This window comes from Oncorhynchus nerka, linkage group LG4, assembly GCF_034236695.1.
Source record: "Oncorhynchus nerka isolate Pitt River linkage group LG4, Oner_Uvic_2.0, whole genome shotgun sequence".
In the NCBI taxonomy this organism is placed as follows: Eukaryota; Metazoa; Chordata; class Actinopteri; order Salmoniformes; family Salmonidae; genus Oncorhynchus; species Oncorhynchus nerka.
This window is the reverse complement of record NC_088399.1, coordinates 36495477-36742637: the sequence shown is the minus strand read 5'-3', so window position 1 is coordinate 36742637 and position 247161 is coordinate 36495477. Positions and strand designations below refer to the sequence as shown.

Here is a 247161-nt window from a genome sequence, read left to right as displayed (position 1 = left end):
GTTAGCTAGACCAGGGGTTAGGGGTAAGTTTAGGAGTTACAGTACCAGTCAAAAGTTTGGACACACCTACTCATTCAAGGATTTTTCTATATTTTTTCAATTTTCCTACATTGTAGGATAATAGTGAAGATATCAACACGACAAAATAACACAATTGGAATTATGTCATAACCAAAAAAGTTTCAAATCAAAATATATTTTATATTTGAGATTCTTCAAAGTAGCCAGCCACCATTTGCCTTGATGACAGCTTTGCATACTCTGGGCATTCTCTCAACCTGCTTCATGAGGTAGTCACCTGGAATGCATTTCAATTAACAAGTGTGCCTTGTTAAAAGTGAATTTGTTTAAATTCTTTCCTTCTAAATGAGTTGGAGCCAATCAGTTGTGTTGTGACAAGGTAGTGGTGGTATACAGAAGATAGGGCTATTTGGTAAAAGACCAAGTCCATATTGTGGCAAGGAGAGCTCAAATAAGCAAAGAGAAGTGAAAGTCCATCATTACTTTAAAACATAAAGGTCAGTCAATCCGGAATATTTCAAGAACTTTTAAAGTTTCTTCAAGAGCAGTCGCAAATACCATCAAGCTCTTTGATGAAACTGGCTCTCATGAGGATCGCCACAGGAAAGGAAGGCCCAGAGTTACCTCTGCTGCAGAGGATAAGTTCATTAGAGTAAACTGCAACTCAGATTGCAGCCCAAAAAATGATTCACAGAGTTCCAATCAAATCTCTTACTATTGGAATTCTCTGTATGAGTAGCTACCATTTTTTCATATACAGTTGAAGTCGGAAGTTTACATACACCTTAGCCAAATGCATTTCACAATTCCTGACATTTAATCATAGTAAAAAGTCCCTGTTTTAGGTCAGTTACCACTTCATTTTAAGAATGTGAATTGTCAGAATAATAGTAGAGAGAATGATTCATTTCAGCTTATATTTCTTTCATCACATTCCCAGTGGGTCAGAAGTTTACATACACTCAATTAGTATTTGGTAGCATTTTTGTTGTTGTTGAATTTTACCCCTTTTTCTCCCCAATTTTGTGGAATCCAATTGTTTAGTAGCTACTGTCTTGTCTCATCGCTACAACTCCCGTACGGGCTCGGGAGAGACGAAGGTTGAAAGTCATGCGTCCTCCGTATTTGGTAGCATTGCCTTAATTGTTTAACTTGTGTCAAACGTTTCGGGTATCCTTCCACAAGCTTCCCACAATAAGTTGGGTGAATTTTGGCCCATTCCTCCTGACAGAGCTGGTGTAACTGAGTCAGGTTTGTAGGCCTCCGTGCTCACACATGCTTTTTCAGTTCTGCCCACACATTTTCTATAGGATTGAGCTCAGGGCTTTGTGATGGCAACTCCAATACCTTGACTTTGTTGTCCTTAAGCCATTTTGGAACAACTTTGGAAGTATGCTTGGAGTCGTTGTTCATTTGGAAGACCCATTTGCGACAAAGCTTTAACTTCCTGACTGATGTCTTGAGATGCTGCTTCAATATATCCTCATAATTTTCCTCCTCGTGATGCCATCTTTTGTGAAGTGCACCAGTCCCTCCTGCAGCAAAGCACCCCCACAATATGATGCTGCCACCCCTGTGCTTCATGGTTGGGATGGTGTTCTTCAGCTTGCAAGCCTCCCCCTTTTTCCTCCAAACATAATGATGGTCATTATGGCCAAACAGTTCTATTTTTGTTCCAACAGACCAGAGGACATTTCTCCCAATAGTACAATCTTTGTCCCCATGTGCAGTTTGGAGCAATGGCTTCTTCCTTGCTGAGCGGCCTTTCAGGCTATGTCGAAATAGGACTCATTTTACTGTGGATATAGATACTTTTGTACCTGTTTCCTCCAGCATCTTCACAAGGTCCCTCTCTGTTGTTTTGGAATTGATTTGCACTTTTCACACCAAAGTATGTTCATCTCTAGGAGAGAGAACACGTCTCCTTCCTGAACAGTATGACGGCTGCATGGTCCCATGGTGTTTATACTTGCATACTATTGTTTGTACAGATGAACGTGGTACCTTCAGGCGTTTGGAAATTACTCCCAAGGATGAACCAGACTTGTGGAGGTCTACACTTTTTTTCTGAGGTCTTGGCTGATTTCTCTTGATTTTCCTATGATGTCAAGCAAAGAGGCACTGAGTTTGAAGGTAGGCCTTGAAATACATCCACAGGTACATCGCCAATTGACTCAAATGATCAAAAGCTTCTAAAGCCATGACATAATTTTCTGGAATTTTCCAAGCTGTTTAAAGGCACAGTCACTTAGTGTATTGTGATACAATGAATTATACATGAAATAATCTGTATGTACATTTTGGGGGGAAAAATTACTTGTGTCATTGCCAAAACTATAGTTTGTTAACAAGAAATTTGTGGAGTGTTTGAAAAACACGTTTTAATGACTCCAACCTAAGTGTATGTAAACTTCCGACTTCAACTGTAGGAAGGTAATTGACCTCTCCTAAAACACATAAAAGAGTGTTTCTAAAGTGGTCAAAAGAGATAATTTGGTGGGTGCTAATATTTGTCCTGTTTTTGGAGGGAAAAAAATATGTTTTTTTTGCATATCCCAACTCCCCCTGAGACACCCTCAGAGAGTGGGGTCACGACCAGGGTCCGCCATTATCAATTGCGACTCTGGAGCAATTAGAGTTAAGTGCCTTACTCAACTGACCATTTTTAACCTTGTCAGCTCTGGGATTCAAACTAATAACCTTTCAGTTACTGGTCCAACGGTCTAACCCCTAGGCTACATGCCACATGTAGGAGGTTGTGGGGCAGACTGTTTTAGACTGGGGAAAAAATCAAGCTTCTCAATTGTAAATATTTGAAGGAATGCCTCTACGGAAAGTCAAATTTGACTTTTGAAATTTAAGTTCTTCAAATGAGCCCCCTTTCATTGTATAATTCCATTACTCTAAATAATTGTCCTGGGTAATTTGGAAACTATATGCATCAGTCTGAGGAAGAGAAATCTCAGACTTCACCCATATTTTTATTGACAGTGCTGATTTTGTGAAGAGACTTCAAGACCAATTCTTCAATTAGAATAACCTAGAATGAGATCAGCAAGCAACATAAAAAAGCTTACTTGATTGATTTCGACTTTCCTTGTGTGTGTGTATTCGTGTGTGTGTGTGTATGTGTGAGAGAGTATCTCTGGCAGGCCTCCTTCAAGGAGCAATCAGCAGTCCAGACTGATTGAAATATGACATCAAGCAGACCAGCCTTGGGGCTTATGGTATTAGAGGGAGAGGTGACATTTAGATTGGATCCCAAGGCTGTTCCTCTGCGACATCTCGACAAATTATATGAAAGGGCAGGCAAATAGAATCACAGCCACTGCCCTGTCAGCAAGTTTTCCCAAAAGTATGACTTCTGAATATTCAATGTTATATAGTTTTGTTGAAGCCACGTGTTCATGAATTATGAATTACATTTGTATGGAATAGCTCCTTTCACCAGCTTCATAACTTACTTATATGTTGTACATGTTTAATTAACATGTGCATATTTTCTACCCTGCTTCAATATAACCACACAGCATGAGTGATATAAAGGCATGTATGGTGTGTGAACATCAATGGGTTCAATCTGGGAGGGATGATCAGTCATTTCATCCTATTGCAGCTCTCTTCATCAACTACCTTCTTTTAGCCATCAGTGGTAATTAATTGACAGCCCAGGTTGTGAGAATTCAATCCTTTCATCTCTGGGTGATGAAGTAAATAACTGAAATAGTAATGATGGATGTTCTTTGACTGATGCCGAGTCTATGTGACTGACTGACTGGCTGGTGCTTTTGATGCAGGGGTGGGACCAGAGGTGTGTGTGGTATTGTTCACTGCTGTGAGCAGAATATCAACTCCTCCACTGGCCCCGTTGGTCTCTTTCCTAAAGGAATAGACCATCTTTGTCCAATAATGAACATAAAGCAACACAAAATAAATGTACAAACAACTTGTTTTTTTTCTTATGGTGGGAACAAGTATATAAATGGGTAGACAATATTGATTCTTAAAGGTTACAGTATCACAGTAAAGTGGAAGTAAAGGCAGACAGACACAAGGCAAGAGAAATAGCTGTTCCCCCGCACCTGTCTGTTGTCTGAAAGTCCCTCTCCCCTTGGACTTGTAACACCGGGCCCTCTGCTTTCTGTCTGTCACAGCGCTGCCAGTGTGGTGTGGGGAATGAGAAGTGGCATGGAACATGGACTTCTATGTGTGTCAATCAAAGCCCACCGTGTGTCACCCATGGAGAGAGAGGAGCGTTGGGATGGAACGGTCTGCTCCGTGGGTCACCAATCAGACGGCTGATACTGGCTTAGGCCATTCCACTGGGAGTGGGGTGAGGATGCATGTCACATGACAGACGAGTAGAGACTGGAGTAGAGACTGACAGAGATGAATAGATATAGCTAGCCAGACAGACAAACAGGGGAGATACAACAGGAAGATATGACAGGGACTCGAGAGCACCATCGAGAGCATACTGTCGGGCTGCATCACAGCCTGGTACAGCAACTCCACTGCCGTGAACCGCAAGGCTCTACAGGGGGTGGTATATTGGGTGCAAACTGCCTGTCTTACAGGACACCAACAACACCAGGTGTTGCAGGAAGGCCAAGAAGATCATCAGGGACCTCAGCCACCCAAGCCACTGCCTGTTCTCCCTACTTCCATCACTCAGACGCAGTATAGCAGTATCATGGCTAAAACTAACAGACTGGCCAATAGCGTCTACCCCAGACCATCAGGCTGCTGAATAACCACCACTAGTCAGCTACCTGTCCCCTCCTGCCCCGCCAGAAAAGTATGTGGACACCTTCTTGTCGAACATCTCATTCCAAAACCTTTTGCTGCTACAAAAGCCTCCACTCTTCTGGGAAGGCTTTCCACTAGATGTTGGAACATTGCTGCGGGGACTTGCTTCCATTCAGCCACAAGAACATTAGTGAGGTCAGATACTGATGTTGGGCGTGGGCGTTTAGGCCTGACTCGCAGTCGGGGTTCCAATTCATCCCAAAGGTGTTCGATGGGGTGAGGTCAGGGCTCTGGTGCAGGCCAGCCAAATTCTTCCATGCCAATCTCGAAAAAAAAAACAATTTCTGTGCGGACCTCGCTTCGAGCACAGGGGCATTGTCATGCTGAAACAGGAAAGGGCCTTCCCCAAACTGTTACCACAAAGTTGGAACCTCAGAATCGTCTACAATGTATATGCTGTAGTGTTAAGATTTTCCTTCACTGGAACTACGGGGCCTAACCCAAACCATGAAAACAGCCCCAGACCATTATTCCTCCTCCAACAAACTTTACAGTTGGCACTATGCAGTCGGGCACGTAGCGTTCTCCTGGCATTCGTCAAACCCAGATTTGTCTGTCGGACTGCCAGATGGTGAAGCGTGATTCATCACTCCAGAAAATGCGTTTCCAGGGGCCTCCCGGATGGCGCACCATCAGAGACTCTGGGTTCGCGCCCAGGCTCTGTCGTAACCAGCCGCGACCGGGTTTCCACTGCTCCAGAGTCCAATGGCGGTGAGCCACTCCAGCTTGGCATTGCGCATTGTGATGTTACTTAGGCTTGTTTGCGGCTGCTTGGCCATGGAAGCCCATTTCATGAAGCTCCCAACAAACAGTTATTGTGCTGACGTTGCTTCCAGAGTCAGTTTGGAACTCTGTAGTGAGGACAGATGATTTTTACGCTCTTCAGCGGTTCCGTTCTGTGAGCTTGTGGCCAACCACTTCGCGGCTGAGCTGTTGTTTCCCCTTCACAATAACAGCACTTACAGACCGGGGTTTAGCAGGGGAGGAATTTGACAAACTGTCTTGCTGGTGGCTTAATATTTATTTTTATCTTTTACCTTTATTTAACTAGTCAGTTATGAACAAAATCTTAATGACGGCCTACCCCGGCCTAGCCTAACCAGGACGACGCTGGGCAAATTGTGCGCCGCCCTATGGGACTCCCAATCACGGCTGGTTGTGACACAGCCTGGAATCGAACAAGGATCTGTAATGACGCCTCTAGCACTGAGATGCAGTAGCTTAGACCGCTGCACCACTTGAGAGTGGTGGTGCCACGTTCAAAGTCACTGAGCCCATCCACTAACAATGTTTGTCTATGGAGATTGCAAGGCTGTGTGTTTGACTTTGGCCACTCTACCATAAAGGCCTGATTGGTGGAGTGCTGCAGAGATGGTTGTCCTTCTGGAAGGTTCTCCAATCTCCATAGAGAAACTCTGCAGCTCTGTCAGAGTGACCATCGGGTTCTTGGTCATCTCCCTGACCAAGGCCCTCCCCCGATTGCTCAGTTTGGCCGGGCGGCCAGCTCTAGGAAGAGTCACCCAGCTATTTAAGAATGATGTAGGCCACTGTGTTCTTGGGGACCTTCAATGCCCCAGATCTGTGCCTAGCCACAATCCTGTCTCGGAGCTCTAAGGACAATTCCTTCGACCTCATGGCTTGGTTTTTGCTCTGACATGCACTGTCAACTGTGGGACCTTATATAGACAGGTATGTGCCTTTCCTAATCATGTCCATTCAATTTAATTTACCACAGGTGGATTCCAATCAAGTTGAAGAAACATCTCAAGAATGATCAATGGAAACAGGATACACCTGAGCTCGATTTCGAGTCTCATAGCAAAAGGTCTGAATACTTATGTAAATAAGGTATTTGTTTTTAATTTTAGTTTCTATTATGCGGTATTGTGTGGAGATTAATGTAGAAAAACAATTATTCAATCAACTTTAGAATAAGGCTGTAAAGTAACAAAATGTGGTAAAAGTCAAGGGGGTATGAGTACTTTCCAAATGCACTGTTTATGTAAAGATTTAACTATATTTACATATAAAGTCATCCCCTTAAGAATGTCATAGCATATTTCTTGTTTGAATTTGTAGTGCATCTTAGTACTGAATGTGTCTTTTCTTTGATGGGATCTAGATTTGACCCCAACTGCAGATTGCCCCGTCTGGATAGTTCAGTAAAATGCCCTCCTCAACCCCGTATACCAGAGGTACTCAACTACAATTTGAGAAGGTCCAGTCACACATATTTCCTAGATCGCAGAGGTCCAGATGATTATTTTAATTTACCTGCATAGCAACAAACCCCCAACTCGCGTCCCATGCGACCCCAAACTGTTGAAACTGTTCCCAACCCACTTGATGGCGGAGAGAAAATACTGCCATTTTAAAGCTCAATCGCTGCAATTCTAACCATTTTGTCTAATTTACCCATTTAGCTAATATGGCCAGTAGTTGATCAACTGGCCATTTCTAAAAAATAGCTCTCTAAGGTCTGTCAGTGAATGACATATCATGCGGAAAACTGCCGATGCACTACCAAATTTAGAAATTTAACCTTGTGCATTTTACTATTACGTCTCTCAAAAGCGGTAAGTTAAAAGTCTGTACTGACCTTGTTCTGGGGCCAGATCCGGACCGCGGCCAGTTGAGTATGGCTGCCGTATACTCTATCTGGCCCTGCCAGCATTCCTCGCTTTCACATTCACAGCTATATTTATAAGGGTCAGCGCTTTATATACTGTAAACTGTGTGTAGCATGTGTGTCCTTGATGTCACAGCCCCATACACACACGCACATACAAACAAACACACACACTCACCATATACTCTCTATTACACCAGGCTGCACACCTGTCCTTCTCTGTAATACAAAGTAATCACATTGAGACTTCCCTGTACTGTAGCTTTGGCACCAGCCGCAAACTATTAATACCAGCCTGTGCTAATATTACGCTAGCAATAGCAGTGTGCTAGTACCCTGATCCCTCAAACAATGCTGTGTGTAACAAGACACTGAGCCATGGATCTCTATCGTTCAGCCTCTCTGGCCCTATGGGGCTTATAGCTCCATCTCACTGCATCTCTACTGACCCCCGAGTGTTTTCACTGGTTCCCTGTTAGGACCTTCTCCCCCGATTGCTTAGTTTGGATGGGCGACCAGCCTGCTCAAGGATTCTTGTTGGTTCCAAACTTCCATTTAAGAATGATGGGAGGCCACTGTGTTCTTGGGGACTTTTAATGCTGCAAAAATGTTTTGGTACCCGTGCCCAGATCTGTGCCTCGACACAATCCTGTCTCAAAGCTATTTATTTTATTTGTATAAATTAACCATTTCTAATATGGAGTATTGTGTGTAGAAGTATTACATTGATTAAAGCAATGATTTAAGAATAAGGCTGTTATGTAACAAAATGTGGAAAAAGTCAAGGGGTCTGAATACTTTCCGAATGCACTGTATATACAGTACCAGTCAAAAGTTTGGACACACCTACTCCTTCAAGGGTTTTTATTTTGAATATTTTCTACATTGTAGAATAAAAGTGGACATGAAAATGATGAAATAACACATGTAATCATGTAGTAACCAAAAGTGTTAAACAAATCAAAATATATTTTATATTTGATATTCTTCAAAGTAGCCACCCTTTGCATTGATGACAGCTTTGCACACTCTTGGCATTCTCTCAACCAGTTCATGACGGGGTCACCTGGAATGCATTTAAATGAACAGGTATGCCTTGTTAAAAGTTCATTTGTGAAATTTCTTTCCTTCTTAATGCGATTGAGAAGATCATTTGTGGTGTGAGGTAGGGGTGGTATACAGAAGATAGGCTTATTTGATAAAAGACCAAGTCCATATCATGGCAAGAACAGCTCAAATAAGCAAAGAGAAACGACAGTCCATCATTACTTTAAGACATGAAGGTCAGTCAATCCGGAAAATTTAAAGAACTTTGAAAGTTATTTCAAGTGCAGTCGCAAAAACAATCAAGCATCTCAACATCGTGAATCAGGCTTTCATGTTCGAATTGCTGCAAAGAAACCACTACTAAAATGACACCAATAAGAAAAGACTTGCTTGGGCCAAGAAACCAGAGCAATGGACATTAGACCGGTGGAATTCTGTCCTTTGTGAGACGCAGAGTAGGTGAACGGATGTGTGGTTCCCACCGTGAAGCATGGCGGAGGTGGTGGGATGGTGCTTTGCTGGTGACACCGTCTGTGATTTACATAGAATTCAAGGCAGACTTAATTAGCATGGCTACCACAGCATTCTGCAGCGAATTGCCAACCCATCTGGTTTGCACTTAGTGGGACTATCATGTTTTTTAACAGGACAATGACCTAAAACACATCTCCAGGCTGTTTAAGGGCTATTTGACCAATAAGGAGAGTGATGGAGTGCTACATCCTCTACAAATCACCCAACCTCAACCAAATTGAGATGGTTTGGGATGAGTTGGACCACTGAGTGTCGGAAAAGCACATGTGGGAACTCTTTCAAGTCTGTTGGAAAATCATTCCTCATGAAGCTGGTTGAGAGAATGCCAAGAGTGTACAAAGCTGTCATCAAGGCAAAGTGTGAATACTTTGAACAATCTAAAACATAATTAATTTTTTTGAAACACTTTTTTGGCTACTACATGATTCCATTTGTGTTATTTCATAGTTTATGTCTTCACTATTATTTGTACAATGTAGAAAATAGTAATAATAATAGAAAAACCCTTCAATAAGTAGGTGTGTCCAAACTTTTGACTGGAAATATAGGTAACGGCTAAAATAAACTCTATTGGTGTTTTGTTGATGGTGGTGGAAAATGCTGTCTCAGGCACCTCTCCAGAAGTGTTCAATTAAACCCCCTACACTCCTTTGAGACCCCACTGTCAAAGTCACTGAGATCTCGTCTAGCTACAGTAGCCAAAATAATGGCCAGCATTTGCATGTATGGACCTAAGTATGATGGGATGCTAATTGCTTCATTTACTCAGGAATCATACCTAAGTGGAAGCATCTGCTTTCAATGTACTTTTTCAGTGCATTCAAAAAGTATTCAGACCACTTCACTTTTCCACATGGTTACGTTACAGCCTTATTCGAAAATTGATTAAACATTTTCCTCAATCTACACACAATACCCCATTATGACAAAGCAAAAACCGGTTTGTAGAAATAAAAAAACAGAAATAACTTAGATTCATAAGTGTTCAGACCCTTTGCTCTGAGACTCGAAATTGAGCTCAAGTGTATCCTGTTTCCATTGATCATCCTTGAAATGTTTCTACAATTTGATTGGATTCCACCTGTGGTAAATTCAATTGATGGGACATTATTTGGAAAGGCACACATTAGTCTATATAAGGTCCCACAGTTGATGGTTTATGCTCTGACATACACGAAGGTTGAAGGAATTGTCCTTAGAGCTCTGAGACAGGATTGTGTCGAGGCACAGATCTGAGGAAGGGTACCAAAAAATGTCTGCAGCATTGAAGGTCTCAAACACAGTGGCCTCCATCATTCTTAAATGGAAGAAGTTTGGAACCACCAAAACTCTTCCTAAAGCTGGACGCCCGACCAAACTGAGCAATCAGGGGAGAAGGACCTTGGTCAGGGAGGTGACCAAGAACCTGATGGTCACTAACAGAGCTCCAGAGTTCCTCTGTGGAGATTACTCTGCAGCACTCCACCAATCAGGTCTTTATGGTAGAGTGGCCAGATAGAAGCTACTCCTCTGTAAAAGGCACAACAGCCTGCTTGGAATTTGCCAAAAGGTCATTACTAATGATGTGGGGAAACTGGGTGGGTATTAGTCCTGTGTAATTTCCATATCCAAAAGAGTTAAGAAAAATAATAACATCCATAGCACTTTAATCGTGGTAAACAACTGCAGTTAGAGAGCAATAAGTCATTATTTGACCTCTGTAGTCATCCTGAAATCTTCCAGTCACCAAAAAGGTTAGAAAAACCCCTATGTACAGAAGTAGGATCTTAATTTGAGCCAGTTTGACATAGCAGGAAAAATATATTTTTTCTCATCGCTACAACTCTGGGTCGAAAGACCCATTTTTGAGGCACTCTCACATATGTGTCATACAACTGTTAGCCCCAACCCGTTTACTGCCATTTTTGGGGTACTTCCCCTGTTGTCCAGGCCAGCACTGTTTCTTAACACAGCCAGCCGCACCAATGTGTCGGAGGAAACACCGTGCTCCCGGCAACCTTGGTTAGCGTGCACTGCGCCCTGCCCGCCACAGGAGTCGCTGATGCGCGATGAGACAAGGATATCCCTACCAGCCAAACCCTCACTAACCCGGACGACGCTAGGCCAATTGTGCATCTGGGCGCGAACCCAGAGTCTCTGATGGCACAGCTAGCGCTGCAGTGCTCTAGACCACTGAGCCACCCGGGAGTCCCCAATTAATGGTTATTTTTGTAGGGATAGATAGAAATAAAAGTGTAAGTGGAAATGACATACTTCAAAAGCCTTTTTTTACTCTGGTGTCATGGAAAGGTCAATAATGTGCTACCCTTTCTGGAATTGGCAAGGCTCCAATGTATTTCAGCATCATCCCTTGCAATACGATGAAGGTACAGTAAAACATGATGGCTACAAAGATCAAATTAGAGTTTTATTAACCTCTTTTACTGTGAGTAAACAAACAATACATGTTTAAAACAGACACTGTGGACAGAACTTTCATATCAAACATTTTTGTAGGCAAAAAAACAAAACAGAAAACCCTCTCCAAAAAATGACAAAAAGGGTATATTCTTTATTGTTGTCCAGGCCATCTTGGTCTGTGAAAGCACAGAAACATCGGTGTTAGACATGGCATGGCTGCACTGGCATCCATTATCAACTGTAGCAGGTTTGTTCTCAACTTGAAAACACACCATTTTGTTTCCTCCTGGATTAGGGGACCCCACTGGATCATCTGAAAGAAATAACCTTTTAGGGTATTCATGTTTAAACACAATTTCCTACTTGATAGGTTAATGTCCAAACAATGAACGTAGGGGACACCATTAACTAACACCAACCGAAAAGGGGGAGTTAAATCATTGGCTGAAATAAGAGGAAATTCACTCATCACTAAGCTAATACTTTATGATCACATGGGATTCAATCAGAGGCTGAATTCACAGTAAGCCGTCTACAACCAGGGCATATATAAAAAATACACACACACACACACACAGTACTGTATTATCAGAGGGGAGAAAAAAGAGATGAAGATGTTTTCATAGTAGCGAGAGTTTCCACTCTGTGCATAAATAACTAGTCTCCGCTAATAGAGCTAAGGCTGAGAGCCCCTTAAACAAGATTACTGCAGCCTTCAGTGGACACTAATGTTGATTCATATTCATTTACGATGTCCGCCACACTCCTCTCTCGACTGAAGTAAAATCGATACATCCATAGAGAAACACAAACAGTACAGATTGAGATACGGAAAATGATTTCTCTGTCCTCAGTCAGTGGATTATGTATCTGTCAGATAACTGGCTGGCTGCTGTGATGTTCGTGTCGGACAGCATTGGCTGATTTCATTGGCGCACACTCGCCGATCAAATATGAAATGTTTGCATGTAATTACTGTAAAAGCCCTAGAGGGCACAGAGACTGATGCCTGCACTTACCGTCCAATCAGACAAGGCCATACAGACAAGTATCTATGACACACACAGATGCATACACACACAGAGCAGTACTTCAAAACCTCTGACCACGTGAAGGGAACTTTGACCAGGAACAGTGGCTACATGCACTTGACATGATGTTGTTGGGATAGATAGCACTGGGCAGCTGGGAGATTGGAGGTCAACCAGGTCAAACAGCCTCCATGGTCAGAATTACTCTAGTGTATGGTAAACACACTCATCATCTAACTACACCTCTAATGCCACTGTATATTAGGCAATAGGAAAACAATGAGAAGTTTATAGTGCAAATTTGCAAACCTCTCAATAATCTTACATATGAAGCCTCTGATGTGCTCCTGTTTGCTTGCATCTCATTGCACAATAAATAAGCTGCCAGCCACAGCGAGACTGGTGATTACACTCTCCAAATCAGCCTCTAAAATGTCTGCTCTCCCGGTCTAATCTGTGTGGTGGGTCATTTTTACCTGTCACTCTACCCTCACCTGGCACCCGTGCCTCTGTCACCCCCCTCAAAAATAGTTTTTTTGTGTGAAGACAATCAATTCCAATTCTCCAGGGATGAACGGGTTGTAAAGCAAGTAAGTCCTTTCAGGGCTTATAGCTCTAAATACTACATAGAATGTCTTTGGGTAAATTAACATAGGTTGACCCCCCACACATCACTTCAGCAGGTTGACTGCATTAGTCTCAGACAGCTTGTAGACGAGCCAGTGAGTTGTAAAGGCCGGACCGACAAAGCAGCGAGAACAATGCCAATCATCCCTAGAGGTAGAGAGAAACAGAATGGTTCTTTTCATCTGGATTCCTCAAACAGCTGCCATCCCCACGAGTGTCTGTGTGACTGGCCTGCTCCCTCTGCCAGAGCCATGCACTGACGGCGAGAAAAGAGAGAGAAGACAGTGCTGCACTCGGAGTTGTCATTGTTGAGCACAACATGACACGGGAGTATGAATCAGTGCTGCACAGCTACAACACCAAGTAGACGGTCCTTGACGTGTTCAAATGAGTCAATTGCGGGAAGGAGAGAGGGTACTGTGCTGAAAACCTCTTCAGCTTAACCTCTTTAGCTACAAATCACAACAGTGCAGAGTTTTAGCTCCATGACAGGCTGCGTCGCAAAATCTATAATGCATTGCCAAGTGAGTCATCAAAACATATCAGCTATTCCACATATGTATACCTATGATTTACATTTCACACACGCACTGTGCCTCCCTGAACCGGGAAAAAATACATCAGTATGAAGGACAAGCGGTAGAAAAACATCCAGAAGCCCAATACAAATGTAACTCCCTCTCTCTAGTCTTGCCCCTCTAATACCACTGTTATCCATCTCTAATATTAGCTGCCCTGAACAGTGTGTGTGACCAATCATATCATAGCGGGCCTGGGAGGAGAATTCCACTGTTACAGTGGGAAGCTAGGACTCTTGGTCACATGTTGTGAACCCAACATTCCCCAACCACTTCAGTGTCTGATTGGCAGGGCCAGCGGGCCTGCAACATTTCCATCCATCGCCAGGCACACCAGAGGGGACAGGGCGACAGTGACATTCTCCATGGCGGTGACCATTGATGGCAATCTGATGACAGCCACATGCCAAAGAAAAGATGCCACTACACAAGACCAGCACCCCTCTATTCAATATACCCTCATTCCTGCAATGTCTTAGGCTTACATCCAAATGTCTATTAATTAATAAGGGCCAGTGAATTCCTTGATGAAGGAGAGGGCTACAAAACCATACGAAGGCTGCTCCACGTCAAAGATGGTATGCTAATTAGCAGCTAGCAAAGCCCCCATCACTGTCTAAACATAGCCCAGAGCTTCCTTACCTTTCTCCATGCTGCGTTAAAATGATTACATTTATTACATTAACCGGCCTGCTAATGCCATAGACAAAACCCCTCAGCACCTCTTTTCTCTGGACTAATGACTCAAATACTCTTAATCAAAGGTTGACTCATTAAATACATCAACATTTAGTCCAGAGGTCTAATTGTTGGGCCTTTTAAACAGTAGGCTAATCGTAAATGAAATCTCTGTTTAATAAGCACACAGCCAGACACAAAGGCAAGAGGAAAATAGCCGGAGGCTGTCATCATTAAAACAACACAGGCGATCAATTAGTGCTCATCATCAGTAGGATGCCAAAAAAAAGAAAGGGACTACATTAGATATAGATTTTAGAATTGCCAAGTTTATTTCCCATTTTCCATGTATAAAATATACACATTTATAGGAATAGGGGGTTCCAGCAGTATGGATTTTAAAAAGCAGCATACATTTTTTCCCAATATTTCAGTTCATTGTATGCAATCAAGAGAGGATACTTTTATCAACGTCCTGTCCAAGTCTTGCCTAGAGTCAGTTACTTTCTTTACTAAGAAAATACACGAGTTTTGAGAAACAGAGGACATGTTTCTTACCATAATTGCTAAAGCTTGGAAAATATGATATCTTAAAACTTCAAATGAAAGCATAGAACTTTTCCCTGATTCAAAGTGCGAACAACAAGGCTTCATTACTATTTTATAGAGCAAAGCAAAGTCCAGATGGATGAACATAAATCTACACTAGAGTTACAGTCCACAGTGGATAACAGATATATACAAACAGTATTCTATGTCATATGAATACAGGTGTTATTCCAAGAAAGTTCATGATACATTTATTATTGAATTATGACCAAAACGTTTTATTTTATTTTGCTACATTAGGTTCCCTTAGAGATGTTTCCTAGTGGATGATAAACTTAATAAATAATTACTGTACTGATTTTTAAAAATTGATACACAAAATGCCAATTAATTAATCCAACTACACATTCCACATTGTAGTTGGCCACTGATGTACTTCACGTAAGCTTATTGCGATGGTCTGTAAGGTCAGTTCCATACTATACAACTAGTTTTGGACTGTCATCTCAACCACCCCACCCACCCTCTCCATCCACCCTTCCCACTTTAAGAGACGTCTACTCAGAGAGCTTGATTGCAGAGAGCAGTGTTGACTGGCCACACACAGCATGGGTGCACTTGCCAATGGGGGGGGGGGTCTACAAAAACTAGCTTCTCCAACCCGAACTGGCTCCAAACATTTGAGAAGATCTGGAGGATAAAAATGAAGACAAACCAACATATATATAAAAAGAAGTTGCTGAAAATGGGAGTCTGGTTGGGAAGCTAGCTACCTTTGTGATGGTTTGGACTTTCCCCTTAGCCCCTGCCTGGCCCCGACTGATCAATATGAGGAGGAGTACTAAGTGCTTTCTGACAGTACTGTGAGGGATGTAAGTATTGTATACCAAGGTTATTATAGTTTTGAGATTTTCTATTTAAGTGATAATGCCCTCAAAGCCGGTGTTTGGAGGCTATATTAGCATGGGTGTTGTTAGGCTCTAAACACTGGCTTTGAGGGCATTATCACTTTTATACAACGGTTACCAACAAATTCAAATAATGATTGACATATTTTCATTAAAAACGTTAGTCCCGACACAAATTGTTCAGAGGAGCTAGCCAACAACACAGCTAACACAATCACTTCAAATATTGAAGCTGTAAAGACTGCAAAAATAAATGATGCCAGCTGATTCATGATTTCGAGTGACTGAGAAACGCTGCCTGCCTGTCTTGTCCCGACCCCTAGACGTTCATTACTATGGGAAAGCTGGAGATCGAATTTGAATATGGAAAACAATGTTGCAAATGTCGGAGACACAAGGTTTATACAAATCTCCGCTGTTGAAACCGAAATGTTAGTCTAAAAGAAATGTGAGATAATGTCTAGATGCTTTTTATAGTGGAGATCAAGTTTATAAATTGTCTGGCTGGGCTGATGAGACAGTGGATTGCGCAGTCAGATGGAACAGAGTAAATAGGAATTTTAACGTCATAGATTTAGCCGGTGGTAACTTGTAGAACAGACACCGACTGGAATGCACTTTTAACCAACCAGCATTAGACCCACCCAATATATTTTTTGTTCTTATTAGTTTTTAGATGTGTATTTGAAATTCAGTTAGTTTCAGGTAGATATCAGACTTGATTTACTAGTTTTTATTTAATTAGAGTTTAATACAATTATTTCTATTTCGTTTTTATATTATTTTAGTTTTAGGGACAGAAACAAGCCTGTGTGCAGCAGGCTAGGAGCCATTTATGTGTTGTAGGCCAATAGTCAGCTTTTTTGGGATGTCACTGTTTGACACTGGGGGTGATGGTCTGGTCATAGGTTTGGTTAGGTTTAAATCAATCTTAATGTGACTTGGATTTAAAAGGATAATCGTCGGTGTCTGACTCAGATTCGTCCTCCGAAATACAACCCAGCCAAGTCGCACTGCTTCTTGACACAATGACCGCATAACCCGGGAAGCCAGCCGCACCAATGTGTCAGAGGAAACACTGTACACCTGGCGACCGTGTCAGCGTACTTTGTGCCCGGCCCCCCACAAGAGTTGCTAGTGCGCGACCGGACAAGAACATCCCTACTGGCCAAACCCTCCCCTAACCCTGACGACGCTGGGCCAATTGTGCGCCACCCATAAACAAAGCAGTCAGTCCTTTCTTTCTCCATTCGAAAACACACAGGGTTATTTTTCATGCCCCTTTCAGAATCTTCATAACTTTCTGGGTTGCTGTATCCATTTGCAAAGCAATCAACCAGATTAGTCTAGCAGCGCCTTGAGTTTTACATTTGGGATCAAGTGTTCGGTTGAATTTTCTGAAAGGTGGCTCATTGCACAGTCTCGTGGATTTGCCAGACTGGATTAATACATTAACCAGTGCTTCTTCTCTTTTTATTGTTAGTTTATTTTGTGCACAAATGTTTACATCCCTTATAGTGAGCATTTCTCTTTTTCCGAGATAACCCTGACAGGTGTGGCATATCAAGAAGCTGATTAAACAGCATGATCCTTACACAAGTGTACCTTGTGTTGGGGACAATAAAAGGCCACTAAAATGTGCAGTTGTCACCATAGATGTACATAGCCCATCTATAATTTAGCCCAAACAACTACCTCTTTCCCTACTGTATTTATTTTATTTATCTCTCTAGTCACCCCCAAAACCAATTCTTTCTTTGGCTGCCTCTCCTTCCAGTTCTCTGCTGCCAATGACTGGAACGAACTACAAAAATCTCTGAAACTGGAAACACTTCTCCCTCACTAGCTTTAAGCACCAACTGTCAGAGCAGCTCACAGATTACTGCACCTGTACATAGACCACATATAATTTATCCCAAACAACTACCTCTTTCCCTACTGTATTTAATTCATTAATTTATTTTGCTCCTTTGCACCCCATTATTTTTTATTTCTACTTTGCACATTCTTCCACTGCAAATCTACCATTCCAGTGTTTTACTTGCTATATTGTATTTACTTTGTCACCATGGGCTTTTTTGCCTTTACTTCCCTTATGTCACCTCATTTGCTCACATCGTATATAGACTTGTTTCTACTGTATTATTGACTGTATGTTTGTTTTACTCCATGTGTAACTCTGTGTTGTTGTATGTGTCGAAATGCTTTGCTTTGTCTTGGCCAGGTCGCAATTGTTAATGAGAACTTGTTCTCAACTTGCCTACCTGGTTAAATAAAGGAGAAATAAAAATAAATAAAATAGTCTCGACGGAGAATGCAATTAGCATGGAGACTACAGGAATATCCACCAGAGCTGTTGCCAGATAATTAAATGTTAATTTCTCTACCATAAGCCGCCTCCGTCATTTTAGAGAATTAGGCAGTACGTCCAACTGGTCTCACAACCGCAAACCACATATAGCCCAGAACCTCCACATCCGGCTTCTTCAACTGCGGGATCATCTGAGACCAGCCACCCGGACAGCTAATAAAACGAAGGAGTATTTCTGTCTGTAATAAAGTTATTTTGTGAGAGAAAAAACAAATTCTGATTGCCCAGTCATGTGAAATCCATAGATTAGGGCTAAATGAATTTAATTTGACTGATTTCCTTATATGCACTGAAATCATTGAAAGTGTTGCATGTTGCGTTTATTTTTTTGTTCAGTATAAAACATAAACAGATATCCTTTCTCAGAGCATGTTGGCACAGCATTTTGCTTTCATCAATAATAATAAATGGGTATGATGAGAGGAAGAGGATGAGGAAGAAAGGGACAAAGAGGAGAGTGAGTGAAGAGAGTGGAGAAGGAAGAGGAAGATGGGGGAGATGGAGGGAGCAAAATGGGGAGGAATAAGGAGGGGAGAGAAAGGAATAGAAGAAGACGAGAACAGGAAGAAGAGCAGGAGGGGGAGAGGGTGAAGCAGAACAGAGGGAGAGAGAGGAGCTTATCTAACAAAGCCCGGGCTGCGTCGCCACTCTCCTGAGCACTTCAGATCGCATTCCACTAAAATGCACCTTGGGGGAAGTGGCTATGTGACACAGCAGCACAGGGGAGGAGGAAGGGGAGGAAGAGGAGGAAAAGGAGGGCAGAGAAAAATAGGGGAGCGGGAGAGAGGGAGGAGGTAGAGTGTAGAGAGTGGTAGATGAGGTAGGGGGAAAGGGAGAGCAATTAGGGGGTAGAGGGGGTGAGTGTCTGGGGTAAGGGTACAGAGATCAGTGGTTTGAGGGAGGAGAAGGGCGAGGGTTGAAAAAGGTACAGGAGGGAGAATAGAAAGGAGTGAGGAAGACTAGAGGGGGAGAAAAGAGTGGAGGGGGGATGGTGGGGAAGGAGGGATGATATAGTAGGAAAGCCAGCTGTGACTTCATGTTGCCCTTCAGATTCTCAGAAGTGTGCTGTGGTCACACACTTTTCCTCCACACACTACTGACAGAGACACACATGCAAGTGTGTGCGTAGGGAGGGTTCAAACACTTAGACAAATGTATACACTCAAGCACAAAGATAGACACACTTATGTGAACACAACAAATGAGCGCACACTACCGAAACACGTACCCCCACACAGAAGAGCCCAACGATGAGTGATACTTACTGATTGGACCCAAATCCACCAGCAGACCCAAAGCCTGCAAGAAAACCAACAAACACAATTAACCATGTAGATGAAGACGTATCAGTGGAAAATATTAAAACACCTCTGTATAATGTAGACTGAATCAGAGAGAAAACTACTACTATTTCCACCGTATTACCTCTGGTACAGAGCCAGTCAACCACATAAGACACAGCATAAACCACAATAATATGACTTGTTCTAGACCTAACGATCGGACATACGCAAACAGCAGCATCCAGGGCTCCAGAGCAGGAGTGGAGGGAGACAGAGGGAAAAATAAGAGGGAGGCTGGACGATTTGAAAAGTAAAAAGTGTGTGTAAGTGTGTGTGAGAGCGTGACATATTAAGAGCTAGACACAAAGCCAGAGGGAGAGAGGGCAAGCATGTGAGGGAGTAGAGGAATGAGAGAGAAATACAGTGAGAGAACAAGAAGAAAAAGAGAGAACGAGAGAGTGAAACTAAGATGGTAAAAGTGGTCTTCCCACCCTCCTCTTCCCGTTTTGAGAAAGCTGGGCCATATACAAACATTATTCTGACAGAAAGTAGCTTGCGTGGCGGCATGCGGCCATAGCAGGTATTTGGGTTAATAGGAAGCCGCTGGTGGGATTCCACCACCCCCACGGCTATCCTAGCATTAGCCTAGCACTGCATCTTGTGGCCCTGTTGTACTGCACAGCAGACAGAGTGCTGGGGGATAGCATTAGCCACTAGGCTAACTGACTGCTATTTATCCAGCCACTAATGAGTTGAGCTAACCAGTGGCTCTGCTTCAGGGGAATATGGGAAGAGACTCATTGGCAGGACTTCAAACGAAGACTTGAGCTCTTTTGTTTGTTCCTTGTTAGCATGGCTGGGAGAGTGGGGAGGAGACCGCAGGGGCAGATAAGACTAAGCCGGGTGTTGGAATCATTTCATATGCTTTGTACAGTTTTAGTAACTAGAAGAGGGAGGGAAGGGAACATGTCAATGAAGACGGAGTGCACCCCTCTAGAGTGGCATCCTCTGCACTGATCTGAAAGAACTGAATGGGTGAGATAGTAGTACACACCTCCTCCTCCCTGCTGTCCGAACGCAGAGAAGCCGCTGAGCTGAGGAGCTCCGAACCCTGACCCCTGCTGCTGCTGGGCCAGGTTACCAAAGGACGGGGCACTCTGGTTGGCCAGTGCACCAAACGACGGTGTGCTTTGTTGAGTGGAGGCAAAGCTGTGAGGGGAAAGAGAAACAAACGACTAAAAATAGATTCAGATTTAATAGATCTAACAATAACCCAATCAAAATTCAGGAAGATGTGTTGCTTAGAAAAACCATTGGTAGAATTGATTTATTTCATTATTGACACACAAACTGGGAAATATGCTGGTCAGTTTCCATCCACCCTAAATACTACATCAGTCCTGAACCCCCTGACGCCATACAGAGGGAGGTCGAATTACTATGACCTGCGCTCCTCTCTCCTCCAGGTTAGACTGTCTAGTATAGTCACTGTAGCACACTGCCCCAGTCCCTCTACTCTGCTCACATTACCATTCTAACCCAGAGGACAGGTTCCTAAAATATGCAGAGAAACAGCCTTGCCTGGAAAAATATCAGAGCCCATTACATCAAAGCATATTGCAATAATAGTTTATTTGAATTACAATGGAATAAGTCGCTGACGCTCCCACGGCACTTCCCTTACTGATCTGGGATCTGTATGTGGAGGCTGGGTCACTGTCAGGGAGAGGAGTGTGTTTTAATGTTTTATTCAGTTTAAATGTGTAGTAGAACAGTCTAAATGAAAGCTAGATGTCTTCTGTAGCTCAGTTGGTAGAGCATGGCTCTTGCAATGGCAGGATAGCTGGTTTGATTCCCGGGACCACCCATATGTAGAATGTATGCACGCATGACTAAGTCGTTTCGGATAAAAGCGTCTGATAAATGGCAGATCTTAAATGATTATATTTTGACATGGAGGCTTCAGTTGCCCTGAGTGAGATACAAGAGCAGCACCAGTCACACAGCTGTACCTCCAGGATTAGTTTTCGAGAGTCAAACATCAGCAGAGACGAGGGGAGGAGGAAGGGGAATTGACGTAGAATATAGCATGTGTGTGTGTGAGGCCGTTCAGAGAGGAGAGAGAAGGAAAGAGGGGAAGATAACAGAAACAAGGGCAAAAAGATAGTGACATTAAAGAAGAGAGTGAGACAGAGTAATGAAGAGAGAGGGGTAGAGAATAGTCTAGGCCACAGCCAGCTCAGCTGCTCTGCTGGTTCTAATCTGGGAAGCAGGCCCCTGGACCGAAATATAGGCTGACCTCTGACGTTAATACGGGAGCCAATCACTTGCCGGCCGGCCTGCCGGCTGTCTTTAACCGCTCTTGGGTCAATCCAGGACCAGGTTCATCTTTAACTACTAGGCTTGGGAGATGTACTGTTTATACCGTATACAGGGTTATTTACAAATACCACCGGTATGATTTCCGATACCTCGCGGGGGCTTCGTGCAAAGCCACTGCTTATTACTATAGGTTGATTATAACTATAATAAATCTAAGAGGTGTCAAATAAATGATATCCAACTCAGGGTTCTAGCTAAGCATTAGGTTAGCTAACTTGCCTACTTGCCTAGATGTCAAAAATCAAGCTTCTTGGTTACAGCAGGGACATTTAATACCCTCCTGGATCAAGATCCCTGTCGCCTAAATTGTTTTGTGCGTCCCCACAGAAAATATATATTTTTGGAAATAGCACCCCTTGCGTGTACTTCCGGTAATAGCTTACACCCCGGTAGGGTACAGAAACGGTATGAAAATCTGGATATCGCCCAAGCCCACTTTGTACAGCCCCACGGCTAAATTGAGGAACCACTTCTAAAGATAGGGAGGGTGACATTTACTGGCTGTAGGGAGTCCTGAGGCGTTTTATCTTTGAACTATCTTTTAATAAATCTCTGCAGAGGTTTGGAAAACAACTAAACTAGGACCGGCATTCGTAAACAACTTCAATATTTATCTTTGTGAACAGGACGACGGGTGATGACAAGTAAAAATATTACCTCACGAGTCCTGACATTATGAAAAGAACTAGACTGAAAAAAACTGACTGAACCGAGGAAAGGACTGACTGAAAACACTAAGCCTGCTGCCATTTGACAGTCCCATGGGATTAAACCCTGACAAGACAGAATTGAGAAATGACTTCAGGGCAAGGCTAGCTCGTCTTCCTGAAACCAACAGGACCTAAGGCAGAGGGTGTAAAGTGTGTGTGTGCGAGCGAGTGAGAGTAGGGGGTGGTAGAGGATTGAGGGGTGGGGATTTAGCCGGTAATCCCCTCCTGACAATTTGTGCCCAATACACGACCCCCAGGGGTAGATAGAAGGAAGGAAGGAACCAGCCCATCTTAAAATCATCTGGCAGTATGACCCCAGAGTGGGATTATCTGGGTGGAATAATCTCTCTCTGCATGGCTCCGTGGTTTGGGTCTTGGCAGAAGCAGGCCTGCACCCCAACAGGCCTGCACGTGGGGGGCGATCTGAACGGTAGGGGATGGAGGAATAATCCCATTTTCTCCCATAATCTTACAATGAGGGTTGCCGTTAAACTCGGAATAGAGGTTGACTCAGCAGGGGGTCTGGGTGGTTAGAGCTGACTGAATCCCATCCCCTGATGAATTGTGTTTAAAACATACCAGCAATGCTTGCCCTAAACTATTGTGGACTTTTCTAAACTAAATTTCAAACTCATTGAAGGCAAGACGAAGCACACAATGTGTGCCAGTAACCATATTCTCAAGTCATACCGTATAGAAAAACAGGACATTTCAGTACAATTTTATAAATGCTGACAGATAATTTGTTCATTCGACATGGAGGGAACTTTTTGTGTCAGAAAAATGTATTATGCGAGAAACGGTAGTGGAAATGCCTTAATGCGAAAATATTGATATAATAACCATCATATTGAAGTAAACTTGGAGTCACCCGATGACATGGTGTGTCGTCCTCCCACTACAAATCTGGAAACCATGCAGTTTATTACCCTACAGATGAAATAAGTTATGATGAATGTTACAGAGTGGTGAAAGTGTAAATTGATGAGCTTTATGCTCCTCTCCAATAGACAGACTCAGGGTCTTATTCTGGTGACATGATGATTGATGCTTGAATGTCATTAAATGATCCATAATAATGTCATCATGTAGACTACCCGCACTGCATCTGTGAGCTGTTGGGTAAAGCGCACATACCAAGACCAGACTGGGCACATTTGTTATTTAACGCAACAGTTGTGACAAAACTATCGGTTGAAAATGAAACGGAAACACATTGAACTTTAGATTTTTATTCAGTACAGTGCCTTCAGAAAGTATTCATACCCTTTGACTTTTTCCAAACGCTATTGTGTTACAGCCTGAATTTTAAAAAATGGCTAAATTGAGATTGTGTCAATGGCCTACAAATAATGTCAGAGGAATTATTTTTGGAGACATTTTTACAAATGAATTATAAATCAAAATCCGAAATGTCTTGAGTCAATAAGTATTCAATCCCATTGTTATGGTAAGACTTCGCTTAACAAGTCACATAATACATTGCATGGACTCACTTTGTGTTCAAGACAATGTTAATAAAACTGGTTGTTTGGATCCTGGATGCTGATTGGATGAGCAGCATTCCAAGCCATGCTGTATTGGCCATCACAGACACACCTATGCCTGCTAACAGTACCATCTAAACATTATCACTGCACCGCCATAAGAATGTCATGTTAATGTTGCCGTCTGAATCATCTCAAGTATTCATCTCAACTCGCACATAATTTCCCCTCGCTTCCAGCTTAGCATTTAGTTTGGTACAGCGAGGGTTAATATACGCCTTGCTGTCTGTCTGTCTAACCTGGAAACAATGTTTCACTTTTTAATTTTGATCTCTGTAGTACCGTACATACACTGAGTGTATAGAATATTAGAAACACCTGCTCTTTCCATGGCATAGACTGACCAAGTGAATCAAATCAAATCAAATTTTATTTGTCACATACACATGGTTAGCAGATGTTAATGCGAGTGTAGCGAAATGCTTGTGCTTCTAGTTCCGACAATGCAGTGATAACCAACAAGTAATCTAACTAACAATTCCAAAACTACTGTCTTATACACAGTGTAAGGGGATAAGGAATATGTACATAAGGATATATGAATGAGTGATGGTACAGAGCAGCATACAGTAGATGGTATCGAGTACAGTATATACATATGAGATGAGTATGTAGACAAAGTAAACAAAGTGGCATAGTTAAAGTGGCTAGTGACATAAGAATGCAGTCGATGATCTAGAGTACAGTATATACATATGCATATGAGATGAATAATGTAGGGTAAGTAACATTATATAAGGTAGCATTGTTTAAAGTGGCTAGTGATATATTTACATCATTTCCCATCAATTCCCATTATTAAAGTGGCTGGAGTTGGGTCAGTGTCAATGACAGTGTGTTGGCAGCAGCCACTCAATGTTAGTGGTGGCTGTTTAACAGTCTGATGGCCTTGAGATAGAAGCTGTTATTCAGTCTCTCGGTCCCAGCTTTGATGCACCTGTACTGACCTCGCCTTCTGGATGATAGCGGGGTGAACAGGCAGTGGTTCGGGTGGTTGATGTCCTTGATGATCTTTATGGCCTTCCTGTAACATCGGGTGGTGTAGGTGTCCTGGAGGGCAGGTAGTTTGCCCCCGGTGATGCGTTGTGCAGACCTCACTACCCTCTGAGAGCCTTACGGTTGAGGGCGGAGCAGTTGCCGTACCAGGCGGTGATACAGCCCGCCAGGATGCTCTCGATTGTGCATCTGTAGAAGTTTGTGAGTGCTTTTGGTGACAAGCCGAATTTCTTCAGCCTCCTGAGGTTGAAGAGGCGCTGCTGCGCCTTCTTCACGACGCTGTCAGTGTGAGTGGACCAATTCAGTTTGTCTGTGATGTGTATGCCAAGGAACTTAAAACTTGCTACCCTCTCCACTACTGTTCCATCGATGTGGATAGGGGGGTGTTCCCTCTGCTGTTTCCTGAAGTCCACAATCATCTCCTTAGTTTTGTTGACGTTGAGTGTGAGGTTATTTTCCTGACACCACACTCCGAGGGCCCTCACCTCCTCCCTGTAGGCCGTCTCGTCGTTGTTGGTAATCAAGCCTACCACTGTTGTGTCGTCCGCAAACTTGATGATTGAGTTGGAGGCGTGCGTGGCCACGCAGTCGTGGGTGAACAGGGAGTACAGGAGAGGGCTCAGAACGCACCCTTGTGGGGCCCCCGTGTTGAGGATCAGCGGGAGGAGATGTTGTTGCCTACCCTCACCACCTGGGGGCGGCCCGTCAGGAAGTCCAGTACCCAGTTGCACAGGGCGGGGTCGAGACCCAGGGTCTCGAGCTTGATGACGAGCTTGGAGGGTACTATGGTGTTGAATGCCGAGCTGTAGTCGATGAACAGCATTCTCACATAGGTATTCCTCTTGTCCAGGTGGGTTAGGGCAGTGTGCAGTGTGGTTGAGATTGCATCGTCTGTGGACCTATTTGGGCGGTAAGCAAATTGGAGTGGGTCTAGGGTGTCAGGTAGGGTGGAGGTGATATGGTCCTTGACTAGTCTCTCAAAGCACTTCATGATGACGGAAGTGAGTGCTACGGGCGGTAGTCGTTTAGCTCAGTTACCTTAGCTTTCTTGGGAACAGGAACAATGGTGGCCCTCTTGAAGCATGTGGGAACAGCAGACTGGTATAGGGATTGATTGAATATGTCCGTAAACACACCGGCCAGCTGGTCTGCGCATGCTCTGAGGGCGCGGCTGGGGATGCCGTCTGGGCCTGCAGCCTTGCGAGGGTTAACACGTTTAAATGTCTTACTCACCTCGGCTGCAGTGAAGGAGAGACCGCATGTTTTCGTTGCAGGCCGTGTCAGTGGCAATGTATTGTCCTCAAAGCGGGCAAAAAAGTTATTTAGTCTGCCTGGGAGCAAGACATCCTGGTCCGTGACTGGGCTGGGTTTCTTCTTGTAGTCCGTGATTGACTGTAGACCCTGCCACATGCCTCTTGTGTCTGAGCCATTGAATTGAGATTCCACTTTGTCTCTGTACTGACGCTTAGCTTGTTTAATAGCCTTGCGGAGGGAATAGCTGCATTGTTTATATTCGGACATATTACCAGACACCTTGCCCTGATTAAAAGCAGTGGTTCGCGCTTTCAGTTTCACGCGAATGCTGCCATCAATCCACGGTTTCTGGTTTGGGAATGTTTTTATCGTTGCTATGGGAACGACATCTTCGACGCACGTTTTAATGAACTCTCACACCGAATCAGCGTATTCGTCAATATTTCCATCTGACGCAATACGAAACATGTCCCAGTCCACGTGATGGAAGCAGTCTTGGAGTGTGGAGTCAGCTTGGTCTGACCAGCGTTGGACAGACCTCAGCGTGGGAGCCTCTTGTTTTAGTTTCTGCCTGTAGGCAGGGATCAGCAAAATGGAGTCGTGGTCAGCTTTTCCGAAAGGGGGGCGGGGCAGGGCCTTATATGCGTCGCGGAAGTTAGAGTAACAATGATCCAAGGTTTTACCACCCCTGGTTGCGCAATCGATATGCAATCGATAATCCAGGTGAAAGCTATGATCCCTTATTGATGTCAGTGTAGATGAAGGGGAGGAGACAGGTTAAAGAAGGATTTTTAAGCCTCGAGACAATTGGGATATGGATTGTGTAAATGTGCCTTTCAAAGGGTGAATGGGCAAGACAAAAGATTTGTGCCTTTGAATGGAGTATGGTAATAGGTGCCAGGAGTACTAGTATGAGTGTCAAGAACTGCAACGCTGCTGGGTTTTTCACGCTCAACAGTTTTCCGTGTGTATCATGAATGATCCCACCACCCAAAGGGCATGCAGACAACTGTGGGAAGGAAGCATTGGAGTCAACACGGGCCAGCATCCCTGTGGAACACTTGACACCTTTTAGAGTCAATGCCACGACAAATTGAGGGTTTTCTGAGGGCAAAAGGGGGTGCAACTCAATATTAGGAAGGTTTTCCTAATGTTTTGTACACTCTGTGTTGCGTGAACAGTGCCCAGATTAGAACTTTTTCTGAGCCAGTCGAAATCACGCATCAACGTCATTATCATGGACATATCCAAGTAAATGTCAATGTAAAAAAAAAAAGCTAAATGAAACCAAAATGCTGCTAGTGTATTGTCGTTTAATGTTTGATGTGACTGAGTTAGCTGAAGTTGGCTAGCTAGCTAGCATGCAAGCAAGCAAGTGAAAATAACGTTATCCAGACTGCATAGCAACCATTTTGCTTAGAACAGATGACAAGGCTTTTTTGCATAGCAACTATGCAAAAATAATTAACAACTGGGTCGTGTCCGTAGCAACATGACCAAAATAACTAACAACCAGATTTTTGTCCAAACTACTATACAGCTTCTGGTCAAATAATGAAATTGTATGAATTGACTTATCAAAATAAAATTAATGAAAATATGTAATTCATTATTTTAATACGTTGGTAACGGTTTTATAAAAGCAATAAGTAAATGGGTTACTTATCGCGTTTAACAACACCATATACCTGTGACTATATTCATGCTACATCACTGCCTTTTGTGCCTTATTTCTTAATTAACATGACTTTAGAATGACAACCTCATCTCTGTACCTCACACATTGCAATTATCTGTAAGGTCCCTCAGTCAAGCAGTGAATTACCAACACAAATTCAACCACAAAGACCAGGGAGGTTTTCCAATGCCTTGACCAAGGGCACCTATTGGTAGATGGGTAAAAAAAAAGAAGCAAACATGGAATACCCCTTTGAGCATAGTGAAGTTATTCATTATACTTTGGATGGTGTATCAATGGATCAACATTGTACTTACCCCACAATACTAACCACTTGACTTTTTCAAAATTGTTTTACAAGGTGGTATTAAAATGGTTTGAATAGTCTTTTTGTGTCAACAATCCACACAAAATACTAATGTCAAAGTGTGTGTGTGTGGGGTGGGGGGGGCGGTGGGGACATAAAACACTGTTTTGAGTATGTAAGTATTCAACCCCCAGAGTCAAAAATACATGTTAGAATCACCTTTTGCAGAGATTACAACTTAGTCTTTCTGGGTATGTCTCTAAGACCTTTGCACAAAAGGATTGTACAATATTTGCACATTAATCTTTAAAATATTCTTCAATCTCTGTTAAATGAGTTCTTGATCATTGCTAGATAGCCATTTTCAAGTCTTGCCATAGATATTCAAGCAGATTTAAGTCAAAACTGTAACTAGGCCACTCATTAACATTCAATGTCGTCTTGGTAAGCAACTCCAGTCTATATTTGGCCAGGGGTTTTAGGTTATTGTCCTGCTGAAAGATTAATTAATCTCCCCGTGTCTGTTGGTTTTCCTGTAGGATTTTGCTTGTGCTCCATTCCATTTATTTTTATCCCAAAAAACATCCTAATCCTTGCCGATGACAAGCATACCCATAACATGATGCAGCCACCACCATGCTTGAAAATATGAAGAGTGGTACTCCGTGATGTGTTGGATTTACCCAAACATAACGCATTGTATTCAGAACATGAAGTAAAAAAAAAAGTTTCTTTGCCGTTTTACTTTAGTGATTTATTGCAAACAGGATGCATGTTTTGGAATATTTTTTACTCTGGACAGGCTTCCTTTTCACCGTCATTTAGGGGTAAATACTTTGAAGGCACTGTACATGAAAACTTAAGCAAAAAAGTACCTTGTGTGCACTACATCATCACGCACTGATTTTTATCCACAACAAGTCAGTTTGGTGGAAACACCAGTGGTAGGAAAATACACATATATTCTTTATGCTAATGTTTTAATATTTGCATGAAAATCTGTCACCAATTGGATGGAAACCTGGCTAGTGTAGCTGAGCAGGGCTTAGGGCGGTATGCCCAAGTTGAGAAATGAGGTCGGGGGTTAGCTTGCAATTGCTTATTTACCATGTCTGAATATGAAAACACTGTCAGGGATGTGTCATCGTGCTGTCAAGCTGGAACGTGAGGTGTTGCATAACTAGCCCCTCAGGTGGCTGAAACCCTTGCTCATAATTCTTACCTTTTATTAGTCAACCTTTTTAATATACATGACAACCAACCCAGACAATATCACATACACAGCAATAAATGCATAAAAACATTTAAAGACATTCTGAAGCCTGTATGGTCAGTATTATCAAGAATATTCAGCTGTAATTTCAGAACAATTCTAAAAGTCTTCACTCTTCATATCCAATACAGGTCTAACAGGGGTGTCTCTCTTACCCGAATCCTCCCACGTTGGCGGCTGCCGTTCCCTCTCCAAACACCTTGCTGGCTGAGGAGCCCATGGGACTGCTAAAAGAGGGTGCTGAGCCAAACGCTGCTGCCCCCCCAAAAGCTGGGGAGCCCCCAAAAGCAGGAGGGCTACCGAACACAGGGGCGCTCCCAAAACCACCTGTAGGGGTACAGAGAGAGGGGTGTGTGAGGAAGGGTCAGGTGGTTGACTTTGCATTTGATAAAATACGTGTGAGAGGGATGGTTACATGAATACGCTTGACATGTGTATGAGCAATATTGTTGTATTGGTTGAGACGGGGGATGGAAGAACGTCTCAGGGGACACTAACCATACATAATAGCAAAGGCTTCAAAAATAGAGGCACCGTTTACCTTATTCCTACATTTTGAGCCATGTGTATATGTCACAGCTGGTGATGCCCTAAAAATAACATCCCAACATGATTAATAATGTTGTATTATCATCTGCTCTACAACACTCCATTTCCGGTCAGGGACAATTGCTCTCACACACACATAGCATAAGGGCTAGGAGGGCTTGACGGGAATTGATTGCCAACCACACACTCTCTGGGGCTGAGAAAGGAGGAGTTAAAGAGAGGGGAGCACTGAAATTACAGCCTGGCTACGAGACGAGCACGGCCCAGTGAATAATTGATTGAGCTAATGTAATAGGATTACATTCCTTGGAGCAGCACTGAAAACCCCCAGGTCCCGTATTCACAAAGCCTCTCAGAGTAGGAGTGCTGATCTAGGATCAGTTACTCTTACTCTGAGAGGCTTTGTGAATATGGGCCTAAGAGTTTAGGGGTAGACGCCTATGATAAAGCTAGGAGAGGTGATGTCCTTTGGCAGTGCCAGATAGCTAGCTGAGTAAAATGCCAAGACAAAACTGCAGTGGTAATAACTTTTGGGGAACGCTATGACTTTCTATTTGCTAAGACATGCTATAATTTTAGCAAGCTTGAGGAAATATTAGAACTGCGTTGACAAAATGTATGCTATGACTGCTCTGGCTAAATAGACACCAAGACTGTTCACTAGCTATGAAAGACGCAGCATTGTGGAATGTAGCCTGACCATGTTCCACTAGTGCTGTACTGGCAGAAAGAGATAAGGTGACTCTCACTGTAGCTCAGATGATAAAGGAGGACAGAGTGAGTCTCTCCTTGGGGAGCTAGAGCTGGGGGCAGCTGAGGTTGCAGGGAGTGGAGCCATACCCACCGCATCGCTGGGGAGGAAGTGATGCGTGTGTGGAGTGTTCATCCATCAGCACCTGCCCCACTCTCTGACCCTCACACGACACTGAGCCAACCACCGCACCAACAGACAGAGGAAGACAGGACGACATCAGAGACGGAGCCAAGAATGTAAAGGGTCGTTACTATCACTGTCAAAAAGACTAGAGGGGCTAGTGATGGGGAATGTGTTTAAAGAGGTATTGCAGAATAAAGTACAACTACCCTATTGTACCACCTTGTATTGTGTAAGTTAGGCCGGCAGGTGTGATATTACCTTGTAGAAATTTCGCAATTGAAAGATGCTTGCTTGAAAAAGTTAGAATCGACATACTCTTCAAAGTGATATATTTTGTAAGATAGGCTATTGAGACCCAAACAAGACAACACTTTTGAAAATAACCATGGACACAAGTCTGTAGTTGACAGAGCTGTGTGACTATTGTCACCGATTGTGGGTTGAGGGTGTAGCCTACCTGTCTGTTTGGCAGGGGTGGAGAAGGAGCCGAACCCCTGAGCGGCCACGCTCCCGCCTCCCGTGCTAAAGGTCCCACTGGCCGTCTGCTCCCCCCCTCCGAATGTTGATGATGGAGAGCCAAAGCCAAAGGTTTTGGCCCCGCTGTTCCCAAACAGGGTGGGTCCTCCTGTAGGACAGACAGAGGTTAAAAGTGGAGTTTTAGCAGTGGATTTATAGCAGTATAGCATGTAGACAGAAATAGGTGCCGTGCAAATATTTTGTGCCGGTCCCGTTCATATTTACAGTGCATTCGGAAAGTATTCAGACCCCTTGACTTTGTCTACATTTTGTTACATTACAGCCTTATTCGAAAATTGATTAAATATTTGTTTTCCTCAGCAATCCACACACAATATCCCATAATGACAAACTGAAAACAGTTAAAAGGTAGAAAATATATTACAAATAAAATACAGAAATACCTTATGTAAGTATTCAGACCCTTTGCTATGAGACTCGAAATTGAGCTCAGGTGCATCATGTTTCCGTTGATCATCCTTGAGATGTTTCTACAACTTCATTGGAGTCACCTGTGGTAAATTCAATTGATTGGACATTATTTGGAAATATCTCACAGTTGACCGTGCATGTCAGAGCAACAACCAAGCCATGAGGTCAAAGGAATATTTCTGCAGAACACAGTGGCCCGGCCAAACTGAGCAATCAGGGGAGAAGGGCCTTGGTCAGGGAAGGGACCAAGAGCCCGATGGTCACTCTGACAGAGCTCCAGAGTTCCTCTGTGGAGATGGGAGAAACTTTCAGAAGGACACGCATCTCTGCATTACTCCACCAATCAGGCCAATCAGTGGCCAGACAGAAGCGACTCCTCAGTAAAAAGGTACATGACAGCCCTCTTGGAGTTTGCCAAAAGGGACCTAAAGAACTCAGACCATGAGAAACTATATTCTCTGATCTGATGAAACCAAGTTTGAACTCTGGCCTGAATGCAAAGCGTCACGTCAAAGAAACCTGGCACCATCCCTACGGTGAAGCATGGTGGCGGCAGCATCATGCTGTGGGGATTTTATTCAGTGGAAGGGACTGGGAGACTAGTGAAGGGGAAAAAAGATTGAGGGAAAGATGAACGGAGCAAAGTACAGAGATACACTTGAGTAAAACCTACTCAAGAGCACTCAGTACCTCAGACTGGGGCGAAGGTTCACCTTCCAACAGGATAACAACCCTAAGTACACAGCCAAGACAACACAGGAGTGGCTTCGGGACAAGTCTTTGAATGTCCTTGAGGGGTCCAGCCAGAGCCCGGACTTGAACCTCTGAAAATAGCTGTGCAGCCACGCTCCTCATCCAACCTGACAGAGCTTGAAAGGATCTGCAGAGAAGAATGGGAGAAATTCCCCAAATACAGGTGTACCGAGCTTGTAGTGTCGTACCCAAGAAGACTCGAGGCTGTAATCGCTGCCAAAAGTGCTACAACAAAGTACTGAGTAAAGGGTCTGAATACTTATGTAAATGTGATATTTCATCCATAAAAATAAAAAAGTACTCGCAGAAAGGTCTAAAAACCTGTTTTTGCTTCGTCATTATGGGGGTAGTGTGTGTAGATTGATGAGGGGGAAAAAAACAATTGAATAAATTTTAGAATAAGGCTGAAATGTAAAAAATGCCAGAAAAGTCTGAATACTTCCCAAATGATCTTCAGGTACAGGAACTCTGCAATTGTTGAGCTAACATTCTATAACAAATGCAGGACTTCAGAGAGGTCTGGAACTCTTTGTTATTGGTCTATTAAACCAATTTACCGCACATACCACGATGTTGCCATGGAAAGTCGAAACTACCGCACATGCAAACCTGCTGATTAGAAGGTCCTGTGTAGATTGTATTTTCAAATGATCAAATATTTTCACTCTAACAGTTCGCTTCATCCTCTGTTGTACAATATGATATAAAACAAAGAAAAAACATAATTTTGACGCAACTGGGCCTCTAAAAATCGACGTAAAAGGATCCCAAAAGATTTCTAGACAGGGCGCCACTGAGCTAAGCTTCTCACCTAAGTAATGGAATGGGAAACCCTAAACAAGTTCTCGAATTGGCTATTGGTCCCCTCCAAGAGGATGAGTGCGAGGACAAGAGAGATGTAGCAAACTGAATAATCCTCTATTGCATGGGTAGGGCACCTAAATACAGCAATTTTTATCGGAACAAATAAATCAAATCAACTAATCAAATAAAATTATTTTTCGCAATACACCAAATACAACAGGTGTAGACATTACAGTGAAATGCTTACTTACAAGCCCTTAACCAACATTGCAGTATAATATTATTTTTTAAATAAGAAAGTAACAAATAATTAAAGAGCAGCAGTAAAATAGCAACAGCAAGGCTATATACAGGGGGCACCGGTACAGAGTCAATGTGCGGGGGGCACAGGTTAATCGAGGTAATATGTACATGTCGGTAGAGTTATTATAGTGACTATACATAGATAATAACAGAGAGCAGCAGCAGCGTAAAAGAGGGGGGGCAAATAGTCTGATTAGCCATTTGATTAGATGTTCAGGAGTCTTATGGCTTGGGGGTAGAAGCCTCTTGCACCTAGATTTGGTGCTCCGGTACTGCTTGCGGTGCGGTGTAAGAGAGAACAGTCTGACTACAGTGGCTGGATTCTGACAATTTTTCTTCCTCTGACACAGTCTAGGATAAATGACCTGGATGGCAGGAAGCTTGGCCCCAGTGATGTACTAGGCCTTATGCACTACCCTCCGTAGTGCCTTGCGGTCGGATGTCGAGCAGTTGCCATACTAGGCGATGATGCAACGCTCTCGATGGTGGAGCTGTAGAACCTTTTGAGGACCTGAGGACCCATGCAAAAGCTTTTCAGTCTCCTGAGGGAGAATAGGTTTTGTCGTGCCCTCTTCACGACTGTCTTGGCCAGGTCACTGACCTCCTCCCTATAGGCTGTCTTGTTGTTGCCGGTGATCAGGCCTACCACTGTCATGTCATCGGCAAACTTGATGGTGATGTTGGAGTCGTGCTTGGCCATGCAGTCATGAGTGAACAGGGAGTACAGGAGGGGACGGAGCACACACCCCTGAAGGGCCCTCGTGCTGAGGATCAGCGTGGCAGATGTGTTGTTACCTACCCCTACTACCTGGGGGCGGCCCGGCAGGAAGTCCAGGATCCTGTTGCAGAGGGAAGTGTTATGTCCCAGGGTCCTTAGCTTAGTGATGAGCTTTGAAGACACTATGGTGTTGAACGCTGAGCTGTTGTAAATTAATAGCATTCTCACATACAGTGGGGCAAAAAAGTATTTAGTCAGCCACCAATTGTGCAAGTTCTCCCACTTAAAAAGATGAGGCCTGTAATTTCCATCATAGGTAGATTTAAACTATGACAGACAAAATGAGAAGAAAAATACTGAAAATCACATTGTAGGATTTTTAATGAATTTATTTGCAAATTATGGTGGAAAATAAGTATTTGGTCACCTACAAACAAGCAAGATTTCTGGCTCTCACAGACGTGTAACAACTTCTTTAAGATGCTCCTCTGTCCTCCACTCGTTACCTGTATTAATGGCACCTGTTTGAACTTGTTATCAGTATAAAAGACACCTGTCCACAACCTCAAACAGTCACACTCCAAACTCCACTATGGCCAAGACCAAAGAGCTGTCAAAGGACACAAGAAACAAAATTGTAGACCTGCACCAGGCTGGTAAGACTGAATCTGCAATAGGTAAACAGCTTGGTTTGAATAAATCAACTGTGGGAGCAATTATTAGGAAATGGAAGACATACTATCCTGTTCTATCCTGCCGATACAAGGTAAACACCGCCAGCTGTATGTTATTCATGTTCAGCTATGACTCGGTGATAGTTTTTAATGTCCCGTTGGTAGTTTAATCTTGTTCGTAGGTCATCGATTTTATTTTCCAATGATTTCACGTTAGCCAATAGAACGGATGGCAGTGAGGATTTGCTCGCTCGCCCTTGAATTCTCTTCACGCAAATGACGGAGAGTTGGGCCTGTTCCCGGCAAAGCAGTATATCCTTCACGTCGGACTCGTAAAAGGAAAAGCTTCTACCAGTTCTTGGTGAGTAATCTCTGTTCTGAAGTGATTTTTGGTAGCAGCAACATTATGTACAAAATAAGTAAACAAATAAGTTATAAACAATGCAAAAAAAACGAACATAATAACAGCTGGTTAGGAGCACGTAAAATGTCAGCCATCCTCTCCGGCGCCATTCCACTAAGCCCCAAAATAGATTATTTTCAAATACAATCATTTCATACTTTGATTACATGATCAAGTGTCTTTTTGTGTGTGAATACTTGGGAACAGATTTCCTAAATTAAACACATTTTAGCTGAATTAAAAACTTTTTTTTTTAAAGCAAAAATAAACAAACAAATAAAAAAAACTGTCGGCCAAAGAAATTGACATTGGTGGGCCAGTTTTGGCCCGCAGGCCTCCTGTTGCCAATCCCTGCTCTATAGTCTACTGAGCATGAAGAGGACGACATTTTACAGAATTTCCAGCCATGAGTCATCACTCACTGATCACCATTTCAAAATTCAATCATGCAAGGAAAATGTAAACTTCTCTCCCTCCACGTTCATTAGAAATTCATCTCCAGAACGATGTGGTGGAATATCGTTTCAGGGGTGTCATGACAGCAACACACTTTACAGTTAACCCAGGTCTCCCTCAGTCTTTTTATCTTTACAGCGTGTTTCACTTTTAATTGGCTGGGAATGTCGGTCTCTTCATCTGACCTGGCTTTTATACATCTCTCCAGTGGTATAAAAAAAGAGAAGAAAGATTAAATGGGTCTTGAAATATTAATTTCCTGCAATTCTAAAGACTTTGCGATTGGGCAGAGAATAATTAGCAGCTTTAAAACAAATTGTATGCAATTCTACTCATTTTTCCATAGGGTGGAAAGAAATGTTTGCAGTTCTTAATTTGATATCTGAGTGAGAGTAACTAACAAAATCAATGGGTCGGTAATTCGACCGATTTTGCCTTGATGACAGCTTTGCACACTCTTGGCATTCTCTCAACCAACTTCATGAGGTAGTCACCTGGAATGGATTTCAATTAACAGGTGTGCCTTGTTAAAAGTTCATTTGTGGAAATGTATTTCCTTCTTAATGTGTTTGAGCCAATCAGTTGTGTTCTGACAAGGTAGGGGTAAGTATACAGAAGATGTCCATATTATGGCAAGGACAGCTCAAATAAGCCAAGAGGAACGACAGTCCAGACTCTCTTTTTTTATACAACTGGAGAGATGTATAAGGATTCTATCGTTAAATCCTCTCTGGGCTTTTAGCAATGTGCTAGTGAGAGTCCGCTGGTGACAGACTGGAAATGGCCTTTCGCGTTCATAGAGGAGGCTATTTTCTAGGGGCCATTTTCATACTTTTCCAAGGCTGAGTGTTTTTGCACAATGCATTGGCCATATGGTAATACTGCTCATGGCAAGTACTTCACTACATTTAAGGTGTAAATGACACAGAACACTGCAATCTCATTGGCGATTCTGCACAGGAGGAACATTTCCAAACATCTCATCCACTTTCAGCAATTTAGTACTTTCACGCTCCAACAATTTACAAGACAGTAACTTGAAGGCAACCAATGTGAGAGAAAATAAAAGAAACACCTTTCAAATCAAAACGGATTCTCAAAGAGTTGGGTGATTACATGGACAAGTTACATGACTGACTGACCATGATGCCAATCAATAACTGGGGGCAGGAGAAGAAGACATCTTTGGGCATTAAGGAGCTTGATCAGCAATATCAGATAAAGGGTTTCACTTTTCATCAGTAACAGGCAGAAGGAAGAAATGGATGTGACTGCCACAGTGGCTGAATGGTATTAGGTGTGTGTGGAAGACATTGGGACGGACACTTGATGTATTACGCAGCATGGCACAATGCCTACTGTCCGTTAAGAGCTACTCAAGGAAATTACTAATTTGCAGTGCTCTTCCCAAAGGTGAGTGTCAAAGAACTAATGGAATTTAGGAATTTGACTAAAAGCTAAAAGTCTACATGCATGTCATGCAGCGCATTGAGAAAATAAACATGGGTGAAGACATGGGTGAAACAATGTGGGTTGGGATATATGTTCAGGGAAAATGTCCTAGAAGGCAATACGTGAGTGGCAGAGAATGACATTTCTCATAAGAATCAAAGCTTTGGGCATGCAAGGGAATACTATCCTATCAAATAGTCCCCTTGAAATGGGTCATACATTTTCAGATAGCCATAATCAGAATTCTGCCCCATTTCAATTTGGAACAAAAGAGGGTACAGTAGAATGGTACGGGGGGGGCGGCTCAAATGCATATCAAGGTGGATATTTCTACTCATCTAGCCTACATGTTTAACAGAAATTAAATCACGTACCACCACAAGGTTGGGAAAATATGAACATATTTGCATTAATCTACAGAACAAACATGGATGATTAGATGCTGTTTGTGTGCATTAGAATAAGAAAACATGCAGATAGAAGCCTATTTGCTATGTAAAACTATGCCAGTCAGTCTGTTGAGCAGTAACATGACCAGGAGCTATAGAGGATGGTGCAGACTCGTGTTGTCACAGACAGGACAACACATACGCTGTCAGTGCCTCCGGCATCAACAGGTTAAATCACACCGCTATGTGACACTGTGTTCATAAACTAAATTGATTATATTGGCTACTTCCCTACATTTACATGAACATATTTACCGTGATAATTTTTGTGCTCTTATCAAAGCTCTGGTGATTCTCATTGTATTGCTTGCTGGTATGAAACGAAGCGGCAATAAAAGTGAGTATATCAGTCAACTTTATCATCCTGTCAATCAAAGGGTCTCTTGCTAATGATAACTGTCCTAACATTGCACAGGAAATGTAATTATAAGATGAGTCATCCTTTCTGCTACAACTTCTCCACCCCTATGGGTCTTCTCACCTGTCTGGTTGGGCTGACTGAAGCCCCCGGTGGCGGCGGTCGTGCCGAAGGGGTTCTTGTTGGCGGCGTCCTCACTGGGTTTCCCCCCCAGGCCACTGAAGAAGCCTCCCCCTGCCTGCTGGGAGCCTGCTACCGTGGCAGAGCTAGACCCAAACAGACCCCCACCACTGGATGGTTGCTGCAGGGGAGAAGGGAGGGGGACACAGTCACAACAAGGTCATAATGATCATAATTGGTTATGCAGTAGTTAGTGTATGGGCTCTCGGCTGAGTTCTTACCCAAATGCAATAATACATCTACCGTGTATGTGAGTGGTGTGGTCGCATTTGAAGAGGGATATTTGGGGGTCTTCTACTGAAGTGTTACATATCAAATGGTAGGAAGGTTTTATATTTTACACACATAGTAAAATGTGAATGTTACCTGTCCAAAGACACTCCCACCACTGGGCTGTTGACCAAACACTGAGGTAGTGGAGGAGCTTCCGAAAGCTGGGAGCGAAGAAGACAGAAAATAAATGAGATATATACTGAGTGAACAAAACATTAGGAACACCTTCATAATATTGAGTTTCAGCCTCTTCTGCCCTCAGAACAGCCTCAATTAGTCAGGGAATGGAATCTCCAAGGTGTTGAAATAGCTCCACAGGGATGCTGGCCCATGTTGACTTCAAGTTGTGTCAAGTTTGCTGGATGTCCTTTGGATGTTGGACTATTCTTGATAAACACGGGAAACTGTTGATTGTGAAAAACCCAGAAGCTTTGCAGTTCTTGACACACTCAAACTGGTGTGCCTGGCACCTAGTACCGTTCAAAGACATTTAAATATTTTGTCTTGCCCATTCACCCTCAATGGCACACATACACAATCCATGTCTCAAGGTTTAAAAATCCTTCTTTAACCGGTCTATTTCTCTTCATCTACACTGATTTGAAGTGGATTTAACATGTGACATCAATAGGGGATCATAGCTTTCACGTGATCAGTCCGTCATGGAAAGTGTTCCTAATGTCTTGTACTCTGTGTATTTTGCAGGCTATGCACTTCTCCAATAAATCCATGCACAACATCACAAATTACGCTTGGGATGTGCAGTCTTAAGGTTAGCGATGATGACAGTGGTAGGAAGTAAGAAATGTGGGTGTGTGTACACTGCTAGTGCAGTCATTTGATGGCTGGTCTCATTCCAGTAGCATTAGACTAAGGCGACAGAGAACTGGATGATATATTTTGGGAGAGAGTGATGTCCTTGAGGAGCAGATTCAATGCATGAGCAGCACAGCCAATGGGTGTGATGTGAGGGTAGGAATCCTCCACTTTAGACCAAGCAGCAGTTAGTTTTTGCTACCATGTGGGTTTCAGGCTTGTTTGAGCCTGCTAACTGAGTGTTAATTCACCTGTTTCCATACACGTTTCATTTTAAAACATTTATCTTACTAAGGAGTTGTTAAATTTAACTGCTTAACAATTTATCTGTATATGAAATTGTTTTTTTCAACTGTTTTTCCCTAATCTTTATAGGAAAATGCCACTGCCACTATCTGATGTGTGGAGACATTTCACTGCAGCTAATATAGAAATTGTTAAAAAGTTAGAAATGATTTAAACACTTTGTTGCAGGCTACTATTTACTAGTTAACAAAAAAATCCTGTATGTCATCTAAAATATATTCACCCCACCCAGTATTTTAATCAAACCTTACCAGAAAGCATGTAGTCCTTGGCTCAGACAGTGTAGTAGTGTGGGTTCAAAAGCATCTCATTAGTGTGCAAGATCTTGAGAATCAGGTGTACATGTGATGGAAGAGTGCACTGTACATGTGATGGAAGAATGCACTGTGCATGCAGAGGGTTGCAATTCCATTGAATTCAGGATACTTTAACCAAAATATGCCACAAGACCTAGAATTGCCTTGTGTATCTCACAAAAAAAGGTTCACTGTTATAAGCTAACTTTTTAATGAATTTAAGTAAAAAATCCAGAAACTTACCGGAAAGTTTACGACCCTTTGCAACCCTACCCTCTACTTATATTTCTGACACAATGCACCCTGGGTACACTGGAAATGTATGAAGTGTGATCAGCCTTCTGACAAACTCTAGATGGATGGAACTTTTGTGTGTGCGGCAAAGCGTGTGCTGTGTGTGAGAAAGCCAGTCACACTACCCAGCGGATCCCAGGATATCTCCCAACTCCCCATATCCCTGGGCCTCTGCTCATTCCCTGTTTAAAATGGGCATCTTTTAGAAAGCTGGCTGTACGACTGTCCATAAAATCCCTCATGCCCAGAGTCAATTCCCCCATAATAATCCATCGGAAAATGTAGTCTTTTCAGCGTATGGGGACTGCCCTTCAAATGAATGCTGTGACTGCCTTTAGTCTGGGCCCAGGAACTTGGCAATGGAACTCACCCATCTCTGAAATTACAAAACTAATTCAAGACACCCACCCACAACATTGTGTTTTTTTTAAACAGGCAGAGGTGTAAAATAAATGCCCCTGACTCTGTATACACATTTTCTAAAAAGTAACACTCATTGTCAATGGGGCATTAACAGTTTTTTTATGAATGAGCGTTCATAGGCACAGTTTGAAAACGTGCTCCAAAATAAAAACGTAACAGTCCGTTGGCAAGTTTACATACCGTATCTACACTGACAATATGCTGAGTGTAATAACTCACCCGCCATGAAGAGGACAGACATAATACATGGGAATGAAGAACACGCATCCAGACTCAATAGGAATTCTAGGGACATTTACATTGTGACATGTTGCTGTACTGGCGTGGCTAGTTGGCTATTGTAGATCGAGCACAGCCTGCTGTCACCTCAGGCCCACACAAAGACATTTAGAAACAGACAGACTATGACCCTGGCTATTAACACTCCCTTAGATATCACTCAGCGTCTCTCTACATAATGAATTCATAAAAATCACCCCTTGGGATACACTGCAAAGTATCTCTGATTTCCTCAAAATGGAGCATTCTTATTGGACAAGTTCAGGTGGTTAAGCCTCCTCCTCGGTTTCAAGACAGATTCCACAGTCTGGTCTTCGGCTATGTCTTACTCAATCAAGCTCTGTTAAGTGTGACAGGGACCAGGCCTCCTCTGATGCAGGGTAATGTAATTCAGGTTGAACATTCTATAGGCTCTGCAGTGCAGACAAATGACCGTCTGACCCAGGGCTGCTCTCCTCACTGCATCGATTGCCTTGCTTAAAACAGTAAAACTGACAAAGGCATGTGAACCAGTGAGCACACACACCTTAGTTCAATTAAACCCCATCACAATCTCCTCCTTTACAGATAAATAGGAACATATTTTCACTTCACCTCATGACTTTCAGACCGTGTGACCCTGCTTCCTCCAAACAATATCAACATAATGCATGCGTCAGGCACAACTTCCTCTAGGTAGATCTGATTATGTCCAGTTAGCCGGAACAATTATGGGGGATTAAATGTTAAGAGCTTTGTATAGATAAAAGGAAAAAGTAATCACATCATGGAATGTAAGCCTCTCTCTACTATTTGCAATGTAGGCCTATGGCCAGACAGATACACTGAGGTAAAACAGAATTAACCTATCTGGTTGGAAACACTTAACCCTAGGACAGACACAGTGAATTTGGTCCTGTAACTGCGGAGTTGTACCACATAGAGATCAGCTGTCTCTCCCTGCGGCCAACCCATCCTGTTGGCACGAGGGAGAATTCAGAGAATCCCTGGGAATGGGGAAACTCTCTCAGCCCAACACCCCAATTTTCTCACCCACTGCCACGCCTTAGCCTACACTGCCGACAACATTCACAGTTCACACCTTCTCCCTTTACCCACCCAACAGTCTCCAACCCAAAGCCACCCCACATATCCCATCACTCCCACCCCCTCCATCTGACTGACTCCAGTAACCCAGAGAAGCCAGCCAGCTGCTGGGCTGTCTGGGACACACTAACCTCTGATCTGGGTTACTTTCCCTAGTAGTCAAACCTACACTTTGACAGCCCACTTCTGCTTAATTAAAAAAGGTTCAGTATATAATCTCTTCAAAACACATTACAAGGGCTTGGTTTATTTCATCATCATTATGGCACTTGGTTAGTGGTAGTGTAATTTTTTTATTTTAAGGGGTGGATCAGCTTAATATTGCAGAAAGATTGTTGCTTCCATCAATGTAATTGTCTGCATCATTTCCAATAGCCCATTTCTTTTTTTTTGTAAATACACTGCTCAAAAAAATAAAGGGAACACTTAAACACAATGTAACTCCAAGTCAATCACACTTCTGTGAAATCAAACTGTCCACTTAGGAAGCAACACTGATTGACAATAAATTTCACATGCTGTTGTGCAAATGGAAAAGACAACAGGTGGAAATTATAGGCAATTAGCAAGACACCCCCAATAAAGGAGTGGTTCTGAAGGTGATAACCACAGACCACTTCTCAGTTCCTATGCTTACTGGCTGATGTTTTGGTCACTTGAATGCTGGCGGTGCTTTCACTCTAGTGGTAGCATGAGACGGAGTCTACAACCCACACAAGTGGCTCAGGTAGTGTAGCTCATCCAGGATGGCACATCAATGCGAGCTGTGGCAAGAAGGTTTGCTGTGTCTGTCAGCGTAGTGTCCAGAGCATGGAGGCGCTACCAGGAGACAGGCCAGTACATCAGGAGACGTGGAGACAGGCCGTAGGAGGGCAACAACCCAGCAGCAGGACCGCTACCTCCACCTTTGTGCAAGGAGGAGCAGGAGGTGCACTGCCAGAGCCCTGCAAAATGACCTCCAGCAGGCCACAAATGTGCATGTGTCTGCTCAAACGGTCAGAAACAGACTCCGTGAGGGTGGTATGAGGGCCCGACGTCCACAGGTGGGGGCGGTGCTTACAGCCCAACACCGTGCAGGACGTTTGGCATGTGCCAGAGAACACAAAGATTGGCAAATTCGCCACTGGCGCCCTGTGCTCTTCACAGATGAAAACAGGTTCACACTGTGATTACAATGTGATTTTCTGTATTTTTTTCTCTCATTTTGTCTGTCATAGTTGAAGTGTACTTATGATGAAAATTACAGGCCTCATCTTTTTAAGTGGGAGAACTTGCACAATTGGTGGCTGACTAAATACTTTTTTGCCCCACTGTATATCCATGTACATACACATATGCATACATATACATACCTATACATACCACCCTTCCCCCAATTGGAGTAAACTAATAAACAATAACACTTAGGCTTCTACCTTCAGTTTATACATCTTATTACACATTTTACAGACAATCTATTTTACAATAGTTATATTTTGTTTGTTTTTAGTCCTGGCCTTCCTCTATTTCTGATGTCCATCCAGTTTTATTTCTATTTATAACTGTGCTATTTTACAAAATGTCTGAACCTATATACGTTTTACAGACCCCATATGTTTTACATTGGTTATCTTGTTATTAGTCCCACCCTTCAGCTCCATTCAACCCCTCCCATCTATCTCTCAACACCATCCTTTGTGCTTTTACACCTGCATTGTTTGCTGTTTGGGGTTTTAGGCTGGGTTTCTGTACAGCACTTTGAGATATCAGCTGATGTACGAAGGGCTATATAAATAATTTGATTTGATTTGATCCATTTTGGATTTCTATTTGCCATACATTTTTCAACTGTGCTGTGATGCTTCACAAAAGTACTGAACCTTTCTATTCTCATAGCTTCTACAGATTGTAAATTAAAAATAAACATTGTTGCTAAAATAATTATTTTATTATTGATTGATTATGGCTTTTCAAATCACCCAGCATTGCTATCTGCAGCATTAGTTCTAGGCAAACGTTGCAATTCTTCAGCCCTTCCTGGACCAGTGACCAAAAACGAGCTACATATGGACAGTACCAAAATAAATGATCTAATGACTCTGCCTCCTCACAGCAAAATCTGCAGAGCTGGGAATATTGTATCCCCCATTTATATAACATTCTATTGGTTGCAGGGAATTTTGTATTGTAATTGAAATTGAAAAATTCTAAGTTATGAATCCGGCTTTGTTTTGCGCATCAGTTCATAAACCATGTGCCATGGAATGTGTACATCGAAAATCACTGGTGGTAGTGTAATTTGCATGTAGCCTAAAGTGTGCACCTTATCATACTCGGGGTTACAGTGTCAAGGTCGAACAAACTTGCCCCTATATGTACAGATCGGGAATCAGCTAAGCACCATTCCAACCCTAACCACATCTGTACCAGGTGAAACACAAAACTGACCCTAGACCTGTGTTTAGTGCCAACTTCCTCCAACATAGTAGTTTACAGAGTCCCTATTTGTATTTATATTGGATCCCCTCTTCCTGGGATCCAGCAAAATTGAGGCAGTTATATACAATAAAACACCATTACATTTCTCAACACATTAAGTGTGTGCCACTACTATACTAGCACATATCCACAACACAAAAGCCATGTGTGTGTACAGTGCATATGTTATGATGTGTGTGTCTTGTACCTGTTATCATGTGTGTCCTGTTATCATGTGTGTCTGTACCTATGACCCATGAACATACGGAGCAGTATGGCCTGCCAGTACCAGCAGATCCTAACAGGCCCAGATGGATGGACTGGATGAGGCTATATCAGAGGGTAGAGGGCTCCTCTCCTAGCTGCATTATCCTAATGGCCGTGATAAACACCTAATGATGCTGTTCAGTCCCTGACGGAAAACATCCATTTAAACACTTTGGCCGCAGCTATGACCGTCAAGGATGCCCCATTGCCTATTTCCCTACCTTTGCTATGTTTGTAGAGGTGAACATAGTATTGCAAAAACTATAGTAGTCCTAAATACGGAATTTGGAGAGTATTTGTCAAAATCAACTAGAATCTGGTAATCCAATCCTGAAGCATTGAAGGTATTGTCTGATCCCTAAACAGATTGTAAATCCAGTCTAGAAGAGATAGAATGGCAGCTTGAGATGCCATCTGTGTAAATACTAGACTGGCTTAAAACAACCTTACAGTTTCGTGGTGATGTCCAAGGGACGGACCAAATTCCAATAAGACACTGAACTGAGCTGTCTGCCACTTAGAAAATACAATACATTGGTGATGAATTCTAGGATGGAACCAGTATTAGTGCCTTTTCACACACACAAACACACTCACCTGCAGTCTGTCCAAAGCTGAAACCAGTGGAGGATGTAGTGGTGGTGTTGCTTCCAAACGCAGAGCCTTGTCCAAACCCAGCACTCTGCTGCCCGAAGGCCGGGGTGGCGCTCGGCTGCCCAAACAGGCCTGTGCCCGTACTGCTGGCCGTACTGGCGCTGGGGGAGCCAAAGGAAAAGCCACTTGCATTGCTGACACTGAGGGCTCCAAACAAACCACCTCCACTAGCAGCGGTACTGGCAACTGCAGCAGGGGAGGCCACTGCGGGCTGTCCAAATCCGGGGTTGGCCCCAAATGCAGACTGGCCAAAACCGAAGCCACCGGCTACATTAGCAGCAGGCTGGCCAAACCCGCCTACTGTCTGTCCGAATACGGGTTTCCCGAAGCCAGCTGCTGCGCCTGTAGCAAGGGGAGCACCGAAGCCGGTGGAACCAAAGCCTCCGGCAGCCGCTGAGGCTGTAGCGGGCTGCCCAAATACAGAGTTGGAGTTGGTAGGGGTGGTGGAGGCGGGGGCTGCAGTGTTGATGACCGGGGTGAGACTGGTGACGGCTACAGTTGTGCTAACTGCGATGATGGCCGGTGGCTGGGTGAAGATGGAGCCAGGTTTGTCCGAGCTGGGGGCCGGGTAGGCTAGTGGTGGGGCCTCCGGGGTGGGGGTGATTGCGGGTGGTGAGGCCTCAGGGGCAGGCGTGGACTCATGGACAGGCTCTGGGGGTGCTTGGGGCTGCCTGGGCTGGTGGGGTGATGGAGGCAGGGGGAAAGAGGTGGTAGAGGTGGCGGGAGGAGCTGGGGTGTTGGGGCTTTTTCAGGGATGGTAGGGGTGGGGGTGACTGATGACTCTGGGGTGGTAGTAACCTCAGGCTCAGCGATAGGGGGGCTGACGGAGGGGCTGGGCTGTGAGGAAGAAGGCTCTAGGGGTGGAGTGGAGTCTGCCGGGGTGGTGGGGGTTTTGTGGTGGTCCTTCTCCAGGGTGGTTGAGGGGGAAGAGAGGGGTGCCGCTAGGAGGCTGCTGAAGGAGGTGGCTGCTGATGTGGAGAACACAGGTTTAGTGACAGACAGGGCGGCTGGTTCGGGAGGCTTAAATGCAGCCTTGGATAAGTCTGTCAGGGTGGAATCTGCCTCACCAAATGCAGCCTCGGCTAGCTTCCCTTGCTGGAGGGCCAACCCAAAACTAAACTGGGCTGCACCCGTGCCTAACCCTAGCGCCGTTCCGTTGTCCGGCTGACCAAAGCTAAACGCGGCCGCTGAGGGCTTCTCTTCGTCCCCCTGGCCAACACGTAGACCTGAGAAACTCCCCAGGGTCTCTCCTCCTACCACCTTGGGGGCCTGGGGCTCCACTCTGGGGGTGGGGGTGATGGAGGTGGGCTTCACAGGCTCGCCTGACATGCTGGGAAGAGGGGTGGGGGAGCCGTTGGCCCCCAGGGCGGGGGAGGTGGATTTGGGGGTGAAGGAGAAGGGTTCCTCCGCGGTAGAGGAGCCAAACATCATCTTGCCTGTGCTGCCGCCAGCGCTGCTGAAGGAGAATTTACTCACATCCTTTACTGGGAAGAGAGAAATGAACAGCAGATTTTCAAACTACGCCCAACTCTTTCGAGTAATGGATTTAATAGATTATTACTTCATTGATATGGCATTCAACACACTACAATACTGACTTTACTGTCTACTAAAACTGATGTGTGGCATACATGGCTGTGCATGAGTGAGAAAGGTACCTGGTGGAGCTCCTTGGGGCGCAGAGGAGAAACTGAAGCCCCCGGCAGACCTGTCCAAAAGCATCATATAGTATGAGAAAACACAGTCAGCCATTGGTCTATTTCTTTTATTCAACTTCCCTGTTTTCTAATCAAGGTCTGATATGAAGTGTCCCTCTTTGACCCCTGACCCCAGAGACTCACGCTGCGATGAAGGAGAAGGCTTTGCTGCTCTGCTCCCCCAGTGACGGGGCTGAGCTGGAGGGGGGCAGGGAGACTAGTGCATCAGCTTTAGGGGGTCCGCCTGGGGGAGAGGAGATGGCATTAAATGAAGCATGATAATTAGGTTCAGTACACCTTTTTATACTAAGAGCTTATCAAATATGTAACGTGCGGAATGTAATCAAATGGATGTAATGTATGAATGGTTCACTCAGATATTTTGTAGATTTCTAGTATATAAAAACCCTGGGAAAAATACATCAACTCTAGGTGGAAGGTGTTTTCCAGCATGTTTTGATGAGCATCTAAAACATCTCAGTCTTTACAGTGTGTACTTACCAAACACAAAACCCTGGGGGGAAGCTGAGCAGACACTCTCAGCGGACACCTTCAGTATGCCTTGAGTAGAATTCTGACAAGAAAAACAACAGAAGGACAGTTTAAACGCCTCTCTTTGCCAAGGCTTCAAAAATAACTACTAACAAAGAGGGTGAAAATAAGGCGGAGAAAAACAACCCCCCAAAATTAAAAAAGCCATGTTATTTTAGAGAACCCCAAAATCTACTTTCATGTTTATCATAAGTCAAAGCAAAATGTAATTTAGTTAATGAGTGCTTGGGTCTTCCCGTAAACTTGAACCTGCTTCGGAATGGGGTGTGATGTGTGTAAGAGTTCCCCTGCATGATTCAGTTCCCACCCAGTTGCCACTTCTATCGATCCACCGCTGGGACATGGGAGGAACCTGGGGCATTTCACAGCCCTGTGCACTCTAAACCCATAACAACGCAGCCCAGCAGTCAGCCAACTACACTGGAACTCCAGGAACTACACAGAGTTGCTGAGTTCTTAGAGATGGGGTGTAGGAGAGATATTCGGCCACTGTTAGCACACAGAGTAAACTCCGTGGTATTTATAAATAAACAATAACTTTCTATTGACCTTCCATTTGCCTCCGGTTGTAGCTGAATATCTCTTGCACGTGTATTCAGTTGGTTCCGACTGCAAGTTGGTGACGTTTTACCTTGACTTGACTTTCTTAGAGCAGGGAGAAATGAGGCCTCTAGCTAGTAATACCCAGACAGCTGGCTTAAAGGTATGGGAGTGTGATGTAGTTCACAGGATTTGACAGTTGGGAGGATGCCATACGGGTTGCTGATACTCACTCGTTTGGCCTGGTTGGTGTTGGCCACTGTAGCCAAAACCTGCTGAACAACCTGACCGACCGGAGCTGGGACTGAGGAGCTGAGAGAGGGAGAAAGAGGAAATAAAAAGAACCGTGCGCAACGAGTTGGATTAAAAGCATACATCACATTTCAAATACAGCCTAATTTCTCATCTCCTCCACTCCATTTCATCAGGAATTGCTTTCCGAAAGTTAACGAATACAAGTCAGTGATGAGGAGACATGCACATACTTACAACTGAGGTGTGATTGCTATTCACGCCACAAGTGATTAATTGGGGTGTTTGAGTGTGTGCATCAGCGCTTTGCATCAGCCTATAATTTACTACCCCATCTGCAAACACGCTGCATAACCCAAGGATAGTCTCATCCCAGACAAAAGCCAAGGCCATGTACGATACCTACAGTAGTGGATAGAATACAGAAGACAAAAGCCATAGAACAATAGGCCTGTACTGCCTTACTAAATATTCTTCAACATCAACCACTGCCACGGACAGACTATAGACAACTGAACCAAAACCATACTGGCGTGGATGGACACAATACAGGCCCAGTGTTGTGTCTGAGGGACCGACTGGCAGGGGAATGCATCTCTAAAATAAGCCGCCTATCAGACTGCCTGGTTGTGGTGGACTCGTTATTGTTAGCAGGGCTAATTTGGAAAATGGCCCCAGGGAGAATCCTGCCAAAATATTCAACCGCATCACAATAGAGGAGCAAGGCCTAGCAGAGAGTGAGGACCATCAATTACATCCTCTCAGAGAAACGGGGGCAGAGGGTTAGAGAACGAGCAAGGGTGAGATAGGGAGGCAAAGACATTGGGAGAGGGCAGAGAAGGAAAGAGAGCATGGCAGACAGTGACCGATTGGGAGAGAGGCATGGGAGAACTAAAGATGAAGAGGGATGGAGATAGAGGACAGAGAGGGAGCTGTTTGTGAGAGAGGTGATAAAAGAGAGGGAGATTGGGGCAGTGAGTGCCGTGGGGGATGGCAAGACAAAGATGCACTCAGATTGCTAGCCTCTGCCAGCAGTGAATCAGATGTGATGGAGGCAGTGACCTGATAAAGCCGTCTAGCCTAGGTCTGTTTCTCTCGGCTGAGGCCAACATACACAAACCAGGGCTGATGGCTCGCATCTCATGTGATGGACTCACCTCTAATAAGCTAGGACTCCACATCAGAGAACTACTGTACAGGGGACATCAACCTGACTAGGGACATAGTGGATCTTCTCTCTGGTGGAGGTTTGTGTATTTGGTAAAGTGACTGTGTGTTTCCTATGAGGTAGGTAGTGGTGATGATTATGTATGTGTATAGATGCATAATGTTTGGGTTAAGTGTGTGTTTAGTGGTTCTTTCAATGTGGGTGTCTGTCTGGTGGTTCTTGTAGTTCTGGATGAGGGGGCACAGAGCAGGTGGCAGAGCTGGGGATGATTACTCCGCTCATCAGCAACTCTACTCACGGCCGTCTCAGTGCTGCATCAGTATGAGCACCGCATCACCACAGGGCCTTGGGCAGCCCGCATCGATCAATACGCACAGGCACACACACAAAAGGAATGTGTGTGTTGAAGAAATGGCCTAAGCACTAAACAAAAGAAGAAACAGGCACACTGAACAGGCCTGACAGATAAGAGGTGATCAAAAAGCTAATGGGAAGCGCTACAGATCCTAGATCTTCCACTACAGATGTAAGCCGCTAAGGCCAGTGAGTTAGCAGAGAGGAGGATGTGTAGTGTAAAGTAACGGCTGAACCTGTGACAGGTTCAATCAAACGTTGTTGAGTTTGAACTGTGAGGTACCAATGCTGTCATCTTGAGCCCCCACTTACTCAAGCATGCCCAAGTCAGGCCAGGAATGGCCACTGAAATCTCATTGACAACAGGGCCCCCTCCAGGGAGAAAGAGGTAGTGCAGCCTCTCCCCGTCAGCCAGTACTGTGCAGGAACCGGAGTAGCCTACATAACAGTAGTAGTAGTCAGCAAACAGTGAAGCAAGCTATACATGTTAGAACTACTCAAACACCAGACACAACAGAGCTCCACACACTGCAGGAATTGGAAAGGTGTAATCGAAATATGGAACATCCATTTTGCTTATACCCATCTTATTCTTTCAAATCTGCAAAGGTGGGGGCTAGGAGTTGTTTAGGAACAGGGCCAAGTTCTCTTTGCTACAACATTTCCATAGTTACAAACATGTCCGTTTGGTGAGCGGCGTCTGTGTGTTGACCACTCCCCCTGTGCAGTGTGGACCTATTGCCTTGGGTCAGCAACACACACTGTCAATTATTCAGTATCTCTCCATCAAAGTTGCATGGGCAGGCCTTACCCATGCATTAACTCCGAGAGATGGAAGAGCGCTCTGCTGTTGTCTACTGTTTCCTTGGTACTAGAGGTCAAGCACAAACATAAGTACGCACACGCATACGCATTGTAACCTGGCACCAACAGACATTTAGAAGCACTGCCATGAATCAGCCTAGGTTTACAACTTGGCCGGCTTCATCACTGCCAGGCAGGCTAGGCCAGGCACCAGTGACCACCCTCTCCAGTGCAATGTTCCTGCTGCTAACACACTATAACTCTATCAAACAGCCACTGAAGCCTAGAAATGGAAAGACCACCCCACAGATCAAATTAAATGAATTAATTGAAGTAAATCTTAATAGTAAGGATGCTACAGCTGGCTATATGCTTTGAGGTGTTCTGCTCTGTTTAAGTCATGTTGTGTGTGTGTGTAAAAGGCCATTAGATGACAGACGTGACACGAAAGAGAGAGACAGGGAAAGAATGGGAGGGCGGAGGACAGAAAAGACAGAGGAGTTAGAGAGAGAAGTTGTGTGAGAGCAAACCCTATACTGCTGCGGCTGTGTTTTCCCCCATACACCAAATCCCATTCTCTGTCCGGATGTTGGCATCTGGCTGGCAGCAGCGCCTCTGATCATCTATACTGTCCACCCCAGTTCCACACCGTGGTTGGGGCAGGACAACGCTACTGCAGTGAAGACAGGACAGGCTGTTCCTGCATATAACTCGTCTGAGAAGTAATCAGACCGGTTGTTATGGGTGACTATTAGCTATGGGTGATTTAATGTGATGTCATAGGGAAAAATAAGGGACCAGGGTGAGACTAAGAGAGAAAGAGGATCTCCCTAGATAAGGATGATGGGTAAAGTGCATTTCACACTCAAATGTAAGACTAACAACTATTCAAAAATCTATTTGTAAGCAAGGAAGTTCTTCTGAATAAACTGACATTTGGTGCAGTCAAACAATTTCATTCCGAAATACCAGATATTATCTAGAAAGAGCAGAACGTGTGCATTTATTTCTTATTGGCACTTAAGCATAAAATGAACTTTCCTTTTCCCCTTCCCCCAATAACATGTATTATAAAAACAGAAACTGCTGACGGTACCAATTAAAGGGCCCCTCTCCCTCCAGTCTGACTGTGACATCGGGGACGTTGACATTCTCCCTCTGTCACTTTATGGGAACAGTTATACAGGGCTGTGCCAACATCTGTCCATCCTGGCGCCCCTTAGTCACTCTGGTATTGACATGACATGCACAGATGTCATCAACAGCCCTTTTATCACCAATGGCAGTGACTATTTAACTATTTCGTGCTACATAGTTAAATAGTTAACTAAATAGCTACCTGGACTGTCTGCATTGACTGTTTTTCCACTAACTCTTGACTCATCACATACGCTGCCGTTTCTGTTTATTATCTATCCTGTTGCCTAGTCACTTTATTCCTATCTACAGTAGGTACATATCTACCTCAATTTCCTTGTACCCCTGCACATCGACTCAGTACTGGTACCTCGTGTATATAACCAAGTTATCGTTACTCATTGTGTATTTTATCCCTTGTGTTATATCATTTGTAAAATATTTCTGTCTGCATCGTTGGGAACCACTCACACTGTACACTGAAGTACAGTATGCAGCCCCACACACACAACCAGCATAGGCTCGTGCTGAAGTGGGCCCTCGTCCCTCAGGACGTAAACTCAACCACACACACACACTTTATAACACGGTCCATTGCCCATGTGTGCCCATCCCCCACACACATGGACCCTTCATGCAGCACCAGTGTAGTCCTGTCACTGTCTGTACAGCACACCCGCTCACCCTGTTCTTTCTATTGCCCTTATTTGTGTGTGTAGCTGTCTCTTTCTGCATGAGCGAGTCATTGTAAATTTGCCTCGCCAAGCTAAAATAGCGATAACCCCTCTCTCCATCCACCATAGAGTAATCTGGCCTTCAGCAGAACCTCATTTTAAAGCCTTGCCTATCAGAAGACCCTGCATGGTTCAAACTAAAAATACAGTATATAATGTACACGTTTATTAGACTACAAAGAGAGACTTTGTATTTCCGTGACTTTAAAAACATGTTTGTTTTTTAAAGAGACAGTCATTGTGGCAGACCCTGAGGGTCACAGCACTGTCAGCAGACCCTAACACTGCAGCACACAGAAGTTTTCAAATTAGACAAACAAAAACAAACAAGAAAGCTGCAGTGTACAGTAGTTATGTGGACTGTAGGTTATTGTTTACAGTAATGGTTAGACTGGAATCAGCCAACTATTGTAACGATATTAGATAGGATCCACTCAGCCCGTTCCTAATGAAATGTATTCACTGTCTACACATTTCTTATCTACATAATATTTTGTTTCATTTAATGTCCTTTCTACCTTTTGGTAATTGTAATCAGAAAAGGTGCCAAGCATTCTTGAGCCTAGACCCAAGGTGACGCCCTGATGAAGAGGGATAGTAATATTGATGACGATGGATTACCTGATCACAGTGGAGACAGGCGGTGGCAATCCTTTGTCATTGAGCTCCTGTACGTTGACCACCTGGGGAACAGTCTTCAGGGTGGACTCTGTCAGAGAGCCACTGACTGCTGGTTGACCACAAAGAAGAAACGTCAATGACAATGTCATTACAACTGACATTGGGACAACCAGACGCACATATTTTGTCACCTTTTCATTCAATCAATTCAAAATCATAAGGGTCATGTTATTTTGGGTTACCAACAGACTGATGTACACTATATTCAGACGAATAGTCTCAATTGATTAAAACTTTAAACGTACTGTTTAAATAATTTCATGTAATAATTGAATTTATTGATTAAACTATTGTCAACCATTATTCTGCATAGTAAAGTCATGAGGCTGTCAGTTCACCTCTGATCCTGAGGTCTTTGTCTCCCCCTGGTGTCTGAGTATGAACATAGCATTGAGTTTTACTGTTCAAAGTGGAACCGACAATGAGCAGAAGATGCTCTACCGGTCTTCAAACTGTTTTATTGTAGCGAGATTAACAATGAAAGTTTCTTACTAGCTTGTTCTTTTTTCAAACTAGAACGTTATACTGTTAAGGTAACATAGCCTAACATGGTCACACAACACAGAAACAGGTCCCTCAGCCCATGTCCTTTGCAGAGCAGAAAATAAAAAAATGTCAATACATTTCATAATAGGTCTCAAGGCAACGTTGTATGTTGTTACAGTGACAGAAAAACGATCACAAATGCAATGTACTTCCCATTAACTGCAACCCACCTACCTGGTTTCTGATTGGCCATTTGTCTGAGGAAAGCGGCTTTAGCAGCAGCCTGTTGGGCAGGAAGGGGGACGGGTGTGGCCTTCTCAGTAGGCGGGGCCCCGTGCTTCACCGTCTTAGTGGCTAGTGCCGTGCTGTCGGCACCTCCCATGTTGATCTTATTGGTTGGAACTGGAGAAAAATTTGATGACTTACTGTACTACAGAATAGCCCTCTTAAATCCACATAGTACAGCACTTTGACATAAAGTTGGCTGTCCTCTCTGTGACCTTACGGTTGATACTAGAGGGTAAAACATACAATATAAATGACATACTACTTCACAACAGCAAAGTTGTATTACCTGTTGTTCTCCGACCAACCTGGTTAAATAAAAGTCAAATAAGCTCAATAGTTTCCTACCTGGGCTCATGATGGGGCTGAGGCCCAGGCCTTGGCACACCTTGCTGAAGGGAGTGGACTGGATGGCCCCAAACCCTGGGGCTATGGAGGGGGTGCGTACCACCGTGGGGTGGCGGGGCATAGAGAGGGGGAGCATGGGGAGGGGGGCAGGCTCTGGTTCTTCCTCCGCAAAATAATGGGAGTATTCTGGGTCCAGAGCCTGAGACAGGGAGGAGGTGGAGCTCACATCGTCCTGGTCCGCGTAGTATTTGGGAGAGAGGAAGGCCGAGCGGGACAGGTTGGCTGGGGAAAGATAGAGGACAATCAGGAGGGGTAAACGCCACACGTTACTTATACTTCACTGCTCAGCACTGGTCACTGTGTTCTGTGTGTTGGGAGTACCTGGAGCAGTGGAGCGGACTGGTGGTGTCTGCCTCTTGGAGAGAAAGTTACGCAGCTGAGACTGCTTCATCGGAGACATTTTGGCTGCAGAAGTTGAAGGAGTCAAATTACATTTACATCACTCAAGCACAATAGATAACAGTGACACGTGTTGGAAAATGTAAGTATTTTGCCTGGCGATTTCGAGGTGGTCTTGGGAATGGTCTCCAGACTGGCTTTCAGGAGTGCATCCCTCAAACTCTCCAGCTCGTTGTCCAAACTAGTAAACACAGAGGTAATTCATAAGTGACCATTGATTTTTAAGCCACTATGCATAAACAAATAAAACACTACTTTACAACACACATACCCCAGTGAAAAATTTGACATAATTGTTTGTTTTTTTTAAACTTACTGCCTCTAAACAGATCCTCATGCTACAATAAATCTGCCCATTGTATTTCAGGTATACACCCTTGTACATACCCCTGTTCAGTGGGGGTGGTAGCAGCAGGATGGCAGGGCTGGCTGGGGGCAGGAGTGCTCCAGGCTGCAGTCTTGTTGTAGAGCCGCAGGGCGTGGAGGTCTTTGACCAGTGTGTCCAGCCTCTGCTTCTGCTGGTTGATGATGTCCAGGTTGTTGGCCAGGGCTGTGAATAGAGCCTCCCTCTCTGGGACAATCATGTGTCTGGGAGAGACAGAGGAAACTGGTTAGAACGGAAACATACAATGACAATTGTAAATTGACATAGGAAGTGAAAGAGAATTCTCACTCACTTCTGTTTCTTCTTCTTCTCCAGATGTTTCTCCCACTCCAGATCCAACACGTCGTTCACATCCTCCACAGCAAACTTTACATACTGGTACAGCCTGCGGATCTCCTGGTTATGGGGAGAAAACCCAAAAATAAGTGACGGTCCAACAAAAAGTCTACACGGTGAATGATAGTGTTCTGCTTTTGACATTTCTACCACATCCACCCTGAGGAATGATAGATGTTCGATATACACATCTAACCATCCATTCCTTATCTATCCAGAGGCTTACCTTGAGTTGGTCTTCACTGCGTGGGTCCAGTGGTTTCTTGTACAGCAGCTGCAGGTAGCCCCGGTGTCTGTTGAGCTCACTCTGGGCCTTTGCGTCCTCCGCCCCGGCAAAGCCCTCCAGCATGGTGGTCTTCAGAGTGCTGATGTCCCCGTGGAGAGACTGGGGAGAACAAGCACACATAAACATGGTAAGAGCCTACAAGGTCTAGGTGGCTGTACTTAAGTTGAAATGGCAAATTTTGTTGTCATAGACCTGGCAACACCAGGGGGTGTGAGTTCATGGGCCACCTGAATACAGCTGATTGAATGACACGACTGGGTACATTAAATAACAATGGCAACTACAGAGAGCTTCATATTCTGACTCACGCAGGCCTTATCTCTGAAATAATAACATCTAATCAAATGAAATTAAATCCGTACTGTACCTCAGTGGTGTCTTTGATCTCCAGGGTGAAGACGTGGAGGTCCTCAGACTCCTTCCTCAGCTCCTTCATCTCCTCTGTGGTGCCCACTCTGAAGTCTGCCTTGTGGCTGCGTGCCTTCAGGTCATCCAACTCCTTCTGGAAGTGGGCGATCTGAGAGGAACACAATCGGCATGAAGCTACATTGATGAACCATATGGGTCTTTCTATAAACTCGGGTACATGTGAGGATTTCCTACACTGGACAACTTCTTACAGCTGTTGATAATCTGCCATTTTATTTTTTAAGTCAATACATTAAGATATAAGGGGAGCCAGCTACATTCAATAAAATGTAAGTGTTGATTTAAACACTGTTTAACCCTTTCTCATGGTTAGTGTCTTGACGGATGTGTCTAAAATCACGTGATAAAACATTACTCTCCAGTCCTTGCAATTATGGCAGTGCAAGTTGTCGTTTATCATTATATTAGGCATTAATCAGTCAAATTAGCCATTGAACGAGTGTCTTCTAAACGAGTCACCTTACCTTCATACTTAAAACCTAAATCAATACCGTCATGAACGTGGTTCTTCAATAATTATGCACAGTATTTGTTGGACGCGCATTTGGTGTAGAGCTATTTTCACACAAATTCATCTTATCTAGGAAGATATTTTCTTATTGATAGTCAAGTGACAAACAGCTGATGTGATAGCGCATGCAACGCAACAGCCCTGCTGGAAGTGCTGGAAAAAGGTGTTAATGAGGAATGTCCGCTGGTGAGGACAGTTGTGCCTGAATCCACATTGGATCTAATATCCCTTATGAACTGATCTTGAACATCTGTTGTTTGCTTTATTTACAGTCAGGTCTCGTTAGACTTAACATCAAGGTAACGAGTTCATGTTTTCATGCGTTCTTGTGCCTTGGATTGGACAACGAGTCTACTGTGCGCAATTGTGTAGAATAGACTATTGCACAACACAACACTTAATTATTCTGGATATAATTACATTGCCTAGTGGGCTTCTTCACAAAATGATGGTAATTAAATAACATGACAAATACATTTTGGTGTCCATGTTACACAGGTCATTTTAGAAACAATACAAGGGGCTTGAAGTAGCCTACCTGAACTTGGAGCTCAGAAATTCAAGTACTCCAAAAAAATCAGACATTTCCTCAGATAGGTGTTTGAAAAGTCCTTGTAATTACTGTAACCAATTTATAAGTTCTCCTGCTTATAGAAATACCTTATATAAATAAGTATTCAGACCCTTTGCTATGAGATGTGAAATTGATCTCTGGTGCATCCTGTTTCCATTGATCATCCTTGAGATGTTTCCACAACTTTATTGGAGTCCACCCGTGGTAAATTCAATTGACTGGACATGATTTGGAAAGACACACACATCTATATAAGGACTCACAGTTGACAGTGCACGTCAGAGCAAAAACCAAGCCATGAGGTCAAAGGACTTGTCCGTAGAGCTCCAAGACAGAATTGTACCGACGCAAAGATCTGGGGAAGGGTACCAAAACCTTTCTGCAGCATTGAAGAAAAGTGAACAGTGGCCTCCATCATTCTTAAATGGAAGGAGTTTGGATCCACCAAGACTCTCCCCAGAGTTGGCCACCCAGCCAAACTGAGCAATCAGGGGAGAAGGGCCTTGGTCAGGGAGGTGACCAAGAACCCGATGGTCACTCTGACAGAGCTCCAGAGTTCCTCTGTGGAGATGGGAGATCCATCCAGAAGGACAACCACCTGTGAGCACTCCACCATTCAGGCCTTTATGGTAGAGTGGCCAAACGGAAGCTACTCCTCAGTAAAAGACTCTGACCATAAGAAACAAGATTCTCTGGTCTGATGAAACCAAAATTGAACTCTTTGGCCTGAATGCCAAGCATCACATCTGTCTGAAACCTGGCACCATCCATACTGTGAAGCATGGTGGTGACAGCATTATGCTCTGGGAATGTTTTTCTGTGGCAGGGGCTGGGAGACTAGTCAGGATCGAGGGAAAGACAAATGGAGCAAAGTACAGAGAGATCCTTGATGAAAACCTGCTCCAGAGTGCTCAGGACCTCAGACAGGAGGTCAGGACAACAACCCTAAACAGCCAAGACAACGCAGTAGTGGCTTTGGGACAAGTCTCTGAATGTCCTTGAGTGGCCCAGCTAGAGCCTGGACTTGAACACGATTTAACATCTCTGGAGAGACCTGAAAATAGCTGTGCAGAGACGCTCCCATTCCAAACCTGACAGAGCTTGAGGGGATCTGCAGAAAATAATGAGAGAAACTCCCCAAATACATGTGTGCTGTACATGCTGCCAATGGTGCTTCAACAAAGTACTGAGTAAAAGGGTCTGAATACTTATGTAAATGTCATATAAATTTGCCAATATTAAATTTAAAAAATTTAAAAATAAATAATCTTTATTGGGTATCGTGTGTAGATTGATGAAAGAAAACAACCTATTTAATACATTTTATAATAAAGCTGTAATGTAACAAATGTGGAAAAAGTCAAATGGTCTGAATAGTTTACAAATGTACTATAATATTCCCAGTCCATAGATTTAAATAAATAAATTAGGACTATTTAATGATTTCCTTATATGAACTGTAACTCAGTAAAATCTTAGAAATTGTTGCATGTTGCGTTTATATATTTTCTTTCAGTGTATTTAGTGAAGTTGACATTATTTTCACATATTTCGTAATGTAATAATAATTTGAATATCAACGCATTGGTAAGGCCTGCTTTTTGCATGCCTTTTTTTGTGGGGGGGGGGGGGGGTCTATATTAGGCCCTATATGTACAATTATATAAATTATACAATTGTATAACATTGAAGTCCTTGAAAATATAAATGAAGAGCTTGAAAAAAAATTATGACTAAAAGTCCTTGTCTGTATGAACCCTGCTTAAAGGATGTATAGTCCTAGGCCCATGTTGTAAAGGTGGAATTATGGGCAAATTTGCAAATATATTCCCCCAAGTACACGTGGAACTGCATAAAAAAAAAGTTGTTGTTTCAAAGCATTTTGAAATGTTTACACCAACGTCAAACATTAGACCCATTATTTATAGCAAGACCCATATCGCGTAAATTGGTTGGAGCATGGTGCTGGGTTCGATTCCTTTGTGGGTTAACTCCACTGAATGTGTGTGGTTATGATAATAAATAGGATTCATAATCAAATAAAAAAGTTATTAAGTAGCAGTAGTTTGAGAGAAATACTACTGGATTAATATGTTACCTCCTCCAGTATTCCAGCCATGACTGGGTCTGAGCCCTTCCTCTGCTGCAGCTGCCTTTCCAGGGCATTCACACTCAGCGCTGCCTAGAGGACGGCAAACAGACAGATGTCTCGAGACACTGCATTTGTCTCTACTATTATGACCTGTACTACAAGACATTGATTGCTGGTCTAATATCTTATTTATTTGAAAAGGCAGATGTTTTAGTACCTGTGATGTGGGTGCACTTGTCTGGGTGGCTGGGGAACATTTCTGTACAACCGTGGGGGGTGTACCGGTTTGGACTGGGCCTGAAACAGAAAGACAGAATGGATATCAACAATATCACAAACCAAAACAATAAAGATGCTAATGTTGAAATAATAAGTACAGTGCCTTCAGAAATTATTCATACCCCTTGACTTTTCACCACATTCTGTTATGTTACAGCCTGAATTCAAAATAGATTAACATTAATTTATTTAATCTGACCCACCCCACACACACACACACACACACACACACACACACAATACCCCATAATGTCAAAGTGAAAACATGTCACAAAGTCGGAAGTTTACATACACCTTACCCAAATACATTTAAACTCAGTTTTTCACAATTCCTGACATTTAATGTAAGTACAAATTCGGTCAGTTTGGATCAAACCATTCAGTTAGCCTTCCACAATAAGTTGGGTGAATGTTGGCCTATTCCTGACAGAGCTGGTGTAACTGAGTCAGGTTCGTAGGCCTCCTTGCTCGCACACGCTTTTATCAGTTCTGCCCACAAATGTTCGATGGGATTGAGGTCAGGGCTTCAATACCTTGACTTTGTTGTCCTTAAGCCATTTCGCCACAACTTTGGAAGTATGCTTGGGGTCATTTGGAAGACCCATTTGTTACCAAGCTTTAACTTCCTGACTGATGTCTTGACATGTTGCTTCAATATATCCACATAATTTCTCTTCCTCATGATGGCATCTATTTTGTGAAGTGCACCAGTCCCTCCTGCAGCAAAGCACCCCCACAACATGATGTGCCACCCCCTGTGCTTCAAGGCAGAGATGGTGTTCTTCGGCTTGCAAGCCTCCCCCTTTTTCCTCCAAACATAACGATGGTCATTATGGTCAAACCGTTCTATTTTTGTTTCATCAGACCAGAGGACATTTCTCCAAAACGTACTATCTTTGTCCTCATGTGCAGTTGCAATCCGTAGTCTGGCTTTTTTATGGTGGTTTTGGAGCAGTGGCTTCTTCCTTGCTGAGCGGCCTTTCGTAGGACTCGTTTTACTGTGGATATAGATACTTTTGTACCCATTTCCTCCAGCATCTTCACAAGGTCCTTTACTGTTGTTCTGATATTGATTTGCACTTTTCGCACCAAAGTACTTTCATCTCTAGGAGACAGAACGCGTCTCCTTCCTAAGCAGTATGACGGCTGCGTGGTCCCATGGTGTTTATACTTGTGTACTATTGTTTGTACAGATGAACGTGGTACCTTCAGGAGTTTGAAAATTGCTCCCAAGGATGAACCAGACTTGTGGAGGTCTACAGTCGACTGATTTCTTTTGATTTTCCCATGATGTCAAGCAACGAGGCACTGAGTTTGAAGGTAGGCCTTGAAATACATCCACAGGTACACCTCCAATTGACTCAAATTATGTCAATTAGCCTATCAGAAGCTTCTAAAGCCATGGCATCATTTTCTGGAATTTTCAAACTGTTTAATGGCACAGTCAACTTAGTGTATGTAAACTTCTGACCCACTGGAATTGTGATACAGTGAGTTGTAAATTAAATAATCTGTCTGTAAACAATTGTTGGAAAAATTACTTAGGACATCTACTTTGTGCATGACACAACAGACTTGCCAAAACTATAGTTTGTTAACAAGAAATTTGTGGAGTGGTTGAAAAACAAGTTTTAATGACTCCAACCTAAGTGTATGTAAACTTCCGACTTCAACAGTATAACACTCCAAATTGAGCACAGGTGCATGCAATTTCATTTGATCAGCCTTGAGATGTTTCTACAACTTGGAGTCCACCTGTGGACAATTCAATTAACTGGACATGATTTGGAAAGGCACACACCTGTCTATAGAAGGTCCCACAGTTGACAGTGCATGTCAGAGCAAAAACCAAGCCATGAGGTCAGGGGAATTGTGCATAGATCATCAAGGTAGAATTGCAATGAGGCATATCTGGGGACAGTTATGAAACAATTTCTAGAGTGTTGAAAGTTTCCAAGAGCACAGTGTTCTTTAGCATTGGGAAATTGAAAATATGGAACTACCCAGACTCTGCCTAGAGATGGCCATCCGACCAAACTGAGCAACCAGGCATGAATGACCTTGGTCAGGGAGGTGACCAAGAACCCAACGACCACTCTGACAGAACTACAGCTATCCTTGGCAGAGATGGGAGAATCTGCCAGAAGGACAAGAGTCTCTACAGCACTTCACCATTTTGGGCTTTATGGGAGAGTGGCCGGACGGAAGCCACTCCTGAGAAAAAGGCACATGACAGTATGCCTGGAGTTTTCAAAAAGGCATGTGAAAGACTCAGAGCATAAGGCCAAAGATTCTGTGGTCTGATGAGATTTTCTATAAACCATTTGGCCTGAATGCAAAGCTCTACTTCTGGAGATAACCTGTCACAGCTCATGACCTGTCTAACACCATCCCTATCGTGAATCATGGTGGTGGCAGCATCGTGCTATGGGATGCTTTTCAGCGGTAGGCACTGGGAGACTGGTAAGAATAGAGGGAACAGTGAATAGAGCCAAATCCTTGATGAGAACCTGCTTCAGTGTAAAAATGACCAGGGGCGTAGATCTATGTTCCAACTGGACAATGACCTCAAGCATACAGCCGAAGCAACGCTTTAATGGCTTCAGAACAAGAATGTGAAAGACCTTGAGTGACCCAGCCAAAGCCCGGACTTGATTCCCATTGAAAATCTACGGAAATAATTGAAGATTGCTGTTCACCGCCGCTCGCTATCGAACTCAACAGAGCTTGAGGAAATCTGCAAGGGAAAAAAATGGGAGAAAGTCCCCAAATCCAGATGTGCAAAGCTGATAGACATACCCAAGACAACTCAAAGCTGTAATCACTGCCAAATGTACTCATACAAAGTATTGACTCAGGGGTGTGAATACTTATGTAAATTACATTTAATTTTCAATAAATTTGCTAACATTTCTAAAAACATGTTTTCACTTTGTCATTATGGGGTGTTGTGTGTATATGGGTGAAAACATGTTTATATTTAATCCATTTTGAATTCAGGCTGCAACAAAATGTGGAATAAGTCAAGGGGTATGAATACTTTCTGAAGGCACTCTACAGCTGTATGAATTATGCTGTATAAACAAAGCTTATTATTCTCCTTACCTGGCATGGCTGCAGACTTGGTGACTATGGGCAGAGGAGCGGAATGGCTGCTGGGCTCAGAGAAGGCAGCTTTGGGTGTGGAGTTGAAGGAGAAGGGCTGGGAGGCTGGAGCTGCAGCAAGGGTCTCTACTGCCAGGAATCTGAGGGACAGAAACATAAGCATATCTAGCTAAGCCAGCCAACAAACATCTAAGTCAGGGATGGGCAACTTTGATGGGGGTAGGGGCCATAAAACACAGAACTCATCATGAGGGGCCGGCAGTGGCTCGTGGGTCTGCGTACCCACATCCAGACGCTGCACTTGATGAATTTATGAAATTGCTTCTCCAAATATTATTAAAGATGCACCTGTTAAGAAACTGACTGTTAGAAGAGTTAAGGCTCCATGGATTGATCAGGAAATGAAAAACTGTATGGTTGAAAGAGATGGGGCAAAAGAAGCGGATAATAAGTCTGGCTGCACATCTGACTGGGTGACTTACTGATCGAGGAAAATATGGTTGAAATGACTAATTATGTATACATTCCAATCAGAAACTGACTAGTCCAAATGCTATAATGTACGGTACATGTGAGTTATCCCTCTTGCTCCCTTTCCCAATTGTATATAATGTAGTCAGGAGTTAGTAACAATAATAGGTCTGTTCCTTAGTTCATTCAGTTGTACAAATCTCCAGGTGGTGGGAACGGGCCATCTCCAAATGGTCGGGAATGTTGATTTATGCTGACTGGCCTTGACTTCGTGCTGATAACGCGGAGGCTTGAAAGTTAGAGGGGCCCTCTGTTTGTGAAACGGAACGTTTGGAAAACGCTGACGTCATTTTCAGTTTATAACCTGTGGAAATGTGTGTAAGCATTTAGTACTCTCTGGAATTAAACGCTCTTACCTGGCTTCTAAGACTGGTCTCAATCTATTTCATGCATAATTAATGAACTTACAATTCATTAATGAATTTAGAAATGAGTGCTAATTGGTTTTGGGAATTAAAGCATAGAGGAATCTAAAATTCCTCTATCACTTACTGCAAATTGAGAAAAGATGTGACTAAACTCAACAAAAAGAAGAAGAAACTGTATCATGAAGCCAAGATCAATGATATAAAGAATGATGGGAAAAAAACTTGAGCACTTTAAATGAAATGGGCAGAAAGAGAAATTTAACTCCATCTTTCATTGAATCAGGCCCAAACAAAAAAACATTTGATGTTGCCAATTAATTGAATGATTATTTCATTGGCAAATTGGGCAAACGAACAGTGAGCCATCGTATTCATGCATAAAAAAAACAAGCATCGCAAGTTTGAATTTTGTAAATTTAGTGTGAGAGGTGGGAAAATTATTGTTATCGATCAATAATGACAAACCTCCTGGCAATGATATTTCTCTGTTAACAAATGAAGAACAGACGTTCAGTATGCTAATAAAGGGCACTCAACAGATGTTTTGTTGAAAGAAATTGATAATAAGCTTGTGGGAGCTCTACTGTTCGATTTTAGTGCAGCCTTTGATATTATTGACCATAACCTGTTGTTGAAAAAAACTTGTGTTTTATGGCTTTTCAACCTCAGCTCTGAATTCAGGATATGGCAATCTACAAAATATAACTCAAAGGGTTTTCTTTAATGGAAGCTTCTCTAATGTCAAACATGTAAAGTGTGGTGTACCGCAGGGCAGCTCTCTAGGCCCTCTACTCTTTTCTATTTTTTACCAATGACCTGCCACTGGCATTAAAACAACATGTGTGTCCATGTATGCTGATGTTCAACCAAATACACCGATGTTCAACCATATACACATCTGAAATCACAGCTAATAAAGTAATTGAAACCCTTAACAAAGAGCTGCAGTCTGTTTTGGAATGTGTGGCCAGTAATGAACTGGTCTTGAACATCTCTAAACTAAGAGCATTGTATTTGGTACAAATCAATTCCCTAAGTTCTAAACCTCAGCTGAATCTGGTAATGAAAGGTGTGGCTGATGAACAAGTTGAGACTAAATTACTTGCCATTACCTTAGATTGTAAACTGTCAAGGTCAAAACATATGGTTGTAAAAATGGGGAGAGGTCTGTCCGTAATAAAAAGAGATGCTCTGCTTTTTTGACACCATACTCCAAAAAGCAAGTTCTGCAGACTGTAGTTTTGTCTTTTCTTGATTATTGTCCAGTCATGTGGTCAAATGCTGCAAGGAAAGGCGTAGTTAAGCTCCAGCTGGCCCAGAACAGAGTGGCACGTCTTGCTCTTCATTGTAATCAGAGGGCTGATATAAATACAAGACTGACTGCATCACTTCTTTTAATAAGAAACATTACATTTGTTGAAAATCCAAAATTGTTTGCATAGTCTACTTACAAACAGCTCTGACACACACACTTACCCCACCAGACATGCCACCAGGGGTCTTATCACAGTCCCCAAATCCAGAACAAATTCAAAAAGCGTACATAGAGTCATTAATACATGGAACTCCATTCCATCTTATATTGCCCAAATAAACAGCAAACCTTGTTTCAAAAACAGATAAAGCAGCACCTCACAACGCCTCTCCCCTCTTTGACCTAGATAGTTTGTGTGTATGTACTGATATGTAGGCTGTGTGCCTTTACACTTTTTTTTTATGTAGTTCTGTCCTTGAGCTATGCTTGTGTATTAATGTTTTGTATTATGTCATGCTTCATGTTTTGTGTGGACCCCAGGAAGAGTAGCTGCTCCTTTTGCAAGAGCTAATGTGGATACTAATAAAATACCAAATTCAGCCCCCCCCCCCCCACCACCACCTAGCGAACAAAACATTTCTGTTACACTCCTCATGACATCAAAGAGGATAAAAAGTATATTTGAAAGATTTTTTTGCGATGGGGCGGAGAGAAGATTTAGCAATTTGATAACTAATTTCATGCAAATCTACACATTTTGCCATAGGGTGGATGATAACTGATGATCAATGGGCCCCACCCCAGGTGGTAATTCATCCATGCTTACTACAAGATTAGATAGCGGGCCACTAGACTAACAGTAAATAAATAAGTAAATAACAAATGAAATAAAACTAATTTGCCGACATGGGCTAATTAAGTTACTGCTGATGCACAAACAAATTTCAAAAGTGTATTCTATTACTCGAACTCTCAACAGTAAGTTGAGACCCTAACAGAGTTGTTTTTAACTGAGTTGAAATTGGTCCGCATGTCAGTTGCTCATACCTGATCTAAGTGAAATGTAAACAGTCAAAGTTATTCAGGTACTTATATTAACCTCTCACCTGTCATTGAGGTTCATCTTCACAGCGGGAGTGGTTGGCTCGGGGGTGCCTCGGAGTACCATGATGGGGGAGGCGGTGGCCAGGCGCTGGGGGATGGGCTTTGGAGTGGGGGCCGGAACTGGAGCCATTTCGACCACTGGAAGTTTGGGGGCACTGACGGAGAAGGCCGAAGCTGCGGCTGGAGTCTCTGTCAGGGGCTTGGAGGAGAAGGATAAGCTACCCGAGGTGCCCAAGGCTGGGCTCGCGCTGAAGGCCGTAGAGCCCCCCAGAAAGAAGGCGGAGGGAGCAGTGGAAGAGGGGGGCATGGAGAACGAGAAGCCGGATGAGGAGGCTGGAGCTGCGGTGAACAGTGAAACAGAGGCAGGGGAGGAGGCAGGGGGAGGAGGGTTTGGTGTGGTGGCCAAGGGGAGGCGGAGCGGAGGGAACGCCGCAGGGGCTGATGGGAGAGAGGAGGTAGGGTAAGGGGGTGGGGGAGCTGCAGATCCTGCAATGCAGAGAGGAGAGCTGCTTTTAGTGGATCCTATCAAAACACTATTATAAATACTTTACAGTATGATAGTAGTATAGGTATTGCAAGTTTCATAAGACAAATGTATTCAGTGAGATAGAAAAAAAATACACAATATTAAATGTGAAAAAGCTGGAGGTCCTCCAGACCTGCAGGGGGCAGTCTCTCTCCGTCCAGGGCCAGGCTGGTGGGGGCAGCGACCAGCTGCTTGACCCCAGAGTTGAAGTTGAGCAGTGAAAAGGGGCACAGCACTCCGTCTGTAGACAGCAGCAACAGAGTGGGCGCCGGGGGCAAAGTCTTCTCATCGGCTGTAGTGACATAGCGAGGAAAAGAGACATCAAGTACAGTATTTTGTTTATACACATTTTTTTATTTTACCTTTATCTAACTAGGCAAGTCAGTTAAGAACAAATTCTTATTTTCAATGACGGCCTAGGAACAGTGTGTTAACTGCCTGTTCAGAGGCAGAACGACAGATTTGTAACTTGTCAGCTCGGGGGTTTGAACTTGCAACCTTCCGGTTACTAGTCCAACGCTCTAACCACTAGGCTACCCTGCCGCCTAGTATAACTAACTAAGTATAACAATTGGTAGCAAGAGAAAAACACACAGGAATACACACACTTTAACTGAAACAAAAAGGCAAACACCCAGCCAGACAGACACACACACACACACACACACACACACTGAAGCTCATGGAAGATGCACACCCACACACAAGTACCCAGGACATTAACAAAAGCCGAGACAAGTACAAGGACAGAGCATATGAATTGCTATATTGCTGTGAGACGTGAGAGACCTTGAGTTCTTAGTAAGAAACAAAGCCCAGAGCACTTGAAGAACAACCAGCACTAAAGCCAGTGTGATGAGACAAATAATGAGTCTGCTTGCCTGAGACTGCTCTCCAGAGAGAGAACAACAGTTTGTAAAGCTCAAGGTAAACCTCATCAGCATTCTCAGACATGCTTGTCTGGTTCTGTTGTTTGTTGATGTCCTCTCATTCGTCCGAGTCATTGTAATGAACGTGGGCCTCCACCCCCTCTCTTTCTATCCAATACAGCCTCTCCAATATAGGTCTCTCGAGACAGGGCTTGATCAGAATACAATCACTTAAAAATGCTACTCAAATTGATAGTTTGGTTTGCTGGTGGAGTCTTAAGCAGGGAGCCCAGACAGCAACATCAGATACCAGATACCAGTAGATACCGAGACAGTAGACAGTAGCTTATCACTATTCATCTGACAGCTGCCAAAAAGCTGCCAAAAAGAACGTGCAAACCAGCGCCGCATACCAAATGCTACTGACTGACACTGAGGAGCGGAACATTGCAGTGCATAAAAAATAAAAATAAACTTCACAGACGAGAGTAGTGTTTTCTTTCGACCAATCGATTGGTAGAAATGTTAAAATGTATATTTTTTTCCATATATAGACAAACCCTATGTGTTTTAATAAAATCAACTATACAGTGCTTTCGGAAAGCATTCAGACACCGTGATTTTTTCCACATTTTGTTACATTTACAGCCTTATTCTAAAATTTGTTTAAAAAAAATAATTTTCATCAATGTACACACAATACCCCATAACAACAAAGCGTAAAGAGGTTAAGAAAACAAAACAGAAATACCTTATTTACATAAGTATTCAGACACTTTGCTATTAGACTCCAAAAACCAAGCCGTGAGGTTGAGGGAATTGTCCGTAGAGCTCCGAGACAGGATTGTGTCGAGGTACAGATTTGGGGAAGGGTACCAAAAAATGTCCTCAACATTGAAGGTCCCCAAGAACACAGTGGCCTCCATCATTCTTAAAATGGAAGACTCTTCCTAGACCTGGCCGCCCGGCCAAACTGAACAATCGGGGGAGAAGGGCCTTGGTCAGGGAAGTGACTAAGAACCTGATGGTCACTGACAAAGCTCCAAAGTTCCTCTGTGGGGATGGGAGAACTGTCCAGAAGGACAACCATCACTGCAGCATTGCACCAATCAGGCCTTTATGGTAGAGTGGCCAGACGGAAGCCACTCCTCAGTAAAAGGCACATGATAGCCTGCTTGGAGTTTGCCAAAAAGCACCTAAAGGACTCTGACCACGAGAAACAAGATTCTATTGAACTCTGACCTGAATGCCAAGCATCACATCTGGAAGAAACCTGGCACCATCCCTACAGTGAAGCATGGTGGTGACAGCATCACGCTGTGGGGATGTTTATCAGAGGCAGGGACTACCACCAAGACAACGCAGGAGTAACTTCGGGACAAGTCTCTGAATGTCCTTGAGTGGCACAGCCAGAGCCCAGACTTGAACCTGATCAAACATCTCTGGAGACCTGAAATTAGCTGTGCAGCGACACTCCCCATTCAACTTGACAGAGCTTGAGAGGTTCTGCAGAGAAGAATGGGAGAAACATCAAATACAGGTGTGCCAAGCATGTAGCGTCATACCCAAGAAGACTTGAGGCTGCAGTCCCTGCCAAAGGTGCATCAAAAAAGTACTGAGTAAAGGGTCTGAATACTTATGTAAATGTGATATATTTAGCCTCCCGGGTGGTGCAGTGGGTTGGATGCGGGTTGGATGCGCGTTGTGTTAAGCAGCAGCACGGCTTGGTTGGGTTGTGTATCGGAGGACGCATGACTTTCAACCTTAGTCTCTCCCGAGCCCATACGGGAGTTGTAGCGATGAGACAAGATAGTAGCTACTAAAACGATTGGATACCACGAAATTGGGGAGAAAACGGGGTGTAAATTTAAACATGTGATTTCTTTTTCACATTTGCAAACATTTCTAAAAATCTGCTTTTGCTTCATCATTATGGGGTATTATGTGTAGATTGAGGGAAAAACAGCAATTGAATCCATTTTAGGGTGTACACTTCAAATTTTCATACAAAAATGTGAAAAAAGTCAAGTGGTCTGAATACTTTCTGAATGCACTGTACATTGTGAGCTCTACAAGCGTGTCCACTCCTACAATCAGAACGGTAAACTACTGTAGTAGTATTAGTAGTAATAATAATAATAACACTGAGTATACCAAAGATTAGGAATTCATTCCTAATATTGAGTTGCAGCCCCCCTTTGCCCTCAGAACAGCCTCAATTGGTCGAGGTATGGAATATACAAGGTGTCGAAAGCGTTCCACAAGGATGTTGGCCCATATCGACTCCAATGCTTCCCACAATTGTATCAAGTTGGCTGGATGTCCTTTGGGTGGTGGAGCATTGTGGATACACACGGGTGGGTAACTGTTGAGCGTGAAAAACCCAGCAGCATTGTAGTTCTTGACACAAACCTGTGCGCCTGGCACCTACTATCATACCCCGTTCAAAAGGCACTTAAATATTTTGTCTTCCCCATTCACCATCTGAATGGCACATATACACAATCCATGTCTTAAGGCTTAAAAATCCTTCCTTATTCCCCTTCATCTACACTGATTGAAGAAAATTGAACAGGTTACATCAATAAGGGATCATAGCTTTCACCAGGATTCACTTGGTCAGTGTCATGGAAAGAGCAGGTGTCCTTAATGTTTTGTATACTCTTAATATTGAATGCATGAAGAGAAATTACCATAACCAAACAAACATTGTAGATTAGAAATTCTGGGAATTAACGGTAAATGTAGGCTACTACTGGTGATATGTCATGGGGAATTGATAGACACTAACCATCACAAGAGTACTCCACTATAACTTGTCCTGGAATGGTTGTAGGGCTGTCCCAGACTAAAATAAAGATCTTGGTCTGCCTAGAAGGTCAGCATCCTGGAGTCGCCTCTTCACTGTTGACGTTGAGACGGGTGTTTTGCAGGTACGATTTAATGAAGCTGCCAGTTGAGGACTTGTGAGGCGTCTGTTTCTCAAACTAGACACTAATGTACTTGTCCTCTTGCTCAGTTGTGCACCGGACCCTCCCACTCTTTCTATTCTGGTTATGGCCAGTTTGCGCTGTTCTGTGAAGGGAGTAGTACAGAGAGTTGTACAAGATCTTCAGTTTCTTGGCAATTTCTCACATGGAATAGCTTTCATTTCTCAGAACAAGAATAGACTAACAAGTTTCAGAAGAAAAGGTATTTCTTTCTGGCCATTTGGAGCTTGTAATCAAACCCACAAATGCTGATGCTCCAGATACTCAACTAGTCTAAAGGCAAGTTTTATTGCTTCTTTATATCAGGACAACAGTTTTCAGCTATGCTAACATAATTGCAAAATGATTATCTAATGATCAATTAGCCTTTTAAAATGATAAACTTGGATTAGCTAACACAACGTGCCATTGGAACACAGGAGTGATGGCTGCTAAAAATTGGCCTCAATGTCTATGTAGATATTCCCTTTTTTTTTTATCTGCCATTTCCAGCTACAATTGTCATTTACAACATTAACAAAGTCTACACCGTATTTCTTATCAATTTGATGTTATTTTAATGAACAAAAAATTTGCTTTTCTTTCAAAAACAAGGACATTTCTAAGTGACCCCAAACTTTTGAATGGTAGTGTACATGGACGACGATGATATAGGAACGGTAGTGTACATGGACGACGATGATATAGGAACGGTAGTGTACGTGGACGACGATGATATAGGAACGGTAGTGTACATGGACGACGATGATATAGGAACGGTAGTGTATATGGACGATGATATATGAACGGTAGTGTATATGGATGATGATATATGAACAGTAGTGTATATGGATGACAATGATATATAAACGGTAGTGTATATGGATGACGATGATATATAAACGGTAGTGTATATGGATGACGATGATATATAAACGGTAGTGTATATGGATGACGATGATATATGAACGGTAGTGTGTATGGATGACGATGATATATGAACGGTAGTGTATATGGATGACAATGATATGAACAGTAGTGTATATGGATGACGATGATATGAACAGTAGTGTGTATGGATGATGATATATGAACGGTAGTGTATATGGATGATGATATATGAACGGTAGTGTATATGGATGATGATATATGAACTGTAGTGTATATGGATGACGATGATATATGAACTGTAGTGTATATGGATGCCGATGATAAAGGACTTCCGGCGTGTTTTTTTACGTGTTATTTCTTACATTGGTACCCCAGGTAATCTTAGGTTTCATTACATACAATCGGGAGGAACTACTGAATATAAAAGTAACGTCAACTCACCATCATTACGACCATTAATGTGAATTTCCCGAAGCGGATCCTGTGTTCTGCCTTCCACCCAGGACAAAGGATCGGATCCCAGCCAGCGACCCAAAACAACGACGTCGTAAAAGAGGCAAAAACGAAGCGTTCTTCTGGTCAGGCTCCGGAGACGGGCACATCGCGCAGCACTCCCTAGCATACTACTCGCCAATGTCCAGTCTCTTGACAACAAGGTTGATGAAATCCGAGCAAGGGTAGCATTGCAGAGAGACTAACGTTCTTTAATTCACGGAAACATGGCTCACTCGAGAGACGCTATCGGAGTCGGTGCAGCCAGCTGGTTTCTTCACGCATCGCGCCGACAGAAACAACCATCTTTCTGGTAAGAAGAGGGGCGGGGTGGTATGCCTTATGATTAATGAGACGTGGTGTGATCATAACATCATACAGGAACTCAAGTCCTTCTGTTCACCTGACTTAGAAATCCTCACATTCAAATGTCGACCGCATTATCTACCAAGGGAATTCTCTTCGATTATAATGACAGCTGTATATATTCCCCCCCAAGCAGACACATCGATGGCCCTGAACAAACTTTATTTGACTCTATATAAACTGGAAACCACATATCCTGAGGCTGCATTCATTGTAGCTGGGGATTTTAACAAGGCTAATCTGAAAACAAGACGATGATGATATAGGAACGGTAATGAATGGTAGTGTATATGGATGATGATATGAAAGGTAGTGTACAGTGCCTTGCTTAAGTATTCGGCCCCCTTGAACTTTGCGACCTTTTGCCACATTTCAGGCTTCAAACAAAGATATAAAACTGTATTTTTTTGTGAAGAATCAACAACAAGTGGGACACAATCATGAAGTGGAACGACATTTATTGGATATTTCAAACTTTTTTAACAAATCAAGAACTGAAAAATTGGGCGTGCAAAATTATTCAGCCCCCTTAAGTTAATACTTTGTAGCGCCACCTTTTGCTGCGATTACAGCTGTAAAGTCGCTTGGGGTATGTCTCTATCAGTTTTGCACATCGAGAGACTGAAATGTTTTCCCATTCCTCCTTGCAAAACAGCTCAAGCTCAGTGAGGTTGGATGGAGAGCATTTGTGAACAGCAGTTTTCAGTTCTTTCCACAGATTCTCGATTGGATTCAGGTCTGGACTTTGACTTGGCCATTCTAACACCTGGATATGTTTATTTTTGAACCATTCCATTGTAGATTTTGCTTTATGTTTTGGATCATTGTCTTGTTGGAAGACAAATCTCCGTCCCAGTCTCAGGTCTTTTGCAGACTCCATCAGGTTTTCTCCCAGAATGGTCCTGTATTTGGCTCCATCCATCTTCCCATCAATTTTAACCATCTTCCCTGTCTCTGCTGAAGAAAAGCAGGCCCAAACCACATGCTGCCACCATGTTTGACAGTGGGGATGGTGTGTTCAGGGTGATGAGCTGTGTTGCTTTTACGCCAAACATAACGTTTTGCATTGTTGCCAAAAAGTTCAATTTTGGTTTCATCTGACCAGAGCACCTTCTTCCACATGTTTGATGTGTCTCCCAGGTGGCTTGTGGCAAACTTTAAACAACACTTTTTATGGATATCTTTAAGAAATGGCTTTCTTCTTGCCACTCTTCCATAAAGGCCAGATTTGTGCAATATACGACTGATTGTTGTCCTATGGACAGAGTCTCCCACCTCAGCTGTAGATCTCTGCAGTTCATCCAGAGTGATCATGGGCCTCTTGGCTGCATCTCTGATCAGTCTTCTCCTTGTATGAGCTGAAAGTTTAGAGGGACGGCCAGGTCTTGGTAGATTTGGAGTGGTCTGATACTCCTTCCATTTCAATATTATCGCTTGCACAGTGCTCCTTGGGATGTTTAAAGCTTGGGAAATCTTTGTATCCAAATCCGGCTTTAAACTTCTTCACAACAGTATCTCGGACCGGCCTGGTGTGTTCCTTGTTCTTCATGATGCTCTCTGCGCTTTTAACGGACCTCTGAGACTATCACAGTGCAGGTGCATTTACACGGAGACTTGATTACACACAGGTGGATTGTATTTATCATCATTAGTCATTTAGGTCAACATTGGATCATTCAGAGATCCTCACTGAACTTCTGGAGAGATTTTGCTGCACTGAAAGTAAAGGGGCTGAATAATTTTGCACGCCCAATTTTTCAGTTTTTGATTTGTTAAAAAAGTTTGAAATATCCAATAAATGTCATTCCACTTCATGATTGTGTCCCACTTGTTGATTCTTCACAAAAAATACAGTTTTATATCTTTATGTTTGAAGCCTGAAATGTGGCAAAAGGTCGCAAAGTTCAAGGGGGCCGAATACTTTCACAAGGCACTGTATATGGATGATGATATAAATCCAGGCACATTTCACGGTTAGGCGATTTTGATTCTAGACCTAATTAAGTTGGTGTTACCTCTCTCCTCACTTTTCTTAAACAATTAAGACAAGGGCTGTTTTCTCATCTCCTAACTCTGCTGTTGCCTCCGGCGCATTGTTCTCCACACCAATATGCTGGTTAAATGTGCTATTATGCACATTGCAACATGGTCTAGGAAAAGGTGCCAATTCAAGTGCACCGATGTGTTTCAGAACCGCAGACAGAGACCACTATCCCACGCGGGAGAAAGCACATCTGTTATAAAATAATATCATTTGTATTTGTGTTGCACCATTGTTCTTACATAGTATAACAATATACAATTTCAGTAGCACATGTCTTAGACTGATGGACTGGACAATGGATCAGTCCATTCAGACAGGTGTCTTGCTTCTTTTTTTTTGTGCTACTGCTCGAGTAAAGAAATCTTGGTCGACCATCAGCCTATCGACCAGTCGACGAAATGGGGTCAGCCCTACATTGTTGACAAACATATCAGCTGATTCCAAATGGTTCACCAGCTTCTTTCGCTTGACCCTTTCTGCCTACGCCACACTCTTAGATCTGAATGAACTGGTAACAATATGGTAAAGTCCTTTCATTCAGCGAGGGGAGAATTACAAATCCATCAAGGAGAAAGTGACCGGTTTGGAATGGGGTCAGAAGAATGTGGAAAGCTGGAAGGGGAGAGAGCAGCAACCACTCACTGATGTGGATCTCCTGCTGGCTGGTGTAGTCGATGGCCATGCCCAGGGGCAGCGTGTCGTCGTTATTCTGAGAGACAGGCAGCTCTCCCCTGCTGGCATCCTCCAGCAGCCACAGCTCCCAGTTGGTCTGAACAACACAAAAGCACATTGCACAGAGAGGTTACATGACAACAGACAGACACTCAGGGGCTCAATTGATCAATATCAGTTGGCCTTTGATTAGGGCTTTACTACTCCATAATCATTTATCAGAAGATGCTAAGGTGATGTCTTGTCCAATGGATGAGACTATGTTCTGCACAAAGATATCTGAAATCCACATCGACCTTGAACTGCTTTAGTTTCTAAGGCCCAGAGTGAGAATCAAGCCTGATTGACAAATATTACCTTATCTTCTTGCTTGGCGATGACACTGACTTCAATGGAGGCTGCTGATGCGGCAAGAACAACATCCCTGAAAGAAGAAAAAATAACAATGAGCATAAGTGATTCACCAACCTCACAGCTGTTCCTCGAACATTGAAGTTGAGAGCCAGAGGGAAATGGAACGGAGCTTATACCAACTGAGTTTGCATACAAAAGCCACTTTCTACAAAAAAGAAAATAAAAAATATCTGCAGACAGGCAGGGCAGAATACAGAGTGAGGAGCGTCTCACCAGTCCTCTATGTGGCTGAGGAAGTAGTGGTGCTGTCTCTCTGTGCAGGTGCCGTATACAGGGTCGTTGAAGTTCAGGTACCTCTCCTCCCTCTTCTCTGTCTTTGTCTGACATATCAAAATGTTAATTGTCAAAATGGTTTCAGTAATAATGAAAAAGGCAAACCCATAAATGATCATTTAGGAGAGAAAACATTTCAGTCACTGAGTATAATGACTCTATTAGTATTAGAACAATGAACAATTAGCACTGCAAAATGATCTCATCATCATTCAGATGCATGACATCTGGTACTACTCACAGGGAGGGAGATCACCACCAGTTCAGGAGGTGTTTCCGGACAGCCGTCGGCTGCTGCATATGCCACAGCAAACACAAACGTACTCAGCCACTGCACATCCAGCACTGACAGAGAAAGGACAACACAAAGAGAACATATAATTGAGGTTATCAGGCAGGAAAATAAAGGCACTGAAATGTTCAATTTCAGGTTTATTACTTCAGGTCAGCATGATCTGTGTCAAGTTTACCTTTGACAGGGTTGTCAGAGCTGTAGAAGCTTGGGCAGGGGATCACTTTCTTCTCCTGAAGCCCCTGTTCAGGAGAGCAGAGTTAGACCAGGGCATAATCAATATAAATTACAGGAACGGAGCAAATGGAATGGCATCAAACACCTGGAAACCACGCGTTTGATGTACTTAATACCATTCCACTATTTCAGCTCCAGTCATTAAGGTGCCACCAACCTCCTGTGGGCAAAATACATCATTCACTCCAGACTTCACAGGAATAATAAGTGTGTCTAACGTTGTTAATGTATTATACTGAGAGTTGTTGGTACAGACTTACTGGAGTATACTGACTGACTGTTGCATTCATTTTTCCTGCTGCTACTTGCTTTCCTTTGGGACTCCAGCATACTGTATTAAGGGAGAAGATGACAGAAATTGAAAACAAATTGTATAAAATTCCCATTACATGAAAAATGTATTCCTCAAAGTTATTACACACTATGTCACACTTACCACAGGTGATGCCCGCTGTGGCGGGTAGCTGGGCCTGCACTGTGATGCCGTCTGTGACCTCCAGCACCATCATGCTGCCGTCAGACAGACAGGTGGCCAGCATGGACACCTGCACCGGGTTCCATTTGAGGTCCTGCACAATAATGCCCAGGCCGGCTCTCAGTTGCAGAGTCGCAAATGGCAACTTCTGCGGTCGGGCCTGGAGAGAGGGGGCAACCATAGAAGTGAGGGTATTAGGTGTGTGGGAAAAATATGAAACTGAAGAAGTTGGGGTGACTAGTCTTGATGTGCTTTCAAACAATATCAAAGCATGGACTCTGAACTCTGTTTCACCATGACGAAACCGTACCACTCCATTAGCAGTGGGGGGTTGTTATAAGAGTTAATCACCTTGTTGATGAAGGTGCGGACGTCATAGAAGGCCAGTGACAGGCCTGATGCTTCTGACATGCCACTGACTGACAGGGTGAGCTCATCACTGCTGAGTCCCAGGTTGTGCACAGGCAACTCCACATGAACATCAGCTAAGGCTGCTATCCCCTCAACTGAGAAAGAGTAAGATTGAGAGAAAAAGGTAAAGTCAAGTTACATTGGCCAAGGCACGCCATAACTGTCATTGCTTAGGAAAACTGTACGAGACAGAATGACCAATGTACAGAAAATCTTACCTATTTCATTGGAGTTTCCATCAACTTTATCTGAAGCTAGGATGTCCCCCGTGAGGTACACCTTGATCTTTCTGTCTAGTCCGACAAATGTCAGTCCAAATTTGTTGGAGATGGCGAGCAGACTTGATCTATCCTTCGGCAGGTCATCAGGCGAATCAAAGACACGGGTTTTCTTCATTTGCCGGAACTGAAAATCCTGCATAAAATAATAGAATACTTCATGACTGTGATGGCACTGAATTTAGTCTCATGTAGGCTTGTCTAATCTTAACATTCTGTATACTCCCCTTGTTCTAAGGGTAAAAAAAATGACCCGCCTTCACGAATCCCCTAAAATAAAGCATTTAAACTTAATTTTAAACCCCAAATCTATTTAGAAACAATTCAAACTTTGTGAATATCTGGGTTTTCCCTCTTCACAATGCAGAAAGAATGTATTTAAAATCAGTGGACACCACTTGATTGTATTACAATACATCTGTCATAATTATTTTCTTTACTAAAGTAGAGGTTCATAATTATTATTGCTAAAGGTACTGCATAGGTGTAAACCTACATTTTTAACAAGAGATAGCATTAGTATGGCCTAAGAAAGTAGCAGAAATGTGCAGAAAGTAGTTTTGAATGCATTTTATTGAAGGGAAACCATAACAGTCTTGAACTTTTTTGGCAAAATAGTAATATATTCTTATATACTGTACAATGACGAATTCAACTACAAAATACTAGTCTCCTCCCATTTTTTAACCATTGCCCCCAAACAAAAAGTGCATAAACAACAATAAATAAGATAGATGCAAAACAGAAATGTGAAGAACATAAATCTATCAACTAATTAGCACATATAGGACAGTATGCAAGTGTTTGTGAATGGACTTTGCAGATGTATTTCTCACATGTGCAGCACATAGTATTTGTTTTACAGTCCTTCTTTGGGGGGCAGAATTGGCATCTCCTCCTCTTGCCCGCCCCAGCTGCAGCCTCAGGTAGATCAGGACAAGATTCAGCCCCCTGAAGAGCTTTCACAAGCGGTGCAGAGGCTGCTGTGGGGAGGAGATGCTCCCTTCAGTGAATGTGTGGGGTTACAAGTGCCTTTCCCAGCTGCTCCAGGAACACCTTCCTCTTGTTCCACTTATCAGGCATTCAGGTAGGGTTGATCTTGCTCCATATCATGAAGGCATTGTATGAGGACACATCAATTATGTTATGGAAGATGACCATGGGCCAGCGGGCAGTTATCCTGCTGCAGCTGTAAGTTCAATCACCTTGTCCATGTTATCCACACCTCCTTTGTTGTGGTTGTAGTCCAGGATGATGGCTGGCTTCCTGTCCTCACAATCACTGATCTCAGCCATGTTGTGCAGTGTGCTCAGGAGGACCACATTATTGTTCCTATTTGGGAGGTAAGAAACTAGAGTGGTGGTGGGGTGAAGGCAAACTTTGATGAGATGGCCTCTCTCCCCCTTGTTGAGAGGAGTGGTGGGTGGAGCTCAGGCTTGTTCTTTCTAACTGTGCCAACCATGGTGATCTTCCTCTTCAGGAGCTGCTGGCTGAGTTCATAAGAGTTGAAGAAATTGTCATGTGATATTGTGCCCCTTCAGTCCATCTGTCACATCAAGCACAGCCCGCATCCCCTGGTTCTTCTCCAGGCCTCCTCTGGTCGGCTTCTCTGTGTAGACTTGCATCTTCCAAGCGTAGATGGATTGTGCGTCACAGGCCACCCACATCTTGATGCGATACTTTGCTTGCTTGCTGGGCATATACTGCCGGAAAGGACAGTGACCTTTTGACAAAGAGATTACTATCAGTATTTAGTATCAGTGTCACAGAAAACAATCACATAAATCAATTATATTACTACAATACATAAACAAATTAACTGTGAAAATCAATTACATTACAGATATGAAAATAAAAATGTACCTCAATGGAATCAGTTACTCATCCGCTGTTACTTCAGGCCCAAGGTTGTAGAGGTATGGCAGACGCTCCACCCACTTCTCCCAGATCTCTCCTTTGGCCGCCAGTTTGTCTCTCACATGTCTTGCAGGTCTTGACTCACGATTATAAAATCGCAGCACTCTTGAGAAAGTGTGAAAGACTTTCAGTGGCATCGTGGCACAAAAATTCACCTTTCCACTCTCTGCATTCCAGAGACTACATGTAGCCTCACCTTGGGACCTATACACACCCACTAAGACTAGCAGCCCTATGTAGGCATGCAGGTCAATCTCATCCATCCTTTTCATCCTTATGCCATGTTGTGCTGCCATCCTGCCCTGGTTGTCATATGGTGACAAGGACCATGTTATTTTGTTTTTCTTTGACAGAAACGTCTCTCTTTCAGCTTGGGGAATTTCTTCATCTGAAGATGATGCATTGCACTCTGGGTTGTATTCTTCCCCATCTTCTTATTCAGATACCACCTGCACATCTAAATCATTGTTCTCTTGTTCCTCCTGGACATCTAAAAAAAATCTGATCTAAGACTTGTTGGGCACTGAATTGTGCACTTATTTCTTCAGCAAAGAGAGTACTGGGGGGACTGCCATCAGAAGCACCTTGATAGCCTCTGACTGCATTCCCCATTAGTAAACAATGCTTAAGTAAAAATACTTTCAAGTACTACTTAATATTTTTTGTTGTTGGTATCTGTACTTTACTTCACTACATTCCAAAGAAAATACTGTACCTTTTACTCCATACATTTTTACTGACACCTGAAAGTACTCGTTACATTTTGAATGCTTAGCAGGACAGGAAAATGGTCCAATACACGCACTTGTCAAGAGAAAATCCCTGGTCATCTACTGCCTCTGATCTGGAGGACTCACTAAACAAATGCTTCATTTGTAAATTATGTCTGAGTGCTGAAGTGTGCCCCTGGCTATCCGTAAATTTAAAAAATGGTGCCGGCCTCCCGGGTGGCGCAGTGGTCTAAGACACCGCATCGCTAGCTGTGCCACCAGAGATTCTGGGTTCGAGCCCAGGCTCTGTCGCAGCCGGCCTCAACCGGGAGGCCCATGGAGCAATACACATATGGTCCAGCGTCGCCCAGGTTAGGGAGGGTTTGGCCGGCAGGGATATCCTTGTCTCATCACGCACTCGTTACTCCTGTGGTGAGTCGGGCGCAGTGCACGCTGACCAGGTCGCCAGGTGTACAGTGTTTCCTCCGACACATTGGTGCGGCTGGCTTCCGGGTTGGATGTGCATTGTGTCAAGAAGCAGTGCTGCTAGGTTGTGTTTCGGAGGACGCATGGCTCTTGACCTTCGCCTCTCCCGAGTCCGTACGGGAGTTGCAGCGATGAGACAATACTGTAACTACTACCAATTGGATACCACAAAATTGGGGAGAAAAAAGGGGGGTAAAAAAAGAGACAATGGTGCCATCTGGTTTGCTTAATAAGGAATTTGAAATTATTTAAGTGATACTTAAGTACATTTTATCAATTACATTTACTTTTGATAGTTAAGTATATTTAAAACCAAATACTTTTAGACTTTTACTGGGTAATTTTCTATGAACATATCTTTACTTTTACTCAAGAATGACAATTGGGTACTTTTTTCACCACTGCAATATAGTGCAGGAAATGCAGAAATGCTGAAATTTGTTTTGGTTGAAGTTGAATTGAACAGTATAAAACAATCAGAATGGAGCAAGACTCAATGAAATCACTAAGAATGTATGTGTTGCCACCTTAGGATCACTCACTATCCATAAAGCAAATGTAAAACTTGTATTATTCAAAAACTAAAAATACCTTCATACCATCCTTTTAAAAAATATATATATGAATACCGTGATATAATATTTTGGCCATATTGCCCAGCCCTACCCTGGTGGTGTACAGCTTTCATGGAAATATGAACAAAGGCGATGTTTCACTTTTTCACTCTAGGAAAAGTTGAAAAATATCATTTCGGGGGTTTTCTCTGCTGTTAAACATAGTGGCGGTCTTCTTTTTTTTACCCATTAAACAACACAAGGGTTAATATCTGTAAAGCCCATTTTGACTATGTTAACAACAAGATATTGTTGACAGGACGAGGTGGATTTGGAAATAAATTACGTTGGGATAGCTAGCAGCTGAATGAATGCCTCCTAGAATAAATGCTACTAATAGCAAAAACAATATTATTTAGGTAGAGCACAATAGCATTCATAAATGGATGTAACTAACTAGTTAGCTTGTAGGTAGCTAATGATCTGACATAGCTAGTTACTGTTGAAGAAAGTCAGTGTTAGACACCCAAATGTATACAGCTAGCTAGCTAGCTATACACTGTTGTTAATCCATACAACGTTTAGTTGTTTGATGTTTATGACTTTGTTGTTAGCTAGTTGATTCTGGTTTAGCTAGCCATCTTTGACTAAAATATAGGATAACTACTAGCTAGTAACATTATGAGAATTGGGCAGTAAGAAACAGACAATAACGTAACGTTACTTCAGTTGGAAGGTTATCCCCAAATCGCTATCTAACTAACTAGCAGAAACACTAGCTGGTTGACAGGCTAACTAGCAAGCTAATGCTACAAGCTTGTTAACTTGCTAGCTACGTAGCTACAATAGTTTGCCTTACCTTCATTTCCCTTTCGGGAGGAGAGTCAGGGTCTTCACTCATTTTTAAATTAACAGCAGATATAATTATTTCAGCTACAACAGAACTTTACGAAATATACACGGGCTGGTTCTAGCCTTTCCTTTCCACATGAAACGAAATCATACCGCGCTCGAATTTGCGAAATACAATAAGGAAGTGACGCACAAAATTAATCTGCAAATCAGAATAATCCATCCCAGAGCGATTGGCTTGCTTGTTCAATTCAGACAAGAGTAATCGGCCTAAAACTCACATGTGACGTGACTTCAATGATTTCAAATTTGGAAGTATAAATCAATGATCCAACATTAAATGATCTCAAAAGGCCTTGGCAGTCAGATTACTGGGGAAAGGTGACTAGAAGAGCGGGACAGCATAACATTACTGTCGATCATAAACCCTATAGCCAATGGAAAAATGGCGGAATCGGATGATGAATTGGATTCTGAATACAATTGCTGTAGAATCAATGAGAATTTAAGTATTATCCAAAATAATGGAAAACAAAGCAAAGTAGTGTACAGTGATGAGAATGATCCTTCTGATCGAGTACTGTTTCTTAATGAGGAGCAGCTGAGCATAGTACCAATCTTAAATAAACCATTTGAGTTATTCAAACTGGTGGAGAGATTGCTGGGTAAAGTGAAGGCTGTAAGGATCACGAGATGTGGGCTTGTTTTGATTTTTTGTGCTTCTGCGGATCAGAGGGAACGTGCATTGTGTCTTAACCGATTTGACAAGTTTGAAGTGTCGTGTGTGTCAGGCCTCCTCAAGGGGGTTATATCTGACGTCTCGTGGGAAGTCAATTTTGAAGAGATGAAAAATATTCTGGAGTGATTGAAGCATGTCGGATGAATTGTGTGGTGAATGGTGAACAAGTGAAGTATCTATCTGTTTTTTTGTTTTTTGATATGGAGTCTCTCCCGAGTGGCGCAGTGATCTAAGTCATTGCATCTCAGTGCTAGAGGCGTCACTACAGACCCTGGTTTGATTCCAGGCTGTATCACAACCGGCTGTGATTGGGAGTCCCATAGGGTGCCGCACAATTGGCGTCGTCTGGGTTAGGGTTTGGCTGGGTTAGACTGTCATTGTAAATAAGAATTTGTTCTTGACTGACTTGCCTAGTTAAATATAGGTTATAAAAAATCTAAAATACTCAAGTACAGTTAGGGTATAATAACTACAGAGTCAGAGCATTTATCCCAAGACCAATGCAGTGTGATCATTGTAAAGCTTTTGGTCATGTATCAAGTGTTTGCAGAAGGGATAAGCCGAGATGTCCAAGTTGTGGAAAATATCATATTATGTGTTTTAAAAGTGATAAAAATGTGACATGTTGCAATTGTGGTGCGAACCATGAAGCCACGTCTTTCAAATGCCCCACAAGGGTGAAGGAGAATGTGTTTCCGGCACAATTTGTCCCCACATTTTGTGGAATAATTCAGACATACCATAACTGTAAGGAATACATCATTGTTCTACCCTAGCTGGCATGATAATAATATTAACTTTGTTCTTGATGTTTATCAACAACAGGGGTAATATTCTTTCATATAAACAATTTATAACATTGAATGGGTTTCCAATACCTTTCAGAGAGTTTATTTCTGTGATCAAAGCCATTCCTCGTGGTCTAACTACACGAATGAAAACTCATCTTAGCTTTGGTGATGATCACAGAGTTTATCCAGAACTCAGTTTGGAAGGCGTGGGCGTACTTGAGAAATCTTGTAGCAAATACATAAGACACATTTTGCATTCACAGAATCAATTTACGCCTGGAGGAAAACATTTCTGGAACATGCTTATTCCTGACATTGTCTGGAAAAAAAAGCTTTCTTGATCCCTTACAAATATTGTATACCAAACAAATTTAAGGATGTGCACTTTAAGATTCTACATAAGATATATCCTTGTAATTCTTTGTCCAAATTTGTTGATATTGATGATATCTGCATTTTCTGTGAAAATCTGACTCACTTGTTCTATGAAATCTGTGATAGATTTTTGGAAAAACCTTGCAGAATACTTATTTACCTTTCTGAACACTACCCATGTTTTTTTTATTGTTGTTGTCAAATACTTTATACATAAACAATGATTACAGAATTCCATACCAAATATTTTTTATTGAATTTAACAATTTTGTAAAGACGTATCCAGAGTGAATAACAAAAATAATAACATATTTTTCTGAGTGAATACAATTGCACTGGAATTATCATATTTAAAAAAAAAAGTTTTAATATATATTTATATATATGTATGTATTTATTATATTGTTTGATGTAGGGATGTAAGTTGTTGATCATTTTGTATAATGAATACAAAATAATCTGTAGTCCAAATCAGACAGGAGCTTCTGATGGAGCAAACCAACCTTGAGTCTGTAAGAGCCAGAAAAACAATCCACATATATTGGTAGAATGATGGAAGTTACAGATAAAATCCTGTTAGTGTCACACCCTGATCTGTTTCACCTGTCCTTGTGTTTGTCTCCATTCCCTCCAGGTGTCGCTTGTTTTCCCCAGTGTATTTATCCCTGTGTTTCCTGTCTCTCTGTGCCAGTTCGTCTTGTATTTCTACCAGTGTGGTTTTCCTGTGCGCCTGCCTTTTCTATTCTCTTTTTGCTAGTCCTCCCAGTTTTGACCCTTGCCTGTTTCTGGACTCTGTACCCACCTGCCTGACTATTCTGCCTGCCTTGACCTCGAGCTTGCCTTCCACTCTGTACCTCCTGGATTCTGAACTGGTTTTGACCTTTTGCCTGTCCACGACCATTCTCTTGCCTACCCCTTTTTGGTTCAATAAACATCTAAGACTCCAACCATCTGCCTCCTGTCTCTGCATCTGTGTCTGGCCTTGTGCCCTGATAGTTAGACATTTTATTTAACAACAGAATCATCAAAATGGTTGGAGACCCAGTAAGCTACTGTAGCTATCTAAGTCATGCCAGTCTACAGTAATCACACATTGAACTGAATGAAGTAACGCACTTGTGAAGAAGGCACGACAACACCTATTTTCAGGAGACTGAAAGGATTTGTCATGGGTTCTCAAAGTTTTACAGCTGCACCATTGAGAGCATCCTGGCTGGTTGCATCACCGCCTTGGATGGCAACTGCTCGGCATCCGACCGCAAGGCGCTACAGAGGGAAGTGCGTACAGCCCAGTACATTACTGGGGCCAAGCTTCCTGCCATCCAGGACCTCAGAGGAAGGCCATAAAAATGACCAAAGACTCCAACCACACTATTACATTTAAGTCATTTAGCAGACGCTCTTATCCAGAGCGACTTACAAATTGGTGCATTCACCTTATGACATCCAGTGGAACAGTAGTGCATCTAAATCTTTTAAGGGGGGGGGGGGGGTGAGAGGGATTACTTTATCCTATCCTAGGTATTCCTTAAAGAGGTGGGGTTTCAGGTGTCATCCAGGATCTCTATACCAGGCGGTGTCAGAGGAAGGCCCAACATTTATCAAAGACTCCAGCCACCCAGAGCCACTTTCACCACATACGCTGCTGCTGCTGTCTATTATCTATCATATTGCCTAGTCATTTTACCCCTACCTAATGTATATGTACAGTTCATAGTTACCTTAATTACCTCGTACCACTGCACATCGACTCGGTACTAGTACTCCCTGTATTTAGCAATGTTTTTCCACTCCCTATATACAGTACCTTCAGAAAGTATTCATACCCCTTATTTCACATATTGTTGTGTTACAACCTGAAATCAAAATGAATTCATTTGATATTTTTCTCCCCCATCTACACACAATACTACACATTTTATTTTAAACAACTGTCTTCTTGGTAAGCAGCGTCAGTGTAGATTTGGCCTTGTGTTTTAGGTTATTGTCTTGCTGAAAGGTGAATTCATCTCCCAGTGTCTGGTGGAAAGCAGACTGAATCAAGTTTTCCTCTAGTGTTCTGCCTGTGCTTAGCTCCATTCCGTAAATTTTTTATCCTTAAACTCATAACATGATGCAACCACCACTATTCTTGAATATATGGAGATATGTTTGTGGCAAATCCAATAAAACATAACACTTTGTATTAGGACAAAAAGTGAATTGCTTGGCCAAGTCCTTTGTAATATTACTTTAGTGACTTGTTGCAAACAGGATGCATGTTTTGGAATATTTTTATTCTGTGCAAGCTTCCTTATTTTCACTCTATCAATTAGGTTAGTATTATGGAGTAATTACAATGTTGTTGATTTACCCTCAGTTTTCTCCTATCACAGCCATTAAACTCTAAATGTTTTAACATCACCATTGGCCTCATGGTAAAATCCCTGAGCGGTTTCCTTCCTCTCTGGCAACCCTCCCCTAGCCCAGACATTGTCTGGGCCAATGTGCGCCGCCCTATGGGACTATCCATCTATCAATAGTTGCATTTCTTTGTGAGACTTTGGAAAACCTCCTTGGTCTTTGTGGTTGAACCTGTGTTTGTAATTCACTGCTCAACTAAGGGACCTTACAGATAATTGTATGTGTGTAGTACAGAGATGAGGTAGTCATCTCGTGCTTTTACTCCTGAACTTATTTAGGCTTGCCATAACAAAGTGGTTGAATACTTATTGACTCAAGACATTCCAGCTTTTCATTTTTAATGAATTTGTTTAAAAAAATGTAAACTATTCCACTTTGGCACACTTTGTGTGTAGGACCAACAAATCTCAATTTAATCCATTTTAAATTCAGGCTGTAACACAACAAAATGTGGAGAAAGTCATGGGTTGTGAGTACTTTCTGAAGGCACTGTATAGCCATGTTATTTTTACTTGTTATTTTTATTTGCTATTCACTTTGTATTTATTCCTATATATATATACAGTGCCTTGCGAAAGTATTCGGCCCCCTTGAACTTTGCGACTTTTTGCCACATTTCAGGCTTCAAACATAAAGATATAAAACGGTATTTTTTTGTGAAGAATCAACAACAAGTGGGACACAATCATGAAGTGGAACGACATTTATTGGATATTTCAAACTTTTTTAACAAATCAAAAACTGAAAAATTATTATAAATTAAAATTATTCAGCCCCTTTATTTTCAGTGCAGCAAACTCTTTTCAGAAGTTCAGTGAGGATCTCTGAATGATCCAATGTTGACCTAAATGACTAATGATGATAAATACAATCCACCTGTGTGTAATCAAGTCTCCATATAAATGCACCTGCACTGTGATAGTCTCAGAGGTCCGTTAAAAGTGCAGAGAGCATCATGAAGAACAAGGAACACACCAGGCAGGTCCGAGATACTGTTGTGAAGAAGTTTAAAGCCGGATTTGGATACAAAAAGATTTCCCAAGCTTTGAACATCCCAAGGAGCACTGTGCAAGCGATAATATTGAAATGGAAGGAGTATCAGACCACTCCAAATCTACCAAGACCTGGCCGTCCCTCTAAACTTTCAGCTCATACAAGGAGAAGACTGATCAGAGATGCAGCCAAGAGGCCCATGATCACTCTGGATGAACTGCAGAGATCTACAGCTGAGGTGGGAGACTCTGTCCATAGGACAACAATCAGTCGTATATTGCACAAATCTGGCCTTTATGGAAGAGTGGCAAGAAGAAAGTCATTTCTTAAAGATATCCATAAAAAGTGTTGTTTAAAGTTTGCCACAAGCCACCTGGGAGACACACCAAACATGTGGAAGAAGGTGCTCTGGTCAGATGAAACCAAAATTGAACTTTTTGGCAACAATGCAAAACGTTATGTGTGGCGTAAAAGCAACACAGCTCATCACCCTGAACACACCATCCCCACTGTCAAACATGGTGGTGGCAGCATCATGGTTTGGGCCTGCTTTTCTTCAGCAGGGACAGGGAAGATGGTTAAAATTGATGGGAAGATGGATGGAGCCAAATACAGGACCATTCTGGAAGAAAACCTGATGGAGTCTGCAAAAGACCTGAGACTGGGACGGAGATTTGTCTTCCAACAAGACAATGATCCAAAACATAAAGCAAAATCTACAATGGAATGGTTCAAAAATAAACATATCCAGGTGTTAGAATAGCCAAGTCAAAGTCCAGACCTGAATCCAATCGAGAATCTGTGGAAAGAACTGAAAACTGCTGTTCACAAAATGCTCTCCATCCAACCTCACTGAGCTTGAGCTGTTTTGCAAGGAGGAATGGGAAAACATTTCAGTCTCTCGATGTGCAAAACTGATAGAGACATACCCCAAGCGACTTACAGCTGTAATCGTAGCAAAAGGTGGCGCTACAAAGTATTAATTTAAGGGGGCTGAATAATTTTGCACGCCCAATTTTTCCGTTTTTGATTTGTTAAAAAAGTTTGAAATATCCAATAAATGTCGTTCCACTTCATGATTGTGTCCCACTTGTTGTTGATTCTTCACAAAAAAAATACAGTTTTATATCTTTATGTTTGAAGCCTGAAATGTGGCAAAAGGTCGCAAAGTTCAAGGGGGCCGAATACTTTCGCAAGGCACTGTATATATATATATATCTTTTCTTTAACTCTGCATTGGAAAAGGACACCTAAGTAAACAGTTCACTGTTAGTCTACACCTGTTGTCTATGAAGCATGTGACAATTTTTAAATGTATTTTAATTTATTCCACGTTGTTTCAATGTCATAACAACATTGAATCAACAAAGGGTATGCCCAGTGGGGAATTTTGCTGTTTTAGAGCAAATTTCTTGTAATTTTACCAATATCTTATTATCTTATCTTATAAAATCTTTGGTTTGGGTGATCGAACCTATCATGTCCCCCATTGGCCTTGGCTTTGTCCCAATAGCTTTTTATTTTCCATACTGTTGTGTGACTAAAAGTGATACACCTGAGCAGGGGTATTCCTATCTTACCCTATGATCGAGGTGGGGAGTACTGCTGGTTCTGTTCTACCTGATAATGAATTGCACCTTCCTGGTGTCCCAGGTCTAAATCAGACCTTGATTAGAGGGAAGGAATAAGAATAATAAAAGAAGCAGTGAAACCGCTTCGAGGTCTAGATTATAATTTGAGGGACCTAGAGTAACTACTAATCATTCTGAGAAACCTTTTCTATTTGTTTCCAGAGTTTTCTGAACACTGTATTGGACTACCATGCCAATTGCTCTATTCGTGTTGATACCAGTTCAACAAGGACTGGTACATGTTGAAGTGGCCAGTTTAAAGAAGAACAATAACGACAAACAGGGAATATAAAACAAGAAGACTGGAATATATGTTGAAGTAAGGAGTTTTATTAGAAGGCAGACTTCAAAGTATTGCATTTGAAAGAAATCAATTTACTCGTGAACTACACAATGTCAACCTCAACTAAAACTGGCGGTGGAAGGAAAAAACATATTTGGAATGGAGATTTGTTTGTTCTTTATGCAACATCAAAAGTAGCATCTTGTGTTTCTCTTGTATATATTATTGATGCTCGAGTCAGAAGGCGCATATACATTTTAATCATTATCTTTTCAAATATAAAGCGGTCACAGAGTTCCACCCCCATTAAAACCAACCCCATTCTCCTGTCCCATTTTGGCCAGGTTCCATCTTAATGGAACTCAATCTCTCAGACATCGACAAATGTCAAAAGTCACTTCCCACTGGGGACAAGCATCAATTTAACGTCTATTCCAAATTGGTTCAATGTCATTTCATTGAAATGATGTGGAAACAACGTTGATTCAAGCAGTGTATGCCCTGTGGGTTGTCATAAAGGCCTAGATTTGTCAAGTAAGCTAAGTTACCCCAAAGTGCTGCTCTAGGATCAACTTAAACTATCCTCATCCTGACCGTGACATTTAGGAGTAAAAAACACAGCAGGTCCTAGATCAATCAGGTTCTCAGTCAAATCTACAGTAGCTGAGAGAGGTGCACAGAGAACATGCAGTTGCCTAGGCAACCCTGAGGGCCAGAGTTGGCACTGCCACAGGCCTCCGTTCTGGAGTAGGTAGCTCACATGGACCAATAGCAAAGCTGGAAGCAACAAGGCAGGAATTAGCAGGAGCCCAGCTATTGATGACACATCTCCCATAGTGCAGGTGGGTCTTCCCTGTTCTGATTGTCAGTGCTCTAAGAACATGGCTTTAAAGGTTGCTCCCAGAGACTTAAGACTGTCCTCCAACCTTCACTCTTACATTTTGAAAGAATTTTTAATTTTATTATTTCTAAAGTGCTGGCATTATGTTCAAAGACAAACAAACAAACTTAGTGCAGTTATTTTCCGAGTCTGTCTATAGGTTCACATGCACATCCATTGCAGTAGTCAGTCTTACGATACCTCAAGCCTTACTGTAGTTATTACAATTTCTGTAAGCTGGGTGGGTTTATGCAAACGGTCAATAGGAGGTTTTGTATCGGTAGACAAAATGCACTCAAATATGATCTTTTTCTTTGTCCTAGGCTCAGAGCTGACCATAGCAAAGAGCCTGATATACCTTTGAAATGAATTGCATGGTGTGTCTAGATCATGGACTCAGTTACGTAGGACTAATTTAATGGGCGTCTCAATGTTTCAGCATGCATTATATTACAGTCTTTGAACAAAGACCTGTTGTTATTTCGTCACTGATCCTAAGAAGAAACACACAGGGATTTCATGACGGATTTCGTCATATCGGCAATCCATACGAAAGGACCTGTAGTTAGTGTAGAACCTCTCCTTCCATGACCACCACACTAGAGGAATGAGCACTGTATAAGTGGGTTCTGTAGGAATTGGGTAACCAAATGGCACACAGAGCAGTTGGTACGGGGAACACTTAACAGCTCAGTGTAGGCTACTGTGTGCAGACCTTCCATAGCGCGTTGCCAAATTGGTGGACCTCAGCACCCACTCGCTACAATCCCACAATCTTTCCTGCTCATAGTGTTCATAGTTTTGTTGGACAAGTTGGACTAAAATGCCGTTTCAGATTAGGCCTCTATTTGAAGAAATAGCTACACTAAGTAAACATTGTAAACTAGAACATTATATTACATAAATATGGGACAGCATTCTTTTCAGCAACCACAAACAGAGCTCACTCTCTTTAGGTTAGCCAAAACATTCTCTGAGTTTCACTCAGTTTTCTAGCGCAGCATAATTTCATTTATAACTTCGACCCCATTTTTTGTTGTGTGGCTTGGAAAGATTTAGGTACAACAGATGCAGTAAGGCAGGCTGGAAGTGAATCAGATATAAACGGGTTGAAGCATTTAAACAAAGACAATGTATAAAAACAAGGGTTCCTATGGGTAAAGTTTGTACTACTGTAGCCTACTCCATGGCTCATTTAAAGCCTTTCCAGTCTGTGATCATTCATGGTGATAACTGTTGAGTGTGTGATATATATTTCAGATTGATCAAGTCTACATGTTATTCAGGTGGTTTTGAAATAACAAATAACATCAATAACTAAATATTCTGCTACTCAGGCAGTATAGATCACTACTGACAAGAAGTGGAGTAAACTTAGTCATTATTTGATCAAGTAGCATGAAACTAACAAAGGTTTCTAATCTACTGTGTATGTGATAATATGCCACTATTCTAGCCTGTCAGAATTGCTAGACCTATAGAAGCATGCCCATGCAAAACGTCACAGTATAGTGTTTCTCGTGTTGACACATACTGTGCTGCAATTCAAGAAGGCAAATGGATTGGAGCTAAAGTCCAGAATATGGAGCGATTTCAGTGTCAACAGAAATTGTGTGTGAATTCCATACTTTTGTATTTGTATTAGGATATTTAAATGTAATATTTTTGAATTTGTAATGCACAAATGTAATCATTGAATTCATAAATTGAACTTGTATTTCAAGATTTGAAAACTGAATTGAATGAATATTGCATTCCGTTTTAAATTCTATTTCAATTGAATTGAATATTAAAATTCAACATTTATACATTCAGTTTCAATATGGTAGATATTGCATTAATTGTATGTGTATCAATTTGACAAAGTAGTATCAAAGTTTCATACATTCAAATGATCAGATGCATTCAGATTTAGTTTTCAAATTCATTTTTTCACATTTTAGTTTACTTTTATTTAACTAGGCAAGTCAGTTAAGAACAAATTCTTATTTTCAATGACGGCCCGAGGAACAGTGAGTTTACTGCCTTGTTCAGGGGCAGAAGTTCTCTAAATTCAGATTCAAAACCAGAGACAACATTCTGGTACTTTCCCAGCCAGGAAAGATAGAATCAAACACTCTCTGTGGTAAACGGAAGCTTCTAGAGCCAATGTGACATGTTGAATTGATTTTCTTTCTATGAATTTGGCTCTAGCGTTTGAATAATTTTTGGTTATAAGCTATTATGACCCGGTTTCTGAAAGCTAAGACAGTCTGGAACATGGACGTGCCTTCTGTTCACCTCTATAATGATCACAGGCTGCGCAGGACACGTAAGAAGGGAGTGTCACAAAAAACACAATTTGGCCCCCATAAGAATATATAGTTGAATAGCCCCGGTCATAGCCCTTCTAAGGATAGCCTTTCCACTCCCTATTTAATATTTCTCTTGTGAGTGAAAAGGTTTGAAACAGATCTCCTGCATGTCACAAGACTGTGTTAGCCCATTTAGCTAAAGCCTAGAAATTTGAATAGATTTTGATTTGATTATAGGTAAAAATTCAAGAAGTTCATGTAAAGGACGACTGAGATTTGCTGGCTGCTGGCTTATTAAAGGAAAACTCCACCCAAAATATTTAGTTTTTTTTTTTTAAAGTCCACTGTTGATACAATCCCAAAATGTTTTGCATGTCAGCAGTCAGGTTTACAAGATATAGGATTTTCAAAAAGCAAAGTGTCACATGCCATATGTATTTTGCGTCATATGATGCATTTTGCATCATCATGATGATGTGGCAAGTGACACTTTACTTCTTGAAAGTCCAATATCTTGAAAGAAAAGTCAACAGCTGACATGCAAAACATTTTGGGACTGTATTATTGAAAAAAATATCAAAATATCATTTTTAGGTGGATTTTTCCTTTAACGTTACTGCTTCCAAATGATTCAGCTCATACTGAGACTCGAACTCAGGTTACTCATGAAAAGAGCGTGTTTGGTGGTTCATGCTCATTTGATGAGCCACCTTGCCTGAGACCTAAAGATGTGTTAGTTTGACATGTCTGAGTTTGTGTTAGACGTGTTAGTTTCAAGTCTCTGGCAAGGATAGTCATTACAAGAGTAACGTGATTTACTGGGTTGACTGTGTTAGCCTGCTGATCTAAAGCCTAGACATTGGGTTCTGTGACTTGGACGGGTCTCTTCAAGGAGGTCAAAGGGGGGTGAAGTGTAAGACAGGTGGTTCGGTGACCACGCTCGCATAATGAGTAACTTGTCTGAGACCTGAAAAATTGCATTGTCTGGCGCACAGGAGCCCTGGGTTAGAACCCCATCAGTCAAACAAACACGTCTTCAGGTCTCAGGCAAGGTTGCTCATCACATGCATGGATCACCAAACCAACTCTGCTGCACTCTCATTAAATGGGGTGGACAGATCCTTCTGCTTCTGTTTGCCACAGAATGTGTTGTGCAGTAGGCCTGATTTCGAACCCAGTTAGCTATATTGGTGCCGTGATCTCTGAGTATGAGGTCAAAGGGGGGTGAAATGTAACTGACGTGGTTTGAAGAACCACGCTCTTTTGATGAGTAACCTTGCTGAACACATTAAGACTTGTGTTAGCTTCCTGAACTCATCCCTTTGAGCTTCAGCTTAGAGGGCTAACACAGTCTTGTGACATGCAAGAGACCTGGTTCTAACCCAGACAGTCACAAGAACAATAAGAAATAGGGAGTGGAAAGGCTATCCTTAGAATAGCTATGACAGGGCTATTCTACTATATTCTTATGGGGACCAAATAGCATTTTTTGTGTGACACTCCCTTTTAACGTGTCCTGTGCACCTGTGATTCATCATAGACGGGAACAGAGGGCATGTCCATGTTCCAGAGAGTCTTAGCTTTCTGGAATGGGGTTATAATAGCTTATAGCCAAAACAGCTGAGACAAATTCATAGGAAGAAAATTGGCTTTAGAAACCGCCAGAAGCTGGTTTACCACAGAGAGCATCTGTTCTCCTCTACCTCTCCTGGCTGGCAAAGTACAAGGATGTTGTCTGTAGTTTTGAATCTACATTTACATTGAATATATGAAACTTTGATGAATTTGAAATTATAGTTTGTAAACTTGATAAACAGACAATGAATGCAATATCTACCATACTGAAACTGAATGAATTGAAATATAATTTTAAAACTGAATGCAATATTCATTCAATTCAGTTTCAAATCAGGAAATACAAGTTCAATTCATGCATTTGTGCATTACAAATTCAAAAATATTAAATTCAAATGTAATATCCTAATACGAATAAAAAATTATGGAATTCAAATACAATTTCTGTTGAAACTGAAATCGCTCCATACCAGAGTCTTAATATTTGTATTATTTGCTTACAGGAGCACACAGTAAAGGGCTACTTTTCTAAGCCCCCTCCAACATTCTAACCTCGCCTGCCAATGTATTCTGGGAAAACAAAGCCTATTTATTGTCAGCACTTATTTTACCTTAGCATTCAGAGCTGTACATAAAAAACAATACCTGGCTCTCCATTCTGTCATCATGACTCTAATAAAGCTAGTTTAATTATTTGTCGAAGTCCCAAAACAAACAGATGATTAAGCACAATACACTCTTCCCCTGCAGTCTCGATTAAGGCACTGATCCCCGCACCTTCTTCAGAACAGGACACGTATCAACATTTCCCATCACAGGGAAACTCCCTACCTGATGACAGTATTGCACTGGAAAGCATTTCACTTCCCCTTAGAGTCAGTAGTGGTTGCACGTGCAAATCGACCAAAGGAGAAAGCAGTTATTACTTATATTACAGGTTTGGTATTCAGACCGTCTATCTGTCCTATCTTATTAATGAGTTGCAACAAGCAGGTTTAATTATAGATGAGATAAAGAACAAGGAACATAATTGGTTTCTTGTTGGGGATGTAGATAGAATAAGTGAACAACCTAACAATAGGCCAACAAATATGGCAAGTTTGACTGTATATTTGGGTATTCACCGACATCGGCAGACATCTTCACCATCCTTCTTTATTGAAATCACACAGCAGCTCCAGTGCCCTTAAGACGGAACATCGATCACCTTTCTTTCAAATAATTGTTAATGTTATTCCATTCTCATGAGCAGATGCAACACTGTACAAGCTGCTAGAAAATAATTGTATCTTGTGGCACCAAGATCCTGTACTTTAATGTACAGTACTGTTCCTATGCTCTACCAGGGCTAGAAACCAGCTGACGCAGTGCTACAGTTTACATTCACCCACAGTCTCAACCAACCATTCACTCATCCCCCTTCCATGCAGGTCACATTTCTCCAAAAATACTCTTGTAAACGTATTTGTTTTCTCATTTCCTAGCTAGTGCAATTATAAATCTGGGCTCCTAATTACAGAAACAGGATCATACCCAAAAGAACCATACGACAGGATCATATATATATATTAAACACAACACAACTGGCCCAATCTTGAAAATGGCACATATAATAAAGCATTGGAAAGAGGAAATGTGATCTTGTTTGTTCTCTCTTGTTTCATTGTTATGTTATCCCAGGCATGCCAGCGTTTTGAAAGTTGGCCCAGTGTAAGCTGTAGTCGAATGACATTGGGGACAAAAATAGATTTGTTTCTGAAACCAGATCAATCTTGTTTTTTTAGTAAATATAGATGTTTCCAGAACAATAATATCTAACAAACATGATGTGCTTTCCCATCATGCAAATATAAAACAACAAAAAAAGGCTGTCCATTCAAATGACTGTTTTGGGAGTTGATTAAACCTCATGTTTTTAACCAGGTGTTAGATTAAGTACACATTCATAATCTATAACATACATACCGCGTGGGTGTCTGATAGGCCTATCAATATGTTACCCCTAGCAACCCTTCCATTTAGACTCCCTACTTGTGGCAAAAATGAACAGCTAGAACAGAAAAAGTGCGACAAAACTAGTAAATGCCGCTGTGCAACATTTTGTCTCCCTAACTGTCGTCGTCAGCATGACCGCCCGTCCAAGTCCACTAACCTCAAACCTTCCAAGATAAGGGGGCAAATGTCAGTTACTTCTTTAGAACAGTCATATCTCAGCAGCTCCATAAGTTTACCATCAATCCCTCCCTATAACCTCTTCAAATAAGCCAGAAGAAATTTCTCATATTAGTTTCATTCAATAATTTACAACAACAAAAATGGTTGGAGGATGAAAGGAAGCTGTAGGCTGGGTGCTGCAGTCGCTGTCAATCCTTTCTTCTCAGCATGTCTCTAGCATGGCTCCACCCCAGGCCAAGGCCAAACCCAGGTTACACTAATCTGGGTCAAACGTAGGCCAAACGTAGGCCAAACGCATGACTCCGAAGAGAAACACATATACCAGTCTCTCCTCCTTGGAGTATTAATGATCCATCTTCAGGCAACTGCTGATTGTTTTCTGTATGCAGATTCATAAATGGCTCTGTTGTTGTTGTTGATTCTCTGTACTCATTTTGCATGCAAGCGTTGTGTTAGTGCATGTTCGTGTCTCTGGCATTGTGATACTGTGTGTTTTTTTTGTAAAGGTATGCTAAATGATGCAAACACTGTTAAGCTGGTTGGTCAGTGTCTCAGATGCATCTGTACTGTATCAGAGGTTAAAAGCACAAGGCGTGTGGGAACAGTGTGTGTATATACGTGAGTCTATCCGCCAAAAGACACAGGCATTGCATCGACTGGCTAATAGAAGAAATCATCTTGTATAAGGATGATCCATAGACAAAAAAGCCCTTCATATTTCCAGATCAAGTGTTCAACCACAACCCTTAAGCAACAGGGTAAGAGGTTAAAAGTTTCTCGTCTCTTTCACAAAATCACATGCTTGGTTTTTCCCCCACATGCAATTGTTCAACTGATTTGTTGCTCTGTATGTTGAGATAAGATCATATGATATCTTCCAAGAATTTGTGTGGCACTTAAAGAAGGAACATGGTCATTTGTGTTAAATACACTGATCCATGTTGTTCCTGTAGAGAACTGTACGTTCAGTCTCTCACACAGCCAGTGCAGTGTGTGCTGCTTCAGCGTTACTGAGGTTATTTTCAGAACCCATTCTGCTTTCCTTTGAAAAGCGCAATACAGGTTTAAACAATAATGTATGAATTATTATTATATCTGTAACCCAAGTATGCCTGGTAGTTTAGGTCAACTGTGTACCCTAGGATTACTATGTTTATGTTTTAACCATTTATTTAAGAGGATCACAATGGAGATATGTTTTCAAACTTTTTTTGTGTCAAACTTAATGATTTTAAATGCATTATCCACATGTGTGGTTGTATTGTGTTTTAAATGATCATATACATCTATCTATCTATTCCAAGAAGAGGGCTCTCATTTTACAGTCTTATCTGATCTATTCCATAGATGAAACTGTTATGTAGCAAGTTCTACTACTATGCGGGAATGATAACACAACAGTGTTACTTTGTTCAGTTTTCTACAATTGGGTCTTGAAGATGAACCAGAAGACAAAAAATAATCTGGAGAAATAGTAAAGTAATGTTTTTCCATTTTTAAACGAGAGATTTCGTATATTCGCTGAGTCATTCTGCTTGTTCCCCAGCAATGCCTGTGTCTGTTCAGCATAAACAATCTTGTACTTCTTGTCCTTCTTCCCTGTCCTGCTAAAAAATACACTGCAGTGTGTGTGTTTTTGTGTGTGTGTTTGTTCATTGCACAGTACTGTAAGTTCTGCAAGCGTGGCTTCTCGTGCTGAGAGGTTCCCTTTGGAGAGCGTGGAGGAGGACAAGAGATGGAGGAGAAAAGAAATAGCAAGCGATAGACAAAGTGTGGCGGTGGATGGATCGGAGACAGTAGTCAGGGGATATTCACTGCCCGTTCACTATCAGGCCGTCTCAAAACTCCTCCCCTTCCTGTCCCGGGGCCATGTTACCCCGCTCTCCGGCCTCGCCTCCCGGGATCATCGTTCCCTCCACACCATCCAACCCCATCTCCTCCTCCTCCTCCTGCTGCTCATCCCCCCCTGCCTGGGAACCAACGATCTCCGCGTCCACGTCCTCCCCTACAGCCACCCCCGATCCCGGGCTGCCCATGTCCAACAGGGCGTGAGTCCTGAGTGGGTCCTTGAGTTCCGGGTACAGCCTCTGGTCCAGGGAAAGGCTAGAGGGGGTCAGGGATTTGAAGTCGGTTTCGAAGGGGAGCACCACCCCGGGTCCGGCGGCTCCCAGGGCCAGGCCCAGGCCCACACCAGCGGCCACCCCCACACCAGCCCGGTAGACCTCCATGCCGTCGGGTAGCATGGACTTGATCTTGGGCAGCCAGCGTTTGCGGACGCGCCGCGCGTTGGTGCACATGTCAGCGGCGATCACGTTCATCTCACTCTCCTTGAAGTTGGGCGCAAAGTTCTGACAGTAGACTAGAGAGAGGGGGTGGAAGATATTCAGCTTTGTAAATCAGTAGCCGTTTTGCCTGTGGCTCAGTCAACAGTACCAGTCAAAAGTTTGTACACACCTACTCATTCAAGGGTTTTTCTTTATTTTTAATACTTTAGAATACTTTTTAATACTTTAGAATAATAGTGGACATCAAAACTACGAAATAACACATATGGAAATGATGTAGTAACCAAGAACGTTTAAACAAATCAAAATATATGCTATAATTTAGATTCTTCAAAGAAGCCACCCTTTGCCTTGATTACAGCTTTGCACACTCTTGACATTCTCTCAGCCAGCTTCATGAGGAATGCTTTTCCAAAAGTCTTGAAGGAGTTCCCACATATGCTGAGCACTTCACTCTGCGGTCCAACTAATCCCAAACCATCTCAATTGAGGTTGGGTGATTGTGGAGGCCAGGTCATCTGATGCAGCACTCCATCACTCTCCTTGGTCAAATAGCCCTTACACAGCCTGGAGGTGTGTTTTGGGTCATTGTCCTGTTGAAAAACAAATTATAGTCTCACTAAGTGCAAACCAGATGGGATGGCGTATTGCTGCAGAATGCTGTGGTAGACAGTGTCACCAGCAAAAGACACAGACAGTGTCACCAGCAAAAGACCCCACACCATCACATCTCCTCCTCCATGCTTCATGATGGGAACCACACATGCGGAGATCATCCATTCACTTACTCTGCATCTCACAAAGACACGGCGGTTGGAACTAAAAATTTCACATTTGGACTTATCAGACCGAAAGACAGATTGCCACCTTTCTAATGTCCATTGCTCGTGTTTCTTGGCCCAAGCAAGTCTCATCTTCTATTAGTGTCCTTTAGTAGTGGTTTCTTTGCAGCAATTCGACCATGAAGGCTTGATTCACGCAGTCTCCTCTGAACAGTTGATGTTGAGATGTGTCTCAAGTCAATTCATAAGGTGCAGTTAACTCTAATGAACTTATCCTCTGCAGCAGAGGTAACTCTAGGTCTTCCTTTCCTGTGTAGGTCCTCATGAAAGCCAGTTTCATCATAGTGCTTGATGGTTTTTGCGACTGCACTTGAACTTTTAACAAGGCACACTTGTTAATTGAATTGCATTCCAGGTGACTACCTCATGAAACTGGTTGAGAGAATGCCAAGAGTGTGCAAAGATGTCATCAAGGCAAAGGATGGCTACTTTGAAGAATCTAAATTATAGCATATATTTTGATTTGTTTAACCCTTTTTTGATGACTACATGATTCCATGTGTTATTTCATAGTTTTGATGTCTTCACTATTATTCTAGAATTAGATTTTTTTTTTTAAACCTTCAATGAGCAGTTGTGCCCAATTTTTTGACTGGAACTGTATATGCATAGTTGATCGTTGTTTTAAAAAATAATAAAACAAATATTACACTTAAACAAGTGGTGTTAAAATGTACTTGAACTTCCATGAATTCACACCTCTTCAGTCATAATCTCACAAATCATCTACAATAGTTTGACTCTTAAACAATAATTCAACAGAGGCTGCCATCCCCATGAACCATTATCCTCCTTATTTCACAATGTAAGATCAACATTTGACCAGCGCCAGACTCACGTTTGACAGCATTGAGCACACGGCTGTCCAGAGGTTTCCTACTGGGGTCACTGGTAGAGGAACGGATGCCAGTTCCACAGCTGTTAGCCAGGGTGTTCCTGCAGGCACACAGAGCCAACACCAGAGGGCAGCGGTAACACCAAACCCATAGGATTACATGTCTCAACACGACTGACTGTGCTGCACTCCAAAACCATAGATTTATGCTGACTTGAGAATGTACATTCATACATATATATTACACTTAGAAAGTAAGGAATGTAAATGTAAGTTGGATATGTGGAAGGATTTTGAGTATGAATATGACCCCACATGAAACAGATCATTATAAATCTATACTGACAAGGTTAACATCTTCTGAATCTGAGTCACACCTAAAACATGTAAATAATGTCATTATTAACCAATACCTTTAGACTAGCTTTGACTTACCTGTCGAAGAACGTGGCGAGCAGGCGACGCAGTAGGACTTTGTGTTTGATGCCAGCACACAGGTGACAGTTCATCAGCTGGCCCCGTGTCATAAACACAGATGTACCTTGGGTGGTATGATAGAGAGCTCCCTGAGTGAAATAGGTTTCCCTATCACTAATCCATTACCCTGTGTTTCTGTCACTACTCCATTACCCTGTGTTTCTATCACTAATCCATTACCCTGTGTCTATCACTACTCCATTACACTGTGTTTCTATCGCTACTCCATTACCCTGTGTTTCTGTCACTACTCCATTGCCATGTGTTTCTGTCACTACTCCATTACCCTGTGTTTCTATCACTACTCCATTACACTGTGTTTCTATCGCTACTCCATTACCCTGTGTTTCTGTCACTACTCCATTACCCTATGTTTCTATCACTAATCCATTACCCTGTGTCTATCACTACTCCATTACACTGTGTTTCTATCGCTACTCCATTACCCTGTGTTTCTGTCACTACTCCATTGCCCTGTGTTTCTGTCACTACTCCATTACCCTGTGTTTCTATCACTACTCCATTACACTGTGTTTCTATCGCTACTCCATTACCCTGTGTTTCTGTCACTACTCCATTACCCTGTGTTTCTATCATTAATCCATTACCCTGTTTCTATCACTACTCCATTACACTGTGTTTCTGTCACTACTCCATTACCCTGTGTTTCTTTCGATACTCCATTACCCTGTGTTTCTATCACTAATCCATTACCCTGTGTTTCTATCACTACTCCATTACCCTGTGTTTCTGTCACTACTCCATTACCCTGTGTTTCTATCACTAATCCATTACCCTGTGTCTATCACTACTCCATTACACTGTGTTTCTATCGCTACTCCATTACCCTGTGTTTCTGTCACTACTCCATTGCCCTGTGTTTCTGTCACTACTCCATTACCCTGTGTTTCTATCACTACTCCATTACACTGTGTTTCTATCGCTACTCCATCACCCTGTGTTTCTGTCACTACTCCATTACCCTGTGTTTCTATCATTAATCCATTACCCTGTTTCTATCACTACTCCATTACACTGTGTTTCTATCACTACTCCATTATCATGTGTTTCTGTCACTACTCCATTACCCTGTGTTTCTTTCACTACTCCATTACCCTGTGTTTCTATCACTAATCCATTACCCTGTTTCTATCACTACTCCATTACACTGTGTTTCTATCGTTACTCCATTACCCCGTGTTTCTATCACTACTCCATTACCCTGTGTTTCATTCACTACTCCATTACCCTGTGTTTCTTTCACTACTCCATTACCCTGTTTCTATCGCTACTCCATTACCCTGTGTTTCTATCACTAATCCATTACCCTGTGTCTATCACTACTCCATTACACTGTGTTTCTTTCACTACTCCATTACCATGTGTTTCTATAACTAATCCATTACCCTGTTTCTATCATTACTCCATTACCCTGTGTTTCTTTCACTACTCCATTACCCTGTGTTTCTATAACTAATCCATTACCCTGTTTCTATCATTACTCCATTACCCTGTGTTTCTTTCACTACTCCATTACCCTGTGTTTCTATCACTAATCCATTACCGTTTCTATCACTACTCCATTACACTGTGTTTCTATCGCTACTTCATTACCCTGTGTTTCTATCACTACTCCATTGCCTTGTGTTTCTATCACTACTTTACAACCCAACTCTGCCAGCCTCTCATTTCTTTCATGAAACATTAATGCTGTAAAAGTACTCTATCACCCTGACAGTGCTATTTCACTCCATCACTTATTTTGTATCCCTTTATTCCCATCACTTATGTGACAACTCTTATGAATACAATTTCCAAAGTATTTATAACAAATGGCAAATCAACATGAACTTGAACATTTCATACAGCATTTGATCTAATCTCAACCTGACTAGGTATCCCCCTTTCCATTCCTTTTACCTCAACCCTTTTACCAAAGACCAACAGAGACCTTCCACTATTCATCAATCTCCCCTGCAGCATACCTCCCACCAGCTCCAGTTTCTCCCCCGGGTCTCCTTCGGTGTAGAGCTTGGGGTGGCAGCGGTATCCGATCTGGCTGATGAGGCTGGCGGGCAGGGCCACCAGGTCCCTACGGACCAGCACACAGGAGCGGTTCTCCAGGGACAGGGGCATGGCTGCCATCTCTGGCTTGTCCTGGACTGGAGAGGGACAGGTGAGGAGAGGGGGAGGGTTAACTCTAGTGTAGGAATTCATAGGGAAGAGTTATGGATAGAACTATAAACCTTTTCTATAGAGAGGGAGGCGTTCACCCTACGTGAAATACAGAGAGACAGAATGACAAAGAGAATGAGAGTCACACACATACACACACTACTATCTAGTCGTGAGGGTGTTTAATAATAAAGTTCCAGATAAGCAATGTGCTGTATCATCACCTTGAGGGACACAGGAGAGAGAGTTACTGGTTTCAAACTTTGGATTCCCTCCCAAAAACAGCAAAATGTCACCACCTGTCCGAATTGTACTTCTGGTCTCCACAAGGATAGTAAAAACACACATGCTCATGCACGCACGACATGCACACACACACACACACACACACCACTCTCAAATATCCCACAATGTCACCCTGGGGTGCTCTGACTGATTGCAGATAGAATGCTGAAACTCTAGACTTTGACAAACCTGTCCAATAACAATGCCTTGAGCAGCAAAAAACATGAAGCACTGCAGTAGGGAGAGTGAAGTGTGTGTGTGCATTAGAGTTGTGATAAAGGAGCTGTTGTTGGTCACGATGTACAGTAAAATGTATAACTTCATACAGCGTTCCGAAATGCCTATATAAAGTCCCATAAGCAGTGGCGAACTGTCATTCAGTGCCTGTTTTGAGCCCCACAGCAACAACATTTTCCCATTAATACGTGTCACATATCAGTTTGCAATCAATGTAAAAGAAAAGTCAAATACATTTCATTGAGTTAATAAACCCTCCATACAAACATGGTCTTTTTTTATGCTTTCTTGAGTAAGGCAGCTCCAAAATGCAGGGGTTTCAGCCTAGCTCAGTGCTTTCTGTGGTGGTGAGGCAGCCAGCGGAAAATACGGAGCGTAGGGGTTGGTAATGTTCTCTAGTTGCGCCGTGATTGGCTCAGTGTTCTGTCACTCATGGTGACACTGCTTCACTGCCAAATCTAAGGGTAGAGCTCGAAAATTCAAGTCCCTTGGGTGCTGCCATAGAGTTACATTAGAAGTGCCCATCCAAGGCTCAAGATCATTGGCCACAGATAAAATCAAGTTATATCTACAGTAGCTTTGTTGGGACTGATCATGTCAACATCATACTTTCAAATTCTTAGCTAGCAGTCATCATCATGAATCAAGTCAAATCTACTGGTAAATCCTTTTTAATCCTTGTCATATGAAGATAAATAATGGAAAGAAATTCTAGATAAAACAATGCTCTTCGGCCTTTGGACATAAACATTACACAACCAGTTCTAAATCGCAAATTCAACTATGAGTGGTTTGGAAGGAATCAGTGGCTAACTGTAAGCATTGCAAAGCAATCACTGGTCTGCAATTCAGTGGAGTGGGTGTGTGGTACCAATTCTGGGTTTAAGGGTCTCTTTTCCAAGCTTAAAATGATAAACATTCAACATTAGCCATACTGTCAATCCAGCACGATTTCTGCCTCTCTCAAAAGAACTGTTTACTCGGAACTGGGAAATCAGACCTAAGTGAGTTCAAGACAACTGGGAACTCGGGAAAAAACAAGCTCCGACTGGGAAAATAAGTTTGGAATGGTCATCCAACTCGGAATTGTAAGTCGGGAACTCAGGCCTCTTTCTAGAGCTACGACCTGAAGATCACTGACGTCATCATGATTGATTATACCCCCCCCCCCCCCCCCCCCCAGAGTTCCCAGTTGTCCTGAAAGCACCATAAATCCAGAGAATGACAGACTTTGATGACAAAGTTTGATGACAAAATTAGTCCAACGAAGGACCGCCGCACCACCTTCCTGTTCCAAGTAAGCACAGCACAATAAGGTAAGTCCAGAAATGTCTTGTATGCTGCTGCATAAGTGATGTAATATGCCAGGGAGATATGTACACTGTAGATAAGAAAGTAATACCAAGTGTATGTAGTGTAGTAAGCTGTCAGTAGTCCATGTGCCTCACCCTAATAATTTGGTCTATTTTCCCCTCTTAATTTCGCCTACTGTTCTGATTTGGTGGTGCACATGTAGCCTGTAACCTGTTTTAGAGAAATATAATCATTGAATTTTGTAAGAGCTTTCATTGTCTGCTTATATGCCCCCTATATTTATTCTATTCTGACTTGATGTAAAGGGAGAACACTGTAAGACCGGCCCATGTTCTGAATTCTGTCGCTGTACATTCAAAAGTGCAGAACAAATACTGTAGTTACATTGACTATGTTCGTCCTAACTCGGTCATTAATGTATTAATCAAAATTACAGATTGCATCTTATCTGCTTGTTGTCCCCTTATGACATAGTTTGTACATCTCAATTGTCAGTAGAAACCACATTTGTTTAAGCAAGTCAGCCATATCAGCTATGCTTTTTTTTAAAGGCAGTAAATGTGGTTGAACTGTTTCACCGCCAGACAAGGCTCAGCTGATAGCCAGGTGAAACAGTGGTAAGGTGTTGGGACTGCTGTTGGGACTCTGCTGTTGGGACAGCTTTATGTAGGCCCTAGCAGTTTGTGGGCACCGTTTGTCACCGTTATAGTGCAATTAATCTATTGTTTAGTGTTGTGTAGTGGTTTTGCTGGCATGCATCCCCCAACATTGCTTTGGGTTTTCCCCACCAAGATTTACATGCTAAAATCACCACTGACTATAAACATGACATGATGCAATGCTAATGTTAAGCAGGCCTAAATTATCTATATCATTTATGACATGCTATGAGATCCATTATATGAAACCCATTTTATGAAGTCACATGTGACATTATTTATGACACATCCATTCATGATTTTGTAAGAACAATGTATAGGACAGCCTACAAAACTGGCACGCTTGGATATCAAATGTGTTACCTGATACAAGAGTACTAACCTGATCCATTCTCCAGCTCAACATTTAGTAATACGTTTCTTAAATATTGCCCCCTAAAACCATTTTTCTACATGGCTGTTTTTGTCTGTATAATATGCAACATATTCTTTGATTCTTACATTTCAAAATGAAAGGAATATTGCTTCATTTGACTCATGAAGTGAGATATTGCAAGAGAACCTTTGCTTTGACATCAAAGGATATTCTCATGCTAAGAGGTTATCAGAGAATTGGGCAGCACTTTATGTGACGCAGTCCTGGAAAGTATTTTCTAGAAAACTACAATTGCTAGCATGTAGTTATAAGGTAAATACCAGGTAAAATATATACAGTAACAGCATTATCCAGCAACAGTTGATACTTACTTCCGTATGGGTTGGCTGAGCGCCCATAGATCTGACTGTAGGCCTCTTCCGTGATCCCGTCGTACGGTTCTTCTTCAAACTCCTCATCCTCGTTCTGGTAGGAGGTAGGGCTGTCTGTGGTGGGCAGGCTGGAGGCCCCAGGACTGGACCTCTCTCCCCCGGCCACTGGGTAGGGCTGCATCCCCGGGAAGATGGTGGTCCCGACCGAACCTGTGTAAAACAATGAACTTCCCCTGGAGAGCCGTCCCCCCAGCTCAGATGAAGAGGACCCTCTCTTATGATGACTCAGGCTGGGCAACCCCAGTGGGGTCGGATCGCATCCCTCCAGTTTGATCTTCCGTGTGGGCAGCACCAGGGAGGGGGACCAGCCCTGCGGCCCCAGGATGGAGGTCCCTGCCCCAGCCAGGGTGTTGTTGCTGGGACTCTGTGGCTCTGAGCCTGATTGCTGCTCCTCCATAGCAGCCGTTTGGGAGTCGCAGTGGGGCGAGTTGGCCTTGAACATCAGGTCCATGCCCCTCTCCACAATATGCTGGATCTGAAGATACCCGGCGGTGTACATCACCACCAGCTGCTCGCTGGCTGCCATGGTCAGCTTGCCCGTGTAGCAGAAGGATAATATAAGCTGGAAGCAGGCGGGAGTCACCGATGAGGGCAGCTCGAACTGGCTCTTGGATGAGCCACTGAACAGGTCTCGGAAGTAGAGGCTGCTGGCGGCTAGTACAGCCCGGTGGGCCTTAAAGGGCTGGCCTTTAACCAGGATGGAGACATCACAATACTGGCCCAGCAGGCGCTGCTCGTTGAGGGAGCCCAGCACGGTGCTGCCGAAGCTGGGGATCTCCACGTGGAGCAGCTGGGACATGGTGGTGGAGGAAGAGGAGGAGGAGGAAGAGGGGCTTTAAAGAGTCACCACAGACAAGATCAGTGAGAGGGACATCTGTAGAAGGAAAGGGATGGATTAGACAAATTGGAAAAGTTGAGAAGAAAGGAGGATACAGTTCAGTGTGTTAGAGACAGACAGCAAAAAGAGAGGTGAAAGACAAGTGAAAGACATGTGTGACAGAGAGGCTAGAGTGGGCTGGGGTGAGAGAAAGAAAGAGTGAAGTGTGAGAGAGATCAGAAAAAGAAAGGTGAGAGAAGAGTGTGTGAACAAAGAGAGAGAGAAAAGAGGGTGGGAAATAGACAGAAAGAGAAAAAGGAAGAGGAAGCTATTTAAACACATGAACATCGATTCCTTTGAATGAGGGCATTGTAAAATGCCAATTTTGGTTAAGATGGCTTGATTTCACAGAACTATAAAAAGCTGAAATTCTTAAAATAATATTTTAAAAAATCACATTTTCTGTAAAGTATGAAATAATTAAATGATGTCATCATTTTGGCAGACCTCACTGAAAACATAGAAACTGCAGAAATGTGGTATAAAAACATGAATGAATAATGTTCCGTTAATATGCAAAGTAAGAATTCAAAGTAGTTGAATTCAGTGATAAAAGGAAGTCAATATAACCAGTGTAATTATATAATTGACACATATTATTCACACTCGTAAGTGTGATCCCTTCACTTTGACTATATAAACTAAACTGTAGCCAGCAAGGAAACACACGCATTATCCCTGGAAACACATAACTTCGGAGACACAAATATATTTAACTTTGATAGCTCCCTTTACAATAACAACCAGTTACAGGTTGACAAGCTCCCCAGATGTATTTGCATATGCTCCTTCATTCCATGAACCTTATCTTTGTGTTTTGCTTCCCCACTCACTCGCCAGTTTCATTATTGAGCAATGCTGCAGAAAGGTTTCCAGGAATACAAACTGAAAAGTGTCATCCCCCTCTCCCTCCTCCACAGACACACACACATCCCTCTCTTCTCTTCTCCTCTTTCTCGCACACACATGGATGGACACACACAGACACCACACACACACACACACACACACACACACACACGCACGCACGCACACACACACACACGCGCACACGCACACATCCCTCTCTTCTCTTCTCCTCTTTCTCGCACACACATGGATGGACACACACAGACACCACACACACACACGCACGCACGCGCGCACACGCACACACATCCCATCCATCGCAGACAGCTCTGACCTGTACAACCCAATCCTCAGGAAAGGAGAGTGGACACACCATGAAGTTTTCACGCGCCAACACCAGAAAAGAAAGCAGGAGGAGAGAAAAAAGCACTCTGTTGCTCTCTCTTATTCTCAAAGCCTCACTCTCTGACTCTATCTTGCTCTCTGTCTCACTTAGAGCTCTGAGCTTTTCTCCCTCCCTCTGTTTTCATTCCCTCTCGCAAAGCTTTTCTCCGTACCTCCGTTTTCTCTCCCTGTCAAAGCTTTTCTCCCTCGCTCTTTTCTCTCTCACTCTCCTTTTACTCTCCCTCTCCCTCACCTTCTCCCTCTCCCAGGGCTGAATTCAACAAGTGCTGCTGCAGCTGGAGAGAGCGCATCAATGATGAAAGGAGTGGGAGGCTCTCTGTGTGCAATCAATGCAGCATCTATACGTATGTCACAGGGAGAGGGAGGGATGGAGCGAGAAAAAAAACAGGGTAGAGTTACAGACAAACAGAGACGGAGACTGGGTGGAGGGAGGGGGGGGGAGTTGAGACAGAGGGAACGTCGCTAAGAAAGGCAATAGCGTTGTAGCAACTTCAGCTCCTATCTGAACCTGAGCAACGGCCAAAAAATTGAAAACGTCATAAAAATAGCAAGTTAATAAAATAAGAGTTGAATGAGAAAAAAGTAAGGAGAGAAAAGGAGTTAATTATACTGTCTAAAATGTGCAGTTGAAAGTAGCCCTGTCATTCACCCTGAAATCTCCAGTTTGATGCAAGAACATATTGAGAATGTGACTCATACTTAAACAGCTCATACCACTACCACTACTGATTCTGAATGCCGGAAAATATTAAACTTGCTAGCGTTTGTGCAAGTATCACATTGGGAGTGTCTGTTAAAACGCTGTGACTGTCTCTTGGGGGATTTTAAACATGAGTGAGTGAGTTCTCCAAGTGAGATGTCACTGGGTTCACTATGTTAGCTTGTTCAGGTAGACAGCTCCCTCTGTTGTCTGGTTGCATTTTTGGACAGGCACTGAGCAGGTCTCCCGGACTGCTGTTTGTCGGTGGATTAGAGCGGGAAAAAGGACCCCAGACGTCATTGAGTGTGACAGAGAAAAGCCCAGGGAAACGTTAGACAGCAGCTTACTGTACAGAGAGTGTCTCTGCTAAGGACTGTGAAGGAAGCTGTGAACATAAAACAACCATGACACAGATTGACACACGTAAGAGAGAGAGAGACTGAGAGAGGGAGAGATGAACGGGAACAACTGAGTGAGAGGGATAGAGAGAGGGAAAGAGGGAGTGTCTAGTGTGTGGGCAACATGATGTGTGTATGTGTGTGTGTGCCAATCCTTTTTTCCCTCTTAACATTTGGCATATTAAGAAAACTTGTAGAATCACTGGTAATTTACTCACTGCTTAGCAATGTAAACAACACCAGCTAGAATACACACTGTAGGCGCAATGATGGCACAAATACATGAAATTACAGATAATCGGAAATTAGATAAAAGTATCTTGTTATTCTTGTCATGTGGTATTTCCCCTCCCTCCCTCCCTCCCTCCCTCCCTCCCTCCCTCACTCACTCACTCACTCACTCCCTCCAGCCAGACAACAACCCAGCCTGCCAAATGTAATGCAAATAGAGATATCCAAACTGGGAAACTTCTCACTTCACATCCCAACAGGGAAAGACATCACCCCCTTTCTCTTCCCATCTTCCTCTCTTCATATCACGGCACTTTCCCTCTGAGCTGCTGTCTTTCTGCCAATTAATGCACACAGGGCTGCAATGCAGTGAGTCCCACGCGCGCCACAGCACAGAGAGAAGTGAAGCATGCTGGGTATAGAGTCTACAGACATGCATGTACGTGCCAGCCTGGGCAGAGAGGGGGAGGGGGATCCAGAAATATGTTGAGTCAGGCAGACGGGAGGACACAGCACTGCGCACAGCACATCAGCTCTGAAACAGCCCACTAAATTTAGACTTTGTACATCTCTGATAACAAACATAAAGAAATGAACTCCATCAACCGGCTGTCTATTTCTGGCTAATCTTGGTTAAAACAACCGGCTGTCTATGTCTGGCTAATCTTGGTTAAATCAACCGGCTGTCCATTTCTGGCTAATCTTGGTTAAATCAACCGGCTGTCCATTGCTGGCTAATCTTGGTTAAATCAACCGGCTGTCCATTTCTGGCTAATCTTGGTTAAATCAACCTGCTGTCTATGTCTGGCTAATCTTGGTTAAATCAACCGGCTGTCTATGTCTAGCTAATCTTGGTTAAATCAACCGGCTGTCCATTGCTGGCTAATCTTGGTTAAATCAACCGGCTGTCGATTTCTGGCTAATCTTGGTTAAATCAACCGGCTGTCATTTTCTGGCTAATCTTGGTTAAATCAACCGGCTGTCTATGTCTGGCTAATCTTGGTTAAATCAACCGGCTGTCAATTTCTGGCTAATCTTGGTTAAATCAACCGGCTGTCTATGTCTGGCTAATCTTGGTTAAATCAACCGGCTGTCAATTTCTGGCTAATCTTGGTTAAATCAACCGACTGTCCATTGCTGGCTAATCTTGGTTAAATCAACCTGCTGTCGATTTCTGGCTAATCTTGGTTAAATCAACCGGCTGTCATTTTCTGGCTAATCTTGGTTAAATCAACCGGCTTTCTATGTCTGGCTAATCTTGGTTAAATCAACCGGCTGTCAATTTCTGGCTAATCTTGGTTAAATCAACCGGCTGTCTATGTCTGGTTAATCTTGGTTAAATCAACCGGCTGTCAATTTCTGGCTAATCTTGGTTAAATCAACCGGCTGTCATTTTCTGGCTAATCTTGGTTAAATCAACCGGCTTTCTATGTCTGGCTAATCTTGGTTAAATCAACCGGCTGTCAATTTCTGGCTAATCTTGGTTAAATCAACCGACTGTCTATGTCTGGCTAATCTTGGTTAAATCAACCGGCTGTCAATTTCTGGCTAATCTTGGTTAAATCAACCGACTGTCCATTGCTGGCTAATCTTGGTTAAATCAACCTGCTGTCGATTTCTGGCTAATCTTGGTTAAATCAACCGGCTGTCAATTTCTGGCTAATCTTGGTTAAATCAACCGGCTGTCTATGTCTGGCTAATCTTGGTTAAATCAACCGGCTGTCAATTTCTGGCTAATCTTGGTTAAATCAACCGACTGTCCATTGCTGGCTAATCTTGGTTAAATCAACCTGCTGTCGATTTCTGGCTAATCTTGGTTAAATCAACCGGCTGTCATTTTCTGGCTAATCTTGGTTAAATCAACCGGCTTTCTATGTCTGGCTAATCTTGGTTAAATCAACCTGCTGTCAATTTCTGGCTAATCTTGGTTAAATCAACCGGCTGTCTATGTCTGGCTAATCTTGGTTAAATCAACCGGCTGTCAATTTCTGGCTAATCTTGGTTAAATCAACCGACTGTCCATTGCTGGCTAATCTTGGTTAAATCAACCTGCTGTCGATTTCTGGCTAATCTTGGTTAAATCAACCGGCTGTCATTTTCTGGCTAATCTTGGTTAAATCAACCGGCTGTCAATTTCTGGCTAATCTTGGTTCAATCAACCGGCTGTCTGTCTGGCTAATCTTGGTTAAATCAACCGGCTATCTATTTCTGGCTAATCTTGGTTATATCAACCGGCTGGCTATGTCTGGCTAATCTTGGTTAAATCAACCGGGTATCTATTTCTGGCTAATCTTGGTTATATCAACCGGCTGTCTATGTCTGGCTAATATTGGTTAAATCAACCAGCTGTCAGTCTGGCTAATCTTGGTTAACCCAGAACTAAAATCTCATGTAATTAAGTCAGATTTATGTCTACGTGGTCTGTCCACGAGAGATTAATGTTTGGCTGTCGTGTGCTCTGTGTGTATCTGTTTGTGTCTCTGAAGTTGAGAGAGGGAGCGGGATAGAGCGAAATATATATATATATTTGAATATATATATATATATATATATATATATATATATATTTGAGAGAGAGAGAGAAACAAATAGAGTGCCCTGTGTCAGAGTGTGTGTGTGTTTGTGTGTGTTTGTGTGTGTGTGTGTTTGTGTGTTTGTGTGTCCACGCCCGCACGCTGCTGTACGTCAAAGCCTCATTGACAGCACCCTCTCTTTTTTTTTACTAGGTGTGTTTTTATAATCATGTCTTCATGTGGCACTGTGAGTTATGAGTGTGTAGGTGTAGTTTATGGAACAGGAGATTTGAATGCTGTTACTGCTCCTACCAACTGTATTGGAATGTGTTAGTCAGGGCTGCACTCTGGTTGCTGGTGCTGATTATTTGTAATAGCAGGCTGGAGTATTTGAATATGCAATGCAGGCTTATAGACCAGATGGTATAGGTCAACCCTACTCCCTACTCTCCACACACACAACACTGAAATTATACAATTTTAGAGAATATGCACAAAGGGGGACAATATAACACAAAACATGTTTTAAAGCACAGCAGCACTTTTTAATGTTTGTAATGGGAGCTATTGTTTAAACCGGTGATGATTCTATGTCCCTTTGATGAGTCCATTCAAATTCTTTGCAATATTAAACTGAGGCAATATATGCTAAAAGCTTTCCAGTGTAAAGTCTATAGCCACTGCTATAACGATGAGGCTATACAATCTCAATATGAACAATCCATCTCTATAAATATTCAGATACTGCAGTTGTTCTCATGTCTAAAGTGTAACAGACAACAGATTCTATCCACGTTGTTGAGACGGCCGACTCCCTGGCAACAGTTCTACCAATCGGGACGGACTGACGGAGCGTCTGCCACGGCTCTCGTTGATGCATTGAGAGAAGAGAGAGATTGAGGAGAAAGAGATTGAGGAGAGAGTGAGAGAAGAGAGATGTCTGACTGCTTATAGCTGCTTATAACGCAACATCAGGCTTTGCTTGACCTCGCCTGGGATAAGTTGTCTATACAAAGTCAATGTCAGATCATTTTTGTTTGTCGTTGGAATCGGCTGAATCACCGGCTTATGTAATATGGATATAGTGATTTTTTTGTTGGTGATATGATATTGTCTAGATTTTCTTTCTAATCTGAAGCAGTGCACTTAGACTAAAACTTTGGATGGAAGGTTTTGTCTAACATTGGATGGAAACAGCCAAGTTCCAAGTTTTTAAGCTGTCTCCAAGCTCTCGTTGTCATCACAATGGGAACACATACAGCACAACATACAGTGTAAACGTATAGTGCATAATACATATTTATCATACAACGCATCATCCACATATTTATTACCTAGTCTGGTGCATATGCTTATTGCAGTAACTAACTACCTTCAATTCCCTCAACCTAAACACTAACATTTCAACCACCCTCCACTTGAGTCCCTCTACACAGGTTTCTGACAGTGTACTCCTGTAGTGGTACCTGTCTCTATCCCTCAGTAGCAGAGATGAGGGGGTAGACTCAGAAGAGGGACTGCCAGTGAGTTCTAGGCAGGCAGACTGGTGTTAAACTAATGGACTCCAAGTGGGCGTAGGAGGTAAACAAACAAACAGTCACCGCAGCTGCATCAGCCCCACTGACAATGACAGCAGGACATCAGGGCTTTTAGAAATACAGCATGAGAAAGGAGAGAGAGAGAGAGAGAGAGAGAGAGAGAGAGAGAGAGAGAGAGAGAGAGAGCGAGCGAGGCACAGTGAGGAATGTGAAAGATAGAGATATAAACTGTAGTAGGCTATACGCATATTGAAATTGAAAAGTGAGCGAGAGAGTGAGAAAAATGTATTATACAATAAACACATACAAATTCCAATTGGCTACACTTAAACTATTTAACACCATCCTCAGCTCTGGCATCTTCCCCAATATTTGGAGCCAAGGACTGATCACCCCAATCCAGAAAAATGGAGACACATTTGATCCCAATAACTACTGTGGGATCTGCTTCAACAGCAACCTCAAGTAAATCCTCTGCATTATCATTAACAGCAGACTCCTATATTTCCTCAGTGACAACAACATCCTGAGCAAATGACAAATGGGATTTTTACCAAATTACCATATGACAAACCACGTATTCACCCCGTACACCATACCTGACAAACAAACAAACCAAACCAACAACTATTCTCATGCTTTGTTGATTTCAAAAAAGCTTTTGACTCAATTTGGCATGAGGGTCTGCTATATTAATTGATGGAGTTGGGGGCAAAACATACGACATTATAAAATCCATGTACACAAACAACAAGGGTTTCTGTTCAAATGTTTAAAAAAACACACACATATTTCATTCCTCAGGGGTGAGACAGGGATGCAGCTTGAGCCCCACCCTTTTCAACATATACATCAATGAATTGGCGAGGGCACTAGAACAGTCTGGTGCATCTGTCCACAACCAAGGATGGTATACAGCAGCACCTAGCTTTTCTGCACAGATTCTGTTAGACCTGGGCCCTAACAGTGAATCTCATTAAGACAAAAACAACTGTGTTCCAAAAAAAGGTATATTTGCCAGGACCACAAATACAAATTCCATCTAGATACCGTTGCCCTAGAGCACACAAAAAAACGATACCTACCTCTGCCTAAACATCAGCACCACAGGTAACTTTCACAAAGCTGTGAACTGAGTGACAAGGTCAGAAGGGCCTTCTACGCCATCAAAAGAAACATACATTTAAACATCTCATTTAGGATCTGGCTAAAAAATACTTGAATCAGTTATAGAACCCATTGCCCTCTACGGTTCTGAGGTCTGGGGTCCACTCACCAACTAAGCATTCACAAAATGGAACAAACATCAAATTGAGACTCTGCATGCAGAATTCTGCAAAAACACCCTCCATGTACAACGTAAAACACCAAATAATGCATGCAGAGCAGAATTAGGACGATACCCACAAATAATCAAAATGCAGAAAATAACTGTTACATGCTACAACCTCCCAAAAGGAAGTGATTCCCAAACCTTCAATAAAAAAGCCATCACCTACAGAGAGATTAACCCACAGAAAAGTTGGCACAGCAATCTGGTACTGGAGCTCTGTTCACAAACACAAACAGGACAGCAACACAATTAGACCCAACCAAATCATGAGAAAACAGAAAAATTATTACTTGACACATAGGAAAGAAATAACCAAAAAACAAAGCAAACTGGAATCCTATTTGGCCCTTAACAGAGACTAACCAGTGGCAGAATATCTGACCACTCTTGACTGACCTAAATTTAAGGAAAGCTTTGACTATGTGCAGACTCAGTGAGCATAACCTTGCTATTGAATGAGGCTGCCGTAGGCAGACCTGGCTCTCGAGAGAAGACCCACAAAATGAGGTGGAAACTGAGCTGCACCTCCTAACCTCCTGCCAAATGTATGAGCATATTAGAGACACACAGACCCACATAACTCCCATATCTATTAGGTGAAATACAACAGTGTGCCATCACAGCAGCAAGATGTGTGACCTGTTGCCACAAGGGCAACCAGTGAAGCACAAACACCATTGTAAATACAAACTATATTTATCTGTCTATTTATTTTCCTTTTTGTACTTCAACTATTTGCAAATTTTTACAACACTGGACATAGCCAGTAATATAACATTTGAAATGTCTCTATTCTTTTGAATATTTTACTGTTGTGTATAATGTTTACAGTTCATTTCTGATTAATCTATTTATTTCACTTTTGTTAATTATCTATTCCACTTGCTTTGGCAATGTAAACATGTTCCCATGCCAATAAATTCCTTTGAATAAAGCCCTTTTAGCGAGAGAGACCGAGAGAGAGAAAGAAAAGGCATTAGTGTGGGCTATGCCACTGCTTATAACTAACTATAAGTTAAGTATAACTACAAGAAATCTGAGACGTGTCAAATAAATGATATCCCGCTATGCATTTTGTTTGCTAACTTGCTAGCTAAGTGGCTAGATGTCAAGATCAAGCTTCTTGGTTACAGCACAGACATTATATCCCCTTCCGGTAATACTGTATACCTCGGTATGAAATGGTATGACGGTATGAAAATCTGGATACCTCCCAACCCTAGTGTGTGTGCATGTGTGTGTTTTGTGTGTGTGTGTAGAGTCACTGTGATGTAAGTGTGCACTTAATACTTGTGTGTGTGTTAGAGAAAGATGCAAGTCAGCATTTCACGATATCGTTTAGACCAGGGGTGTCAAACTCATTTCGCATCGTGGGCCACATACGGCCTAGGGAGATGTCAAGTGGGCCGGACCATTAAAATTATACCATACTCTGCTACACTGCTCCACGAAATTGAAAATTTATGGAGTTGTATGAACAGTAGAATTCCATCACACAACTTTTGTTTTGAAGCTGCTGACTAACATTAAAGTGCACATTTTTTAAATCACCACAGTAAGGATTCATCTTCACAGAGCTGTATTCTTTCAATGCAAACAGTATCTAAGGCAGCATTTTAAAGGTGTTAGTCTAGTCTGGACTTGTATTTGTTCCTGAAACTTGGCATCTTTTGGCCTGTACAAGTGCATCAACACCAGGTGTCATGTCCTGACTAGCTGTCACTTTCAGAATGTCATTTAAGTGCTTGTTTGTGAGCCTTGAACGCATTTTTGTTTTATTGATATTCATCACTGAGAAAATTTGTTCACAAAGGTAGGTTGTCCCAAACATGCACAAAATTTTAGCAGCCAGGGCTGTTAATTTGGGGTACCCTGGTAGTAGATACTGATAAAATCTGTCCAGACCTACAGAGGCAAATTTGCCCTTCAAATCTGCATCACACTGCAAATCAATTATCTCTAGCTGAATTTCGACCGGCAGATCAGAAGCTTTAACTGTGAAAGGTGAGCGAAAAACTGAAAATTCTGTCTCAAGTTCACCAAATACCTGAAAACGTTTCTCAAACTCCCGCAGTAGTCCTGCAATTTTGTCTTTGTACCGTTTCATGTCCGCATCAGGTCTGGTCACACACACATCTCTCAGACAGGGGAAATGAGCAGGGTTGCCATTTGCCAGTTGCATCTCCCACAAAGTCAGCTTCAACTTAAATGCATGTATGTTGTCAGAAAACTGTGTGACAACTTTTTGCGGCCTTGCAACATTTTGTTCAGATTGTTCAAGTGTTCAGTAATATCAACCAAGAATGCAAGGTCCCGTAGCCATTCCTGAGATTGTAATTCCAACACCGGTTTTCCTTTTTCTCCATGAACTGTCCGATTTCCTCTCGTAGATCAAAGAAATGCCTCAGCACAGCGCCTCGGCTTAACCATCTCACTTCAGTGTGGTATGGCAGGCTGTGGGTAATGATGCTGTCGCTGAGAAGTTTGTCAAACTGACGATGGTTCAGACCTCTGGACCGGATGAAATTTACAGTGCGAACAACCACCTCCATGACGTGGTCCATTTTCAGCGACTTGCAACACAATGCCTCCTGGTGCAAAATACAGTGAAATGTCCAGAAACGATCTCCTCCATTAAGGGCTTGTACTTTGTCTTTGAACTTTGTCGCGACACCTGCTTTCTTTCCGACCATGGATGGCGCGCCGTCTGTAGCCAGGCTGACAGCGCGGGACCAGTCCACTCCAACTCTGTCCAATGCAGCAACGACAGAGCCGAAAATGTCCTCGGCTGTTGTGGTGTCCATCATTGGCACCAACTCAAGAAACTCTTCAGTAACAGTCAATGTCTCATCAACTCCTCGAATAAATATGGCCAGTTGGGCCACGTCTGTGATGTCAGTGCTCTCGTCAATTGCCACGGAAAATGCAATAAATGACTTGACTCTCTGTTTCAATTGACTGTCTAAATCTGCCGATAGTTCCGAAATCCTCTCTGCTATAGTATTCCTCGTCAGGCTAATATTGGCAAAAGCTTGTCGCTTCTCGGGACATACAAGTTCAGCCGCCTTCATCATGCATCGTTTAACAAAGTCACCGTCGGAATACGGCTTCGATGCTAATGCTATTTCGCTAGCAATTAGGTAGCTGGCTTTTACCGCTGCTTCACTGACTTCTCGGCTCTGGATGAAAGTTGACTGCTGTTTCCTCAGACCCGCCAGCAATTCGTTAATCTTATCTCTTCTCAGTTGTCCTTGCAAGCCGTCATATTTTTCGCTGTGATGAGTCTCGTAGTGGCGTCGAATATTATATTCCTTCAATACCGAAACTTGTTGCAAACACACCAAGCACGAAGGTTTTCCGTGCATCTCTGTAAATAAATAGGACGTGGTCCATTTTTCTTTGAAAATTCTACACTCCTTATCTACTTTTCTCCGTTTGGATAACGACATTTTGGCGATGAGGGTGTAGCGGAGAGGTAGAGACCAAGGTATTAACAACGTCGTAACAAGCAGCAGATGGCGCATTGATACCGTCTGCTGTTTTCAGTCTGTCTCAGTGATGCGGCTTGTCTTCTACTCTGATGGAAAGAGTGCGCCCCTTAGCGGATAATCCATGAATTGCAGCGAATTAAAAATATTAATTCCATGTCTTTTATGCATTTTTTCCACTTTCAAATTATCCTGCGGGCCTGATCGAACCTCCTTGGGGGCCGGTTCCGGCCCGCGGGTCGTATGTTTGACACCCCTGGTTTAGACCCTGTATTCTGTATATGTGACCAATAAACTACCATCTAGAAGGCAGAGACAGTAGAGATGCATCAAAGCTGGGACCGAGAGACTGAAAAACAGCTTCTATCTCCAGGCCATCAGACTGTTAAATAATCACTACTAGCTGTCCTCCTGTACCCTGCCCTGAACTTAGTCACTGTTACTAGCTGGCTACCACTGGTACTCTACCAAACCTTAGAGACTGCTGTCCTATTTACATAGTAATTGAACATTGGTCACTTTAATAATATTTACATACTGTTTTATTCACTTTATATGTACAGTGGGGAGAACAAGTATTTGATACACTGCCGATTTTGCAAGTTTTCCTACTTACAACGCATGTAGAGGTCTGTAATTATGATCTCGCGATACATGGCCCCATCCATCCTCCCCTCAATACGGTGCAGTCGTCCTGTCCCCTTTGCAGAAAAGCATCCTCAAAGAATGATGTTTCCACTTCCATGCTTCATGGTTGGGATGGTGTTCTTGGGGTTGTACTCATCCTTCTTCTTCCTCCAAACACGGCGAGCGGAGTTTAGACCAAAAAGCTCTATTTTTGTCTCATCAGACCACATGACCCATTCCTCCTCTGGATCATCCAGATGGTCTTTGGCAAACTTCAGACGGGCCTGGACATGCGCTGGCTTGAGCAAGGGGACCTTGCGTGCCCTGCAGGATTTTAATCCATGACGGCGTAGTGTGTTACTATTGGTTTTCTCTGTCTGCCTGATTTATATAGCAAGCCACGGCCACGTGACTCACTGTCTGTTGTAGTGATAAATTTTCATGAATGGGGTGGTGTACCTAATAAAATGACCACTGAGAAAAGTTATATATATATATATATATATATTATTGCAGGTCGCAATTGTAAATGGAACTTGTTCTCAACTTGCCTACCTGGGCCTCCCGGGTGGCGCAGTGGTTAAGGGCGCTGTACTGCAGCGCCAGCTGTGCCATCAGAGTCCCTGGGTTCACGCCCAGGCTCCGCGACCGGGAGGTCTGTGGGGCGACGCACAATTGGCCTAGCATCGTCCGGGTTAGGGAGGGCTTGGTCGGTAGGGATGTCCTTGTCTCATCGCGCACCAGTGACTCCTGTGGCGGGCCGGGCGCAGTGAGAGCTAACCAAGGTTGCACGGTGTACCCTCTGACACATTGGTGCGGCTGGCTTCCGGGTTGGATGCGCGCTGTGTTAAGAAGCAGTACGGCTGGTTGGGTTGTGTATCGGAGGACGCATGACTTTCAACCTTCGCCTCTCCCGAGCCCGTACGGGAGTTGTAGCGATGAGACAAGATAGTAGCTACTACAACAATTGGATACCACGAAATTGAGGAGAAAAAAAGGGGTACCATTTTTTTTTTTTACTTTAAAAAAACATGCCTACCTGGTTAAATAAAGGTGAAATAAAAAATCGCGGAATATCCGTGTTCTAGCTTGATTTAAATTTAAAGGCAAAGTTCACGCGTTCGAGGAGACTGCATTCATGGTAAACGCTGCATACAGTATGTCGGCTCAATTGTAAATGACCATTAAAATGTAATGAGGAACGTCTGCGATATGGATTGAATCCAGCCCTTAGTAATCATAAAACTGCAGTAACAATACGATGTCGCAACAGTATCCCCTAATAGCAATCTAGCCAGGGACACAAAGTTTGCTGTAAGCATTGGATCAATCACAGCAATCAAAGGAGTAGTGCTGTAACATGGCTCCCTTCACTGCTTGCTCTCCTGGCTCGTCCTCTAGACATATTCCATGCAAATGTGTCATTGTCATTTACATGCATACTGCCAATGGTGTGACCTTGTGATTCAGGACAGCAAGGTCATCAACAGACTCAGGCAGGCAGAATGTCACTGTCTCATACAGGGACGTAGTTTCCGCTCAGTCTGAGGTAAGGTGAGGTGTGTGTATGCATGTGTGTGTGTGTGCGTGAGTGTGTGTATGTGTGTGAGAGAGGTGGTGAGAAAGTGTAGCATGTGCATGAGAGTGAGTGTGTGTGCATTTGAAAGAGAGAGAGAGAGACTGTTGGCTTGTGCTTGAGAGTGAGTGTGTGTGTGTGAGTTTGAAAGAGAGGGGGAGTGCTGGCTTGTGTGTGTAATATATGACACACAGAGAGCGACAAGGGTAGACGTGTGTGTGTGTGTGTGTGTGTGTGTGTGTGTGTGTGTGTGTGTGTGTGTGTGTGTGTGCATGCGTGTGTGGAGGACAGAGCTCGGTACACTATCCTCTGCAGTGTTCCTGTGCCATTGAGTCACCTGTTTTTAAGAGCGGACCTCCCTGATTCTATATGAGTCAGCAGAAGAGAGGGGAGAGAGAAAGGGAAAGAGTGAGAAACGAGATTTGAAACACAGAGCTACAGTACATGTTATGTGCAGGGAAAGTGAGTGAGCCAGAGAAAGGGGGAGAGAGAGAGAGAGAGAAAGAGAGAGAGAGAGGGAGGGAGGCACAGTGAGGAATGTGAAAGTCAGAAACTGTAGTAGGCTATATGCATATCAAGATTGGAAAATAAAAGAGTTTAAAAAAATGCTAGTCAGTGAATTATATCTGACATCAGAGTGGGGCAACATGGCACACATCATTCAGCATCACCGGTCACTGTCAGTGCACTCCAGTCACACCAAAACCTGCACAACACCCTCAGTATACTTCTGAACTGGAGCACAGAGAAATGGTTACAGGGAAACGACTATATTGAATTCCACATCCAGCAAGGTTTATCATATAACCTACAGAACTTCCATGATAAGGACTTGACACACTTCTGCTGTACTTTGCTGTGGGTCCGTCCATCTAAAAATGGTTTTATTGCTTCCACTAGCTTTCCACGGACACACACATACACACACAGGCACGCCGCTTTCCACGAGCACATAGATCGATATGTAGGCACTATTGCATATTTTCCAGAACATGTATGGCCATTATACATTTCAGAGGAGCCAGCAAGAATAACGCACTGTACGTGTGCTCTGGGTCATTAGACACCATTAGACATGCACCTGTCTGGGGAGTGGACATGACTGTTTATTCTAGTGCTATAGCCTAATATTGACTGTTGCTGTGGTTACGCCTATTGGAACTTTTCCAGAACATGTGTGTTCATTTCTGAGGAGTTAGCGGGATGACATTGTCTTTTTATTTTTGTACCATTGCTACGGCCTAATGTTTACGGTTGCTATGGTTACATCTGTGTCCTACATTCATGCACCCGTCTTAGGTGAGAACATGGCTCTGTTTCCATGCCCTTAATATGAAACCAAACTAAAATTAGTGCAAGGCAAAAAGGATAACGGTGGCCAAATGCCAGAGGGGATGAATCATAAAGAGGAGTTACTATGTGTGTGATGTAAGGATATAACCTGTATAAAGAGTGTGTGCCAAGACTGGAAAGGGAGTTGTTTTAATGAAACAGCTCAGCTTTTATTATATTGTAATAAAAATCTATTTGAACTCACAGGCTCCGGTATTTGAGAAATATTATTGACTGAATATTTCCACGACAGCACACAAGCGCACGCACACACACACAGAATTTCACGTCAGCGGACTACCAGACTTGGCTCGGTACTGTAGCAGTTACACCCCTCCATACTCCACATATACGTGTACTCAAATTACATGTCCCCTTAAATAACCTGTATTACTGGACACCCAAGGCCAGTCCAATCATAGGAGCTGTCTTTTCCTATAGACTTGGAGAAGGTTGCCTAAACACTATGCAAATAAACAGCATAGACAAACAATGAGCTGGACATGTTTTTGCATTAGATTTCCTTATATTTACATGGGATCGACCTCGAGTGAGCTTAGTTAAGTTGAGGAGGGAGATTCACGGGTTTTGCGTAATTTGGCCAGATGCTTGATGCTTATGCTGTCTGTCCAAGAGAGATTAGTCTCCATGTTACATGGTAGGATTCATATTAAGATTTTTGATTGTGGCAGCACTTTTAAATCTCTCAAAAGGTGTAGAATCACTGTTGTAACTCAAAAACAATGTAGCAATAGCATATTATAGTAATAAATACACTGAACAAAAATATAAACACAACATGCAACAATTTTGAAGATTGACTTCCTTCAATGAACTCAGTACAGTCAAATGAAATAAATAAATTAGGCCGTAATCTATGGATTTCACATGACTGGGAATACAGATATACATCTGTTGGTCACAGATGCTTTCAAATAAAAGGTAGGGCGTGGATCAGAAAACCAGTCAGTATCTGGTGTGACCACCATTTGCCTCATGCAGCATGACACATCTCCTTCTCATAGAGTAGATTAGGCTGTTGATTGTGGCCTGTGGAATGCTGTCCCACTCCTCTTCAATGGCTGTGTGAAGTTGCAGGATATTGGCGGGAACTGGAACTTGATGTTGTACACGTCGATCCAGAGTATCCAAAACATGCTCAATGGGTCTGGTGAGTATGCAGGCCATGGAAGAACTGGGACATTTTCAGCTTCCAGGAATTGTACAGTGTACAGATCCTTGCGACATGGGGCCGTGTATTATCATGCTGAAATGTGAGGTGATGTCAGTGGATGAATGGCACAACAATGGGCCTCGGGATCTTGTCACGTTATCTCTGTGCATTCAAATTGCCATCGATAAAATGCAATTGTGTTTGTTGTCCGTAGCATATGCCTGCCTATACCATAACCCCACCACCACCATGGGGCACTCTACTCACAATGTTGACATTAGCAAACCGTTTTCCCACACAATGCCATACACGCTGTCTGCCATCTGCTCTGTACAGTTGAAACCGGGATTCATCCGTGAAGAGCACACTTCTCCAGCATGCCAGTGGCCATCGAAGGTGAGCATTTGCACACTGAAGTCTGTTACGACGGAACTGCAGTCAGGTCAAAGGTGAGGACGACAAGCACGCAGATGAGCTTCACTGAGATAGTTTGTGCAGAAATTAGTCGGTTGCTCAAACCTACAGTTTCATCAGCTGTCTGGGTGGCTGGGATCTCAGACGATCCCGCAGGTGAAGAAGCCGGATGTGGAGGTCCTAGGCTGGCTTGGATACATGTGGTCTGCGATTGTGAGGCCGGTTGGACTTAATGCCAAATTCTCTAAAATGACTTTGGTAGAGAAATTAACATTAAATTCTCTGGCAACTGCTCAGGTGGACATTCCTGCAGTCAGCATTCCAATTGCGCCCTCTCACAAAATTTGAGACATCTGTGGCATTGCGTTGTGTGACAAAACAACACATTTTAGAGTGGCCTTTTATTGTCTCCAGCACAAGGTGCAGCTGTGTAATGATCATGCTGTTAAATCAGCTTTTTGATATGCCATACCTGTCAGGTGGATGGATTATGTAAGCAAAGGAGAAACACTCACTAACAGGGATGTAAACAAAATTGTGCACCAAATTTTAGCAAAACAAGTTTTTTGTGCATCTGGAAAATGATCTTTTATTTCAGCTCATGAAACATGGGACCAACACTTTACATGTTGCGTTTATATTTTTGTTCAGTGTATACTACTTCTAAAGTGTTACTGCACATTTCATTTATATTTCTATAACATGTTTCCTATCCTAATGACGCTACTCACAAACTGTAAAAAGCCAACCAATTGCTTAATCAGCGTTATTCTGTGAGTTGACCGGACTTATGAATTTGAACTAATGTGTTCAAGTTTGTTTACTCAACAAACTCTGCTCGAAGTGAGCTGAATTTGAACAAGCTTGTTGAGTAATATTGTTGAGTAGAAATACAAATTCATTCTGAAAACCACACCCATCCGTAGCATATTTCCCAGCATGCTCTATTACAGGTTGATTTTCAGAAGTGTATATTTCAATACTTGTGTTTTTGCATGTATATTCATTAGTTGATTAATCTTATGCTACACAAACAAAAATAATCAGCATTTCCCGAAACTAATCCAGCACAGTTAACAGTCAAGACATCATTTTAAAAAATCCAGCAACACAATGACCATGACAGGATCAATTGGAGCATCAGATAATGCTATGCTAATTTGCAGTGGTATAAGGGGGCTGTGTAGCAGAGACTGTGGCCGACTCAGATTCCAGGCTTTTCCACTGCCCTGCACTGGCAGTCCACCAAGCTCTCTGGCACAGATTGAACATACAGAGTACATACAGGGCAGGACTCCAGAGAGAGGGTTACTGGTGCTAACTCCTGCTGAGGTCTGACTTCTCACAGAGGTTTGATTTAGGTTAAGCATTCGCTCTTCAGAGAAATGCGTTTGTTACAATGTCATAATAGTATCATGACTGTGAGGGTCCAAATGCAAAAATAACTTCTACATATAAAGTCTTTATACACTGTATCATACTTGAAGTCTTCATAAGAATGACATAGATGCTTCACAAATCATCTATAAGGTTATATCATACTTTACAAAGTGTATGACGGGTGACATAACAGCTCCCTATGTCGGGTGCATTGCCTAATGTGACATAACCCACTATATCAATTCCCCCCAGGGCTCAAAACTGCGACCAAAACACTCGCATTTGCGACCCTTTGACTTGGCAGTGCGACACTAATTTGTTGATGATCGCGAGGGTGTCAGTAAACAAAAATATAGCTGGTCACGTAATTTTTTTGTTCACAATTACATTTTTTTTATTAACACGATTTAACAGTCATGTGCAATTGACAAAAAATAAACCATATGAAAGCATCTCTGCCTGCCCCTATTTCGCTGTCGAACTACTGTGCGCATGGAGAAGAGAGAGATGCATCCTAATAAGCACAAGCTTATGACTGTTGCTCAAAATGCAATTGCGGGAAAAAAAAGACAGTTTTCAAAGCAACTACGGTTGTCCTAGTTACAGAAAGTTACAGCTTTCTGTGAGTATATCAATTATTTTGCACCTGTATTGACAAATACATATTGAGTTCATGGCATCACTTTACGACCAGAGTCGGCTATGGATATGGTTTTGTTCCACCCACAGAGCGGAGCGCGCCATTTGCGGTGAATAGTCTTACATCAAGTAGCCTATATAGGCCTAGGCTTGGAAAGGATTTGTAGGACATTGCATTTAATGAAAGATTAATCAATTACCCTACATGGCTATCTAGCAACATGATCATATTTAGAGTTAGCAATCTAGTGTTTTGAGTTCCCACTTCCTCAGGTGGTGAATAATATAGCCCAGTGCCCTAGGTCAAAATGCAAAGATATACAGAGTAAGCATACACGACTCCAACGCATTTACAAACTGCCAGTGAGAAAAAGAGTTACCTTTGAACCCTGTGTAAATCTATCCAAATCAATGTAAGAACAAAAGGGCATGCTAATTTAATTTAAAAGATGACTAGTCATTATTTGCCTGGTTCTGTATAGAATGCAGGTACATTATGGGACCCAGGTCAGGCCATTATCGTTGCGCAGTGGCGAATAATTGGTGCGACCAAATCATGTACTGGGGCTATCAACTGAAAAAGTTAGTCTAGAGCCCTGTTAAGATGCAATTGCTGATATTACATGTGAGATTACACATGACATTATGTGCCCTATAAACTTGGTGCTTACCTCGTGCTCTGGCCTGGAGCAGGGCAGGTGTAACAGTCATGTGAGGCCTACAGTGTGCTTTATGCTAAACTAAGGCTATAACAGCTAACAGTAAACTGGACAAGTAAAATAAAGGCCTAGACCAGGGATCCCCAATTACATTCAGCCGTGGGCCGATACTCCTTGAGCGAATGGTCGGGGGGCCGATTACTCCTTGAGCGAATGGTCGGGGGGCCGATTACTCCTTGAGCGAATGGTCGGGGGCCGGAACATAGTTCTAAATAATTTGTACACTAAAAAATGACTGCAAGAATCCCAAACAGATAATAGTTTTTGACAAAAACAGAATCATTTCAAACCTTGATTACATTGGGATACGATCACATATGCCTCTCTATTTATGCGTGGGAATACTTGGGAACAGACTGGGACATCCCTACCGTAACCATAACCATAACCCTTACTTAACCTTAACCCTTACCTTAACCATTTTAAATGTCAACTTCAATAGGGGTAAGGATATCCCATGGATTCCAGATAGCAAGGACCATACATCCATTGGCCTAGACATGTCACGACTGAGAGCGCAAGAGCAAAGAATCAGTGGCAATAGCGAGCAGTAGTTTCCCCATGCTAGTAACGTTAGATAGCTTGTGCTGTAGTAGAGTGACAATGGCGAAGGCGGCTGCAGCAGTTGTTAGATATCACCTGAAAGGTGGACGTTGTTGCTCATTTGTTAGCGTCACCCTTTTCTAGATACATTTTCAAACTTAGTTAAATGATCCTCATCTGGTGAGTGGCACTGTTTTTTTTATTGCAGCTCACTTGCTAACAAACCATCTCTTTGAAAATAATGACAGTGAAACATTGTTGCATTTAAACTTTAGCTCACCAGTTAGTGTGAGGAACGTGATAAAATATGTTTGCAATGAGAAGTAATAGGTGGTTTGTTCCTTTCATTTTCAAAATGAAATTGTTATCTTTTTGTATTGTTATAATTGCATGGGTCTACTGGAGTGAATGGGCTGCTTATTCTTTAACATTATGTGATGCTGTGTGTGACTGCAGTCGCCTGTCTGTCAGCCGTGTCTATGACCAAAACTGGCTCTTCTTCAGCGCCATGGAGTGGACAGGTATTATGATCGCTGTCCTTTCAGCCCCATGAACCTGACACCTTTGATGTGTCACTTGTTGTCGCTATTGATGACAGTGTGACTGTGGTGTTAGGCTAACATAGGTTGTTTAAAAAGTGTGTTTTCTGTTTTGCTGGTCGCATTATTTTATGCTGTGTGTCAAATGTTTTGTCGGTGCCAGTTCTGTCTCTGTGTGATTCATTCATAATGTATAATGTATTCAAAAAGCATTGCTCTTCCTTCATTAGGAATAGGATGGTCCATCTACAGTAGATAAAATGTTGGGCGCATTAACTGATGTTATGTTTTCTGTTCTTTTCTAGATTTCTTTGTTTGACACAACATATTGTAAAATGTTTGGTCCCTCTGAAGGGGGTCATATAGTCATAGTTCCCCACTGGCGTATACTATATAAAGCATTTATAAGTTGTACTTCATTTTAAGGGGGACTAAGATACTGTGCAGAGTGAATAACATGGTAATTGAGATATCTTAGCATGCAATTGAGCCATCAGAAAAAGACAAGGTAAATTCAAATGCTGTCAAGACCACACAACCTCAAGACCCATTTAGTGATCGCTGGAGAGACGACTCCCATTGTCTTGTGTTCCGCCTTAGAACAAATGAATGTACATTTCACCTCAAGGTCTATGGACAGATAGGCTACACAAAAGTAATACCATTGACAGAGTGCTTCTGTATAGCCAAGTCTTATAGGTACTGTAGGGAACACTTCATTTCGAAGGTCTGCTATACGTTTTTTACACATTACTATAGTTTGTTCAAAACCTATGTAAATGAATTTACTATTATGATGACAAGTCCTCATAATAAATTATTAATATGTAGTGTATTGTATGTATTCACAAATGCTAATGATACTGTACATGAACAATGACTTAATGATTACACAACTATTCATGGTCCACAAACTATTTACTGATGGTTTTATAACCATACTGGGGCGGCAGCGTAGCCTAGTGGTTAGAGCGTTGGACCCGAAGTAACCGAAAGGTTGCAAGTTCGAATCCCCGAGCTGACAAGGTACAAATCTGTCATTCTGCCCCTGAACAGGCAGTTAACCCACTGTTCCTAAGCCGTCATTGAAAATAAGAATTTGTTCTTAACTGACTTGCCTAGTAAAATAAAGGTTAAAAAAAATAAGTGGAAACCGTTAGGAAAAGTGCAAATAGATTCCACTGATTTCTTTTCAGCCACACCAAGACAAATCTACTCTTGAGTTTTAGTATACATTGTAAAGGGAAACTGGACTCGTGATGCTATCAAAATGTCATTCGAATTTCATAATCATCCCACCCCTCAGTACTTCTCTTCATTTGCTGTAATGTCTATGTGCTGTCATTCATAGTGAAACACTTGGAACAGTAAAAGGCACACATGCTCTCTGCCGCTCTCTCATTCTCCTCCTCTAACACACACACACACACAAACTGGCGTGACATCCATGCCATGTGATCTTGCCAGGCGTTATGCCAAAGGCCAACCATGTCACTTACCAGAAACCTCACACAGAGAGAAAGAGAGAGAGTAAGAGAGAGAGTGTGTGTAAGAGTGAAAGAGAGAGAGGGAGAGAAAGGGAGGGAGAGAAAATGGCTTTTAGTTTTGCAAGAGCTACTCGTCAAACCTCTCCACATGGAACACTGAAAAAGCATATGAAGCATTATGACAATTCTGTTATCATCAATGTTCTTGAGGCAGTAGGTTCCAAGTAAAAAGGAGCACATTAGTTAGTCCTTATGTTAAATTAATATGGAGAGCATGTTTACTGCCCATTGTCTCAGTTCTTGGAAGACTTCCTCTAAAGCACAGAATGAGCCAAAGTAATCAAATCAGTTACCTTTCAAGAATCTTAATAGCTCTCTCTCTCTCCCTCGCTTTCAGTGAATGTGTAGGTTAATAGTTTGTCAGTTTGTATGTGTGTGTGCATGAGTTTATGTACACTGTTTTAGTAGGTGAACAGTTAACAAAACACACTTATCTTCTCCACTTTCTTTTAAACCTTCCTGGTACAAGGAGTTACACTGCTCGAGCTTCCTGAGGAAAACTGAAGAAAGAAATATATAAATATCAAGCACACCTTCCTAATATTGAGATGTACACCCTTTGGCCTTCATAACAGCTTCAATTGGTCGGGGCATGGACTCTACAGGGTGTTGAAAGCGTTCCACAGGTATGCTGGCCCGTGTTGACTCCAATGCTTCTCACAGTTGTGTCAAGTTGGCTGGATCTCCTTCGGGTGGTGGACCATTGTTGTTACATACAGGAAATTGTTGAGCGTGAAAAATCTAGCAGTGTTGCAGTTCTTGACACAAATTGGTGCGCCTGGCACCTACTACCATACCCCGTTCAAAGGCACCTAAATCTTTAGTCTTGCCATTTCACCATCTGAATGGGACACAATCCATGTCTCAGTTGTCTCATGGCTTAAAAATCCTTCTTTAATCTGTCTCCTCCCCTTCATCTACACTGATTGAAGTGTAGCATGTGACATCAATAAGGGATCACTGCTTTCACCTGGATTCACCTGGTCAGGCTATGTCATAGAAAGACAACGTGTTCCTAATGTTTTATACACTCTTCTGTTTACCACCCATACCTTGTCACAACTCAACTGATTGGCTAATTAAGAAGGAAAGAAATTCTACAAATGTACTTTTTACAAGTCACACCTGTTAATTGAAATTCATTCCAGGTGACTACCTCGTGAAGCTGGTTGAGAGAATGCTAGAGTGTGCAAAGTTTATTTGTACTATTTTCTATACTGTAGAATAGTATTGAGGACATAAAAACTATGAAATATGACAGCTTTACACATTCTTGGCATTCTCTCAACCCGCTTCATGAGGTAGTCACCTGGAATGCATTTCAATTAACAGGTGTGCCTTGTTAAAAGTTCATTTGTGGAATTTCTTTCCTTCTTAATGTGTTTGAGTCAATCAGTTGCATTGTGACAAGGTAGGGGTGATAAACATAAGATAGCCCTATTTGGTAAAAGACCAAGTCCATATTATGGCAAGAACAGCTGAAATAAGCAAAGAGAAACGACAGACCATCGTTACTTTAAGACATGAAGGTCAGTCAATCTGGAAAGTTTAAACAAGTGCAGTAACAAAACCAGTCAAGCACTATGATGAAACTGGCTCTCATGAGGACGGCCAAAGGAAAGAAATACCCAGAGTTACCTCTGCTGCAGTGGATAAGTTCATCAGAGTTAACTGCACCTCAGAAATTGCATCCCAAATAAATGATTAACAGAGCTCAAGTAACAGACACATCTCAACATCAACTGTTCAGAGGAGATTGTGTGAATCAGGCCTTCATGGTTGAATTGCTGCAAAGAAACCACTACTAAAGGACACCAATAAGAAGAAAAGACATACTTCTTGGGGAAAGAAACACGAGCAATTGATATTAGACCTGTGGAAATCTTTCCTTTGGTCTGATGAGCCCAAATTTTGACCGCCGTGTCTTTGTGAGATGCAGAGTAGGTGAATGGATGATCTCTGCATGTCTGGTTCCCACCGTGAAACATGGAGGAGGTGTGATGGTGCTTTGCTGTTGACACTGTCTGTGATTTATTTAGAATTCAAGGCACACTTAAACAGCATGGCCACCATAGTATTCTGCAGCGATACACCATCCCATCTGGTTTGCGCTTAGTCGGACCATCATTTGTTTTTTTCAACAAGACAATGACCCAAAACACACCTCCAGGCTGTGTAAGGGCTATTTGACCAACAAGGAGAGTGATGGAGTGCTGCATCAGGTGACCTGGCCTCCACAATCAGCTGACCTCAACCCAATTGAGATGGTTTGGGATGAGTTGGACCGCAGAGTGAAGGAAAAGCAGCCAACAAGTGCTCAGCATATGTGGGAACTCATTCAAGACTGTTGGAAAAGCATTCCAGGTGAAGCTGTCATCAAGGCAAAGGGTGGCCACTTTGAAGACTTTTTTAAAACACTTATGTGGTTTCTACATGATTCCATATGTGTTATGTCATAGTTTTGATGTCTTCACTATTATTCTACAATGTAGAAAATAGTAAAAAATAAAGAAAAACCTTGAATGAGTGGGTGTGTCCAAACGTTTGACTGGTGCTGTATATATCTGACAAACAATCCACTGTTGACCAAACAAGAACCAATGCCATGCTACACCATCTACAGTTTAATTTAATCTTCCATCCAATATGCCAACATTAGTTCATATAATGCAACATACAACTTCGCTAGTTAGGCTCTATTGATAGGACAACCCACACTGTAGCTAAGGCCAGACACAATCTGAGAAGGCAGAATTTCCTTAAGCCCTCAGAAATGATTTGAAATGAACAATATAATCAACATATCAAACACTGCTACTACAAATGCACTGTAATGGTAACAGAATAACTACAAATGAATTGACTAGATATTCTCAGAATTCTTGAAAGATGGTGAAAAACATCTCTACAGATTGTGTCTCACCATACCAGATAAACATCTATCAAACTTTATTTTCAGTCCATTCCAGACAATAATCCCAAGACACATATTATATGGGGAAAAAGGAAAGAAAAAAGTTTTGAAAACATACCAATAACTAAACACACACACACGTCAAACAGAATCAGGCAGCACAGTATGACAGAACCCACTTCACATCTAAATGACAGGAACTGTGTACTGAACTCAGTTGACGACATGATGGGATCTGTGACAACACTGCTGGCCCAGAGCAACCATACATACATACAGTAAAGATGATGAGGAAATAATGTATGTCTGCCCTGTATCACCTACCATGCACACTGCCATCCCATTGCCTCATTATCATCTCTAGATGGCCTCACAGAAAGAAGCCAGATGGGTAGGGCCTTTTTACACAGAGCATTTGTAGTGTGGTCCCTCCCTCCCTCCCTCTCGTCAAGTGCACTAGTTAAACCAAGGAGCCAAAGAGACAGAAATCAAGGCGTTATTTTTCAGCTAGCACTGTAAACAAAGAATTAGAATCTCATCTCAAATATTGGTTGTCAAATGAATAACATTTACCCCCAAATACTATAAGTGAAATATTTTCTCGCACTCCAAGCACCAAGTACAGTAGCAACAGTAGTACAAAAATATGTACTGGTAAAGCAACATAGTGGGTGGGTCCTACATGCTGGATAATAAACACAGAGGTGGAAGGTGACAGTAAACCTAAACATTTCCTTTACAGTTGATTGCCCCGATGTTAAAGAGTCCATACTGTTCAGCCAAGCTTCTGATGAAGGGTAAAGCCAGTTGAGCGAACCCTACAACCTCTCTCTCTCTCCCTCTTTCCCTACCCTTTCTCCCCATGTACGTGTCTCTAACTGTGTGTGTCTCTCTCTCTCTCTCTTCTCACCGCCCCCCTTTGACCCCCGTGGAATGTTTCGTAGTGTGGAGCCTATGGAGGAAGGGCATCCCAGGACACAGCATACAAAAATACAGCTGTTGGGCGCCATCACAGAGTTTGGCAGCCGTCCAACTCAAAGATGGGCGACGGTAAAGGCCTCGGGTTGAGAAAAAAAAAGAACACTCTTTCCATGTATGTCGTTGTTAAACATTAAAGATAAGAACTTGGCAGTACACCTCGTGGCCCTCACTGACTTCCCAGCAATAAAGCAAAGAACTATGAAAGAGGTGTCATCGTGTGGAGTCTATAGACAGGCAGGCACGTACAGACCTACACACAAACATACACTGAGCCTTTAGGTTTAGATTGAGATCATAAGCAGAGTGTTGGGAGTCTCTCTGTCTGTATATTCTTCTCTTGTTTGGTATGACAGCTGAGATGGATTTCACAGTGTTGAGAGCTGTGTGTGAAAGGCAAACCTGTAGGCTTGGAGTGCTGGATGTCAGCCATGTTAGTTAAAGCTACACACACACACAAGAAGCAAATGAGGCCAACCTCTAACCCGACACCGCCCATTCCACCTCATATTGATGAAAACATCTTGGAAAGATAAAATATAGGGGCCATCTTGCAATGTACTGGTCTATGAATCATGAATCATCTCTAAACAAGAAACACTAAACAACAGAAAGTGTGTGTGTGCGTATGTGTGTGTGTGTGTGTGAGAGAGAGAGAGAGAGAGAGAGAGAGAGAGACAAAAATAGAGAAAGACAGCAGAGAGAGAGAGAGAGAGAGAGAGAGAGAGAGAGAGAGAGAAAGCGAGAGTAAGAGTAAGAGGGAGAGCAGGAAATGAAGAAATTGCCACGAGCTACATGCAAGGCCCAAACAATACAGTAGGCATTGTGTGTAGTCACATGTCAGGGGTTTCATGGGATGCAGACAGTAACACAGAAGTCAGACCCCAGGTCATAGAGAAGCACTGATCCAGTATGGTACTGTCAGAGTAAATGGTTGTAAATCAGGGACCAACAAACAGCAAGGATGTAGCCTATTGATTCCATCGAATCGATAATGGACTATATAAACTGTACTATGCATTTATTCACAAACAACATAATTTATAAGTATCCTATGGAGACACGTGAATAAGGCAGGCACATTCAAACGAGTACAGACCCATAATACAGTATCAGATAGAATTACAAGAAAACATCTTGGATACATTTATAAGCACTTCTCTAAACTGAAACCTTTATAGTCTACTCCTAATGCTTTGACAGGTATAGATTGATTTTCTGTACACTATGACTTAACATGTTAAGTTAGCACTGAGGACATAAAAGTACTAATATATATAAGGTGGTTGAAGCCTATATTAATAGCACACAATATGCCGGTCTGATTGCAGTGAGTTACTGTAGCCTCTCTCATTTGGATACCATAACTTTAAGATCCACAGCTATGAATAGGCTACATGGTATGCAACATATGTGTGGGTCTATGGTTAGGCGGCTACATGTGTTGTATAATGCCTATAGCCTACAGGGGTGCGTTTTTGGTTGAACTTGATAATGACGCAATGACCGATATCATTCCACTTTCGCCACTCATCCTGTTTGAAACATTGCAGGATATCTTGTTGACTAATAAAAAAGTGTTACATTTCATACAGTTAATTGGCAAAGTATCATAACATTTCAAAACATCTGCACAAATTCCTGTAGTCTACTTGAGGGTTATATTTTTCGGAAATTCAGTTGCATTAAATCAACATCATGGTTCTAACAAAACCTCAAAATCTACGAAATTGTTATTCTACAAAACGATAATTGATGTAGGCTATCAAGCGATGGATATGAAAGATGGGTAGATTAACTCTACATTACGAGGAAATAAAACATGGCAAAAACATATGCGTTAAATAAACACTATAGGCGTGTATATCAAACCAAGTTGAAGGCGAATTTTACCCGGTATGTCGGTCCTCCATAAAATGGTAGTCAGTAGTCGGCACTCCGCACAGCGTTATTTCTTCAGATGTAAAGTTTGCAGGGTCCGTGGCCGTCTGTAGCACAGGCAGGCCCCGAGTGCACCTCGATTGCTAGCTCCAAGGACTGTATCGCTCGCTCTCCTATCTTGAACGATCGCCCCCCATCTCTCTCCTTCTTTGCGTGCCTCTAGTCCTTGTGCAGGGTGTGAATTCCGATCACATGGACGCTATATGAATTGTGCGCAGACTGACATCATTATACATGTGATATACTTTCATCAAGACAGCCTAGGCGTCTAGAGGCTACTGTATAGTCTTTCAGATGTTACTGTACTTTATTGTAAATACAATAAACAGTTGCCATAAAGGGCATGTGGTAGGCGTACTCACCTTTTAGTTGACACCTTTACACGAACTCGGTACACTCTGATGAGTCTTAAATGCGTATTTCCAAACCAAATTGTATTCATATGACAGAATTCAGGACAAAGGAAGCAGCTATACTTGACCAAGTGAATTGTTTTACTCTATGAAGGGTGCGCTCTGGAGTGCATTTACATGCACGGTTAACTCACGTGGCCTATGCGACGACTGTTGCATGACGTGTATGTGTGTAGTTTATAACTTTGGATACCGACTGCGGGCTACATAATATAACATGACCTCAAGTCAACTGTCCCCTAACTACTGTATCCGTTTTACTGTAGTGAATCCACATACCACCCCCTAATGTCAGAAAACAAAATTGATTTACATTCACTGACATGCCTCAGTATATCCATGACTACAGTATATACTGTATTTCCATAAAAGCTGATATATTTCATGTTTGTAAGCCATGCCCTTAAGCCTTAACTAACTGTGCTTTTCGAAACCTAAAGCAGTTGATCATAACTATGTCTGATTGATAATTAAAATGAGGCAGAATATAGTCCCACAAATCATTAAACATATTTGAATGTGTGCATATCAACACAGTGTATACTATGCCCACTGGTTATATAAAGTAATTGGTAATGGTTAAAATCACACCGTCATTATTATTGTATACCTTTTAGAATGTATCCTAATGTACAGTATATCCTTATACAAGTCAATATTGTAAAATAACTATTACAACACAATAGGGAAATGTGTCTATACAGTACCAGTCAAAAGTTTGGATACACCAACTCATTCAAGGGTTTTTCTTTATTTTTTACTATTTTCTACATTGTAGAATAATAGCGAATACATCAATACTATGAAATAACACTTATTGAATCAAAGTGGCCACCCTTTAACAAGAGTATGCAAAGCTGTCATGAACGTATCCTCTGCAGCAAAAGGTAACTCTGGGTATTCCTTTCCTGTGGTGGTCCTCACGAGAGCCCGTTTCATCATAGCGCTTGATGGTTTTTGCGACTGCACTTGAAGAAACTTCAAAAGTTCTTGAAATTTTCCAGATTGACTGACCTTCATGGCTTAAAGTAATGATGGACTGTATTTTCTCTTTGCTTATTTGAGCTTTTCCTGACATAAAATGGGCTTCGTCTTTGACCAAATAGGGCTATCTTCTGTATACCAACCCTATCTCGTCACAACACAACTGATTGGCTCAAATGCATTATGAAGGAAAGCAATTCCACGAATGAACTTAACAAGGCACACCTGTTAATTGAAATGCATTCCGGGTGACTACCTCATGAAAGCTAGTTGAGAAAAGCTAAGAGTGTGCAAAGCTGTCGTCAAGGCAAAAGGTTGCTACTTTGAAGAATCTCAAATATAAAATAGATTTAGATTTGTTTTAACACTTTTTTTTATTCCATATGTGTCATTTCATAGTTTTGATGTCTTCACTATTATTCTACAATGTAGAAAATTGTAAAAAATAAAGAAAAACCCTTGAATGAGTTGGTGTGGAGCTGGGTTCATCCAAAATCTTGGGCATGTCCCAAATCATTCAAATGGTTTTCTTAACTCCTTTCCTTAATATTGAGCGCTGATCTGAAATAGACTGACTAGAGAAAGCAGTATGGTGGAAACTCAGCTCTCTTACTGTTTAAGTACTGAGATGCTGTGACTATAACTAGTGCTCCATTTGTAACCAAGTGGGAAGTGGGAATTTACCACACACTACTGGAGAAATATCCACTTGAATGGCCTCTAACTGATAATTACTAGTGTGAAACTCGTCCATCATCCTGAGTTCCCACATGCTGACCTGACGTCACTTACCTCGGAAATGACCTGGATAACAGAATTTTCTGCAGTTAAATGCAACAAAAACATTGCTTTTTATAAATGATCTGTTAATATGGTTTTTGAACACTATAATTTGTTTACAAGCATGATGATAACTGCACTTTTAGTTTATGGTTTACACAGTTTGTTGGCCATTAGCCAATAGGCGTTTCTGAACAAGTTCAAAGCATGTGAATGCATCCAACTGGTATTTACGACTTCACAACTGGTTGATTCACACCTCCCACTTGGTTACGAATGCAGAAGGTCCTGGACAGGCCCTAGGGTTGCAGGAAAGGGAACAAGGAAAGGAGAAATTAAGCAGGATCTTGGTACTTAAAATGAACAATGACACACAGTTATAATCACTGATAGATAAATGTTATGAATAGGTTTTCATTCAATAATTTCAGCCTGTCCTTATCAGATCAGTCCTAGTGTAGGAAAGAAGATGAGGAAAGGAGGCTATATAAGGCCATTGGGACACAGCCATGGCCATTGTTATGGTTGGCAGAGACCGAAGGTGTCTGGCTGTGATTGGCTACTGTGTTCTCAGGGAGGCAGAACAGAGCGTTGTCTCTGTGAGAACGATTCTGGGACCATGTGAGGAACTATATTTTGATATTATGAGCGCTTCACCCAAAGCCACTCACAATAACTAACTTGCATTGTTACAGACTCAATGACACAGCCCCAGCAACAGGCCATGTCCATGGCAGATATTATTGGTATTAATAAGACAATATGTACACAGGCTTATCCATATATTTTACAGCACGATACATTAGCTTTTTTTTCTCAACAGAGGATGTATAAAATAATAATGTTAGCTACAAATATAATGTCTGTCACCTGGGGAGTCAATTTAAACACCCATACTGAATATATCCTTTATTTTTAGAATAAACATTGTCACTTGTTTTCCTCAAATTCATACAAAGACAGCATGTTTTTTTCCTTCTAGAGTGTTGAGGGGCATACTATCCCTCATACGCCAAACTAAAGTAAGATTTATTATTACAGAAGTCTTAGTGATATGGTATATATGCACCCACATTTTGCAGGCAAATAGCACCAAGGCGTGTCACTCAGGGATTCTTGAAAGTCAGGACAGTCCTTGCCGGCAGGGAAACTTTATTTTTTTATACAGTGGGGCAAAAAAGTATTTAGTCAGCCACCAATTGTGCAAGTTCTCCCACTTAAAAAGATGAGAGAGGCCTGTAATTTTCATCATAGGTACACTTCAACTATGACAGACACAACGAGATAAAAAATCCAGAAAATCACATTGTAGGATTTTTAATGAATTTATTAGCAAAATATGGTGGAAAATAAGTATTTGGTCAATAACAAAAGTTGATCTCAATACTTTGTTATATACCCTTTGTTGGCAATGACAGAGGTCAAACGTTTTCTGTAAGTCTTCACAAGGTTTTCACACACTGTTGCTGGTATTTTGGCCCATTCCTCCATGCAGATCTCCTCTAGAGCAGTGAGGTTTTGTGGCTGTTGCTGGGCAACATGGACTTTCAACTCCCTCCAAAGATTTTCTATGAGGTTGAGATCTGGAGACTGGCTAGGCCACTCCAGGACCTTGAAATGCTTCTTACGAAGCCACTCCTGCGTTGCCCGGGCGGTGTGTTTGGGATCATTGTCATGCTGAAAGACCCAGCCACATTTCATCTTCAATGCCCTTGCTGATGGAAGGAGGTTTTCACTCAAAATCTCACAATACATGGCCCCATACATTCTTTCCTTTACACGGATCAGTCGTCCTGGTCCCTTTGCAGAAAAACAGCCCCAAAGCATGATGTTTCTCCCCCATGCTCCACAGTAGGTATGGCATTCTTTGTCCTCCAAACACGACGAGTTGAGTTTTTACCAAAAAGTGATATTTTGGTTTCATCTGACCATATGACATTCTCCCAATCTTCTTCTGGATCATCCAAATGCTCTCTAGCAAACTTCAGACGGGCCTGGACATGTACTGGCTTGTGTCCCTGGCGGCGTAGTGTGTTACTGATGGTAGGCTTTGTTACTTTGGTCCCAGCTCTCTGCAGGTCATTCACTAGGTCCCCCCGTGTGGTTCTGGGATTTTTGTTCACCATTCTTGTGATCATTTTGACCCCACGGGGTGAGATCTTGCGTGGAGCCCCAGATCGAGGGAGATTATCAGTGGTCTTGTATGTCTTCCATTTCCTAATAATTGCTCCCACAGTTGATTTCTTCAAACCAAGCTGCTTACCTATTGCAGATTCAGTCTTCCCAGCCTGGTGCAGGTCTACAATTTTGTTTCTGGTGTCCTTTGACAGCTCTTTGGTCTTGGCCATAGTGGAGTTTGGAGTGTGACTGTTTGAGGTTGTGGACAGGTGTCTTTTATACTGATAACAAGTTCAAATAGGTGCCATTAATACAGGTAACGAGTAGAGGACAGAGGAGCCTCTTAAAGAAGTTACAGGTCTGTGAGAGCCAGAAATCTTGCTTGTTTGTAGGTTACCAAATACTTATTTTCCACCATAATTTGCAAATAAATTCATTAAAAATCATTTTTTCTTTTTCATTTTGTCTGTCATAGTTGAAGTGTAGCTATGATGAAAATTACAGGCCTCTCTCATCTTTTTAAGTGGGAGAACTTGCACAATTGGTGGCTGACTAAATACTTTTTTGCCCCACTGTAGTTTTATACTTTATAAAGGAGAATTTAAAATAATATATTTTCAATATTACACATTTCCATATCAGCTCTGTAACTTGAAATTCTATTGTCCTGAGCAAAGGATCCCAATTTGAAACTCTCTCTCAAAAAAAACTGCCAATAGTTAATGTAAACTGAAAAATGACCTTATGTAGTTTCTTGCAATAGCCCCTTGAGTTTAAAGAGTATTTCTCTCAAAAACTGTAATTCCTAAAAAAATGTGTCCGGTGATGTTGTGAACTCCGTCCCATGTTTAAAATCCTAAATTAATCAGGAATGAGCATGGTCAGCTCCACCATTCATGTCCCCATTATACATGTATGTATAATGGCCACACATGGTCTGTCATTAAAAAATAAACTTTTGATAGATTTAAACAAAACATTGAAATCACCACGATGACAAGTTCACAACTATAGACTCCATCTGCATGATAGGATATTAATTTTGGAACAAATATATATTTTTTATTTTATTTAACTAGGCAAGTCAGTTAAGAACAAATTCTGCTTTACAATGACGGCCTACACCGGCCAAACTTGAACGACACTGGGCCAATTGTGCGCCGCCCAATACGATCCAATCACGTCCGGTTGTGATACAGCCTGAATACGTTAGAATAAATTTGATTTTAGAGTCATACAGCAACTTCGGAAGAACACATTTGCTACTTTGTATATTACTTTAATGAAGATGGAAAAAATAGTTTTTTTTGTCAACTCCGTAAAACATCAACTCTGTCAGATTTTTGTCTAACATCAACTCCGTCAGAGTGCTGAAAGATCTGATAGAATGGTTATATTTATATTGGGGGTTTTCAAATAAAACAGTTTTGTACATTTGACAAATGTTTCTATTGAAGCAAAAATGTCTGTTTTGAGTATTTGTTGTCAACTCCGTCAGTGGCTTGTCAACTCCGTCAATGATGGCCAGCCCTATTAAAATCGATATTTTAAAATATTTTAAATCACTGTTCTGCAACACATGCTTTTCAACTATTGACACATTTGCTGTGCTAGACCGAATGGATGTTTGCTTAATAAACGTTGTTTTATGTTTTAAATCAGGAAAAACATGACAAAATGCTAACAAAATTAGTCCGGAAGCATTATATAGCGCTATAAAACAAAACAAAAAGAAGTTTGGAGATTAGATTATTCAAATATGTAATTATAGCAATGTTAGAATGAAACAAGCAAGGCCTTTAAACACTTGTTGGACAATACATGTAAAAATGAAATGCCTTTTATGGTGTCTGACAGAGTTTACATAAATCCAGTTAGTTGTATTTTTAAAAATAAATATACAGAATTAGGTTGTTCCTTTGCATGGTTTGATATCTAATACTAATATACATACACTACATGACCAAAAGTATGTGGATACCTGCTCAATGAAAATCTCATTCCATAATCATGGGCATTCATATGGAGTGGTTTTCCCTTTGCTGCTATAACAGCCTCCACTCTTCAGGGAAGGCTTTCCACTAGATGTTGAAACATTGCTGTGGCGACTTGCTTTCAGTCAGACACAAGAGCATTATGAGGCCTGGCACTGATGTTCGGCGATTGGGCATGGCTCGCAGTCGGCGTTCCAATTCATCCCAAAGGTGTTTTATAGGGTTGAGGTCAGGGCTCTGTGCAGGCCAGTCAAGTTCTTTCACACCAATCTCAACAAACCATTTCTGTATGAACCTCGCTTTGTGCACGGGGGCATTGTCATGCTGAAACAGGAAAGGACCTTCCCCAAACTGTTGCCACAAAGTTGGAAGCACAGAATAGTCTAGAATGTTATTGTATGCTGTAGTGTTAAGATTTCCCTTCACTGGAACTAAGGGGCCTAGCCCAAACCATGAAAAACAGCCCCAGGACATCCTTCCTCCTCCAACAAACTTTACAGTTGGCACTATTGGAGCAGGTAGCGTTCTCCTGGCATCCGACAAATCCAGATTCGTTCGTTGGACTACCAGAAGGTGAAGCGGGATTCATCACTCCAGAGAACGCATTTCCACTGCTCCAGAGTCCAATGGCGGTGAGCTTTACACCATTCCAGCCGACGCTTGTCATTGCACATGGTGGTCTTAGGCTTGTGTGTGGCTGCTCTGCAATGGAAACCCATTTCACGAAGCTCCGAACTAACAGTTTTTGTGCTGAAGTTGCTTCCAGAGGCAGTTTGGAACTCGGTAGCGAGTGTTACAATTGAGTATAGATGATTTTTACGCGCTTCAGCGATCCCGTTCTGTGAGATTGTGTGGCCTACCATTTCATGGCTAAGTCCTAGATGTTTCCACTTCACAATAACAGCACTTACAGTTGACTGGGGCAGCTCTAGCACGGTAACATTTTTACGAATAGGCTTGTTGGAAATGTGGCATCCTATGATGGTGCCACGTTGAAAGTAACTGAGCTCTTCAGTAAGGCCACTCTACTGCCAATGTTTGTGTATGGAGATTGCATGGCTGTGTGCTTGATTTTATACAACTGTCAGCAAAGGGTGATCCTGAAATAGCCAAATCCACTCTTTTGAAGGGCTGTCCACATACTTTTCTGTGTGTGTGTGTGTTTGTGAAAAAAAGTATGATTGTTTGGTCTTTCATGAATCCCTGCACTATATAATCTGTCCACCTTTTATTCCTGGTCACCCTCATGCCTTCATCACAACTGCTGCTGTGTGTAGTGTTTTGGTACAAAATGGCTGCCGTGCATCACTCAGGTGGATGTCTGACATTGGCATAAAACAGTGATCCATGGTCTGTTGTAACCAGACGCTCGCTACATGTCCACAAACACCAAGAAGCACCAGCCCAGGCCTCCCACCAGGAACATTGTGACCTGCATACTGTAGATGAACAGGTTGTTGAGCACCCCAAAGTCAAAGCGCCGGTGTCCTAGCAACAGCAGGATCACGGACAGCTTGTACTGCAGCCGCAGGAAAAGGCGCGCGCTCACGTACTGCAGGCAGAAGAGAGCAGACAGCGACACCCAGAGGAGGGAGGTCAGAAGGCTGCAGCCAAAGTAGAGCAGGAAGCGCAGGAAGCCGTACATGCAGCGCGAGCGCAGGTACAGGTCAAAGTTGTTGTACTTGGTGCGCACAAGCTGGGTGGTGCGCGCCGGCCCGCAGGCCGAGTGCATGCAGGTGGTGTGGGGGCCATGGAAGCTGCGCACTCGCCGAGGGATAGGGATCACAGGCATGAGTGGGTGAATTGAGGTCTAGGTTTCTGCGGGGAGTCCCGGCAACAGGCTTCGTCCTCTGCTTCAGGGGTGGTGAAGGTTAGCATCATTGGCTGGCTTTTAGTGCTTAGCACGGGACCACAGGCATGGAATGTAGGTCTCTGATTAGGCCTGTTTGGTGTATGTTGCTACGTGCATCCAAAAGGCAACAGGGCTCTGTAAAGAGGGAACAACATATTTACAAATACACATGGACAAGGAGCTCTCCATCTCTCTCACACACACACACACACACACACACACACACACACCTATTATGGATGTAACCTAGACGTGGTCACTGGGCCTAATGTGCTCAAATTGTACACACCGTTCGTTTAGAAAATGGACATTGAGTTTTCTTGAAAGATGTCGTGAACACTGAATTCTCAGCAATCGATTTGATGCTGCATGACTTTCTCAAACGTCTTCCTATTCACCACAATGGTGGTGGTGCGCTCTGAAACGACTGATGCAAGTCAACATGTTATAACTCGTTGCACAAAGACATATACCCAAAGTAACAAACTGAGTAGTTGCAGCAATTCCCTCGGATACCACGTTCCTTTGATATAAATGGCTATACTTGCTAATGTAACTCAACAGCGGCGGTAGGGTGTTGCTCTGACAACCGGTGAATACGTCCTGTCGTAAAATATTTGTCAAAATCCGAAATTTAAAGGAGAAGAGCTCTAATTATTTGGGATTTTACTCTAGCCAATAGAGTACCAGAGTATGATTCATAATACCCAGCAGTCAAATAGGGAAATGGTTCCAATCGTTTTTCCATAGGGAATTTAAGAAACACTTAACATATGGTCTGTGTTTCGTGTAGGCGTACCCTGGTGTGACCTTTTGATAACCGTGTAAATCTCTCTAGGACAAGGTGACTTTTATCAATATATTTACCTGCAAAAAAATAAATGTTAATTAGCTGCTAATGGGGCTATCATAAAGAACTGCAAATACCATGTGATCTGGACAAGACTGCCAAATCGAGGCAATGGTATGTATCTCTGGATTAACTATCTAATGTTAGCTAAATGTAGTAATGAATAACTTGGGGAAATTTCATTAAATTGACAAATTAGTTAGCAACAGCTAGCTAAATGTCCATAAATGTTTAATGCTTTTCGACCTGTCCCCAAATTAATATAGTTGGTTCAGAGTTTGTTTTGATATTTCAACCTACATGTCCTGATCGCGTCTGGTCTGGGTGGACAAAATCAACATGCATGTGATGGCACACGCGGTCGAACGCACGCAAGTGGTCTGGTCAGCATGCAAGTCTACACGAAACACATCACTTATTTTAAGTGTTTCTAAAATCCGCTATGGGAAAAAAGTTATGGTGTAAAAACGGTTGGAACCATTTCTCTGTTTGACCGCTATGTTGTATGGGTATTATGACACCTCCACTGTGGGTCTCTATTACATTTTTTATTGGTTTCTTACCTGTATTTGCAACGAATTCTACAACACCAAACAACTGTAAATTATGAATAGGAAAAAAAAACATTGTGATGAATAAACATGTTATTGTGTGAAATGGACACGCCAGGCTACCTCCTCAAAGTTCAATTTGTTTTAAACTTGACAGGCTAATAATTTTCATGAATGTGTGAAAACTAAAGAAATCAAGCCAAACTGTAATAGTATTTGAAATTAGTATTTGAGAGAGATTGGAGGTAAAATACATGGCCACCTCATGTGATTCCCTCACAGACAAAGATTACCCCCAATCTGTCATTGGAATAGTGGGAGAGTGAACTGATAGTGTCACTCAAACATAAAAGGCCTAAACTCTAGGTTTGGTCATAGCCAGCGCATTGCAGTCATTCCTAAAACATGTAGGCCTAGTAAGTGTGTTTTGAAACCTGAAAATGTATCACATTGATATCTAAATATGTTTCATAGATGATAGCCTACATCAAGGCTGTCAAACACATTCCATGTAGGGCCTAGTGTATGCTGGTTTTTCCTTTCAATTAAGACCTAGACCACCAGGTGAGGAGAGTTTCTTACTAATTAGTGACCTTAATTCATCAATCAAGTAGAATGGAGGAGCTAAAGACTGCAGACACTTGGCCCTCCATGGAATGAATTTGACACATCTGGCCTACTTTAAAGTTTATCTAAAAAATAACTTATGGCTTACGATCAGTAACCATAAATTCTTCATAGCCATAAGATCCTCAAAGACAATACAGTATTTCAATGCACTGAGACACATTTAGGAAGCATTGCAGCTTCTGATGTCACTAGGTCCTGGAGGGGGGTACGTGTCACCCCGGTAAACTTGCTCTAACCTCTCTATAACTTTTCCAGCAGATCAAGCAACCTTCATTGGGCAGATTTACGAGGTGGTCGAATGATTACATCCTGGCCATTTGTCAACCGGCCAGACGGCCAGGGGAGAGACAAGGCAGCCGCAGATAAATCATAAACAGAAGCGTTTTTAAAGAGTTTATTACAGTCGTTAATGGTGCGCCGGATCACTTTGTGCAGGATTTAAAGGTATATTATGCAAAATCAGAAACACTAACCTTATAATACTTGATCAAACATGCATAAAGCTGTCGCCGAGGCTGAATAAATTCTCCCAATTAACTTGCTTCCAGATTGTGATTGCTTTTACTAATTAAATCAACAGTGTAATAATTTGAGTGTGGCTGATCTGATGTCTGATTTGGGAAAACAGAGATAAGGACTTCTGCTGAGACCTCTGGTGAAGATGATTAAAAACAGGAGGGCATCTATTCCATCCATAACAAAATGATTTATTTCCCTACATGTCCCATTGTCGCCCAACTGAGCTGCTTTGTAGGGAGGTATCTACTAATCTTATTAGGTTATCACCACATTGTCACGTGGTCACATCACAACCAACCTTCTTACAGCTTATTTGCAACGTTGTGACAATGTCATGCAGCCTATTAGTAACAAAACCATGTCAACTGTACAAATGAGGAGAAGTGCCATGAAAGATTGTAAGAAAGATACCTAGAGCCTCAGATTTATAGGCTAGGCCTAATGGATGGCACTGGCGACTAGAGGGTATCTGTAGCCCAGCTCAGTTGGTAGAGCATAATGTTTGCAACGTCAATATAGTGTGGGTTCAATTCCTGGGACCACCCATATGTACACACATGACTGTAAGTCACTTTGGATAAAAGCAGCTGCATTTATATAATATATTTGAATATATTAAATTGTTGGTGGAGTGGAAGGAGGGAGTCGCGGCACCAGGAATCCAAGTTTAGTTTTCTTTTTTTCTTGTACGACTCCAAAGAGAAAAAGGCAAAAGTCTTGCAGGAACTTTGGTCAATGAATACAGTATTGGCACAAAAAGAAAATCTAAGTAAACGGCTGGTTTAAATAATGACAATTATAACCTTGCAGTAGGCCTATAATAAGCCTGCATTCACTTGGACACATTCACATGCTTTGAACTCATTCAGAAATGTTGATTGGTTAATGGCAAACAAGCTGCATCAGCCATAAACTAAAAGTACAGCTATCATGCTCGCAAACAAATTATAGTGTTCAAAAACCATATTAATAAATAGCTTTTTATAAATAATGTTTTGTTGTTGCATTTAACTGCCGAAAATGCGGTTATCCTTTAGTAGGTGACGTAAGAGGTCAGCATGTGGAAGAAATCGGAGCTCAGGAATAATAGACAAGTTGCCCACTAGTTCGAGGGGCGTTCAAGTGGATTTTTCCCAGTCATATGTGGTAAATACCACCTTCTCACTTGGCTACTAACACAGGGGAACACTGGCCTGTTGGCTCCGTAGTCAAACTACTTCAACAATAATCAGATTCTGAATCTGTCTTCTTCTATGTTATTATGGCGGTCCGCAAGCAGGCGTCAATAATAATTTCTAACATTTCTATAGTGTTTTTCATAGAATCTCAAAGCGTTTCAAGGGTAAAAAAACGAACAAACAAGCAATATATCATGACAGGTCAACCAATAGATGCCAAATCTTTTAAAGCTGCATCCTCAGAAGATAGAGAGGGTCATTGCTTGAGTTTGTCATCTTCACTAGGAACACTCTGTCTCAGCACTGCTGTATTCCTCTCTCTCCCATTCCTCTCACGCATCAGGCAAGTCCTCGAATTATGTTCTTACAAGATCAGGAATTGGCAGACAGGTGAAAGAGAAAAGCTGGTACTGTGTCCAGATTCATTTTTCAAACAAAAACATTAGCCAGCTAGCTAGCTAGCCAATCCAAAAAGTGTTAACCTGTCAGTCGATCTGTTAGAGGTGCATGCCACCACCTATTGTACGTACGGGTGGTAAACTATAGAAAAAATATCGATTGTAGGAAAAAATGGGGAAAGACCAACATAATCCAAAAGACAAAAATAGACGTGTAAAAAAATTAATCCCACTCCTTCAGTCACATTCCAATGTAAGTCACATCCCTACACAGGCTCAGGGGCCTGTGATGCCAGAACATCCTTTGACAGGATTTCTTGCAATGCCTTGGCTGTAAACTCAGTCCCAAAAAGCGTTCTGCGGCACTCACAATAATGAACATTTTCTCAGATTTCTTCTTTGTTTGTGCTGTGCAATTTATGATCATTGCAATTAATGTTACAAAAGCCCATATTTTTCACGTAACATATCAGGTTCCCTTGATTGCCAAGCAACATTCCCTGGTGCAGTCTTGTTTACCATGGCGTCTTCAACGCCACTCGCTCCTTCCACTCTTCTCACCGCCTCCAGGTAGGAGGCACGCTGGACAGCCCTTATTTTTGCTACCTCGGCCTTCATCCTAACAGAGCAATCAAGGTGCTCAAGTGCATGTTCGCCACCACAGTTGCAGCATATAACTTCAGCTGGCATACAATATTCTTCCCGTATGCATACACTTGATACATGCCCAAATCCTTTGCATTTATAACACTGGAGGGGCTTGTGCACAAAAGCTCTTACAAGGTACAGTGTCTCATAAAGCCTAGCTTTACATGAGAAAGGAGAGACTCATCAAAAAACAACAATATGGATGAAGTGGATTTCCTTACTCAATCCACCATACAGGTCAGTTGACTTGCACCAATCACTTCACTTACTTCCTCAGGTATATAATCTGCATCCACATCATGCGCAACCCCAGAAATAACCCCCTTGACATGCACCCTGCTTCGGAAATCCATACACAACATTACATCAACTATTATTGGGCTCCCGAGTGGCGCAGTGGTCTAAGGCACTGCATCTCAGTGCTTGAGGCGTCATTATAGACCCTGGTTTGATTCCAGGCTGTATCACAACCGGCTGTGATTGGGAGTACCATAGGGCGGCGCACAATTGGCCCAGCATCGTCCGTGTTAGGGTTTGGCCGGGGTAGGCCATCATTGTAAATAAGAATGTATTCTTAACTGACTTGCCTAGTTAAATAAAGGTTAAATAAAATAAATAAAAAGCATGCTTCTTCTGTTCCGCAGACATATCAAAAGATCTGAATACGACCAGCTCTTGTGACTCTCACTGACGCCACCTCTCTCCTCGTGACTTCAAACGGAACTCCCGGGTAACATTGATCCAAAACCCTTACTCCGGCTATAATCTAATCTAGGGATTTCTTAGTTTCATCACAACTTGATTTTGTTTCCTTTATTTTTCATGACTGCAGCTGGCTCATTCTCACTCTCTGTACTCTCATCTTCACCCGACCACCATCAGTTTCAAACAGAACATCTGTTTTCCGCCATCTTCCTCTCCACCTCTCGTCTTCTTCTGCCACAATGAATCTGTGTCCATGCCAGATAGTTGCTTAAGTATCCCCGTCGATACCTGGAAGTTACCAAAGCAGTGTTGGAAAAAGTACCTAATTGTTATATTTGAATAAAAATAAAGGTACCTTAATAGAAAATGACTGAAGTAAAAGTGAAAGTCACCCAGTAAAATTCTACTTGAGTAAAAGTGTAAAAGTATTTGGTTTCAAATATGCTTAAGTATCAAAAGTAAAAGTATAAATGATTTCACGTTTCTTGTATTAAATAAATCAGACAAAAACATTTTTTACGGATAGCCAGGGGCACACTCCAACACAATAATTTACAAACTAAGCATTTGTGTTTAGGGAGTCCGCCACATCAGAGGCAGTAGGGATGAACAGGGAGGGATGTTCTCTTGATAAGTGTGTGAATTGGACCATTTTCCTGTCCTGCTAAATGTAGGGATTATTTGAAAGGAAATGTAATGTAAGGAGTACTTTTGTGTGTCAGAGAAAATGTATGGAGTAAAAAGTACATTATTTTATTTAGGAATGTAGTGGAGTAAAATAAAAAATTGCCAAAAATATAAATAGTAAACTAAAGTACAGATACCCAAAAAGATACCATTCCGTCTCCAAGGACAGAGTAGCAGCTGCGCAGAAAAAAATACTTGTTGCAACGTTTTGCAAATATTTGCAACTATTTGCTATGGTTTTGATCTAAACGAATACAACCCAGATTTAGGCCTTAGAGAGCGACAAAGGCATGCTGTAAAATCAATGTGGCTGCTCTCCTACTGAAACTATATGTAAGCAACATTGGGTCATCGAAAAGCCATGGCCAACTAGGTTCATACAGATCATTTAGCAAGTGTTGTGGTCACATGTTGGCATTTACACAGGCTATGAAGATAATCTTATGTGGAGAGTATAGGTCGAGGAATGGAATAGTTCACCCCCACACACCACCTACAAACCTCAGAGCCTGTAGGCCTGCTGCATTTGCTTAGTCTGACAATGCCCTGTAGCTGTGCCTACAGTATACCAGTTTAGCCTGCCTGAATGCCTTTAACATGTTCATTCTAAGGCCTTGTGTGATACATCTACATTGTAGGTTGTGTATTGTGCAGTATGTTGATTTTCTGCTCTTTTCCCCACAGGTGGAGCACACACCTGGAAAAAGATAAATAACACCCTGTCTGTGTGTACTTTCACCACCAGAGAGAGCTATTTGTCCAGGTTTTCTGTCCACTGATCTCTTTCAGTGAGTAGAATGTGATGTTGATTTGCAGTGAGAGACTTATGGTGAGCTCCACTTTCTTATTTTGATACGAATGGACATTATAACTCACTGCTTCTATGTGTAGCATATTTCACATTTTGCTTTCTGGTCTGTTTTTGGAATAACATAACTTGTTTAATTAGCCTACAATTAAAACATTGCTATCCATGCACACACTAACTTACGCACACACACTCATTCACGTACAAACGAATGCACCCACACATACTTGGGTCAATGGTAAAGAGTTCTTCTAAGGTCATGGCAGCAAACTGCCTTCGTTCATGTTAAGAGGGCAAATTTGAACATTGTCCAGTTTATACAGTAGTAACAACATCTCCTTTGATAATTGATCAGATTCAGCAACCATTAGAGTTTCTACCTCTTTAAGGCAAACGGTACTAAAATGGTGCCAAGAGTTGATGTCCTCTCCTTCTACAGCATCTTCTTAATAAATGCATTTAGCTGTGGAAGTCCAGTGCCCACACTGTTATCAAGAAAAACGACTCCCATAAACCAGTGTTGGTGATTTGGGTTTCCCAAGCCCCTCATAAAGGAGGTATTCTGGTCCTAGACATTAATTATGGAAATATTAGAGCGTCACATTTTGTTTCCTGTTCTCTGCTGGCTACTGCCTCTTTCCAAAGTTATAGGGCTACAAATAGTGTATGCGTTTTTCTTTGGGATTTAAGTTGTTCACATTCACAACACTGTTCACAACACTCCGATTTCAACCCCGAATCACATACAAGTACGTTTATATTTATATTGCTGATATCTTTACTTTTCCTGACGCGAAGTTTGCAGTTGTGTGAAAGGCCAGGCCTGTGAATATGGCCTTGTACGTTGAGCACTGTTGGCCTAAATCTGCAGCAAAATCCCAGCGGAATTTCCCAATACATCTCTGTCCAGCCCCAGAGTGACCACATGCATAAGATTAAAGGGTTAAGATGTCAGAATCCTCTTAGAAAGCCCAAATACACTTGGGGTAAATCAATTAATTAATTAACTAAGTAGAGGTCAAAGCCAATAGTTGAGGAAAGACAAATTAAATCAATTAGGATGGCCTAATAAGAAGAGAGACTTTAATTAGAGGAAGTTTAATTAAAAGTGTGTTTGGGGATGTGGTGCTATGAGCAAGTTCAATGCATCTCCCTCTAAAGAACCATAAGGCCATCTACTGTTCTGTGTATAGGTGTATTGGCTGTCTCCTTAGAAACCTGGGTGTGGTCTTAAGTGGAATTTATATTTGGGTTTTCAGTTTTTGTCAAATTGTTTTGAATTTTGTGTTGAGTTTGCTTTGTTAGTTTGTTATAGTGTAAAGATGTGAAGAGAGTGTGTGTGTGTGTCAGGGGTTGGAACTGAAATATTTTTTTCTAAACAGAACCACTATTTGTTTAGAAAATAAAGTTCTGACCAGTTCGAATTTAAAAAAAAAAGTACTGGTTTTATATTGTTCCTTTCTGTTCGTTTTTGAACCTGTGAAATCAGCCGTTTTTTCCATTTAGCTCATTCAATGACTTCACCAATCAGTGTGGATAGAGCAAGCTACACTACACAAAAATAAAAACCATTTTTTACTGAGTTATAGTTCAAATAAGCAAATCAGTCAATTTAAAGAAATAAATTATTTAGGCCCTAATCTATGGATTTCACATGACTGGGAATAAAAATATGTATCTGTTGGTCACAGATACCTTTAAAAAAAATGTAGGGGCGTGGATCAGATAACCAGTCAGTATCTGGTGTGACCACCATTTGCCTCATCCAGCACGACACATCTAATTTGCATAGAGTTGATCGGGGTGTTGATTGTGGCCTGTGGAATGATGTCCCACTCCTCTTCCATGGCTGTGTGAAGTTGCTGGATATTGGAGGGAACTGGAACATGCTATTGTATATGTCGATCCAGAGCATCCCAAACATGCTCAATGGGTGACGTCTGGTGAGTATGTAGGCCGTGGAAGAACTGGGACATTTTCAGCTTCCAGGAGTTGTGTACAGACCCTTGCGAAATGGGGCCATGCATTATCATGCTGAAACATTAGGTGATGGCGGTGGATGAATGGCATGACATTGTATCATTGTGCATTCAAATTGCCATCGATAAAATTCAATTGTGTTTGTTATCCGTAGCTTATGCCTGCCCGTACCATAATCCCACTGCCACTATGGGGCGCTCTGTTCACAATGTTGACATCAGCAAATCTCTCGCCCACATGACGCCCTACATGCTGTCTGCCATCTGCCAAGTACAGTTGAAACCGGGATTCATCCGTGAAGAGCACACTTCTCCAGCATGCCAGTGGCCATCGAAGGTGAGCATTTGCCCACTGAAGTTGGTTATGACGAGAAACTGCAGTCAGGTCAATGGTGAGGAAATCGAGCACGCAGATGAGCTTCCCTGTGATGGTTTCTGACAGTTTGTGCAAAGATTCTTTAGTAGTACAAACCCACAGTTTCACCAGCTGTCCGCGTGGCTGGTCTCAGTTGATCCCGCAGGTGAAGACGCCAGATGTGGAGGTCCTTGGTTGACTTGGTTACACGTGGTCTGCGGTTGTGAGGCCGGTTGGACTTACTAACAAATTCTCTAAAACGAGAATTGAGGCGGCTTATGGTAGAAATATGAACATTAAATTCTCTGGCAATAGCTCTGGTGGACATTCCTGCAGTCAGCATGCAATTGGCAATGCCACAGATTGACATCTGTGGCATTGTGTTGTGTGACAAAACTGCACATTTTAGAGTGGCCTTTTGTCTCCAGCTCAAAGTGCACCTGTGTAATGATCATGCCGTGTAAATCAGCTTCTTGACATGCTACTCCTGTCAGGTTGATGGATTATCTTGGCAAAGGAGAAATTCTCACTAACATGGTTGTAAACTAACATTTTTGAGAAATAAGCTTTTTGTGCGTATGGAACATTTCTGGGATCTTTTATTTCAGCTCATGAAACATTGAACCAACACATTAGATGTTGCTTTTATATTTTTGTTCAGTATAGTTGTTCACATGCGTGATGGACAGACAAGTATAGCCTATGGCGCAAGATGTGACTGAAATGTTGTATTTGGGGAGAGAGCAAAAGAAGGTTGGAGAGGAAGCTTGAAGCACTGGGCATCTTGTTATGACATGCATTATCTGAATTAGGTCCACAGAATTATACCTAGGGGGAGCGGCTTCTATGAAGGAACTTTGAATGTCCTTTGAGCTAGCTAGCTAACAAGCTTGTGTGTGCAGAGTGGCACCAAAATAAAAAAACACGTCTTACCGTTTTGTAGTTAATAAATCCATAGTGAGGGCTTTGCAGAGTGATGTGTGTGTGTGTGTGTCTGGGAACAATTAGTTTGGGCAAAAAACAAATGAATTTACCATTTTTAACAAAAAAACATAACTTCCATTTGAAAGATTGAATGTTTCCTCCTTTCCTCTACTATCCCACAATCTTGGCTGGTGGTTGTCCATGGAATTAGGAGCTGGAAATAGGTTAAAAACACACTAATCTTTTTTTTTGCAGGAATTTGAATTGCTCTTCCGTGTGTAGCTCTGCCTACCCATGACATATTGGATTTTTTGGGGACACAATCAGTAATATCTTGATATTATAGAGCACTGAGTCCTAAATCCAGCATGCCTGTCCCTCACCAATTATTACGCTCTCACTCACTCACTCACTCACTCACTCACTCAATCACTCACACACTCACAACACCATCTGTTGTCATTAAAACCTGCATGGCACTACTGGAAATAAGACTCTCTGTTCTCATCTCCAGATGTTATTCATTGCTATTATGTCAGCCAATCTTTTTAAATGCTGCATGTTTTTTTAGCATATAATGGAGCTGTGTAGCTTAAATGAAAAATGTACACTATGTGAAATTGTTTTCATGTGTGATCAAATTCAAATTTTGGCAATGTTAAGAACAGTGTTATAAGCACCAAAAAGGTTATGCAATAAGTCATATGTGTTTAGGGGTAAATACATTATTAATGATTGAATTAATTGCAAAGTCCTTTTTCCTGCAAATATCCTGTGTAATTGATTAATGAGAAATAATAGATTGTAGGCCTACTTGCTTTATTTGTCTAACCACTTTGATTTGAGTAGAAAACAAGATAGATGTCAAGATTTTAAAAGAAAATCTATATTTTCTTTGTTTTTTTGGACAAGAACAGCTTTGGTTTGGGGCGAACGGGTGCAGAGACACAACCCCTCACCTCCTCTCCTCTTTGACTCCTCTCTCCATTTCTGTCCCCTTGGATCAACCAGATTGGGCCTGGTGTTAATCCCTGGCATAAGGGGGTTTGGCTGGATTAGAAGCTGATGTGGTAACATCTGTATGGCGGCTGGATTAGCAGGGAGAGGGCCTGGGGGGAGCAGGGGTGTGTCTGTGTGGATGTTGGGGCTATAATGTGACAGGAAGGGGGGGGGGGGGTTCGAGCCCAAGATATCCTGGATTTCCTAGGATGTCAATTATATTGGGGATGTCTATATGGTCAGGAATTACAGCCTGGATCTATTTCTGTATTCATTCAACAACCTGCTTGGCAGTTCACATGGTCAAAGTGTGTGTGTGTGTGTGTGTGTGTGTGTGTGTGTGTGTGTGTGTAGATAGGGGGTGGGGAGCAGCTGGATATCGTTGACATTTGACCCTGTTGAGCTTGACATGTCAATATTTGTTATAATACTTTCAGTATTTTAATGCAATAATCAATAAATATATTTATGCATATTTAAAATGGGGGTGCAATGTATTGTATTTTGCAGGTTTGGTTTTTGTATGAAAATAGTAATGAAAGTGGCATGAAAGTGACACTGTAAATGACTGCCCTTGCATGCTACATTTTTTTATTCATAAATCTTTATTTGGGCTCTTAAATAATCATAGTTTTACTATATTGAATCTGAAGAAAAACAAAATGACACAAAACATATTTATAAGCTATGATGGAGAGTCTTTGTTTATTAAGAGAAAGATCTCTGTACAGTCTATAGATTGTTATTGAGGTGTACCTTCAGAATGTCATTGTTAATTATTTTAAAAACTGTTTTACCTTAATTTCACCTGGTATGGTACCCTGTATTCACCTACATTAGTAGGTAACGGAGAACATTTAAAAAATATTTTCCTTCAAAATATTAGTTCAAAAGATGATCAATGTGTACCACATCCAGACTTTTTGTTTGCTTAATCCAGTCCCACAATAATAGTCTGGACATAATCACTAGCCCCCACTCTCAGAACACAATCCAATTTACATACAAAATACACCATTTGAAGTAGGACCATTTGCTAAGAACACAATATCCACAATTGATTAATTAGAAACTGCTGGTTTATACTGAGACCACACCGCAGGCGCTAGTGTAGCATTTAGCATCTATTCATATTTTCTAGATAATATACAGAGCCATTCATATCTCAGGATGATTTAGAAGCCAGGGGGGACATGGGGATTAGACTTTTGGCTGCCGTTGTAGGTTTGCATCCGAAGGAGTAGGTTTGCATCCACAAGACCTGATTTACGTCGCGGGGCAGATGGCAGAGAAATTGCTCTGTTTGGAAAAGATGTGCAATTTATTCCTGTTGACATAGTCTGTATAGCCGGAGAAGGCCCTCTTGGCATGCAGCAACACAGAAACACAGTTGGTGGAGAGAGAGAAAGGTTTTTTGGTGCGTGTGATGATGAGTAAAGCCAGCTCTGGGACCATTAGGTGGATGTCAGGGAAGAAGGATGGGGGGGACGAGGGAAGAGACATTCGTGAGAGAGTGGTGAGGAGGCTGTGGGTGGGTGGTGCGTTGCAGTTGTGTGTGAGTGTCTGCAGTGGGGCTGATGCACCACACACGCATACCATATTCACATACATGTGGGAACACGCATTCACGCACACACACACACGTACGCACACACGCACGCACCCACACACACACACACACATAACCTGCGCAGCTGTCCCACACTGGACAGCTTAAGTCCCTCTGACACGTCGCCTGCCAGGCTGGAGGGCTCAGGAAGAGAAGACAGATCAGTAAACTTAGTGTGCAGCTTACAGTGGCTAATCCTCCTCCCAAGCCTCCAGCCTCCAGCCACACAGCTCCTCCTCCACCACCACCTCCCCTAACCCAAATCACTGGGATTTACAGTACACCCTACCAGCCTTATTCCACTACTCGCCAACTAATGCTCCCTCCACATCCTGCAGGCAGGAGATGACCTGTGGAGTGGCTGCTTTTCAAGTCCTGGTGTCAACTTCATGCTGGTCCTGTGGGTCCTTGTTTTCCTCATATAAAGGGCTGGAATCCAACCAAACCTGCACTGCAGATATATGATTGTTTTTGCATTGTGAAAGTGATGCTTTTGTGTTGTTAGTTTTTTAGACAATGCTCTGTATCTGTGCCCAACATGAAACTGCACAGTTTCCATATAGGGCTCTATGGTCGGCTGCCGCTATGGAGGCACAATTGTCCAACGCACGTTAGTTTGCAACTTTGTCATGTAAAAACTGTCACACTGGCATTTTCCCTGCCCTAACGCCAGATTCTGCAATTTACCTGTCAAAATCATCTCGCATGCGCTGAGGTCAGAGGGGTGGCTCTATTTGAGGTCTGTCCATTTTGCACTTGCTTTTAAGGACAATTTCATGCAGCACTAATAGGATATTTTAAGACTCTCAAAATGACATGGATTTTCAGAGCGGAAGCGCAGCCTAACCATCCATGGCACACAGAGCCCATGGAGGTTTTTGCCTCGTGCGTTTTCATTATTCACAATTCACATACCTGCATTTTGCTTGTTCAAGCACAGCTATCCATCCCCATTTTCAAACAGTGCCCTTCATCTGATTACCAAAGACCTGCTCATCCAAACTATAATAAAATATAAATATAAACTACAGTCCTCTTATAATGCCGTATCAACATCAGATTCTTATGAGAATCTGCCTTGCATATAGGCAACAATACAATTGACAGGAGCCTAGTATTTTGTATAGATGTGCGAATGTTATGTATAAAGACATTTAGGCCATGGAACGAGAGGTGATTTATGATCTCATGCTTCTAACCCGATCCTACTTAGAAATATTGTTGTTAGTTTAAAAAACAGTAACTGTTTTTCATTTAATTTGATAAAAAAAAACAACGTATTACAAAGATTCACCATCCATGGGTTTATGGTAAGAACGTACATGGCTCGAATGTAATTACATTTTGTCTGTTATTTCTGGAGAAGGGAAAATATGATCTGTAAGACGGTTCCATGATGTTTGTAAAACATATTTGCAAGCAGTATAATGGTGAGTGGACATTCCCCCCTTTTCTTTATATTGGATCTTTATCCAGTTCCTGTGAGAAGTTTGGACGAACGTAAAACCCTCCATAGTCTACAGTTGAAGTCGGAAGTTTATATACACCTTAGCCAAATACATTTAAACTCAGTTTTTCACAATTCCTGACATTTCATCCAAGTAAAAATTCCCTGTCTTGGGTCAGTTAGGATCACCACTTTATTTTAAGAATGTGAAATGTCAGAATGATAGTAGGGAGAACAATTTATTTAAGCTTTTATTTCTTTCATCACATTCCCAGTGGATCAGAAGTTTACATACACTCAATCAGTATTTGGTAGCATTGCCTTTAAATTGTTTAACTTGGGTCTAATATTTCGGGTAGCCTTCCACAAGCTTCCCACAATAGGTTGTGTGAATTTTGGCCCATTCCTCCTGACAGAGCTGGTGTAACTGAGTCAGGTTTGTAGGCCTCCTTGCGCGCACACACTTTTTCAGTTCTGCCCACAAATGTTCTATGGGATTGAGGTCAGGGCTTTGTGATGGCCACTCCAATACCTTGACCTCGTTGTCCTTAAGCCATTTTGGCACAACTGTGGAAGCATGCTTGGGGTCATTGTCCATTTGGAAGACCCATTTGTGACCAAGCTTTAACTTCCTGACTGATGTCTTGAGATGTTGCTTCAATATATTCACATAATTTTCCTGCCATGATGCCATCTATTTTGTGAAGTGCACCAGTCCCTCCTGCAGCAATGCACCCCGAAAGCATGATGCTGCCATCCCAGTGCTTCACGGTTGGGATGGTGTTCTTTGGCATTTTCTTCCCCATTTTTCCTCCAAACATAACGATGGTCATTACGGCCAAACAGTTCTATTTTTGTTTCATCAGACCAGAGGACATTTCTCCAAAAGTACGATCTTTGTCCCCATGTGCAGTTGAAAACCGTAGTCTGTCTTTTTTAAGGCGGTTTTGGAGCAGTGGCTTCTTCCTTGCTGCGCGGCTTTTCAGGTTATGTCAATATAGGACTCGTTTTACTGTGGATATAGATACTTTTGTACCTGTTTCCTCCAGCATCTTCACAAGGTCCTTTGCTGTTGTTCTGGAATTGATTTGTACTTTTCGCACCAAAGTATGATCATCTCTTGGAGTCGGAATGCGTCTCCTTCCTGAGCGGTATAATGTATGCGAAGTCCCATGGTGTTTATGCATGTGTACTATTGTTTGTACAGATGAACGTGGTACCTTCAGGCGTTTGGAAATTGTTCCCTAGGATGAACCAGACTTGTGGCGGTCTACAATTTTTTTTCTGAGGTCTTGGCTGATTTCTTTTGATTTTCCCATGATCTCAAGCCAAGAGGCACTGAGTTTGAAGGTAGGCCTTGAAAAACATCCACAGGTACACCTCCAATTGACTCAAATGATGTCAATTAGCCTATCGGAAGCTTTTAAAGCCATGACATCATTTTCTGGAATTTTCATACTGTTTAAAGGCACAGTCAACTTAGTGTATATAATCTTCTGACCCACTGGAATTGTGATACAGTGAGTTGTAAGTTAAATAATCTGTCTGTAAACAATTGTTGAAAAAATTACTTGTGTCATGCATAAAGTAGATGTCCTAACAGACTTGCCAAAACTATAGTTTGTTAACAAGAATTGTGGAGTGGTTGAAAAACAAGTTTTAATGAATCCAACCTAAGTGTATGTAAACTTCTGACTTCAACTGTATGTTGCCCTACTTGTATTATACGTCCACTGGGAGCAATTCTGGTGTCTGTCTGTAACTGTATTTAGATATAGCCTATTTAAATCAAGTTTTTGTTTAGAACTAGGCTATAACGGACTAACAATCAAAATGGAGTCGATGACAACGGTATGCATAAAATACCGTAAATACACAACTTGAAGCAACCACATATTTAGCAATGGAGCATGTTCTGATCGGCCAGTGAGGGGCTAAGTCTCGACACGCCTACAACTTGTTTATAATTCCACATGCTGCTCCTAAGGATCTGTGTCTGCACCACCTACCTTCACTACTGGTGTCCCCCAGTGCTCAGCTCTAGGCTCTCTCCTCTTCTCTCTATACACCAAGTCACTCGACTCCGTCATATCCTCACATGGTCTCTCCTTGGTATGCGGATGACACTCAACTACTTTTCTCCTTCCCCCTTCTGACACCCAGATGGTGACACGCATCTCTGCGTGCCTGACTTGGATGTCGGCCCACTACCTCAAGCTCACCTTCGACAAGACAGAGCTGCTCTTCCTCCTGGGAAAGGCCTGCCCGCTCAAAGACGTCTCCATCACGGTTGACAACTCCACAGTGTTGCCCTCCCAGAGTGCAAATTAATCTTGGAGTGACCCTGGACAACACCCTGTCATTCTCTGCAAACAACAAAGCAGTGACTAGCTCCTGCAGGTGCTGACTTTAATCCAGGCACTTGTCGTCTCCCATCTGGACTACTGCAACTTGCTGCAACCCGCTTGTGCCATCAAACCCCTGCAACTTATCTAGAATGCTGCAGCCTGCCTGGTTTCAACCTTACCAAGTTCTGCCATGTCACCCCGCTCCTCTGCACACTCCACTGGCTTCGGGTCGAAGCTTGCATCCACTACAAGACCATGGTGATTTTTCATAATACCCCCCTACCTTCAGGCTATGCTCAAACCCTACACCTCAACCCGGGCACTCCGCTCTGTCACTTCTGGTCTTCTCCCCTACGGGAGGGCAGCTCCCGCTCATCCCAGTCCAAGCTCTTCTTTGTCCTGGCACTTCAATGGTGGAACCAGCTTCCCCCTGAAGCTAGGACAGCAGAGTCCCTGCCTGTCTTCCAAAATCACCTGAAACCCTACCTCTTCAAAGAGTATCTTTTTAAAATTTAAATCAATAAATTAGCATAAGGGGGTGGAACAGGGCTGCAACCACCAAAAACTTGGTCTGTCTAACCTACCTGTACTCACCAGATCTGTCTACCCTACCTGTACTCACCTGCACTTCTACCCTACCTGTACTCACCTGCACTGTCTACCCTACCTGTACTCACCTGCACTGTCTACCCTACCTGTACTCACCTGCACTGTCTACCCTACCTGTACTCACCTGCACTTCTACCCTACCTGTACTCTACCCTACCTGTACTCACCTGCACTTCTACCCTACCTGTACTGTCTACCCTACCTGTACTCACCTGCACTGTCTACCCTACCTGTACTCACCTGCACTGTCTAACCTACCTGTACTCACCTGCACTGTCTACCCTACCTGTACTCACCTGCACTGTCTACCCTACCCGTACTCACCTGCACTGTCTACCCTACCCGTACTCACCTGCACTGTCTACCCTCTCACCCTACCCTACCTGCACTCACCTGCACTGTCTACCCTACCTGTACTCACCTGCACTGTCTACCCTACCTGCACTCACCTGCACTGTCTACCCTACCTGCACTCACCTGCACTGTCTACCCTACCCGTACTCACCTGCACTTCTACCCTACCTGCACTCACCTGCACTGTCTACCCTACCTGTACTCACCTGCACTGTCTACCCTACCTGCACTCACCTGCACTGTCTACCCTACCTGCACTCACCTGCACTGTCTACCCTACCTGCACTCACCTGCACTGTCTACCCTACCTGCACTCACCTGCACTGTCTACCCTACCTGTACTCACCTGCACTGTCTACTCTACCTGTACTCACCTGCACTGTCTAGACTGCCTCATTAATTACTGTTGTTGTCATGTTCTGTTGCATAATTCAACAAGTGTGTCAATAGCAGTATACCCCTGGATTTAAAAAATCAACACGTTTATCTACAGTAGATTACTCCTATCTATACATACTTTACATTGTTTGCGAGGTCAGACATAATACCACTATAATCTGAATGTTAAGTTTCAGGAAGTTGCTTTTAGTCAGCGCATCTAATTTGTAAACATTTCAAACTGTATTACATTTCAACTGTATGAAAGACAATGTATTCGACTGAGCCCATTTCAGCCATTACCGGGGTGTGTTTGACAGGTCATTACAAACATTTCCACGGTCGTAACGTCAACCCGGAAAAAACATTAGCCACAAGCAAGAGTATGAAAGAGTCGCAGGTAAAATGAAAGCAATCAATCCAGCGAGATTTAAACAGAGGAAGAGGAAGAGAGAGGCCTAACTCTGGAAAATCTGTCTCCAGCAGGTGGCTTTTCTTTTCTGTTTCGCCCACCAGCAGGGAGTTTTTGTCAAATTTGTCAAATAAAAACATTTATGGCATATTTGCTACGTGAGGTTTATTTGATCGAATATAAGTTTCGTAATGCTTAAGATGTTACGAGTGTACTGATATATGTAGGACGTGACATCACGGCAACTTTGAGAAAAAAACACTATATATCGGAGTTGTCTCAAGATGGCTATGCATATTCATGGCATGAGGCTAGTAGCATAGCATCTCCCTCCATTGAATACAGGCGGTTGACGTCAACAACCCTCATTGAATATTCTGAAAAGGATTACAATAATGTGATGTATCCACCAATCCAAAGAAAGGATACGAGGGAGCTAGACAGCCTGCCGTGCCACTTTGTGGACAACGACTCCCATTGTTAGGGCGAAGAGACATATATATATCTTGTCAATATATCCATAATATTTAAAAAAAAAAAAAAAAAAATTTACCTTTATAACTAGGCAAGTCAGTTAAAAACAAATTATTATTTTCAATGACGGCCTAGGAACAGTGGGTTAACTGCCTGTTCAGGGGCAGAACGACAGATTTGTACCTTGTCAGCTCGGGGGTTTGAAATTGCAACCTTCCGGTTACTAGTCCAACGCTCTAACCACTGCCGATTTTGCACCCCTTAAACACAGGAAATAGATGTCTGTAAAAGTCAGATCCTCATGTGGGCGGGGCATGCACATTGCTAGTGAAAATAACGAACTGCCGCTACTGTTCTACTATCTGTCACTTTATTCCTAGTTATATGTACATGCCTACCTCAATTACCTCGTACCCCTGCACATTGACTTGGTGCTGGTATCCCCTGTATATATGAGTTATCATTACTCATTACTACTTTTATTATTACGTGTTTTACTTTTCTATTATTTCTCTATTTTCTTTCTCTCTGCATTGTTGGGACGGGCTCGTAAGTAAGCACTTCACTGTTAGTCCACACCTGTTGTTTACGAAGCATGTGACAAATAAACGTTGATTTGATTTGAATAGCAAACATATTTCTGACACACCCCCGAACCTATAATGATACTGACAGCACTAAGATTTACCATTGCGTTAGGTTTGTTCAAATTACAGCCTATAGTGTCTAATCAATGTGCTGTAATACTAGCTGCCTTGCCACAGTCCCAAGTCCTCACATGTCCATTCTCCAGCCCGTCCAATTCCCTTCGTTTTATGGTAATTTATTTATGCAGAAATCTATTGATCCATATGAGATGGTCTGGATGGAATATGGTTATTTCAAGGTTTTATGGCACACCTTACAAGTGGTTATTGGGATTCACCCTCAAATCTCACTGTCTTGGCCTAGAAGTTTGCTTTGAGCTGACACTTCTCCTTCCTTTGCAGTGCAGACACTAGCGAAAGCCCATATTGTTTAACTAGTCTTTGGCTGCATTATTATACAGTGATCGACGGCAGGGGCTGTTAATTTGAACTGCCATGCATAGAGGGAGAGAGGTCAGCACTAATGAGACTGCCTCAATGAAGCAAAGCGACAAACCAGGCAGTTAAAGTGGAGACGGGTTAGAGACCCAGGATGTGAGATCACAGGGTAGGGTGAGAGGTGTGCGTGTGTGTGTGTGTGTGTGTGTGTATGTATGGTAAGGGAGGGTCACTGAGGTCTAGCCCGGACCTTCACACCACCATTAGCCTGATTGGCCAAAGAGGTCAACAGGGGTCAATCAAGGGGTCAACCACATTGTTGATTGGGTGATCCGCCCCATTGCAGTAGTGCACGGAAGGTCGGTCCTTTAGTTCCTTTAGCTCCCTTAGCCTGAGTTATTTGCCAAGACCGGGCTACATTAACACAGAAAAATCTATCAGGTCACTTATTGTGATTTACGCCTGGGCTACTGAGCCCCACAAGCCTCTTGACCAGCTCAAGTGAACATTTTAAATGCATGCAGATTTATGTCTTAGTTACTTGACTGTAGTTAGACATGGGGGAGTGTTTTGATATCTGAACAATGCATGTTTTTGATGATAGTTGACTGCCTCTAAAAAGAAGACAATGAAATGGTTGTGGCAAGTAACAATTTATAACCTCTAGCTTTGTCAAATCTGTCATTAGTTTTCTAAAACCTGCATAATGTTAGATTCTAATAGAATAAACCCAGTGAATGCTGTTTTGAATCTTCCTTACACCCTAACCAAGCTCAGAAGTTCACCCATGAATAATAAACTAATCCAACCCACATGAGATATGAACCTAAACATGACCTGGCTAGATATAGAAAGCATCGGTTTTCGAACATAGCAACGAAATCCATCGCCCATGCTATGGGATCAATTTTCATCAGGGTCCATTAAAGTTACAGCAGGTACAAAAGTATCGCGGCTCGGATACCACTCTTCCTTTAACCCATTCAAACCGGATCTCCTACAGCCACCGGAAAAAAATAAACTCCACACTCCTCTATGACTAAGGGACATGAAGTCAGAGGTCAGCAGGTTAAGGGTGGGGAAATGGCCTATAACGGGTGACCTAACCCTGTGGTTACATCATCCTGATTGGAAGGATGAAGGGATGAGGGGACAAATGAGTGGAAGTTGAGGGGAATGGGGACTGGTCTTTCTCTCTATTCCTTTCTTTCTCTCATTCTGTCTCATTCTCATTTCATGCTTTACTCATCTCTTTCTCCTTCACTCCTTATAACACTTATCACTCTGCCTACAGTATAACTCCTTTCCCTCCGTCTTCTCCCTTCCTCCCTTACTATCTCGCTCCCTTTCAAGCACCTGACTGAGATTTTACCACCTCTCCCACCTCCTCCTCTCCTCCTCCCCCCTCCCTCGTTTCAGACGTCAGCGCGGGGCTCTAAGTATCTGATTGATCACTCTCTGTGGTCATATTTCTCCACTCCGTGGCAGGAGATTACCGACGGCAATTTGTGTTTATGGGATTCCCGAAATTCGCTTAACAACTGGCCTCTTATTAAAAGGTCAGGCTGCGAGGTGGGAGGGAGATGTTTTCCCCTCCTGTTTTCTCTCTGTTTCTCTATGTCTCTGTCTGTCATTCCAGTCTGCAGATAGATATGGCTCATAAATGGGAGGATTGGTTCTGTCTGACCTCCAGAGTTGGGGCAGGGAAGATACCAACCACAGGGGCAGTCTGTGAGTATAGGTCCTTCTGCAGGTGAACCATCTGTGAGTGTGTCTCATCACTGGCTTATTGGAGACATTTTCTCAAGTCATAAATTCTTTAGGACTTTGACTGGAGCTAGCTGAAAAACTATAACCTCCAGAACCTGTAAATTGTACGCTGAAGCTATGCATGCTTCATGTTAATGTGCAGTAGCATCTGGAACACCTGTCTTGTGGTATAGTAATGCCACTCTGTATTAATACAGTCATCTAATCCCAGTAATTGGAGGAACTATTTCTAATGCATTCAGGTATATGAGAAAACAAATATTGTAAGTGTATACAAATAAAACCAAAATCAGGTTAAAGATATTATTCCTGTTTTTCGCTGTGTTTAAAATGGCTGCAGGTCTGGTTTCAGGCTTCACACGTGGTGCCCCCAGGTTGGCAGGTTTGCGGTTACCTCAGCTCTTCTAATATTAATCACCCCCTTATTATCTCCTTCTGGGCTCCCTTTACCTCGCCCCTGCCTGTGTACTCTTTAACACACACACACACAAACACACACACACACACCCTGTCCAGCCCCACAAGTGTGTGTGAACCGAGGAAGATGGACAGGCCGAAGATGAAATATTTATAAAAGCACAGATAAAGAAGAGTGAGTGGAGTTATACCCCGACATGCACAGTGAAACCCCTTGATGTGTGCGCTCAGTGTCAGTGTCGCCGATGCATAGCTGTACAGTGTTCAAATAAGCATTTCCTTGGTTTCTCCAATGTACAGTAGAGCTAAAACAGCATCTCCACGGTATGGCTGTGGGCTTGCAGCTGAGCTCCTGTGGCTTAGTGGGCCTGCAGCTAGTTTTGTCCCAGTCAGCTTGATACAAAGAGCGTTTAGCCGTTTCTGAATAATCCAGACGGCCAGAGTGATCCTGCCGGCCGGCAGATGGGGATCTGGGATTGGTTGAAACAGGAGAGCAGAGGGACACCTGAGGAGGGACACAGGAGAGACTGGCTGGTCCTTGGGTGTGGTTGCCCAGCGTGTCACCTGATCCCATGCATCCCCCTTCTGCTTCCCCTGCCTTCCTCTCTTCCTCTCCCAGGACCACTGTAAGGAAGAGAGAGACAGAGGATCATGACTGGGTTAAATGCACCCATCCACCTGGCTATGTGAACAGTGTCTGGTTGCAGTTGGTCGTCTTGGATGCTTGTTGTGCCAACTGTGTGGTGGTGGTCTTTTACATGTGTATATGTGTTGAAGGCTTGGTGGTGTTTTTTGTTTTATTAAAATACCAAAAGGGTACTCAACATGTCTCAGGTATATTGTGTATTATGGTTTGTAACTTATTCTGAGGTGCATTACTTCTCATTTTTGGAAGAAAACTATTTTTGAGGACTATTGATGACAATGCAAGGTTGTTCTCTGCATCTTTTAAGCGTGTTTCACACCAAACGGACCATGTGTTCTAAGCTGTCAAGCCATTACATTTACTGTATCCGCTATAGCCTGACTTCAACGACCCACCCACCCTGAAGGCACAGCCCAGCTCAGTAACTTATCCCCATGTCCCTAACCTTTCTGTGCAGGAGGGGTATCCATCATCTTAAAGTGCGATCCATTCGAGCCCAACTTCAGCCGGTGGAAAGGCCTTAGCCAGCGTGTGTGTGGGTACAACTTATGAGCTGTCACTGCAAAGTGCAGAGCCTTGCTGGAAAATGACGACCAGCGAATGACTGACACTGACATTGCAGCTAGAATAAGTGTGTGCGTGCATGTGTGAAGGCCACGTGCTCGCTTTTCTCTCTTTCTCCTCTTTTACATTTCCCCCCTCTTCCCCCTCCCCTCCTCTCTCATCCCTCCTTGCAATGCTGTGCACAAAAGTCCCACTTATCACAGAGACTGCTTAATCAGTGTCACCTCCTGAACTCCCACTGAACTGGGGCTAGGGAGGGCAGCAACACACCCACTTCTACCAGCTCTCACGGTCTCACGTCAGAATTAGACTTTCATCCATGTTTCTCAAACGTCAAATTTCTAAGTTGTTCCAAATGTCAAGTGTTTAAGGGTAAGTTTAGACATTCTCAAAATTCCTAAGGTTAGGCATTAATTGCAAATGGTTAAGGTTTGGGAAAGTATAACAAAACTATAAAAACAACTTTCTATCGCTGGATTTAAACTTGCAACCTTTCAAATCAGAGGCAGATGCACATCTCCCATCCCCCATCCACAACACCAGCAAAACTGAAACCTACTTGAGGGTAACAGCTCTCACTGTTACCGCTAGTGGCTGTTTTCCACGTCTTCTCCCGATGTCCTCAGACATGGATGGATGTTGAAAAATGACTTGTATCACTGGTGATACTGGGGTTAGGAAGGGCAGCAACGTTCACACTGAACTGGGGCTAGAAAGGTCAGCAACGTTCACACTGAACTGGGGCTAGTGAGGGCAGCAACGTTCACACTGAACTGGGGCTAGAAAGGTCAGCAACGTTCACACTGAACTGGGGCTAGAAGGGTCAGCAACGTTCACACTGAACTGGGGCTAGTGAGGGCAGCAACGTTCACACTGAACTGGGGCTAGTGAGGGCAGCAACGTTCACACTGAACTGGGGCTAGAAAGGTCAGCAACGTTCACACTGAACTGGGGCTAGTGAAGGTAGCAACGTTCACACTGAACTGGGGCTAGTGAGGGCAGCAACGTTCACACTGAACTGGGGCTAGAAAGGTCAGCAACGTTCACACTGAACTGGGGCTAGTGAAGGTAGCAACGTTCACACTGAACTGGGGCTAGTGAGGGCAGCAACGTTCACACTGAACTGGGGCTAGTGAAGGTAGCAACGTTCACACTGAACTGGGGCTAGTGAAGGTAGCAACGTTCACACTGAACTGGGGCTAGTGAGGGCAACAACGTTCACACTGAACTGGGGCTAGTGAAGGTAGCAACGTTCACACTGAACTGGGGCTAGTGAGGGCAGGAACACTCCCACTAAACTGGGGCTAGTGAGGGCAGCAACGTTCACACTGAACTGGGGATAGTGAAGGCAGCAACACTCCCACTGAACTAGTGCTTAGGAGGGCAGCAACACTCTCACTGAACTAGTGCTTAGGAGGGCAACAACACTCCCACTGAACTAGTGCTTAGGAGGGCAGCAACACTCCCACTGAACTAGTGCTTAGGAGGGAAGCAACACTCCCACTGAACTAGTGCTTAGGAGGGCAACAACACTCCCACTGAAATAGTGCTTAGGGGGGGGCAGCAACACTCCCACTGAACTGGGGCTAGCAGGGGCAGGAACACTCTTACTGAACTAGTGCTTAGGAGGGCAACAACACTCCCACTGAACTAGTGCTTAGGGGGGCAACAACACTCCCTCTGAACTAGTGCTTAGGAGGGCAACAACACTCCCACTGAACTAGTGCTTAGGAGGGCAACAACACTCCCACTGAACTAGTGCTTAGGGGGGCAACAACACTCCCTCTGAACTAGTGCTTAGGAGGGCAACAACACTCCCACTGAACTAGTGCTTAGGAGGGCAACAACACTCCCACTGAACTAGTGCTTAGAGGGCAACAACACTCCCACTGAACTAGTGCTTAGGAGGGCAACAACACTCCCACTGAAATAGTGCTTAGGGGGGGCAGCAACACTCCCACTGAACTGGGGCTAGCAGGGGCAGGAACACTCTTACTGAACTGGGGCTAGTGAGGGCAGGAACACGCTCACTGAACTGGGGCTAGTGAGGGCAGGAACACTCACACTGAACTGGGGCTAGTGAGGGCAGCAACATTCACTCTGAACTGGGGCTAGTGAGAGCAGTGAGGGCAGTTCAACATTCACACTGAACTGGGGCTAGTGAGGGCAGCAACATTCACACTGAACTGGTGCTAGTGAGGGCAGCAACATTCACACTGAAGTGGGGCTAATGAGGGCAGCAACGTTCACACTGAACTGGGGCTAGTGAGGGCAGCAACGTTCACACTGAACTGGGGCTAGTGAGGGCAGCAACGTTCACACTGAATTGGGGCTAGTGAGGGCAGCCACATTCACTCTGAACTGGGGCTAGTGAGGGCAGCAACATTCACACTGAACTGGGGCTAGTGAGGGCAACAACATTCACACTGAACTAGGGCTAGTGAGGGCAGCAACACTCCCACTGAACTAGTGCTTAGGAGGGCAACAACACTCCCACTGAACTAGTGCTTAGGAGGGCAACAACACTCCCACTGAACTAGTGCTTAGGGGGGCAACAACACTCCCTCTGAACTAGTGCTTAGGAGGGCAACAACACTCCCACTGAACTAGTGCTTAGAGGGCAACAACACTCCCACTGAACTAGTGCTTAGGAGGGCAACAACACTCCCACTGAAATAGTGCTTAGGGGGGGCAGCAACACTCCCACTGAACTAGTGCTTAGGAGGGCAACAACACTCCCACTGAAATAGTGCTTAGGGGGGGCAGGAACACTCTTACTGAACTGGGGCTAGTGAGGGCAGGAACCCTCTCACTGAACTGGGGCTAGTGAGGGCAGCAACATTCACACTGAACTGGGGCTAGTGAGGGCAGGAACACTCTCACTGAACTGGGGCTAGTGAGGGCAGGAACACTCTCACTGAACTGGGGCTAGTGAGGGCAGGAACACTCACTGAACTGGGGCTAGTGAGGGCAGGAACACGCTCACTGAACTGGGGCTAGTGAGGGCAGGAACATTCACACTGAAGTGGGGCTAATGAGGGCAGCAACGTTCACACTGAACTGGGGCTAGTGAGGGCAGCAACATTCACACTGAAGTGGGGCTAATGAGGGCAGCAACGTTCACACTGAACTGGGGCTAGTGAGGGCAGCCACATTCACTCTGAACTGGGGCTAGTGAGGGCAGCAACATTCACACTGAACTGGGGCTAGTGAGGGCAACAACATTCACACTGAACTAGGGCTAGTGAGGGCAGCAACACTCCCACTGAACTAGGGCTTAGGAGGGCAACAACACTCCCTCTGAACTAGTGCTTAGGAGGGCAACAACACTCCCACTGAACTAGTGCTTAGGAGGGCAACAACACTCCCACTGAACTAGTGCTTAGGGGGGCAACAACACTCCCTCTGAACTAGTGCTTAGGAGGGCAACAACACTCCCACTGAACTAGTGCTTAGAGGGCAACAACACTCCCACTGAACTAGTGCTTAGGAGGGCAACAACACTCCCACTGAAATAGTGCTTAGGGGGGGGCAGCAACACTCCCACTGAACTGGGGCTAGCAGGGGCAGGAACACTCTTACTGAACTGGGGCTAGTGAGGGCAGGAACACTCTCACTGAACTGGGGCTAGTGAGGGCAGCAACATTCACTCTGAACTGGGGCTAGTGAGGGCAGTAACATTCACACTGAACTGGGGCTAGTGAGGGCAGCAACATTCACACTGAACTGGTGCTAGTGAGGGCAGCAACATTCACACTGAACTAGTGCTTAGGAGGGCAACAACACTCCCACTGAACTAGTGCTTAGGGGGGCAACAACACTCCCACTGAACTAGTGCTTAGGAGGGCAACAACACTCCCACTGAACTAGTGCTTAGGAGGGCAACAACACTCCCACTGAAATAGTGCTTAGGGGGGGCAGCAACACTCCCACTGAACTGGGGCTAGCAGGGGCAGGAACACTCTTACTGAACTGGGGCTAGTGAGGGCAGGAACACTCTCACTGAACTGGGGCTAGTGAGGGCAGCAACATTCACACTGAACTGGGGCTAGTGAGGGCAGGAACACTCTCACTGAACTGGGGCTAGTGAGGGCAGGAACACTCTCACTGAACTGGGGCTAGTGAGGGCAGGAACACTCACTGAACTGGGGCTAGTGAGGGCAGGAACACGCTCACTGAACTGGGGCTAGTGAGGGCAGGAACACTCACACTGAACTGGGGCTAGTGAGGGCAGCAACATTCACTCTGAACTGGGGCTAGTGAGAGCAGTAACATTCACACTGAACTGGGGCTAGTGAGGGCAGCAACATTCACACTGAACTGGTGCTAGTGAGGGCAGCAACATTCACACTGAAGTGGGGCTAATGAGGGCAGCAACGTTCACACTGAACTGGGGCTAGTGAGGGCAGCAACGTTCACACTGAACTGGGGCTAGTGAGGGCAGCAACATTCACACTGAATTGGGGCTAGTGAGGGCAGCCACATTCACTCTGAACTGGGGCTAGTGAGGGCAGCAACATTCACACTGAACTGGGGCTAGTGAGGGCAGCAACATTCACACTGAACTGGTGCTAGTGAGGGCAGCAACATTCACACTGAACTAGTGCTTAGGAGGGCAACAACACTCCCACTGAACTAGTGCTTAGGGGGGCAACAACACTCCCACTGAACTAGTGCTTAGGAGGGCAACAACACTCCCACTGAACTAGTGCTTAGGAGGGCAACAACACTCCCACTGAAATAGTGCTTAGGGGGGGCAGCAACACTCCCACTGAACTGGGGCTAGCAGGGGCAGGAACACTCTTACTGAACTGGGGCTAGTGAGGGCAGGAACACTCTCACTGAACTGGGGCTAGTGAGGGCAGCAACATTCACACTGAACTGGGGCTAGTGAGGGCAGGAACACTCTCACTGAACTGGGGCTAGTGAGGGCAGGAACACTCTCACTGAACTGGGGCTAGTGAGGGCAGGAACACTCACTGAACTGGGGCTAGTGAGGGCAGGAACACGCTCACTGAACTGGGGCTAGTGAGGGCAGGAACACTCACACTGAACTGGGGCTAGTGAGGGCAGCAACATTCACTCTGAACTGGGGCTAGTGAGAGCAGTAACATTCACACTGAACTGGGGCTAGTGAGGGCAGCAACATTCACACTGAACTGGTGCTAGTGAGGGCAGCAACATTCACACTGAAGTGGGGCTAATGAGGGCAGCAACGTTCACACTGAACTGGGGCTAGTGAGGGCAGCAACGTTCACACTGAACTGGGGCTAGTGAGGGCAGCAACATTCACACTGAATTGGGGCTAGTGAGGGCAGCCACATTCACTCTGAACTGGGGCTAGTGAGGGCAGCAACATTCACACTGAACTGGGGCTAGTGAGGGCAACAACATTCACACTGAACTAGGGCTAGTGAGGGCAGCAACACTCCCACTGAACTAGTGCTTAGGAGGGCAACAACACTCCCACTGAACTAGTGCTTAGGAGGGCAACAACACTCCCACTGAAATAGTGCTTAGGGGGGGCAGCAACACTCCCACTGAACTGGGGCTAGCAGGGGCAGGAACACTCTTACTGAACTGGGGCTAGTGAGGGCAGGAACACTCTCACTGAACTGGGGCTAGTGAGGGCAGCAACATTCACACTGAACTGGGGCTAGTGAGGGCAGGAACACTCTCACTGAACTGGGGCTAGTGAGGGCAGGAACACTCTCACTGAACTGGGGCTAGTGAGGGCAGGAACACTCACTGAACTGGGGCTAGTGAGGGCAGGAACACGCTCACTGAACTGGGGCTAGTGAGGGCAGGAACACTCACACTGAACTGGGGCTAGTGAGGGCAGCAACATTCACTCTGAACTGGGGCTAGTGAGAGCAGTAACATTCACACTGAACTGGGGCTAGTGAGGGCAGCAACATTCACACTGAACTGGGGCTAGTGAGGGCAGCAACATTCACACTGAAGTGGGGCTAATGAGGGCAGCAACGCTGAACTGGGGCTAGTGAGGGCAGCAACGTTCACACTGAACTGGGGCTAGTGAGGGCAGCAACATTCACACTGAATTGGGGCTAGTGAGGGCAGCCACATTCACTCTGAACTGGGGCTAGTGAGGGCAGCAACATTCACACTGAACTGGGGCTAGTGAGGGCAACAACATTCACACTGAACTAGGGCTAGTGAGGGCAGCAACACTCCCACTGAACTAGGGCTAGGGCTCAAACTCCTCAACATTCATGTATCAGATCATGCGTTCGCTCCAAGGAACTATGTTGTTACCTTTCTTTTGTTTAGTTTCAGATAAATTAACAAATATACAGTTGAAGTCGGAAATTTACATACACTTGTTGGAGTCATTAAAACGAGTTTTTCAACCACTCCACAAATTTCTTGTTAACAAACTATAGTTTTGGCAAGTCGGTTAGGACATCTACTTTGTGCATGACACAAGTATTTTTTCCAACAAATGTTTACAGACAGATTATTTCACTTATAATTCACTGTATCACAATTCCAGTGGGTCAGAAGATTAAATACACTAAGTTGACTGTGCCTTTAAACAGCTTGGAGAATTCCAGAAAACTATGTCATTGCTTTAGATGCTTCTGATAGGCTAATTGACACCATTTGAGTCATTTGGAGGTGTACCTGTGGATGTATTTCAAGGCCTACCTTCAAACTCAGTGCCTCTTCCCTTGACATCATTGTGCCAAAATGGCTTAAGGACAACAAAGTCAAGGTATTGGAATGGCCATCACAAAGCCCTGACCTTGTGGGCAGAAATTTGTGAGCAGAACTGAAAAATGGTGTGCAAGCAAGGAGGCCCGCAAACCTGACTCAGTTACACCAGCTCTGTCAGAAGGAATGGGCCAAAATTCACTTGAAGCTTGTGGGAGGCTACCCGAAACGTTTGACCCAAGTTAAACAATTTAAAGGCAATGCTACCAAATACCAATTGAGTGTATGTAAACTTGTCACCCAATGGGAATGTGATGAAAGAAATAAAAGCTGAAATCAATAATTCTCTGTACTTTTACTCTGAGATTTCACATTCTTAAAATAAAGTGGCGATCCTAACTGACCTAAAACAGGGAATTTTTACTAGGATGAAATGTCAGGAATTGTGAAAAACTGAGTCTAAATGTAGTTGGCTAAGGTGTATGTAAACTTCCGACTTCAACTGTAATTCCTATCTTGACTAACGTTTATCCTGCCATCACCTGTGGAAAGAGACCTCTTTAAGCTACTGATGCGTCTATCTTTGCTTCTTAGTGCCTTCTTGTTCCGCCCTTTTCCTTTCTGCTTTTCTCTATTTTCTGCCTTTTCCCTGTTCATGATTCCGCCCGACTCAGCCCCCTCAGAATCACCCCCCAAACCACGTGATCCCCCCCACGCCTCCTCTCCCCCTTCACCCCCTCCCCTTCACCCATCCCTCTTCCCATCAGCACCAGGGGCTGATGAATGCATGGCCTCCTATTGATCGCGATGGGTGATGGATGATGGGCCTGAGATGAGTGATGGGGTGCAGTGGAAGGTGCCGATAAGGGAGCTGTGAGGGGGCGGAGCCTCCCCCGCCGAGCTTAATGCCACGAGACTGGGGGCCACGACCGCTGTGGAAACCGCTCTGCCCCACCCCTTAACCCCCCACCCTCACACACATGCACACTCATCCGTTTGCGTTTCTTCCCACACATCAACCCTCATTTCTTCCTCCACTCTTTCCCTTTCAGCTCTGTGCTATCGGGGGGAGGGAAGGGTGCGAGGGGGAGGTGGAACATGGTGTGGGTGAGGGGGGATGAAGAGTAGGGGGGGAGTAGTGGAGTGGTGGGCTCACGAAAAGATGATGGATGATGGGGCAGGGGGGGAAGACTGCTTCTCCGCTCCAAATTGATATCCAAGCAAATGTTTTTGTCTGCTGTGAAAAATGGTGCCGCAACTCTCATCTCTACTACCCCCTCCTCCTCCCTCTCTTCTCTCCTCTTACTCCTCTCTCTTTCCCCTCTCCTCACCTCCCTGCTCCCCCTTCCCTCTTTAGCCTTCCCTGACTGCAGTGAATCAAATGCAGCAATCCATTCCCGGCCTCTTGCGTTCCGATAGTGCCAGATCATTGCTCTGGCTTCCCGACTTTCTGCAGCCATTCCTCACCTGCTTTTATTTCCTTGTCGTCATGGAAACCTACCCGGATTATTGCCCAGCGCTCTTCGTTCCTCATCCTCTCCCCATGTAGCTGTCTTGATGTATCATTTATAGACAAATACCTTGCAAAGCATGCTATCAATTGTGGGCAGAGAGGTGGCTATTGAGGGCCAGACGAGAGTAATGCTAAAAGGCCACTTGGGGATAAAGTTGTTCATTTGCAATGTTTTCTATTTCCCTACTAATAGTGGCAGATGAACGGAAAGTTTGGTTAAACTTTTCAAAGCTTTATAAAGGTACATATTTAGAATACAGCCTTTTAGGTGATCAACATTTATTGTGGTTTGAAGGTTGCCTCGTTAAAATCATGTAGTTCGTCAGTTGTTTGACTGTAGGTAGGTTTTGGGCTAGATTGGCATGGAGAGGCCTGATGCTTCCACCTCTTGACATCAGGGATCAGGGAAGAGAGGGGGAGGGAGAGAGAAAGCAAAAGAGGATAAAAATACAGTGAGCTCCAAAAGTATTGGGATATTGACACATTTTTTGTTGTTTTGTCTCTGTACTCTAGCACTTTGGATTTGAAATGATACAACTGAATGGTAAATAATGTATTCTGTCCTTTTGGAGACATTTTTATTTTAAGTAAGAATATGTTTCTAAACACTTCTACATTAATATGGATGCTACCATGATTACGGATAGTCCTGAATGAATCGTCCAATTCGCATACCGCCCCAACAGATCCACAGATGACGCAATCTCAATCACACTGTACACTGCCCTTTAACCTGGACATAATGACATAATGTGAGAATGCTGTTCATTGACTTTAACACCATAGTGCCCACAAAGCTCATCACTAAGCTAAGGACCCTGGGACTAAACACCTCCCTCTGCAACTTGATCCTGGACTTCCTGACGGGCTGCCCCCAGGTGGTAAGTGTAGGCAACAACACATCTCCCACGCTGATCCTCAACGCTGGGGCCTCTCAGGGTTGTGTACATAGTCCCCTCCTGTACTCCCTGTTCATCCACGACAGCGTGGCAAACACGACTCCAACATCATCATTACGTTTGCTGATGACCCATCAGTGGTAGGCCTGATTATCAACAATGATGAGACAGCCTATAGGAGGAGGTCTGAGACCTGGCAGTGTGGTGCCAGGACAACTACCTCTCCCTCAATGTGAGCAAGACAAAGGATATGATTGTGGACTACAGGAAAAGGCGGAACAGGCCCCCATTAACATCGACGGGGCTGTAGTGGAGTGGGTCGAGAGCTTCAAGTTCCTTGGTTTCCACATCAGCAACGAACTATCATGGTCCAAACACACCAAGACAGTCGTGAAGAGGGCACGACAAAACCTTTTCCCTCTCAGGAGACTGAAAAGATTTAGCATGAGTCCCCAGGTCCTCAAAAAGTTCTATAGCTGCACCATTGAGAGCATCCTGACCGGTTGCATCACCGCCTGGTATGGCAACTGCTTGGCATCTGACTATAAGGTGCTACAGAGGGTAGTGCGTACAGCGCAGTACATCACTGGGGCCAAGCTTCCTGCCATCCAGGACCTATATAACAGGCGGTGTCAGAGGAAAGCCCACAAAATTGTCAGACTCCAGACTCCAGTCACCCATGTCTTGGACCAAAAGGCACCTTAGCTGCTTCTACCCCCAAGTGACAAAACTGCTGAACAATTAATCAAATGGCCACTGGACTATTTACATTGACCACCCTCACCCTCCATTTTGTTTTGTAAACTGTTGCTACTTGCTGTTTATTATCTATGCATCGTCACGTCACCCCAACCTACATGTACAAATGACGTCAACTAACCTGTACCCCCCACACTGACTCGGCACCGGTACCCCCTGAATATAGCCTCGTTATTATTATTTTATTGTGTAACTTTTTATTATTTTTTACTTTAGTTTATTTGGTAAATATTTTATTAACTCTTCTTTAACTGCACTGTTGGTTATGGGCTTGTAAGTAAGCATTTCACGGTATACACCTGTTGTATACGGCTCATGTGACAAATAAAGTTTGATTCGAATATAATAATGAGAGAGATAGAATTACAATAACAGGGGAGGTTAGCATTTGTTTGGGGGGGGGGGATATTTATGCCTCTGCAACTTTCTGACTCATCATTATATATATTATTAACAATACACAATACATTATTTACCATTCATTTCTATTGGGCACAAAATTATCTGAAACTCAACCAAAACAAACAGCAAATGCATCCAACAAATTTGTAGAGTCACAAGCTTGATGTAGTCATTGCATGCTATGAATATGAGACCAAATACAAAACTTTTGACTACTTCAATACTCATATAAGTGAATTTGTCCCTATAATTTTGAGACTTTGTACAATAAGTGCTGTAATTTCTAAACGGTTCACCCGATATGGATGAAAATACCCTCAAATTAAAGGTTACAGTCTGAACATTAACCTCATAGTCATTGTATAATTTCAAATCAAAACATTTGTCACTGTCCCAACACTTTTGGAGCTCACTGTAGAGCGAGAGAGAGGGATGAGCTCAGTGCAGTGCTTCAGGAGGGAACCATCTGCAGGAGAAATTCAGGGTTAGATTAGGAGAGAGGCTCCAGCGCCAGGATTACGGGTGCGAGACAGCAACAACACGATTAGGAGACAATCCAGCTGCCTGGAACAAGCTCTGCCACCCATCCACCCGGGAACACGCACACACACACGCATGCACACACACACTCTCTCACACACACACACACACACACACACACACAGACAGACTGGCTTCAATGGATTTGGCCAGCGGTGTGTGTGTGTGTGGCATCAGCAGCAGTGTGGCCATGGTCTAGGGGTCACATCTGGGTGATAAATATTTATTAATAAGCAGAGACGTCATAAAACAACCTCATAATGCCTCACCTTCATTATTATAAAACTGAGATGACGTGCTAATTGTTATTTATATCTTGGACTTTGTCCTTATAATAGGATTATCGAACGTTCATTGTTCTACATTGTATATTAGTGTAAAGACTATCAGAGACAGGGTCAAATGAATGAACGTAGTAAAATCCACATTTATAATAATATTAAACAACTTGCAAATACAAATTGGTCGCCTTGTGAAATATGTCAAGTTTAAACAGTATTGTTTTATGCATCTTAATGCATGATCAGATATAGAGGCAGGGTACCAGTTGTGCCAGGGCACCAGATGTACTGTAACCATAATCCCAGTTCACCCACTGGGCAGCCCACTGAAGTAAGGGACCATACAGGAACAGGATGCCACCATGCTACTCCCATAAAACACATCTTCCTGACATCTGGGCCTCAGCCTTTCTCCTGACTTCAGACAGATGTTAGCCTCTGATGCTGCATCCTTTTTAAGCTCAGCCTCTTAGGGTGCATAAAGACTTTACTGTTCTTTACCATGAGGTTTACCATGCTTTGAACTCCAGCAACCTATAGGGTCAAGGTCAAAAGGGTACAGGAGGGATTTAAAATAAACGGTGACATTTGGTGTCAGCGGTTGATCCTTTTTTACTGCTTCCAGAAGGTTCCTTAAAGACATGGGTGGATGCAAAGTACAGTAGGTGGATGTGTTCTAGGTCTTTGTGTTTTCTCTGCTGTAGTTTAGTGTTTATATGCTGTGTGTATTATGTACAGGTATTATAGAGAATTAGGGCAGATGTAGCAGAGGTCGGATAGTCGTAGCTAGCTTAGCTTGGTGCAGTGACGTCACCGTCCCTAAGTAACGGTTTCCCCGAAGTGAATAGTTTTCACGGTTTAAACTTTAGGGGTACTGTTGATTGACTTTGGAATATGCAGTGCTTGTATTGAATATAAGAAGGTTTGGTACATACATAGTACACAAAGTTGATTGTTTTAACCTATCACATATAAAATACCATAATGAAAACAGAATGACCTTCCCCAAAATCAAACATTTTAACATTGGTAAAAAAAAAAGTATTAAATCCGTATCCCTCCCTTCAGCAACTATTTCAGCCCCCAAGCCAGATTTACAGTTGGGGGTCAAATCCCTTGTTATACCCAGTCTCAGTGGATTTATAGAGTTTTGTCCAGTCTGTTTGGTTGGCCACCACAGTAAAAAATTAAAGGGATGATTTGTTGAGCTGAACTTAGGGGTCAATTATCACCATAAATCTTGCTTATGTAATTAATAATGAATGCAACCATCCAGGACACACACACACACACATTCAGATGCAGTTTTTATCAATTTTGGCCATGCTGTGGTGTTCATTGCTATGAATTGCGGCAATGTGGGTGGAACTATCAATATATTTGTTTTGTGTGTGAAATAGTTCATTAAAGGGATACTTCAGGATACTTCTGGATTTTGGCAAACTCCTTCCCCAGAGTCCGATGAACTCATGCATTCAGTATGAAGGAAGTTAGAGGTAGTTTCTGGAGCCAATGATAGCTAGCGTTAGTGTAATGACTGGAAGTCTATGGTATAGATTAGCATGCTAACAGTTACCATAGACTTCCTGTCTTTGTGCTAACACTAGTTAGCAATTGAGCTACTGCTACTATAGTTAACAACTTCCTTCAAACTGCACACAGAGATATACAGCAGTGGAGGCTCCTCAGAGGAGGAAGGGGAGGACCATCCTTCTCAGAGAATTTCATAAAAATATATATTTTTATACATTTCAAAAGTTATCCTTTTTAGATAAAACTGTACTGAATATATTCACATCACCAAATCATTTATTAAAACACACTGTTTTGCAATGAAGGTCTTCAGTAGCCTCAACAGCACTCTGTAGGGTAGCACAAAGGTGTATCTGGAGGACAGCAAGCTTCCGTCCTCCTCTGCGCAAATTGACTTCAATATAAAACGCAGGAGGCTCATGGTTCTCGCCCCATTCCATAGACTTACACAGTAATTATAACAACTTCCGGAGGATGTCCTCCAACATATCAGGGCTCTTGCAACATGAACTGACATGTTGCCCACCCAATCAAAGGATCAGATAATGGATCTAGTACTGAAAGCATAAGCTACAGATAGCTAGCACTGCAGTGCATACAATGTGGTGAGACAATAGTTAAACCGTTTTGAACAAATTCATTTCTTCCAAAAACGAAGGAGAGAGAGAGAGAGATTGTCATTTGTTTCAGTTACTTAGCTTGCAAACGCAGCCAGCTAGTTTAGCCTACACAAAAAGAGGGATGCTATGTTAGCTTGCTGGCTATGACTATCCAACACAACACTGGAGCTCTTCCAAGTCAAGGTAAGCATTTGGATTTACTAATTTATTGCCACCGGGGCCTGCCGGTAAGTGCTAAACTGCTTACACTGTACACTGTACCGTTACTGCATGATTGTTGCGGGTTTACTAAAGCAGTAGTTCTATTAGCTATGATGTTACTTTAGCTAATATGGTGACAACGATGTAGGCTGTGTGTAGCGGTTATGATATGGTTTGGTTTGGAAAGGTTTAGCCGCCTGGTTACATACAGCTGATGTGTTGTGCATTGAAGTACAAAAGTGAAGGGAAAAGCCGAGAGGTGGAGAGCACATAGATTCGAGAAGGAATACAACGTGGCTGTTTTTGCAGTGCATGTGATCAGGGATGTATTCCTTCCTCCAATTCTGTTAAAAACGTTTCTTAAACGGAAGAAAATGAAACGAAACAGTGATAAACATACCTGAATTTGTTCAATAGAAACTCTCGTTTGCAAGTGTTGGACTGATGATTACACACTAGATCAGCTAGATGGAGGCAAGAGTGCGCAAAGCAGTATTGAAAGTGTCACTGTCTCTCCATCTGTCACTGTATGTCACTTCAAATCTTTCTCTCGACTTGTGCACACACGTTCTAAACTTGAATTCATTGGCTAGGTTGTAGAAACTTCATGATGTGTATGAGGAAAATCTGAGTATCATGTAGTAGCTTTAACCTATCGCTGTTACATTGAACTGGGTGAATGGAATATGAATGACAGTCATCCAATATGCTGTGATAAAGGCCAAGCTCATAAAAAAACGAAAAAACATCCTCCCTCATCTTAAACGGCACAGACCGCCACTGATATACAGTAAAAATGGTATCCACAAGTTCATCTGCCTCCGCGGAAGTAAATAAAGTGCTGAATTTCCACGTTATGAGGTTGGAATAATACTGTGAAAATGATGATAATGCCCTTTCCAACAAGCTTCCACAGTCTCATGTCAGAATTAGATGTTCATCCATGTTTTTAAAATGTCAAATTTTAAATTTGTTCCAAATGTCAAATTTCTAAGTGTTTACAGTTAAGTTTAGGCATTAACCCTGAATGGTTAAGGTAAGGGTTAAGATTTGGGATAGGCTTAAAACTAAAATATCAAAAAACAACTTTCTATCGCTGGATTTGAACATACAACCTGACTCTTTGCCCCTTTGGAACCAGAGGCAAATGCTCACGCTCATCCATCATCCCCACCACAATGCTTCAGTAAAATCTAAGCCTACTTGAAATTTCTGCCTGTTTTGGTGGGATGGAGTTCAAATCAAATCGAATTTTATTGGTCACATACACATATCTAGTAAATGTTGTTGCGGGTGTAGCGAAATGCTTGTGTTCCTAACGCCAACAGAGCAGTGGTATCTAACAATTCACAACAATACACAAATCTAAAAGTAAAAGAATGGAATGAAGAAATATATAAAAATTAGGACGAACAATGTCGGAGTGGCATTGACTAAATACAGTATATACATATGAGATGAGTAAAGCAGTATGTAAACTTTGAAGTGATGCAAAATACGTTTTCACGAGTTATAAGTACAGCAGGTTTATTTACAAATGGCAGGTCCGATTTTTTTAGATAATTCTAACGCATTTTGTTGCTCTGATGCATCCACTACTTAAGCAACACATCAACAATACAAATAGGCCTCTCTATATCCCTCTCATTATAAACAAGACTCGTTATAAATGATAGTTGCGTGGTACAGAATAAAAGTGTCATTTAGCTGACAAATGTAGCTAACGGTTTATATATGGGCTCCTGGCTGTCCGTCCGTCTGTCTACACCTTTTTAGGATGTAGTCTGCCATAAAACCCACAGAAGAAGAAGTCCGATGATGCATAGCAGAGGTTTTTTGAAAACACCGACCGGCGGATCTGTAACAAAGTTGCTCTGATGTTGCTAGTTTGATTTACTGAATAAAACTGGAAACTGGAATTGTGAGCGATTTACATTCAATAAGACAGGGATTCCTCACTCACGACTAGTGCCAGGGTCATGCTGCTGTGGACACTGCCAATAATAATCACGAAAGCCTGAGCTAGCTGGTAAGTGAAACTACAGTACAGTAGTTACACAGCAAATTAGCTAGATAATTTAGCTGGCTAGCAAACAGCTGTCGATATATTAAAGCATTGCTAAATGTGCAAATTGGTGGTGTAGCCTATAATAGTAAAACCAAACGTTTGTGGACTTACTTGCAAACTTTGCTGGAGTTGTTAGCTGGCTAATTGTTTTCCTCTTGGGTGTTTTGTTTACTATTGCAACCTTTTGATGGCTTATTTATTTTATAATTCAACATAGGCTACCTAGTTGCTAAGGGTCGACTTTTCCACACAAGTTTTGGCACTGCAAGACTGAGATTGAGCAGATAACGGCACTACTGCATTATATTGTTGTCTAGCTATGCACATTTGAATTTCATTTGACTGCTATTACGTTCGTGGCTGACTTGTTATTTTATAATACAGCAGCCTTATGCTTGTTGTAACTCGAAGAGGCCCGGTTGATACGGATCAAAGGGTGGTTGGCCCAGCAGCTGCTTAAAATAACTCTCAGGTAGCCTAGACTCTAGAGCATGTTATGACGTCTTGCCTGGGTTTGTTTTATTGACCCGAAAAAAACAAAATATAAAATGTATGAGGAAACTGACTTACCAATTCTGGCTTTAAGTGTTCCATACACACAGTAGACAAACACAGGTCAATTTTAGATACCTCACATCACACCAAAACATTTAGTCACTGAATACAAAGAGTACCTATTTTCAACACTGGACAGCTCCTGTTGAAGTACAGCCTGATACAAAAACAGCATGCCTGGTGATGTCATATTATAATGTGGAGTGGGTCATGTTATGAGAGTGAGATAATGGAGGCTACTGTAGATTAAATGGAAATGGATAGGTGTTATGCAATAAGAAAGGAGACACCATCAACCGGTGGTAAAATAATAGCTGGAAGGGGTACTGCTTATCGTTACTCAAATCCTCCCTGACACACACTCCCGCGCACAGTCTCTCTCTCTCTCTCTCTCTCTCTCTCTCTCACTCACACACACACGCAGACACACACACCACACACAAATGTAGTGATCCACTCATTTCCCCTATTGTACATCTGAAATCTACCACCAGCCTGGCAGACATTGCCTGCAGGGCATATCTCTCTTCACAATGGCCAATCTCTGCCTGTAGCTAAAGAAAACCAGTTGATCTATCCATCCCCAGGGTCATCTAGGGTAGTCCCAGCCTCAGACACAATCTCCAAATCATCCGCTGCTGAAATCTATGCTGCTGTAAAGTAAGGGATTACACTGGTACTGGTTATAGGAGATCCCTCAGTACTTACTCCCTGCTCTTATATTCAGATCTGGAACAGAAATCTTTGGGAGGAGAAGATTCTTCAAAACACATGTTCATAGATGGGATTATGTGGCTAAATTCTGTCATGTGTAGTTCTTTAAGTTTTCTTCTTACACTGATCTCTGTATTGCTTTTCTGGACGTCATATCTTATCCTGGGCATATCTTCTTTGTAGACATAGGTACAATATAAATATGCCATTTAGCAGACGCTTTTATCAAAATTGACTTACAGTCATTCGTGTATACATTTTACATATGGTGGTCCCAGGAATTGAACCCACTATCCTGCTGTTGCAAGCACCATGCTCTACAAACTGAGGACTACATGAGTACTCAAAAGTCAACTTCAGACGTGTCACTCACAGGAACCTATTGTGCCAACCCTTCTACAGATAATACAGATGATACAGTTTGATTGGCGAATTAAATGACAACTCCTCCTTCAAGTCCGCCTCATCGATTCCCTCCCACCGCCTCCCTGACCCCCTTTTTAAAGGTGAGGTAGAAGCTCACTCTGATAAATGGCCTAGGATTGATTTGTATTTAATTAACAATTTGCCCGAGACGTTTGAAAACTCTCCCTCTCTCTCTGTGTTATTGGCCTGGTCTCTGAGGGTTGGCGAGGCACGGACAGGGAGGAGAGGGGATGCATGGGTAATTTATGGTGTGATCGATAAGTCCTGGTCTAACATCCAAGGGCTGGGATAAGAGGGCCGGGAGGACTGTCGGGGTCTACACACTGAAGGGAGTGTGAATGGAGAGAGGGAGAGGAAAAGGGATGGAGGGCATGTATATTTGGGATGAAGAAAGTGCACATTAAAATGGAACAGGAAGAGGGACAAAGGAAGGTTCACTAGGGGAAAGAGGAGAGATGGGAGAAAGAATGAATTGTGTGAATGGAGGATAGGGAGAGTTTGAGGAAGGTAAAGGGGGATGGAGAAAGTGAGAAATGAAGAAAAGAGCCATTCTGATGATGTGAGAGGCAGGGAGAGGGATGAGTGGGAGACAGAGAAAGAGGGAATTTACATCAGAGGAAGCGGGAGAGACCAGATGAGGATGGTGGGAGAGGAAACGAGAAGAGAAGAATAAATGATGAATGGGACTGGGAGAAAAAGAGAGTTGAGAGAATAATACTGTTGTAATCTAGGAAACCATATGCTTACCAAATATCATGCTTATCAGCATACACAGCACAAGAGAGCCTCACTCACACTGCCATTGAAGACAAGTTAGGTGACTGCAAAGCATGTAGACCTGGCTATCTGATAACACTCTAAAATCAATGACAACTTGTGTATCCAGTCTAGCAAGTTAATCTCTGAGAGACTGAGAACCATTTGTGTTCAATCCAAATACAAAGATGTCAACAAGCTAGCGTATTTGAAGCATGCATACATATTTATCTACTATATGATTTACCTGCCATCATCCCTCCTGTTATACAGTGTTATTCTGTGACGTCCCCAATAGGGGGCAATAGTGGGTTTGGGTACTAGTATGCCCATCCCCATTACTGCACTCCTCCAGAGAGCATCCTCTGTGCAAAGATGGATGGCACAACCGTCTCTCTCCAAATGGACAAACTAAACACCTTTAGGGGCCAACCTGTACAAACCTATATATCGCCTGCTGCGCGCTGTAAAATGAACGTCTCATTATGGTAAAATCTCCTTAAGAGAGAAGAGACGCCTGTAAAATTAATGCACTTCAAGACACAGACACAGTGACATATCCTCCATCGAAGAGGCCCATAACAGGTTTACGCACACGCCGAGTAATAAGGCGAACCGTTTACGCGGCAGAACTTGGGCCAAGGTGAGAACAAAAACATTAGTCATAGGCAGCACTCACCCTGTAGATCGCCGGTCGCTGGTTCCTGACCCATTTTGCGGATGCGGCCTTCAAATGGGGCCCTGAGCAGGCACGGTTTGGGACGACACCGCACCTTTTACTACCAGCCCATAAAAGTGTTTTATATCATACCTTGTAATGTAGCACATTAAGGTTGCTGTTGTTCTTGCAAGGTCATTTTTCCTCCCTTCCTCCCTCCCTCGAACAAACCCCCCTCCGTCTTGCTGGATGGGACATACTTAGAATGCTGTGACTGTGATGTTATTACTAATAAAGAGATGAACATGGAGAAAATATACACACGTATGAATAACTATGAGGACTATCTATAGTATCAGACGCAGATGTCCTGTGTTGAACAGCCACATAGTAGCCATTGGTTAGTGGATCTGTGTGTGTGTGCTTATGTCTTTGGTTTTACTTCTAGCTAACCTCCACCATTCGAGTTTAGCTAAGGATTAGCACTCTATCCACAGTAGACCTAGTTCTCCTACCTTTTTTTATTCATAGCTTTTCATAATTCATATTTCTGCTTTTCTCGTCTTCATACTTTTTTTATATTATTCCTCTCTTCAATATTAAGTCCCAGGGTTTTTCTCCTAATCCCGTCAGTCAATCCAGCCCCCCACCCCTCCGTTCTGTCGAGCAGTAATAAAAGAAATACATAATCCAGTGTTGAAAAATATGAGATTTGCTTGTTGGAATGCAGCGGCGCAGATTGGATTACGGGTGGCCTTGGCCTGGTCTGGTTTGTCTGGTGAGGCGGTGGGCAGGGGATTTACCGTTATTTATGACTGCCCGGATCTGAGATGATGGGACTGGAAAACCTGACGTTTTTTTCTCTCTCTTTTTCCCTCCTTTTTATTTTTACTGCGCCACACTCATTTCTTTAATACCTTCTAAAATGTAAATCCGTAGCAGACACATACATCCCGGACAATGCGCCCGATATGAATTTTATGTAAAACGTACCCATAACTCTAGCCCATGATGGAACATATGACTCCTTGAAATTTCATTAAGTAAAAGGGTTGCGTGTTTGTGGGAGAGAGTGGGAGGGGGGTGGGGGTTGTTGGGAAGACATAGGGAGGTCTTATTAGGAAAGGTTTGTGTATGCATGCGTGTTTGTGGGGGGGATGTCTGCATGCGACTGTGCATGTGCGTGTGTGTCTGTGTGTCAAGAATGAAGTAAGGAGGGGGAAAGCATCAAAATCAGTGAAATACAAAGAGAACCATCATATTAACTAAAGGGGAGAGCCTTTTACCAACATTAGAATAATCCAAGCAAGGGTAGTAGCCTAGCATAGGGGGCTCGGCTTAGATTTAACATGCACTAATGCAGGTGACCACTCTGAATACAGGACTGAATAAATAAGGACAATCTCCATAATTATAATATTTTAAGAAAAGCAGAAAGGGGACTGAGTGACCTTGGTCTGATCCTCAATCAACCTTAATAATAAAACCCACAGAGAGTGGATGGGTGGAAGGTGTGTTAGGCTGTGGGCTGTACTGTACCAGCTGTATCTAATGTTAAATTGTGACAATCCATGCATCTACTGTATCTGTTCTTCTATGCTGAAAATGTCCATGTCTGCAAACATTTGTTGTTCATGTTCAGTGTCTTATTGATACCCACTACCCAGTCATGTGAATTCCCCATGTAAGGTTGAAAGCCATATGTTCCTCCATGAAGGTGTGTGTGCATATGTGTGTGTATAACACTGAGCATGTGAACATGTGTGTATGTCTCTGTGTGTGTCTGACACCACGTTGGGGTGGTTGCCTCTCATTCTATTAGTAGACGAGTGGGACTGTGCCTCTCTGTCTCCCCCTCTCCCTCCAAGGCCCTGCATGCATTTGACTTAAAGCTGCTGTTTGATGATGTCCACTGAGCCGTCCATTGGGCCATCTGCCCATTGAACTTGGAAGTGGCCCAGAAGAATTAGTCTTTGAAAGGCTGCTTGGATTGGAAGATCAAATAGCCTCTTCAGTCCAGTGACAGACAGGTCCACTGTCACCACACAGAGTAGAACAAACACATATAAGTCCTAAAATAGTTTAGTTTGGTTTTCTGGCCAATACTATTTATATGTAGATTTCTGAACTGAGCATGAAACTTTTTTAATTACCTTTTGAAATGATCCCAATCCACTTTTGGAATTCACATTTTTGCTACATGTTATATGAATATTAGTGAGAGGTGTAAAAATGTCAAGATCATAAGACAATATGCAGCACGTGGGATTCAAGGATTTGTCTTGAATAAATACTGTAAATGTTGGAATGTGCACAGGATAATGGGCATAATTGAATGCAGAATATGAAGTAAAGATATGGACACACACACACACACCTATTCTATTAATAAGGAGGCTGCCAATCCATAATGTGGAAATCATGCTCCAGTGGGCGAGGAGGGAGTGTGAATGTGTGATGGTGGTGGGGGGGAGGCAAGGAGCCCAGACACTCCAGTCTATTGGATTGAGATTCATTCGCTATTTAAGGGTCAGAGATCGGGCCATGGGCGCTGTGGAGCCTCTCTGATCAATACCAACGCCACACACCCTGCCTGATCTGGGCATTTCGTCACCGTAAATCCACTGCTTGCTTTTTCTCCTCCTCCTCCGCCTGCTCTTTTTTTCTCAAAACTCAGTCATTTATAAGAAGAGATGGAGTCAACCGGGACCATTTTGTAAGATCTCAATACATTTAAAAAATCAAATCAAATCAAATTGTATTAGTCACATGCGCCGAATACAACAGGTGTAGACTTTAGAGTGAATACTTACTTACGAGCCCCTAACCAACAATACAGTATTAAAAAATACAGATAAGAATAGGCAATAAAAGTAACAAGTAATTAAAGAGCAGCAGTAAAATAACAATAGCGAGACTATATACAGGGGGGTACCAGTACAGGATCAATGTGGGTAGAGTTATTAAAGTGACTATGCATAGATGATAACAACAGATAGTAGCAGCAGTGTAAAAGAGGGGAAGGGGGGTGCAATGCAAATAGTCTGGGTAGCCATTTGATTAGGTTTTCATGAGTTATGGCTTGGGGGTAGAAGCTGTTTAGAAGCTGCAGGGGCAGTATTGAGTAGCTTAGATGAAAGGTGCCCAGAGTAAACGGCCTGCTCCTCAGTCCCAGTTGCTAATATATGCATATTATTATTATTATTGGATAGAAAACACTGAAGTTTCTAAAACTGTTTGAATGATGTATGTGAGTATAACAGAACTCATATGGCAGGCAAAAACCTGAGAAGAAATCCAAACAGGAAGTGGGAAATCTGAGGTTGGTCGATTTTCAACCCAGCCCCTATTGAATACAAATTGGGAAATTGGTTATGCTGCACTTCCTAAGGCTTACACTAGATGTCAACCGTCTTTAGAAACTTATTTCAGGCTTCTACTCTGAAGTGGGACCGGATGAGAGAAGAATGAGTCAGGTGTCTGGCAGAGTGCCACAGGCTCTGAGGCGTGGTCACGAGAGAGTTAGCTCTCGTTCCATTGCTGTTCTACAGACATAGGAATTCTCCGGTTGGAACATTATTGACGTTTTATGTTAAAAACATCCTAAAGATTGATTCCATACATCGTTTGACATGTTTCTACGGACAGGAACGTAACTTTTTGACATTTCGTCTGCAACTAGGGAACGCGCTTCATGACTTTGGATTTGTTTACCAAACACCTAACAAAAGTAGCTCTTTGGACATAAATGATGGACATTATCGAACTAAATCAAACATTTAATGTGAACTTGGATTCCTGGGAGTGCATTCTGATGAAGATCATCAAAGGTAAGTGAATATTTATAATGCTATTTCTGACTTCTGTTGACTACCCAATATGGCAGATATCTTTTTGGCTGATTTGTTGTCTGAAAGCTATACTCAGATTATTGCATGGTTTGCTTTTTCCGTAATTAAAAAAAGAATCTGACACAGCGGTTGCATTCAGGAGAAGTGTATCTATATTTCCATGTCTAACAATTGTATTTTCATCAACATTTATAATGAGTATTTCTGTAAATTGTTGTGGCTCTCTGCAATATCACTGAATGTTGTTGGAACTAGTGAACGTAACGCGCCAATGTATACTGAGATTGTTTAATATAAATATGCACTTTATCGAACAAAACATATTTTTCTGTGACTTGGTGGTGACCTAACATAATCGTTTGTGGTGCTTTCGCTGTAAAGCCTATTTGAAATCGGACATTTTGGTGGGATTAAAACCTCTTAGGGAAGCTGCGGATTTTCGCAGCTTTTTGTAAAAAATCGCGCAACATTTCAGCGCCCTGCTATTCATGCCAGGAATATAGTATATGCATATGATTAGTATGTGTGGATAGAAAACACTCAGACGTTTCTAAAACTGACAGAACGTGCGTTTCATCGAAAAGTGCAGGAAAATCTGATCACTGAAAATGGAAATAAATATCCATGCGCCACTTCCAGAAATTGTTAAAGGTGAACCGGATTAAATGAGGTCGAGGTTGCAGTACCTACAGCTTCCACACGATGTCTAGAGTATTGTCATTTGCTTTGTTTCTTGGTCAAACCGACACAAGGGAGCCGATTTCCTCCGGTCTCCGACCGGATGTTTTGGTTGAGATTTCTCCGGACATTATTTCCAGACGGACACCTATAGAATTTACATCGCCTCCTGATGAATTTTATCGCTTATTAACGTGTACTAATACCTAAAGTTGCATTACAAAAGTATTTCGAAGTGTTTTGTGAAAGTTTATCGGCGACTTTTTTAATTTAAAAAAATGACGTTACGTTAGAAAACGCTATTTTTTTTCCGTTGTTCACACAGTATTCATAGATCGATATCTAGGCTATATATGGACCAATTTAATCGAAAAAAGACCCAAAATTATGTTTATGGGACATCTAGGAGTGCCAAGAAAGAAGCTCGTCAAAGGTAATGAATGTTTTATATTTTATTTCTGCGTTTTGAGTAGTCCCCGGCTATCGCAAAATCTGTCGTTAGGTGACGTTGCTGTATTCTGGGGGATACATGCTACATGATACATCAGATAATAGCTTCTCATGCTTTTGCCGAAAAGCATTTTACAAATCTGACTTGGTGGATAGATTCACAACGAGTGTAGCTTTAATTCAGTACATTGTATGTCCATTTTAATGAAAGTTTGAGTTTTATCAACCACTATAGGTGGCGCTCTTGAACATTTCCGCTGATTGATGTTCCCACCACGGGACCACGGCCCTAACAAGTTTTAACAACAAGATTACCTTTAAAATTGTTTGACATGTATGTTTGAGGAATTGTAATTATGAGATTTCTGTTGTTTGAATTTGGCGCTCTGCACTTTCACTGGCTGTTGTCATATCAATCCCGTTAACGAAATTTGGGAAAACGGATTTAAGTTTCCCTACATTAAAGTCCCCGGCTACTAGGAGCGCCGTCTCTGGATGAGCGTTTTCTTGTTTACTTATGGCAGAATACAGCTCATTCAATGCTGTCTTAGTGCCAGTCTCTGACTGTGGTGGTATGTAAAAAGTTAAGAAAAATACAGATGAAAACTCTCTAGGTAGATAATGTGGTCTACAGCTTATAATGAGATACTCCTCCTCAGGCGAGCAATAATTAGAGACTTCCTTAGATATCGTGCACTAGCTGTTATTTACAAAAATACTTACCAGACGCCGTTGTTCTATCCTGCCGGTACAGCCTATAACCAGCCAGCTGTATGTTGATAGTGTCATCATTCAGCCACGACTCAGTGAAGCGTAAGATATTGCAGTTTTGAATGTCCCGTTGGTAGTTTAATCTTGCGTCATCTATTTTCTTCTCCAAAGATTGCACGTTTGCTAGAAGAATGGAAGGAAGTGGGGGTTTATTCAATTGCCTACGAATTCTCAGAAGGCCCGCCTGTTGGCCCCTTTTTCTCTGCCTCCTCTTCATGTAAATCACGGGGATCTGGGCCTGTTCCCGAGAAAGTAGTATATCGTTCGCATCGGGGTTGTCAGACTCGTTAAAGGTGAAAATGTTTTCTGCCAGTCCGTGGTGAGTAATCGCAGTCCTTATGTCCAGAGGTTCTTTTCGGTCATAAGAGACGATAGCTGCAACATTATGTACAAAAATAAATCACAAAGAACGCAAATAAACTAACAAAAAAACACAATCCGTTGGGGACCCGTAAAATGTCTGCCTTCTTCCCCTGGCGTCATCTTTCACCCATTTAATATATCTGAGGACAGCTGTTGAATGTTGGATGGACAGTGCTGGGCTTATCTTGGAGCAACAAGATCTCATAGTTTCCCTTCGAAATTTGAAGTATTAAGGATGAACATTCTATTTTCTGCGCATTCATTCTGCGTGGTTACAGGGTTAAAACAGAAATCATACCAGACCTCATACCATCAAGTATCATCAAGAATTCTCCCGGCTTGCTAGAGCATTGTGAACTGCCGTAGTGCAGTGTTTTGAGCAGCATTTTTCTATTTTTGTGTCGGCGCCGAGGAAGGCCTTCAGAAAGTATTCACACCCCTTGACTTATTCCACATTGTATTAAGATACTAAAAAATGACTAAAAAATGTATTCAATTGTTTTGTTTTTCTCTCACCCATCTCCACCCAATACCCCATAATGACAAAGTGAAAACATGTCTTAAAAAATCTTTCCAAAACATGGCCACTCAGAAACATTCACTGTCTTCTTTGTAAGGAACTCCTGTGTAGATTTGGCATTGTGTTTTAGGTTCTTTTCCTGCTGAAAGGTGAATTCATCTCCCAGTGTCTGGTGGAAAGCTGACAGAACCAGGTTTTCCTCTAGGATTTTGTCTGTGCTTTGCTCCACTCGGTTTATTATTTTATCCTGGAAAACTCTCCAGTCATTTTTTACCCATCCACCAATAGGTTCCTTTCTTTGCGAGGCATTGGAAAACTTCCCTGGTCTTTGTGGTTGAATCTGGGTTTGAAATTCAATACTCGACTGAGGGAGCTCACAGATAATTGTATGTGTGGGGTACAGAGATGAGGTAGTCATTAAAAAATCATTTAAAACCCTATTATTGCACACAGAGTGAGTCCCTGGAACTTGTTAAAGGGAAATGTCCAAATGTTCGACTTCATAGTCATCATCTCCAGAAACCACCCCAACATCAATTTATGTCAAAATTGCACGTTTCTATGTTTTGTAGTAAAAAATATTGAGGAAGATGAGTGCTTCCAATGACGACATCGGATTGCATGTGTAATTTTAAACAATTATGAGTTGGCATGCTAATTGCCTACAAATTGATTGATGATGTCATTGGAAACACTTATCTTACTCTATATTATTTACTACAATACATAGCAACGTGCCATTTTCGCATATGTTGATTTACATTTACATTTAAGTCATTTAGCAGACGCTCTTCTCCAGAGCGACTTACAAATTGGTGCGTTCACCTTAAGACATCCAGTGGAACAGCCACTTTACAATAGTGCATCTAAATCTTTTAAGGGGGGTGAGAAGGATTACTTTATCCTATCCTAGGTATTCCTGAAAGAGGTGGGGTTTCAGGTGTCTCCGGAAGGTGGTGATTGACTCCGCTGTCCTGGCGTCGTGAGGGAGTTTGTTCCACCATTGGGGGGCCAGAGCAGCGAACAGTTTTGACTGGGCTGCGCGGGAACTGTACTTCCTCAGTGGTAGGGAGGCGAGCAGGCCAGAGGTGGATGAACGCAGTGCCCTTGTTTGGGTGTAGGGCCTGATCAGAGCCTGGAGGTACTGAGGTGCCGTTCCCCTCACAGCTCCGTAGGCAAGCACCATGGTCTTGTAGCGGATGCGAGCTTCAACTGGAAGCCAGTGGAGAGAGCGGAGGAGCGGGGTGACGTGAGAGAACTTGGGAAGGTTGAACACCAGACGGGCTGCGGCGTTCTGGATGAGTTGTAGGGTTTAATGGCACAGGCAGGGAGCCCAGCCAACAGCGAGTTGCAGTAATCCAGACGGGAGATGACAAGTGCCTGGATTAGGACCTGCGCTGCTTCCTGTGTGAGGCAGGGTCGTACTCTGCGGATGTTGTAGAGCATGAACCTACAAGAACGGACCACCGCCTTGATGTTAGTTGAGAACGACAGGGTGTTGTCCAGGATCACGCCAAGATTCTTAGCGCTCTGGGAGGAGGACACAATGGAGTTGTCAACCGTGATGGCGAGATCATGGAACGGGCAGTCCTTCCCCGGGAGGAAGAGCAGCTCCGTCTTGCCGAGGTTCAGCTTGAGGTGGTGATCCGTCATCCACACTGATATGTCTGCCAGACATGCAGAGATGCGATTCGCCACCTGGTCATCAGAAGGGGGAAAGGAGAAGATTAATTGTGTGTCGTCTGCATAGCAATGATAGGAGAGAGCATGTGAGGTTATGACAGAGCCAAGTGACTTGGTGTATAGCGAGAATAGGAGAGGGCCTAGAACAGAGCCCTGGGGGACGCCAGTGGTGAGAGCGCGTGGTGAGGAGACAGATTCTCGCCACGCCACCTGGTAGGAGCGACCTGTCAGGTAGGACGCAATCCAAGCGTGGGCCGCGCCGGAGATGCCCAACTCGGAGAGGGTGGAGAGGAGGATCTGATGGTTCACAGTATCGAAGGCAGCCGATAGGTCTAGAAGGATGAGAGCAGAGGAGAGAGAGTTAGCTTTAGCAGTGCGGAGGGCCTCCGTGATACAGAGAAGAGCAGTCTCAGTTGAATGACTAGTCTTGAAACCTGACTGATTTGGATCAAGAAGGTCATTCTGAGAGAGATAGCGGGAGAGCTGGCCAAGGACGGCACGTTCAAGAGTTTTGGAGAGAAAAGAAAGAAGGGATACTGGTCTGTAGTTGTTGACATCGGAGGGATCGAGTGTAGGTTTTTTCAGAAGGGTGCAACTCTCGCTCTCTTGAAGACAGAAGGGACGTAGCCAGCGGTCAGGGATGAGTTGATGAGCGAGGTGAGGTAAGGGAGAAGGTCTCCGGAAATGGTCTGGAGAAGAGAGGAGGGAATAGGGTCAAGCGGGCAGGTTGTTGGGCGGCCGGCCGTCACAAGACGCAAGATTTCATCTGGAGGGAGAGGGGAGAAAGAGGTCAGAGCACAGGGTAGGGCAGTGTGAGCAGAACCAGCGGTGTCGTTTGACTTAGCAAACGAGGATCGGATGTCGTCGACCTTCTTTTCAAAATGGTTGACGAAGTCATCTGCAGAGAGGGAGGAGGGGGGGAGGAGGATTCAGGAGGGAGGAGAAGGTGGCAAAGAGCTTCCTAGGGTTAGAGGCAGATGCTTGGACTTTAGAGTGGTAGAAAGTGGCTTTAGCAGCAGAGACAGAAGAGGAAAATGTAGAGAGGAGGGAGTGAAAGGATGCCAGGTCCGCAGGGAGGCGAGTTTTCCTCAATTTCCGCTCGGCTGCCCGGAGCCCTGTTCTGTGAGCTCACAATGAGTCGTCGAGCCACGGAGCAGGAGGGGAGGACCGAGTCGGCCTGGAGGATAGGGGACATAGAGAATCAAGGGATGCAGAAAGGGAGGAGAGGAGGGTTGAGGAGGCAGAATCAGGAGATAGGTTGGAGAAGGTTTGAGCAGAGGGAAGAGATGATAGGATGGAAGAGGAGAGAGTAGCGGGGGAGAGAGAGCGAAGATTGGGACGGCGCGATACCATCCGAGTAGGGGCAGTGTGGGAAGTGTTGGATGAGAGCAAGAGGGAAAAGGATACAAGGTAGTGGTCGGAGACTTGGAGGGAGTTGCAGTGAGGTTAGTGGAAGAACAGCATCTAGTAAAGATGAGGTCGAGCGTATTGCCTGCCTTGTGAGTAGAGGGGAAGGTGAGAGGGTGAGGTCAAAAGAGGAGAGGAGTGGAAAGAAGGAGGCAGAGAGGAATGAGTCAAAGGTAGACGTGGGGAGGTTAAAGTCGCCCAGAACTGTGAGAGGTGAGCCATCCTCAGGAAAGGAGCTTATCAAGGCATCAAGCTCATTGATGAACTCTCCGAGGGAACCTGGAGGGCGATAAATGATAAGGATGTTAAGCTTGAAAGGGCTGGTAACTGTGACAGCATGGAATTCAAAGGAGGCGATAGACAGATGGGTAAGGGGAGAAAGAGAGAATGACCACTTGGGAGAGATGAGGATCCCGGTGCCACCACCCCGCTGACCAGAAGCTCTCGGGGTGTGCGAGAACACGTGGGCGGACGAAGAGAGAGCAGTAGGAGTAGCAGTGTTATCTGTGGTGATCCATGTTTCCGTCAGTGTCAAGAAGTCGAGGGACTGGAGGGAGGCATAGGCTGAGATGAACTCTGCCTTGTTGGCCGCAGATCGGCAGTTCCAGAGGCTACCGGAGACCTGGAACTCCACGTGGGTCGTGCGCGCTGGGACCACCAGATTAGAGTGGCCGCGGCCACGCGGTGTGGAGCGTTTGTATGGTCTGTGCAGAGAGGAGAGAACAGGGATAGACAGACACATAGTTGACAGGCTACAGAAGAGGCTACGCTAATGCAAAGGAGATTGGAATGACAAATGGACTACACGTCTCGAATGTTCAGAAAGTTAAGCTTACGTAGCAGGAATCTTATTGACTAAAATAATTCAAATGATACAGTGCTGCTGAAGTAGGCTAGCTGGCAGTGGCTGCGTTGTTGTTGTTCTATCTCTCTATAGTGCTGTTTCTTGTATTATGGTCTCTTGTTTCTTTAGAGGTTTCACTTTGTTGTCCTTTTTCTTTTCCTTTTTCTTCTGTCCTTATTTTGTCTTCCTTTCTTCTGTTAACTAGATATTTTTTGTTGTTATTCTTTGTAAGCTAGCTAGCTTCTTCCAGGAGAGTCCCTAGCAACTGCTTAGCAACAAGTAAACAATTCAGCTAGCAATTCAGCTAGCTAAGATAACTGTACAATTTTATGAAAAATAGTTACTTCTTCAAAAGCCTGTCTTTTTGGTTTGTTCCTTGTTTTGTCTTCTATAGAGTCTTGCAGTTTTCTCTTGATTTTTTCGATGTACTTCACTCTAAAAAAAGATTTAAATCTCAATATATACAGGAGCTCATTTTTCAGCAGCTGCTCAATTTGGAACTCCGGAACACAGTGATTGATTGATTGATTGATTGATGTTGGGGTGGTGCGGTGCGGGAGAGGATGTATTGGAAGTTGAACATTTGAAACATTTGAAAAAGTTTTTACTCCTGAACTTATTTAGGCTTGCCGTAAAAAAGGAGTTGAATACTTATTGACTCGAGACATTTCAGCTTTTCATTTTTTATTAATTAGAAAAAATTAAGAAAAACACAATACCCTATATTGTCAAAGGGGAATTATGTGTGTAGGCCAGTGACAAAAAAAATCTAAATTTAATCCGTTTAAAATTCAGGCTGTAACACAATAACATTTTGAAAAAGGCAACGTGAGAATACTTTCTGACGGCACTGTACTGTATAAAACTTAATTAGGACATTTTCACAAGTCTATTTCTTGTGATCAGGCTGCTTGGAGACCTTGCCTTGGAACGTTTGAGCTTGAAGGAAACCTGTAATTTTATTCCTATTACATGTATTTATTTTTTATTCTTGACACCAGATATCATTGTATATTTTTTGACATGTGGATACATATGGTATCCTCAAAAATATCTGACTGTGTGTTTTGAATTAGGAGATGTTGCTTGCTTCTCTCAAACCCTTCTCTTACTCTTAGGATCAGAGGTGTGTTTTTGTCCCCTTCACATGAATATATATCTCTATCTCTGTAGTGGCCTCCCCCTCACCCTCTCTTTCCACGCACGCACACACACATACACACACACACACACACACACACACCTTCCTCATTGTCCTTCACATACCCTTCAGCTCCTCCTCATTTCCATACGGAATGCAAACAAGGTGTCCTCGCCACCACGCTCCCCCCTACCTCTCCTCCTCTACATGCTCCCTCCATCCCTCCTTCCCTCCCTCCTTCCTTCCCTTCATCCCCCCATCTTCAGCTTGACAGTGGCAGGCATCAGACAGCACAGGTTTCCTCTGACTGCTTGCCTGTCTGCCTGCCTGACCTGATATATTGTAGTAGGATGAGATTTCGATGAACACCAAGGTCTGGGACGATGCATTTATTCAATCCACTCACTTATTAGGGATATAAATTATTTGGATTGGGACTGAACCTTGAACCTTGAACCCTTACCCTGAAAGAGAATGTATATGTTTTCAATTTTTTCTCTACTACCCCTCTATCTTCATCCCTTGCTCCCTGGCCTGGCGTGCATGCCGCTGATCCATTAGGCGGATGAGATGGACACCGTCACTCTGCATATGCAATATTCACAGACACAATTTCAATATGGCGAGAAAATAAAATATTTTCTTCTCCATGCACCGTTCCTGGACAAGTGGGTTAATATGGGACTATTTATGTTGCTGTGTTTATGGGGTGAATGACCTTTTCTAGAAGTCCCAAATATAGGAGAAGAGGGGGTGGGGGGGGGGGGGGGAATTTAAGTAACGTAACACCTCTAAGGGGAACATTTATGGTCTGTGACAGGATGAACACAAACAATGGTGTCCCACTGCTCCCTATGTGTTAAGTTTCAAAGTGTCAAGTGCGAAGTTTTACTTGGGACTTGGGGCTTTACAGATATTAATTTCACCACGAGGATAACGGCCTGTTGAAATATGCATATGTCCTTAGAGATATAACATCCTATTGTTATGAAAGGTCAGGCTCGTTTTTTACTTTCAGTATGTTGTATTATCAGAGAGGGGGGGGATGTTAGTCATAGTTACACGTCATGTCCCGTAAGGCCACATAAACCTCTCTCTGTACCTTTTCAGATATTAATTTTGTTCCCTAAAGCTGAAAATCTTCCTCTTTGCCCCCTGATCCTCCACGGAACAAAATGATAAAATCATAGAGAGCATGATGAGATTGCTGCTCTATTATTAATCTTCAATAAATACATCTTGACCCAGGGATTAACTCCGCCCCCTCCTCCTCCATCCTCCCCCCATTCCTCTAGAGATAACGCAATCTGATCATGCTGACATGAATTATGAAAAAACAATGGATTGGGGGAACAAATGTTCCAACCTGGATTGAGTGTTGGGACTAGTGGTGTCTTTGAAGCCTTGGTGTGTCTGTAATACTTCTGCTCTGGAAAAAATATACTAGTACTTTGGCGTCTTTCACTTGTGTGGGTGTTGATATAGTATTAATAGCACTTTTATTGCATACATTTTTTTTCCCGCCAAAACCCCAAATATAAACAACAGTCAAGGATGCTAGTGAAATGGAATAAGACAACATTTTGCATGACGTAATTAACTCCAAGGTATAAAAAAAAAAGGAAAAGGGTTTACCAGATACGTTGTAGATACAGGTAGTTACAAAATCTACCAAACGTTTATTCTGGTTTCTTACAATTCCGAAAATGTATACATACAGTATTACTCCTCCAGAAACGATTCAAATCTCAATTAATTCAAATAGCATTCGGAAATGATCAGTCACTTCGCCATGTCACCTATGTATCCATCTAGCATGTTAATGATGTCCCCCTGTCTCCTCTAGCCTAATGAGAGAAGACCTGGGTCCTGCCTGCTGCCGCTGGCCTCATCGATTACCTGTCCCCCCGCCACAACATGCTACTAATGAATATGCTGCAAGTTGGAAACACAGACAATGGCTTTGCTAAAAAACTGTTTGCTTATGTTCACTAGGCAAGCTCTGATGACTGTGATGGAATATACTGTAAATGTATTTTGTTGCTCGGCTTGAATATCTATACAAATGAAAGGACTTCCATAGTTTGGTTGGAGTGTTCAGTGGTGTGGTATTGCACTTACATTCCACCCTTGCCAAGATATGTGGTTATAACTGCCAAAACTCATTGAATGGAAACTTGAAAATTAAATATAAAACATATATTCCTGTTTCTAGAACAAGCTGTTAGCTGTATAAATGAGGTTTTAGGAATATCTTAGCCAAACATTAGGTGGTGAAACCAAGACTAATTCCAGGTTTGGAGTAAGGTTTTTTGTAATTTCATGGATAAAATTGATTGAATATGTTTTTGAAATAAACTGTAAACTCATTGTAAAATGTACAGAAGGCCTGGTGATGTTATGCTCAGAAATATTATTTGAACTATTTAACTTCTAAAAACATATATATATGTGAAAAATTACAAAAATTGGATCACACAAAAGAGTCCTGGGTGGTAGAGACCTAATCCTTCACAATGCATAATGGATGGACAATAACCATTCTCAGAAAAACAGATTCACGTAATCTTGTTTTCATTTCAATGCTGGCACCTATCCTCACTGTCTTCCAGGATAACACTGTGTTTATCCCCTTCAACAGCCTGCGGTCAACAAGAAACTGGCCTCAGGAGAGGGAGGGTCGGGTTATGGTGGAATGGGGGGCTGAAAAATAAGAGTCTTAAACTGCTTTAACACTCCCAAGCCCTGTAAAGCCATATTTAAATTAAATACTAACGAGCGTACACAGGGGTGTCAGCTGAGCCCATGCCCCTTGGGCCCCACCCCGGCACCCCAACTTGCTTTCTCTGCCTCGGAGGACACATGCGTGGGCAGGAGTGCTCAGACCTCCCCTTCCCTTCTCCCCTCCTCTTCTCCGGAGCAACAATCCCACTAAGTGATTTATTACCTCCTTCAGTCAGATATCAGGCTGATACTAGGCTTGGAAAGCCTCTTTTGTTCCTGGACTGAGACACTCTACCACCCACCAAAGACGTGCTGCTGCTCACTTATACCAAACAATGTGATTCCCCTGTTGTCAACATGTCGCTGCTTCAGTCCCTCTGCTACAGGAGGAATGTGTAATCTATGCAGATCAATATACTGTCAGCTGTGTGCTGGGCGACGTGCTCTCTTTTTCCCTTTCTCTCTCTCTTGTTCTCTCTTTTTCTCCCTCACCTCCTTTTTTTCTGCATATACTGTATCTCCCTTTTTCCTCTCTCGTCTCTCTTCAACCATTCCTCTCCCTCCCCTCTCCTTCCCTGTACTGTCACAGAATGGTGTCTGGTGAGGAATAGCCTCTGCCGGGGGTGGTAATTGAAAAGTGTGGTGGATGGAGGGCGGCTGTTGGGCCCATCTGTGTCTGAGCTGTGGGGTCTGGGCCAGACAAGGCCCCCCTGGGAGCTGTTAACACCTCATAGATGCCAGGGGCCCCCAGGGACCCAAAGAGCAGCACTGGGGCCTTAATGAGAAAGCCGTTCTGGTGGCATGCATTGAAACACATCCCCTTATCTTGGCTCTCTTTTGAAAATTACTATGGATTAACAGACTTGTTTCCTAAAACCTGTCAATACTAAATATCATATTAAGGTGCAGGGCATTATTAATTGTGTGACAAGAAATAACTAACAGGTCTATTTTGCTTCAGTGGCCAGAATTTGTCCGTTCACAATTCAACTGTGGGAACATGGCGGCTCTCAACACTAGACAACAGAAAGAGCTGGCCAGTACTATATGAGAGGTTGTTCGTAAGATTTTTTTTTGTACATATTTTTGGGGCAAAATACCCTAAACATTGCACACCACACAGGTCAACTCCGCAACGGATCTCGCTGTATGATTGTAAGGATCCACAGCTTTGAAGTCAAGCTTGCAGGGAAATCCGGGGGTCAGACCTGCGTACCGAACTGTTGAAGCAGGGAGACCTACAATGAGGTGAGACCCAGCTAGTCAAGCTAAACCTGAGATGCAGCTTCATCCACCTGGCAAAATTCATCTTGACATTCCAGAATACAACACACATGTTTTCCACTACCAGGGAGGCTCAAGGCTTCCTGGAGAAGCACATCAAACCCAACACACAAGGGGACAAGCCGACAGATGGAACCCCATGACTAGCTCATTATTCAGGTATGCTATCCATGCACAATTTAACAGCCTAGCCTATGGCTATGATGTTACCCTCAGTATAAGACAATGATGAGGACATCCCCTCATGTATGGGTACAAGCAACAATATGACTATTATTGCTGAGCATTGAACTTTTTATAATTATATTGCCTATGGTCCAAGACACTTACACAGTGATGACGCCGCACCAATAAATAAACGATGGACAATATATGGAGGTGTCATAAATACTGAGACTGCTTTCTAGTGTGGCTACAGCGCATTTAATCCATTTGGGCTAAATATGGCAATGTAAGTTGGTTGGTGGGGGGGGGGGGTGACCAATGGGTGGGTTTCCCTCCAGGTCCTGCTTCTTATTTTACATACATGGGCTAATCAACATTAATAATCAACAATGACATTTTAGAAAAACAATGACAGCACAAGCTATTCTCTCATGGATTTGAAAGGCCTTAATAGTCCTATCAAATGTTCCAGCTATCTTGATATTCTAGCAAGAAACCATATTGATATAGCAATGCTATATCAATATGAAACACACCTCCAAAACTACGTACATAAAATAGAAAAACATTTGTACCAACTGACTGCTTGTTCATCAGCCCCAAACAAAACTAAGGGTGCAATCCTAATGATACATAATAAACCAAAACAATCACCATCCTTGGTAAAAGTAAAGGTGAAGACCAAGAAGGCAGAACCACTTTCCTTAAATGTATCCATAATGGAAAAGAAATTGCCTTTGTTAATGTGTATACTTCAAATTCATATGATCCTAAGTTTTTAATTCTCTGAACAGCATATTGTTAGAATTAACTGAATTTCATCTGGTTATTGGGACAGACATGAAGCCATTCTGGACAAATCTAATTACACCAACTACTATCCATAGGCAACTAAGGCTCTCCAACATATACTCTCTGATTACAACCATATTGATGCCTGGCGAGCTCATAACCCTAAAGCAAAAGAGTACACTTTCTATTCAAAGAGGCACAAACATTCTCCCGAATCGATTTCCTACTATTCTCTACTCCTCTATTTTCTTGATTAAAGAACGAGAGGATAATAGTAGGAAATCGATTTGACATGTGTGACATCTGATCATCATGCTTACTACTGCCAGTTAAACATTCCATCATTTTCTAAAAGAGACATAAGATGGAGCTTTAATATTTTCTTACTATAAAATCCTATTTTCTGTGAACAATTTTAAACTGAATTGAATGCATTCATAGGGATGAACAAACATCCAGTTGATGACCCCCGGATTTTATGGGATGCATGGAAGAAGACATCAGAATTGGAAATGTTAACTGTGTTAGAGCGTTCTCAACAAATACTCTTTCAGACCAGGTATATTCAGACCGGGTAGCTATTACTCTTTCCAAAGTCAACACATAATTTATTGATAAGACAGAGAGCAGAATTTGCCATCCATCAAGTTAGACTCAACAATTACTTATTTGGCAATCGTCTTAGTTGGCCAACAAGCTATGCAGTAATGATCAATTAGCTGATATAACAATTATTGAATCTGAAACAAGGGAATTACTATCACAACCAACAATAATCAATCAAGGGTTCTTTGCTGGCCACCTCGCTGGCTTCCTTGTTGAAAGACACAGTTAACATTTCCAAGCTTACAAGAAATCCTGCTATGCCCTGTGACGAACCATCAAACAGGCAAAGCATCAATACAGGACTAAGATTGAATCATACTACACTGGCTCCGACGCTCGTCGGATGTGGCAGGGCTTGCAAACTATTACAGACAACCTGCCTAAATGACTACAGACCCGTAGCACTCGTGTCCGTAGCCATGAAGTGCTTTGAAAGGCTGGTAATGGCTCACATTAACACCATTATCCCAGAAACTCTAGACCCACTCCAATTTGCATACCGCCCAAACAGATCCACAGATGAGGCAATCGCTATTGCACTCCACACTGCCCTTTCCCACCTGGACAAAAGGAACACCTATGTGAGAATGCATTGACTACAGCTCAGCGTTCAACACTATAGTAACCTCAAAGCTCATCAATAAGCTAAGGACCCTGGGACTAAACACCTCCCTCTGCAACTGGTTCCTGGACTTCCTGACAGGCCGCCCCCAGGTGGTGAGGGTAGGTAGCAACACATCTGCCACGCTGATCCCCAACACTGGAGCTCCCCAGGGGTGCGTGCTCAGTCCCCTCCTGTACTCCATGTTCACCCATGACTGCATGTCCAGGTACGATTCCAACACCATCATTAAGTTTGCTGACGACACAACAGTGGTAGGCTTGATCACCGACAACGATGAGACAGCCTATAGGGAGGAGGTCAGAGACCTGGCCGGGTGGTGCCAGAATAACAACCTATCCCTCAACGTAACCAAGTCTAAGGAGATGATTGTGGACTACAGGAAAAGGAGCACTGAGCACGTCCCCATTCTCATCGACGGGGCTGTAGTGGAGCAGGTTGAGAGCTTCAAATTCCTTGGTGTCCACATCAACAACAAACTAGATTGGTCCAAACACACCAAGACAGTCGTGAAGAGGGCACGACAAAGCCTATTCCCCCTCAGGAAACTAAAAAGATTTGGCATGGGTCCTGAGATCCTCAAAAGGTTCTACAACTGCAACATCGAGAGCATCCTGATCGGTAGCATCACTGCCTGGTACAGCAATTGCTGGGCCTCCGATCGCAAGGCACTTCAGAGGGTAGTGCGTGTGGCCCAGTACATCACTAGGGCAAAGCTGCCTTCCATCCAGGACCTCTACATCAGGCGGTGTCAGAGGAAGGCCCTAAAAATTGTCAAAGACCCCAGCCACCCCAGTCATAGACGGTTCTCTCTACTACCGCATGACAAGCGGTACCGGAGTGCCAAGTCCAGTACAAAAGAGATTCTCAACTGTTTTTATCCCCTAGCCATAAGACTCCTGAACAGGTAACCAAATGGTTACCCAGACTATTTGCATTGTGTGCCTCCCCCTACCCCTCTTTTACGCTGCTACTACTCTCTGTTTATCTTATATGCATAGTCACTTTAACTATACATTCATGTACATACTACCGAAATTGGCCCGACCAACCAGTGCTCCCACACATTGGCTAACCAGGCTATCTTCATTGTGTTCCACCACCCGCCAACCCCTCTTTTTACATTTCTGCTACTTTCTGTTCACTTTAACGATACCTACATGTACATACTACTTCAATAAGCCTGACTAACAGGTGTCTGTATATAACCTTTTCAAATGTCTTTTTACTGTTGTTTTATTTCTTTACTTACCTACACACACACATACCTTTTTTTTCTCGCACCATTGGTTAGAGCCTGTAAATAAGCATTTCACTGTAATGTCTACAACTGTTGTATTCTGCGCACGTGACAAATAAACTTTGATTTGATTTGAGCCCACATCTCTCTCAAAAACTCAAAAAGGCATTGGCTAGCATTAATAAAGGCAAATCACCTAGATGGGATGGTATTCCTCCTGGTATTCCTCCTATTTAAAATATTGAATCCAATTAGGTCCACTATTGCTCAAAATTATTAACACAGCTGTTCACAATGGTTCATTTGGGAGAGATGTGAATACAGCATTAATTTTGTTTTTATAGAAAAAAGGTGAGGATGACACCCAGTGTTCTCACTATTAAACTGTTTTCCAAAATCTTGTCATACCGTCTCGAGACTTGCACCAATTGGTCCATTACAGACCAAAGCAGGTTTGTTAAAAATCATTTATCATCGGATAACCTCTGTCGACTATTGCATCTGCTTCAACAGAAACAACAGTTACTTGGGCTGTATTATCTCTCGATGCATAAAAAGCTTTTGATCGACTAGAATGGTCATATGTCTGGTCTGTCTTAGAACATATAGGAATTGGCTCCAATTTCATTAATATGAATAAAATGCTATATGCCAATCCCTCAGTCATAGTTTATAAGAGGCAATATATGCTCTATTCAGAATTTTTTAAACCTTTTTTTTAGCTAGGCAAGTCAGTTAAGAACAAATTCTTATTTACAATGACAGCCTAGGAACAGTGGGTTAACTGCCTTGTTCAGGGGCAGAATGACAGATTTTTTATTTGTCAGCCCGGGGATTCGATCTAGCATTTGGTTACTGGCCCAATGCTCTAACCACAAGACTACCTGCTGCCCCTTCTAGAATCACTAGAAGAAGCAGAAAAGGCGATCCAATTTTGACTTAGCCATTTTTATTGTCTATGGAACCCCTGGCCCAGGCAATTCATCAATAGAAGGAAATAACACAAATATTCCTCAAATCTACTGAGCATTTTATCTCATTATAAGTAGACAATATTTTACTATATCTAGACAATATATCTCAATTTCTCTCAAATGTATTGAAGATCATACTGTAGATAAATTCAGCTTCATCTCAAGTTATAAAATGTATCTAACCAAATCAGCCCTACTGCCTCTCAAGACCCTGATAGAGGACTCCATCTCTACTCATGAAATGTGAAATATCAGAATAATAGTAGAGAGAATTGTTTATTTCAGTTTTTTTTTTCATCACATTCCCTGTGGGTCAGAAGTTTACATTCACTCAGTTAGTATTTGGTTGCATTGCCTTTAAATTGTTCATCTTGGGTCAAACGTTTCAGGTAGCCTTCCACAAGCTTCCCACAATAATTTGGGTGAATTGTGGCCCATTCCTCCTGACAGAGCTGGTGTAACTGATTCAGGTTTGTAGGCCTCCTTGCTCGCACACGCTTTTTCAGTTGTGCCCACAATTTTTCTGTAGGATTGAGGTCAAGACTTTGTGATTGCCACTCCAATACCTTGACTTTGTTGTCCTTAAGCCATTTTGGCACAACTTTGGAAGTATGCTTGGGGTCATTGTCCATTTGGAAGACCCATTTGCAACTAAGCTTTAACTTCCTGACTGATGTCTTCAGATGTTGCTTAAATATTTCCACATAATTTTCCTTTCTCATGATGCCATCTATTTTGTGAAGTGCACCAGTCCTTCCTGCAGCAAAGAACCCACACAACATGATGCTGCCACCTCTGTGCTTCGCGGTTGGGATGGGGTTCTTCGGCTTGCAAGCCTCCCCCTTTTTCCTCCAAACATAACAATGGTCAATATGGCCAAACAGTTTTATTTTTGTTTCATCAGACCAAAGGATATTTCTCCAAAAAGTACGATCTTTGTCCCCATGTGCAGTTGCAAACCGTAGCCTGGCTTTTTTTATGGCGGTTTTGGAGCAGTTGCTTCTTCCTTGCTGAGCAGCCTTTCAGGTTATGTCAATATAGAACTCATTTTACTGTGGATATAGATACTTTTGTACAGCAAAGAACCCCCACAACATGATACTGCCACCCTCGTGCTTCACGGTTGAGATGGGGTTCTTCGGCTTGCAAGTCTTCCCCTTTTTCCTCCAAACATAACGATGGTCATTATGGCCAAACAGTTCTATTTTTGTTTCATCAGACCAGTGGACATTTCTCCAAATAGTACAATCTTTGTTCCCATGTGCAGTTTGGAGCAATGGCTTCTTCCTTGCTGAGCGGCCTTTCAGGCTATGTCGATATAGGACTCGTTTTACTGTGGATATAGATACTTTTGTACCTGTTTCCTCCAGCATCTTCACAAGGTCCTTTGCTGTTGTTCTGGGATTGATTTGCACTTTTCGCACTGAAGTACGTTCATCTCGAGGAGACAGAATGCGTTTCCTTCCTGAGTGGTATGATGGCTGCGTGGTCCCATGGTGTTTATACTTGCATGCTATTGTTTGTACAGATGAACGTGGTACCTTCAGGTGTTTGGAAATTGCTCCCAAGGATGAACCAGACTTGTGGAGGTCTACATTTTTTTCTGAGGTCTTGTCTGTTTTCTTTTGATTTTCCCATGATGTCAAGCATTGAGGCACTGAGTTTGAAGGTAGGCCTTGAAATACAGACTGACGAGCAATCGTAGTTGAATGGAGACATGTTGACTGGCTGGGAATGGGTTGGGAGGTTGAGGGTGGAGGCCCACTTCTTCTTTGTTTTCTTTTCCTGTTTATACTGAATTTATTATTACTTCAACTCTGTATGTATTCCTTACAGTTTGAGTGGCAGCCTACAGGTACATGTTATGTAAACTTATATTTTGAAATCTATATACCTGTAAATCCGCCGCCCCCCCCCCAAACAAGAAATAACAAAACACATTTTTTTTAAAGAAAGCAGATGATTATCCCACCTTGGAAACTAAACATTTGCCATTATAAATTGTGATGACAACTCTGAGGAGCTACTCTGTCAACTGCAGCATGCAGCCACAGGGTTATGAGCTGTGTGTAGTGGCAATAGGACCCGTGTTGTAATGAGTCCACCAGTACGATACAAGTTCACTCCTGATAGATAGTTAGTAAATCTCAGTCAAATAATGATCAAATAAAAACATTATATTAACAGTTTACATTACACAAGCCTTATACCAGAGCCAAGACAAGAATAAACTATTATTATCCTGTAACAAGCTAGTAAGTACATGGAATAATGCTCCACATTTTCTTGGAAAACCATTTTAACAATGGTAAGTGTTTTTTATTTTTTTTATTTAACTAGGCAAGTCAATTAAGAACACATTTACAGTGACAGCATATCCTGGACGAATTTGGCGCTGCGCTATTGGACTCCCAATCACAGTCAGATGTGCTTCAGCCTGGATTTGAATCAAGGACTGTAGTGACATCTCTTGCACTGAGATGCAGTGCCTTAGACCTCTGCGCCACTTGGGAGCCCAAGTGTTACATACACGCATTCACTAACATACTTGTTGCATGTTAATTATTTACGTTGTTCACTTATAGTTGCCCTGGTATTATCCTGTGTAATATATGATGTGCTTCCCAGTGATCTGACATCAATGAAAAATTGTGCCAGCTTGAGGACGAGGGATCAGATGATGCATAGATTACACATTTGCAATATGACTGGTCCTGAATGTATTTCAGTCAACCATTCTAGACAGATTAACAAATATTGCATTCCAGTAAAAGTATGAAATGAAGAGATAATTATGCTGAGAGCGGATGATTGAGAGGCACGCCCGTAATGGATTTGATTAAAGTCGTCAGTAAAAACATGCTAATGGTGGTGTTGATTAGTTGGATCACTCTAACGATGCTGTGAACATTAATCTGCAGTATAAACAAAAGTGTTGATGTTGTATTCACAGTTTTTACACGTTTGTGTGTGCACGTGTCTGTGTGTGTACGTGTGTATTTGGCATGAACTTGTCAGAATGTTAGAGCGTGCATGAAAGATACTGTGCATGTATGTAAGATACAAGATACTGTGCAAATTACTTAAATTTGCAATCATTTGATCATCATGATGAGGAACAAAACTTCATCCAAACTCGGCAAAACTACAATATGCTTTAAAATGCGTGCCTCTACCCCTTGCGCTCTTACAAGCTGGGAAATGTGGTGATACATCTCACTCATATTATCACAGAACTGGGGTTTACGAAAGTAAGTAACTTGTGCTTAGCCGTGAGGCTTTTGTATTCGCTAGCTAGTGTGCACCCATAGGGCTCATAGCTTTGCTAGTGTTCACCCAGAGGGCTTATAGCCAACGGGCTTATAGCCTTGGCCAGCAAACTAGCCAAGTTAGCTTAAGTCTGGCAGCGTGAGCTAACCAAGTCTTGATAGTTAGCCATAAGCAAGCTAGTGTTCGCCTCATGGGCTAATAGCCTAGCTAGTAAGCACAAAGCTAGCCGGAGAAAGAGCGTGCTTTCTTGGTCTCTCTACTAACAAAATTGTTTCTTTCGACCGTCGAGCTGTGAAGCTAGGGCAGTCGGTCAGTCTAGTCAACACAACACGAGAGAACGTGTGCTGAACTAAATGAGAGAGGAGAGCTTGCAAATCTACCTTTCCAGGTAGAACATTTAGCTAGTACAGTGCTAGCCAAAGGGAACCGTGTGGGGGCAGGGTTCGACTTCTGGTTAGTACCTCTCACAACTGTGGAGCCGTGAGGCTATACCAGTCTATCTAGTTAACACAAACGAGTGAACGCAAGTTAAACTAAACACGAAAAGCTAGGAATGTGGTTTGCTTGCTTTCCAGCGAGCTAGCCAAGTTAGCTTAAGCCTTGCAGCGTGGGCTAACAAAGTCTCGATAGGTAGCCGTGTGAAGCTAGCTACCACAGGAGACTGATAGGTAGAAAACAACTTCTACTCTAAGCAAAACTTTCCTTTTGGTCAGTACTGAACACTATTGTCAGGAGCAGAGGTCCTACGTTCGGCAGCTTCAGGAGCCGTAGTGATTCTTCCGCAAGGAAGAGAAGCGAGAATGACCAGATGACGGGCGAGTTGCGCACCTCATTAGCCACACGACCTGTCTGTCTCTGATAGACGTTGTGTGATTGGTTCTTTGTTAGTGATCCGCCTGGAGCGAATCCCCCATACAGTATGTGATACATTGAAACTTGTATTTGAAAGAGATATTCAGTATATCCTTGAAGCCTGTGATTACACCTCTACCATACGCCGGCACAGCACCATAATCTATCTCAGCAGTCTCCCCCTTCTCAACCAACCACTAAACCACTGCATCTGTGCTGCATCTGCATCTGTGCAGGACCATAAGAGACACCACCACCACACCACAGGATCCTATTTTGGGTTAATTGATTGTTTAGTTATATCAGCGCCTGAGGTAATCCTCTGAGCCCCTCATCACCTCCTCCCTTTCCCTCCTCCCCCTCTCCCTCCAACCTTCCTCCTCCCTACCCAATGCAACATCACTGGCTGGTGGCCCTCCCCCTTACGGTGCACACCCCCACCCACCCCAGAGCTGCTCCATTAGGCCTGAATTGTTGTTGTGACGTGTGGGGCCCAGGGGAGGTGTTACTGTCAGGCCTGATTTACTTCCAGCCATCTGACACGAGGTGGCCGCTCGCTGGGGGCGTGGAGGGAAGGAGAGAGAGGAGAAAGCCAGCAGCCAGGCCTCAAGCTGCCTATGGAGGGATAGCTCAATGCAACAGCCTGAATCAACAGTACAATGCAACAACCTATTATAGCAACACCAAAATGCAAGAGCCTAAAGCAACAGTCCAATATAATAGTAGGCTAAAGTGCAACAGCCTATAGCAAGAACCTCATGCAAAAAAACAATGTAACAGTCAACTAATGTAACAGCCAAGAAACAGCTGACATCAAAGTCAAACTGACATTATATCCTATAACCACTGACTGTGACTGCCATTTTTGCTACTGATTATCTTGTCCAAAATGTTTTGGGGTGAAATTAAGAATTACTATATAAGTGTGTGGATGTCAGTTGTATTTAATTCATTTTTTTTTACATTGTTAGTTTTTATTTATTTGTGCATATCTGCATTGTGGATTATATATCTTTACTCTACTTTATTACGTTTATTTTTACAGGGACAGTGCACATTAATCAGCATTTCTGTTGCCGATTTTAGCCAGCCGACACGACAAATTTTCGTCCGCGGTCCTTGGGCAGGTTATTAAAAACACTTAAAATGACATACAGTTAGACAATAAGCACATAAAGAACAACACATGACAAGCAACACTAATCAGTGTAGACAGACAGAGCAATAACACAAAAAGCAAGAAAACATTTTTTTTTAAACAAAATAGAAAAAAACAAAATGTCTGACAGGCAACATGGAAAACGGCTATCTATACACAGCTAGAGAATGTGTTCACACACCTGATTTTTCTTATTTGTCGCATATCTGGTTGAGTAGCCTTCAATCACAGGCTCCTACTGCCAACAGCAATTTAGACCTCCTGGGAAGTGGTCTAAAGGATCCAGCTATTGTCTGCTGAAGAATATGTGCCAGTCACCTGTCATGTCAAACATGGAACACAGACACATACACATTGAGACCTTGAACCATACAATTAATGATTATACCCGAAATACTTACAACGTACACCTGATATCATCACACATTCACTGTCCTCAAAAGATAACACACATTTGTCTAATTCCTTTCTCACCATTTCCTCCATCCACTTAAAACTACCCAGCTACATTCAAACCCCCACAATCACTTATACACACAAAGCCACTGGGGAAACTCAAGTTAATCTGAAAGAGTGGAGGGGATCATCTCACTTGTTTACATTAAGAGTTCATCCCGAGGTCATCCTGATCGCACCTTTTGTTCTCTTAGGGTTCCTCACACCTGTCGAGGGAGGGGAGGGAAGGGAAGGGGCTGCGACATGTTAAACCAGGAAGCTGGTAGGATTTAGCGAGTCTGTTGTGGAGGCTTCAGACTTCCTGATGTGTTGTGTTCCTCTGTCTCATTGACAAATCCTCCTGGCTCAGCCCAAATGGAAACTGCCCAGTAAACTGACCATGGCAGGGATCGAGGGAGATTAGTGAGGCCTTTGACACTTCACTCTCACCCGCACTGACTTTGCAGGGCAGCCTGGGATAGGGTTACGCACCTGTCGCCTTAGTACAGCAATACTGACAGCCGCCACTCAGGTGGAAGGATTCGATTTTAAGTCGAAGTGTTATGTCCTTGTTCTGGCAACCTGAGAACAAGAGCCAGCAGTCCAACCCTAAAATGAAGAAGTAAAGAACCTGTATCAAAAATCTAAAATACCTGTGTGAAAAAATTATATTATAAGGCCATTTTTATTTCCGAACTTATTGTATGTGTCTGTCAAAACACATACAATTCACAGTCTGAGAAACTTTCTTCAGCCAATGTTTCTAAAAGCACCAATCTTCCCACCCCTGGATTTGTTTTTGTTGTTGGAGTAATTATAGTAAGTGCTTGGGTTAAATCTGACAATCCACAGTTATTCAAACACAGCGCCTATTGTTAATCAGTGGTCTTGGTATTCTACTCTCATATCAGGGTGAGGGTGGGGTGGATCCTCCTGTTGCTTTGTTGCCATAGGCAGATCATTTTTACAAGACTAGGGAGGTGTCTTTAGACAAAAGTTTGTGGATTTTTTTATTTTAAATTTCACACATTTTTAGGATTTTGTATGTTATAAAGCTATAGTTAACTAGAGTCCAGAGTTGTTCATAGTCAGGTCTCCTAGTTCTATAGAATCCAGATTTTTCCAATTATGCCTGTTTATTTGCATTGTCAGTACTGTAGTTCCTGTTGGAACTGCATATTGCTGGAAGATGGTGAAAGGATCCATCTATAAAGAACGTGCAGATTGATGGTCTTTGTCAGAGTGAGGATTGTTTTAAATGTACTGTCTGTGATGCTATTCCCAGATGAACCTGCAATGCAAGTCTTTCTGTCACTGGTAGAAAAAAAATGAAAGACATTGACGGTCACTTACACAGTCCGAGCACACAGACACATGCGCGCACCAAGCACACACCAACGCACACACGCATGCACACACTACACACTGTTTAATCTATTTAATTGAACCTGACTTTGAATAAGTAAACAAATTAGGAAATTCACAAGAGGCATTCGATCCCTCATAAGCTAATGGATTGAAGATTTCTATCCCGTAGGGGCATTTGGGCAAACAAGGCACAGTTATCTTCAAATCGACATGTTGACTCTCAGTCTGCATCAAATTTCTGCACTAAAGAGCCGTTGAACTCTTGATACAGCTTTGGTAATTAGCCAGACGGCCAATCTGCAGATTCAGCCATGTCTCTGGATCGCTCCGGTTCCCCTACATTATCTGTAAGATCAATGTGATTAATACTTCAGGGAAATAAGGGATGATATCGAAGATTAGCCGCCACCCCAATTACCCTAGCTTCTGTCTGTGTTTTGAGAAATTAAGATGTGTATATACTGTATAGAAAAACTACATTTTCTGTTATGTCTAACGTAGATAGTGTCCCACCCTGATCTGTTTCACCTGTCGTGTGCTTGTCTCCACCCCCCACCAGGTGTCTCCCATTTTGTCCCCGTTATCTCCTGTGTATTTATACCTGCGTTTTCTGTTTGTCTGTTGCTAGTTCATCAAATCCTACCAGCATGTTCCCGTGTTTCCTGTGCTCTGGTTTGAGTTTTTCCTAGTCTTCCCAGTTCTGACCTTTCTGCCTGCCCTGACCCTGATCCTGCCTGCCGTCCTGCACCTGCCTGACTCTGATTTGTATTACGACTCTTTGCCTGCCCCTTGTACTGTTTTTAACTCTGAGACTCGTACTATCTGCCTTCTGTGTCTGCATCTGGGTTTTAGCCTGAGCCTTGATAAATAGAAGAGAACCCAAGACAACGTCTATAGTCAACATAATAAAGATCTGATACAGGAGTCAGTGGTCAGTATGGATTTAGCTGACAAATTTATTAAAGACCTGTATCACTTAATCATAATCATCATCAGAGAGAATAAATAAGACATAAAACATCTTCCACATAAACAAACACGTACACCAGCCTGGGTTTCAGCATGCCCAGGTAATTTCAATAGAATGAAACAAACAAGATACATCTGAGAACACACAAATGCATAGAAGTAATTGGACCTCTACTTATCGGTGGGAGGCGACATCTACAACCTGTCTAGATCCCTAGCCGTCAATGTACAAAGTCCTAATATCTGTGGTATTCATGTTGTCGTAGGGGTTGTATAAAAATAAATTCTCCACAATGATAAACCTTAATATACACAGACATTTGGCAACAACCAGACACATAAAAACTCTGACTTGAACCAAAACCTGCATCGGTACACTTTCTTTTTTTTTCTTTTTTAAACAGAGAGAAGAATAAGGTGGAAAGGATTGGAGTCTATTAAAATCCAATTGGGCAAAAGTCTGAATTTGCTAAGTTGTCACAACGATATCACAGCTGGAAATGGTGTGTATCTGTGAGCTTCCTCTGGTGTAATATTGATGACACCATAGGGATCAAAAGCATGATGGTGGAAAGTCGCTGTACACATAGTTCAATGGTGGAGGGCTGTTTGATGAGTGCTGTGAAGACTTCAGGCTGAGAGAGGGAGTATGTCTGTCTGACCGTTACAAGTTCAGATTGTAGAAGTGAGATTGCTTTCCTTTCAGACCCTACTCTTGACGATATTTGAGCAACATATCAACACTTCGTCAGTAGCTAAATGATCATTCAGAACAGGCCAGCACTCCATTCTTCTCAGTCTTGTTATCTTTAAGGAATGGTGTGTGAGTTCCAAGTGCTACCGTTCATATTTTTTGAGGCCCAATCCTTCCTTTCAGTTCACTCAGATCAGGAGAAATGAAAAATATTAATTGACAGTTCATTGACAGAGAGAGAGTGATCCAAGGAGGGTGAAAGACAGCAACAGTCTGACCCGGTCTCTCTGTTTCACAGGTCTTGCGTGACTGTCTCTTTCCAGTTTTTGACACCCGCAGGAGAAGACACAGAAAAAACACCTTTGAGTCCTTAGACAACGTTGACCAATCAACCCAGCTCATCAAAACTGTCCGTGGTCCACTTCATCCAACCAGGAAGCTGGACTCGCTGGGAAGTCTGGATAGCCCCCACTGCTGCCAGTGGACAGATCTGAGCTAGGGCCGTTAGTGCCCCCCAACACTCCTCTCATGCCTGGGTTTAGCCCCGGGGCCCCACCTTGGGTCATGATTGACAGGCCGGAGTCAGGGTAGACCAGGCTGGAGATGAGGGGCTGGTGTCTGGGCAGTGCCTGAAGCGAACCTGGGGACTGGGGTAGGCCGTAGGGGCTGCTGGAGCGGATGTCACGGTACTGGTCCTGAGAGGGGAGGACTCCATGCTCCAGGGGGAAGGGGCCGTGGCTGCCCCCCATGGCTGGAGACGACTCGCTCAGGCCGCTGTAGATGCCATTGGAGTGACTGAGCTCCGACATGGGTGGCTCGTCTGGAACAAAAGGGAGGACACTTGGTCAGGGTGTGGCATTATAGAAGCCTTATGGAATATAGTGCTGATATTATTAGTTTGATTCTGGTCATTCATTTAACATTTGATTTATAAGATTTTCCCTCGTTGGAATTATTTGGGTTTCATTCACATTTGAGTGGGTATAAACCAAAATGTGTGGTTTACAAATGTGCTATGTCCATTTCCACTATGCACTTCATGGGCTAATAACTCATATAAAAAGAGTTGGTATTATAATTGTGATAATAACTCATTTTTTATCATCTCTCATAATTCCTCAAACAGGAACTTAAAGGCGCCCTCTGTATCCCATTCCCTTTAATTTGGTTATTGTGAATACATCCTCTCAGATATGTCTGTCTGTTTGTTTTCTCATCCTACCTGTAAAGGAGACCTCAGCGTCGCTGTCCATGCCCTCCTCCTGGATGCTGTCCTTGTCTGATTTGGAACTACCTCGCGACCTCTTCATGTTGCGGAAGTACTGTCCCCACCTCTGTCTGCCTGCATCCTTCTTTAGCCTCTTCTCTTTTGCTCGCCTGTTCTGAAACCAGACCTGGAGGACAGAGGTGTTGTATGGTTAGGTACATATGTTTTGTTCTATTTATTTTAGGTATACAATTGGAGAGTTGGGAATTTCCTGTTGAAGGCAGCTCCTCCAATAAATATCCTATTTTTCTAAGTAGAAGCCTTTTTCTACAATCAAATCAAATCAAATGTATTTATATAGCCCTTCATACATCAGCTGATATCTCAAAGCGCTGTACAGAAACCCGGCCTAAAACCCCAAACAGCAAGCAATGCAGGTGTAGAAGCACGGTGGAATTATGAGTAAAGTGAAACTGATTTCTTCTAATGAGAAATCTATAATGTACTGTTACATGTGCAAGTACACTACATTACATTTACAAGTAGTCCGTTTTATAACATTATCAAATGTTTTATCTTTTGACCTGAATGTTTCATTCATAGCCTATTGTCGGACATGCAAAATGGCTTTCCTAACCACTCCAGACATCATTTTTCTCTACTCTTTCTTCAGTGCCCCTGCTATGCTTTTAAGTGGTCAGGTACATTAAAATGAAAAGAAAATCATTTTCAAGGACTGTCTGGGGACTGGGCCATGTCTTCTTTAACGCAAGTGGGAGATTGAAACAGTGGGACAGAACACTAATCTCAGGACCACCATGGCCTGTACAAGATTTATCACGCGCTTAATTAACTTCATGACAGCTATAAGTTGTCCTTAACCCTGAGAGCAGACAAGTTACCATGCATGTTACCCTCTCACTGGGATTTAATACCTGGAGTTGATGTTAATGATTTAAATCTCACTTTGTCCACGTTCTAAATTGTAGCTGTAAATTTGGTGATAAAATTGGAAACATTTGTATTTTTTTTAAAGAGACAGTTATGATTGACAAACCATTCAATGTAAGCACATATTTGTTTAAATCTACACAATGCAAAGCATACTTGAATTAAAACAGGTACAAATGTTCTCCTTTCTAACCCATATTTAGGAAAGGTCTACATTCATTAATGATATGGAGCCAAAGTGAACCCTCTTCACCCCCATTTCCCCTTCAGTGAATAATGAAGGATAGTGGCTTCCTGCCTACTTTAAGTGTCCTTGCAAATAAAACGATATGTACAGAATGACTAATTGACCATAGTCATCCACAGTAGGGCTCTTTCACAAGACAATATGCGAGGTTCGTAGACTTTTCTTTTTTTTACTCCATCTCACTGTAAATTCTAACCATCAAACCCCAACTCTTCTGTACCTGGGAAGCCATTTCAAGCACTATTTCAAAAGGAAACCCATGCATGACCTTAGATAATAATACAATAAGGACGCTAATGAAATGGTCTATAATGGAGGGGAATGGATAGTTACCTGAACAACCCGCATATCTAGGCCAGTTTCTGACGATAGCTGTTCTCGTACGTGTCGGGCCGGTTTGGGAGAGTTGTTGTAAGCGTTTTTCAGGGTCTCGAGCTGTTTCGCGGTGATGGTTGTTCGTGGCCTTTTCGCTGTTGAGTCAGCTTCTAAAAAGAAAATACAAGACACACAATGTAAGCCATAACGTAAACAAAAATGCACCCCAATACTTTATGCTCATAGGCCTAATATTCGATTCAAAGTTGTATTCAAATATTGATAGATATTCAGTTAGATCCACCTAAATTGTAAGCCTGTTAAAAAAGAGCTTTTTGCTTGCCCCAAAAATGTATCTATAAAGAAATATATATCTGGAAATATAATTTACAGTGCAATGCTTATTAAACAAATTATTGAATTATATTAATTATATTATTCAGCATCCTTTGTGAGTTAGAGGTTGTAATTAAACTATTAATGAGTCGGATTACTCGTACATTTGATGATTTGTTATTATGTGCGTAATTGATCCCAAATGTATGCTAACTCGAAGCAAATAAATAGTATACAGACAAAAAAAATGCGAGGCCATCCTCCAATGCCCAAGTAATGGCGCCCTTTCAATAACAAATAACGTGTGTTTGTCTATGAAAACTCACGTTAACTCAATATGTAAATCAGCAGTAGATACAGGCAGTAAATTCGGACAAACAGATGGGGCAGATAACACTTGAGTAATGTATTAACTATTCACAAAGAAAATACCCTGGGTGGATATCGTTTTGTTTATACAGAGCTTCTGTGAGTGGTCAGTTGTAATTCATTTTTCATGCAATAAATATGCATTTACATAAAATAAGTGATTTTTATCCGAGGCTTTAGGGTAGCCTATGAGTTACTTTAGCATAGCATGGTAACCAGCGCTTTTAACACCCTTGAAACAAAACTAATATGTTGTGCAGATGAGGCTGAATTGAATCTTCTTAGTCACTGTCGGTCTGCTAATAAAATAAAATAAACTACGTTTTCTCTCTTCAATGCAATTGGACAGGCGTTTAGGCCTATTCTATAGATAGGCTATTGCTATCTATTGGGACGCGGGCTACGACGCAACTAGCGCAGATGGGTCAAGTGTTTATGGGTGACCTCATAGTCTTGGAGATCAAGTTCACAGCTCCAAACAATACATAACGTATTGGGTGATGCTGTGATATTATAGGCATACTCCTTTTTTACGTTGTAGTTTAGCAGACAGAATGAAATGAAGATGTGGGTCTTGTAGGATTTCCATATTATTGGATATCGCTGAAATATAAACGACTGTGGATGCATGCGTAATTAGGCGTTAGAATTGAGGAACTCTGATCTTGGGGACCCTAAATCGGTGTGATAAGGTATTTTTTCATTTTTAATGTAACCTTGATTTAACTAGGCAAGTCAGTTAAGAACAAATTATTATTTACAATGACGGCCTACCCCGGTCAAACCTGGACGACGCTGGGCCAATTGTGCGCCACCAATCACGGCCGGATGTGATACAGCCTGAATTCGAACCAGGGACTGTAGTGACGCCTCTTGCACTGAGATGCAGTGCCTTAGATCACTGCGCCATACAGTGATCTCTCACCTCGCTGTTTGGCGGTCTCGTAGTCAGCCTTGCACACGAGCCTGCTGTCCTCCATCAGGTAGTACTCGTCACCTGTCGCGAGCTGCCTCTTGCACACGATGCACGCGAAGCAGTGCAGGTGGTATACGAAATCCTGTGCCCTTCTCACCACCTGCGTTGGAGGAATACCTTGCTGACACGCGGCGCATTTGGTCCCAAATCTCCTTTTTGGAAATAAGAAGGTTATCATCAATAAATTGACAAGAGTTTAATCACGTTCACAACCTGTGATTCTATAAAATATGTTCAATAATTTGTCGTTCATGAAGAATATGTATTTCATGAGACGGCCTATTTCTTGCACTCACTTAAAAAAATCTTCTTTGCAGTAAACGCTATCTCCCCGGCTGAAGCACTTGTCTGCTAGTTGGGATTGGCAGTCGCTGCATTTCAGGCACTTGCTATGCCAATGGCGGTCCAGCACTTTGAGGATGAAGCGGTCCACGATGTGTTGATTACAGCCAGCGCATACAGGAATTTCTGTAGAAGACAGGATAACCATGAAGCCATCTTGAATTGAAACACTGCTTAATTAAGAAATCATGTTGCACCGAGACAAATTATACTGTGATCAAATTGTTTTACGACACAAAATAACATTTCATACAATTGTAAAATGTAGACATTTGTTAATGCATTTGATTTAGAATAGGCTTATTTGGGATCATATCTAAATAAGGACACTAATTCGATACACATTATCAAAAAAATTGTGATAAATCATACTTCATATTATGCATATTATAAATAGGTATATTATTTATACATGAATCACATATGTATGCCATTTGTTTTTCAGTTGATACCACTAAAACCTCAGATATATAAATTCGCATCGAAAGTGATGAGTAAATAGAAATGAATGGAAAAACCCCAAGGCAGTCTATTTCAGGGCAAATATGAGACAATTTAGTATCTAGAAAATTGTATATTTGTATTTTCATCGCTGTATATTGATTGCCATGTATTTGAGAATTGCTATAACGCAATTAAAAAGTTGTAGGCCTAATAAACAAATCTGGTTGAATTAAAAGTATAGTTGAAACTATCCCCAAAAGGCAGATTTCGAAGAGTGCATTTAATGGAAAATTCAACACAAAAACGGTATTTGGTAATTTGTTTCATTAGTCCATTGTTGATATAGTCCCCAAATGTTTTGCTTGTCAGCAATCAAGTTTTCAAGATATATCACTTTCAAAATACAGATAGCTGTATTTCTGTATTTGGAAAGTTATATACCTTGAAAACTTGATTTCTGACAAGTAGAACATTTTGGGACTATCAACAATGAGCGAATGTAACAAATAACAAAATATAGTTTTGTGTGGAGTTTTCCATTAAGTTGACTAAGGTGTTGTGGACTCTATCAATAAATGTAGGGGCATAATTATTTCAATAGTCTCAGATGTAAATACACTGCTGCCTATAAATTACAGCCATTCATTCGTTTGTCAGCACCATCATCATCATCATCATCATTGTCGTCGTCATCATCACCATCGTCATCTTTTTCACAACCCATAAATTCGAGTAAAGGCCTGTTTTTTGTGTGATTATCGAAACCTGGCAACATCCGTTAACATTTTCCAAGTGTGGGTGCCAGATGCAATACAAAAGAACACAGCGAAAATCCAACTAATAGCATAAAATATTACAAAGACCACAGCCAACACATATTGACTGAGTTATCATGCTGGAACCATGACGTTTGATCTGCGGAATGAATGAAGAAGACATAGGCCTATAAAAAAAGCCCCCTTCTACCATCACTCCTCGAAAAAGCGCATGCCATTAATTAAAACACTTACTTTGCATGGTAACCAAATGATCCAAGTCCCCCAGACCATCTATAAACGTCAGTGGGTACCGAAAAACTCTCTCTCTAAGCCTTTCCCTCTCCATCTCTCCCCGTTTCCCTGATTCAACATATACAGTATGTATGTATCTCTTCTCTCGTTCCTGCGACCATAGGATAGCCCATCCTATCCTCGTGTTTGGTTACCCAATGGGCACACTCTGGTTGCATCAACGTTGTTTCCACCATATTTCAATAAAATGTACGTTGCACTAAAGTGGAATAGACGTTGAATTTACGTCTGTGCCCAGTGGGTACAACAGGCGCATGGGTCCCTCTCTCTTTAAAACACAGGTCCATTGTTTCCCATTTAATAATCACTAGTGATGATAAAAAGGGAAGAAAAAACAAGCCTTCTGTATCGACACAGCCAATCCCCATGTCCAAGCTCAGACGCCCAATCAACGCAGTTTGAGGTTTTACTTTGCATCTGGTTTCCAAATCATGCAAAAGCAGACCCGCTCCGGAGAGTGGGCAAGGAGGGTTTCATTCATGTAAACGATACCACAGCAACATTTGATCGAAGGTTCGGACATTGAATATGTTGCCAATGTTCCTGCATTCAAATGGTCAAAACACCATCCAAGCCTTTCCCACTATAACGCATGAAATTACGCTGAAAGTGCACACTTGAGTGGATGAGGTGAAATGTGTTTCGATGTCATCAAATGTAGCTTCAGTCACATACCTAATTGTTACACGTTGTGTGTTAACATGAATTTATTGACAATTTAGATATGCTGATGATACCGTGCACATTAGGCTACTAGAAATTGTTTCGGTGATGAACCCAACCGACCGCCCATATGGCCAAATTTGCATAATTGTATTTTGACTAATTTACACATGACATTTGACAATATCCTTCTGATACCCAATCGTTCCGACGTACAGTTTACAGATAATAGTAAGCCAATGTCTTCATCAAGTTCAGGATTTGCTATAATTCATATAATTAACTGAACATCAATAGACATAATGTCACAATTTGCAGGCCATTGAACTTTTAGGAATAATCCACTCAAACATACCCGCATGGCCAACTTTTAAGCATGCCTTCATCAAGACAAGACACGAAAACAAAATGGCCATCTTTCAGCAAACAAATAACTTTTCATTGCAAGTTATTATTAAACTATCAACAAACCCGTATCGAGTGAGATGCATCACTGGCAACTTAAATGAGGCTTGAAATGTTAGCACTTTTACTTATTCATGTCGAACCACGTTTCATTCGTCGAAGGAATCGCATTCCTATTGTTAATTTGTGGCAATTTATGAAAAATGTATGGAACATTGTTTTCTGGGACCAAGAGCAAGCAACGCACAACAGCGAGGGAGCCACGTCACCAACAGGTGCATCAAACTCATTATTAATTCAATAGGTTCTGTAAAACTAGAATACAACGGTCTAGTCTCACGCCACAATCCAGCGATTTGATCACATTGTAAAAATATTACCAGTATAGATATACGCCCGTGAAAGCCAATTCAATCCCTAGAAATTGCAGTAATATTGATAGAAACCTCGTTAAAACAAATACTTTTGTCCCATTTAGGGCAGGTTGTTATATAGTTGTTACAATCCACACCATCCTAAATAAAGAATTCACACTTATCTTATCACACTTAAGACAATAATGTCTACTGAATCCTTAACCCTCGAATGCAATGAATGGAAAAATTGCGACAAGATCAAAACTGCATAAAAGTGTAAAAAAATTGCTTTGGAGCAAACAGATAAGACATATGTTGTTTCGTAGATTCGCCGTCTTTAGCCTTAATCCTTCGCCATACAGATTTAGCTATAAGCCATTGTAATACAAGGGACAGGAGCGAAAAGTGGAAAAAACTGAAAAGGTTAGTGTCCACTGTTTCGGCTAACCACTGACTAGTCTAAAACTGATGGTGTATGAGCGAATTATGCATGCAAGAAAACGTTCATTTGTAACATATCCATGTAGGAAATATAAGCATTTCATTGCATTATAAAAATGTTCAGAAATACAAAAAGAGGAGACTATTCGAATAAAGTTATATTGTGTTCTTCATACAGCATGAGATACATGAAGGTGTTGGAATGAAATAAAACAGCATCCCTTATTCTGACAAGTATAAACAGCGACAACAAAGTACTGATTAAATATCTGACCATTGTAATGTGCGTAACCAATATCAAATTAGATTAAAACACAAATTGAATCATGCGTTGCGCTGTTGTATACCTTTACGTAATTCCTCGCTCTGGGCCAGCAAGGCAAACAGCATCTCCGTGTTATTCGGTGCTCCATTTGGAGAGTTCTGTTCATTATGTCCATCCATTGCTCATGTTCTCCTCACACGATAACGAAAAACGACTGTATTTCTGTGTTCTAGCTGCGCACCTATCACTCACAACGCCATATTATGCAGTATATCAAGGGAAGAATACCACAATTCCACGCACGGTGTGACTGCATACACTTGAGTTTGCTGTATCCCAGTGTGATGTGCACTGCGCAGGATTACGACGCGTGGTTACCTTAGCGACTGGCCTGTTAAAGCAGGGAGATAGATTATCATCAACGATCAGAAACTTGGAAACGGTGCGGGTACCAAGTGCTCTTCGGAGGGAGGAAAAATGGAACAAGATAACATTTGACTATGGTTTCGGCCATGTGTGTTTAGTTGATGCATAGGCTATGCTATTAAATGTCATTTTATTGCAAGAAGCTCCTATTTGACCTGGTTCATTTACACTAACATATTTTGCATGATCTTATGAAAATATATTTTCACAGCGCGAAAAGTCGCCTAAGTTGTTTTAAATGGAACTTTGCATGCACGTTTCTCTAAAACAGTGTGTAGGCCTATTTCAAATCGAATCACGGCCATAATATAGCCGAAGCTACACAAATAATCAAACGCAAACGAAAATGGAACCTGGCACATATTTTTTTTAAATGAAGTGCTGAAACCGTTGAGTTCGACAATTCAGTAAGTTAAATAAGTTCAAGTTAAGTTAAATAAAGTGACATTCCAAATATTTGCAGGTAATGGACAGTTTCTGTTATGGATACGCAACACATGGCCTGCTATCGAAGATTCAAATAGGCCTGTACATAATTTTATTTCGGTAGCTATTGTACAATTTATTCTGGCCTTGATTGTTGGATTTCTGTGGTTGATGTGCAGTTTACAAGGCAGAATGCAACTCTAATATTTGTAAAACATTCCACCATAACATAGGCCTAGGTACTTATTACAGTATAGTATAGTTTTAAATATGTTTAATTCGTTTTTTACCTTTTCGAAAATGCACAATAATAGAACGACGTGAGGTGACCCCTATTTACAAAAAAAATAATATCGAATACTAGGAGGCATATGTCACAAGAACCATTAGCCTACATAGGATCATAATAGGATCCCCATTTAATAATAAATAGCTTGATGAAATGAACAAATTTCTTTGAAACATCTGGATCAGATGACAAATATTCCTCTACAAACGTTACTGTTATATTTGACAGGTATGATTTCATTACATGCACTATTCTATATTGGATATTTTGGACGTTTCACATATTATATCAGCCATAGCACTCATGGTATCTTATTAACTCAAAAGCTAAAGAGAACATCTCCTTAACTTGACGTTGTAACTTAACTTGTCGCTGTGTTCTTCTACCGGGTCACGGTAGATAACACTATATTCGTAATAAAACCAAATCTACAATTTCCATCACGTAACGAGAACATATAAACCTGGCGTGCGATTGACGCGCGCACACACGCACACACACACACACACACACACACACACACACACACACACACACACACACACACACACACACACACACACACACACACACACACACACACACACACACACACACACACACACACACACACCATATTGTAGAACTATAGCCTATGCTGACTTCACAAAGACAACTGTTTACTTAGGGGAGAGATTGGCCGTTCAATAACATGTTGATCGAAGCAACACCACGATGAATTTTATCGACACTGATCTCAGGCGCAAAAGGGCGCCTTGGGAAATCACGAGTAGTGCCATGGCTGCGTGGACCCCTGATGAATCTAAAATCAATGCCCCATTTGCCAGTATTTTCTGAGTATATGAAATACATTTTGGTGAAAGGTGTGGGATGCTTCAGTGCTCCCTTTTACATTTCAGCTATATTTTTATGTCCTATTGATCGCTCCCTTTTGAGGGGCGAGGAGACAGTAATGGGGTAAGATGAGAAATGCTCTATGATCAACAAAACAGAAAAGTGATCCATGAGAAAGAGGCGGACATGGGCTAGTGGTTTAGTAAAGAGATCGTTATTGCTTTTATTTCTAAAACCATTGCTAATCTATTGGTTTTTGATTTGGCCATGGAATAGCTTAGAAGCCTTATTCATTTCTATGGATATAGTTGATTAGATTCATAATTTAGAAAAATGAAGTAAGACTACTATTGCTACAAACATGCTGCACATTTTCGAACAATAATTTGTGCCTGTGATGAGAAGGCTATATTAATAACTCCTCACATAATGAATAGCCTATAGGCCTAGATGTAATGGAATAATTCACAAACCACATGCCTACTGGTCTACATGGTTTACAGTGTGTTCAAATAAGCAAAGTTATGCCAGGCCTTTTCAAACAGACATTTTCTGTTTGCAAACTTTTTACGCATAGGCCTATCATTTCAAGCGTTTTTGTGTGTAACGGACCTCAGGTGCCGCACCTGTCGAAGGGAACCTGACACTTGTTAAGCATTTTGCACAGGCTGTTGACTAGGGGAGGGCGGGGGGCGACCTGTGTGCAGCCGAGCTGTCGCCTTGTTTCGTACACAAGTGGTTGGTGCAAAAGCGCTCTGGTGGTCTCGTGACTCGCGTGACAGACAAGAGAGATGGTGTGAAATAACAGCACACGCATAACATCTGTTCATATGATTTCCAACAATGCAGCTCATTACGTATTCATAACGTCTCCCGCACGCAGGGACACATAAATTAAAGCTTTAATGTCCCACCTCGAAACAGCATGAATACCCTGTTAAATTGTGTTCAACTGGACACACATTTAAGTGCTATTCGCCAATATGATGAAATCCATTCCCATTCGATGTGTCTATCAATGTTTCTCTTTTCACAACTTCTCCCGTCTTGAAAGGGAAAGCACAGCTCACTGTAACTTCTTTCAGCTTATAATGGTGATATGTCAAACTCATATTTCAGAAGTCTAACTGATGATGATAGGGTGTGCTGTGAGATACAATGGGCTATTTCATGCATGTTGGATCCTGTCGGTAAAACTTTGAGCTGCAGGCGGATCCCCCGCTGTGCTGATTTGCTCTATAGCTAGATATTTCATAGCTAATTATGAGCCATTAACAGATTACAGGGGACTAAACGGCGTCAAATAGACTCGATGGTAGGCTGGCTACATTTCCATATAAAGTTCATTTAAAATCTCGATTAGAAGTTCAAATGACTCCAAACAAACAAGAAAGCCGGCTTCTTACCTTGACCTGCACTGTATCGGGAGAAATTCACGGGATTTTGACAACTTGATCCAGGATGTTCTAGCAACATTCTGAGCAGTGATGCTTTCCAGCTCAGATGAACATACAATCAATCGGAGGTTGAGATAGGCCTATACAGAGGAAATGAAAGCAAGAGGCGCGCCTGCTGAGCTTAGGCTAATGATAAGTGATTATTAGGAAAAAATAAAAACGCATGATCCTATTTCTTTATCCTTTGAGAGTCACAAAAATAACGTGTTTGTAAGAGGCTAAAGTACGCCTGTCGACCTGGTCTCTGCGTCGGTCACCCTGCAAGGAAACTTTGAGAATGCAGCGACTTGCTGTTTGAGTCCGTGTGTTGGTCCAGAGGAGATAGAGAGAGGGGGGGGGGGGGATAATGCCTGACCATTACCAGCGTCAGCTGACCTCGGGATGGGACGGGTGTTCGTTTTTAACGTAACAAAAGTAACAGCTGGAGTCGAGATGCCGGGTGTGGGCGCGTGGAGGACTATGCCCTGTCCACGGTGCTGAAAAGGGGAGTTTCTGTATATGCGCGAGGCCAGAGGCGTGTGTTGCGTGTAACCCCCCCCCCCACCTCCATTCCACTGTCTTCAACTCTCCTCTCCTCCTCCCCTCCTCCTCCCTCCCCTCCTTATCCATTTAGAGGTACACGTGTCCATCTTTCATCGTACACAATAGGGTAATGGGCGATTCGTCCGGACATTGTTGTCATGCGTTTTTATTCTCGTGCCCGTCTTTTGTTCGGCCAAGAATAGACCAACAAAGACAAGTGGATGGAGCGTCATTGTTTGTCCCCCACGATGAAAACGGGAGGGGACTGTGGAACTGTCTCCTTCCGTTTGTTTGTACGTTAGTCACACGCGATATCTCAGTCTCAGACAGCACGAAACTTGGGTGAATGATACGTCTTGGAAAGAGATCCGGCATGTACAAAATTTAAGGCGGGAGCTATAGTAATTAACTGAAATGTGGTAAAGCGTCAGCCAGCATGCATCATTCGTGGGGGAGGACATGTTTACGGTTGGCTAGTTCCACTTTGCCGTTGTGTTTTTATTCAGACGTTCCATGCTATCTGTGGCGAGCTACCAGCATCTATTCTCCTTATTATGCCCCGAAGAGGACGCCAATGGTATTCCAACACTAGTTAGCAAATTCTGACATTTCCATACAGATTTTTGACAAGGGCGTTTCGTTTGAATCTGATTGTAAAATAGCGTACAGGCCTACATACATTTTTAGGAGTTCCACTAGCCTAATAGGATATTTTTTATTCAAGCCTAATAGAATAGCAATTCTAACTAATTTCAATAATGACAAAAGCTTTGTTACAGGGAAACTTTTTTTACAATCACTAAAACTTGTGTGATGACCGTTTCAGAATTAAAAAAAATGTTTTACAAATGTGAATAATTTGGAGATTCTTTGTCTTTCTTTCTTTCTTACTTTCTATCTCTAATTTCTCTCTCTCTCTGAAACTCGCTGCAATAGTTTAGTTTGACATAGTGGTGACGTTGTCCCACAGCTTTGATTTCAGCTGTGCAGCATGCTTACTCACCAGTGGGTCTAAGCCAATTACTTAATTACTTAATTCATTAGGCTATTCCTTACAGGGCAATTATAAACTTCAAAAAACATCACATAATATCATAAGCCTCCCCATTCATCCAAGGTCATTATCGATCTATTATCTAATTTCTTCACCCATGAACCATCCACCCTCTAAGTCTGGCTGTAAATATAGCTTTTCTTACTGTATATACTTTTTCTATAGGATAAACACGCGTGTTTTCATCGCTCCAGACGCATTTTTGTGTTCCGAAGTAATCCCCAGTCAACAAGTCAGTCTAATGTCTTTATGGCGATTAAGAAGAAACGCCAGTAAATCTGGAAGGAGCCATATACTGTAACTAGGATCCGAATGCAATTACTGCCTCAAAGGAGCTCATAGGAAAACAACATAACAACAGAGAAGAACATTCATGCATTACTGTTTATCTTCTCTTTTTCTCTGCCTGAATTTTAGATACATGAATGTGTTTTTGGTTTTTATTCAATGAGTTTTACAATAGGCCTGCTATGGAGTCAAACTTCAAGTTAGATTGAAGCACTAGTCACCTGTAGGATAAAACCATGCCCCATGCCTGACACTGCTCATCAGAGGGCCATATCAGGACCAAGGTCTCTGTCTGCAATTCCTCTCTGTTAGACGAAAATAAGCAGAAAACAGGACTACTGTGTAGCCTGCTGAATTATGCAGCTGATGATGATTGCAACAATGTAATAACAAAAACATCTATGATAGCAACAACAACTATAATAAGAATAATGAAGGTTTTAGTTTTCATAATAATCCTGAAATGATCTTTTTAATATTGATGTTTTGTCTTTGTGCAGTGTGTACAGTATAGCTATTATCTACTCTACCTCTGTAATATTACATATACTGGAATGTTGTAAAAGTAGAAAAACAGTGCCAGCGGCTTCCTTGGTCTTGGTCTTAGCCCCCACATAAGGCCCCAGACATGATTTCATTAAAGGGGCCACCTTAAAAGGATGATGCTCTTATTCCACCACTCTGTGCACTGGGGAGTATCATTACAGGAGATTGGTAAAGTGTTAATGCACCTGGGACCCACTTGAGAGAGCGCCCGCAATCAGGTTTTAATGGCCCTCCACCAAAGGCTCCAGCGTTTACACCCCTACATACACCTGCCCTCAATGTCTAGAGGTCTGGCCTGGCTGACTGTCGGGGGACACATGGGAGATATGGAGACATGACACATGCCCGTCTTCTGAAAGCATGAGAGTCTCTCAAAGACTCTCTCATCTTCCATCTCAGTGTTTGGTATGTGATGTTTCCCAAACAGATCAGTCCTCTGTATCACCCTCAAGTACTGTTGAACCAATTGGGTTTGGAGAGTTGGTTTTGGATGTACTTGGATTGAAGCATCCCCAAAAGCCAGAGTGTATTTGAACGAGTTTGTCTTATTATAAGAACACAGTGTCCCATTAAAACAACGCCCCTAGGGCCAATTGTAACATGTCGGGTACCTATTGTATCAGCAATGTGAATGGATTGATATTTGGAGTTAAAACAGATAGTAACATGTCTTTTGGATCTGTAACTCTCTAGCAGAGGAACCCACTTGCCATGAGAAATGTCAGTATGTCTTACAAGTCTGTCTCAGAATTTACAGTAAGAATTGTACATGATGACATATGTTTTCATGGAGGCAAATTAATTCCAAAACAAATACAAATAAAACAATTCTATAAATCAAGCATGTGTGCACCCCCCCAAAAAACGAAATTAAATACAGGTAGTATGTTTGGTTTATTCACATTTTGAATACCAATCTTCAAACTGCACCATTATGAAGGTTTATTTTACCTCTAGGCCTGTCAGGATGGAATACGATGTAGAAATATAACAGCTCAAGCATGGCGCACTCACCACAAATCAGTTTAACAATCTGTAACGATGACTTGCAAGTATTGAAAGGTAAATATGAAATATGATGATTTCTCATTTCTTCTTGCACTAATGTATGTGTGTTGCTAAATATTGCTTGCATGATTAATTTGAGCGGGGAGAAAAGTTTTATACATTCCGTAAATCTTCCTCTCTCCCCCTGTCAATACCAAGCAGTGGACTTCTTTGCATATGCAACCGGCTTATTACGCCATGGTAATATTGATTGCGGAGCTATTCTGAATTTATGGCTCACTCAAACTTGATATATAAAGCAATACATAATAACAAAGTGTAAGTGGTGGGGAAAATGTCACATTCAGCCAACTGCACTTGGGAAGGCACAAACACAAAAATTGAAACACAAATGCTTTGTTTGTAAATTATGTCTGAGTGTTGGAGTGTGTCCCTGGCTATCCGTAAATAACAAATATTTGCTTAATATAAGCAATTTGAAACGATGTATACTTGTACTTTTGATATTTAAGCATATTTAAAACCAAATACTTTTAGATTTTTACTCAAGTAGTATTTTACTGGGTGATTTTCACTTTTACTTCAGTCATTTTCTATTAAGGGATTTTTACTTTTACTCAAGTATGACAATTGGGTAGTATTTCCACCACTGCTAACCCCCGCCACATGACTCGGTGTGCCTATGCCACCCCTCTGACACCAGGTCTAGATTGTGTGCCTGCCATGATCAATCATGTCCTCCAATGACTGGCCTTGTGCGGGAGGGAGGGCACCAATCACACACCTCATTACCCTGGCTTGGTTACCCCGAGCCCTAGTGGTCACTCTAGTGGTCCTGGGACACTCAGCCTGTTGAGCCTGTTGCTGTCTGAGGCATTTGGCCTTCACAGAAAGAGAATTTGTTTCATTAATTAATTGTTGATATAGACCCAAAACTTGATTACTTGATTGCTGACATGCAAAACATTTAGGGCCTATATCAACAATGGACCATTGAAACAAATACCAAAAGATAGCTTTTGGGTGGAGGTTTCCTTTAACATAAGACCACATTTCTGTTCTTGACTTTGCAATGATTACTATTACCACAAGAGCTCCTAAGGTCAAGTTTATAGAAGCAGCTCGAGAGAAGAAATAAACTTGCTTGTATCAGCAGAAACAGCCCAAGTTTAGCTCTAAATAGGAGCAAAAACATTTTCAGATGCAGCAACTGTATTTTGTGGAGTCAGCTTAACTGGGCTATATTGGCAGCCGGGTCCACAAACACACGGTGCCACTAAATGCCTGAAGTCAGACTATTGAGGGGTAGAGTGAATCATCTGTGGAAAAACTAGTCCATTTCACAGCTGCAACACTCTCTAGGGAAACACTGTAATGTAAAGCCATGTATCCTGCTTCTCCCATGGAATAATATTGGCTTCTCTCCATGTTGCCAGGTTGGCATTTTTTAGCCAAGAAATTGTGTTTTGTAATGTCACAGTATCACTTACCTACAGAGGCAGAACTTCTGAGGAGAAATGTGCCTGTCAGGAAGTCACATAAAACTCTGTAGAAATGTCAAGTCAGTGCAACTAAATTGGAAGGAAGGATGTTGTGCTTGTGTGTGTCAGTTTGTGTATTTGTAGGCCAGTGAGTGTTTGAGTATGGAATGTGGAAGAATTTTTGTCTTTGCATTTGCAAGCTTATGTGTTCTCTGTCCATGTGTGTGTCCATCCACACATGCTGTATTTACAAGTGTGTCCTCTCAAGCATATTAGTGTATTTGAATATGTGTGCACACACAGGATTTTCATACATATAACTGCTGAGTTTCGGGGAGCTCACCCCCAGTGGTGTAAAGTATTTAAGTAAAAATACTTAAAGTACTGCTTAAGTAGTTTTTTGGGGCCTCTGTACTTTAATTTACTATTTATATTTTATTTGTACTTTTATTTCACTACATTCCTTAAGAAAAGTATGTACTTTTTACCCCATTCATTTTCCCAGACACCCAAAAGTACTCGTTATATTTTTTAATACTTAGCATGACAGGAAAATGTTCCAATTCACACACTAATCAAGAGAACATCCCTCGTAATCCCTACTGCCTCTGATCTGGCGGACTCACGAAACACAAATGCTTTGTTTGTAAATTATGTCGGGGTGCTGTAGTGTGTCCCTGGCAATCCGTAAATTAAAAATATTTGCTTAATATAAGGAATTTGAAACAATTGATACTTGTACTTTTGATACTTAAGTATATTTGAGCAATTACATTTGACTTTTGATACTTAAGTATATTTAAAATCAAATACTTTTAGACTTTTACTCAAGTAGTATTTTACTGGGTGATTTTCACTTTTACTTGAGTCCTTTTCTAATTAAGGTATCTTTACTTTTACTCAAGTATGACAATTGGGTAGTATTTCCACCACTGCTAACCCCCGCCACATGACTCGGTGCGCCTATGCCACCCCTCTGACACCAGGTCTCGATTGTGTGCCTGTCATGATCAATCATGTCCTCCAATGACTGGCCTTGTGTGGGAGGGAGGGCACCAATCACACACCTCATTACCCTGGATTGGTTACCCCGAGCCCTAGTGGTCACTCTAGTGGTCCCGGGACACTCAGCCTGTTGAACATGTTGCTGTCTGAGGCGTTTGGCCTTCACGGAGAGAGAAAGGCTAGAAAGATGACTGGGGCTCATAGCTGTATGTTATGCTTTGGTCACATAGACACTGCTGAAAGGAGGAAGGAGAAACAACACTTGCATGTAATATATGATGGGCTCTAGTTTTTTTTGCAGCATTGGAGTGAATCTATCAAAGAGTTGTTGGTGTGACATAGGGAGGATCACAAACAGCATTCAGACCTTGACTTGTCTGAAACAGCTGCTGTTGTTTGTTAAGAGAGGTGACCTAGGGTAAGGGTGGGAAGTTTTTTTAAACTTAGGCTGGGAGGGGGTTAATTTAGGACAGAGGATCTTAGGCTTAAGGACACACTACCGTCCTAAGTAGCTGGACTTGCTAAACGAGTGTACAGCCAAAAACTATCACTGCTCAAATCTTAATGGTCTAGCAGTCAGTAAGTACTGTATAACTAGCCAGGTAATGATCATAACATATTCTATCACCATCTACTGTAAGTTAGCATAGTAGCATACATGTGCCAGAAACTCCTAGCTTTAACCAAAGCGAACATCTCTCATTGTTTTGAAGTGCCTCCATCTGGCAGGTTTCACTGGCCGGCAACAGGCAAGGCTCCCCCAGCAGCTGGCGAAACTGCCCAACCGCTTTTCGGCTTGGCCTCAGTGAACCGCCTTGCTCCCTCCGATCGGCCCACACCGCTACACTAACTGCCCCCAAGCCCAAGCACTTGGCTTGTCAGACAGGGGGTCAGCCAGCCAGCCAGAGAAGGGGGAGGTGGAGGGGAGAGGGATTGGAGGGGACGGGTGGCACCATTGAGCCCTTTGTTACTCATCCCTGGGCAGGGAGTGGATGAGGGCAGAGTGGGGGAGTGGAGGGACTAACTCCCTGGTTAATATTTTAGACTGAAGATAATTTTTTTACAACAATTTAATGACATGATGAGCAGAGATAGTAAAGTATTTTCAATGTTGTTGAAGAGGTAGTTGGCATTGTAGAGATACAATAATATTGAACATTCTATTGTAGCTAACTAAAACTTTTCACTCATCTGACGATATACTTGAATTTTTCCACATTTTGTTATGTTACAGCCTTATTCTAAAATGAATTAAATAGTTTTTTCCACCTCATCAATCTACACGCAATACCACATAATGACAAAGCAAGAACAGGTTTTTAGAAATGTTTGCAAAAGTATTTAAAGTAAAAAACTTAAATATCACATTTACATATAAGTATTCAGAACCTTTACTCAGTACTTTGTTGAAGCACCTTTGGCAGCGATTACAGCCTCAAGTCATCTTGGGTATGACGCTACAAGCTTGGCACACCTGTATTTGGGAAGTTTCTCCCATTCTTCTCCTGAGATCCTCTCAATCTCTGTCAGGTTGGATCGGGTGCGTCACTGTACATCTATTTTCAGGTCTCTCCAGAGATGTTAGATCGGGTTCAACTCCGGGCTCTGGCTGCACCACTCAGAGACTTGTCACGAAGCCACTCCTGCGTTGTCTTGGCTGTGTGCTTAGGGTCGTTGTCCTGTTGGAAGGTGAACCTACGCCCCAGTCTGAGGTCCTGAGCGCTCTGGAGCAGCTTTTCATCAAGGATCTCTCTGTACTTTGCTCTGTTCATCTTTCCCTCATTATTGACTTGTCTCCCAGTCCCTGCCTCTGAAAAACATCACCACAGCATGATGCTGCTACCGTAAGGATGGTGCCAGGTTTCCTCCAGGCGTGACATTTGGCATTCAGGCCAAAGAGTTCAATCTTGGTTTCATCAGACCTGAGAATCTTGTTTCTCATGGACTGAGGGTCCTTTAGGTGCTTTTTGGCAAACTCCAAGTGGGCTGTCATGTGCCTTTTACTGAGGAGTGGCTTCTGTCTGGCCATTCTACCATAAAGGACTGATTGGTGGAGTGCTGCAGAGATGGTTGGTCTTCTGGAAGATTCTCCCATCTTCACAGAGGAACTCTGGAGCTCTGTCAGTGACCATCGGGTTCTTGGTCACCTCCCGACCAAGGCATTCTCCCCCGATTGCTTAGTTTGGCTGGGCGGCCAGCTCTAGGAAGAGTCTTGGTGGTTCCAAACTTCTTCAATTTAAGAATGATGGAGGCCACTGTGTTCTTGGGGACCTTAAATTCTGCAGAAATGTTTTGGAAGCCTTCCCCATATTTGTGCCTCGACACAATCCTGTCTTGCAGTACTACGGACAATTCCTTCAACCTCTGCTCTGACATGCACTGTCAACTGTGGGACCTTATATAGACAGGTGTTGCCTTTCAAAATGGAATTTACCACAGGTGGACTCCAATCAACTTGTAGAAACATCTCAAGGATGATCAACGGAACAGGATGTACCTGAGCTCAATTTCGAATGTCAAAGCAAAGGGTCTGAATACTTATGTAAATAAGGTATTTGAAGCGGCGCTCCTAGAGGCCGGGCTATAATGCAGGCAAACTTAAATCCATTTGACCTAATTTCTACCAGCATGAGGAACCAGAGAAAATAAAACCCTAGACCACCTTTACTCCACGCACAGAGGCGCATACAAAGCTCTCCAATTCGGACCATAATTATATCCTCCTGATTTCTGCTTACAAGGAAAAACTAAAGCATGAAGTACCAGTGACTGTTTTGGTAGCACAGACTGGAATATGTTCAAGGATTCATCCAATGCCATTGAGGAGTATACCACCTCAGTCACCGGCTTCATCATTAAGTGCATCGGCGACGTATTCCCCACAGTGACCGTGCATATATATCCAAACCAGAAGCCATGAATTACAGGCAACATCCGCAACGAGGCTAGAGCAGCCACTTTCAAAGAGTGGGACACTAATCCGGATGCATATAAGAAATCCCACTCTGCCCTCAGATGAACCATCATACTGGCAAAGCGTAAATACAGGACTAAGATTCAACCCGACTACATCGGCTCTGATGCTTGTCGGACGTGGCAGGGCATGAAAACTATTACAGACTACAAAGGGAAACCCAGCCACAAGCTGCCCAGTGACGTGAGCCTACCAGACGAGCTAAATTCCTTTTATGTTCGCTTCGAGGCAAGCAACACTGAAGCATGCATGAGAGCACCAGCTGTTCTAGACGACTGTATGATCATGCTCTCCATAGCTGATGTGGCCAAGACCTTTAAACATGTCAACATTCACAAGCCCGCAGGGCCAGACAGATTATCAGGACATGTACTCAGAGCATGCGCGGACCAACTGGCAAGTTGGACCAAGTCTGTAATACCTACATGTTTCAAGCAGACCGACCACCATAGTCCCTGTGCCCAAGAAAGCGAAGGTAATCTGCCTAAATGACTACCGCCCCATATCACTCACATCAGTAGCCATGAAGAGCTTTGAAAGGAAACCCTAGATCCACTCCAATTCGCATACCACAAAAACAGATCCGCAGATAACGCAATCTCAATTGCACTCCACACTGCCCTTTCACACCTGTACAAGAGGAACACCTATGTGAGAATGCTGTTCATTGACTACAGCTCAGCGTTCAACATCAGGGTGCTTGCAAAGCTCATCACTAAGCTAAGGACCCTGGGACTAAACACCACCCTCTGCCACTGGATCCTGGACTTCTTGACAAGCCACTCCCAGGTGGTAAGGGTAGGCAACAACACATCTGCCACGCTGATCCTCAAAACTGGGGCACCACAGGGGTGCGTGCTTACTTCCCTCCTGTACTCCCCGTTCACCCACAATTGCATAAGGCACGACTCAAACACAATCATTTGGTTTGCGGACGACAACAGTGGTAGGCCTGATCACTGAAAATGATGAGACAGCCTATAGGAGGAGGTCTGAGACCTGGCAGTGTGGTGCCAGGACAACTACCTCTCCCTGCATCACCAACTGGCATGGCAGCTGCTCGGCATCCGACCGTAAGGTGCAACAGAGGGTGGTGCGCACGGCCCAGTACATCACTGGGGCCAAGCTTCCTGCCAACCAGGACCTATGTACTAGGCAGTGTCATAGGAAGGCCCAAAAAATTGTCAAAGACTCCAGTCACCCAAGTCATAGACTGTTCTCTCTGCTATCGCATGGCAAGCTGTACCAGTGCATCAAGTCTTGGTCCAAAAGTCTCCTTAACAGGTACTACCCCCAAGCCATAAGACTGCTGAACAAATAATCAAATGGCTACCCCGACTATTTACATTGACACACCCCCTTTGTTTTTACACTGCTGCCTAGAAGGCCAGCATCCCGGAATCGCCTCTTCACTGTTGACGTTGAGACTGGTGTTTTGCTGGTACTATTTAATGAAGCTGCCAGTTGAGGACTTGTGAGGCATCTGTATCTCAAACTAGACACTCTAATGTACTTGTCCTCTTGCTCAGTTGTGCACCGGGGCCTCCCACTCCTCTTTCTCTTCTGGTTAGAGCCAGTTTGTGCTGTTCTGTGAAGGGAGTAGTCCACAGCGCACCAATGTGTCAGAGGAAACACCGTGTACCTGGCAACCTTGGTTAGCCCGCACTGCACCCGGCCCGCCACAGGAGTCGCTGGTGCGCGATGAGACAAGGACATCCCTACCGACCAAGCCCTCCTTAACCCGGACGAAGCTAGGCCAATTGTACATCGCCCCATGAACCTCCCGGTCGCGGCCGGTTACGACAGAGCCTGGATGCGAACCCAGAGTCTCTGATGGCACAGCTGGCGCTGCAGTACAGCGCCCTTAACCACTGCGCCACCCGGGAGACCGTTTCTGGCCATTTTGAGCATGTAATCGAACCCACAAATGCTGATGCTTCAGACACTCAACTAGTCTAAAGAAGGCCAGTTTTCTTACTTCTTTAATAAGTACAAAAGGGTTTTCTATTGATCAATTAGCCTTTTAAAATGATAAACTTGGATTAGTGAACACAAGGTGCCATTGCAAGTGATGGTTGCTGATAATGGGCCTCTGTACGCCTGTGTACTGTAGGTGTTCCATTAAAAATCAGCCGTTTCCAGCTACAATAGTCATTTACAACATTAACAATGTCTACACTGTATTTCTGATCAATTTGATGTTATTTTAATGGACAAAAAATGACCTTTTCTTTCAAAATCAAGGACACTTCTAAGTGACCCCAAATTTTTGAACGGTAGTGTATATATATACACACACACACACACACACACACACACACACACACACACATATATATATATATATATGCATGCATGTGTAACATCCTCTCTTTATGAGTTCGCCATGGCCTCTTCCACAGTTGTGTCTTATCAATGATCTCCACAAGTGTTTAACTCAATAGCAGTTCCTCAGTGCCTGTGTGAGAGAGTGTGCTCAGCTCGGTCTAAAGAGGCTGCCACCTCTACCCGACATCAACCTCAAATGAATATTGAGATGCTAATGACGTACAACAGTGGACAAAGGCCCAACGCTACAGGGGACGAAGGCCCAATGCTACCACTGGACACCAATACAATGGTCCTTAACTCAGGCCCTGACACCTTTACAACCCAACATGTGCCACTTGTTTCAGGCTCAGACAATAAAGGGACCAACAACGGTTCATCCTTTGCAGAATCTTGCATGCTCACTTTTCCTTTTTTGTCTCATTTATGTCGGCTCTCCATGGCTGGACGAGGCTAATTTAACCTTCTGTGGACTCTTGGGTTTTGTTGTGTTTTGCGTGGCTTTGTCTCGTGTGGAGTATCTGTCTCTTTAGTGCAACGTCAACCTACCCCAGGGCAGACATAATGCTGTGAGGTCAGGGTTCAAAACTCTTAGGCAGAGTTAAGGCTCTTCGCAGCTTTGGATTGGGGATGCTGACCGGTTGAGGATATGTCTGTCTGGTTTGTAGGTGGTTGTTGTGGGGTCTTCTGAGGGGCAACTAGGGACACAGGCAGACATACATACAGATGAATGGATGGACAGACAGCTAGACAGATGGACAAACAGACTGACAGACAGAAATAGGGCTCGTTTAGCTTTAAATCAATTTAATGCGTTTAGATCAATTCATAATGGACATGGATCAGATTGTGAAAAACATGGCCCATAACCCCCATATTTCTGTGGCTAACTTAAATAGACCTAGAATTGTTCATCTTCATCCTAACCTGGTCAAAGATATTTGCAGATCAGGGTAGCCAATAATCTTTGGCCAATTATATTCCACGTTGTCCTACAAGAGCTTTGAGATTCTTTCTGTAATGAAAAGCACTATAGAAGTTGAATAAATTATTATTATTAATATCATATTACTCATGTATTACTCAATGATGACAGACTAAAATAATAAGAAAGGCCGATAGGAGACAGGGATGTTGGTCCTTGGTACCAAAAATATTTCAAAACACCAACCTCAACTATTGTACACAAAACAACATAAACAACCCTTTATCATTCCATATAACAAGAGTTGATAATAGAGTGCATTCGGAAAGTATTCAGACCCCTTCCCCTTTTTCACATTTTGTTACGTTACAGCCTTATTCTTAATGTATTAAAAAAAAAAAATTCTCATCAGTCTACACACAATACCCCATAATGACAAAACGGATATAGGTTTAGATATTTTAGCATATTTATAAAAAAACAAAAACAGAAATAACTTATTTACATAAGTATTCAGGCCCTTTGCTATGAGACTCGAAATTGAGCTCAGGTGCATCCTGTTTCCATTGATCATCCTTGAGATGTTTCTAAAACTTCATTGGAGTCCACCGGTGGTAAATTAAATTGATTGGACATGATTTGGAACGGCACATACCTGGGACTGGGAGACTAGTCAGGATTGAGGAAAAGATAAGCGGAGCAAGGTACAAAGAGATCCTTGATGAAAACCTGCTCCGGAGTGCTCAGGACATCAACCCTAAGCACACAGCCAAGACAACGCAGGAGTGGCTTCGGGACAAGTCTCTGAATGTCCTTGAGTGGCTCAGCCAGAGCCCGGACTTGAACCCGATCGAACATCACTGTAGAGACCTAAAAATAGCTGTGCAGCGACGTTCCCCATCCAACCTGACAGAGCTTGAGAGGATCTGCAGAGAAGACTGGGAGAATCTCCCTAAATACAGGTGTGCCAAGCTTGTAGAGTCATACCCATGAAGAATCGAGGCTGTAATCGCTGCCCAAGGTGCTTCAACAAAGTTTTGAGTAAAGGGTCTGAATACTTATGTAAATATCATATTTCAGATTAAAAAAATAAAAAATTGCAATAATTTCTAAAAACCTGTTTTTGCTTTGTCATTATGGGGTATTGTGTGTGGATTGACGAGGACAAAAAATATCAGTTGAATCAGCTTTAGAATAAGGCTGTAATGTAACAAAATGTGGGGAAAAAATCAAGGAATCGGAACACACAATTTAACAGACACTTTTATCCAAAGCAACTTACAGTAATGCGTGTGTATATACATTTAACGTACAGTTGGTCCCCATGAATCAAACCCACAACCCTGGCGCTGCAAGTGCCATGTTCTACCAACTGAGTTACAGAGGAACACATTTGTCCTTGACATTCTCGACCTAACCTGTTTAATGTTCCATTCTGAACATTCTGGTACCCTACATGTTCTAGGTTCCTATCTGGCCATTCTGGAATGGTAGCTGTTCTAGGTTCCTATCTGGAAACAATGGAATTATACATGTTCTAGGTTCCGTACTGAACATTCTCAAACCGTACCGGTTCTAGGTTCATATTCCTGGACATTCTGGAGTTATACCTGTTCTAGGTTCCTAACTGGACATTCCAGAACCAACCCTGTTCTAGGTTCTGTATTGAACATTCTGTTACTTGAACAATGTGTGTTCAAGATTTAACTTTTGTATAATCAATTATTGATCAAAGTCATCAATTGTCTTTTACAGGTGTTTATCACCCACCCATAACTCCTAAACAAACACCTGGATAACAGAGTTATAATGACTTTCCATTGTAATTGAGGAGAGACAGGAGAGGAGAGACACTCAAGGTTGTGAATCTGCTCAGGGACACTTCAGCAGCTCATCTGTGCCACTGGTGGCTCTTAATTGGATTCTAATTGAAATCTCTGTCCTGCCCCTCCCCCCCAGGCTCCACACTCCCTCGCTCCCTTCTGCACACCCAAAGATGAGATGAGGGCAATGAGTTATAGCTCTCTGTCTACAGAATTACAGGGCTCCCATCCCCAAACACAAAGCCGCTCCATGTCCTCACACCTCTAGCCTTGCTCGTTTTCACCTTTCTCTCTCGCTCTCCTTCTGTTCTCTCTCTCCTTCTCTCCTTCCTATTTTTAGAACCACTCTTTCTCCTTATTTTTTTTTCATGTCTTTTCCCAATCTGCTTGAATTGTCACTTTTACATTGTCTTCTTCACCTTCTTTTTTCCTTCTGTCACTTCCTCTCTCTTTCCATCTCTCCATCTCTCACCCTCTCCCTCTGACCATCAGCAGCGACATCGCCGCGTGGACACTCCTCTCCCCTTATGATGGATGTAATCATTCCGCTCCAAAATGAATGTATTTATTATTAGTAATTTATTTGCTGATTAATCATACTCGGTGTCAGAGCATGCTGGAAAAACGGCCTGCCGCAAGGATCAGAGGGGTTAGGTGTTTAAAAGCTTGAATTTATCATGGTGTCACTATTAGATGTCATTATTGCTGAGCTGTTCTTGATTCAGTAAATTAGAAACCGATTTATCGAAACACTGCAAATCACACACATCAGACCCTGGGCTTAAAAAGCAAGTTGCTTGTCTTAGTGTGGTTGACATTTAGATTTGTTCCTCTTTTCTTGAACCTCCTCTAAATGGTTTCTGGTTGTTAATTGGGCTATGTTTATCAATCTTCCCTGCCATGACAGGCTAACCCAAACAGGGGGAGGTTAAGGTTGTGGAGGGAGGAGAGCGGGGAGAGGGCAGTTGTGGCAGTCTGGGGCCTGCAAGAGTGTGTGTTTGACTATGGGGGAGGCATGTTGTTTTTTCTTTCTTTTTCCGACGGCAGGGGATTTAAAAATCACGGATAAGAGACACCCGACGAACAACACACAACAGTAATCCCATAGTCTTAGACTCGTGACCCACTTTCTTGGAGGAGCGGGACGAAGCAGGCCCTTGCCCAGCCCAGCCCAGGAGCCTCCAGAAGGCAGGGTGGAGGGGTTGGAGTAGTGGAGGGACCCCCAGACAAAGGGATGAACAGACTCCTGGTCCTTGGGGGCCTCTTGCGGCCACAGCCCTGTCCTAGTTCTTTTCCTAATCTCAAAGTTTGATATACGTACTATATGCTAGTTTTACGATAATGTTCAACATCCATCCATAAATGGACTTTTAGGAAGTTGTCCTTCCCTACAGGGACTTTTATCAAGGTGCTGAACAAGGAAGGCTACTGATGCTGCTCTCTAGTTCACCACTAGTTACCACATAGCTTTTGTCAGCTCTTACCCATCAAGGAAACTGATATTTGCAGGTGCTTCAGATTTTGTGATGCATAATGGACAAAGTATAGTGTTTAATCATTCGTAAAGCAGACAGACAGTGCTAGCTAGTCAAGAACAACCCTTAGAGGCTTGTGGCATCTGGTATTACTGTCACCATCTTACCAGACAGCTCAAGATGCACGTTTGGATGCCCCTTTAACAGGTAGCACTGTACCTCCTGCTGCGACCCTTGAAAAAAGAAGGTACATTTGAAGTTTCACATGTGAAAATCATGTTGTCACATGTGAAATGGCTGTTTTCACATTTTGAGCTTAAATATTTGAACATGTTTTCCATTTAGAATTCACATGTTAACACCACCCTTTCACGTGACTAGAATAACATGTTCACCTTACATGTGAATTACAGTTTCAGATGTGAAATTTGCGGTTTCATATGACAAAAAATGTCACGGGAAAATTGAAAATACAGTTTCACATGTGAAAAATAGGAGAAACTCCCAGATCATGGGGAAAAGAAAATGGCGGCCAAATAGAAATCCAAGCCATTTCCTAATTAAACCAGTGAATTTATCACAGATCATCCACTCATACAAGACTAAAGAAAAGAACAGCTTTTCCTTTATTTCATCTTACCCATTGTTTAGATAATGATTTAAGACATGACGTGTGCCTGATGTAAAACGGGTCAACAAAGCAGTCTAAGCATTAGATGTTACTCGCTGTATCTTGTTTTTTTGTTTTCCTTTTTCCCACTCCCCCGTCCATTTCTTTCAGAAAACATCTCCCCACGTGCAACACAACCCACACCGGTCTTATGTCTCTCTTTATCTTAATCTCTGGCAGACTTTAAGTGTTTGGCATCGGGGCAAAATCCCAAACTGGAGAGGAGCGCGTTTGGACTTAATCCCCTTACCCCTAGACTTGAGCTGCCCTCAATTCACCTCTCCCAAAGTAGGCCAAGAACCAGGATCCTCCACAGGGGAGGCAAGCAGCTTCACCACCACCAAGTTCTTAGGCTCAGCATCAACATGATGCCAGCATGGACTCACGCATTCACACTCACGTACAAGCAGCTGAAACACACACACACACACACACACACACACACACACACACACACACACACACACACACACACACACACACACACACACACACACACACACACACACACACACACACACACACACACACATACAGGGCTTGGCAGGCCTAGGCCCACATGGCTGCATGTCGCTGGGCTGACTGACTGGCCCAGTAGGAGGCAAAGCTCTGCTCTGGCGCCTTTTCCAGGCTCAAGGCCTGCTCCCCCAGATTAGACAGGGCACTTTCTTTGAGTGTAGCGGGGCCTTAAAAGAGGGATAAGACCTAGGGAGGTGTTGGTGAAGGAGTTATCTTAAGAATCAATCAATAATATCAGATTTAGGACCATTTGTTCATACTTTTATTTGGCACTTTCATTTGTGCTGATATTGTGAGGTAAGATTCTTTCATTTTCAATTGTGTGTGAATTATGTGCAGCACACTTTCCCTACTGGTTTTAATGAGAATGATTGTAAAAAGAGTATCCAAGAACCCATACTAGTACTAGCTTAATTTTACAGTGCAAACCAGTGCAAACAGTGCAAACTCATTAATAAATTCATTGATTATTTATTGTCATGAGGTGCCAACTTCACAGAGCTGTGAGCGGGCTACTATGGGCTTGTCACCAGGGAAACCAGTGTTTGTGATTGGCTGCCTTGACGACAGGTAACTAAAACCACGACAGGCCTGTGACAGTGTTCCCTCAGCATCTGGTCAATGGTCAGGTCTCCCCTCTAAAAGGTAATGTAATACAAACTCTGCATGATGCACTCAGGACACACACACACGCACACACACACTCACGCACTCCCATATGCACACAAACACACTTCCTGATATATCCTCAATCAATTGGCAGCATGACAATGAAGGACAATGTGCACACACATGATCATTATGCTTACTCAGCTATAAATAGTCTCACGATAATGACATCAAAACTAGAAAGACATCACTGCTACACAAATATCTATGAAAATATCAATAAACTCTTGAGTGAATTATCTAGAGTCTGTAACCTACCTGTAATCCTTAAAAAAACATTTGTGTAATTCAATTCAAGCATCCAATGACTTTGGTTGTAACGATCAGTATTTGGGTGGCAGGTAGCCTAGTGGTTGAGAGAGTTGGGCCAGTAACAGAACGGTCACTAGTTCGAATCCCCAAGCCAACTCGGTGAAAAAGCTGTCAATATGCCCTTGAGCAAGGTACTTAACCCAACTTGCTCCTGTAAGTCACTCTGGATAAGAGTTTCTGCAAAATGACTAAAATGTATTTGTGGGGCTCTGTGGCAGAAAAGGATGACTGAACAATACTGCCACACACTGGCAGCCAGGCCAAACTACATTAATGTTCTGAAAACATGATGAAATACATACCACAAAAATGGATCCCATTATATGTGCATTTGGAAAGTATTCAGACCCCTTAGTCCACATTTTGTTACGTTACAGCCTTTATTTTTCTCATCAATCTACACACAATACCCCATAATGACAAAGTGAAAACAGATTTTTTTTTAGACATCTTTGTAAATGTATAAAAAATTCTAAAACAGAAATACCTTATTTACATAACTATTCAGACTCAAAATTGAGCTCAGGGGCATCCTGTTTCCATTGATTGCTGGCTTGCTTCTGAAGCTAAGCAGGGTTGGACCCAAGATGGGAGACCAGATGCTGCTGGAAGTGGTGTTGGAGCGTCAGTAGGAGGGACCTTTTCCTCTGGTCTAATAAAATATATATACCAATGTCCCAGGGCAGTATTGGGGACATTTGGCTATGTAGGGTGCTGTCTTTTGGATGGGACGTTAAACGGGTCTCCTCTGTGGTCACTAAAGATCACATGGCACTCATTGTAAGAGTAGGGGTGTTCAACCAGGACACTGGGGTTAATTCCCAATTCCCATCATGGCAACCTAATCATTCCCAGCTTACAGTTGGCTCATTCATCCCACCTCTTCTCCCCTGTAACTATTTCCCAGGTCATTGCTGAAAATGAGAATGTGTTCTCAGTCAACTTACTGGTAAAATGTTTTATTTTTTATTGGGGTCCACCTGTGGTGAAATCAATTGATTGGATTGTGTCGAGGAACAGGTCTGGTGAAGGGTACCAAGAAATGTCTGCAGCATTGAAGGTCCCCAAGAACAGAGTGGCCTCCATCATTTTTAAATAGAAGAAGTTTGGAACCACCAAGTCTCTTCCTAGAGCTGTCTGCCCGGCCAAACTGAGCAATCAGGAGAGAAGGACCTTGGTCAAGGAGGTGACCAAGAACCCGATGGTTACTCTGACAGAGCTCCAGAGTTCCTCTGTGGAGATGGTTATCCTTCTGGAAGGTTGTCCCATCTCTGCAGCACTCCACCAATCAGGCCTTTATGGTAGAGTGGACAGAGGGAAGCCACTCCTCAGTAAAAGGCACATGACAGCCCGCTTGGAGTTTGCCAAAGGGCACCTAAAGGACTCTCAGACCATGAGAAACAAGATTCTCTGGTCTGATTAAACCAATATTGAAATCTTTGGCCTGAATGCCAAGCGCCACATCTGGAGGAACCTGGCACCGTCATATGGTGAAGCATGGTGGTGGCAGCATTATGCTGTGGTGATGTTTATCAGCGGCAGGGACTTGGAGAATAGTCAGGATTGAGGGAAAGATGAACGGAGCAAAGTACTGAGAGATCATTGATGAAAACCTGCTCCAGAGCGCTCAGGACCTCAGACTGGGGCGAAGATTCACCTTCCAAAAGGAGAACAACCCTAGGCATACAGACAACGCAGGAGTGGGACAAGTCTCTGAATGTCCTTGTGGCTTAGCCAAAGCCCAGACTTGAACCCGAACATCTCTGGAGAGACCTGAAAATAGCTGTGCAGCGACACTCCCGATCCAACCTGACGGAGCTTGAGAGGATCTGCAGAAAAGAATGAGAGACACTCCCCAAATACAGGTGTGCTAAGCTTGTAGCGTCATACCCAAGAAGACTTGAGGCTGTAATCGATGTCAAAGGTGCTTCAACAAAGTACTGAGTAAAGGGTCATAATACTTATGTAAATGTGATATCAGTTTTTAAATAAATTGACATTATGGGGTATTGTGTGTAGATTGATGAGGGAAAAAACTGTTTTAATCCGTTTTAGAATAAGGCTGTAACGTAACAAAAATGTGGAAAACGTCAAAGGGTCTGAATACTTTCTGAATGCACTGTACTGTAGATGACTAGAAGAAAATGAATGGGGTCAACAAATAGTAGAAATACATTCTCAACACAAGAACTGTTGTGCCTTAATACCCCAAATAGCAGCCATTTTAATTGCAACATTCTAACAGTCTAATAACTACATTTCATTTATGTTACCAAAAAGATAAATATTTGGTTGTGTTTATCAAGGTCTTTGGTAACATTAGAAAAAATCTATATCAAAGATTACAATGGCATTTTCATTTGTTTATTACAGTAGGCTATCTAAACCCCTTCACCCGTTTTGAGGATACCACAGTGCCACTGACGCGACCCGCTCCCAAGGACTGTGGGCTCTCGTTCTCTGTGGCCGACGTTAGTAAGACATTTAAGTGTGTTAACCCTTGCAAGGCTGCCATTCTTCTGTTCCCTACATGCATCAAGATGTCCACCGTTGTTCCTGTACCCAAGAAAGCAAAGGTAACTGAACTAAATGACTATCGCCCTGTAGCACTCACCTCTGTCATCATATCACCTCCACCTTACCTGACACCCTAGACCCACTTCAATTTGCATACCGCCCCAATAGATCTACAGACGATGCAATTGCCATCGCATTGCACACTGCCCTATCCCATCTGGACAAGAGGAATACCTATGTAAGAATGCTGTTCATTGACTACAGCTCAGCCTTCAACACCATAGTACCCTCCAAGCTCATAATTAACCTTGGGGCCCTGGGTCTGAACCCCGCCCTGTGCAACTGGGTCCTGGACTTCCTGACGGGACACCCCCAGGTGGTGAAGGTAGGAAACAACACATCAACTACGCTGATCCCCAAAACTGTGGCCCCACAAGGGTGCGTGTTCAGCCCCCTCCTGTACTCCCTGTTCACCCATTACTGTGTGGCCACGCACGTCTCTAACTCAATCAAGTTTGTAGACGACACAACAGTGGGCCTGATGACCAACAATGACGAGACAGCCTGCAGGGAGGAGGTGATGGCCCTGGCGGAGTGGTGCCAGGAAAATAACCTCTCCCTCAACGTCAAAAGAAACAAAGCATGGACTTCAGGAGAAAGCAGAGGGAGCACTCCCCTATCCACATCGATGGGACAGCAGTGGAGAAGGTGAAAAGTTAAGTTCCTCTGCGTACACATCACTGATAATCTGAAATGGTCCACCCACACAGGCAGTGTGGTGAAGAAGGCACAACAGTGGCTCTACAACCTCAGGAGGCTGAAGAAATTCAGCTTGGCCCTTAAGACCCTCGCAAACTTTTACAGATGCACCATCGAGAGCATCCTATCGGGCTGTATTCTACTGTATTTTAGTCAATGCCACTCCGACATTGCTCATCCTAATATTTATATGTTTCTTAATTTCTTTATTATACTTTTAGATGTGTGTGTATTGTTGTGAATTGTTAAATACTACTGCACTGTTGGAGCTAGGAACACACAGCAATTCGTCACACCCGCAATAACATCTGCTAAATATGTGTATTTGACCAATATACACTGCTCAAAAAAATAAAGGGAACACTTAAACAACACAATGTAACTCCAAGTCAATCACACTTCCACTTAGGAAGCAACACTGATTGACAATACATTGCACATGCTGTTGTGCAAATGGAATAGACAACAGGTGGAAATTCTAGACAATTAGCAAGACACCCCCAATAAAGGAGTGGTTCTGCAGGTGGGGACCACAGACCACTTCTCTGTTCCTATGCTTCCTGGCTGATGTTTTGGTCACTTTTGAATGCTGGCGGTGCTTTCACTCTAGTGGTAGCATGAGACGGAGTCTACAACCCACACAAGTGGCTCAGGTAGTGCAGCTCATCCAGGATGGCACATCAATGCGAGCTGGGGCAAGAAG

General features: G+C 42.7%; 4 protein-coding genes and 1 long non-coding RNA gene across 10 annotated transcripts; 1 reads left to right on the top strand and 4 right to left on the bottom strand.

The window, feature by feature from the left end:
- Nucleotides 1–11434: 11434 nt before the first annotated feature.
- On the bottom strand, nucleotides 11435–82351 carry nup214 (nucleoporin 214). Its single transcript, XM_065017487.1, is given in 38 exon segments — nucleotides 11435–15593; nucleotides 19448–19481; nucleotides 20520–20674; nucleotides 29768–29939; nucleotides 31496–31663; nucleotides 38480–38657; nucleotides 38903–38970; nucleotides 45631–46343; nucleotides 46345–46389; nucleotides 46391–47171; nucleotides 47346–47395; nucleotides 47529–47628; nucleotides 47886–47958; nucleotides 48710–48788; nucleotides 53547–53655; nucleotides 54327–54494; nucleotides 54726–55007; nucleotides 55107–55190; nucleotides 55280–55365; nucleotides 55572–55772; nucleotides 55862–55965; nucleotides 56132–56290; nucleotides 56559–56708; nucleotides 59804–59887; nucleotides 60015–60094; nucleotides 63182–63321; nucleotides 66442–66925; nucleotides 67099–67257; nucleotides 75239–75365; nucleotides 75626–75692; nucleotides 75896–76002; nucleotides 76197–76300; nucleotides 76426–76489; nucleotides 76745–76815; nucleotides 76921–77119; nucleotides 77311–77465; nucleotides 77589–77784; nucleotides 82175–82351. Coding segments are annotated over 38 exon segments (6081 nt in total). The 5' UTR covers nucleotides 82217–82351; the 3' UTR covers nucleotides 11435–15550.
- LOC135571397 (uncharacterized) lies at nucleotides 15401–30225 on the top strand. Its single transcript, XR_010463769.1, has 2 exons — nucleotides 15401–15775; nucleotides 29744–30225. It is a non-coding gene; the product is annotated as an uncharacterized LOC135571397 (long non-coding RNA).
- Nucleotides 82352–89409: 7058 nt separating the features above from the next.
- LOC115123117 (nucleus accumbens-associated protein 2-like) lies at nucleotides 89410–136013 on the bottom strand. Of its 5 annotated transcripts, XM_029652430.2 has the most exons (7): nucleotides 135240–136013; nucleotides 134830–135076; nucleotides 106163–107096; nucleotides 102731–102907; nucleotides 100704–100809; nucleotides 100272–100369; nucleotides 89410–98665 (listed from the first exon to the last, which is right to left on the bottom strand). In XM_029652430.2, exons 3-7 carry the CDS (start codon nucleotides 107019–107021, stop codon nucleotides 98145–98147), a joined length of 1761 nt encoding a protein of 586 aa, XP_029508290.1. In that variant the 5' UTR covers nucleotides 107022–107096; nucleotides 134830–135076; nucleotides 135240–136013; the 3' UTR covers nucleotides 89410–98144. The 5 variants fall into 5 exon arrangements, with proteins under 5 accessions (XP_029508290.1, XP_029508325.1, XP_029508299.1 ...); XM_029652465.2 differs by lacking the exons at nucleotides 134830–135076; nucleotides 135240–136013 and adding an exon at nucleotides 109928–110404; XM_029652439.2 differs by lacking the exons at nucleotides 134830–135076; nucleotides 135240–136013 and adding an exon at nucleotides 108586–109778.
- A 616-nt stretch (nucleotides 136014–136629) lies between these two features.
- On the bottom strand, nucleotides 136630–143607 carry LOC115128903 (transmembrane protein 250). Its single transcript, XM_029659044.2, has 3 exons — nucleotides 143308–143607; nucleotides 141154–143153; nucleotides 136630–137353 (listed from the first exon to the last, which is right to left on the bottom strand). The coding sequence occupies exon 2, from the start codon at nucleotides 142956–142958 to the stop codon at nucleotides 142539–142541; it is 420 nt and encodes a 139-aa protein (XP_029514904.1). The 5' UTR covers nucleotides 142959–143153; nucleotides 143308–143607; the 3' UTR covers nucleotides 136630–137353; nucleotides 141154–142538.
- A 69421-nt stretch (nucleotides 143608–213028) lies between these two features.
- On the bottom strand, nucleotides 213029–225837 carry lhx3 (LIM homeobox 3). Of its 2 annotated transcripts, none has more exons than XM_029659042.1 (6): nucleotides 225533–225837; nucleotides 218462–218633; nucleotides 218115–218317; nucleotides 216503–216654; nucleotides 214987–215158; nucleotides 213029–214584 (listed from the first exon to the last, which is right to left on the bottom strand). In XM_029659042.1, the coding sequence occupies exons 1-6, from the start codon at nucleotides 225600–225602 to the stop codon at nucleotides 214166–214168; spliced, it is 1188 nt and encodes a 395-aa protein (XP_029514902.1). In that variant the 5' UTR covers nucleotides 225603–225837; the 3' UTR covers nucleotides 213029–214165. The 2 variants fall into 2 exon arrangements, with proteins under 2 accessions (XP_029514902.1, XP_029514903.1); XM_029659043.1 differs by having other exon boundaries at nucleotides 218115–218314.
- Nucleotides 225838–247161: the final 21324 nt, after the last annotated feature.

Excerpts from the sequence above, each read along its gene's own strand:
- LOC115128903 (XM_029659044.2), bottom strand. The coding sequence starts at position 142,958 with ATGCCTGTGATCCCTATCCCTCGGCGAGTGCGCAGCTTCCATGGCCCC.
- LOC115123117 (XM_029652430.2), bottom strand. The coding sequence starts at position 107,021 with ATGTCCCAGCTGCTCCACGTGGAGATCCCCAGCTTCGGCAGCACCGTG. Across the intron at positions 102,908-106,162 it reads CTCAGCCAACCCATACGGAA|TCCAGGACAAGCCAGAGATG; the intron begins GTAAGTATCAAC and ends GTCCCTCTCCAG. Across the intron at positions 98,666-100,271 it reads TGTGCTCAATGCTGTCAAAC|TCTACTGTCAGAACTTTGCG; the intron begins GTGAGTCTGGCG and ends CCCTCTCTCTAG.
- lhx3 (XM_029659042.1), bottom strand. The coding sequence starts at position 225,602 with ATGTTGCTAGAACATCCTGGATCAAGTTGTCAAAATCCCGTGAATTTC. Across the intron at positions 218,634-225,532 it reads CCGATACAGTGCAGGTCAAG|AAATTCCTGTATGCGCTGGC; the intron begins GTAAGAAGCCGG and ends TGTCTTCTACAG. Across the intron at positions 214,585-214,986 it reads CGCTGAGGTCTCCTTTACAG|ACGAGCCACCCATGTCGGAG; the intron begins GTAGGATGAGAA and ends CTTTTGTTCCAG.